This window comes from Pleurodeles waltl, chromosome 2_1 (assembly GCF_031143425.1).
Source record: "Pleurodeles waltl isolate 20211129_DDA chromosome 2_1, aPleWal1.hap1.20221129, whole genome shotgun sequence".
Taxonomy (NCBI): Eukaryota; Metazoa; Chordata; class Amphibia; order Caudata; family Salamandridae; genus Pleurodeles; species Pleurodeles waltl.
Genome location: NC_090438.1, coordinates 166,656,972 through 166,945,329, shown reverse-complemented (window position 1 = coordinate 166,945,329; position 288,358 = coordinate 166,656,972).

Sequence of the window (288,358 nt, the reverse complement as noted above, 5' to 3'; positions counted from 1 at the left end):
AGACCATTAAAGAAAAAATATAAACAGCTCACCAACTACCCTACCAAGTAAGTAAAACTTATATTTTAACTCAAACATACTAGTTATCCAACCTAAAAAGTAAAATAGCAAATCATTAATAAAAAAAAACTCAGAGCTATTTATTTACATGGACTTCCTAAAAGAAAAAAACTATGACTAAAAAATGATAAACTGACAGAAATAAATGACTACCACAAACCAACAAAATGATATAAGAAAGTAAGTAGGTATAAACTATTACAAAATTGTAAACTCACCCAAATAGCAAGTGACATATACTGCCTAAAATCTCTAAACACATCACAAGCCAACTACCACCTATACGCACTTTAAAATGTTTAATTGCATGAACGAAAAAATCCACCAGCGATATTCCTTCAAGACATACAAATATCTGAACATTCAACTATGACACATAAGGCCTCATTATGAATGTGGTGGTCTTCAGACCACCATACCCGTGATGGGGGTCAGGACCGCCACTGTTGCGACGGTCCGACTGCCACTTTAAACTACAGGCACTCAGACCTCCAGAGAACTGCCAGCACTGACAAGATCCATGATCCCGGCGGCCTGGCAGAGATCATAATCCGCCAGAGCAGTGCCGCCCTGCGGATTTCGACCTTGTTCTCCACTAGCCTTTTCATGGTGGTAACACTGCCATGAAAAGGCCGGTGGAGAACAGGTGCAGCGGGCCACAAGGGGACCCATGCACTTGGCATGGACAGTGCAGGGGTCCACCTGCCCAGCATCGTCAATAATATTCACTGTCTGCTTGCAGACAGTGAACATTGCAAGGGTACTGGTGTAGCCTGTGGACTACAGCATTGCCGCCGGCTCGATTACGAGCTGGAGACAATGCTGTAGCCTGTTTCCCGCTAGGGTGGCAGGTGGAAAAAGTAGTAGATTACTTAGGAATAATAGCCAAAAGCATATTATAAAATAAATATTAACCTATCAAAGTCCTAAACAATTATCATAAAATCAAACCCAACACAGCAAAATATTTTTTATAAATAATACATATATTATTTTATTACATTAGTCAAAAAATTTAATATAATTTGAGTATTAATAAAGAGTGATATAACAATATATTGTACTAATTATTTAAATAAAAATTGTAACTGTCACGAAACAAGAAACTACCTCACTCCATCATAAAAACAAATTAAAACACATAAACACACAATTCCAAATACCAATCACATTATATTTTGTCAAAAATAGAAATCATCGGAAGAATATTCCCCAAAAAGTCCCAAGAAAAATAAAAAAATAAAACAAATCCAATACGAATCCCATGAAGTATCCAAAGTATGTAGGAACCATAGAAACCCCCCAGATCGTTTTAAAAAAAGAAACACCCGAAGAAAACATGTAAAAAGGAAATAAAAGTAAAAAGCATTTGCTTATTATAAAGTTGATTTCCTTAAAAAAAAAAAAAAGAAAATTCCAATGCACATAAGACAGGGTCAAAAACAAAAATTTGTAAAGTAGAAAAACACACCCTCAAAACAATTTACGTTCCCCAAAATACATATACATCACACGTAACCATCAAAATATAAATAATACAATTTCACATAACATGACAATACATTACTAAAATAGCTTTCGAAAATCCCAAAATACTAACTAGTGAAAACACTATTATTCATACATCTAAATCTACCAAAACACCGCAAACAACACCATAGCTAAATTGTAGGCCTCCCCCTGAACCCCACCTATTCCTAAAACCCTTAGAAATCCTTACAAAAGGACTTATCTGTTCCGACGAAAAGCAACACCTTACTGCAACCTGATTCTGGGAAAATATACTAAAAATAACACAAATAGATTGCAAAATAGAAGCTATTTTGTAACTTATTTGTGTTATTTTAGAATACTTTCCCAGAACCAGTAAAAAAGTTGGTTGCTAAATGAAACTATGAAAAAGACTATCTCCCCACAGAAATAAATAGGAATGAATAGGAAATAATGTAAGCATTTTGAATACATAAATGTATGAACTAAAATGTGAAAAAACATTAAAATATACTGAAAATATATGTTGAAATAATGTTGAAAACATTTTTATAAATCATTGTAATAAATGTAAAAAAAGAAACTGTTAAAATGGAAAATAAAAGTGGACTGCTGAGGCCAGGAGGCTCTGACACTATTACTCCACTCACCAGACCAGTGTCCTCTGCAACAAAGACCCCTATTTGGCAACTCCCAAAACAAGTGTACTCTCTTGGGAGCATAACATCACTAGACTGGGTATAGTACAGGGACAGCCATGACTACAACTCCTATCAGGCAGTGTTCCTAGAAAACCAAACACCAACACAGTGTTCATATGTCAAAATACCCCTGTGTATCATCTCTTTGTTGAAGTGTGCTTGCCCTGGAGGATAACATACGCACAGTGAGTCAAGTACAGGGACTGACAGGACTGCTAAGGCCAGAAGGCTCTGACTCTGTTGCTCCACTCAGCAAGCCCATTGTCTTCTGCAACAAAGACTCCCATGTCACAACTCTCTGTTGAAGTGTACTCACCTGGGAGGACAATATTTGGACAGTGGGTGAAGTACAGGGACTGACAGGAGTGCTAAGGCCAGGCAGCTCTGTCACTGGTTCTCCAAACACAAGCCCAGTGTACACCTGCCCAAATACCCCTGTTCGTTAACTCACAATGGAAGGCTGCACTCCTGGGAGGAGCACATTTCTTAAGTGTTGGCAACTAGTTGGAGTGACCTGAATGTAAAGCACAATAGGACCTGTTTTGCTAACTCCAATCACCAGCCAAGTGTACACTGGCCCCAATATCTCTGTTAATGAACTCTCAAAGGACGTTTACTCGCATGGGTGGATGCCTATTGTCAAGTGTTGGGAACTAGGGAAATGACCTGAATGCAACTACCAGGATGCACTGCTCAAGTGACTTCAAATAGCAGAACAGTGGTCAGTGGTCCAAATATCTTAGCCTGATCACTCTCAAATCATGTTTACTCACGTAGGAGGGACCAAGATACAGATCATGCCCGACTCAAACATGTGGCTGGCCAAGTAGCTCTATCTTGAGCTGCTAAGCCACGTTGAAACTAATGAGGACAAGATGAACATCTCACAGAGTGTGCAACATAAATATTCAACTAGGCCTCGAGATGCATCACCAGAATGGTTTAGGATGCAGACACAATCACAATGCACTGACCACATGATAACTCTAGTCACATATATGACAAACTCCAGTTTTGGCCTGCATAACATTCAACTTGACCCCCAAATGGTCAAAGCCAGATCCTGCCCAGCCACTGTTTTGCCAGCACTGCTGGCAAGATGTAAATCTCTGCCAATCCTCCCAAGTGCCAATGTACTGCTAAATTCAGCAGCTGCTGGACTTTAATGGAATTGGCATGCTTCACAAATGTCAGCTCGATACAACAAATAGCATGGGTACCTTCCACAATAGGATCACCTGCAAATGAACTATGTACACTGGCTGTGCAAAATATCACTGTTAACTTTTGTAGGTAGATGTCACAATACCCAAACTATAATAGCATGTGGCGGTGCCCTGGGTCTCAGGGGGGCCACCAGAGCTCTATGCCCTTGACAGTCATGAAAATGGTGGACAATGCTGCCGGCTTGAGCGCTTTCCTAATCTAGCATTCTATCAAAGCCTCCATGGCACTGCCCTCAGCCCACTCCGGGAACCCAACGAGCCAAATGTTATTACAATGTGACCTGCCTTCTGCATCCTCGATTCTGGCCTTGAGAGTCCCGAACTTGGAGTTGACCCATGCCATCTTTTTTTGTAATAAAGCGACCTCCGTTTGAAGTTCAGTAATGAAGCCTTCTGCCACTTTGACTTCATCTAACACCATTCTGAGTTCTGCCTGGAGACGGTTAACCTCAAGTGCCATTGACTCTGTTTTCCCTTCAAGAGTTACCCTGGAACCCTTTATTGCCACTAGAAGTTCCACGTGGGAAGGCTCTTCCATGGATGTGACAGTACCACGGTCTTCTCCATGCCCCACCTTTCATGTCTGGCGCTGCGAGAGAAAGGTCACTGTGGGGTACTGCTCCATAGTGTTATCCTGTAAGGGCGCAGCCTGTTTATTTCTCCCCATTAGTGCACTGTCTGGGAGGGCCCTAGGCATCCTCCCCTGCAAGCAGACCAATCACTCCTGGGTACCCAGTATGTACCTCATGCCCTCCGGGAGCCACAGGGTCCTTACATGTGTCATCACTGTCCCTAGTTAAACGCTGGTGTTCTGGTAGCTATGTCTGTTTCTCTGTTTCTCTGACACAGCAGAAGGGATCACTCGGGGTCAGGCACCCCCAAGATCTCATTGGTACTCACCTTCCCTACAAGACAATGACAGAGGCAATAATTCCAGGGTCTCCACCATGGAGCCTGGCCCTCTGGATATCAGTCACCAGCTGCACACTATCATCTTCCAGGGCAGAGAAAAGGCCCAGCATTTAAGCACCAACACTGTCATGAGCCCACCCCGTGCAGTCCTGGGGTCCCCCATTCACATATGCCTATGAGGGGTTAATGACAGCTGTCCAGCAGTGCCCTCCATGTCCTACAGCCAAAACTCAGATTTCCTATATGAACACAGGGCAGCAGGGGGTCCAATGCCCAGCCCAGTTCCCAAGTGCTGCCTCGGTGCACTATGCCTGACACTGGGGAGTAGCGGTGCGAGGAGAGAATCAATCCTCACCACATGGATGGTTCCTAAGCGTTATCCCCCACAGATGCCCGAAAATCTCCAAGGACAGGACCTGGCCAGACCTGCTCACCCACTGCTCACAGTACCCAAGTTTCCAATGTGGCGAGCAGAGACTCAGGGAAGCTGGCCATAAAGGTCCGAGGCAGCCAGAAGGATAGGCCCACCTCCAGCAGTATTCATGTGACCCCCTCCAACCGCCTCTGCCTGCTCAGCTTCCCCTGCACTGGGAGTCCAATGTCCGCTTTCTCGAGTCACAGGGGTGACAAGTCGGCCTCCGTGCTCCACGCCTCTCCCGTGCAGTGTGCTAGATGAGGCAGACATGGAAGGATAATGAAGGATTAGGCCAGGGACGTGAGGCGCTGCCTAGAAGTGCATCCACAGGCCATCTTGCTTGGCCACCCCCCCCCAATTTAGGTAATATTAAATAAAAAACAATAAAGTAAAAAATAAATTTGAACATTTTCAAAATTGATTTGCATATCATTCCAATTATTACCATAAGTTTTGCTTTATAATGTACAATTTTTAAAAATCTCCCTGCCTTCATCGCCTGCAAACTCAATATCCTGCTGCTAAAAAATTTATAAAACCATTATTTATATACATTAATGCAACTAAAAATACACATTTCAACAATTTAATAATTAATAAATGATCTTACGAAAAACACAAATACATTTTTTACAAGCATACACAATAAAACTACACTACATTACATACAAATTAACAGGTACAAATGCAAAAGCATTTTCTACATCAACATGTTTACAACAATATTAAAAACAACACTAAAAACCATATTTTTACCTTCGATATTCGAGGTGATGATATTTCTGAAAACCTGATATTCTTGACACAACATTTGTGTATCACAATATTTTTTTCTGATATTTTCTCTAGATACCATTTACACAAAGTATGAAGCACTGTTGCAGAGTTTGCTCTATAAGCATGCAAAAACAAATTAAAGAAAAATATATGCACATAACTGTGTAGATGCGGGTGCTCCAAGGATGTGTCAGAGGAGTGATCAGGGGATTATAGTGCATGTGATGTAAACACCCACAGTCATAAGCGTTTTCAAACTTCTTTAATTTATAAAGTCCAAAAGTCAAATCACACCAGCACAAATGACACCTCCTAATATTTTTATGAACCCTCCTTCAATGTATACACCAGCACACATGTTTACCAGCATAATCATGTGTAGCAGGGTTAACAGTTCGCAATATTAAACTCAATGTGTTCAATTATTGCCACGCTGTATGGGGCTGTTTACTTTAAAAAAGCTTATTGATGGATTGGTCTATGTGTGTCTTCAAAGCTGAGACACAAATTACAGCAACCCCATATACAAACATTCACACAAGAAAATCAATACTGGGTAATCTACATGGGACAATGTTCAAAGGTTCAAAGTACTAATCATGAAGGCTTACTGTATATAACATTTAAGAATCATTACAGAAAGCAAAAATATAATGATTAGAAAGCAATGCAAAATATTCAGGGGTGGGCAGCATTTGCAGTGGAAGCTGAACCCTAACCTAGTCATAGCCAAAACCGCTTACAGTGCAGCTTGAAGAAAATAATCAATCAGGAAGCATTTTTCATGAGGACTGCTCAGTATATACTTGAGTAAGATCCAGAAAATATTCAAAGTGCGTATTGAGAAACAGACTAACTTAGAGTCTGCCTCTTTGCTAGCTAAGAAGATTGCTCATCACCCAAATGGAGAGTTTTTATACACTTTCAGACAGAGAAATTGTACAGTCACCCTGGCATGACGCAAAAGTTGCATTCTGCTGTACAATAATAAACCAGAAAAGATATCACATGGTAAAATGATTTGTGTTCTATACACATTGCATAATACTGTATGATGCCTTGCAATAGAAAAGCAAAGTACACTCATAAATATAAACAACACCTCCATTCTGCCAAAAGAAATGGCCATCAACTGAATACAGTTGATGAAATTGCTTTCCTCCAGAAACATCACAAGCACACATGAGAAACATTTAAATAATACAATTCAAGCAATATAACAATCTAATTTAATTTAGGTCATGTAATGAAATGCAGAAGATCGCATTTGAGGATCTCAATGCACAGGCAGGAAAAGAAAAAAATCATGCTCTCAATTGTCACTGTACATTATACGTATTTTCATAAGTGTAGTTGAAAACATGATTTAGGCCCACTCATCAACTATAAAATAAATTAAACTCAGTACAAACATGTGTGTCTCTCTTGTATCAATTAAATCACATAATTATTAATTGTGGAATCTGCTTTCACAACCCCAAATGATAATTGCAATCAGAAAAAACACACTTCAAAACCATTTCATAATTCACTCATTGCTTCTTCCGTCTGGAATTCTCCAGTTCCCACAACTCATCAAAAAACTTGGCTTTGATATCTTCCATCTCGTACTCATTCCTTTTCCGTTTCTTTTGAGTTGTCATTTCTTCCTACTTACAATGAAAAATGTAGCTTGCCTCTACAAAATATTATTCCAAATACCCTAAAAATAAGCATTAAACCTGTTACACACATGTGATTATAATTAGTGCCGTTAAGTCTTTTCTCAACATTCTACCATGCACATCACAAAATCATTCACCAACTTTTGTGATTCCATCCCCATTCACGACCAAACTAAGAACCAACCATTTGTCATGCACCAGTCTCTTTAAGAGCCTTTGCCTCACGTAAACCTTTAGTGATATTACTAATATATTGGTTAATGAGCCTGATATTATCAGGAACACATGCACAACAGTGCCTCAGCACACATCGACTTCTTTTGCAAGTAGAATATCCAAAGCTAATCTATTTTGAAAAGCCATAGCATGCAAAGCAATCACTTTAATGCACTAGAAGTACCAGTTGAAGCAGACAATTTTGTAATCTTTCACATTATTCAAACAAATACCAGGAGGAATTAATATGCACAAAATAATCACGTGCACTTGTCCAAATCCATGTTTCGCGCTTTAGTCAAGTTTCACAATTTCATTCATATTATACACTCTATGAAATACTAAAGCAAAATAGTATCTATCCACCCAATTCTCTGATATGGAAGAGTAAGCCATTTTACCTCAAACATATTAAATACATCTGTAAGAAATCGGGTTACTGGTTGAGGGGAGTGAAACCATACTCCAGCAGCAATTACAATCCTTGTCAGGGTGAGGCACAAGCAAACCCCAAATTAATCTGTGCCCATCTGTCTGGTAGCTTGGCACAGAACAGTCAGGTTCAACTCAGAGGTAATGTTTAAAGTATTTATGCAGCAATTCAAACAGTAATTATGAGGAAATACAACACAATAAAATGTCCTTGCCAATCTAGACAAGTAGCACAATTTTAATACATATAACGAAACCAAAATGGCAAAAATCCAATCAGGAAAACCGGAGATATGCTATGTAGGTTTAAAAATTTCAGTAAATATAGGGCTAAAAAACACAAACTTCCAACTGTGGAAATTTGGTCGTGCCGGACCAGGACAAAGTCATAAGTTCAGGTTGACTGCGGTGAGCACAGGTTGGCTACATGTATTCAGTTAGACCTGTTGAACAAGAGTACCTTAAATTTTGGTTGCGGAGTGTTGCGAAGTTCCGAGCCGAGGATGCGGCGGGCAGGCGAGGCAATGTGTCAGTTCCAAGGAGCTGCAATGCAAGGTCTTTTGTCATCATCAAGAATCCCATTGATGAGGTCTTGTAATGTGAAGTCCAATGCCGAGGCTGTGTTCCACAGTCAAGCCAATGTGTCAGTTTCAAAGAGCTGTAAGGCAGCGATGTGAGAAACTGTGTTGTAATCGAGGCTGCCTTCGGGGAGTTTTTCACTGCATTGGTTCTGAAGTGGGCTGTGAGGTTGATGCGGAGTCCTTGCACTTGGGGGAACAATCGCAGCAGAGGAAATGCACTTGTTCTGCTTGTGATCACGCTGCACAGCAGAGGAGATGCGTTGGTTATAATGGATCAACAGATGGGCTGGCATAGTATCTTCAGGCCCACTACCAAGGGTCCAGGACTGGCGTTGTACCACTTGGCAGCGTAAGACTCACAGATGGCCAAGGTGCTGGGTTCAAGAATGTTGGAGACTCCTGTCCTTGAAGCTCTAGTCAGGAGGGCAACCAACTTGCACTAGGAGTCACGTTTGGGTCCTGGCCTCAACAGATGCAGGTCTTGTTCTTTTCACCCATACAAGTGGGCAGCAGGCAGCACAGCAGGGCAGCAGTCCTTCAGAGCAGCAGTCCAGCAGAGTGGCAGACCTTCAGCAGCACAGCAGTCCTTCTTCCTGACAGAGTAGTCACAGGTCCAGAAGTGTACTCAGTTGGTGGTGTTAGTGGTCCAGTACTTATACCCAGTTGGGCCTTTGAAGTGGGGAGACTTCAGTGACAGGCCTTTGAAGTGCACAGAGGTCCTGCCTTTAGCAGCCCTTTGTGTGGGATCAGGAGATAGCCTATTCAAGTGTAAGTAAAGTTGTGGCCAGCTCCTCACTCCTATCTGCCAGGGCAGTCCATCAAGGCCCATCAAGTCACACCTGAGCTCCCATTGTGTGTGGCTGTCTAGGGGGAATACACAAAGCCCAGCTGTGGCCCTCGCAGACAAGTGATCAGAGACAGGCAGCAGGCACCAAGTGGCTAAAGTAAGAAAATTACAAGCTTCTAAATGTGGTATTTTAAGAATTACAATTTAAAATCTAACTTCACCACATGTTGTGATTTTTAATTGTGATTCCAGAGCCACCAAACTCGAAAGCTAATCTCCTTCAGGTTGAAAATACACTTACAATATGTAATAAGGTAATACCAATGCTGCCCTATGGTAGAGATGGGCCTTGCTGTAGTAAAAAAAGACTTTGGGAGATTTTCACCACCAAGACATGTAAAATTTAAGGGTATACATCATGCCTTTTAAATACACTGCACCATGCCCTATGATTTGTCCAGGGCCTGACATATGTATTAAAAGAGAAGGTTTTGGGCTGGAATTTTTTTTATTTTGCTAGGTGGACAGGCAGTGTAAAACTGCACACAAAGGCTCTGAACTGGCAGGCCTGAGACATGGTTAAAGTTTAAGTGGATAGCACAATCAGTGCTGTAGGTCAAAAGTAGTGTTTAATTTACAGGCCCTGGGCACATGAAGTGCACTTTACTAGGGACTTATAAGTAAATTAAATATGCCAATTGGGGATAAGCTAATATAGCCATGTTTGGGGAGGGAACACAAGCACTTTAGCAGTGGTTAGCAGTGAGAAAGTGCACAGAGTTCTAAAGCTAGCAAAATGTGTTCAGAAAGGTGGAGGAGGTAGGCAAAAAGTTGGGATGAAGACCACTCTAAGTCTGTCAAGTCTAACAATTACCTAGTGTTACCAATACTTAAACAATAGTTATAGTGGGCTGTGGCTGTTCCCCAAGGAGTATTACTTTCTCAGTGCATGCTTTTGGCTGTTTAAATGTATCTTCCCCCGGCATTGCAGTGCATGAGGGACGGGGCTTCATTTAAGAAGTACACCAAACAAAGAATTGGGAAAGGTCAGGGCTCCAAGTCATTTTGCTGCACTGCCCTACGCCAATTCGAAAGGGCACGATTGCACTGTATTTGCAAGATACAGTGCATTTCTTTCCTTTTAGTCAGTGCTGGTGCACAAATTGCAGCTGAGTGTCAATGCAGGCACCCTTGCACGATGACGCAAGGGTTTCTATGTTGTTAGTATGATTGTTTTTGTGCAGGAAGTGACACCTTCCTGCACAAAAACAATGACAAGAGATGTCTCCTTGTTTTATGTGTGCTGCAGAATGCAGCACATGTGGAAAGGGGAGAAAACAAGGAGAAATGTAAACATTCCCCTGTGTTACACCTGCTCAGGGGAGGCATACGTTTTTGAAGCTGCCCCAGATTTACGCTATGTTGTATATCTGGGGCAGTGTCAAAGACCATGGGTGTTGAGTGGGAACACACACAGCAATGCCCATGGCACAACCCCCTGATGCAGTGTGAGGCAATGCAACGACTTGCGCAGCGTTGCCTTACACCATATCAACAAGGCCATGTAAAGCCACACAGGATGGCTTTGCCTGGCCTTGTAGATATGGGTCTGCACTGTGTGCCACTGGAGCGTCACTTTTTTAGCGCATGAGGACTTGTAAATAATCCCATCAGCTTTCTTTGCCATATGTGCTCTGTAAACATAAAAAAAATCTGTTTAGTTATTTTGTTAACTAAATTAGCCTTTTCATTGCTGTGGTTAACTATAAGTCCGGATTTGTTTGAGTGCACACATTACAGATTAAAACAATACTAAATGGCTTGGCCAATGCTTGTCAACTGACTAGTAGTATTGGAAAAACCATCATAGAGACTGCTGTCAGGCTTTTGGGGCCTGGAATAGGTAGAATATTTTTATGATCGAGGTGAACAGGCAAACAAAACTTTGTGGGCCAGATACAGGGCCTAATTATGAGTTTAGACTTTGTGGGCCAGATACAGGGCCTAATTATGAGTTTGGCGCTCCTGCCCGGGACCGCCAACCTTGCATGGAGGATGCCACCGCCATGGCAGTGACATACCCCCCTGAGCGTATTACAATGTTTCTGCTGGGAAGAGTGGGGTGCCATGGGCAGTGCAGGGCTCCCCCACCCCAGTGGCTCCAAGCACAGCCTCACCTCCAGCCTTTCCACGGTGGTGCAATTACCATGGAATGGCTGGTGGTACGTGTGGTTCTAATCGGCCAGGCGGCGCTGAGATCAGCGCCACTCTGGCTGAGTACTGCTGTCACTACGTCGGGAACTATATTCCTGGCAGGGACAGCAATCTTCAAGCTGGTCCACCCACCTGGGTTGTAATGTGTGGGTCGGACTGCCTGGAGCGCAGCGGTCCAACCGTCACTGCGAGTGTGGCATGCCTCAGACTACCACACTCAAAATGAGGCACACAGTATATTAATTTGTGACGAATGATCCACAGCTCGAGGTTCAGGGTTCTGCCTTTTCATTTATTCTTGTAAAGCTTTATGTAATCTCAAAATGCTTCTTGGCACTTCTGAAAACAGCAAAAAAGATCAGTAAAAACTATAAAACCAAGCAGATAATTTCAACAGGTGTTTGTCTGAAAACAAGATGACGTTGAAGCGATGATTTACATGCTGCTTTTTGACAAAAGAAGTGATTTCTTGCAAAAAAGTCTAAGTGAAATAGAGAAAGCACATTTCTTTTGTATGTAGGACCCATAGCAAACATTGTGCATCATGCAGAGAGCCTTAAAACTTATCTTTGGTCTTACAACTAACCAGTATACTGTTTTGCATGATTCAGAATTATGATATTAGTACCTCAGCCATGCCACTTTTTAAGATCCATTGTTTTGAATCCTTGACATTTGCTGAAAATAACCCCAGGAAAACCCACCTAGAGGTTACTGAGAGGACTCTGATGGAGCTCTAAGGTCAGGTGTGATAAAATATTCCTAAACCTCACCCTTTGTACATCAGGAGTATTGTTAGTATTTTGGTCCATATTTATGACCCAGTTTACATCACATTTGCACCACACAACTTGGTACATGCATGACACAAACCTTACTGAGATTTATGAAGCCACGCAAGGCTACTTTGTGTGGCCCTTAGTGGCTCGATAATCTGGAGTAAAGCAACAATGAGCAAATAGTCACATTTCCTTTCTCTGAACTGGGGAGGTGTTCCATGGGCATTGCACAGGTGTTTCTACACAACTCCCATGGTTTTTAACACATTCTCAGATTTACCCGAACTGTAAACCTGGGAATGTGCCAAAAAGATAAGCCTCCCAGGGAGTGTCATATTGAGGATAAATATTTTTATTTATTTTTCCTCTTCTGTGTGTACTGTATTCTGCAGCACAGATAGGCAGAGGACAAAGCCTCAAGGGATTGCTTTTGTGCAGGAAGGTGACCCGTCCTGCACAAAAACAATCCTAAATGCAAATGAGGCGCCTTCGCACCGTGGCGCAAGGGTGCCTGCTTTGGTGCCTGGAAGCCAAAATGGCACTGGCGCATGAGAAAGGGCAAGAATGCACTGAATTCTTTTTAAAAGGAGCATTCCTACATTTTCCATGTCATGCACTGCAACACAGCAAGGTGACTCCCTGCAATGCACTGCGTGACAAATTCATATATATGCCTCTTAGGGCCTCATTTACAAGAAACTGATGCATCGTCATTGATGTGGATTTCTTGCACCTACCGCACTTCCCCTAACAATGCCATAGATGCACAGTATTTACAATACAGAGCTCCATGGAGCACATTTTCACAGATGTATCAGAAATTCTGACGCATCTGTTGGCAATGAAGTGACGCATTGCTGGAGTTCCATAGTTAAACTGATGCAACTCCAGCAATGCGAGGTGAGTCCCATTGGAAAAAGTCCTGCATCCATTTTAAGCCTGGTCTGAGCAGGTGGCAAATTTTTGTTGTAGAGTGACGCAGTGAAAAGTTGTAAATTTCACCATACAGTTGTATGTGGATTTTTCCATGGGAACGCCTATCCTGAGTACATTGTACCTGGCACAGGTACAATGTGACAGGGCTTTACAAACTGACTCATTGGGCCCAATTCATCAGTTTGTTAATATGAAGCAGCATACTGCACTGCTAGCGCCATCACTGTGTTAAAAGAAATGATCAGCGGTGGCGCATGGGCTTGTAAATGAGGCCCTTAGGGGCCTATTTATAGGCCCCTCGTGCCATATTGTGTCACTTTAATGTCATTTATTTTGATGTTAATATGGCCCAACGAGGCCAAAATCCCCACGTCATATTTACAGAGTGTGCATTGCGTCACTCTGTAACCTTTTGCGTTACATTATGCCTGCGCCAGGCATAGTGTATGCAAAGGGGGTGTTCCCCTGTTAGAGGAGCTGGTAAAATGGTGCAAGGAAATCTATGGGAGTTTCTTGCGCCATTTATTATGCCACTTTTAATGCCTCCTCAAGAGTAGGCATTAAAAGGGGGCTTCCATTATTTAAAATGGGCACCTATGTACTAGGAGTACCGCCAATATTTTGTCATAAAATAAACACTATTGCCCTCTAACCTGTGCCATGCGGCTCCGTATTTTAAATACGGCGCTCACATGGTGGCAGTAGGTGGGTGCTAAGAGCTGCAGGGAAAGTGGCTCTGCACTCAGTGCAGCGCAACTTTCCATAAATCTGCCCCTTAGTTTTCAAAAAGTTTGGCTTATGGGAAGATGGATTGCTTCCAAACAGTCAGTCTGGTTAACTTTTGAAGATGGAACTAAATGGTCTGGTCACACTAGCAGTGAGTATCGTCAGCATATGAAACTGACGAGGATCAAAAGGATGATATAAACTCTTAGGAGAGAGCGGGGGACTATAAGGGATTCCACACTTGAGAGAATGCACTATTGACCATACATGTGGTAATGTGTTTTTCAATAAAAGAGACAAACACACTGCCATAAGTCCAAAAACGTTGATTTTGTTTGAGTGTGATAATCAGGTCTGAGTGTTATACAGTGTCAAGTGTGACAATGAGATCCAAAAATATAGATGCCACTGCTTCACCTTCATCCAAAATGTTTCTAATTTCAACCAGGGCTACTACTAAAACAGTTTCTGTACCCTTGGATGAGGGAAACACAATTCACAAGGTTTCAATATGTTGGACGTTTTCAATAAGAATGAAAGTCGATGAGCTGATAGTTCTCAGTAACATAAATATTGTGAGAAAAGGCCTCTTTTGTCATGGTTAGCCTCCACTTTTTGCCTAGTATTTGATGTAGTCTCAAGTTGTTAGTGCCCAGGGCCCCTGTTAACCAGTTTCCCTCTCCTAGATCTCTTTCCCTAAAACTGTTGTGATGCATTGGCACAATTGGCAATACATTTAGCTGCCACTATAAGCCCCTAGTAAATGGTACTTAGGCACCCAGGGCATTGGGTACTAAAGCAAGGCCCCTGAGGCCAGCAGCACAGATTGTGCCAACCTCAAGGGCTATGCATCCTGATACACATAGCACTGCCATTGCAGGTTAAGTGTTCTGATGCAATCCTAAAATGCAAACTCGACATAGCACACAGCCTTTGTGCCCTGTCCACTACACACTGCATGCAATATAGATAAGTCACCCCTGTGGCAGGCCTTCCAGCACTAGCGCAGGGTGCACTATAGTGTACGTGTGGGCAAAAGATGCAAGAACAATATGCCCCTACTGTGTCCCTGCCAAACCTGGGACACAGTAAGTGAACAGAGCAGACATTTTAATACATGTGCTGGACACTGGTCAGTACGAGTTTCACAACTCCATGATGGCTACTCTGAACCCTGGGTTGTTTTGTATCAAACAACTCAGAATGATAAATCCAAGCTGGTACCATTATTGGAGTTATCCTAAAATGAACCCAGGGATTACCCTAGAGGTGCCCCCTGCAAAAGCTAACTATCCTGGCATGGTTGCGGGCCTGCCTCAACCAGCCTGCCACCACCAGACAAGATTCTGGAACTTTGGGATGAGAGATACTGCTCTCTGGGTCCCAGAACAAAGCTCTTCCTGGCCAGAGGTGCTATCAAACCTTCCATTAGGAGTGTGCACTGCCCTGCTAGTGAGCTTCAAAGGGCTTGTCACCCTTGAAACTTGACACCCAAGCCTGCAGCTAGCAGCAGATGGCTGCCTCATTACAAACTCCCACTTTTGGTGGGATCAATGGTGGGAAAACACACAAAGGACAGACAGAGTCATCAGCTCCAGTTTGTTCCACCCATAAGGTGTGGCACGAGAGGTGACCCCTCCATTTCATTTTCCTCCATCGTGCATGGAGGAAAGATATCCAATTAGGTCTAGGGAAGTGACCTCTGCCCAAAGAAAGTGGTCGCTTAGTGGGTGTAGCCATCCTAAGGTAGATGACCCATTGGTCACTACTAGGTACTCCCCTAAAGGACCACTCAATACAGTATTTAGTGGGCATCCCTAGACTAGAAAATCATATTCCAAGGACAAATGAAGACCAGCAACAAAGAAGACCAAAGGCTGGAGAACTGAAGTCCTGCTTCACCACGAAAAAGGTGCCAAACCCTGCCTGCTGCATCCAGGACTCAACAATTGCCACTGAGAGGATGCTTGGACACTGGACAGATGCTACAAACCCCCAGAGGGCCTCCACACTTTAAAAATTGCTGAAGATCTCCCTACAGAGAGAAGGCATCACTCTCCTGCATCAAAGACCAAAGACCCAGTGAAGTCCACTTTACTGACTGGCTCCAGACCAAAGAACCAGATGCTGCAGCTGTAACCACCCAAACTTCTCCAGCTGTTACAGAGTGCCCACCAATGACCTCCACATACCTGCAAAAGGAGACATTGGTAAATACATTGTCTGATTTTAGAAGCATTTTAAAAGTATTTCTCCATTGATTCCTTTGGTGTGTAATTATGCACAAAAATACTATTTGTGCTAAACTTAAAAAATTCATACCTTAAAAAAGTACTTACCCAATTGTGAGGGTATTGGAGTTAAAAAAATTTGTAAAAACCTGAAGTATTTTTGTAAATTGGTCTCAAGTTATTTTTTTGAGTGTCTCTTGCTTTCTTGATACCGTGAGTACAAAAAATGCTTTGCACTTATGCTTTGCACTTCTCCAAGATGAACCTAACTGCTCAACCAAGCTACTATAAAAATTAGGGAATTAGGTGGTCTACTTTTTACATCTGTGAACCAAAGTGTGGTTTCCCAGACTATACACAGTGTGCCTATCTTTCCACACTAAATAGAGAGCCAACCTCCTACATTTATATCTGTTTTGTCTTTCTTTAATTACAGGATAATAACCTTTGCTTTCCATCCAGTAGGGATTGAACCTGAGGACAGCTAGTGAATGACAATCACAATGAGTCAGTGAGTGAACTTGGCTGGACCAATATCTTCTGGAGACCTGGACATGAGTTTTAGTGAGGTCATTTATATCTCATCTGTAGCAACAGCAAGAAAAAATATAAGTGAATGATGCATTCAGATTTGATTCCCAAACAGTGGTTGCAAAATGCGACCAACTTCTGGTGAATCAGATCTGATTTTGCAAACAGAACTATGGACTTATAATTCGGTTCACAAAATAGGGAATCACGGGCTATTGCCTGTTCATTAAGCAGGTTGCAATGTGCAACCCCAGCAATTGTCTACTATCATAGGGATGGTGCCTTTCCAATCGTTACCCCTAATTGGCAAATTTAACTCTAGCATATGGTACAAAAGTGTAACTTTGGCCTGTAAGTTAAATGTCACATGTGGACTGCAGCACCCATTCAGAATATCACTACAGTAACAGCATGAACATGGCTGCAAGCCTACCATAGGTAGTCTGACTATAGTTTTAAACTTTAAATCCAACCTGTAAAATAACCCCTTTGGGTAAGCCTAAATCTTCTTTTCAATTAATAATGTCATCCCTGAGCAGACATTACTGCCTATGTAGCAGGGTGTATGGCACGTGAAAGGAGAACATGTAAAAGTTTTATGTTGCATATGTCCTTAGCGTGAAAATAGTCCAAAAGTTATTTTAACAGTAGCAGGGTTGGCTGTCCCATAGAAAAGCTTTGGAATGCAATATTAAAATTAATAATGTTATCTCTGACTAGGAAACATTTACAAATTCAATTTTTTTTGACTTTCTGAAATATTAATCACATGCTCAATTCATCGGTTTGTAGTACATATTTTGAAGACAGTACATTTTCAAAGTTACCTTTTCTTTTTTAAAGACTCTGGGCGCTCATTTCCTTGAGCTTCAACTGCCACCTGTCAGCTGCATTGGACCCATGAGGAGGTGAGAACTTGATTCCAGAGCCGAAACAAAACGTCTTGACTGTGGGGAGGTATTGTGCCCTTCTGACAGGATGGCCTCTGGGCTGTGCCCAGGAACTTGATTAGCTTCAAAGAGGCCTACTCTAACACTAACACCTGAGTAGGGTCCTTCTTTATCCCCCCCAGCCAAACAGGCTATAATCCCACTGAGAGAGGGACTGCCCCAAAAACTGGTTTAGAGTAACCAAAGGAGTTGCTCATTTCCCTATCCACGCAGGCTCTGCACAAGGGGAACGTGGTTTCACAGTCTTGGATTTAGGCAGAGAGGGGCACTGTGGAATTGCTTTCTAAAGGGAAAACAAGAAGTTCTGCAAAATTGGTAGTATTGCTCTGGGAACTTTTACCTTATTGGTTAGGGAGAGGCCAGAAGTCACCACCGAGCACAGGCCGGTGCCAGACACAAATGTTGAATCCTGAGTAGCCTCCTCAGAACACTTTCTGGACCTGTGGAAGAACAGAGAGGACTGCACCTGACCTGAGAAGTGCCCTGAAGACTGAAAATGCTCTCCCTCTTGTACACAGGGTCATAAGGCTGACAACATGTTAAAGCCACAGGGACACACCAGCCTTTTCTCCAACTACCCCGCTGACTAGTGCCATCTAGACCTGCCATGGAGCCTGCTGCTGGTCTCTGCTGGAGCAAGTCTTGACCCCTCAGTGCTGTTCATAAGGGTCCTGGACCCCTGGACTGGTGTCAAAGTGTATTTATCCTAACTTTTTTGCATCCACCATAGTACAATTCCATTATGGCCTATGGAACCTATAATACGGTGGATGACATATATATGTCACGTTTGTGATGGAGTATCTGCTCTGCCAAACTCTAAATCTGGCTCTAAGACTAAATGTGGAAATCTCCACTCTGCAAAAGTGCCAAAAATATCCAGCCTGCAAGGGACTTTCTCAGGATGTGAAAATCACATTTCTCCGAATCTAAGCTTTTAAAAAAAATGAATTGCTTCATTAAGACCTCATCCTGCAGCTATCTGATGGTGTGGTGCCTTCTTTGGTCATGGCCTGCTGCCCTGCCCCCTCGGGACTTTTGAGTTCCATTTCAGGGACCAAGTCCAGAGGTAAAACGTCCAATTGGGTTCAACGTGGTTGCTGTAGCTGGGTGAGGGGGCATCACCCATGGGATCCAAGACAACCTGCCCTAGAGTCTGGAGCACCAACACTTGCCTGCTTGCCAAGACTACTGTGCTTTGTGAGGCAGAGGAAAGCAGTTAGGAATCAGTATTGTCTGACTGAAGAATGGAGGAACAATGGTTTGTGACTTAGCTTTCAAAACGCCTTTTAAAAACGCTTCATTTGCAATTTAGAAATATGGATAATTGTCATTCGAGTAGGACCTGTACTATACTTATTTTGTTTGTCTCATAACAAGGTAGGTCTTCTTTAAAGTATCAGTCAATCACTTGGTGGTGGTCTAAATATTTTACCTCTGAGAATGTTGTTGGATACACCTCTGTACAAGATGTTTTGCGTACCTAGACTGAAGTCCCACAGCGTTTCCAAAGCACCCCATTCAAATTAGAAAATACTTTGTTAGTGGCAAAGAGAGGCTACAGTGCATCCATCACTGAGGAAAGTTGATTTCAGCACTGGAAGTTTTTTTCAGTGTGATTGGCAAGGAAATTAGTCGGACATTGATAAGTCCAAGTTAGTGATGACAACTTCAAAAGATCCTGTTCAGGAAATCTTGCTTAGATGGTTGTGTAGTAGTCTAATTGTGAAATAACCACTGGAAGTAGTATAGCTATTTTATGATGAAGGGGGATTCTCCTAATCTGGTGTAGGTGATAGAACACATTCATTTTGACTGCACTGAAGTAGGCTATGAAAGCAAAGCCACTGACAACCTCTTGGTTGAGCGTCTTCAGTCTGGTTTGCATGTATGCCATATCAGCATGGACAGATGACATGCATGGGTCAAGAATTCTCTGAACTTATGAGCAGAATTACAGTTTCCTAGTCATCAAACGGAAACAAATGAACATTATTCAATGTTGGACATCTCTCAAGCAGTCGGCCAATGGCCACTCAGTGATGGGCTTGCCAGTTTGTTTCTATATATAAAGGCAGATGTAGCGGTCATCTGTATATGTCTGTGACTGAAAGCTCATAAGTTCAAGATACAGGCTACCAGGACCATGTGAACATTAAAGAGGATCAAGGAAAGAGCCAGTCCCTGCAGCTCTCTGTAACCAATAGTATTAATATCGAACAGGTAGAAGTTCAGTTGAATCTCGTAGGTATAATTATTTATAAATATAGCAAACACAGGATAATGCATTTCTTTTGGCTTGACCATGCATGGCTAGGAAGCTGAACAATATTCTTATAGTCAGTTGAATCATCATCCCCAGAGAGGTCCAGAAACACATCCCTGGTCATGAGTGACAAACATTTCCTTTCAGGTGTCTAGAAGGATACATTCTGTTCCCTTGTGTGAGTGAAAACCTGACTGATGGTATTCAGGCAAGCGGATTGCTGTTTTAGCATTACAGTGTCCGCGTTTTTGCAACTCAGGAGAAGCCTGAAATCGGGCAGTAATTGGAGAACGTTTCAAAAATAGCATTCTGTGTTTTAGTACTGGACACTCCACATGTTGAAAGTGAGTCGTTGATGAGACTAATTGTAAAGTGACTAAAACTAACGGCCTTAGAGTTTGCCAGACGAGGCAGTCCATCACAAACATGGTGGAGGTCCTGTCTGCTATTTTACAAATGCATTGTAATCAATGCCATTTGTAATACAGCAAACGGGACATCTAAAACATTTGAAACAGAACCCCTGCCACACAACTTTAGATAAGGCCCCAGGCCTGGAGAATTTTTTCAATCTGCAGATGCCAGTTGGTGTCGAGGATTGTTTGGAGGTTGAGACAGTTTTCATGATCTACAGTTCCTGTTGTGGGGTGATTCACAGAGAGAATGCTGGGCAATTAATTGCACTGGAATTTTTGGGATGTTTGTGGGGAAGGTAGGTTGTGAATAGCGTTATATTTTCTTTTATAGCTGCAATTGTCTTGTGCAGGAACATTATTATGGTGTTGTACATTTTGGTGAGAAGACATGAGAATCCAAGGAACAATACGGAGTTAAATGTTTTTTAAAGATTCTGAATAACGAATTTTTCAATTTCAGTATTAGGTGATGGGATGGTGTCTAATTTGTCGTAGTGCAAGGAGCCATTTTGCATCAAGATTGTGTCAGGCATAACGGTAAGATCAGCTGGTGAAAGTGATTTCAACCACTTTCCATCCTGTCCTGTCATTTGCCTCTTTACATCTTTACCTATGTAGCAAAGATGAATAGCGTATCAGCGTATTTGGTTTATATTCATGGTGTCGGCATTATAGGACTTGAAGTAGGCAACTGGTGAAGAGCAGTCATGATTTTATTTGTTACATGGGCTTAGATTTATATTGATATGACAGAGGGTGGTCATTTATGGCTGCAGAGGTGTCTGTAAGCATCATAGATGGATGTTACCATATAGTAATTGTCCTGAAGAGTAATGTTAACATTAGTGTTATCATGTCACTAACGTGTTCAGTGAGATGAAGACATGATTGTTCGAATTTAGAAGAGGGTAGTAACACAAATTCTGCCAAAACTGGCATAGTCCCCATATTCACCTCAACCAATCTAACCATCTTCTTCGGTGCACCATCTCTTTCACTGACTGGGCAAATGGCAGATGAGCCATTCAGTCTAGGGGATTGGTTCACTACAATGACAGATATTGGTAGAGAGCACTATCACCCGTAAGGGTATTCAGACACTGACAAGGCATCAGGCAGTGCAGAAGTGTCTGGGTGGTCGATGGAAGGAGATGCAACCATTCAGGTAGGCAGGGCCTGTGTTATGTAGTGCTTTGATTATGTGGGTTAGGAGGTTGAAATGTGCTTGTTTGTGTATTGGGAGCCAGTGGAGTTCCCTGAGATGTGGTGTGATGTGTGTGTGTGTTACGAGGAAGGTTGATGATTGGAGTGGCTGCCGTGTTCTGGATGGTTTGTAATTCTCTGGTGAGCTGCCTGGGGATTCCAGCATAGAGGGCGTTCACATAGCCCAGCTTGCTGGTGATTAGGGCATGGGTGACAGGTTTTTCTGTCTTACTCATGGACCATTTGAAGAGCTTCTTTAACATCCTTAGAGTGAGGATGCAGGATATCTCTACTGATTTGACTTGTGCAATCATTTCCAGTTTCTTATCGATGATGATCCCAAGGTTCCCGGCGTGAGGGTTGAGGGGGATGTAGGTCTGAGGTTGGGTGGTCACATGTGGAGTGTTACAATAAGGTGTTTATTTCTGAATATCACTACTTCAGTCTTGTTGGTGTTGAGTGTGGGACAGTTGGATTTCATACAAGTGGTGACCAGTCATGCAGGTGGTAAACGTGTTCCTTGTGAGCGCCGTGTTTTCTGAAAGCGACAGCATAAGCTGTGTGACTTTGGCATAAGAGCTTTGCTAATGGGGATGAATCCTTTGGTGAAGGCATGAAGAGGCAAGGGTCTGGTGGGGTCCAGGAGTAGATGGACTGCATGCTGGCTGTGGTCTTATCTGTGGTGATGGTGGATCATGTGGTCAGGGTTCGTTCTTCAGCCAGGATAAGAAGACTTGCAACAAGGTTGATGGGGTTCAGTTGAGGGTCAAAGTTGCTAATATATCTGTAATCTGTTTGCAGAAAACTTCTGAGAGCATGTCGCAGATGTCTTGCAAGGGGGTGATGTTGCTGGAGGTGGCTGTCAGCAAGGTGAAATATTTGATGATGGCGAAGGCACCTATTGCGGGATCACTGAGTGAGACAATCAATTCTCATTCAAAACAAAAGGATTTGAGAAATTTCAATTAGCATATGCACATTTTTATTTCAGTGCCCCTTCTGTGTTTTTACACATGCTGTTGCCATTGTTTTATTCACAATAAGTTATGGTGAATATCTAGAAAATGAAAAAAGTCACAAGAGTTAGTAGAGCAGTTTATTGCTGGGGTATGTGTTCCGAGACATGGGTGATGCATTAACATTTATATAAAAAGGTTTATGTAATAAACACTTAAAAGTAAACTGAAAAGCTGATGTCAATTGAAATACTATTGTTTATTCTTTTTATATAATGAACCCATTTTTCATTTTAAAAGTGGCAGGACATTTCAACCAAAGATGCCTTACATGAGGTAAAATGTTGGCTTATAGCTAGCTAGATGGAGTACATAAATCGACGATGTGATTTGAATTTTAAAGAAATACGATATTTTGATTTAAGGCATCCCAAGAAAGGTACATAGAATTTTATTTCGTTAAATTTGATTTCAATAATGCAGACATTCGCAATATTTCTTCAAATATGCATGACCTTCCAGCCTGCCAAACATTTGTAGTCTAAAGCATGAAATTCACTTCAGTGCGCGGGTTTGTGAAAGATAATATTACAAGGACCTGATTTTGACGTTTGTGATGTAATTTGACTCAAATGTAATATTAACAGCTCCTGTCACAAATGTCACACCTTACACCATCACATAGAAGCCACAACCCAGTGATCTATTAATCATGCGGTCCCAAAATTAAAAAAAAACAGTTATTTACGACTAATGCTGTCCTTCTGTACATTTTTACACCTACTTTTTTCACATTTTTAAGAAATCAGCTCCAGAACGTTTGAGTTTTAGATTATATTGCCTGTTAACATCATATGAGGCATGCTGCACTGTCAGCTTGTTTTTCCTAACTTGACAGTTGTCTGCCTTTCTCCCAAACTAGTCTCGAAAATTCTCAGAACAGAAACTTGCCACGTTCTCTCAGTTTGTGAAAGTCCGCTCCAGTCTTACTGGCGATAATACGAAAATATTTATCAATAATGCAACAGGTTCAGTAGTACCGACCCCAGTAGCCAGAGGGTCCCACTTCATTTAAATTAATTCTGTTTTTACTATTAGTCCAGCGATTCGGGACCCCATTTTCCTTGCTTGCAAAGACGCCTGATGCACTTTTTGCCACGCCACTGTATAGATGTTTCCTTTTACTTTAGCTCTGCATATCACAGTAATTGTAGTAGCAATGTCTTCTTTCTGCATATGCGTTCCAGTAATGCCTTCATGGTGGACACCGGTTGTCCATTCTTCACGTGCCATGGCTGTGTCACAGGAGCATCAGTCATAAAAACGGATGAACAGAGCAGACCTGCAGCGTGGAAAACCTTATGTTGTCGTCGAAGATGTCAATTTAGACATAGAAATCACGCAATTCCAACCTGTTTATAGCTTACGGGTTTCTCTGCAATACGAAGATACACAATATGTATGCGTGCAGAGTGGGTGAGTTAATGTAATCACCTGACATCGTTTTTAACTGTAAGCTATTTGATGCTCTGTGTAACGCATTACTTGCCTTCTTCAGTTGAACGTAAAAGCCATTTATTGGGAATACATTGAATGGTAATAATTACTGCACTTGAGCTTCACAGTTATCTCATTGCATTTCAATTGGTCGCTCAGTATAACGATCACTTACGAGATGGTACATAGGGCCATATTTATACTTTTTGACGCTAAACTGCGCTAACGCAGTTTAGCGTCAAAAAAATTAGCGCTGTCTAACGCCATTCTGAAGCGCCATGCGGGCGCCGTATTTATAGAATGGCGTTAGCCGGCGATAGCCGACCGGCGCTGCCTGGTGTGCGTGGAAAAAAAACACGTACACCAGGCAGCGCCGGCGTTGGGGAAAATGGCGTATGGGCGTCTCAAAATGGGGCAAGTCAGGTTGAGTCAAAAAAATCGCCTTAACCAGATTTGCGCCATTTTGTTTACGACGCCCATCCCCCATTAACATGACTCCTGTCTTAGCAAAGACAGGAGTCATGCCCCCTTGCCCAATGGCCATGCCCAGGGGACTTCTGCCGGGTCTGGTGGCTTAGTGGACTAATGCGTCCACTATAGGGGCCTGTGTTCGACCTCATGGTCACAGGTTCAAATCCCGGCAGGTTCACTCAGCCTTTCATCCAAAGTTCTGAGGTCGATAAAATGAGTACCATTGAGTTGGGTAACAATAAACATCTGTTATTCAGCGCCAAGATGCCTGCGGGTGAACGTGCGCTTTACAAATACTTATGTTATGTTATGTTATTGGGCATAGTGGCATGTAGGGGGGCACAAATCAGGCCCCCCTATGCCACAAAAAAAAAAAAAAAAATACTTACCACAACTTACCTTTTCTTCCCTGGGATGGGTCCCTCCATCCTTGGGTGTCCTCCTGGGGTGGGCAAGGGTGGCAGGGGGTGTCCCTGGGGGCAGGGGAGGGCACCTCTGGGCTCATTCTGAGCCCACAGGTCCCTTAACGCCTGCCCTGACCCAGGCGTTAAATTCAGGCGCAAATGCAGGGTTTTTTGCCCCGCCCACTCCCGGGCGTGATTTTTGCCCGGGAGTATAAATACCACGCACATGCCTGGGAGTCATTTTTTAAGACGGGAACGCCTACCTTGCATCTCATTAACGCAAGGAAGGTGTTCACGCCCAAAAATGACGCTAACTCCATGAACTTTGGCGCTAGACGCGTCTAACGGCAAAGTATAAATATGGCGTTAGTTTTGCGTCTAATTTGCGTCGAAAAAAACGACGCAATTTCGGCGCAAATGGAGTATAAATATGCCCCTTAATTTCTTTGATTTCAAGTGCCTGAAAGGTTGCATTCACTTCAAGAACCTCTCCTGCTTTGAAACTGGTTCCTTAAGCAGCCTATAGAGCATTTGTACTAGTGTAACTCTTGCCTTACATTTATCCTGTCCTATATATACTGTTAGAAATCTCTCTGTAATGCAGAGGGTGTGGGTGTGTGGGGGGAGGGGGGGTCGGTTTGAAGAGGATGTGTGTAAACATACCAGTCTTTTCAGGGGTACACCTCAAAGCTGAACCAAACATAAACCTTAGGCATCCTTATCTGATCCTTGGTACCATGGGCCCTAGTTGCATTGCCTGCTTCAGTGTGTGGGTGGGGAGCGGGGTCAGGACATCTTCATGCAACGCAAATTACCCCACTGCTGCAGCAGCACAGGCCCCGTTATTGAACATGGGGACACATACTGCTGCTTGGGGAAGGGGGCCTGAGGGAGGGTAAATGCCATTTCCGGAGTGGGGGGAGGGGGTTGGGGTAGCACTTCTACCCTCGCCCCCATGGAGCCAGCCCTGCAGAAGGCTGATGGCTAGTTCGTAGGGTACAGGCTAAAAATATACCAATCAGTTCTCAGTAGAGCTAATATGTTGAGCACATAACACATAATATGATAAAGAAGTGCATGTATTTATGTACTGCATTGTTGGAAGATGTGTTAAGGATACTAGATATTATCCTTATTTAAAAGGTACTGTTGCATAAACTATGATGGATGAAATCTAGGGCCCATATTTGCAAGGAGCTTGCACTGCTGCTGTGTCACTTTTTTGAAGCAGCGGCAGCGCTTTCTTTGCTCCATATTTACAAAGTGTCGTATTTGGTGAAATGCGTCACCTTTCTCTCTTGTGTAACATTTTTTTACCTGCGCTACAACTGGCTGCGTCAGGCTAAGTTAATCACATGCAAGGTGGGCGTTCCCTCTTAAAATCCCACGCAGAACTGACGCATACATGTTTACAAGTTTTTAGGAATGTGACGCATTGTTGGCAAATGTCCAAATTGTGTCAAAATTCCTACTCCCGCTTAAAACAGGCGTAAAAATGACATATTGGCTTTTCAAAAGTGATCTGACCAGCTGAAGTCACTCTACACACTGGAATATGTCTGTATTTCACTTCCTCTCTACTAGTAGTGGGCCAACACATGTTCCACTGATGGTGTAGGACCCCTTGACCAAGCTGGGACCATGGCACCCATGATTTCGCTTCAGATTCCAAAATATACTTGTATTCATTTACATTACACTGCCACTCACTATGTCACACATACTCAGTTCTCTACATACACATGTGTACACCAAGCCTACTGTAATGTGACACATAGACATACTGCATGCATACCCTCTTACATCCAAGACCAATAGAAAAGTGTATATGGTGATATTCCACCCTTTAACAGTCTTTTACACTGGCCCTAAAACATTAGGCTACTTGCGTAATTTAAAACTGGTGCAGCACCTCAAAATTTTGATGCATTGGTGAAGTTGCATCAGTTCTGAGGCCAACTTCAGCGGCAGAATTGTTACGTCAAAGTCCCCATAGATGCATCAGAATTTCTGATGCACTTTGGGTCCTTGCGCCATGGTGCCCATATTGTAAATATGGTGCATCCATGACATCATAATTGATTCCTGCGCATCACAACTGTTTTTGACGCATCACTGACACAACTCAGCGATGTGTCATTTCTTGTAAATATGACAGAGGTGTAGAAAATCCAGCTTTCCTCCAAGATTAGCTCACAATTTTGCCTATTTCTAGACTCTGCAGGGCATATTTCTGAGAGGCTTGCACTGCCAGAGCTTCACATTTTTTGATGCTTTGCCTGCACAAGCCTCTCAACCATATCTGTGAGGACACGCACAGCCATTTTGCATGGCCTCATAGATATGGAGTAAGACAAAGCAGCTCAAGTCGGTGCGTGCCTTCCTCTGTGCCAGGGAGTCGTTCCGGTGGGTTGTCCCAAACAACACCCATCGATTTTGATGCAGGCCAGATTTACTTAATCATGTTAACCTGAGTCAAAACCATACGCCTTCCCAGAGCAGGCATAGCAAGGAGAAATATTTGCATTTCTCCTCTTTTTTGTCTCTTTCCATGTGTGCTACATTCTGCAGCACACATAGAAAGAGGAAAACACCTCTGTGAATCATTTTTGTACAGGAAGCTTCACTTTCCTGCACAAAAACAATCCAGCATGCAACACAGGCAATCAATCAAAAAATCAATCAATCAAAAACATTTATAGAGCGCGCAACTCACCCATGAGGTGGTCTCAAGGCGCTTGTGGGGGGGGTTACTGTTCGAACAGCCATGTCTTGAGGTTTTTTCTGAAGAGTAGGAGGTCTTTGGATTTGCGGAGGTTGGTGGGGAGGGAGTTCCAGTTTGTGGGGGCGAGGTAAGAGAAGGCCCTGCCTTCTGTGGTTGTTTGTTGGATGCAGAGGACTGTAGCTAGTGCGAGGGCGGCAGATTGGAGGTTGTGGATGGGAGTGTGGAAGTTCACTCTTTCATGAGGTAGGTCGGGCCGGTGTTGTGGAGGGACTTGTGTGCGTGGATGAGGATCTTGAAAGTGATTCTCTTGTCTATGGGGAGCCAATGAAGGGATTTGAGGTGTGGTGAGATTCGTTCGTGGCGGGGAGGCCAAGGACGAGGTGTGCTGCTGTGTTCTGGATTCTCTGAAGTTTGCGTTTGAGTTTGAGTGTGGTGCCGGCGTAGAGGGGGTCACCGTAGTCTAGTCTGCTGCTGATGAGTGCATGGTTGACTGTCTTCCTGGTCTCTGGGGGAATCCATTTGAAGGATTTGTTTAGAGTGCGGTGTGTGTGTAAGCATGAGGAGGTTAGTGCATTGATTTGCTGTGTCATGAAAAGGGAGGCGTCCAGGATGATGCTGAGATTGCGTGCGTGGTTTGCGGGGGTGGGTGCGGGGCCTAGGGCGGTAGGCCACCAGGAGTCGTCCCATATGGTTTTGTTGGGGCCAAAGATAATGATCTCAGTTTTGTTGGAGTTAAGCTTGAGGTGGTTAGTTGTCATCCAGTTGGCGGTGTTGAGGAGAGCACCGTGTAGGTTGGTTTTGGGAGTGGTGGGGTTGCAGGTGAGGGAGAGGATGAGTTGGGTGTCGTCTGTGTAGGAGAGGATAGTGATTCCGTGTGGTAGGAGGATGTTGGCTAGGGGGTTCATGTAAATGTTAAAGGGTGTGGGGCTGGCTTGAGGTGAAAAATGCGTCAAGCGTGTGTCCTGCTGAGTGGGTGGGAGCGGTGACCAGTTGTTTGAGTCCTAGGTTGGTGATGTTGTCTATGATGGAGGTTGAGTTGTGGTCTTAAAGGTTCTCCAAGTGAAAGTTGAAATCACTGAGGAGGATGCAGTCTGTGGAGGTGAGGTGTCGCAGAAGGCGGGGCGTGGTCCTGGTGGTCTGTAGATTAGCATACCTCTGAGGGTGGAGTTGTTGTTAATGTGGATTAGGAAGTGCATGTGTTCTGTGCTGTCGATAGTGTCTTGGGAGCTGGTGGTGACTTTGATGGTATCCCTGTGTGGGATGGCGATGCCACCAGCTGGCCTGTTGAGGCGGTCTTTGCGCTGGAGTTTGTATCCCTTGGGGGTGGCGATGGCCATGTCGGGTTCTGAGGAGGGGTCGTTCCAGGTTTCCGTGAGGAAGGCGATGTCAGGTGAGTGTGATGTGATGAGGTCCCAGAGTTCTATGGCATGTTTGTGAAGGGAGTGGGTGTTGAGGAGCAGGCAATTGAGGTGGTTGTGGTGGGTGGTGTTGGTGTGGTGCATGAGGGTGTTGTTGCGGGGTGTGTTCTGGTTGTGGGGTGGTGTGCGGCGGGGCTGGTTGGTGGGGGTGGGGGCAGAGCAGGTGTGTATTGCATTGGGGGTGTTGTGATTGGTGTTGGGGGGTCACTATGGTTGGTGTGTGGTGTGAGGGATGAGGAGCAGGGGAAATGACAGGTGTAGCAGGTGAAGGGGCCATGAGTGTGTGTGGGACTGAAAAAGGTGCAGGTGGGGCGAGGGCCTGGGTTGAGTGAGTGGAGGGTGAGGGGGGAGTAGATTTGTCTGAGGGGGTCAGGGGGACTGGCACTGGGCGCGGTCTTGGCGCGGACGGGCACAGACGGGCTTGCCTTTGGCGCGCATTCGCGCCGTTGCTGCCATAAATGGGGAGGATGGAGGGAGTGGCAGCTGGGAGGGGGGAGGGCTGGGTGAATGGGAAGGCTGGGGGGGTGGGGCCGCAGGGATTAGCAGTGGTGGGAAAAAAGGACGGAGAGGAGGTGGGGGAGGGGCCTCGGGGACGCAGCGGCAGGGGTTTAGGAAAGAAAACGGATGGAGAGGAGGTGGGGGTGGGGCCACGGGGACACAGCGGCAGGGGTTTAGGAAAGAAAAACAGACGGAGGCTGGGAAAAATACAACCGGCAAAGTGGAGGCGGTGCAAGGAGCGACCTGCCTGCTGGAAGCAGGGTTAAGAGTTGCTCCTGTTAGCGCGCTGCAGCTGCCATAAATGGGGGGGAGGGGGTGGCAGCTGGGAGGAGGGAGGGCTGGGTGAATGGGAATGCTGGGGGGGTGGGGCCACAGGGATTATCAGCAGTGGGAAAAACGGACGGAGAAGAGATGGGGGAGGGGTCGCGGGATGCAGCGGCAGGGGTTTAGGAAAGAAAATGGATGGAGAGGAGGTGGGGGGAGGGGCCGCGGGGACGCAGTGGCAGGGGTTTAGGAAAGAAAAACGGATGGAGGCTGGGAAAGATACAACCGGCAAAGTGGAGGCGGCGCGGGTGGCGGCGCGAGGAGCGACCTGCCTGCTGGAATCAGGGTAAAGGGTTGCTCCTGTTAGCGCGCTGCCATAAATGGGGAGGAGGGAGGGAGTGGCAGGTGGGAGGGTGGAGGGCTGGGCGAATGGGGAGGCTGGGGGGGTGGGGCCACAGGGATTAGCAGCGGCGGGAGAAACGGACGGAGAGGCGGTAGGGGAGGGGAGAGGGGCCGCGGGGACGCAGCAGCAGGGGTTTAGGAAAGAAAACGGATGGAAAGCAGGTGGGCGAAGGGGGGAGGGGCCGCGGGGACGCAGCGGCAGGGATTTAGGGAAAAAAAAACGGATGGAGGCTGGGAAAGATACAAAAGTGGAGGCGGCGCGGGGCGAGGAGCAACCTGCCTGCTGGATGCCTGCAAGGGTGCCTGCCTTGGCTCTAGGCAATCAATAGTGCACCAGCACAGGGGCAGTACATTCCTGCCCTTTCACATTAGCATAGGGCAGCGCAGCACGAAGACTTTTGCTGCTGCCCTATGCCAATTCTGCATAGTTATGGGCCTATGTTTGCTGGACATAGAACTCTGTGCACTTTAGCCCTGATACACAGGAGTAAAGTGCCTGTCATCCCCATTTAAACATAGTTAAATTGGCTTATCCATGACTGGCATACCTAACTTGCCTTTTTGGCAAACTTGAAACCCTGCTTTTAAAAATTGACAATTCTACCCTGAGCACACTCTGTTGCCCACAAGGTAAGGTGCCTGACATTTAAAAGTGGAACATATCCAAACCTAAAGTTGGTATGCTCCTCTAGTCACTAGCCACCATGTCAGGAATCCCCAAGGTGCCTCCTGCGTTATCTGTCAGCATACCCAGAGATTAGAGTTAAATCATATCTCTATTAATGGTTAAACCTTCATGTTTCTAAGTAAACATAATGTGCTGTGTTACACAATTGGTTTTATCAATGCTTGTTTTACCAATGCTTGTTTGCTAATGTGAGCAGGTGTAGACATGTGCTTCTAATTGGGTGTGGTGTAGACATGTGCTTCTAATTGGGTGTGGTGACTCATCCACATGTGGAAACTCAACTGCTTTCCTGATTGGCTATAAATAGCAGAGTGAAGCATGCATCCCTGCTTGGCTCTGTTTTGCTTCTTGATCTCTGCATCTGATTTAGCAGTCCAGCCCCTGCTGTCATCCTCGTATTCAGAACTTTGGAGGAAATTCTTTTTTTCGTTCCTGTACCAGCTGACACCAGGCATTCCTCCAGCACTCTGGAAAAGACTGCAGCTAAGTGACTAGTATTCTCCAGGGAGTTTGTTCTTTGAGCGCTGCGCTTTCCTAGAACAGCTGGTGTATTTCAGACTTCGTATTTTGGCAGAGTGCTTATCTTGAAGAGACAAATGCATTTCTGAATATTCTACATTATTATTGTAGTTACTTGCCTAAATGTGCTTGAGGAAATCTGCTTGAGCTCAAGTACTACAACAAGTGACATTGCAATTTTAAAAGAGCATTTACGTGACTTTTCTTTCTCTAATAGCATAACCCTTGGATTTAAATTGTGTCATTCATGCCTGTGTTTCACGTTTGAGGAATGCGCTTTTGAAGGGTTTTTCACATATACAGTGAAACCAAATCAAACTGTGCCACCCTAACTGTTTAAAAACAGAGTGGACATTTGTATTTCTTGTATTGTTTTTGTTCCTTTTAGTTTAACCCTATGCATGCAGGCAAGTTATACGTGATATAATTAATGCCCTTGTACATGATAAGTGCAACCACAGTTCTAATTGTAGTATGCAACAGTGAATCTCTGTGAAGCCAGCCTAGTGTAGCAATACTTATTGTTATGGTACTCAGTTTGGGTTTTTGGTAATGCAGTGTTAGTAATTGTGCCAACAGTTATTATTATCCAAGAAAAGTGCTGGAGCATCCCGGTGTTCTTCTACCGCTCCCGTGCCCATATCAGAAAGAGATATTCAGTTTCAAGGAAGTTGATTGCACTAACTCTACTATCACTCTGTCAACAACAACCTGCCCCCCGAAGACACAGGGAGCCTGGCTGGACCGGTAAGACGTGGCAGTGTTTTGTCTTTTTTCTCTTCCACTCACCCTTTCCTTTTGGGACACCTGCTGGGGTTTCTGTGTCCACCAGGAAGTGCCCAGAGGTGTTCCAGGAGGTCGGGGGCATACCATTGCCCCTGCAGACATCCTGCTTTCCAGGTGAGTGGCCCGTCTCGACACACCAGAAGCTATTTTAACTGGTAGTGCTGTAGCTGGATCTTAAGTATAGACGATTAACTTTAAACTGTAATCTTTGACAAGAAATAGCTAGAATAGTCACTCAAAGTCAAAGTCATTGGTGAAGTTAGATATTCAAAAAACAATTAAGGATAGCAACTTTTAGAAAGTTACTTTTCCCTGCCTGAAGCTCCTAGGGGCTAGTTAGCATTAGCCTGCCAGCAGCTGCTCAGCAACTGTTTGAACTTAGTGAGGTGTCAAAACTGTTCCAGGGAAAGGACAATGATTTGGACCTGGTGACAGTATGGGCTAGATGTGGAGTATGTAATCCCTATCAGGTCAGAAAAGATACTTTGGGTGGAACCAGAAATGTAATTAACTTAAAATTGAATGTGTTGAAGCCTGCCATTCATAGTTTAGACTTCAGGAAGAGAAAGCCCTTCTTCCAGTGGCCAACGCTACCCATCCTGGCTCCAACCCTGATAAAAGGAAGCTACCCTCAAAACCAGTTTATTGTGGACACTGGAGTGGTGACTGCTCATTCGGTGGTCGTCTCTCTTGGTGGACACAAGAGCTTTGCACAAGAGGGAAAGAGTTACTCTGGGAGAATGTATTTTTTTGGTTATGGAGGCCAGGCATTACCCTTACCCTTTGGCTAGTGCAAACCATAAATAGGACCCACCAAGAAGCATTAATCAGAACCCTTTGTGGAAGTGCAGAAGATGAGAAGAGGGCTGTAACCTGAGAGAGGCATTGAAGGACTGGACCTGACATGACAGCTGACTCCAAGGATCAGTAGACGAACCACGTGTGGTTACAGGGACAACGTTTTTTCCTGAGATGACAATTACCAGCTGGATGTCCACTGGAACCTGCCGGTGGTCTCTGCTAGAGTGAGGCCTAGCCCCTAAGTGCTACCACTCAGGTCCTGGGTGTCTTGGAAGTGACCGGTAAAAACTGCTTGGCACTTGAAAAACTTCCAAGACCTCTCAGTGGGACCTCGCAGCAAAGGTGTCCAATTTTGATGCATCTTTATCAGATACATTAAATACACTAAAGACCTGATTTAGAGGTTGGTGGAGGGGTTAGTCTAACATTAAGGTGACAGATATCCCATCCGCAGAAATATAAATCCCAAAATGTTCTATAGGATTTATATTTCGGCAATCAGAATATCTGTCACTGTTGGGTTGGAGTAACCTGTCTGCCAAACTGTAAATCAGGCCCAAAGTCAGAAGGTAAAGTCTTAGACTGGGACAGACCTGCTTTGTGTACACAACCCATGCTCCATAGTGGGTAACCTGTAAACACACCAACGACCTGGACTACTGCTTCAAGAAACTAATTTTTACACTTATGGCCTGATTTAGAGTTTGGCGGATGGGTTACTCCTTCACAAACATGACGGGTATCCTGACTGCCGTATTCCATTGTCCATAGAACATAATGTCATTGTAATACTGTTGTTTGTGATGGAGTAACCCCATCCGCCAAACTCTAAATCAGGTCCTTGGTGCTTTTTGGCCCTAATGTCACTTAATACTATAAAAAGTCATATCCCATGTTCCACGTATTAGATTGTTATCATTTTGGAATTGTTCTTGTTTTTCAAATAGTTTTCTACTCCGGTTTGGAAATGCTTTTGTTTTTATGTTTTGACATTATTACTGTTTTGGTACAGCATTATTACTTTACACATTGCCCTAATCTAAGCCTCATTGCTCTGTGCCATAGCTACGAGGGTCTGAGCTCAGGTTAATATGATACCTTTTGGGGTGCACCCTGACAGGTTAGTGTTATCATTCTTTGGGATGGGTGACCATCCACCACAAATAATAATACATGTTCTTACACTAGGTCCACAAATTGGAAAGCTGCATTAGTTATGAAAATACAAGAAGGATGAAAGAAACTGAAGGAGAGGCATCCTAATAGTCTCTTAACACAGAGAGCTACAATCATGCCCATATTGCTGGTAGCCTTGCACTATGGTGAATGGACGACTGTGCTAGTACTAGGCAGCATACAGTGCACTACTGAGAAGAAAGAGCAGAAATGCTCATTATCATTGTTAATATAGAGCATTCTGCTCTCTCCCTTTCATGCAACTTAGCGAAGCATGATCCCTTGCTGCTCCTCGTTGCATGAAAAAATAGTAAATGTGTCCCTCTGTCACAGCCAACTTTCGCATTGTATTGATGAACATTTTTCTTTCATAACTAACCTTGTATCTACAGTGATGGGGCACTATCCTCCTCTGTCTGTGGCGACCAGCACACAACCAGGCTGCCAAGCGCAAAGCACACTTTGCACATAGTGCAATGAGAATTATAACAATAGAAAGATGGCTAACACAGCTTCTCAGTTTGGGTCCTATATTATATCAGTACAATATTACAAACAACATTTCGATAATGATAAGAGCAATAAAACAACACCAAAAATCAATAACAAGTCTCAGTATCATTACCCAGTGGAAATACCATCTATTTTCAACATGCATCCCAATTTAACACAATTGTATTGCTTAATAGGCAGAGATAAACAGAATTTCAATGCAGAGAAAGCCAGTTGAGACCTTGTGGTGGACACCATCACAGCAATCATGCCAAAGTGGGACTAGCAGAGTAGACAGGTCTTTACTCTGACATTGAAAAATATGAGGTATTATAAAAATATTTTTTAAAAGTACTCTTCAATTACAAGCTCTAGTGCGCATCAGCAAATTTCATGGCAGAGAAATCCAATAGATACCTCATGGTTTATGCCATCACAACAATCTCACCCAAGTGGGCTTACCGTGTACTTGAACAGGTATTTACTCTGTCAGTGAGAAATATGATATAATATAAAACATGTAAAGAAAAAAATATTCTTCAGTTACAAGCCCAAGTGGGCATCAGCAACATAATGCCATCCTCTTCATTAGAAATTTGGTGATAACAAAAAAGCTGGCATCAATGAGTTTCCCACATAAATTATTGATTGGAAGAGTATGGAGTCCCAGCTGTGGATTAAGGACCCTTTGACATAAGCACACCATTTCGTTTTGCTAATAGTGTTGCTGCCCACCAGTTTGAGAAGCCCATGGCGAAATGGATAAAGGGCATCTGTTGACGAAAGTCGGATCCAATATAGTAAGGGCCTTAAGGCTGTAATCTGCGAGATAGAAAAAGATTTAAATCCATGCGAATAGGCAGAGATGGAGTACTAGAGGGAACTTTTAACAACAGTTTCAAAAATTGGTTTTCCGCCCTTGCCAAATCCATCAAGTTACAATGGCCCCAAAGTTCGGCACCATATAGGGCCCCCCCCCCGGGCTTGAGATTTATATATTTCAAGGGCGGGGGACATTGCAAATTTTGGAGATCTAGAAGCAAATCTTGCGATGCCACCCGCTCTTTGCTTCAGGCACAATAAAGATTTCTGGCAGTGTGCATGCCAAAGTTGTGAGTCTTCCAATTTAATACCTAAATAATCGAAAGTGTCCACTCTTTCCAAGAGAACGCCATCTAGATATACCGGTCTCTTCATTTTGCACCTATAGTCCCCAAAGACCATATATTTAGTTTTTGCTGAGTTGATTTCCAACCCATGATCCTTGCAAAACTCCAAAAATCGGGAGAGCAGTCTGGAAAGGCCCATGGCAGTTCGTGAAAGTAACAGGGTGTCATCCACAAACAAAAGACAGGGGAACTTCTGCCCACCCAAAATCGGGGCATCACCATAACAATCAAAAAGATATGGGATACATGCATTAATAAACAATAAGAATAGGGTGGGCGCAAGAACGCACCCCTGCCTCACACCTCGTGTCGTAGAAAAAGCTGGGGTCAGGTCACCAGCCGAACCCCAGCGAACTCTGGCATAGTTATCAGAATAAAGATCTTCAATAATATTGATCAGAGAACCCGGACCTCCAATATTTTGCCTTGGACCTCCCAAAGCTTGACACGCGGTATAAGGTCAAACGCAGATTTCAAATCAACAAAGGTCACAAATAGATGACCTTTGTCTGCGTCTACGGTCTTCCACTTGATGGTAGTAAATCGGAAGACCTGATCAATATTACTAACCTTGTCCCGAAATCCAGCCTGGAGATGGCTTAGAACCTGATTTTTTGTTATCCAGTATTTTAATCTATATAACAACTGAAAGGAGAATTTTTTTTGCAAGTTGTCTAATAGACTAATCGGTCCATAGTTCCCAGGGGAACTCTTATCTCCTTTTTTGTGTATGGGGACAATAATAGCCACCTTCCACGAGTCTGGGTAAGATCGAGTTGTCAGAACAATATTCGATAACCTATTGGTGTACCGGATCCACACAAATAAGTCTGATTTATACAAATCTGTTGGAACACTATCTAAGCCAGGAGCCTTCCCTGTACTTTGAGCACGAATTGCCAGCTCTGGTTCCTTTAGGGTAAAGGGCGGCACAGGGGGAGGCACAATAAGGAATCAATAGGAGTGTTATTGGAGTCGGGGCAGGACCCATAAATTTCCTGAAAGTGGGCGAGCCAAGTTTCTGCATAAATATGACATTCAGGAATAGTTGAGAGGACGGGTCTCTACACGAGAACAAGGTCCAGAAAAGTTTGGAGTCACGGGCACTATCCGCCTCTGCCAAACACTTTCATAATTTTTCCTCATAGTTGAGTTTGGATGACTTGCAAATGAAAACATAGTTTTTTCTCGCATATGTAATGGCATCCCGGTTATTTAACTTTAAGGCTTTGGACAAAAGGCTCCTAGCCTCCCGACACTCCTTATTAAACCACTTGTAGTTAGGCAGAGGAGAATTGTTTTGGGTTAAGGGAGGTTTAGTAAAAAGCTCCTTAAGACCCTCCAAAAGAGCCACATGAGAGGACATAACTTCTGAGTGAGATAGGACAGTACAGTCATCAAAGAGCTGGTGGCAGGAAACTAAATCGCGGAGCTTATGATTAAGCAGATTGGATTTCGAAAACGAAGACCATCTCACCACACGCCTATTGCTGGATAATTCCAGCCAGTCATTGGGAACATCCGGAACATGAGGTAGAGTTGGCCCTAAAAAAAGAGTTGCATTATATTCAATTTGTAAAGGGGCATGGTCGCTAGTACCCCGAGAGCCCACCTCTACATTAATTATAGAGTGCCAGACACGCAGATCAAAAATAACGTAATCCAGGGTACTGCTATAGTGGCCTCTGTAAAAGGTGCATCTAACAGGGTTGCCGTTTGAAAATCGGCCATTTCCAAAATGAAGGCCATATGTTACTACAAGATCTGTTATCTGCAAAACACCCTAGGGGAAGGAGTACATAACACTGGCTGAGTTAAAAGCGGGGGGAGATTCCATACTTCATCTTCAGCCTGGATAGACTCAGCGAAAGCTGAATCGAATTCAATTTGGGCGTTAAAATCACCTGCAATAATAACACAATATTTAAAATAGAGGTCAGATAGAAAATTGTGCAACAGATTAATAGTGTCGGACTGATGGCTAGAAGGGCCTGTTATAAATATTAATACATAACACCGGAGTACCTGTGATAGGCCATATTGCTGTTGCAAGAATGTCGCAATAGTCAATAGCAATTTCCTTAACTCTGCCCACCTCAGACAGCTTGACCCAAGTGCATAGACCCCCAATCGCCCTTCCCCTAGAGGACTAAGTCGCCTTTTTAGTGAAACAACAGTAGCCTTGCTTATACACACAATCCGTAGACCAAGTTTCCTGAAACATACATATGGAAAAAGATTCAACATAAGCCCCCCAGTCCAGATCAGATAATTTACTCTTGATGCCAGCCACATTCCAAGACAGTAATATCCTTGATGTAGTGCTGCAAACTGGCATACAAGAGACAACAGGAGCTGAGTTAGAAGTCCCATTAGTAATGCAAAGTGAAGCCCTTATAGTGTTAGCACCCAAACCAAATGATGATCCTGGGAATGTCGCTACCCGGGCATGTGGAACATTATGTTTGCAAAGATTATAATGGCGTAGTCAATCCACATCTGATGTGTCCCCTGAGGTGACGGGGTCCCGTGTGAAAGTACCTTTTTTGTTGCAGACCAAAGCAGCTCCATCGGCAGGAAAAGGCAACGAGCCAGGGGGAACAATTGAAACAGAAACAGAAGCATTTTGAAGAATTGGGTTGACTCGAGAAGACGTAGTCTTATGACCCGTAACAAACAAACTTTCTCTAAAAAATATATCAGAGTCTTTTCTTGATGAGTTACGAGCTTCCATCTGCAAAATCCCCCTGACTAAAGCGGGGCTGGCGAGATGAAGTTTGATAGTATCCCGCCCACCAGGGTCTCGCACACGAGAAGCAAAAACAATATCAGCGTGGATGATAGAGCCACAGCCCCTAGTGTGGTGAATCAAATACGACACCTTGTTGATAAGATGATAAGAGAAGAAGTGTCTTCCTGCGTATGAGGTGAAAGTCGAGGGACATTACACATGTCAATGCAATTTTGGTCGGGCGCATGAGTAAAATGGGCCGCATATTGACCCGAATTAGAAGGAGAGGATGACGAATTTGCTTGAACTGAGGTTGAGTGATTTCCATATTGAGGTCATAACTGGGACTCTTGACCATTTTCCGTAGCAGAGGAAAGTCTACTGGCGGAGCAACAGGAGCCAAAGGCCGAGAAACTTGTGCTGGTGCTGGATTCGAGGTACACTGGGGAGTTAGGTCAGATTTTTTAAGGAGTTTAAGGACCTCAAATAAAAGACTCTTCAATTCCCCGACTTCACGCCTGAGACTAGATACCAATATTAAGACATCATCGCTAGATGGGTCACAAATAGATTTAGAAGGCACCAAAGGCGAAGACTGTTTGGCACACGCCAATTCTGGTTGGTCCAAAGCAGAGAACCGATTTGTACATGGAATCCCATTAAGAATGGAACCAGTAGGGATTACATCCAAATTGGAACCTATACCAGGCAAGAGCGAAGAAATAGGCAAACAAGTCGAGCTGGGAGGGACAGAAGCATGGGTTAAAGTTTTCTGAGGCTGTTTATCAGTAGGGTTAGTGGAATCAGTTGTTAAAAATGGAAGTAAAGATCCTGATTTCAGTCTCTTACGGGCATTGCCCTCTTTTTTCCTTAAGAATTGATTCCACTTCCTCAATTAAGTTGTCAATTTCTCTGGAGACGCAGTTAGAATGGATTTGCGTTACTCTATTGGATTTGGAGCTTTTAGATTTGACTATTGCTGGGTCAGGACTAGAACAAACCTTACGCTTCCCCATACTAAATAAAGAGTAGGGTTGTGAAAAAGGAAAAGACTTACTCAGCACCACTGGTTACCGCTGGTCAGCACAACGCAAGAACAAAAAATGAAGATGTGTGGCCCATCCTTCGCCCGTCAGCGCCCGGGCGAAGGATGGGCCCGCCCTTGGCCCGGGCTTTGCCCGGGCACCGCCCGCGCGCGTCCCGCGACGGTGGGAACGCGAGCTTAATCTCCTGCCCTTCCGCAATGTGGCTCCACCTTCTGCCTCTTCCAAAAGCGTTACCCACGACGGCGGGAGCGCGAGCTTAATTTAAAGGGCTCCTGCCCTCCCGCAATGTGGGTCCGCCTCCTGCCTCCTCCAAAAGCGCTACCCGCGACGGCGGGAGTGCAAGCTTAATTTAAAGGGCTCCTGCTCTCCTGCAATGTGGCTCCGCCTCCTGCCTCCTCCAAAAGCGCTACCCGCGATGGCGGGAGCACAAGCTTAATTTAAAGGGCTCCTGCCCTCCCGCAATGTGGCTCCGCCTCCTGCCTCCTCCAAAAGCGCTACCCGCGACGGCGGGAGCGCGAGCTTAATTTAAAGGGCTCCTGCCCTCCCGCAATGTGGCTCCGCCTCCTGCCTCCTCCAAAAGCGCTACCCTTTCAGTTCAGTATCATTATTTGTAGTCATAATCGTAATATCACTATGTGCCAAAGCATCTCTCAGTGATCTACTCCTGTGGTTTGTAATAGCAGGTTTATCACTCACAATTTCCCCTATGACATTATCACATTTTCGTAAGTTCAAACTTTTTGTCAGAATTCTCCTCACTGAACTGAGCTCCTTATTGTATGTGTTGATCAACCTCAGAGCACCCTTTTATCTTCACTTGTTCTTCCTACTGGGGCCAAACAAAATTTGATACATGAATTTGGAACTCACTCTTTGCATGGCTTTCCTCAGTACTCATCTTGGATATCCATGTTGCAAGTGCCTTTCTATCATGTTTTCGTCTTCTTTCAAGACATCACCTTCATCACTACAATATTGTTTGGCTTAAATTAACTCACCATATGGTATACATTATTTCAAGGGATTCAGATGGTTACTAAGGGTATGGGGTAGGCTATTGTATTACCAGACGTTGGTTTCCTATATAAATTAGATTCAAGCCTATTGCCTGATTCCTCCACAATCACATCTAAGAAAAGAATGAGTTCTCTGCTCATGTTACACGTCAGGTCCAAGCTCAACTTATTCTTAAGCAGGTGTTCAACAAAGTTCATAGCATCCTCCTCACTGCCTTGACAGATGATAAACAGGTCTTCAATAAATCTGACCCATAAGATCTCCTTCTCCATGTGCAAATTGGGGTACCATGGATACCTGCTCCTTCCACCAGCCAATCAACAAGGTGGCATAGCAGAGGGTGAAGTAGGTGCCCAATGTAGTGCCCCACATCTGTCTGTACAAAGTCCCAATTAAAAAAGATGTTGTTGTTCAAGCAGAACATCATTGCGTCAAGCAACATTTTACTGTGGGCAAAATAACAACTAGGCTTTGCTCTCAGAAAGTATTCACAAGCAGTTGCCATATCCTGGTGTTGTATACTCATGTACAAGGAGCTCACATCCAGTGTCATAAGTAAAAAATTGGCTTCCCAGTTAATGCCCTCAATCCTTTTTTAAGAACTGCTTAGCGTCTTCAGTGCATGTAGTAGTGTGCACAGTAATGGTCTCAAAACTGGTCAATACACCAGAATTTGTTTTCTAGAAGGCTATTGCTAGAGGAAATGACTGACCTCACTGGAGGATGGTCTAAAGATTTGTGCATTTTGGGAAACAAATACAATATTGATAGCCATGGGTGGTCATTCTTTAACTATTGGTAATCTTCATATTCAATCAAACGTGTATCTTTCCAGGTGTTAAAGAGCTCCCAGTTTTTCTCAATTATGTGCATGATCTCTCTATCACTAATGACCTTATAATGACCTTATAACATCTCTTGTCATTAAGTCATCTATGGGCCTCCGCTATATACATCTCTAAGGGCATGAAAACAATATTCTCTCCCTTATCAACAGGGAGTATCAATATCTCTTTTCATTAGTCAGAGAATCAATCACCTTACATTGGCATCATGTGAGATTACCTCTCTTCATAGTGCTTTTGATGTTATGTGATCTCAGCTTCTTTACATCAGATACAACTATTTCCTGAAAGGCGTCTTTCATGTCAAATGTTAGCAAAGGTGTAAATTTAGATTTGGGTTTAAACTTGCTACAAGCATTTTTATCATAAACAATATCTAACTCATCCAATATACTTTTTAACCCTTTTGATTCTGTGGTCACACCCTCTTTGAGTTCATACAAGATTTTGTCACCTATGCTTAGATCACAAAGTCTTGCAGGCTCACCCTGAAACCTCTGCTCTTCCTTGTTTGACGTCAGACCTAAATTGAGAGCTTGCATTAACTTCAAACGCTGTTCAATTTGAAAAAAATCAATCTTTGTCTTAACAAAATTGAACCTCTCTATAAGGCAGAAGGAAAGGCCATAGGTAGGACATTAAGGCCCTCATTATGACTCCGGCGGAAGGCGATAAAATGGAGAAAAGTACAGCCAACAGGCTAGCAGTACTTTTTCCCATAATAAGACATTGGCGGTTTGGCCCAAGCCAAACCGCCAATGTACCACACCATCAGCCACGACGGTAACGGCCGCCGGGCTGAAGACTTCAGTCTCCAGCCCGGCACCCGTCACTGGCCCGCCTGCGGGATTATGACCCCGCCTACCACCATGGTTTTTGTGGATTCCTTACTGCCACGAAAACCATGGCGGTAGGCACTATCAGTGACAGGGGATTCCTTCCCTGCCACTGATAGGGGTCTTCACTGCCCCTCCCCAAGTTTCCCCCCCACACTCCCTCCCTCTCCAGACCCCCCCCATCATTCATGCACCTTCATTCACACATGTATTCACACACTCATTCTCACATCCAAGGACGCATGCAGACATCCATTCACACACACAACCACACTCACTTTATACATAGAGGCACACATGCATACACACAACACAACATACACGCACTCACACATCCATACATGCACACACACACACAAAATGCAACACACACCCGCATTCAGGCACGCACAGACATACACACACACAGACCCACACACACACAACTCCCCTGTCGGAGCACCCGACTTACCTTTTGTGAGGTGGTCCTCCGGCAGGAGAAAGGACGGGGTGCTGCTGCAGCCCCACCTTATCACCATTTGCCGGCATGGCCACAGATTGATTTCCGCCATCCTTCTGGTGGAAATCCAGCTGTGGTCATCATACAGCGGACGGCTGGTAGCCGTGGTGACGGACTTTTGGCGTCCGTCGCCATGGCCGTAGGTGGTGTATACTGCCAATGTTATAATGAGGGCAAAAGTTCTCTTGCAGTCAGTTGTCTGTTAGCTAAATTAATTATTATACTTTTTACCATATTCTTTGGCCCATCTCTGGACCCATCTTCTGCATTCCCTGAGAGGTCAGTCTTGTGTATCCTTCTTTTCCATTTTTTTTGCTTCTCAAACCTCCTTCTCACACTTTTGCACCCTTTCCTCTGGTGTATTGTTAGTATATTATTTGTCCCCTTTCTGAGGAGATGAAATTATCCCAAAAACGTTGCACCTCTACTCTCACCTTCAGAGGTAGTTGCTTCTCCAGTTTCTGATGTATCAGTATCTACCGTTATGTCTACACTGACACTGCTTTTTTGCTTTTCTGCCAAATTGTGGATAATCTCAGTTTCATAGTCACAGAGATCTCATGCATATTTTATTTGGTTAAACATTTTAATTTCACCTTCCAATTGAACCATTCTTTTCTCAATTTCAACTTTAAACTTGGCAATCTGATCTTGTTCTTTCTGTAAAGCTAGCCATGCACTGATCTGTTCAATATCATTCATTACTCTTTTGCTTTCTGACTAGGCATATTTAATTAAGATACTGAGCACAGTCTTTGAGTATGCCATCATATTCTGGGCCTATTCATCTACCATCATGGTCTCAGGGTCTGCATATGTAACTATTATAAATATTCTCAGGCCAAGGTATTTTATTAGTGTCCAGATAATTCTGGAGGGACATATTTCCCACCATTTTCTCAATTTAGTTTTAGATAGTTTTTCCAATTTCTCCAATTGGACATGTAGTGTCAGTCCGAACTTAGATTCTCCATCCAAATTGCTGCTTTTGTTTCTGGCTTCCAGAAAAAGAGCCTTGGCTCCAAGTGCCCTCTGTGTATCTCACTTAAATATCATAATAATGAGCTTATGTTTCCAATCTAGTTTATGAAATGAAGTAAAAACCAGTGTTCTTCAGTAATGTGTCATGGTGTTCCCCCTGCCCAATGAACAAATGTAGAATGTGTGAACCGAACAAATGTGCAGTGGAGACTTACCATGTTATAAACATCTAGCATGACTCAGAACCTCTACTCGATTCAGCCTGCTGTCCACATCTGCTGCTCCCTCGCGTCTCCCAGTGACACGGCATAATCAACAATTCTTCCAACGATAGCTCATAGCCGTTCAACACACAAACGCTCATCTGCCGTTTGCTCCATCACACATTCACATCGTCAAGGTAATCCAAAGTGAATGCTGGGATGGGAGGTGAGCAGTTATAAAACTCACTTCACAGGCTGCAAACTGCTTTAGCTGCTTTGACCTGCAGGGGTGTCACATGATACTGGCCATGGTGTCCAGCTCGCAATCAATCCTCCAGTGACACACTCTTACAAAAATGCACACTCCCCTCTCAGAGCCATTAATGATCCTGGGGACCCAATCCCCCCAGGCTGACGCACTATGCCCCAAGCAGCCTCCCCGGGACATGGTGGTTTTCCTGCCCGCACTGCTGCAGGCAGTGAAACCTGTGTTTGATTCTGTGGGGTGGCGAGCATTTTCAAAAATCCCACCAAGCGGGAGCAAACACCAAGTCTGCTCCTAACAGACAGGAGCTTTAAAATGGTCCCGCCTGCTGGGAAATATATAGCAAAATATTGCTTGTGTCTGGAGGTAGCAGCAATAGTAGCTGCTCCCTCCAGGCAGGAGCAATGCCGGCTCCCACTACATGCGAGGAGCCAGTTGGGGCTGCAGGGGTCTTGGGGCTCCCCACTCACAGCCCGATCTAGAATAGGGCGGGTGCCATGGGGGGCTCCAGGGCACCCTCTTTTAAACGATGAGGGCCTCAGACGATGGATCCACAGGGGTGATAATGACTCAGGTAGGGAGGTTGCATTATTTGAGATGTCATCAGTGATGCCATAAATGATGTCATAGAGCATGTCATGAGTGATGAAATATGTGAGGTCAAAAGCAGTGCATGGTGAGTGTGTAAGGTATAGTATGCTCTGCTAACTATTCCTGGTGAATGTCTGTGTTTTTTAAATTCAAAATATTAATGTTGTCACTGACAAATTCACCTCATTATAACATTTTTCTTTTACCTTTGTTTATTTCAGTAAAAAATAATATATATATAATATATATATATATTATATATTTATTTTTTTTACTGAAAAAAACAAAGGTTACAGGGACGTCATAGTTATAAGTATTTACTCATACAAAACCATAGAAATTCAGCAGTTATATTGAGAGTTCTTTCAAGTAACTATAACTTGCACCCTTGCAATGTGCAGTTTTCTGATCAAGAATGTTATTGCAAATGTTGCAGTGATATCAAAGATACCATACAAGATCTTATCAATGACATAACATGTGGAGTAGTTAGCTGTGCATGGCAAAGGCACGATTTATAGTTAACAATCTTTCATATACAGGCTCCCCCACAGCCTCAGCCTCAGGGACTGCCACCTCCCTGGGCCAACTGTATCAAAATAAGGAGGGGGCCACATCCCTGGGGCTAAATACAAATGTTGGCGGGAGCCCCCCCTCATGGAGCCAATAATGCCCCTGATGACCTCCATCCCACAGGGCCGGCTCCTGCTATGTCTTTGGGTGCCCACCCCGGGACATAGCTGTTTGCTCTGACTTGGTGGGATCTTTGACAGCTCCCACCAAGTCAGAGCAAATACTGCTTCTACCTGTCAAAGTGCTCCCGCTGGAAACAGAGATTTCATCTCTTTCCTTGCCCACAGACTCAGGGGGAGAGAAAAATATTAATCTATTGCTCTTGTAGACAGGGAGCTGCATGTTTAGCAACTCCCTGTGTGCAAAAGCTATAGCGTCTCCCACAGGAGGCGGGGAGCCTGCTGTGACCACTGGAGCCTTGATGCTCCCCCGGCAGTCCCAGAAGAGCCAGGAGAAAGCAGTGAGAAGGAGGAAGACGCAGGCATGCACATAACAGGCTGAGTTCACGTGGAAAACAGTAAGAAGGAGGGACAGACATGCAGCAGGCATGTACAAAACCAGGTTGCACACAAGGAATAAGTAGTGAGAAGGAGGAAGAGGCGGGCAGCAGGCACGCACAAACTATGCTGAGAGCCTGGACAAAGCAGTGAGAAGGAGGGAGAGGCAGGCAACAGGCACACACAAAACTGGGTTGCACACAGGAATAATAGTGAAAAGGAGGGAGAGGCAAGCAGCAGGCACACCTAAAAGCCAGGCTGAGAGTCTGGAGAAAGCAGTGAGAAGGAAGAAGGGGCAGTCATGCACATAACCAGGTTGTGTGAAAGTAGAAAGCAGTGAGACAGAGGGAATGGAGGGCAGCAGGCCTGGACCAAACGGGGCTGAGAGCAAGGAGAAAGCAGTGAGAAGGAGGGAAAAGAAAGCAACGGGCACACACAAAACCATGCTGAGAGCCTAGAGAAAGCAGTAAACAGGAGGAAAAGGCAAGCAGCAGGCAAACACAAAACCAGGCTCCGTGCAAGGAAAAAGCACTGAGAAGGATGGAGAGACAAGCAGCATGGACACACTAAACCATGCTGAGAGGCTGTAGAAAGCAGTGAGAAGAAGGAAGAGGCAGGCAGTAGGCACGCACACAACTGGGCTGTGCACAAGCAGAAAACAGTGAGAAAGAGGGAAAATAGGACAGCAGACATGCACAAAACTGGGATGAGAGCTAGGAAAAAGCAGTGAGAAGGAGAGAAAGGAAGCCAGCAGGCACACACAAAACCGGGCTGAGAGCAAGGCGAAAGTAGTGAGGAAAGTGACAGTCAAAAGCGGGCATGCACAAAACCAGGCTGAGTGAAAGGAAAAAGCAATAAGAAGGAGGGAAAGGCAACCTGCAGGCATAGATAAAACTGGGCTGACCACAAAAAGAAAGCAGTGAGAATGAGGGAAAAGAGAACAGCAGGCATGCACAAAACTGGTCTGAGAGTAAAGTGAAAGCAGTGAGAAGGAGGGAAAGGAGAACAGCAGGCACACACAAAACCCGGCTGCGCACAAGCAGAAATCAGAGAGAAAGAGTGAAAGGAGGATAGAAGGCATGCACAAAACTGGGCAGATAGCAAGAGAAAACAGTGAAAAGGAGGGAAAGGAGGACAGCAGGTGAATGCATTGTTGATCTATTGGAGCACAATCTGTATGTGACTGTCTAAGTGGGTTCTTTCTAGTCCTTTCTTGGTGGGAGCAGAGTCTATGGTTCTCCCTTTAATTGCTACAAGTATGCAAATGTGCAAATCACCTGGAAGGTTCGCCTGTTTGGCCCCACTCTGCCCACCTTAGAATGATCCAAAAGTTTTCCTGCCTTTTGCCAGGATGATGGAAAGCTTAACAAGTGCCCTCTCCTACCCCTCAGTGTGTTACCCACCGATCTTGGTGAGGAGTTCTTGATGCCAAGGAATACGAGGACATCTCCACCAAACAAAGAAGCACTTACTTCATATTGTGACGAGGAAGGACCCTTGTTTAGTGGAGAATTACCTCTTTGTAGTCTTGCTGTCTTCTCTATAGGAGGATTCATGTTATCACATATTTCTGGATAAAGATGCACCAGGAACATTCATATTGGCAAAACACACACAAGGTCACTGTTGATATTTCCTTGGGCTCCATTACGCAGCTGTAGTGTAGAATATATACTGGACAGTGACTCAAGGAGGCAGAAAGAACTCCAATTGGATAGATATTTTGTGGAAACCTGTGGACTCTTGTTGGATAAAAGGGCAGGTGAGGTTCCTTTGTGGCCAAGTCACTCACACAGCTACTGACACACACACACAGACACTCACACACCCACTCTCAGATCCACTCAGACACTTATGCACCCACTCGCAGACCCACTCAGAGACTCACACACCCACTTATAGACCACTCAGACACTCATGGGCCCACTCAGACATCTGTGCACCCACTCTCAGACACTCTAAGACATTCATGCACCCACTCACAGACCTACTCAGACTCACACACCCACTCACCGACCCACTCAGAAACTCATGCACTCATTCAGAGATCCACTCAGTGACTCATGTGCCCACTCACAGACCTACTCAGACACTCACACACTCACTCAGAGACTCATTAAGACACTCACACACAGACCCACTCAAAGACTCACACACCCACTCATAGACCCACTTAGACACTCACGCACCAACTTACTGGCCCACTCAGGCATTCAGGCACCCACTCACAGAACCCCACAGACACTCACACACCCACTCACAGAGACACTCTCACACCCAGAGACTCCCTCTCTCACCTACTTTTACACCCAGACAGAAACTCCACATCCACTCTCACATCTACATAGACCCTCTCATAACCAGTCTCACACCCCGGCAGACTGTGTCACACCCACTCTCATACCCAGAGACACTCTCTCACACCTATTCACACAACCAAAGAGACAGGCCCTGTGGCAAACACCCACTGTGCATGGTCAAAGGCAATGCATGGCCCTTGGTTGGGTGGTTGTAAGGGATTGGCTGTAGGGCCTGGCTACAGCCAACCACTGGTGTACATAGCTGAAGGCCATGTGCAGCAATGGTTGGATTAATGTATAGTAATTAAAATTACTTTAATTAAAATTACGTTAAAAAATAGAAATTCACTCAAAAACAAAGGTTACAGAGATGTTATAGTTAGGTTCTGGATTTACTCGTTATTTCAAGTAACTATAACTTGTGCCCTTGCCATGCACTGCTGATTACTCCAGATATTACAGCACTTATGACAACTTTTATAATGTCACTAAAAATACAAATGAAGAATTAGCAGTCAAATTAATGAAGAAAGAACTGTGCATGGCGGGGGCACAAGTTATAGTTCCCTTAGGGAGCAAGTTATCGCTACTTGAAACAACGTCCCTGTAACCTTTGTTTTTTTAGTGAATTTATATATATCAGTTCACAATATTAATTAAAACTGATTGTAGTTTTAATTATTTGTTGATATATTTAATTTAATGTATTTAATAATTGTTTTGGATAGATAGATAGATAGATAGATAGATAGATAGATAGATAGATAGATAGATAGATAGATAGATAGATAGATAGATTTAAAATGATTATTTTACTATCACATTTTCATCCATGCTAGATGATTCTGCTTAAAGTGAAGTCCAAATTCTATGGTGGTCAGAGCAAAGCAGGTAAAATGCTTGCTAATCATTTAAAAATTGGAAATATTATTAATGAATTGGATAATACTGTTTCAGTTTTTAATACTTGCATGTCTAAATCATTTCAATGTTTTTATGAATTATCATACAGTGAAGATAGCACTCCATGTGCACCTAATGTCCCAACATTGTTTTGATTATATTTCTTGTCCTCCCTCACTCCTTGACAAATTTACATATCTTGAAGCTGATACTACAATTCAGGATGTTTTAGCTGTAATTAAATCTCCAAAGAGAGAAAAAGCTCGTGGTCTGGGAGGGTTCCTCAGTTACCTTATTATTCGTTGCTGTCCCTTTTGCACCAAAATTATCAGAGCTTTTGAATTCCTTTATTTCTGATTCCAATGCTAGTGGCTCCTTTTTGGAAGCCTTGATAACTATTACCCCCAAACATGATAAAGATCCTAGGCTTTGTAAAAAAATGATAGACCCATCTCACTTATCAATTATGATTCCAAGATATTTGCTGAGATCCTGGCTTCACAAGCTGGACGAGTGAACACCCCACTAGCTGTATTGTCATTAGATCCTGAAAAAGCTTTTGATCAACTCAACTGGCAATATATGTTTCCCGTCTCACGTCTCACTGCTTTGGATTCACACCTAAATTAATTTAATTTATGAAGCTATTATATTCCAATTCTCATGCTGGTGTATTTTTTTATTAGCTGTTTTTTATTTTGATCAAGGTACGAGACACAGCTGTCCTCTTTCTCTCTTACTATTTGTTTTGTGTTTTGAACCATTGTAGGAATGCATCAGCTGTAACACAACCATATCAGGTTTCGCACATGGTTTGCAAGAATTTGAGTTGTCTGCATGCACTGATGAAGTTTTGATATAAATGTGCAATGCTCTTACTTCATTCGACTCGTTTTTGAAACATGTTTTTTTGTACTTTGGTATATCAGGTTATAAACTTAATTTCACTGAAACCGAGGTTTTGCCCATGAAATCTGCATTTTGTCACCGTAGGTTTACTAACTGTAATCATACATGATGTCCCTTAAAATGTAATATCTTGGTGTCTGATTTTCTTTTACTATTAGAAAAACTGTCATAATTTTGTTACATTAAAATCCAAGATACAAGCATTATTTTCTGTTTGGTCTCGGCTATAACTTATCACACCAGGATGGCCGGATACAATTAAAATTATTATTGTACCACATATTCTATACACTATTTCCATGTTATCCTTTATACAGCTTCATTCCATTTGAATGAATTTTGTATGGAGTATTGAGACTCCACTTACTGCTATCACCAAGCTCAAGCAACCGCAAAGCGAGGTGGTGTTAGATTCTCTGATTTTAAACTATACCATTCCTCTTTTATACTTGTCTTGATACATGCCTTTCAAGATAACACCATACCTTCATGGATTAGATTTGAATGTTCTTTACTTAATGAGTGTTCTTTTTTAGAGGTGTTATTTTTATGTTTTCTTTAAATCCCATTTTAAAACAGTTGCACTTTTTACCAAATAGAATACTGTTTGATAAGTTCTCTCTTCATCAATGTTTATTACATTAATTTCTTTGGTACAAGAAGTAATGCATATATTTATCCTACCTACACTATGTCTGAGCATAGAGTAATAAGCCTAATCTTCCCTTCCGGTTATCCCCCTGGGGGTACACCATCCCACATACCGGGAGGAAGAAGCCTGTAGTCTAAAGAGACACCGTTCCCAAGTGGATCAGGGGTCTGGCCGTCTAGGCAAGTAGCTTCAGCAAAGCAATCAGTAATCAGCATACAGTTGTGGTCATCTGGCTGGAATCTCCCTCTGCTGTGTCTGGGACACTTAAGACATACAATATATCATTTCACTTTCAACATTAGCAAAGCAAAAAAGTATTAATTATATGCATCAGTTTCTGAATGATAATTGTATTGCAACCTTTTATTTTCTACAAACAAAATATAAACAAAATATCAACAACCTGATATCTTTTTTTCCTCAATTTCTGGATAAACTGTGGCTTAAAATATTCCTCTAAAGCAGCCTATATTACACAGTACTTCTTTTTTAGTTATAATAGAGCTGTTGATATCTACCTCTCCTCTGTGCTACTCTTGTACTAAACATAATGGCACGTTAGTTCCCATGCTATACAATTGCTTTTTGGACTTCTGTTTACAACTTTTTCAATGTAATATTAATCTCATATTTCTTAAACTATTCTTAAATCACCTTGCTGCACTGCATCGTGTGACAAAGAAAGGGCAGGAATGCACCACATTTAAGGCAATATAGCACATTCTTGCCTTTTCCCCTGTGCTGGTGCCCTTTTGGCAGCCTAGGGCCATCTCAGGTACCCTTGAACCAAGGTGAAAGCGTGGCTCCATTGCATGCAGGGTTGTTTTTGTGCAGGAAGGCAGAACTTCCTGCACAAAAACAATCCTGAGAGACACAACCCTATTTCTTTAAGTCAAGAAATGCTAACATAAAACTAATTGCTTAAAAGGTGTTGTGCTACACGTATGGATATCATACCATAGCACAGAAGATAGAGAGATAAGTGTCCCGAACGATAGAGGAACTGTGAAGAGGATATTATGGGAATGCCATGCATTGAAATATTTTTTTTGCAGCCATTAATAACAAATTGTAAGCAGTATTAAACGCAAAGTCTAGCACAATAGTGATTTAACCTCCCTTAGAGGCAGTCGAGAAGCAGGTAAAAAAAATAAAAGAAAGCTGCAAAGTGGACACTATCTGCACTTTCTGTTGGAAGAAAACTGGTGATGAGACATTGGAAGCACACACAAAGGTTGAGATTGCAGCATATGAACGATGTATTACCCTAAACCGGTGGAGAAAAAGAAAGGAAGGTCCAGTTCTGGAAAGCCTGGAAGGCATCTACTTAGCAATGTTAACAATATGAGACAAGAGTAGGCATGTGTAAGGGTTTCAAGGCAAAGGGCAATGTTAGACTTTTCATCCTTGGCGTAGTCTCCCATAACCTTTTGCATCTGTTTCCCAGGTTGTTGATGTGTGCTGGACTCTGTTTTTGCTGTTTTTGTTACTCTGGGCACTTTACTGCTACTAACCAGTGCTAAAGTGCAAGTGCTGCTATACAAAATGTGTATGTAATTGGTTCATCCATGATTGGCATATTTGAGTTACTGGTAAGTCTCTAGTACAGTGCACTGGAGGTGCCCAGGGCCTGTAAATCAAATGCTACTAGTGGGCCTGCAGCACTGGTTGTGCCACCCACATTAGTAGCTCTGTAAACATGGCTCAGACCTGTCACTTCAGTGTCTGTGTGTGCAGTTTTAAACTGTAAATTCAACTTGGCAAGTGTACCCACTTGCCAGGCCTAAACATTCCCTTTTCTTACATATCAGACACCCCTAAGGTAGGCCCTAGGTAGCCCCAAGGGCAGGGTGCAATGTATGGTTAAGGAAGGACATATAGGCCCTCATTCGGACCTTGGCGGGCAGCGGAGGCCGCCCGCCAAAGTCCCGCCGTCAGGTTACCGTTCTGCGGTCGAAAGACCGCGGCGGTAATTCTGACTTTCCCGCTGGGCTGGCGGGCGGCCGCCTTCAGGCCGCCCGCCAGCCCAGCGGGAAAGAGGCTTCCACGATGAAGCCGGCTCGGAATCGAGCCGGCGGAGTGGAAGCTGTGCGACGGGTGCAGTTGCAACCGTCGCGTATTTCACTGTCTGCGCAGCAGACAGTGAAATACATTTAGGGGCCCTCTTACGGGGGCCCCTGCAGTGCCCATGCCAGTGGCATGGGCACTGCAGGGGCCCCCAGGGGCCCCGCGACCCCCCCTACCGCCATCCGGTTCCCGGCGGGAGAACCGCTGGGAACTGGATGGCGGTAGGGGGGGTCGGAATCCCCTCGGCGGCGCAGCTAGCTGCGCCGCCTTGGAGGATTCCAATGGGCGGCGGTACACTGGCGGGAGCCCGCCAGTGTTGCCGGTCCGACCGCGGCTTTACCGCCGCGGTCGGAATGCCCATTGGAGCACCGCCGGCCTGTCGGCGGTGCTCCCGTGGTCCTCCAACCCGGCGGTCATGGACCGCCAGGGTTGGAATGACCACCATAGTAATGTGTTTTAAATGTCCTGACAGTGAAATACTGCTAAATTCATTTTTCACTGTTGCAAGGCATGTCCCTCTCATAGGTTAACATGGGGGCTACCTTTAAATATGATTAAAGCGTAGATTCCCTTTGAGAGCGGATGGACATGTGGAGTTTGGGGTCTCCGAGCTGACAATTTAAAAATACATCTTTTAGTAAAGTTGATTTTAAGATTGTGTGTTGAAAATGCCACTTTTAGAAAGTGAGCATTTTCTTACTTAAACCATTTCTGTGACTCTGCCTGTTTGTGGATTCCCTGTCTCGGTCCATTTGACAGTTGGGCTTGTTGCACCTCTCACTAGACAGTGACACAAAGGGAGCTGGGTGTAGCCTGCATATCCTGATGAGCCATCTGTGCTAGGAGGGAGGGGAGGAGTGGTCACTCACACCTGAAAGGGCTGTGCCTGTCCTCACACAATGCAGTCTCCAACTGTGTGTCTGGGGCCTGGCCTGGGCAAGGCAGGACTTCACAAACAAGAGAGACTTTTCTTTGAAGTAAGCCTACTTCAAAGGGCAAAATAGGTATACAAAGGGCACCCAAAACCCAGACCTTAGAGCACTTCTGGAAACCAAGAGGAACCTCTGCCTGGAGAAGAGCTGCCCTGCCTGTGACTGTGCTTTGTGGAGCTATCCTACAGTTGCTGCTTCTGCCTGTGCAAGAGGACAAAGACTGGACTTTGTGTTGCCTTTCTTCTTGTGAAGAACTCTCCAAGAGCTTGAATTAGAGCCTACCTCCTGTTGTTGAAGGCTCAGGGAGAGCAAAGACTTCTCTCTGCCAGCACCTGGAGCCTCTCCTGAGACTCCTACCCCGCCAAGTGGTGCCCATCCAGTTCCTGGAATTCTGAAAGGAAAAGCTGGCAGAACAAGAGTAAGAAATCCACGCACAGACTGCTGTGCGGGGAAAAGATTAACGGAACTCCGAGACGCAGCTGAAAAATCGATGTACAGCCGACTTCACGGCTGAAAATCGATGCTTGCCTGCAGCGGGGCTGGAAGATCGACACACGCGGCTGGAGAAACAACACGCAGCATCGCTGACGGAGGTTGGTGAGATCGCAACCCACGCTGTGTGGTTTTCGGATCATCACGCAGCAGGATTTCCGACGCAAACATAACTGGGCATGTAAAAACGACGCAAGACCTGCCCGGACCCGAGAGTGCTGTTCGAATCGACGCATCGCTCTCCTGCAGAGTGAAGAAATGATGCATGCCAACTCAACTGAAGGAGAAATGATGCACGGTCTCACTCGTGAGTAATATCAACGCATCACAAGCCCCTTTTGATGAACACTCACCCATGCTGGGTTATTTTTGACGCACCCAGGTACATTTCACCACTAACAGCGTTAGCATTGTGTTTAAAATTGTTTGAAGACTCTTTTTGGTTTTTAATTGATAACTTGACTTGTGTATTGTGAATTTTTGTTGTTTTGGTCTTGATTTGTTTAGATAAATATTCTCTATTTTCCTAAATCTGTGTTGTGTCATTTTGTAGTGTTTTCATTAAGTTACTGTGAGTGTTGTTGCAAATACTTTACACCTAGGACTCTGAAGTTAAGCCTACTGCTTGTGCCAAGCTACCAAGGGTGTAAGCAGGGGGTTAGCTGAGGATGAGGATGATTCTCTTTTACCCTGACTAGAGTGAGGGTCCTAGCTTGGATAGGGGGTAACCTGACTGCCAACCAAAGTCTCATTTCTAACAGCTAACTTAAAACAAATCTCTAAAATACAGTGAAACTCATGTCACATACAAAGTTAACAATCTTGAAATCACACTCAAACTGGCAGAATAATATATTGTCAGAACTGCACCAGAGACCCATTGGAAATAGTTACTTTGATGGCCAAGTGGTTTAGGAAGTTGAATAGTGAAAATAGCTAATAGACACTTAGGGCCCTAGTTATGAAAAATATCATGCAGTGTAACCGCATTGCAGCAAGTCAACTTGCTGCGCTGCATTGCATGACAGAGAAAGGGCAAGAATGTACTGTATTTGAGGCAATATGGCACATTCTTGCCTTTTCCCCTGCATAGGGCCAACTCAGGTACCCTTGCACCATGATACAAGCGTGCCTCCATTACATGCAGGATTGTTTTTGTGCAGAAAGGGACAACTTCCTCCATAAAAACAATCCTGAGAGGCACATTCCTCTTTCTATGTGAACATATAGAAAGTAGAAGTAACAAGGAAAAATGAAGATATTTCTCCTTGTTACGTCTCTCCTTGGAAGCATATCTGTTTAGCACATTCCCAGGTTTAACAATTCTGGTAAATCTGGAGATGCATCAAAAACCATGGGAGTTGCGTGGGAACACCCCTGCAATATCGATGGAACGCCTTCCAAGGGCAGAGTAAGGCAATGCAACAATTTGCGCTGTCTTGCCTTACTACAGATTTATGGAGCCACCCAAGGCCACGCACAGAGGCCTTCCGTAGCTTCATAAATCTGAATTGAGGTTTGTGTTGCTCTTACACCATGGTGTGTGGTGCAAGAGTGACACAAACTACCTTGAAAATCTGTCCCTTAGCATATGTTAGTAAGGAGTGGGGGAAGAGGTACTGTGATGAGCTAGTTTAGTGGGAAACTATATTTACATGAAAATATAACTTATATCACCTTTGTTTATTTGTATTAAGTGTTTCCATGCACCAAAGATATTCTAGAGGTGATGCACAGCTGAAAGAGATGCACTCTCCTGCTAGGTGTAGTGCCAGTAAGTCTGCTCATCTTCGGCTTAGCATGGTGTGGCTTTCTTGCGTTAACATCTAACGTTAGAAGTACATTGGGGTTCATAGGATAACCAATAACATTTTAATAGGCAGAAAGACTGGTTATATGTACATCTGTATATGTCATAAACTGTCAACATCAAATAGAGGGACAGGGAGAATTGAAGGTCCAGTGTATAGTCTCCCCAAGTAACAAAGGACAAAAGGAATACACTGTTCCTAATAAAAAGAAGAAGGGAACCCCTGTGGTTTAGGAGCAAGAGCCCTCACACATCCATTCGGATGTCATGCTTCATCATTGGGGTGCTCCTTGTCAGACCAGCGCTGCAATGTCTGACGGGCTCCCCGTTAGGGGGCTCTTTGCAGGAGAACTTTTTTAGAATAACTGCTGTGGTGGACTAAGACCTACAGGCAGGTGGTGATTCAAGAACAGGAGAGGTTTAAAATTGGTTCTCGGTCCTGACAAGCTATTCTCATTTAATGGACAGGGAGGGGATAGGACCATGAATAAAAACAGGTTTAAAGTGAAAAATGAGGTAATGCTCAAACACTTTCTAAGGGTGATGGGGGCGAGAAATTATCTCAAAGCCACCCAGACAACGGTCAACATGTTTTGCGTCTTACGGTCTAACAGATCCACTGACGCTTCTTCAGGACCATACATCAAAAAGACACTTCTCCTGTATCACAATAATTAAAGCATTATAGTGTACAACCTTCACCCCATCATCCAACGTTGTTAAGAAATTAATCAACAAGAGGTGGACAATTCTTACAAGTGGAGGAGAGACTATCCCTAGATCCCTCTTTGCTATTAAGAGGACACAGAACATTAAGGATTTAGTGGTACATACCCGACCACGTAACAATCGCAGCGACAGCTCACAATCGACACTCTGGAATATCTCTCCAGTGACTGGCCACTATCCTTGTGGGCAGTGTAACGTATGCCCTTTGACCAATACCATCAAGACCCTTGACTTAGAACCTTTTGGCCACTGGCGCCTTACAAAACACACTAACTGCAACACTAGACAGTCGAGGTCATTACAACATTGGCGGTAAAAGCCGATTACCGCAGTGCAGAAGACCGCCAACACACCGCCGTGGCCGCGGAAATCCGCCACAGCTATTATGACCCACATCCCGAAATCCGACAAAATTCAGACACCCACACAAGTCCGCCACATCAAAGGTCAGTGATAAACTGGCGAAAACAAAACCTCCACGCCAACAGAAATACGCCCATGCTATCACGACCCACGAATCCACGCGGCGGTCTTTCAACCGCGGTATTCCATTGGCGGTACACACCGCTGCGCTCAAAATACACACACATATACAAAACACCACCACATTGGACAAGTCGAAAGACACACACCTGAGACACATACACACACCACTCCCACACACTCAATACAATATAAAACACACACGCACATCACCCACAAACCCCTATGACAACAATTGAGAACGAAGCACAGAGAGAGAGACACCACCTTCCACAAACTAGCAGCCACAGACACTCAACACCATCATCCACACTACAGTACTTCCACGCACAAAACACCACACACCACTACATATCACCAGACTTATCACCACATCCACCACCCCACACATCACCTACACCACCCCATGGCACGGCAAAAACACCCCAGGTTCTCTGAGGAGGAGCTCAGGGTCATGGTGGAGGAAATCGTACGGGTAGAGCCACAGCTATTTGGCTCACAGGTGCAGCACACCTCCATTGCTAGGAAGATGGAGCTATGGAGAAGAATAGTCGACAGGGTAAACGCAGTGGGACAGCACCCAAGAAATCGGGACGACATCAGGAAGAGGTGGAACGACCTACGGGGGAAGGGGCATTCCGTGGTCTCCAGACACAACATCGCAGTACAGTGGACTGGCGGCGGACACCTACCTCCTCCCCCACAACTAACAACATGGGAGGAGCAGGTCTTTACTATTCTGCATCCTGAGGGCCTTGCAGGAGTCGGTGGAGGAATGGACTCTGGTAAGTCAAAACTTAACTATCATATCCCCAACCCTACCTGCATGCTATCACATACCCCCACCCTCGCCCCCACCCCTATCACTCCAACTCCTCACAAATGTACCAATATCACAAACCACCCATCCCAACACCAAGCCCTGCATGCAAAAACAAAGCATGGACACCCATCACTAAAGCATGCCCACTGCACATACCCATAACACCCCCTTCAACCATCATCACACAAGCCCACACACAGGAATGCTAGCACTGGGCTACACGGTCACCCACCCATTGCACACCATGAAACACACAGATTCAATAACCATGCCTTTCCACCCCTGCAGGACCACTACCCAACGTCACCAGACAGGAGGGTCCAGACATCTCCACCCCACCCACAGAAGAGGCCCACAGTGATGACAGCAGCTCTGTCCACCTGGATTTAGATGACCAGCCCGGACCATCGTTCCCCTCGCACAGGCACAGCCCACCACAGAGCTTCCACCCTCTGGTAACACCAGCACAGCACCCAACCAGCGGGCCCATACCTCCGTCCCCAGGAAACGTCAATCAGCTGTGTATCCACCACTACAGGAAACCCAGGATAACCCACCACCCCAACAACAACAGGGACCTGGGGGCAGTGATAGTGGGCACACGGTCCAGGGGACAGAGGCACAGGAACACAGGGGAACTGGGAGGGCTGTCATGCGACAGGGGGCGGACAGGCCTAGGGAACCCACTCTCCACGAGGCCCTCTCCTCCATCATGGGAGCATACCACCACTCCCAGGAGTCGATGGCAACGGTACTGGCCAAGTTTCAGGAGACCCAGCGCCTGCAGGAGTAACAGTATTTGGGCTTCAGGGAGGAACTCAGAACCATCAGCACCGCCCTGGGCACCATCGTAGGGGTGCTGAAGGAGATACTGAACACCAGGAGGGACACTGTGGCACTCCAAGGGGCCACTGACACTAGCCTGGACGATGAACTGCCTACCACCTCCGACGGCGCTAGTGGACATGAGGCACTGCCACAGGACCACCACACTAGCAGCCCACCCCCTGCAGACGGAGAACCACCCCGCAAGTGGTCCCTGAGAACCAGGAACAAGACAGAGCACGATGCCAAGACCCCCGCCAAGAAATAAGACCACCCTGATTGTCATCCTACTGTCCCACTTTGTAACCCTGTCCATATTGGAACTGCCCCAGCTACACTTCCGATGCCCATATGGGCAATGCACCTGTGAGACTAATAGACTGGACTCTGCCATGGACATTCCTCCACCATCACCTCTCACCATTTTACAACCCCCCTCCAATATTTAGCACTGCAATAAACACCCTTTAAGCACAAAACAACCTGGAGTCAGTCTGTGATTTAGAAAATGTACATTAGCAATGACAGTGACAAAATGTTTTTTCATATTTAATGTCAACATACCTATGTCACACATCTGAAGTCCATGAGGAATCTAAGCAGATGACACGCGTTGGAAACCACACCTGTGAAACCGTAATGGAAATGTACAACTCAGTTACCATATACTGGTTGAAATCAACAGACAGGATAGAGGTAGAAGTGTGAAAGTACTTGTAGTAAGCTGGAATGTATTCTCACCTGTGTGTCACTGGAAATATTGCTGGATAACTGAGACCCTGTTGTCAATGTCTTCTTCCTCTGCTTCCTCCTCATCACTGTCCACAGGCTCCACAGGTGCCACAACACCGTCACCTGGACCATCCTCCTGCAGAAAAGGCACCTGTCGTCGCAAAGCCAAATTCTGAAGCATACAGCAGGCCACGATGATCTGGAACACCTTCCTTGGTGAGTAGAATAGGGAACCACCTGTCATATGGAGGCACCTGAACCTGGCCTTCAGGAGGCAGAAGGTGCGTTCGATCACCCTCCTAGTCCACCCATGGGCCTCATTGTAGCGTTCCTCTGCCCTGGTCCTGTGATTCCGCACTGGGGTCAGTAGCCATGACAAGTTGGGATAACCAGAGTCCCCTAATAGCCACACCCGGTGCCTCTGGAGTTGACCCATCACATAAGGGATGCTGCTATTCCGCAGGATGTAGACGTCATGCACTGAGCCTGGGAACATAGCATTCACCTGGGAGATGTACTGGTCTGCCAAACATACCATCTGTACATTCATCGAATGATAACTCTTGCGGTTCCTGTACACCTGTTCACTCCTGTGGGGGGGACCAGAGCTACATGGGTCCCATCAATGGCACCTATGATGTTAGGGATATGTCCAAGGGCATAGAAGTCACCTTTCACTGTAGGCAAATCCTCCACCTAAGGGAAAACGATGTAGCTCTGCATGTGTTTCAGCAGGGCAGACCACACTCTGGACAACACGTTGGAAAGCATAAGCTGGGACATCCCTGATGCCATGGCCACTGTTGTTTGAAATGACCCATTTGCAAGGAAATGGAGCACTGATAGCACCTGCACTTGAGGGGGGATTCCTGTGGGATGGCGGATTGCTGATATCAGGTCAGGCTCCAACTGGGTACACAGTTCCTGGATTGTGGCACGGTCAAACCTGTAGGTGATGATTAAATGTCGCTCCTCCATTGTCAACAGGTCCACCAGCGGTCGGTACACCAGAGGATTCCCGCCATCTCCTCACATGTCCCAGCGGACGGTGCCTAGGAAGGACAACAGCGAGCACACAGTCAAACAACTCAGAGGTATATACCCACAGTCTACACAGAACATAATCCAAAAAGTTGCCTGTATGTGTGTTGAGTCTAGGCCTAGGTATGTGTGATGCACTTAAAAATGAACCCATGTGGGCCCCTGAAATTGCGGCTGCCTGACCTCTAAACTGGGACAATGGGATGTGAGGTAACTGCGCTGACGTTGTACACCGTCGTGGTAGGCGGTCGAAGACCGTGGCGCAATGCTGCATTGGTTAACATTGGACCCTATGGGTCCCAGGAGCCAATGACGAAGTGCGACGGCGGTGATGGTACGCACCGCCGCGGATGTCACTGCCACGGACGTGACCGCCATTTTCTATCTGTTCAATCACTCGATACCTGATCTTCGACAGGAGAGGACCTACACTGCAAGTGCTGCTGTGACCTCGGTCTGGAAGAGACAATGGCTCGTGCGTCTGGGGAAAGGGCCCCTGCCTTCACTGCACAGGAGCTGGAGAACCTCGTGGACGGGGCCCTCCCCAGGTACACGCTACTCTATGGTCCTCCAGACCAACAGGTAAGTACACAGGGAGCATGTTGTATGGGCTATGCCTGAGTGGAGAGGGCTGGTTGTAAGAATGAAGGGGGCACAGTTCTGTGTGCATGAAGGACTGTGAATGCATGTGCCACATGGCAAGGGTAGGGATGTGGGCCACTCACTTCGACGGTGCAGTTGCTAATGACTTCTCTTCTTCCCCTGTACATTTCATTTAGGTCAGCGCCCACCAGAAGAAGGATGTTTGGCGTGCCATCGCCAAGGACGTCCGGACCCTGGGGGTCCACCACAGACGGAGCACCCACTGCCGTAAAAGATGGGAGGACATTTGCCGCTGGAGCAAGAAGACGACGGAGGCTCAGCTGGGGATGGCCTCCCAACGTGGGAGGGGTGCCCGTCGCACCATGACCCCCCTGATGTTCCGGATCCTGGCGGTGGCCTACCCTGAGTTGGATGGGCGCTTGAGGGAATCACAGCAGACACAAGGGGGTGAGTACAACATCATTCTGCTGACTTTGTGCGCAGTGAAGGTGTCTGGGTGGGGGAGGAGGGCTGTGGGTTCCCCAAGGCCAGGGCGAGTTCCGTAGGCTAGGCCCCTCCATGATGCAGGCCATGTGGCACTCCACCCCACCTCTGTAGAGTGCCAAGTACAGGTATACATGCCCCTGTGTCATCTATGTGTGCAGATGTCGACCATAGCCATGTAGGCCATATCCCAGGAACTGCATCTGTAGAGCTCGACAGCGCGGCGTAGTGCAGGGTGCTGCTGTGTCTGTATTGTCCGCCAACGGTAGCGGTAAGCCATGCACTCAACCTGTCTTTCTTCTGTCACCCCCCCCCCCCCTTTTTGTGGTCTCCCTGTTCTTCTGTGAATCAGCATCATCAGGCGGAGGTACAGTGGCACCGGAGCACGAGGGAGCTGCATCCCACATGGCCATGGAGGGTCACACCACGGACTCTGAATATACCAGTGGGACGGAGGGCGAGGGGAGCTTCACGGCGGTCACAGGATCTGCAACCAGCGACACAGACTCGTCCTCCGATGGGAGCTCCCTTGTGGTGGCAGCAAAATCTGTGCCCCCCACTTCTCCAGGTACAGCCACCACCACCCCTACCAGCACTGCCCTCCCAGCAGCCCCTCAGCCTTCGCCCGTGCCCGCTCACCCAGGAGGGTGGGCATCACCTTCACCCCAGGCACCTCAGCCCCTGCCCATGTCACCTCTGCTGCCCTCAGTGAGGAGGTCATTGACCTCCTCAGGTCCCTCACTGTTGGGCAGTCTACCATTTTGAATGCCATCCAGGGTGTAGAAAGGGAATTGCAACACACAAATGCATTCCTGAAGGGCATTCATTCTGGTCAGGCTGCCCTTCATCGAACCCTGCAAACTCTGGCCTCAGCACTGATGGCAGCCATTGTCCCTGTGTCTAGCCTCCCCCCTCCAACTTTCTCCACCCATACCCAATCCCCTGTACCCCAGCCTATCCCAAGCACACCATCAGACCAGCATGCACACACCTCGCCACACAAGGGAAGCTCAGGCAAACATAAGCACCACACATCCCACAGGCACTCACCCAAGCATCACACACATACAGACACAGCAACATCCACTGCCTCCACTGTGTCCCCCTCGTCTCCCTCCTCCCTCCCAGTCTTGTCTACACTCTCACCTGCATACACTACCACTACAGCCACTAGGTCCCGCACCAGCACACCCATCACCACACCGCGCTCATGTGCAGTCTCCACCCCCACTACCATTTACACATCCCCTGTGTCCTCTCCCAGTGTGTCTGTGACGCCCCCTCCCAAAGTACACAAACGCAGGCACACACCCACCCAACATACATCCACCTCACGACAGCCTCCAGCGCATGCACCTGCACCCAAAGCCACAAAAGTTACACCTCCTACAACCACCTCCTCTTCCTCCACTCCCAGACCCCCTCCAGCTACCCGTCCCAGTGTTCCTAAGAAATCTTTCCTGACCAAGCTTGACCTATTTCCCCCCCCTCCAATTCATAGGTCCCGTACTAGCACCTCAGCCAAAAAATCTCCGGGACCAGTGGTGCCTGTTGTTAGAGGTATGTGGAGTGCACCGGGCACCAGGGCAGCCAGTGTGACACGGAGCCACAGCACAGCCAGTCCCCCCCGTGAAGCACCAGAAGTTGGACAGTGCCCGGCGGGAGAGGGGGAAGACTCCAGCCAGCAAAGCCGCTCACAAGGGTCCCGGGGGGAGTGTCCACTCAGCTGTGAATCCTCCCAAGGTGGGGAAGGGGCAGAAGAAATCGCCAAAGTCTGGGAGGAGCTGCACGGTGGAGAAGACCGCCATCATCCCCGCTGCCCAGGAGGCCACCGCCAGCCCAATCGTCACTGGCCAGGAGGCCACCGGCAGAGTCAGTGCCCAGGAGGGCAGCCCGATCATCACTGGGCAGGAGGCCACCGCCAGAGTCAGTGCCCAGGAGGACAGCCCGATTGTCAGTGGCCAGGAGGCCACCGCCAGAGTCAGTGCCCAGGAGGGCAGCCCGATCGTCACTGGCCAGGAGGCCACCGGCAGCCACTGCCCAGCTGCCCAGTAGGGCCCCAGCAGCCACAGCCCAGCTGCCCAATGAAGGACCGCCAGCCCCAGCCCAGATGGGCAATGAAGGACTGCCATGGCAAGCACCACTGAACAGGGCAAGCACCGCTGAACAGGGCAACGACCGCCATGGCAAGCACCGCTGAACAGGTCAGAAACTGCAAACTCAAGCACCGCTGAACAGGGCAAAGACCGCCATGGCAAGCACGGCTGAACAGGGCAAGCACCGCTGAACAGGGCAAAGACCGCCATGGCAAGCACCGCTGAAACAGGGCAAGCACTGCTGAACAGGGCAAAGACCGCCATGGCAAGCACTGCTGAACAGGTCAGAAGCTGCAAACTCAAGCACCGCTGAACAGGGCAAAGACTGCCATGTCAAGCACCGCTGAACAGGGCAAGCACCGTTGAACAGGGCAAAGACCGCCATGGCAAGCACTGCTGAACAGGTCAGAAACTGCAAACTCAAGCACCGCCGAACAGGGCAAGGACTGCCAGCTCAAGCACCACTAGCCCATGAGTGGCAGGGGCAGTGACGCACTTGGGACCGTCACGGGGAGAGTGATGCACTCTGGGCACCAGTCCCCCTCCAGAACCAGTGGAGACATGCATCCACTCAGTCTGTCCTGCACAGGATGAAGCACTCTGGGCACAAAGCCCCCTCCAGAACCAGTGGAGAAAGGCATCCACTTGAGAGACTGTGGCTTTGCACTCCCCAGGATGGTACAGTGGGCAACCCACCCACTGTAGAGACTTGAGAGACTGTGGCTTTGCACTCCCCAGGTTGGTACAGTGGGCAAATCACCCACTGCAGAGACTTGAGAGACTGTGGCTTTGCACTCCCCAGGATGGTACAGTGGGCAAACCACCCACTGTAGAGACTTGAGAGACTGTGGCTTTGCACTCCCCAGGATGTAACAGTGGGCAACCCACCCACTGTAGAGACTTGAGAGACTGTGGCTTTGCACTCCCCAGGATACATCAATGGGCATGGAGTCCCCTCGTGGATCTGGCGTGGTGCACTCATCCGGCTGAGGTGCCCCCCCTTCCCTTCCCCCTGAGGTGCCTGTTGCATTTGTACCTGATGCCCCAGCAGTGTTCTCTCCGTTTTGATCAGGTATCTTGTGTGGGCCTCGCCCATGCATTTTGGGCCCCGTGGTCCACGGACAATGACTTGTGCATTACCTGCACTACTAATCGTGGTGTATATTTTGTTGAATGTGTATATATATATATATATATATTTATATATATATATATATGTAGATATTTGGTTACTGTATTTTGATATATTACAATGGTTCCACTAATTTCCGTTGGTCTTTGCATTCTTCCGGGGGGGTTGTTACTGAAATGTTTGGATATGCATTGGTGTGTGTGTTGTAGTGGGTGAGGGTCAGGGTGGGGGTGGGGGTGTTGCGTGTGTGTGTCCCTGTCTTTTGCCTCCCCCTCCCCTAGGTCGTAGGTGCAGGGGAGTGTTAAAGTGGCTGTCTTTGTTGGCAGTTTCCGCCACGGTCATAATTCCCATTTTTTTACCGCCGGCCTGTTGGCGGTCTTACCGCAGCTTTAACACCGTCCGCCAGGGTTGTAATGACCCCCAGTGTATCTATATGATCACGTGCCCGTGTGGTTTACGCTACGTGGGCATGACGACGAGACCTGTGAAGTTAAGAATAAACAAACACCCCAGTAACATCAGGTGTAGGCTCATTACTACGAAACTCTGCGCTCATACAACACCGTATCGGAATACATAATGTTGCGCTACATTTTGGGTATAATTAGAAACAATGTTTGAGTCGGTTTTTCCCTTATTTGTTGCATATGATAATGACGGTGTATTACACTTTTGACTTGATATAAGGTTGTTATTTGACTCAAAATGATCCCTTTTTAAACTTGATAGGAGATGCTTTTGTGTTAATTATCCCATTTCTCTATTTAGTAGCGACAACCTTAAGCTTGTACCTCCTATGGAGACCTTCCTAGAATAAGGGATGGTAAGCTCTTTTTTAGTTTCACATTGTGCTTTGTGGTGTATCACTCAGTGTGCGCACTAATCCAGCACTGGTCACGATTACATTACTATTACTTATATTGTTTTTATCCACCTTCTTACTTCTTATAGGGCGACCTTAATATGTTTAGTTGACTGGACGGACAGTACGCTTTGTTGTAAGTGACTGCGAAGTTTGGCCTGGTTCATGAGACTCTTGATAAATTACACTATAAGGCTTTAATTATTGTGATACAGGAGAAGTGTCTTTTTGATGTATGGTTCTGAAGAAGCGTCAGTGGATCTGTTGGACCATAAGACGCAAAACATGTTGACCGTTGTCTGCATGGCTTTGAGATAATTTCTCGCTGCCATCACCCCTAGAAAGTGTTTGAGCATTACCTCATTTTTCACTTTCAACCTGTTTTTAATCTTGGTCCTATCCCCTCCCTGTCCATTAAATGAGAATAGCTTGCCGGGATAGATAACCAATTTTAAACCTCTCCTGCTCTTGAATCACCACCTGCCTGTAGGTCTTAGTCCACCACGGCAGTTATTCTAAAAAAGATCTCCAGCAAAGAGCACCCTAACGGGGAGCCCGGCAGACATTGCAGCGCCGGTCTGACTAGGAGCACCCCAATGATGAAGCATGACATCAGAATGGATGTGTGAGAGCTCTTGCTCCTAAACCACAGGGTTTCCCTTCTTCTATTTATTAGGAACAGTGTATTCATTTTGTCTATTATGTCATAAACTGCACATTTGGGCCCAGATGTTTGACTATTTCATTTTGCAAGTCTCTAATTGCAATTTGCAAAAAGTCACAATTAGAGACTCACAAAATGAAATGTACAGATATGTCTCAGAAACACTTAACAATTCCCAATGGGGTTGCAAAGACCTACCTCATCAATATTCATGAGGTGTGTTGCAATCTGCGCTCCCGTTGGGAATGGTTGCACACACAGGGATAGGGGCCTGCTGAGGACAGCACACCACCATGTCTGTGACTGCTTTTTAAATAAAGCAGTTTTTTTTAAAATGGAAGCCATTTTCCTTAAAGGAAAATGGGTTGCATTTCAAACAAAAAAATGAAACATTTCCTTTTCATTTTTTTAGAGTAGACTGAAAAAATATTTTCACTTCCATTCACAAAGGTGGAAGGGGTCCCTTTGGAACCCCTTCCCATTTGCAAATGGGTTAACACCAATTTGAAATTGGTGTTAACTGTGATTGTTTTGTGACTGCATTCATTATCACAAAACAATTATACATGTCACTGTGACTCAGTTAGGAAGGGACACCCTGGAACACCCCTTCCTAATTTCAACTTGCAAACCCATTTTATGATTGGGTAAATAGATTACCAAATCGCAAAATTTTGTTTGTACATTGTACCCCTCTGCCTGGAACGACTCCTGGTGGCCTACCTCACTAGGAACCCCACCGACACCGATCGACCACGCATGCAACCTGGGCTTTGTCCTCGACTCCTCCCTCACCATGTCTACTCAGGTCAACGCAGTTTCCTCCTCCTACTACAACACACGCCGCATGGTCCGCAGGATCTACAAGTGGATCATGACGGAAAAAAGAAGAACGTGACACAGGCCCTCGTCAGCAACAGGCTAGACTACAGCAACGCACTCTACACAGGCATCCCAGCAAAAGACCTACGATGCCTCCAACGCATCCAAAACGCCTCCGCCCGGCTGATCCTCGACGTACCGCACCGCAGCCACATCTCCCACCACCTGAGAAACCTTCACTGGCTCCCCATGGACAAGAGGATCACTTTCAAGCTTCTTACCCACGCTAACAAAGCACTCCACGACACCAGACCAGCCTACCTGAACAACAGAGTCAGCTTCTACACCCCCACCCGTCAGCTCCGCTCCCCAAACCTCGCCCTCGCCGTCGTTCCCCGCATCCAACGAAAGACTTCCGGTGGCAGATTCTTCTCATACCTCGCTGCCAAGACCTGGAACACCCTCCCTACCAACCTGCGACAGACCCAAGACCTACTCACCTTCAGTAGACTCCTCAAGCCCTGGCTCTTCGATCAGTAACAACAGCTCCCCCCCAGCACCTTGAAACCCTCACAGGTACATTGAGCACTTTATAAATTCAATGATTGATTGATTGATTGATTGAGAAATGTTTTTTTTGTCGCAAACGTCCAGATTCTGCAAATCTGGCTGTTTGCAACAAGAAAAAAGCTTTGTACATCTGGCCCATAGAGCCTAAAATATAATTTTAGAAATGCTGCCATACATATGTGTGTTAATCTGTTGGCCTACAATGTCAGCTCAAAACACATATAGTTGTAAGAAATTACCTGTGTTTGCCTTCTCACCCCCATTTTTTGCTGAATGGTATTGTTGGTTTTTTAACTCTGCACAATGGACACTGCTGTCCCAGGCCCAGCATATATACTCTTGCCCCTAAAACATGGTAAACATGGCTAATCCCCAGTATTTAACATTCCAGTAATGCCATAGTATATGGTGCAGGAAGTACACCAATGGCATGGAAAGGTTAAATGGATTGCAGACTGTTGTGCCAACCACTATTTTAACAAAGAGACATGCCTTCAGGCCTACTTGCATAGCCTGTCTCTTGAAGCTTTTAAACCTGCAGGCAGGCCTGTCAAAATAACCCACCTGGTAATCACTCCCCAAGCCTTTAATGGCCCTGGGCCCTGCCCTGGGGACCCCATGCCCAGGGCTGGCCCACTTGTGTGACCCGGTTGTAGTGTACTCCCCAGTCCAGGAGCATGTAAAGGACCACAGCTCAAACAGAACTTTATAACAGATGACTTTACTTCTCAGCATACAATACAACACTGCCCTCAGTTCATGTCATAACAATTAATAACCACACCCTAACACCTCCCAGGAAGTTATGTAGTTCTGTTCTGGAGTCTGCCTAGAACCGTAAGAGTCTTAGCGCACATAGTCTCACACCACTTCCCCAATGAGCCTGCCCCAGTACACGGTTGTTCTACATCACCATGGGTGGGGAAACAGGTTTTCTCCCATCCGGCGGGAGCATTTTCAAATCCCCTGAAAAATGGAAGCAAACACTAAGGACCATATTAATGGGCTTTGTGGCACAGGGCAGCACAGAAAGTCACCTTGGCTGTGCTGCCTGCATCATGGGAAAAAGGAAGAATGCACCATATTTATCCAATATGGCACATTCCTCCCTTTCCCCCAGTGCTGGTGCCCTTTTGGCTGCCTAGCACCAATGCAGGCACCCTTGCAACATGGTGCAAGGGTGCCGGCATTACATGGAGGATTGTTTTTGTGCAGGAAGGAACACCTTCCTGCACAAAAACAATCCTGAGAGGCATTTTCCTCTTTCTCTGTGTGCTGCAGAGTCGGGCCATTGCTGAGGCTGACGAAGCATTCTCCAGGAGTCACTGGAAGAGCCCGTGCATCCACCACGAAAGTCCCCCATTGGCGTTATCACTCTGCCACACCTTTGTTCCCTGGGGCCCGTTGTCAAAGCGACTTGAAACCTGCATGGGCAGGAAGAGCAGAAAGGGGCCTGCCCTCCGATGTGTGGGCCAAAGGCCTTGAGTGTGGCTGTGAAGGGCTGGGGAAGGAGGTCAGATCACTGCAAAGGCCTCCCCACAGGAAAAAGGAGTGCTGTCAATGGTGGACACACTTCTGGGCAACGCCAGCACCAAGGATTGCGGTCACACCGGAGTGGGATGGATGGGAGCTCAAAAGGGAGCATCCACCATCTTGGCCCGGCTGGCCATGCCCCACATTAATGATAAATTCCATGGCAAGAGTAACCCCCTTCATTAGGTTAATTTCTAAAGAGAATACTTCAGGTTTCAAAGCTTTAACTCCATGAAGATGGCTTCGGGTTTGCCACAGTTTTGTCATAAAAACAGAATGTTAACACTTTAGTTGTTTATAAGTACACTGTGGAAAGCTGTTGTTGAATACTAGGGAATCAACTGACAGACTGCTGCTGGAAGTAAATATTTTACTCATATTATCAAACTTTATTCTCACATGGCTGAGTAAGATAGTGTGAATTTACAGAAATATTCTCTCATTTTAACTTCTGAAGCTCCTTCTATAACCTCTATGAAACAATAGTGAGAGAAAGGTTTTCTCTCAAACATGGTTCATCAAATCCCAGGAGAGTATCAACATTTTTCACAGGATAAAATCACCATCGGAGAAGTCATCAGTGATGTCATAAATAATGTCAAAGAGCATGTCATGAGAAATGAGTGATGTCTTAAACACTGTATTGCGGGGGTGCCAAGTTATAGTTGGCTCTGCTAACTACAACTGGTGAATTTCTGTGTTTTTTAGTTTAAAAATGTTGTCACTAGCATATTCACCTAACTATAATGTTACTTTAACCTTTGTTTTTTTAGTGAAATTCTAATGTTTTTTCTCTCATAAAAACAGATCTTTATATCACACCTCACTATAATGTTACCTTAACCCTGGATTTTTTCAGTGAATTCCTAGTTTTTTTTAAAATTTAAAGTAATATTTTATTACCATACAAAAAGCCAACCCCTGCCACACATTGGTGTCTTTGGCTGTGAGTGGTGGGTTGTTGGCAGGGCCTACCACAGGCTGCCAACCCCATGCTGAGCACAGCATTTGGTTGTGCACAGCAGGGGGTTAGTCACAGGGTCCTGTGGCCAACGAAGCTGGAGGCACCCCCCCACACACACACACACATGCAACCAACCCCATAGTATGCACAGCCTTTAGTCATGTGTGGTGTGCGGCTGGATGCAACAGACACCTGGAGGCAGCCAACCCCATACTGGGCATGAACTTTGGTCGTGTGTGGCATGGGGTAAGCAGCCTTGCAGCCAGGCCCTACTTCCAAATTCCCCACAGGCAGCAAACTGCATGTTGTGCACAGCCTTTGGTTGTGTGCAGTGGTGGGTTGGTCAAAGGTCTAGGCCTGCTGTCAGGCACTGTGGCTAAACCACCAGAAGGCTGCCAACCCCACACCTCACACAGCCATTGGCATGTGAAGTGTACAGTTGGCCTTCGCTGCGTGGGGACCCCATCCTGTGGGACCAAAACATTTATATTAAGGGGAGTTGGTGTGCAGCCCCATCCCCAACCCTTAATTGGGCTCAGGGATCCCATCCCCTGTGGCCAGTTCCAATAAAGCTGGGAGACCAAATACAATTAAACAGGGGAGAAGTGTATGCATCCCCCTCCCCGAGCCTTAATAGGCCCCAGAAACCACATTCCCTGGGGTTAAATACAATATAATATGAGAGGAGGGCCGCATGGCCCCCCTCTACAATCCTTCTTGGGCACTGGGGGCCCCATTCATCAGGGCCAAATTCTAAGGGTAGAGGGGCATGCAGCTCCCTCCCTAAGCCTCATTAGGTTCTTGGCACCCAATCCCCCATGGGTCAAATAGAATAAAAAGGTGAGGGGGCCACACACTCTCCATCCCGAGTCTTCATAGGCACCAGGGACCACATGCCCTGGGACCAAATACAAAAGAAATGGGAAGATGGCTGCATGGGCCCCCTCCCCAAGCCTTCTTTGGCCCCATGGACCCCATCCCTTGTGGCCAAAATCAAAGTAAAGAGGGGTGTACATATCCCTCCATAAGCTTTATTAGGCCCCGCTGACCCCATCCCCCAGGGTCCAAACATAATGAAAAATGAGAGGGGGCCAAGTGGCCCACCTCCCCAAGCCTTCTTAGGCCCCAGTGACTGCATCACCCATGGCCCAGGGAGGGAATCTGCCATGCCTCCTTCCCCAAGCCTTCTCAGACCCCTGGGTCCCCACCCCAGGGCTAAAACCAATTACAAAGGGGAGGTGGCATGTAGTCCACTTCCCTGAGCCTTTTTGGGCCCCAGGGACACTATCTCCTGGGTCTACATTTTATTTTTTTTAAAAGGTGAGGAAGCATACACCCCCACCCCCCGGAGCACCATCCCGGGCTTCCATTGACGGATCACATGTTGGGGCCGTTATGGGAGCCCCTGGGTCCCGCAGCCCCAGCCAGTTCCCCTGTGGTACCAGGAGGGAGCAGCTATTTTTGGAAGGAGCAATATGTTGTTCTGTTTCTTTCCCTGCATCAGTGCTAGCAGGGAAACAGATCACAAGTCTGCCCACAGCTGGTGGGAGCATTTTTAAAGCTCTTGTCAGCTGTGAGCAGACTTAGAGCCAGATTCATGAGGGGTTGCGGCATGTTTGCACCAAGCAGAGTGGTACAGCCATAGTGCAAATCACTACATCATATATATATGCATGGCTTTGAATGGCGTCAAAAATATGGAGTAAGGCAATGCAGAGTAAATTGCTGCATTGCCTTACTCTGCACTAGGGAGGCGTTCCATGGGCATTGCATGGGTGTCCCCACACAACTCCCATGGTTTTGACGCATTCCCTAATTTACCAACCCTGGTATACCTGGGAATGTGTCAAAATCGTACACCTCCCCAGGTGAGGCGTAATGAAGAGAAATTTCTTTATCTCTCATTTTTTCCTTTTTCTATGTGTGCTGCTTTCTGTGTTCACCCTTGCTGTCTGAGGGCCTCGGGGGACTTACTTCAAAAGTGGTCACAGTGGGTGATCATGGCTGTTACACTGACTCCCCATACATGGTTGTTGGTGGGGCTCAGAGGTAGCCCACTTCACCTGGTTCTCTCCCTTCTCGGTTGCCAGCAACATGCCTGCTGCTCCACTACTTCTGATCTGGTGCCTCCTAGTGGCACAGACTTTGACCCCCCCATCAGAGAGGCACCAGATGCCGCCTTCCAGTTGTGGGCCCTTATGCTCACCTTACCCAGACATCTCCTGGCTGCTCCTGCTGCTCTCCATTTTTCCCTGTTTTTCCCAGCAGAGAGGCAAGTGGGGCAGGTTGGGGTGCTGACAATCTTGTTAACATGCACACATTTGGTTTTGCCACACCCCCTTCACCTCAACATGGTGCTAACACATTGAATGTGCCATCACATTGGAGACCCCCCTTCTTCCCAGCAATCCTTCTGTGACTCATCATGGGCCACAACAAACCTTCCGCCTCTCACACCATAGCTACAATTGACTTCTACATGCCCCCCCTAAATGGCTCCCCAGGGATTCTTGACTGCTCCACCAGACCACCCTGGGCTATCCTCAAACCCTGATAGCACTTATGCCATCCTTCAGGCTGGTCTAGCCTCTCGTTCTCTGCTTGAAATTAAATTCGGTGAGGTGGGCATTCAGGTTGCCTTTCTGCTCCAGGACCTCAGAGGAGTAGCAGACAGAGATGTGGATGGAGTGTTGAGTGTGAAAGTTGGAGGACACCATCAATGTAATCAAGTCCACAGTCCTTCACCTTTTGACAACGTCCATGGAATTGGAGGTCCAGGCGGAGGATGCAATGGAAACTTGAGCTTTGTGGGATTCCCCAAAGGCTCTGAGGGACAATCTCCTGAACACTTCCTTGAGATATAGATGGCCTTTTGCATCTCTTGCTCTTCTCTGTATACTTGGTTTGTGGTGGACAGGGCACACCATTCCCTTGTTCCAGCTTGTCCCTTGATAGCCAAATTCTTGAATTATTGGGATCAGGACACAATTCTTTAGGAAGATCATCACACAAGTGCCTTCATAATGGAGGTCATTTACCGTGCAGACATCCTAAAGAATTGTAAAAGATAACACCCATGCAGTGTAGCAATGCTGCAGGACATATGATAGTATCAAGCAGTGGCTCTGCTCTATGGCACTCCAGGACATGCTCCTCTTCCCTGCATGCCACAAGGTACTTCATGGCTCAAAGTATTGGTTGTTGGTTCCCTCAAGGAGACCCACTCATGGGCTCCTGAACAGCTCTCCTTGAAATGCACCATCCCACATCCATGGGGCGCCTCTGATACAGAAGGAAAGGCCTTGGGTCCCCCCCCCCAAGGAAATGCACAAGATCAACACGCTGCAACTGCCAACACATCTGAAGTCACACTATCCAGGACCCTGAGAGAAATTAAGGGAGATCCACTGCAGCACCCCCTCCCCCCCCACAACCCCTCCTCATCCACTGGCCCAGGAGACAAAAGGCCTTCCCAGGGGATAATTTGATTGCCCCTGTGACTTTACCTGACCATATTTAGATGACTACCGCCAGCACCACTATATCCTTTTATCAGCTCCGGTTTGATTGGAACAGATTAGGACTCAGTGGGCTACTCTTTGTGTTGTTTTCCACCCAGCTGTTGTTTGTAAGTGTGACAGATGTTTCCGGGGTGGAAGTGTGGGGCGGGACAAGTTTTTTTTAGGTGTTTCTAAGGTCTGATGGTATTTTGTTTTCTTATTGTATTGTTTTTTATATCAGTTTATTGCTGCACTCTGAGCCCACCTTTTTTCACCTACCTATTTTTTATACACCCCCATGACATGCACTGATACCCTGTTCACTTCTCTCTCCTGGAATGTAAATGGCCTCATTCACAAAATTAAACACTGAGCTGTCTTTCAATACCTTAAACGCCATTCCCCACTAGTGGTACTCCTTCAAGAAACTCACTTCCTTAGTAACCAGTGCCCTGTACAACGGGGGGCTACACCTGAGTATACCATGCTGGGTTTACAGCCAGCTCCTAGGGCACTGCCATTCTCCAGCTCCGACTACTTGTAACATGCTCAAACTGTGATGCCCTCAGCCATTTTGTTCTGGTGGAAGGGAATATGGAGGGTGTCCACTGGACAATTGGTTCCATTTATGCCCATCATTCTAGTGTCCTCTACACTACAGGCCCTCGCTCCCCTACTCCTACAATCCCTTCCCTGCCAAACCCTTCTGGGGGGTGACTTTAACTCTGTGATGGTTCCGCAACTCAACTCGAGAAGCCCTTCTGCTCATCGTACATATGACCTAGCCTCTTGGGCCACCTTGTTGGTCCTTTCTGACTCCTTGTGCCTACTTCAGCCCCAGCCCAAATACACTTTCTACTCTCACCCTCATATGTCTTACGCCAGGCTTGATTATCTCTTTAAACCCTACACTGTCACTGTCAGACTGCTTTAATGCTTGTATCTTCCCACATTCACTTACAGACCTCGCCTATGTCACTTTGACCCTCAGATCCTCCAGACATCAGCAACTCAGTCATTGGCGCCTCAGCACAAGGTGGCTCACTGACTCTAATTTTGCGTATTTCCTTCAGATACAAATCTCATACTACTTCAACATTAATACACCTACCTTCACCTCTCCTACCATAGTATGGGAGACCCTTAAGGCAACCCTTCGCAGCCAGATAATCTCCTTCCAATGAGCCGTCCGCTCCCATAGATAAAAGGAGGCTTTGACCCTTGAACATGACTTCCACTTAGCCAACGCTGTTAACCCCAGCACCCATTTGAAACATATGGCAGATTTAAAAGAACTTGCAATCTGAAAGAAACAGCTAGACACTGCGACTGCTGCCTACCTTGTCTCACAGGGTTGGATCTATGAGGTTTGGGATAAAGCTGGAAAACGTCTACATTTTGCGGGAGAGGCCTTCCATTGTCACACTGAAGGGTCAAGACAGACAGCTGGCCCATGCTCACTAGCGCAGGAGTTTGTCCGCTGTTTCACCCAACTCTACGCTGATCGCCCAATACCTGAGGCTGAATGCCTCTATCCTCTTGTGAAGTATCTAATTCTTCCTCGACTTGCCAACAAAGATGGGCGAGAACTAGATGAACCCATCAGAGCAGCTGAAATCAAGGTGGCCAGAGGGTCACTCCCTACCAGGAAAACAGGAGGCCCCAATACACTTCCCTGCTGTATACTCCCCTACTTGCAAGGTACGAGGAGGTGTTGAGGGTGGATGAGCTCCCTTATGATCTTCATGGTGCCACAATCTCTGTCATCCTTAAACCATGAAAGCCTCCCAGGGACCATGAGTTCTATAGGCCTCTCTCCATTCTCAATATGGAATCTAAGATCCTGGCCAAAGTCCGTTCAAACCAACTAGTAAAGATTGTAACATCCCTTGTGCATCCAGACCAAAATATCTTTATGCCAGGCTGCAGCACTCAACACTGTCTTTGAGGGTACACAAGACGGTTGCCCTCTCTGAGTGCACGATGGACCAGCAGGCCCTCATCTCAATTGCGTCAAGAAGGTCTTTGAGTTGATTCAATGACATTTTTGTTTCCCCTGCTGGAGCAGGTGAACTTTGGTCCTATCTTTTGCTGCTGGGTGTGAACGCTGTACTTGAACTCCTGGGTGAGAGTCCAGGTCAATGAGGCAACCTCCTCAACCATTATTGGATGGGGAATGCAACAGGGTTACCCTCTTTTGCCCCTTTTATTTGCACTCACTAGCGAACCCTTGCCAGAATGGATCCAGTCGAATGCAAACCTATGTGGCTTCTGGTGGCCTAACGGCTGAGAAGACTAGGTCTCACTCTATGCTGATGATGTGCTTGTTTATGTGGGTGACCCAAAGACCTTGATTCCCCATCCTTTACACATGCTACAGGTTTATGCCAATGCTTCTGCCATCCTTGTGAACTGTCCCAAATCTACCTATATCCCCCTCCGGGGACCCCATGATTACATGCAGGCCAAAACCCCATTCATGTGTTTCATGGTACACTTCAGCTACCTGAGGGGGCAGATTGCCTTCTTACAACAGCAAGCATGAGACCTTAACATCATGCCTCTCATTGTTCCAGAACCTATGATTCCCCTCAGTGAATGTTGGGAGAGAGTCCTGGGCCTTTTTGACAATGGGTTGAGGCAAAAATGGTCCATACCTCCCTTGTGATATTGATGAGGCTCCACTTCATCCAGCTGAAAACTACAGACCCTCACGGTTGCACGGGATGGGGGTCAATGTACCACCGTGGTGTTGGCGGTACCAACACCCAACATATGGCTTGGGACAGTCCTATTATCCAAACATATTGGTAATGCATTTTCACTACCTTTTTTCACATCACACACAGACCACTGGATCCGAAACTGATACTTTTGGGCCTCCTGGTCACTTGTGGGGGGGGAGCTGCAGCACGAGGCTGCTGATTGGAGTGGGCTTCATTATTGTGAAAAGAGACACTGCTCTGCAGTGGTGACCTCAACATTCACTGCCCTTTCTCAAATGGGCAAGAGGGGATGAACTTTGCTGCTAAAGGGGAGAAGCATGTTTATAAATCCAGGGGCTACCCAGAGAAACACCATAGGATATGGGATGACTGGATGTCATACTCTGAATCTCTGCCTTTTATGAAGTGATCTTTTTGATGTATACTTTTGCCTTTTTTGACTACCTGGGAACAACAGGATTGGACTCAAGGCAGCTCTATTGTTATTGTATGTTAAAATTATTTTTCTGTTTGTTATGTTCTCTAAAATTAATAAACAGATTAATATAAAAAATGATGGTTATTGCCCTAAGCTAAAATAGGGACATATTTTCTATGAGTTCATGTTTAGTAAAACATATATAGATAGGTATAGATATGTAGGTAGATATAGATATATCATTTTAGTTCGCGTTACAAAAATCCTAGAAGTTCACAGAATTTTTTTTTAAAGTGACGTTATAATCAGGTGTTAAGATAAGATAAATCCTAATGTTTCAAAAACAAAAAAACACTGATATTCACCACTCATGAAATATTAAATTACATAATTGATGGCATCACTGATTCCATCAAAAATGACACCAGAGAGCCATCTGCACAGCTGCCCTTCAAAAATATTATTATTGATACAAAAGTTGATTCTGTTTAAGAGCATGACAGTATGATCTAGAAATTGCAAGGCTCTAGATTCCAGAAAATGTGCCAATGACTGCAGGCCCCTGCCATGGTTAATAAATGTGTTTATTGAGTTTCTATCTACAGTTTTCATCTGGAAAATGGGTGTCCAACGTATGTCATATTTATTGTAAATAATCTGTAGTGTCCCTACAATACAATGGTAAGCTCTTCAAAAAATAAATTGTTCTGATTGGCAAAGATGGCTTTTTTCCCGATCAAACAACTTGCTCCCGATAAGCAAAACGGTTCCTGAGGAGCTCATGCTCTGATTTGCTGGCCATAAGTTAAAGAGAAAATGTTATAGCCACCATTGCAGGTCTCAGGAACTTACCTTTGTGTTTTTTCAGTAAATATATATTCAATGTTTCAACAATTAGTGTTGTCTGGTAAGCAAGCTGAAAAGAGTGCGTAACAAGGTCTGTTACTTTCAAGAAATTGAAGGTGGTGGATAAAATGTAAATGAAAATGAAAATGATAACAATAACTTTAGAATTTTCAAAGTTTGTGTACTTTAAACTTTGTTTCTATAGGGAAGATATGTTTTCCTAACTATAGCTAAGCTTTAACTTTGTCTTTTCATTGAATTTCAATTATTTTTTAAATATTTTGAGTAAAATGTGTTGCAAATCATAAAGTCCAGTGTTGCAAGAGGAGAGTTGTTATGTGCAGTCTCGTACAGAACAGTGAAGGAAAGAGTTATAAATTCTATTGTCATAAACTGTGGTATTGTAGATTGGAATTGAGTGGAGTAGAATAGAGTGTATTAGCGCTCTTGTACAGTGTAGTGGAGTGTTATATAGTGTAGTGGCATGGAGTCTTATATAGTGGAATCAAGTATTGTAGACTGGAGCAGCGAGTTGTACAGTGGAGTGGTGTGTGTAACAGTGGAGCAGGATGTCATAGATTGTCATAGAGTGGAGTAGAGTGTTTTTGAGTGGACTAGGGTGATGTAGAGTATCATAGAGTGGAGTATAATGGAGTGGAGTGTCATAGAGTACAGTGGAGGAGAGTGTTGTAGAGTAGATTACTATGTCATATAGTGGAGTGGCATATTGTGGAGTGGCATATCATAGAGAGAAGCTGAGTGGGGTATCATCAAGTGTAGTACAGTGGCATAGAGTGAATTGATGCAGAGTGGATTCGAGTGGCATAGACTATAGTACTGTGTTGTAGAATGGAGTTGCATACAATGGAGTAGTGTCAGACGGTGGATCAGTGTAGAATGGAGTAAAAGTGGGATAAAGTATGCTAGAGTGGAGTGTAATGGAGTGGAATACACTGGGGTGGGGTAGTGTAGAATGGAGTAAAGTGTCATAGAGTGGAGTGTCATGTTGTAAACTATAGGGGATTGGAGTACAGTGGTGTGGAGTCGCATAGCACACAGTTGAGTAAATGTCATAAATTGAAGTACCATGTTGTCCAGTAGAATGTAGTAGGGTATTGTAAAGTATTGAAATGTGATGTAGACTACCATGGAGTAGAGTGGCATGCAGTCTAGTTGTTTTTTGTGGAGTTGTGTACAGTGCAGTGTTGTAGAGTGTAGTACAGTAGATTGGCGCACAGTGTTATAGAGTACAACGGCATTGAGTGGCACAGAGTGGAGTGGTGTACAGTTGAGTAGTGGAGTACCTTGCTAGAGTATAGTGGAGTAAAGTGGGTTGCAGTGGCATACAACAAGTTGTGTACAGTGGTATATATTGGACTAGAGTATTGTAGATTAGAGTGGAGTAGGGTGTTGTACAGTGGCATACAGTACAGTATAGTGTTGCACAGTGGAGTGAAGGGGTATAGCCAGGAGTAGTATCAGAGGGTGACATACAGTGAAGTAGGTTATTGAAGAGTGCAGTTGCATAGAGTACAGTAGTGTGTGAAACAGTGAAGCTGTATAGAGTGGATTGTTGTATAATGGCGTACAATGAGGTAAAGTCACAGATAATTAGGAGGTGGGCTACCCTTTTCCCTAGCATTGCCCTTGGAAAAAAAACCTTGGCTACCGCTGACCCAGGCACGGCTGGTTCAGTGCATTCTGAGTAATCACCTTTTCCTGGATGGCCACGATATAACCCCTGAAGCTCTGGCACCCTCTGGGGACACCACACATATGGACCATTTCATACTATGATAAATACAGGGCACACTATGTGACAGAATACCAAACTACCGACTGGAGCCTGGAGATTTCCCTCCACTGATATTGGTGATCACATCTACTTATGTATCTGGCCTAGCGTCCAGTCTGTACAAATCTTGCTCAACTTTAAAATCAGTTTGAGTTGACAGATCATGTAGGGCATGGGAGCATGACCTGTGACACCCAATCACAGATGAGTTGTGAAATTTTTGTTGTATGCAAACCAAACTCCCAACCACAGACATAAACTGCTTCACTACAAGTTCCTCCTCCGAACATACATGACACCGATAGGCTTGGCAAAAGTAGATTCGACATGCTCACTTGATTGTCCAAAATGTGGGGCAGACTGATTGGACTTTACACATCCTGCCTGTGCTTGCACTGCTGTCTACACCTGCTGGACACAGATATATACTTTGCTCTCGGTCATGGCGGAGTCCCTCGCTAATCCCCTGACTGGCCTTATTTAGCCACATCAAACCTCTCCCCTTGGCATTAGACACTTTGTTGCAATCACACTACTACTAGCCAAGCACCAGATAGACATTTGTTGGGGTAGTGCCAGAATCCCCACTAAGGACAACTAGCTGAAAGACATGATTTACCGTGACTCTACCAGAGAAACGTACACCATGTTGCAACCCCAACTTCGAGACCTAAAGACATTTGGTAACCCTTACCTGCTTACTTACTAACCTCAACCAGCGACAATACCGAAGATACTGCCAGCTGAAAACAGAGCCCATGTTCACCTGATACCCTACATAAGTGCACTCCATGCTCTTCACACCCCATACTCTAGCCCCACAATACTAATCTCCCTCATTCCCTGCTTAACCATGCCATTGTCTATTTCCATAACCATTTGTATTTGCTTTTCACTTTATCCAGTGTCACTGTCTACTTAAAGTGGCTGCTCCTATGTCGTGCTAAACAACTTGCTTTGCATGTGCAAATATAGTAGTTGTGTCTTCTCTTGAATATAAAATGGAACAATAAAGCTTACAAAACAAAATTACTAGAGTGACGTAGACTGGAGCGGAGTGTACTGGTGTGGTGTACAGTGTAACAGTGTAGAGTAGAGTAGAGTGGAGTCTCATACAATGGAGAGGCCTAGAGTAGAGAGGCATAGAGTGGAATAACATATAATGGAGTGACTACAGTGATGTGGTATACAGATGTATGTGAAATGTAGCAGCAGTGTAGATTATGGTGTGCAGGCTGTACTGCCTTGCATTTTTCCAGATTTACCAATCAATGCAGGGCCATAAATGATGGCCTTGCATTCCTTTGTAAATCTGACTTACGTATTGCATTGCCCATGCGACACCATGAGTGACACAAGGGCACTACAGTCCAGTAATACAGCTAGGCCTTAGTTATATTTTGGGCCATGGTATACTGTGATAACTGCAGCATACCATGGTACATGGCGACGACAAGCCAGTACATCATTGGGTAATGGTTGTTTTAAGAGAATGAAAAGGCATCCATATTGTTTTTACTACACTTTAACTGTGTTCAGTGTTAGGGCTTTAGGTATCGGTAAATATTAGGTCTCTAACTATTACTACTTTATTTAAGTGGTAATAATAAGGGAAATGTATTGATATTTTTAAATATATTTTTAAATACGTTTATGGCCGTGTTGTGCAGCAGATTCAAAAAAAATTGTGAAATTCCACGAAAGTACAGTGTTGACAGTTATCACTAGGTTTAAATGCATTGCAATGTAAAAAATACTTGCCCTCCTTAAACACAGTACTCAAAAAGCATTATCTCTGCACCATGATGTATAATCCTCCCACATTTCCTGTAAATCCATTCAGCTGTTTTCAGGCAACATCAAATACATGACTCTATGGAAAATTCATTGGTGGAAAAACTCATTTTGGGACCCCCTTTTCAATTTCCACTCTCTTAAGGATTTACCACAAAAAATTGCATCAGCTCAAAATGTAAATAGGGAATGTTCTGTGGTGATTTTTCAAATGGGTGGAAAGTTGTTAGGGAGCTAATATCAGAGGAATTCTTATCTTTGGGAATGCTGACTATAACTACAGAGTTGCAATCAGATTTAATGTGATTTCTTTATTTTTATCTGTTGTATTTGTTGTGTATTTGTTTGTTGGTGTACATAGTCATCTAACCAAAATGTGTCTTTTAGTTGTTTAGGTAGTAATTCTGAAACTTTACACATGAAGTCTAGTTTATTTTGTGGGATTCCTTTTAGTAGTGTGCTACATATGAAGCCGTTATGGTTGGAGTTATCTCAAGTAACTCTAACTCGCACCCTAAGGTAACTATAACTTGTGCCCATGCCATGCACAATTTTTTAATCAATAATTAGACTGCTAATGTTTCATTTGTATTTTTAATGACGTTATAGAATTTGTCATGAGTGCTCTAATATCTGGGTAATTAGCAGTGCATGGCAAGGGCTTGAGGTATAGTTACCTTAGGGCGTGAGTTATAGTTACTTGAAATAACGAACTATAACTGCTGAATTTATATGGTTTTGTGCAAGGACATTCAGAACCCAACTAAAACGTCCCTGTAACTTTTGCTTTTTTGTTTTTTTAAGTGAATTTCTATGTTTTTTTTAAATTCTATTTCCTAACTATAACACCCCTGTAGTGGGTGAGTCTACTAAAAACCTCACTTTTCTCTAGTTCAGTCTATTCACCAGGTTTATATGATAAAGAATGTGGATTACAGTATATCTCATGGCACTTTTCTTTCTTTGTTTTTAGGTTTTGAATTACTGTCCTGCTTGTACTCGGTTAAAAAGTTCAAAAATATCTTCTTGGTATCTCTGCTTTATTAATCTCTCTCAGGATATAACTTAGGATGTAAGTCCAGGGTTGTTAGGACTAATCTACATCTGATAGGGGTAGGGATGTGAGGGGAAGTGAAACAACTGTGCACCCTTGGTGAGATATCTGTTCTCTCTATGGGTGGGTCTTCCCCAGTGAATTGGTGTATATTTAGATAAACAAAAGAGAAAAGAAAACAAGGTCCAAAAAAGTCATGTTTAAACCTGCACGCTCCAATCTACAAGCAAGGTATTATAGATACTTCCCTTGCTTTTCATTAAGATAAATATTGTATTTTCTCCCTGCCCTCTTGTCTTCGTTTGACTCTGCTCCCGTCCCAACTGGATTTACCCAGAAACCGCTTGCAGCCCGTATACAGGCACATACCTGCTCAATCCACGTCCCTCCAGGGACATGGCAGGTTATTGGATTCCACAGGGGCACTTGGTTGCTGCTGTCCTCCCTCGATTCCATTGGTGGGCCGCTTTCCCCTTTCCTCTCTGTTTCCACTCTCCGTCATCCTTGTTGCCTCCGTGTAGTTGTTGTCCCTCTTTTGCTCATCCACGTCTTCTCTCTCCACACGTGCCTCCTTCCGCTCCTGCGTGCCCACTTCCTGTTTCTTGTCTGCATCACACCATTGCAGCGTGTTGCTCTCCGAAGCGCACCCGGGGCACCTTATCATCGGCCCCACTTGTGCTGGAGTATCCAGGTTTCTGACAACCCTGTTACATTCGCCCCCCTCCCTTGATCAGAGATGGTCGAGTCCCTGGTCTAAGGGATTTCTTGAAAGGTAGTCCGCCGGTATCATTTGGGAACCAGGGAAATGTTGTACCTGGAATACAAAAGGTTGAAGTGCCATAAACCAATGCAATATTCTAGAATTGAGACCCTTATGACGTGCTAATCACGTTAGACGAGCATGGTCTGTAATCAATGTAAACAGATGTCCCAATAAGTAGTATTGTAGGCTTTCTATAGCCCATTTAATAGCTAAGCATTCTTTTTCTATGGTGGGATAGTGACTTTCTCTTGGTAACAATTTTCTGCTAATAAACACTATCGGATGTGCCATTCCCTCTTCATCTTTCTGAGATAGTATGGCTCCTAGACCAACATCGGAGGCATCTGTCTAAAAAACAACGTTTCTGGTAATCAGGTCAGTGGAGCACAGGTTGACACGTCAGAAAGGTTTTGAGCAGTTTATAACTCTCGCTTTGGGAAGTGTTTAATTCACCAATTTTGTTTGGTTGTCCTTTCTTTCAGAGATTGGTCAAAGGAGTTGCCAGGGTAGAATAGTTTGGAATAAAACGGCGATGATAGCCAACCAGTCCTACAAAGGACCGCACCTCTTTTTTTGTTTTCGGGGTTGGTAAGTTCCTGATGGCCTCGACTTTGTCAATTTGGGGTTGGATGTGGCCTTTTTCTATATTATATCCGAGATAGGAAATAGAATGTCTTCCTAATTTATATTTTTCTGGATTGGCTGTTAGTCCTGCTTCACGTAAAGTATGGAATATTTTGGATAAGTAAAGTATATGCTGATCCCATGTTTCTCTATATATAACAATGTCATCTAAATATGCGGCGGCATACTCCGTGTGGGGTCTTAATATTCAGTCCATTAAACACTGAAATGTTGCCAGAGCTCCATGTAAAACAAAGGGTAGTACTGTAAAATGATAAAGCCCTGAAGGAGTGGAAAAGGCCGTTTTTTGTTCACCTGGGGGTCTAGGGGTATTTGCCAATACTTTTTGTGAGGTCTAATGTAGACAGATATCATGCTTTCCCTAGTTGTTTGATTAGCTCATCTACTCTAGGTATCAGATAAGTATAAAAATTTGAGATGGAGTTCAGTTATCGGAAGTCAACACAGCAACAAATTGTTCCATTTGATTTTGGAACCAACATAACTGGAGAGCACCAAGGACTAGTAGAGGTTTCCATGATACTGGTTTTTAAGATGCTTTGCACTTCTTGTTCCATGAGTCTTCTATGGGCCTCTGGTATTCAATATAGTTTTAGACAGGCTATCCTCCGTTCTTTGGTCACAATGTTGTGTTGTATTAATGGGGTCTTTCCTGAACTTGTGGAAAAAAGTTTACCATATTTTTGAGCAACTTTTAGGAGTTGAGTCTTCCTCTTAGTAGGTGGGTCTGGGTTAATGTCAGGTAGTGATTCGTGTAGATCCCCCTGTTGAGGAAATAAGGCTATACCTAAAGGTTTTAGGTAGTTTACCAAAAATACAGACTCCATAGGTATATTTGGTATGTCTCCTTCCCATTTCTTTAACAGATTGATGTGATAAATCTGGGTTTTATGCGATGACTTTGATAATTGCTAATGATAGGTAACAGGGCTTACTTTCTCTATTATTTCATAGAGAACTTGCCATTTTGCTAATAATTTGTTTTAAGAGCTAGGTAAGAGGACCAAGACTTTTTCACACCTAGCTAGTTCCCTTAAACTTGTGCCTGTATTGTAATGTTTTCTTTGTTTTTCTTGTGCCTCTCCTAGATGCAACCTGACATCTTCCCATATGGTTTGTATATTGTCCAATTGTTGAGTATACTCTAGGATGTCTCTACTATCTGTTTCCTTTTCTTCACATTTCTCTATGAGAATATCCAAAAGGGTTCCTGGTTGTCGACCGAAGACTAGCTCAAACGGACTATACCCGGTTGATGCCATCACATGTGTTCGTATTGCAAACAAAACAAAGGGTAGCTTCTTATCCCAGTCACTCCCTGAGTCGGATATCTTTTTTTTTAGAAGAGTTTTTACAGTATAGTTATATCTCTCAACTAGTCTGTCTGTTTGAAGATGATAAACGGAGGTACAAATGTGTTTTACTCCAAGGATCTGACATATCTGGGACATAAGACGAGAAATAAAAGGCTTGCCTTGGTCTGTTAATATCTCTTTAAGAAATCCAACTCGGGAAAAAAAAACAACCAGAGCGTGGACCACACATTTTGTTGTCATGCTTGTTAATGGAATAGCTTCTGGATACCGGAAGCGTAATCCACAAGAACTAAAAGGTACATGTAACCTCTGGAGGAAGGTGTTTGAGGTCCCACTAAATCCATCCCCACCCTAGAAAAAGGAATATCAATAATGGGCAAAGGGTGAAGAGGTGCTTTCCAAACTTTTCTGGGGTTAATAGGATGACACCAAGGACATTGTGCACAGAATTTCAGTATGTCAGAAAAAAAACCCTGACCAGTAGAATCGCCGGAGAAGATACTCCTCAGTTTTCTCCCTCCCATAATGGCTACCCACAACCTGACTATGGGCTAAATAGAGTACCTGAATGCAATAAGGTGTGGGTACAACCAATTGGGTCTTTTGCTCAATGCCCTGTTGGACTATTCCATATAGTAAACCGTTTTGGACGAGGAAGTAAGGACCTACCTGCCCTGTTGTTTCAGTAACCGCGGTAGCCCAGATGGGGTCATCCCTTTGACTGACTCAGAAGGGTGGTGGACTCACCAACACAGAGCTTTCAGTAGAAAATAGTGGAACAGAGTTACTTTGCCTAGTTCTTTGATATATTTTCCTCTGCTCTCTTTTCTCTTGTCTATTCAATTTTACTTTTGTCTTACCCGGGGTAAGGGCGCTGTTTGGAAAAAGGAGCATCGTTGAGCCAAGAGTCGTCTATATGGTCTACGTTGATGTTACCCAAGATTTTAGAGAAAGAGCAATAATCTGTACCTAGGATCATATCCTCAATTAGGTGGGGTATTACTCCTACTAGTATAGATTTGTCCCATCCTCTCCAATTTATGATAATCTCCGCTACGGGATAACGTTTCATATCCCCATGAATACAGCAAATGGATACGGTTTCATCCGGCTGCTATAATTCTTTTCCTAGTGCCTCAGCCTTCATCACCAACTAACTACATCTTGAGTCAATCAAAACCCTATTAGGCTTCTTTTTACTAACATTTCTATGGAATATCGAGTAGTTGTTCGGCTGGTACAGAGTACCCTGCCCCTGGCTATTCCTATTTACATGGGTTCTGGTTTTGGAAGTCTATGTGGGCAATTACGTGCAATATGGCCCCACTCCACGCCCTGATAACATTGGGGAGTTTGATTTGGTTCTTTATCACTGAAACAGGAGGTGGGACTATCCTCAGCAGTTTTGGCCAACCAGGGTCTTGGATTGGCACTAACTGTTTTTCCCGTCATCATTTGTCCTTTATAGGGGTTTTCCCTAAATTCAGGGGCCCGGTGGAAAGCACAGGCTAGTTCAATGGCAGTCGTTGTTGTGACATTTGGATGCTGTTTGATCCAATTACGTGTCTGCATGGGCAATGCCTCTAAGAACTGTTCTAATAAAGTGACCTGTATCACTTCTTCCCTATTGGTGCTAATGGGGCTTAGGCACTTCAGTCCTAAATCTTGTTTTCTATAATATAGGGCTCTGTGGTTCTCCATGGGCATCCACTTGGTTTTTCTGAACCTGATGCGGTAATACTCAGTATCATATCTTACTTTTTCTAAGACAGCCTTCTTCGCATATCCATGGTGGGTGGTTCCCACGGGGTTTACAGCCTGGTAGGCGGCTTGTAGTGTCCCTGTCAACAGAGGGGCTATGTATTGTCCCCATCTATCTTGTGGACAGTTGGCTGAATCGGCTACTCTTTTGAAATTCATAAAGAAGGCATTGGGGTCTTCACCTTCTTGAAACTTTTGTAATACTGAACTAGGTACGTTCAGATGAACCCTCGTAGAGGCTATAGTGTCTGTCAAGTTTTGAATGGCCATCTCATGAACCAACTGATTATTAGCTATGATAGTACCTTGGCTCTTAAGGGCGTTTTGTAATGTCTCTCTGTCACTTCTAGCTTCTTGAAATTGTTCCTTCCACACTATCTGTAGGTGTCTTTGTCCCTCCACCAGTTGATTAATTATGTCCTCAAGGGAGGGTTTCTCCTCCATCGTTCTTTTCTCGGTTTAGTAACTTATCCCACTTCTGACACCAAGATGTAGTGGGTGAGTCTATTAAAAACCTCCCTTTTCTTTACTTCAGTCCAGTCTCCAGGTTTATAAGATAAAGAATGTGGATTACAGTATATCTTATAGCACTTTTCTTTATTAGTTTTTAAGTTTTGGATTACTGTCCTGCTAGTACTCGGTTAAAGAGTTCAAAAATATCTTTTTAGTATCTCTGCTTTATTAATCTCTTTTGTTGATTTTTCTCAGTTTTCTTCTTCTTCTCAGTTCTTTCCTTCTTTCTTCTCTTGTGTACTCTCTCTCTCTCTCTCTCTCTCTCTCTCTCTCCTTGTCTTTCAGTTTTTTTAACAGTCTCTAATTGGTTTTCTTCCAGGAATTTCTTAGGGATTCTTGAGATGTCATTCGGAAGCGTGAGGGAAAAATACAGGATATAAAACAGGAGGTAAGTCCGGGGTCGTTAGGACTCATCTACATCTGATAGGGTTAGGGGTGTGAGGGGAAGTGGGTGGTTCTTCCCCAATGAATTGGTGTATGTGTAGATAACCAAAAGAGAAAATAAAAAAACCAAGATCTGAAAAAGTAATGTTTAAACATGGACGCTCCAATCTACAAGCAAGGTATTAAAGATACTTCCTTTGCTCTTCATTAAGATAAATATTGTATTTTCTCCTTGTCCTCTTGTCTTTGTTTGTCTCTGCTCCTGTCCCAGCTAGATTTACCCAGAAACCGCTCGCAGCCCGTATCCGGGCACATACCTGCTCGAGCCACGTTCCTCCAGGGACATGGCAGGTTATTGGATTCCACATGTCCAGGGAGGAGTCCATACAGGTCTCCCCACATTCATAGAAAATATTTTCCCCGGGGGTGGCAGTCCCAGGGGCTGGGGGAGAGGCACATGGGTCGCCTTATTCATTTTAGGTGATTTGTCACGTGGAGGTGGCGGTCCCTGGAGCACACATATTTTTAAGTGTCCAGGGGAGGTGGCAGACCCTGGGGCTGCTGGGCGGCCATGCTGACCTCCCATATTTATTTATAAAGATTTGCCCGGGGGAGGTGGCGGGTCCTGGGGAGTGGGGGTGACGTGTGGGCACCCCCAGCATACATTAAAACAAGTGCCCTTGGGAAGTGGAGTTCCACGGGGCTTTCATAAGCCCTAGGAGAGAGACTTATGTGCCCCTTCCTATTTTCAAGGGATGCCCTCAGGACCTGGCCTACCCAGGGGCAAAAATAAAGCAAATTCATGGATTTTTCTCTATTTTGGCCTTCATTTAAAAAAAAATACTTTTAAGCATGGGGAACCTGCACCAAGGTTAGAGGGGTAGGGTAAGAGTACCCTGCCACTTTTTCATTCATAAGTGGCTCCCAACACTTCCTGGCTGAAAGATGGCAGCCAATCAGATCTCTGCACGAGATCAGGAGTATTTGAGAAGCCTTCCCGCCTCCAGATATACAAATGTGGTTTTCTTTTGATATTTAAAAAACTCCTGAACAGATTTACACCAAATAGCAGAAAGCACTCTTTCTGGACCAAGAGCTACATTTCTGCCAAATTTGTTGTTGTTCCGTCCAGCAGTTTGGGCTGTAGTTGTCTCTAAAATCTCTATGGGAATTAAAAAAAGGAAATTCATTTTGTTTAGTCCCTCCCCCCCTTTTTCTCAGCCCCTGCTTGAGGAATCACCCTGAAATTTCCCATGCACAACAAGATTCTCCAGCACACTTGTTTTAGAATTCTCAAATGGCGCCAAAGATATAGGCAAGTAAAAAAAAAACATTTTCTGTGGAAACTAGGTCCTAACTATAACTACCTACTGGTGACCGCTAGTAGGTAATAAATAAATAAATACATAAATAAATAGATAGATAGATAGATAGATAGATAGATAGATACATAGATAGATAGATAGATAGATAGATAGATAGATAGATAGATAGATAGATAGATATTCAATGAAATAAACAGGGGTTGCAGAGACATTATAGTTAGGCTCAGATTTTAGATGCACAAAACCATAGGAATTCAGCAGTTATAGTTACCTGAGCTAACTATAACTTACAACCCACAATGAACTGCTTATGACCTCACATATTACATGACTCATGACATGGTTAGTTACATCCTTGATACTCATTTTTCATTCTGAATATTTCACCATATCAATTGGTCTATACTCGGTACATCATGCAAAACCATTGGACGGTGCAGCTCAGTTGTTGGCTCTGGGTACCTTGGGTTGTTGGACAGCCTAGAAACCTTATATCTCCACACAACCAGAAGGGTCTAACAGACATAATGGTATATTCCTTTTGTAAATTGGCCATTTTGATAAAAAGTAACAGATAAAAACGTTGTCACAGTTTTTTCCTACTCATTTTCAAAATGTCCTTTATTTCAACAGTTAGGGCCTCATTATGACCCTGGTGGTCTTCAGACCAACCAGGATAAAGGTGGCGATTTCACCCCCAACAGGCAGGCGGTTGGAGCTGCTGGGCTGGAGATGAGCATCTCTGACCTGGCGGTCTACAGAAGACGACCGGTGGTATTATGAGTCACCTTTCCACCAGGGTTTCCCCGCCGGTCGCACCGCCACGAAAACCCTGGCAGAAATGCTACCTGTGACAGGAAATTTCTTACCTGTCACTGGTAGACGACTCCCACAAGCACAATCCCCCTATCTTCCACCCCCTCCAGGTACAGCAACCCCCTCCCTGCATATATGCACACGTACACAGACACCCACGTGCACCACGCATTCACTCATTCACCTACACTTACATGTACACATTCATTCACATGCATCCATACTCGCATTCACCTCAACACTCATACATGCATTCAACCACGCAGGCACACACCCATCCAAACACACATACTCACACCCATCCAAACATGCATACTCACACCCATCCAAACATGCATACACACGTGCAGACAAACACGCATACACACGTGCAGACAAACACGCATTCACCACAACACTCATACTCATATACACACATACATACACACTTACATGCATACCTGCACTCACTTCTACATTCAGACACGCGTACAACCACGCATTCACACATTCATGCACACACGCAGACAACACACACACACACACACACAACACCCCCAACCTTCCCATGCCCCTCCCCTGTCGGACGATCAACTTACCTGGTCTGGGGAGGAGGTTGTCCATCAGGGAATGAGAAGGGGCACTTTCAATGCCGGCAGTGCCCCGTCATCAGGACACTGCCATGCTCTATTATTGCTCATAATACAATGGGCAATGTCCTTCTGGTGGGGTGGGGCCCGGGGTGGAACGGTCCCAGCATCTCCTCCTGCCAGCATGACTACTGCTGGATTTCTACCCAAAGTGTGGTGAAAATCCAGCAGTACTCGTGACATGGAAGGCATAATGAGGGCCTTAGTTTCTTTGGGGAAACCTTGAGGGATTTATACATATGGATACATCAGTAATGCATCCATCACAGAGAGAGATGGATGGAGTAATGCGTCCAGAAGACATATTAGTTTGACCTGTTGTCACAAATGTGAATATTGCCAGACTTGTGCAGCTTTCAGCCTTCCAAGGTTGATAAAACATGTGGCACTAAGTTGGATAAGAATACACGTAAACAACAGCATCATGTTAGAAATTGGGTCTCTACTTGACAGTCAGTTTATACCCTGTCCAAGTAGGGACCCTCACTCTAGTCAGGGTAAGGGAGTCACACTCCTAAGATAACCCCCCTTGGTAGCTAGGCACAAACAGTTAGGCATATCTCAGAGGCAATGTGTTAACTATTTGTTCCCGGATACAGTAACACAGTGAAAACACTTCAAATGGACACCACACCAGTTTAGAACAATAGCCAATATTTATCTAAGTAAAACAAGATCAAAATGACAAAAATCCAACATGCACAAGCAAAGATATGACTTCTTAAAGATTAAATCCCAATAAAGTGCTTAGAAACACAATAGCTCCAACTGGTGCTATCACGGCATCATGATGGAGTTGTTCCCAACAGTCCGATGCCTCTCATAAAGGAGTGCGGCACCATTCAAGGAGTTGCATGGACCCCAGGTACAGTACCTTAGAAACAAGGCAGTCAAAGAAGTGCCACAGAGTTAGGGAGGTGAGATGTCACTGGAGCTGGTGCAGCATTGATTCTGCAATGCTGCACAGAAGGTGAGGTGCCGTTGACGGCGAGGTGTCGGTCCCTTAAGGTCCGGTGGGGTTGATGAGTCCAGCAGGTCAAGATGCGATGAGGCGACTTTACGGTGTCGCGGTCATGCCAAAGATGCTGCAGCGGAGTCTGGTGTCATGGACATCCGGGACACAGTGACTCACGATGTTGTGGGACTTTGAGGCACTGCAGCGGTGTTAGGCCTGTGGTGTCGGTCGTGGTTATCACACTTCAGCAGCGAGTTCGGGTGCAGGCGGAGTCGGGCAGCGACACCGGTTCTGGAGTTGTCCAGAGTCGGTTTGATTAATTCTTCTTGATTTTTGCCAGAAGTCACTCCCAGGGGCCCAGCAACTGGAGTGGGCACCCCTTGGCAAGTCAGGGTCCTCAGAAAGAGAATCTAGGGGCTGCAGGTGAAGTCTTTGATGCAAGACTTCATGACAAGAGGCAAGCTCAGTCCAAGCCCTTGGAGAAACTTCACAAGCAGGATACACAGCAAAGTCCAGTCTTTGTCATCTCCAAAGCAGAAGTGACAAACTGCAGGCCAACCCAGCAAAGCACACACAGCAAAGGGGCAGAACTCCTCCTCACAGCTCTCATCAGCTCGGCAGAGTCTACTCTTGATCCAGTGTCTCAACGTCTGGGGTTTTTAGTCCAAGCCTTTGAAGTAGGCAAATTTCAAAGGAAAGTCTGTGTAGTGTACAAGACCCTGTCTTTCCTGCCCTGGTCCCAGACACACTCTAGAGGGTTTGGAAACTGCATTGTGTAAGGACAGGCACAGCCCTATTCAGGTACAAGTATCAGCTTCTCCCACCACTCTAACCCAATAAAACCCATCAGGACATGCAGGGCACACCTCAGCTCCCTTTGTGTGACTGTCTGAAGTATTCACAATCAGCCCAACTGTCAACCTGACCCAAATGTGTATTTCAGCAGACAGGCAGAGGCACAGAATGGTTAATCAAGAAAATGCCCACTTTCTAAAAGTATCATTTTCAAATGTACAATCTAAAAATCAACTTGACCAAACGATGTATTTTTAAATTGTGAGTTCAGAGACCCCAAACTCCACATCTCTACCTGTTCTCAATGGGAAATTACACTTAAAAGATATTTCAAAGCAATCCCCATGCTAACCTATGGGAGAGATAAGCCTTGTAATAGTGAAAAGCAAATTTAGCAATATTTCACCAGGACATGTAATACACACCAGTACATGTTCTACCTTTTAAATACACTGCACCCTGCCCATGGGGCTGTCTTGTGCCTCCCTTAGAGATGACTTCCTGTTAAGTGGGTGCACTTGCCAGGTTGACATGGCAGTTTAAAACTACACACACGGGCACTGCAATGGCAGGTCTGAGATATGTTTGCAGGGCTACTAATGTGGGTGGCACAATCAGTGCACAGGGTGATGCCCACTCTCCACAGCCCATTGGCTACTACCCCTCACTTCCCTTAGCTTGCACAGTTTTTTTGTCAAAAATGTTACTGCAAATAGTACATTGATATTATCAAGGGTGTTATCAAAAATGTCATAAGTGCTGTAAGTTTGTGTGGTAATTAGCAGTGCATGGCAAGGCATAAGTGGTAAAGTTACATGAGTGGTAAAATTTTGCATGGTAAACACATGCGTGGTAAAGGCATGTGCGTGGTAAGGGATGCATGGTAAAGGTATGACCACATTGTTAATGCTGTTTCTCTTATTTAGTGTGTTGCCTTTATGCTGTGTGTGCTCATAATCAAATACTAAAAGCAAGTATTTGATTGAACGATCAGCTTATTGGGATTACTGTTTGCACTTTGAGTCTTACATCTGTGTATACTTCACAACTAACACCCCACGAAGAGCTTGGGCTTCTCGACCCATGCTACTGCTAAGGCATTTTTAAATGCTAAAAATGAATGCAATTAACATATAGAAATAATGTGTAGACCTTAGACAAAAAGCCATATTCTTTGAGAGCACTAGGCTTTCACAGTTACATGTATTAAGTATGAATAGCTTTCAAAATGCACTTGTTGCAATAATGTGAAATGCTAATGTTCAGTAAAGTTGACATGTTAAGAAATGTATGACTTAATAGAAAATGGTAGATTTTGGCCTTCGCATAGGCATATTTTGTAAAGAATATAATAATGTATTAATAATATAGAAGTTTAATTTCCGTAGAATGCTCCACCTCTAGTTTAGCTAACATGAAATGAATGAGAAACGTATGATCTAATTAAGTGATGTAAATGCCTAACCATGAACTGTAGTTTTCTTATGGTGGACAAATGTTGGGGACTCTCCCGAGTTTCTACAAAATGTTTCACAAAATGTTTCATTCAAATATTGATATCTGTAAACTATTGTCTTTTGACTGCTTAGACGGCAGAAGCTTTCCTGCTCTCATGAAGACACTGCAAGCCCATTGGATGAGTGGATGGAAGATGGAACCAGGGCCCATGTTTATACTTTTTTTAGCGGCTCATTTGCGCCGCTTTTAGAGGCAAATGTGCCGCTAAAAAAGTATAAATATGGGCCCAAATGTTTCAAATGTTTGATATGAAAGCCTAAATAATTATGTGTTCCTAGAGTAGGTTGCAAATCCCATCTCAGACCCTTTCCAGACTTCTCTTAACTTCTCTGCAGAGCCCTTTGCTGAACCGCTTCTCAGATTCATTCTGAGAGACCTTTTCCTTTACCCTGCCTTATTTTATGCTGCTCTGAGACTCTACTGAATTTCTTGAACCTCTCTGTGAAAAATTCCGCTTGATTAATATTTGAGATTTGATGCTAAAGCTTCATGTTTTCACCTCTCAATTTAGAGCTCTTTATGGGTTCTAACTGATACTTTTCTCCCATTGTCAAATTTTAGAGTAGGGACTTCTCCTTATGGAACACCCTTCAATGCTATTGCTCTGTTATTGATCATATATGATTGCTTAGATTGATCTAATTTAATTGATGAGATTTAATATTGATTCTGCTAACAAAGCTTAAAAGAACTTTGAGGCTTTAATAAAGCTTTAAATCTCACATCAACTTTCATCATTGACTCACAAAAGACTGAAATGGTGATGACTAGTTGATTTGATTTTCAGATCCTGGTTAATTTCATCTGTGTCCAAGGTGTGTCAGTCTGGACAGCAAGGACTTCTGATTTGATAAGTTGGTAAGCTTACATTGTAAACCACATATTTAACTAAACTCCCCTCTCCACCCCTACTATTGAGGGTCAAGCACTGGAATGGGTTGTTGTGGACCAGTTACTCAGTGCCAATAGTAGCTGGGTCCCTGGGACAGCAGGGGTGAAATTCACAGCCCCCATGTTTGGCCCAAGTAACCACTGCTTGCCATGTTGCCTTCTGGAAGGGGTTCTCATACAGGCACATGTGGTTTGATGGAGCAATATAATTCAACTATAAAATGAAGCTAAAATGAGAGTGCAAACAGGTGGTAAATACTGAGATAAAAAAAAAATACTCCATGTCTTGTATGTCTTCAGATACCATGTACAGGAGTTCACTGGTTTCTCGCAATTTGAGCTGTTATTTGGGCGACATCCTCATACACTCATGAACATGGCTTGAGAACACTGGGAGGAAACCTGTAATGAGGGGAAGCAAATGTTAAAATATATCTTACTCTTTTGTCTTTTGTTCCTTGGAACAAGCATCTCTACAAACCAAAAACGACAAAGAAATTACTATAAACACACACCCTTAAGAGAATTTCATCCAGGAGACAATTTCATGGTGCTTCTGCCAATCCCAGAAACAGCAGATCAGCACAATAGAAAGGAACATATCAAGGGGGTCATTACGACCCTGGCGGCCGGCGGTAAGGTGGCGGTAACACCGCCAACAGGCTGGCGGTATACCGCCAGCAATTATGACTGTGGCGGAATTGCCACGGCCATACCGCTGGTCCCTCCAATATCCCGCCAGGATTCCGCCTGGCGGTCATAATCCCCAGGGCAGGGGTGCAAGCACCGCTGCCCTGGGGATTATGAGTCCCCGACCGCCAGCCTGTCCGTGGCGGTACACACCACCATTGAAAGGCTGGCGGTAAGGGGACTTGGGGTGCCCCTGGGGGCCCCTGCACTGCCCATGCACTTGGCATGGGCAGTGCAGGGGCCCCCAGGCATAGCCCCGTCGCGCATTTCACTGCCCGAATTTCGGGCAGTGAAATGCGCGACAGGTGCTACTGCACCCGCTGCACATCAGCATTGCCGCCGGCTCTATTACGAGCAGGCAGCAATGTTGATGTGACATTTCCGCTGGGCCAGCGGACGGTAACACAGTTACCGTCCGCTAGCCCAGCGGAAATGTCATCATAGGGAGGCAGGAATACTGCCAGCAGTGGCGGTATTCTGTCTCCTGTGGCCTCGGCGGTCTTTTTACAAGACCGCCGAGGTCGTAATGACCCCCCAAGTCCTTAAAAGAGTTACCCATATAACCTAGTGCATCGTTCCATCCCACAAGAGGGAGAGTATTCACATAAATGTGCTAAAGAAATGAGAAAATAATGATTCTTTGCCACAGCCTGAAGACAATACGGACATGATGATTATTAACAACAACCCTTGGAAGTCCTTACACTAGACATTCCCCAAGATACAAGACCTAATTTCACCACTGAAAAAAATGCTGATATCCACAAATATAAACAAAATGACCCTCATTGTTTTTGGACATCCTAAGGAACACTATTTTAATGCAACATCACATCTTCACCTTTCCTAATCTCATCATGTGCAAATAAGACTATGGGGGTCATTCTGACCTTGGCGGTCTTTTCGCAAGACCGCCGAGTTACCGCCGCGGTGAAGACCGCCGACCGCGGCGGTATGCTGCTGTGCGCATTCTGACCGCTGGGAGCGTTCCGCCGGAAAACCGCCAGCAGCCACACTGGCGGTCGGCGGGAAAGTGGAGACTGGTCAACCTCCACCGCCACGCCAGCAGAACACCGCCCACAGAATTACGACCCACATTTCTGTGTGGCGGTCTTCTGTTGGCGGTCTTCTGTTGGCGGTCACCTCCCCATGGCTCCTGTCACCTCCCGGAGGACCAACGCACAAGGTAAGTTGATCGTCCGTGAGGGGAGGGGGTGGGGGGGTGTTGTGTGATGTGTGCGTGCATGGGGGTGTGCGTGTGAGTGTGTAGAGGGGGTGTGTGAGTGCGTGCATGCGGGCGGGGAGTGCTGCTGTGCCTATGGGCAATGTGTGTAGTTCGGCGGGTGCGCATGTCGGCATGTATGTGTGCGGGTATGTGTCCCCGTTGTGTATGTGTGTGTGTAGGGGGTGTGTATATGTGCATGTTGGGGGTGTGTGCATGTCGGGGTGCGTGTATGTGCATGTCGGGGTGGGGGTGGGGAGGGGGTTCGTACCACCTCTGGGGGGTGGCAGGGGGGTGGAGGGTGTGGGGGGAGGACTCGGGGGGGCAGTGGGGGGCGGGGGAGACCACTATCAGTGCCAGGGAAGGAATTCCCTGGCCCCGATAGTGCCTACCGCCATGGTTCGCATGGCGGTTCCCGAACGCCAGAAACCGCGGCGGTAAGCAGGGTCATGATACCGTTGGCGGTCTTGGGTCGACCGCCGGACCGGAGTGCGCAGACTCCAGCCCGTCGGTCATGACCGCCGTGGCTGTCGGAGTGGGGAAGTGGCGGTCGTCGCGGCGGTGACCGCCGCGGTCAGAATGCCATTTTTAATACCGCCGGTCTGTTCGCGGTCCGACCGCCGCCTCTCCGCCGACCGCCAAGGTCAGAATGAGGGCCTATGAATCCCTGAGGCAGGGAGAATGTCTACTAAGGACAAAATAGACAAAATATTGAAAAGCAAGATTTGTGAACCATAAAAAGTGCCTGAAATTATTCCATTGCATTGTTCTTAAAGCCAGATGGGTCAATCCTATTATGGACTAATTTCTATAAAATTCCATAAAATAAACTCAGCGACTGTAGGAAATTGATTTACTAGTGGAGGGGAGTGAGACCCTACTCAAGCATCAACCACAATTCTTGTCAAGGGCAAAAGACAAGAAAACCCCATATTAACTTGTGCTTAACCCTCTGGTAGCTTGGCACAAAAGCATTCAGGCTTAACTCAGAGGCAATGTGTAAAGTATTTATGCAGCACACAAACAGTAATAAAGTTAAAACAAAACACAAGAAAAATCCTACACCAGCTTAGAAAAATAGAGGAAAATGTAAAAATTTATTTGACACTAAAAGGACAAAAATCCAATTAATCGAATCGGACAGATGCAATTTTAAAGATTTAGGTAAAAATAGTGCTTAGAAGCACAAAGCTGCAACTTTAGTTAGCTGGTCGTAGTGGACCGGGACAAAGTCAAAAGTTCAGGCTGACCATGTTGGATCATGGGATGGATACAGGGACCAAGTTATGTCAGCTGAACAAAGAACCTTAAATACTGGTTGCAGAACGTTACAAGATCTCACGTTGAGGATGTGTTGCACAGCGGTGGTTTTCGATGAGCTGTAGGCTGCGAAGAGAGGTCCCTTGTCAAAGATGTGTCATGCAACATTGGTCCTGAGGAGCTGCAGGGCTGCAATGTACGTCCTGTGTGGAGAATCTGTCATTCAGTTGTGGTTCCAGGGAGATACAGGGCTACAATGTGAGGTCCTGCATCAAGGCAGCATCGTGCAGCAGCAGTTCTGACGAGCTGTGTGGTCCTACAGTGCCAATTTGGATGCAGAGCTGCAAGGAGATGCATCAGTTCTGCTCAAATGCCACAGCTGGGATGGTAAAGCACCTTTAGGTCCACATTCAAAGGTCCAGGTCTGAGGTGATACCACTTTTTCGGCAGGACTCAGAGCATGCAGAGTCCAGGTGCAAGGTTCAAGCTGAAGGGAGTCGTTTCAATCCCTGAGGCTCTGATCAGGAATCCAACCAACTAGCCTTTGGAATCACTCTGGTGGTCCTGGGTTTAAGGTGCAGGTCTAGTCCTTCTCACCCAGGCAGCAAGACAGTAGAGTACCAGGGTAGCAAAGTAGTAGTCCATCTTGAGGCAGAGCAGCACAGCAGTCCTTCTGGGTTTTTGACAGGTCCAGAGGTGTTCCAAAGATTTGGGTCGGAGGGTCCACTGTTTTTATGTGGTGCCCATTTTGAAGTGGGAGAAGCCTTCAGAGTCCTCCCTTTACAGAAGTGTCTTGAATTTCCTGCCTCCCTGTCATGGCCCCAGCTTGTTCAGGAGCACAAAAGACTAGCGTGAGACCCTTTGTGAGTGTGCTAATGCAGAGTTTTTGTGATGTACAAGTGTTGTAGGTTACAGCTCCGTCCCCCTATCAAGTCAGTGATACCAACACCTATTCCCCCTTTTTCAATACACAATGACCAAATGCCAGCTACACTTATTCATGTTATCAGGATAAAAGCTGCAGGCACCAAAAGGTTGGGTCAAGAAAATGCCAACTTTCTAAAAGTGGCATTTTCTGAACGTGGACTTAAAATCAAACTTAACCACTAAAGGGGGTTTTAATTTTACAGTTCTTTGGAGACCAGTTGAAAGTTATCACTAATTAAATGTAATAAGGCAACTCAATGTTATCCAATGGGAGAGGTAGGCTTTGCATTAGAGAATTCCAAATGTAACAGTTTTTCACTACCTGGACATGGAACATGTAAAAGTACACATCCAACATTTTAAATACACCACGCCCTGCCCTATGAGCTATTTAAGGCCTTCTCACTGGGTGACTCCTATGATTAAAAGGGAATGTTTAAACATGCCCAGTGGTTTATTTTGCCAGGTCAAAATAGATTAAAACTACATACCCAGGCTAGAATGGCAGGTCTCAGACATGTTTAAAAGGTTACTTAAGAGGGTGGCACAATTACTGCTGCAGGACCACTAGAAGAATTTTACAGGTCTTGTGTACATACTGTACCTCTTTACTAGGGTTTTACAAGTACATTTTATTTTGTAAGTTTGCACAGCTTTTGCGTCAAAAAGCGGCGCAAATGTGGCACTAAAAAAGTATAAATATGGGCCTTAGTGTATTTGTAAGGCTAACATTATGCACAATAGTGTTGTTTTTATTTGTGATGTATTCTAAAATGTAGGCCGAGTTTTCTACTGAGTAACATATTTGATAGAGTAAGGAGGATGGAACATGCTATTTCCTTGCTTCTTAGACACAAGAGTCATTAAAGTACAAATACCAATACTATACAATGACAATGATTTTACTCCTCAATGCTCAAAGCAGGTCTATCACGACAAACGATTACACCCCAATGAGGGTGAAACATGGCTGCCATTGATGAACTCTTTTTATGGTTGTCTTTGTTTTAGATGACTAGCGACAATTCTTTTGATTTAGAACATTGCTCTTTGTGTTTTTCTTGGAATTTATGAACCAGAACTGGTCTGTACTAACTGATAATTTGCATTACCACCTACCCTCAATACTAAGTGCAGCAATAGGTGCACATGTCAAAAGGAATGGAGAAAGTGAAAAATAATATTTCTGGGATTGTTTGTGCCTTAAATCCAACACCGTGTCACACCATACAAATGCACTATTGGTGCGCTTTCCATGATAAATGCAATGGTTGATAACGTGGAAATGTCCTTAATTTTGGATGCATTATTATCTACCTTAAATAGTGTGAGTCCCCTGCCTGAGACGCTAGTCTCAGTGTTATCCACATTTCTTCCATCAGACATACTGATAGTCCCAGGATGTCAGACGTCAAGTGAGCAAATCTAATTTCACTTGTCGATTTCCAGACTTGTCATGCTATGGTGAAACGAAACCAGTTTGCAGATAGACCCATATTTGCACTGCAAACTTTGCAGCAACAATCAATGTGGCTTGCTTCTTTTCACGAGCACAGCAGTGATCCAGATGTGGTTATTTATCAAGCATTTACGTCATGTAATGTAATCAAGGTCAAAATGCATTTTACCTGAAGAAAGGACATCAATCGAAATAGAGAGTAAAAAGTAAGATGAGGATTCAAAGAGAGCACTAGGCGTATCAAATGTGCAAAAAAAGCGAGACAACATCACGTGAGAACAAATTGCAAACGTTTGCGAAAAATTTGTATCCATGGATTAGAGGAAAGGTACCTTTTAATGCCGAGAAAAGTTGAGAAGGGGGAAGGGCATGCTCGCTGGGATACTGATTGACATTTCAACCCGGGGAGTTATTTATAATAGGTCATCATCGGAACAGTTTTGAAGACATTTAAGGACTACCATCCTTAGAAAATAAATAGTTTGGGGAGAAAAATTAATCCTGAGCAACAAGGAATTCACTCACAAGGCATGTAAACCGCTGGGGGCTCATTTACAAGCTCCTTGCGCCATCATAGGATAATTTTTAGGTCGAGCGCGCAAACTCTTTGACCTGTTGTAAGTATTGTGGGCTTTTAACCACACCCACCACCCGCCCATCACTTTTACTCGTTTGTTGGCTTGCCTTTCAAAAATCCTTTGTTATCATAGCTTTACGTTTGTCGCTCCTTAGGGAGGTTTTGTTACCGCCTTGCAGACTGCCCCTGTTAGATGGATACATTTACGATTGCCGATACCTTTGACTACGATCGAACTTCTTTTTCTTTTTGTGTCTCTCTTTTGAGGTCATGTTCATGGAGGCCATGGCTCTTTGAATCGGCTTGCATATGTCAACTGTTTTACTTTTCATTTTCAATGTAAGTGGCAAGAAACGTCCAGTTGGGAATTTACAACACTTATAGCTCCAACTTGAGCAAATGCGAGACCTATTGCATTGCAAATGCTTGTTTCTAATGTTACAGCGGTGCAGAACAGTCCCCTATCCCGCGCAATATTTTACAAAGTGGCGCAATGGGACTATTGTGCCAGTTTGTAAACCCCTGCGCCACATTATACCTGTGTTAGGTATAATGTATACAAGGGAGGCGTCCCCCGCTAGGAGGCCCGCAGGAATGTCACAGTGAAATCTACATGATTTCACTGTGTCATTCTAGTGACATTTTTTAAAGCTTGCATAAGGGCAGGCGTTAAAGTGATGCTAGGCTGTTTCAAATTGGCCTCCCTGAACTTTGCTGGACTAGCATCAACATCTTTGATGCTAATCCAGCAAAGCACTACAACTCTGTCAGAGATTCTGATGCAGCTGTGCTAACAAGAACCATAATGCACCGTATTGTAAATACAGAGCTACCATGGTGTCATTAGAGGGGCAGTGGGCGGTACAAGCAAACTGGTGCATCATGATAAATGTACCAATCTGTTGCAAATTAGGCCCTTGGTCGCTACAGGGTAAGGCCCCGGTTTATGGATGTGTGTGGGCAACTGCTGTGGAGAAACTTTAAGTTAATTCCAGTTACATTTTCGACCTGTTGTTTTGACTCCAATGTCTATTGGTTTCAGTTTTTTTTTTTTTTTAATACCAGAAGAACGTCCCTTGTTTTTCCACTTTACATATGGGAACTAACACTAACATGTTTCAACTTGATCCAGAAGAAACTATCTAAAAATGTCAACCGAGTCCTTTGCCAGTGTAGTAGAATGAGTTACACTTTCTGCACTTTGTATGAAGCATAAATGTGGAACATGAAAGCGAAAGAGACTTTGAGAGATTTCAATTATTCAGGCATTGCTGCATGGTTGATACTAATAAAGTATTAACAATGTTGTCTTTTTGTAAGGGTGGGTGGAACTCTCTGAGTTTCACTCCACAGAACTCTGCAGAGTTACATAAAAGCTCTGTGAAATTCCATGAAGTTCTGCCAAAGTGAGGAAAATATGCATGTCACTTTGCTCGCACTGCAGTTTAGTGCAAACTACACCCTGTAGTGCACAAGAGCACACAGCCATTCGAATTGATTTTGCTGTTGCTCAAGTAGAAAATCTACTCAAGCGGCAGCAAATCTATTCGAGAAGCAGCCCCTCTGACCTCGAGTGTGACTGCCTGCGACCACCTGTGTTAAACAATCTTACTAGGGGACTACAAATTTCGCTGGCCAGCTTACATTTCTGGAGTCTCGTGGGAAGAAAATTCTTCCACATGGCAACTTCCGGAATTTGTCCAGAATTCCATGTTACTCTTGTAACTCAAAATTCCTCAAGTCACCTGTGTTTTTGTATATTGTACAGCATACACGTGCATCTATAATATAAAATCTGCACCTATATTTAGGACGCCTTGATTAGAAACAGGATAAGCCTTGATTTTTCTTTGCATAATAGGACCATTTATATTTCTCTCCCCTTTGAGCAGGTATACATATTTTCTTGATTGTTCCACAAGAAGAGGCTGCATGATAGCACCTGCTGCAATAGTTGTAGAACGCTCGGGTTATGACATCAAGTACCTGGATGACTCAGTCCTTCATCTTTCCTCTGAATAGCAAATTATACCCAATCGTTCTTGAAAACAGTAATGTATGTAAAGTGTTTGAATATTGCTCTGAATTCAGAGTAAGCTCCAAGAGAGGGGAGATGCAATACATTATTCAAATTCTTTCTCTGAGCCACTGACTAGGTGAGCAAATAAAAGTTGGAGCACGATGTAAAAAAACAAATTTTTCTTCGCTTTCTGTATTTGAAAAATGATATCTTCCTGGGGAAAACCGTGAAATTGATTATGTTGAAACTTGAACCGGTGGCACATTCTCTTTGCCTCCTTTCTCACTGGCACTTAATCACCACCAGGTCGACGGTGAAGAACCCTGTTTGTGTGCTAAAGCTATGCTGCCCTGCATTGATGTGTTTTTAAACAAGCCCTGTGTGCTCTCTCCATTAAGCTCCATAATCCTGCAAGACCACTAGAGATACGTTCGCTTTACTGACTATCATACATCAGAGCTGGCTTCTTTTGTTAAAGTGGGCGCAACTTCTTTTGTCAGGAGTGACTAATGCTCTCTTTACCCAGGCTGTGAGTCAAATAGCCTAATAGTGGTGACAGCATATGCTCTAGAAAGGTGGAAAGGGACACAGTCTATTAACCTATGTGAATGTGGGGAGACTCCCTTTTATCTGCCTCTATGTAAAGTCTAGACAGCCCCTCCACCCCCCCCCCCCCGCCCAAAGGAGATCTCCAACCTTCACGATATCTGGTACAGGGATGGGAGGGAGGCAGAGCAAGATAGAAAGAGAGGGAAGGGGGATGAGAGAGAGAAAGATTGTGTGTGTGCATGTGTGCGTGTGTGTGTGTGGGCATACGTGTGCTAGTCAGAGCTAGAGTCTATTGGACTCTACATTTGCACAAGATGGTGGACACCTTAACAGAGACTTGCATTTATGAATCATTTGTTCTCGTTCTCACACTGGATGTTCTCAATGGGTGAAAGAGGTAGACAGTCAGATGTCTTTGATGTAGCCACAGTTATCCTGCCAGAGTGACGCATTGTCACCCCCTTTCATGTTTATTATCATCCATTTGTGAAATGGCCTCCCTTTCTGGAGCAATTACAAATCCACCTGGACATGCTTTAAACCGGTCTCTGGATGGGTAGTAAGAACTTCATGTCCACCCCACCGTGGGATTCTGACTGGAAGATGTATCATGAACAACCAGCAGGGGCAGCTCCTTGCAATGGTGAACAATTGTCACCCTCCACCCCGGGCTAAGCCAGGAGATGAAAAATAGAATGATATATAATTATCGTTTTATTTTTCAGTTCCTGGCTCAGCCAGCAGCAAGTGAAGAGATTGGTGGGGTTTGGCCACAGGCCGGGGGAGAGAACGGGGGTGAGGAGTCTGTGCACTTCAAAGTACGCATGTGTGTTTGGCTGGCTACACAGCCGGATTGGAGAAACTCGACAGGCTCCAGTGTACTCTGAGCGGCAGAACAAGCCGCTCAAACCAATCCTGGTGCTGCTCTCATGCTAAGCTTAGCATGAGAGCAGCACCAGGATTGCTGGGGAGCCTGTGCTGGTGCCCCAGTGAATGCTGGGTCACAAGAAGAAGAGCAGAGGAGTCAGGCGGCAACTGGAACAGGTAAAAAATGTTATTACATTTTTTTTATTCCCCTTGTCTCCATCCCTCCTGCTGCCCGCCCCTTCCCTTGAGATATGCGGTAGTCACCGATGGCACCCAGAAATTCAGTGGGTGCCACCTGTCTGATTGGCAATGCCAGGCTACCGGTGGAGAATGTGTACTGGCCTTTTCAGACAGTACTTTTATAACAGATTTGAATCTTCATGAGGAAGATCCTATACAGCAGTGCACTTGACAGTGGCACCTGGTGACATTTGAAAGGGTTGGAGAGTTGAAGCTGGGTATGGCTTTTATATAGAGAGCAAAGTGAGCGAGCAGAATTGACAAATGTGGGATTCACTGGGGGTCATCTTTCTGAGAAAAAAGTGAAAAAACGATTGGCAAATGGTGCATTTTAAAGCAAATTTTAAGAAAGGATTTAGGTGGTCATTCCAACCCTGGCGGTCCATGACCGCCGGGTTGGAGGACCGCGGGAGCACCGCCGACAGGCCGGCGGTGCTCCAATGGGCATTCCGACCGCGGCGGTAAAGCCGCGGTCGGACCGGCAACACTGGCGGTCACCCGCCAGTGTACCGCCGCCCATTGGAATCCTCCAAGGCGGCGCAGCTAGCTGCGCCGCCGAGGGGATTCCGACCCCCCCTACCGCCATCCAGTTCCCGGCGGTCCGCCCGCCGGGAACCGGATGGCGGTAGGGGGGGTCGCGGGGCCCCTGGGGGCCCCTGCAGTGCCCATGTCATGGAATGTCAGAATTACCGCCGCGGTCTTTCGACCGCGGAACGGTAACCTGACGGCGGGACTTTGGCGGGCGGCCTCCGCCGCCCGCCAAGGTCAGAATGAGGGCCTTAGTGAGAAAGTAAGAATGTTTTTAAAGCACTTGTGACCGTGTAATCTTAAAATATTCTAACACATTAAAAACTGTCCATATCTTACTGCATTAATATGTTCAGCAGTTACTTTAGATTGCAAATCGCACAGTGTGTCAAATGCAGGCCCTTTCAAGTGTGTGCTTTCCCATTGTCTTGCACTGCACGCGGCTTCAACTTTGGAAGAAAATGTTCTAACCAGGCTTCAGGAAACACCAACAATTGCAGGCTGCAATGCGTCATATAGAAATATGTGCAGGCAGGTCTTTAATGTGGATGAAAAATGGGGGTGGGTCCCTAAAATCGAACATGTAAAATAAATTTCTGTGATCCCCATAGTGTGCAACCCAACCAATATTTTGGTTTATCTCTGAGCTGTTATTTCATACACCTAAAACTTACCAGGACTATTGGGCTTGTCAATGTTGGTTAACTGTTTAAGGTAAATGAGTAACAAACAATGATTCGTCATAAATTTACATTGAAAATGTTAGACTGTGACAACTATTATTGAGGCATGTGGAAGGAGTATTTGCCTTCAGTGAAACTTTTTGCATTGGAAATATTTTGACAACTGTGTACCCCCTTCACTCACATTTATACAGAAGTTCAATTGCAACTGGAATATGTGAACAGTGCTCTGCGTACTCTACAGGGAGGGGTCAGCCTACTGACAGGAACTGCGAGAAGCGCACACTGCCTTCAGCCTCAGCAACAGAGCTCTTAATCACTGGCCCTCATAAACATCTGTCACAGCTCAAAGTATGCACCATATAAGATTAATAGGATGCACGAAAGAAAACCACAGAAACGCAACATGAAGTGTTGGAAATAGCTAACACTCTTGGGGAATTCAGTATTAAGTAAAACATGTGAAATAAAAGAGGAACTAAACCACTGACATGCATGACCTTAACGTTTTTAACATTGTTCAGAAATCAGTCTGTGTTTTTGGCATTAATGTTAAGGACATGAAGATAGGGCCTGTTTCAACACCATATAACAGAGCCAGATGCCCAGAATAATGCAACCACAAACATCAAGCATGCTACAGTGTGTAACCGTCTTTTAAATCCATAAGTCCAGAGTGGTGATCAAACATTCTAGAACCATTGTCTTGATCAATCTACATAAATCAGCCCCTTAATAAGCTTTAAGTATGTGTGCTACATTTTAAGCATTCACACTCCTAGCATTTAATGTTTGTTGACATTTTACTGGTATTCCACAAATCAGGATGCTATAAGCACATTTTTTCATTTTCGGCTTGACTTGGATATTTGGATCAGTTTCACAAGGGAACAAAACCCCTCCTTGTCTTTTACATTAATTTTGCTGGCAAACACAAACAGCAGCTCAACTTCTAAAGGAGTCAGCAACGGAGTGTTACAGTGGGGAGGTCAGCGTGACCAGGAGTCATAGCACAATATACTTAATACAAGTTTAGCATTGTTACACTTACCAGAACCAAGGATAAAGGACCATCTCTCACCTATGGAGCTCCCATTCAGTCCTACCCTGTGAGTGATGAATGATGGACATCTGGTCTCATGCAGGGATGCAGCCCTAAACCGTGCTGCTGACAGCATCACTGACCTACAGTGGATATCACCGTAGACTACCATAGCATAGAAGGGCTTTAGAAAGGGAAGCCCTGTGTTGTGTGCCACATTGAAAAAAGTTGATTTCCTGCTTGGCTTCTGGCTCATTTTTCAGAGGGGGTAGGGCAGGCAGCCTGGTAGAGGCAGACCACACTTAATACATTGATTTGTTTAGGGATAACGTATCTCTAAATAAACCAATCAATTTATTATTTTCTGCAGTAACATGTAGGAATTTCAGAGGGGCATAGCCCCACAGACCAAATGGAGAAACCACCCTGGAAAATTGAAGCTACTGGACTGTAACTAATGTTGATTCACCACTCTCTCCAGTGTGCAGCTGAGCTTGTGACATCTGTACAGTCACCTTGAAGCTGGACTTGTGGGATGAGAAAGAGAATGCCTGCTTGTACAAGGAGCTCAAGTGTGCCTACCTGCCTATTTGCTGTGTTCCCACTGAAGGCAGCAAAGGCTTGGCTGATTAAAAGGGCATGCTTGGAGAGCATATGAATAGATGCAGGCTGCTGAGGGGCTTTGATGTTGCCCCACCCAAGAACCACCACCCCATTTCAGTTGAGGAGCTGCTCCCTCACATTCACAATCATGAAGGCTAAACCAGAATCATATCATTCCCATCCCTCCCCATAACCACATGGTGCCTCCAATTTCCTCCATAGCCATGCTTCTAGGTCTTAAGAAACCTTGAGCACTGAAAGTCACCCTGATTCTAGAAACATATACCTTCCTAGCTGTAGTGGTCCCAGAGATATCACTGTTTGAAGCCCTGGTCAACGCCCCTTGTTTAGGCTAGAAACCAACTGGTCCCATTTGTGTTTGCCACCAATCCATGGGTGTCCTCAACACCGGAAAATCTTAACTTTATTCAGTGGCTTTTGATGCCCAGGGTCCCCTACTTCAGACACTATTTCTCATTCTACTTGGCTGCACCAATTAGAGTGTCTAGGTTTTTGAAGTTGCAGCATTAGCATGGCTTAGCTCTTTCTTACAAGGACGCTCACGCCCGTTTTTTTCTTCTGATGCGAAATCCAGCCCACAGGCCTTATCATCTGGTTTCCCCCAAGGCTCAATTCATAGCCCACTTCTATTCAATCTCTTTGTTTGCCTGCTAGCTGAAGTAGTGGAGAGTTGTGGTCTGTCACTATTTAGTTACGCGGATGATACTCAGATTGTCTTTTCTCTGCCTCCATCACAGTCACAGCTCCCCTCTGATCTTTTTGTGGGCTAAGGTAAAATTGCCCACTGGATTAACATGAATATGCTGAAACTTAATTTAGACAAGATGGAGGTTGTGTTCCGTGGCAAACACTGCTTGTTATGGGGACCTCAACATTGGCCATCTTCTCTTCGGCCCCCCCATTCCAACAGCGCAAGCCAAAATGTAGGTTTTCATGCTGTACGATACACTGCCTATGTGACCTCAAGTTATCTAACTTACCTCCACTTGTTATTTGGTGCTCAAATGGCTCAGAAAAATATGTGAATGCTCTCTTTCCCTGCTTTAGGAACTGTGATTTCTGCACTGGTATTGTCCGCCAAGACTATGGTAACGTTCGGTACCTGGCCATGGATCAGATTTCCACGTGCCATTTGCATCTGGTATAGAATTTGGCCACAAGGTTACTTTTTTCGACTGCCAAAGTTTGCTTCTGTTTCTTACCCTTTCCATGAGCTGCATAGGCTTCCAGTTCCCAAACATATCATGTTCAAAATACTGCTATATGTTCAAGGCAAACAATGGCATTGGCCCCTCTACATTCAAAAACTGATGGCTGTTTACCATCGTCTACGGCCTCGTACCAAGGTTTCATCTTTCATGCATGAAAGTCCGCTCCTTTTCTTATCTTGGCCCGAAATTGTGGAATTCTCTCCATGAACATCTCAGAGTTTGTGCATCTTTGTTAGAATTTCATAAAGGTCTGAAGAGGGGGCTATTCAAGCAATAAGTCACACCTTACTTCTGCCGCCTGAGCACGGAAACCTTATGAGGTAGCTGTGCGCAATATAAATCTCTCAATAAGTATCTAAAGGGATGTTTTGCCCAGTGGCTACTGAACATTGACGTGCAGTAAAAATGACTCAACCCCAAGCAGGCACCAGTGATCAGACCAAGAAGTGCCACAGAAGGCACCTACAAAACGTATTTTGCAGGGTAGGTACAGGGTGCATTCCTGGGCACTTTCCACTAGTTCAAATCACTGCAAACCCAATTCAAGAGATCTATGAGACATCAGATGCTTTGATCTAAATGAAGAATACTCCAAAGCCTTCTGAAAAACCCCACATCAAGACAACCAGCTCCTTGTAAGAGGTCACACTGTCCACAGGGCTCAATGTTACAGAAAACCGAACATCAAGAGTGTAGCAGATTCACATGATTTTAGGGTTGTAATACTTGGCCAGAAAGTGGTAGGCACTTCTAGATTTCTTTGGAGGTATGTGTTAACGTGTATAACTTTTTATTGAAATGTCTTTTTCTTCCCAGAAAAAAAGAACAGCTTGAACATTCAGCAAAGACAAACATCATAAGGGAACTCCAGTAGGGCCTTGAGGGTGACAGATAAATTATAGCTAAACCAAATACAGAAACCTTCTCGCCAAGCAGTCCTAATTGCTTACACTTTATCTGCACAAGTGTATCTGAAAGCAACAAGCATGCACCCATACAGATAAACACGTTGTTTTAATCCACTTACTGCAACAAACTGAAAAATATATATGCTTTCAGAGGCACTATATATCAAGCATAAAAATACCAGGCATTGGCAAAGCCAATGGGATTTGCCGATCAGAACTATTGGCCTTGCCAATGTTTTTTAGCCATGCTGTACAGCATTGCAGCTGCTGTGCAGCATGGCAAAAACACCGTGGCGTGGGATCGCCTGTCATTTTGAAGGTGTTCACATGCATTCAACATTCATGAATCAGTAAATACAAAATGGTAGCTTCAGTCCCCGAGGCCCTGTGACCCTTTTTTGCAAAGACATCTGTGCAATTCATAGGGTCTTCCGTGGTGTAGATTTGGATCTAGGATTAAAGCCCACTGTCAAAGAAAACTCCGCTCGGCTATTCATGTCCTGCAATTCTTCCTCAATACTTACACGACTGCCCTGCTCTAGCGAGAGAAGTTAATAGATAAGACTGATATCAGCTACAGTTGCATCAGAAATGTGTATTTGTGCAGCAGTGGTCTTAGTTTTGTGACTATACAATGCAAAATTACGTTTCAGTTTAACACATCTTGTTGAACGTGCTGTTAAATGTAAAATTAACCCTCATTGTAGACCAAAACAAAACCAGCCTTGGGGTGGCATGCAAAGTACTAGGTGGAAGCCTCCCACCTACTGCTAACATGCCTTCTCTCCTCTAGCCTACCTTCGCCAAGCTTCACAGAGACCGGTTCAACGGGGTGACGCTAGGAGTTGCCAAAACAAGGAGATTTTGGTGGATGTTATTTCCCTTCACTGGGGAAAACTCTGCATATGTGCTACTTCTGTCCTATGTATTGCACGTGATACATTCCAGACGCAGAGGCGTTGGAATGTATGGGGTGCAGTAAACTCAAGATATGCCTTCCGAGCACTTGAAATCAAATTTTCCTTTTGCTTTCTCTCTTTTCCCTTCCTCTCGCTCTTCTTTTTTATCACCTGTCAATTTCAACTTCTCTCTTTCGTTCGCTTGTCTTTTTCTGTCTCTGTCTCTCTGTTAGATATCTAATGTTCAATTGAGATTTTTATATCATGCATTTCTGTCTCTCCCTCTCTATCTGGCTCCTTCTTCTCTCTCTTGAGCGTCTCTCTTTTCTCTCCATTCTCTCTCCTGTGCTCACATTCATCTTTGCTGTGTACCTACTCTCCCTCATGTACGAAGTGACACAGGGTCACATGGGGACATATTTGCTAGATTTCAAATTGGAACAAAAAAATCAACAATAATTGTTGTAACAGTATTTTATTCAGCAAACTGCCAAGAACATCTCACAGATCAGGCTTTGGACCGGCAGCAGATGATGCTGTTCTCTATTTTGTCAGATCATGCATAAGTGTTTTAGGGTACTCTACAATTTCTTACCCCCCCCCCCCCCACACACACACACACACCGTAGGAGCTGCAGGGCTCTGTGGTACACCACTCAATCAGAATGCAATTTTCAATGTAGAGTTTTTTGCGACAAGTTTTAGCAAAACATACAACTGACCAATACCTGCTCACAAGCTAGCGGTTGCAAAGTCAGTTATAAAACACTGCTGAAAATAGGGTTGGATCACTAACAAGGGCAGAGATAGTCAGATTGAATCCCAAATCTAGGAAAAAGGAAGGAGTTGCTTGCATTAACCACATAAAACAATATCAAACTGGACATTTATAAAAATTCTAAATAGATATCGGGACCTTAAGGCGGTACCTGGACTAAATGATTACTGATAAACCTCTAGTCACTTACTGTAGAGGAAGAAGCATCAGAGAAACAGTTAGTCCAAGCATTTTTCATGTGGCAAGTGTTCGGTTTGTTCTTTAGGGGAAAAAAGAAATCAGGCATTTGCAATGCAATGGGTCACTCTTTTGCCTCGAGTTAGAGCTATTACCGTTGTAAGGGGCAGATTTATACGTTTTCACGCTAAACTGTGTTAGTGCAGTTTTGCATGAAAAAGTATAGCGCCGGCCAGCGCCATTCCAACACGCCGGCCGAGCACCATATTTATGGAATGGTGCTAGCTGGTGCTAATGCCCTTGACAGGGTTGGGCAGGCATAGGGGAAACCGGGGTTTGTGCGCTGAATTATGGCGCTACACTGTTCAGAGGCAGAAAAAATGCCTTTAAGCAGTGTAGCGCCATTTTCTGGTGCACAAACCCCATGGACATGACTCCTGTCTTAGTGAAGACAGGAGCCATGTCCACCACCCCAGGGCCATGCCCAGGGCCGTAGGCCATTGGTGCCAGTGCCGTGCAGGGGGCCCCAAGTCAGGGCCCTTGAGCAGTGTTAGATATAAAAAAATATATAAATATGGCGCAAAGGCCACATCATCCTTTTCTGGACAGGAACACCTACCTTGCATCTCATTGACGCAAGGTAGGTTTCCCCGTCCAGAAAATGACTCTAACTCTATAACTTTGGCACTAGACATGTCTAGCGCCAAAGTATAAATATGGAGTTAGGTTTGCGCTGAATTAGCGTAAAAAACAATATGCTAATTCAGCACAAACCGAATATAAATGTGGGCCTAAATGCCTAACTGGACTTTTCTTACCACACAAACTGAAAATAAAAAGTAAAACACTTGGCATAAGCGAGCTGTTTCAAAGTGTCACTGCCACCATAAGCCTGAGCACGAAGGAGATACACAAAAGGAAAAAGAAGTTTGCTTGCAGTCAAAGTTATCACAAAAGTGCAATCATCCATGTAACATGGTCCATGGTCAAGGAGGTCACAAAACCGCCCCAAGGAGGGACAAACGTAAAGCATTTAACCAACGAAAAAAAAAGGATTTTTGAAAAGCAAGCCCATGAAAGAGCGATAGTGATGGGCGTGTGGTGGGTGTGGTTAAAAGCCCAGATACATACCAACATGTCAGAAAGGCATAGCTTGCGCGCTGCTATGCTCAACCTAACAAGGGCTCAGCTGCAACCCTGCTATGGGCTACACCGTAATCCATTTCATCAACTCTTTAAGTACTCACATAGGATACATAATTCGATGTAGGTGCAACAAAATATATGTAGGCAGCACTACACGATAGTTGTGTATAAGAATTCAGAAACTTGAAAGAGCATATTAAAATATAGACGCTGCATATCCTCCAACCACGCACATTTGCCCCTTTGTTGCTACCGGTACTCCATGTATTTTCCTTGATATAGATGTGATAAAATCGGACCCTAAGGGTGGAGGCAGAAACCTCAGACAAGCAGAAGCAAAATACATTTTCCTTCTACAAGAAGTAGAATCTGGATTTACGACTCATAAGAAGCTACAATACTTTCTGTAATAGTGATAAATCTTTCTACTTTGGTCACTATCATTTAGATCATTCCATAATAGCAGTGTCAGTCTGTCGTCATTACTCCTCTTATTAATCTGTTTAAGAACAAGCACACTAGATCGAGATACATTTTATTGTATCTACACAAGTATGATTGTGGACAGATGTTACTAGTTAGTTATCCATTCACATGACCAACTTTCAGTTAAACTCTCTGTGCCTAAAAAAATAATGAATGTTACCTTGCATAAGTAGTTCCTCATGTAAAGCGCTCCAATATATTTGGGTCAAGTCTGCACTATATAAAACTGTAAAAAATGAAAAAACTTTGTTGTGAATGTTTGATGCTCTTGTCATGTGTGATGTGGTCTATCTATTGTGGTCTCCTTGATGTCATAGTGAGAGGTGGATATTTACGTGTGACTCTATCAGCCAGCACATGATACCAATTCATTGTTGTGGGACACTCAAACTAGTTTAAGTTTAACTTGTGTGACTATTTACAACTTAAATATGGTTTGAGAGTACATTTTGTTATGACTTCCTTTTCACTTGACCTCATGTTCTTCAGTTAAATGATTGTTTTGAACACAATACTATATCTTTCAAATAAGATGATCAAAATTACACCTGTGGGCACGCTCCAGATGTAATCCTGTGTGAGTATTTTGCCCTTTATCAACATAGTGCTGTGGATTAAAAGGGTGCCGTAAATTCACATTTATTTGCCTTCACTGCAAGTTTCTGAGTGCTGTTCTAATCATTATTCCTCTAACCATTACAGAGGTCTATTATTTACACTTTCTCTGTGGATAAGCCTTTGACAAACCAATCTCTCAATATGGGGCGCACTGACATGCTGTACACAAGTGGTATGCTTACGTGCAAGCTGACCAGCTTTAGCTGGTATGAGGTTTATTTTTTTATTGTATCAGCTGTGGTCAAAATAGTGCTGTATATTCAAATTTTGTGCTCATGCTTCAATTACCCTCTTTCTTAACTTAGAGTTACAAGTGTTGTTAAGGTCACTTAGCAAGCTGTCCACTATGTGCTGTCATCTTTTAACAATTTGCCAACCCCAGATCAGGTGATCTTCCATTACAACATGACATGTCCAGTCGCGCTGTTTTACACGTGGTATGCTTTATTTACAATCATGTTCTATTGTTTCTGGCTAGTTTAGATATCTCATCCAAAATGGTGGCAGAGTGTACAACATGGTATTGTTGTGGATCCTGTGGTGATATTTTAAATTGTCATTGCACTATGTTATGATGATGTGCATTGCTGTTCAGACAGAGATCCAATTGAGGAATATTTTATCTCGGTTCATGATGGCAACCATAGCAGATGCCATTTATTTAACATGCTTATGCTAATGTTCACTAAGATTCATATAGAGTTCATACAGAGGGACATTTTATCCCCAGTCAAGACGGCAACTGTGGTGTCTTGCAAGATTTATAGCAGAACCCTTCTGGCTTCCTGAGGACTCCATATCAGTGTGACATAATTGCTTGAATACACTATATGGAAGAGTGGTTTAGAATGTTGGAGCTCACAGCAGCTTTGTGTGTGGCCTAGCTATTCAGCCGGTACTAGACTGGGGAGGAGGCTACAACTGGTGATGAGATAGGGGATAAGTAACCTGAAGAAGAAAGTGCTCTCCTGGAGAGTTTGGCTTGGTTCAAGCAAACTGCTCGTGCCTGCCACATGTGCCTTCATCGAGTCGAAGGTCGGCGTACATGGAGTCAAAGCACAACTCCAGCAGATGTACAGCTTGTGAATGGAAAGAGAGTTTCAAGGAAAAGTCTACGCATCGTTGGTCAAGAAACTATAACCAAGATCCTACAAAATTGTGGAGCACTGCCACAGAAAATAAAGTTATAGAATTTACGGAGCATTAATAAATAAGGTGGATTCAACCAAGTTTACAAAGCACAGTTAAAGACAGTTATCAGATACCAAATAGTGCTGGCTGACAGAAAAAGTAAAAAAGAAGCATACTGTTATTACTCTTACCTAGTCTTGATAAATGGAGCATTACGACAACAGTACCGGGTGGGGAGACCCAAGAAGAAGCAATGGGGTTGTGCTTACTGAGTTGTCCAATACCTGAAGCGCATGCCATCAAAGCTGATGGATGGCAGCTAAGAACAACTCCAGATGCATCCGTGAGTGAAAGGGTTTTGATGGAGACCAAAAAGAAGGTCCTGGATGACCCAGAGGCTAAAACACTGTCTGGCCTCAGTGATGATGATTATTCCCAGGAACAGTTGACAGTATTTGACAGAGGTCCACCCTCAAAGTCAGCCACTCCCATTACCAGTTACAATGCTGCCACCTTCCTCAAACCACCACCATCATTTGACACTGCCAAAAGGCAAAATATTGGCAATAGATGGACTGCACGGATAGAGACATTTGAAGATTTCATAGATGGACTTCAAGAGACTGATAACAGAAAGACTATCAAATATCTCAAAATCTTGCTGGTGATTGTGTGAAAGAAGTTATTAAGAAAATGCCAAGAACGGGAGACGAAGTCACATACCGTTAGATTAAGAATGCGTTGAATATCAAAGTTTGATCCAGTATCAATATGTTTTTTGGTCAAGAACGGCAAAGAGTTAATGAAATAATCGATTAATTAGTGGAAAGACTCGACAAACTCATCAAATACTGTAAGTTCAATTAATTTACTGATAAAGAAGACATGAGGCTTAGAGTGATTGATGGATGCTTGTCTGATTCATTCAGACTACAAATGTTGAGGGTTCAGCCAGATTTAAAAAACCATGACGATGCGCTGCGCCAAATTTGGCAGCCCGTACACCGTAATATTCAGTCTGCAGGGGTGCACCGTATTTACTAGAATAAGGCACACCCCTGTGTTTCCCCCTGAGCCGGCGCTAAGTTTGTCGCCTTGCGCCAATGCAGCCACCCTTGTGACATGGCGCATGGATAGCTGCCTGCACAAAAACAATCTTAAATGCTGATTTGCTCTTTCTATGTGTGCTGTAGACTGCAGCACACATAGAAAGAGAAAAAAACAAGAAGAAATGAAAGCATTTCTCCTAGTTGCACCACTCTAATGCCACCCCTGGGATGGTCTTAGAGTTTGGCGCCTGTTAGACCTGACATGCCTTAGGGTGGTCACCACTAACTTTTTGCCTGCCTCCCCCCACTTTTTGGACCCTGTTTTGCTGGCTTTTAGACTCTGCACACTTTACCACTGCTAACCAGTGCTAAAGTGCATATGCTCTCTTCCTTTTTAAACATGGTAACTCTGGATCATCCCTGATTGGACTATTTAATCTACTTATAAGTCCCTAGTAATGTGCACTACATGTGCCTAGGGCCTGTAGATTAAATGCTACTAGTGGACCTGCAGCACTGGTTGTGCCACACACTTAAGTAGCCCCCTTAACCTTGTCTCAGGCTTGCCATTGCAAGGCCTGTGTGTGCAGTTTCACTGCCACCTCGACTTGGCATTTAAAAGTACTTGCCAAGCCTAGAATTCCCCTTTTTCTACATATAAGTCACCCTTAATGTGTGCCCTAGGTAACCCCTAGAGCAGGGTGCTGTGTAGGTAAAAGGCAGGACATGTACCTGGGTAGTTATATGTCCTGGTAGTGTAAAGCTCCTAAATTCGTTTTTACACTACTGTGAGGCCTGCTCCCTTCATAGGCTAACATTGGGGCTGCCCTCATACACGGCTGAAGTGGCAGCTGCTGATCTGAAAGGAGCAGGGAGGTCATATTTAGTATGGCCAGAATGGTAATACAAAATCCTGCTGACTGGTGAAGTCGGATTTAATATTACTATTCTAGAAATGCCACTTTTAGAAAGTGAGCATTTCTTTGCACTTAAATCTTTCTGTGCTTTACAATCCACGTCTGGCTGGGCTTGGTTGACAGCTCCTTGTGCATTCACTCAGACACACCCCAAACACAGGGTACTCAGCCCCACTTGCATACATCTGCATTTTGAATGGGTCTTCCTGGGCTGGGAGGGTGGAGGGCCTGCTCTCACACAAAGGACTGCCACACCCCCTACTGGGACCCTGGCAGACAGGATTGAACTGAAAGGGTACCTGGTGCACTTCTTAGCCACTCTTTGAAGTCTCCCCCACTTCAAAGGCACATTTGGGTATAAAACAGGGCCTCTGCCCTACCTCATCAGACACTTGCTGGAGAAGAAACCTGAACCAGAAACTACATCCTGCCAAGAAGAACTGCCTGGCTGCTCAAAGGACTCACCTGTCTGCTTTCTACAAAGGACTGCTGCCTTGCTGTTGCCCTGCTGCCTTGCTGAACTCTTGTCTGGCTGTGAAAGTGCTCTCCAAGGGCTTGGATAGAGCTTGCCTCCTGTTCCCTGAAGTCTCAGGACCAAAAAGACTTCTCTTTTTCACTTGGACGCTCCGTGCGCCGAAAATTTCGACGCACAGCTTGTTCCGCGGCGAGAAAAACGCCGCACACCGACGCTGATCGGCGCGACGCTCTTGGGACGGTCGAAAATCCGACGCACGGCTTCGCAAGGACAACGCCGCCCGACCTCTAGAGGAGAAATCGACGCAACGCCTGCCGTGAGATCGTAATTTCAACGCGCAGCCCCGCAGACCGACCTCGAGAGGAGAAATCGACGCAACGCCTGCCGTGAGATCGTAATTTCGACGCGCAGCCCCGCAGACCGACGCGCAGCCAGAGAACAAGCAGGAAAATCCACGCACAGACCCGGGACATCTGGTAATCCCCGCGATCCACAGAAAGAGACTGTCGGCGCGCCGGAAAAACGACGCACAACTTCCCCGCGTGGAAAATAACGACGCAAGTCCGTGTGTGCTGGGGAGAAATCGACGCACACATCCTTTTTCCACGCACCTCTTCCTTTGTGGCCCTCTGAGGAGATTTTTCCACTCTAAACCAGGTACTTGTGCTTGAAAGAGACTTTGTTTATATTCTAAAGACTTAAGACACTTTATATCACTTCTCAGTGATATCTCTACAATCTCCCATTGCAACTTTATTCTTTTTGACCTACAATTATCCTGATAAATATTATATATTTTTCTAAACACTGTGTGGTGTATTTTTTGTGGTGCTATATGGTGGTATTGTATGATTTATTGCACAAATACTTTACACATTGCCTTCTAAGTTAAGCCTGACTGCTCGTGCCAAGCTGCCAGAGGGTGGGCACAGGATAATCTTGGATTGTGTGTGACTTACCCTGACTAGAGTGAGGGCTTTTGCTTGGACAGAGGGTAACCTGACTGCCAACCAAAAACCCCATTTCTAACATTGGTGATCAGCGGTGAGGATAGGACTTGTATTTGTGCAGTGACATACAGTAGCTAAGTATTTCACTACCTACCCACAGTTGAAGGTCAACTTGTTTTTTTTTAACTCTTTTTGCAAATCCGTTTTTTTTTCCTGACAATTTTCAAAAACTAAATCCTCACTCAACATGTCTCTGACTGGGTTTCAGACAGGGGACTTTGACCTAGTCCAGTTGGATACATATACGGTCAAACAACTAAGAGGATTCTGCAGGGCACTGAGGGTACCCACCCAAGGGGCCTCCAGAAAGGAGGACTTTCAAGTGGCGCTGAGGTCCTGGGCAGAAGCCCATTTAGAGGATGATGAGGAAGAGGAGCCAGAAAATGGCACCTCAGAGGAATTTTCACTATCTGTGGATGGTGTTACCACTGCAATTGTGCCCCCTTCCAGACCAGGGAGCAGTGTCTCTATGCAAAGCCTGACCGCAGAGGAAAGGAGAGAGGAAAGGGAGTTCCAATTGCAAATGGCAAAACTGAAAATTGAGGCTCAACAGGAGGAGAGAAGGGCAGAGAGAGAAGCCAAACAAGCTGAGGCTGAAAGAGCAGCCAAACAGATTGAAGCTGAAAGAACAGCCAAACAGATTCAAGCAGAAGCTGAAAGGGCAGCCCAACAAGCAAAGCTGAAAGAGCAGCCAAACAGGTGGAAGCTGAAAGAGCTTTGGCTGAAAAGAAACTGTTGCTGGCTCATGAACTGAGTCTCAAGGAGCTGGAGATCAAGGCGAGACAGTCTGAATCCAGCAATAATGGTGGCAGCATACAGACAGGACCTGCTGGAGAAAAGAAGGTTCGTATACCCAAAAATGTGGTGCCCAGTTTTGTGGTGGGAGATGACATAGATAAATGGTTAGCTGCTTATGAAGTTGCACTAAGGGCTCATGAGGTTCCTGAAGGGCAATGGGGGGTAGCTATGTGGGGTTATGTGCCGCCATTGGGGAGGGACACACTTCTCACATTGGATCAACCTGATCAAAACACATACCCACTTCAGAAAGCCACTTTACTTGCCAAGTTTGGGCTGACCCCTGAGGGATACCATCAGAGGTTCAGGGACAGCACCAAACAAAACACACAAACATGTGTAGATTTCTTTGACTTTTCCAGTAAGGCACTGAATGGATGGGTGCGGGGCAACAAAGTAAATGACTATAAAGGGTTATATGACTTGATTCTGAGAGAGCATATGCTTAATACTACTTTTACAGAGTTGCGCCAGCACTTGGTAGATAGTAAGCTGACTGATCCCAGGAAGCTTGCTGAGGAGGCGGACCTCTGGGTTAGCACCAGAGTGTCCAAAAAGGTACCTGGGGGGGACTCCCACAAAGGTGGTCAGGGTTCCCAACAGAAGAAAGAGGGGGGAGATAAACTTACAGATAAGGAACTCTCAAAAGGCCCCCAAAAGAATTCCCAGGGAGGGGGTGGCAACCATTCCTTCTCTAGATTTGGGAAGAAGCCAGGGACATTTGATAAGTCAGGGAAATCCAACCCCAAATGTATGGAGTGTTACCAGTATGGTCACTATAAAGGCGACCCCCAGTGCTCCAAAAGGGCACCGTCCACTACCGGACAGACACCTGGGATAACTAGTGTAGCGCTTGGAGGGGAGATGGACCCAGATAGCTTTGGGGAGCAAGTAGAGATTTCCCTAGTGTCCCTGGGAGAAAGAGAAATGGTGCCCAAAGCCCACATGCCCCGAAATACTTCCAAGTACAGGCAGTGGGTCACCATTAATGGGCAGAAGGTGGAGGCTCTGCGTGACACAGGAGCCAGTATGACTACTATCCAGAGTCAGCTGGTGTCCCCAGAGCAGATAGTCCCTAATACATTCCACCAGGTCATAGTCGCTGACAATCGTGAGAGTCACCTACCAGTGGCTCTGGTTCCCTTTGAGTGGGGGGGGTCTCTGGTACTCTGAAAGTAGCTGTGAGTCCTGCCATGCCTGTAGATTGTCTGTTAGGCAATGATCTTGAGCACACTGCTTGGAAAGAAGTAGAGTTCAGATCTCACCTGGAGATGTTAGGGTTACCTGAGTGGGTCTGCATGACCACCAGGTCCATGGCTGCCCGGGAAGGGAGTCAAGGGCGTCTGGAGCCTGGAAAAATGGCCCAGACAGCCGCCCAAGAGGGGGGCCAGGGGCGCGGGAAACCCGCCTCTAATGTTCCCACGGTGGTAGACGAGGTCCCTGAAGAAGAGGAGGCCCCCAAGCCAACCGGGGAGGACATAGCTGCCCTGGGTAACCTACCTGAACTTGCTGGCTGGCAAGTAGAGGGGGGGCCAACCAGGGAAGCATTCTGCAAGGCGCAGAGAGAATGCCCCACCCTTGAGGGTCTGAGGAAGCAGGCCACAGACCACGCAGCAGGTGACGCCTCTGGCGCTCACCATATTTACTGGGAGAATGATCTCCTTTACAGTGAGCGTAGAATTCCAGGTCCTGGGCCACACCGTGTGCTGGTGGTCCCCCAGTGTTACCGGAAATTCCTACTAGGCCTGGCTCACGACATTCCCCTGGCAGGACACCTGGGCCAAGACAAGACCTTTGACAGGCTTAACACCCACTTTCATTGGCCCAGAATGAGGAAAGCCTCAGATAACTTCTGCAGAGCTTGCCCCACCTGCCAGGCTAGTGGGAAGGCAGGGAAATGGCTTAAAGCTCCCCTGATCCCACTCCCAGTCGTTGGCACCCCCTTTGAAAGGGTGGGCATCGACATTGTTGGTCCCTTGGACCCCAAAACTGCCCTGGGCAACAGGTTTATCCTGGTTTTGGTGGACCATGCCACCCGCTATCCAGAGGCAATCCCTCTGAGAACAGTGACTGCAAAGGTGGTGACCAGAGCCCTGATGGGAATATTTACCCGTGTGGGATTCCGTAGGGAGGTCGTGTCTGACAGGGGCACAAACTTCATGTCTGCATACATGAAGACCCTGTGGGATGAGTGTGGGGTGACCTACCGGTTTACCACCCCTTATCATCCTCAAACCAATGGGCTGGTTGAGAGATTCAACCAGACCCTGAAAGGCATGATTGGTGGCCTGACTGAGGCCATGAGGCGTAAGTGGGACGTCCTCTTACCCTGCCTGTTGTTTGCTTATAGAGAGGTGCCCCAGAAAGGGGTGGGGTTCAGCCCCTTTGAGCTTCTCTATGGTCACCCTGTCAGGGGACCCCTAAGCATCGTTGAGGAGGGCTGGGAGAGAGCTCCCCAGGCCCCTCCCCAGGATGTGGTCAGCTACATGCTGGCCCTCCGCAAACAAACCCAACGCTTCTGGAAGGAGGCCCAGAGTAACCTCGAGGCCAGTCAAGAGGTGATGAAGGAGTGGTACGACCAAAAGGCCACTCTAGTTGAGTTCTCACCTGGAGACAAAGTTTGGGTGATGGAGCCAGTAGAGCCCAGGGCTCTCCAGGACCGCTGGACTGGCCCCTTTGAGATCAAGGAGCGTAAAGGGGAGGCCACTTACCTAGTGGACCTCAAGACCTCTAGGCAACCCCTAAGGGTCCTCCATCACAACCGGCTCAAACCTCACTTTGAGAGGTCTGAGGTCAGTATGCTCCTAGTCACCGATGAGGGCATGGAAGAGGAGAGTGAACCTCTCCCCGACCTCCTCGCTGTCAAAGAAGGGGATGGGTCAGTAGGTGGTGTCATTCTCTCTGACTCCCTGACTCCAACACAGAGAGGGGACTGCTATGAGCTGCTAGAACAGTTCTCCCCCCTGTTCTCCCTTACACCTGGACTAACCCACCTCTGTGTGCATGACATTGACACAGGTGACAGTGCTCCTGTAAAGAACACAATTTACAGGTTGTCAGATAAAGTGAAGGCCAGCATCAAGGAGGAGGTCTCCAAGATGTTGACTTTGGGGGTTATTGAGAAATCCAGTAGTCCCTGGGCCAGCCCTGTGGTATTGGTTCCCAAGGCTACTGCCCCAGGTGAGAAACCAGAACTCCGGTTCTGCGTGGACTACCGGGGTCTCAATTCAGTCACCCGGACTGATGCTCACCCCATCCCCCGAGCTGATGAGCTCGTTGACAGGCTAGGCGCTGCCAAGTTCCTGAGTACGTTCGATCTTACTTCCGGGTACTGGCAAATTGGCCTGACTGAGGGGGCTAAAGAAAGATCTGCTTTTTTCACCCCTGATGGCCATTACCAATTCCGGGTGATGCCATTTGGGCTGAAAAATGCCCCCGCTACCTTCCAACGGTTGGTTAAAGGGGTCCTAGCTGGTAAAGATGCCTTCTGTGCAGCTTACCTAGACGACATAGCTGTCTACAGTTCCAGCTGGGAGGAACACCTGCTCCACCTCAAGGAGGTGCTTCAGGCCCTGCAACAGGCAGGCCTGACTATCAAGGCTAGTAAGTGCCACATTGGGCAGGGTTCCGTGGTGTACTTGGGACACCTCGTAGGTGGTGGAAGGGTGCAGCCGCTCCAGGCCAAGATTGAAACTATCAAGGCCTGGCAACCACCTAGAACACAGACTGAGGTGAGAGCCTTTTTGTGCCTCACTGGATACTACCGCAGGTTCGTCAAGGGCTATGGTACCATTGTGTCCCCCTTGACTGAACTCACTTCCAAGAAACAACCTAGGTTGGTGAATTGGACAGAGGCCTGTCAGAAAGCCTTTGATTCTCTGAAGGAAGCCATGTGCACGGCTCCCGTGCTCAAGGCCCCTGACTACTCCCAGGAATTTATTGTTCAGACAGACGCTTCAGAGCATGGCATAGGGGCTGTTCTAGCACAGCTGAATGAGGAGGGCTCAGACCTACCAGTAGTCTTTATTAGCAGAAGACTATTACCACGGGAACAAAGGTGGAGTGCTATTGAGAGAGAAGCATTTGCTGTGGTCTGGGCACTGAAGAAGCTAAGACCCTACCTGTTTGGGACTCACTTCCGGGTTCAGACAGACCACAGGCCCCTCAGATGGCTCATGCAGATGAGGGGTGAGAATCCAAAACTCTTGAGATGGTCTATTTCCCTACAGGGGATGGACTTTACGGTGGAGCATCGCCCAGGGGTTGACCACACCAATGCTGATGGTCTCTCCAGATACTTCCGCCTTAGCGATGAGAGCTCCCAGGAGGTCGGGTAGCTCTCCCCACTTTCAGCTGGGGGGGACACATGTTAGACCTGACATGCCTTAGGGTGGTCACCCCTAACTTTTTGCCTGCCTCCCCCCACTTTTTGGACCCTGTTTTGCTGGCTTTTAGACCACTGCTAACCAGTGCTAAAGTGCATATGCTCTCTTCCTTTTTAAACATGGTAACTCTAGATCATCCCTGATTGGACTATTTAATCTACTTATAAGTCCCTAGTAATGTGCACTACATGTGCCTAGGGCCTGTAGATTAAATGCTACTAGCGGACCTGCAGCACTGGTTGTGCCACACACTTAAGTAGCCCCCTTAACCTTGTCTCAGGCTTGCCATTGCAAGGCCTGTGTGTGCAGTTTCACTGCCACCTCGACTTGGCATTTAAAAGTACTTGCCAAGCCTAGAACTCCCCTTTTTCTACATATAAGTCACCCTTAATGTCTGCCCTAGGTAACCCCTAGAGCAGGGTGCTGTGTAGGTAAAAGGCAGGACATGTACCTGGGTAGTTATATGTCCTGGTAGTGTAAAGCTCCTAAATTCGTTTTTACACTACTGTGAGGCCTGCTCCCTTCATAGGCTAACATTGGGGCTGCCCTCATACACGGTTGAAGTGGCAGCTGCTGATCTGAAAGGAGCAGGGAGGTCATATTTAGTATGGCCAGAATGGTAATACAAAATCCTGCTGACTGGTAAAGTCGGATTTAATATTACTATTCTAGAAATGCCACTTTTAGAAAGTGAGCATTTCTTTGCACTTAAATCTTTCTGTGCCTTACAATCCACGTCTGGCTGGGCTTGGTTGACAGCTCCTTGTGCATTCACTCAGACACACCCCAAACACAGGGTACTCAGCCTCACTTGCATACATCTGCATTTTGAATGGGTCTTCCTGGGCTGGGAGGGTGGAGGGCCTGCTCTCACACAAAGGACTGCCACACCCCCTACTGGGACCCTGGCAGACAGGATTGAACTGAAAGGGGACCTGGTGCACTTCTTAGCCACTCTTTGAAGTCTCCCCCACTTCAAAGGCTCATTTGGGTATAAAACAGGGCCTCTGCCCTACCTCATCAGACACTTGCTGGAGAAGAAACCTGAACCAGAAACTACATCCTGCCAAGAAGAACTGCCTGGCTGCTCAAAGGACTCACCTGTCTGCTTTCTACAAAGGACTGCTGCCTTGCTGTTGCCCTGCTGCCTTGCTGAACTCTTGTCTGTCTGTGAAAGTGCTCTCCAAGGGCTTGGATAGAGCTTGCCTCCTGTTCCCTGAAGTCTCAGGACCAAAAAGACTTCTCTTTTTCACTTGGACGCTCCGTGCGCCAAAAATTTCGACGCACAGCTTGTTCCGCGGCGAGAAAAACGCCACACACCGACGCTGATCGACGCGACGCTCTTGGGACGATCGAAAATCCGACGCACGGCTTCGCAAGGACAACGCAGCCCGACCTCTAGAGGAGAAATCGACGCGACGCCTGCCGTGAGATCGTAATTTCGACGCGCAGCCCCGCAGACCGACCTCGAGAGGGGAAATCGACGCGACACCTGCCGTGAGATCGTAATTTCGACGCGCAGCCCCGCAGACCGACGCACAGCCGGAGAACAAGCGGGAAAATCCACGCACAGACCCGGGACATCTGGTAATCCACGCGATCCACAGAAAGAGACTGTCCGCACGCCGGAAAACGACGCACGACTTCCCCGCGTGGAAAATAGCGACGCAAGTCTGTGTGTGCTGGGGAGAAATCGACGCACACATCCTTTTTCCACGCACCTCTTCCTTTGTGGCCCTCTGAGGAGATTTTTCCACTCTAAACCAGGTACTTGTGCTTGAAAGAGACTTTGTTTATATTCTAAAGACTTAAGACACTTTATATCACTTCTCAGTGATATCTCTACAATCTCCCATTGCAACTTTATTCTTTTTGACCTACAATTATCCTGATAAATATTATATATTTTTCTAAACACTGTGTGGTGTATTTTTTGTGGTGCTATATGGTGGTATTGTATGATTTATTGCACAAATACTTTACACATTGCCTTCTAAGTTAAGCCTGACTGCTCGTGCCAAGCTACCAGAGGGTGGGCACAGGATAATCTTGGATTGTGTGTGATTTACCCTGACTAGAGTGAGGGCTTTTGCTTGGACAGAGGGTAACCTGACTGCCAACCAAAAACCCCATTTCTAACAGGGCCGCCTCCAGTTTACTAAAACTTGTAAATCTGAGGCAGCGTTAAAATGCAGTGGGTGTTGCTGTGGCACACCCACAGCAACACCCATTGCACGCCCCTTCCATGCAAAGTGATGTGTGTGAAAGTGCCGTCTTTACAAGGTTTTGTTCAGCCACAAAAAGTGGCTTAACGTCACCTTGTAAATACGGTGCAGGGTATTGTGCCACTGAACCATCACAAAAAGTGATGCTCTGGTGGCATCAGGGCCTTGTAAATCTGGCCCTTAGTCTGGAGTGAGTATTGATGGCTGCCAGAGCTGAGGAACATGTTGTTAGACAAGCTGACAATTTGGAGGCTGGAAGTGCCCAGAGAGAGTCAGTCATGAGTGTGAAAAAGTAATTCAATGGTAGCCACTTATATAGTAACATGAACAATGCTTATTACAAAAGGCCAAATAATAAGTTACTTAGCAGTTACATGTTTGTTGCAAAACATCACATCACTGATGTCCCTAAACCATTAACCTTTTTCTAACACATTCTTCATTGCAGTTCTAACAATGCTTAACAAACTAACTATTCACTGTTCTTGAATTCATTTGTATTTCCGTGCATGTTTTATCACTCTGCCTCCAAGACCTCTTATCAGATTCTGTCTACCCTTGGCTAATTCAATCTCCCCATTCTTTAATCATGTTTTTAAATATACTGGGACAACAGAATATGTGCCTGCATGCTATGACCATAAATTCCTTCAAGATTACAAACACAGGCTTTCCTTTAGCTAAGACCTTGCTGGTCCTGCTTTCTGTTTTCAAGTGAACACTTCACCTCTCTGGCATCAGCACACATTTTAGGCCTACACTGCTCTTTCACTACATATGATTTTATATTGTTTTCTGCCTGTGTCTGAAGTAGCGTAATTTCTTCACATTTCATTTAATCTCCAACATTCCCCCCCTCTACTTGATATTTCACCTACTGGGTCCAAACCTTTGGTCTGCGCTTGCCACTAAGTGCCATATTTTGCCCTGAGCATCCACTACTCATGTTGGTGTCCTAACTGGAAACATTTCTCCAGCCATTCTACTGATCCTTCTACAACATGCAAAAATTGATTGAACACCAAACATTTTAATAAAAGGGTCACAAGAGCAGGCAACAAGACTCCCAACAGTTACAACAGCCAGTCTGGTAGTAAAGAAAAACACCCACTAAGCCAATTATGTGGGGCTCCTCCTTCAGCTAACATTTTCTTCTGTACATTATGCAAAGTTTGTGTGGCCTCTGACAAAGTTCCATTGTCTGCATCATTTTCTGGGACATAGGTACAACAAGCATTCCCAATCGTTGCACATACCCTTCCTTCCATGGCCGTCAAAAGGTCAAGCACATAATGGTGCTGCATTATCATTTCCATTGCACACAGCACTTCCTTTATGGAATCAGACCTTTCTTTTGCAGTATTTATAAACTTCATAAGTTTCAGTTGTCTTTGCCTGAGCAAACAGCAAAATGCTTCTAAAGAACAACTGTGCATCATTAAACAGCTGGTACTCTTGGGGAACATCATTCCAAGTGGTAGTGCCATACTATTCTGCAGTTCTTCTCCTTTGGTGATAACGTAACAAAATCGTTGGACGGCTCATGGGGTGTTGATAAGGCATTGATAAATTGACTTTAGGAATTACCAAAACAGTGGCATGCAAAGTGATTGTGTTACATAGGCCTGTCAAAGTCAGTAGTAGCTAGCCACACTGCCAATGATAGTCCATGAGGCTGGAGGAGCCCCCCCTGCATGTTGACGTTATCTATTGTGGCACTACAGTTGATATTCCTACCTACATTAACAGTGCCATTTCCAATGAAACAGATGTTAAACTCATGACTTTCTGAGGACTAACTGTCCTTGCTATCCAAGTGTGACGTACAACATTGTTGTCCAAAACACATACAAAATTTCTTAATGCATCCTGACTAATACCAGCTCTGTTTCATAAAGACATGATCCTACAGGAAAATTCAATATCAGGCTGCCATTGATCATGTGCATAAACTGATTACTTCTAAATCCTGGCATATAAACACAATCTGGGGTGAAGGATTTACTAAACAACTACTACACTCAGTGGGTGGGTATGGTACTCCTAAAAACTCTAAAACTAAGACCAATTGCATACATTCTCTAGTATTAGGATGACCTGTTTTCTTAATCTGTGCTATTTCATCCTTAACATCCTCTCTATCTATAAGGATGTATAAAACGTCTGCTGAAAAGTCATATTTTGTGGAATTAGCTAGAAACTGTACAACCCTAACATGTGTTTATTACATTACGGACCTTAACCCTACACATGTAGAGATGCAAAAGACATAGAGCTGTGCTTTGGAGGGCCTCCTTAGTTGAATGCAGCCTATCTGATCCTGTGGCATGAGGACTCAAAGAGCAACTGAAACATGATTCATTAGTACTTTGTGAATCTATATCTGATGTGCTGATACCATATGTTATCTAATAATCTGATATGACTACTAGTTCTCTTTCCCAGTATATGATATAATTAGTAGAGCTAGAATATACATTACCATGAAAGTGCAATAGCAGAAGTGATAGTAATAAGAGACAAAAAAGGAAAAAGAAAACAAAAATACATAGCTTTCGCTGGTTTAAAGAATTGTCCAAAAGCAGAAAATTGTCCAAAGGCTGAGTTGGAGGGAGGTATTTTTACAGTCACAATCTTTTTCCCCCTTCTTGTTCTTTTTATATCACTGGTGGTTTTTGGTGTGATGCAGGGTTCAATCGAATGTCCAATAAATGATTCCAAGATTTACTGCCATCTACGTGAGAGGAGTAGTTATCATCACGGTAAAAGGACCATTAAACCTTGGCTCTCTCCATTTCCAGACAACTATTCAGATAAAAACTATATCACCATTGTGCACAACTGGCAGGTTGACCTCAGTGGTGGCGCACTTCTCCTTTGCCTTCGTTACCTGTATATAAATGAACTTTGCGACTTTGGTGAAATCAGGGAAATGAACATGCATTTCATCATTCAGGATTTTCCCTGTACCTTACTTCTGGTGGCAGGTATTTGCGTATTCATAGGTCTCCCTGTCCTAATCTGATGGGGTGTCAGGTGATGATCAGAACCAGGTGAATTCCTAAGGGAGAAGAGTGCCAATGGTAAGCAATACAACCACTTCCTATGCAACATGGCACATAGCTTGCTGATCTTAACCTTCAGCAGGCCATTAAGGAGCTCAATGATGCCATTGCTCTGAAGATGATAACTGGAAGATAGTTTTATCCCTAGCATTGTTGTGAGATGTGTGAAGACTGAATTAACAAAGTATATACCGTTGTCAGATCTTATCAATTCTGGAGTTCTCCAAAGGGGAATCATCTCATGAATCAGAAAAGTAGCAACTGGCTTAGTATCACTATGAGCGGACAATCCTGGTTCAATCCATCGAGAAAAGGACAAACTGCAAATATGAGATACCAATAGTTGTTGCACCTTTCTAAAATGTCCACAAAGTCAAGATGGAGAGCTTTAAAAGGTCATTGTCATTGTGGAATGGTAAAATGCATCACCTTCTATGTGGGATTTGGAGAGTATTGTTGTCAAACAGTACAAGTATGGATGTACATGATAAGCATATCATGCAAGTTGGGAACAAGCCAATCATATTGCATTTGCATAGACAAGTGATCTCTTGAGATGTGAGCTGAAAGGTGCAATTGATCAAGAACTATCATAAGTAAAACCTGAGACATCACTGTTTTACCTGCAGATATTGCCTATAAATTAAGTCACCCCCTGAATGGGAGCATCCTCTAGTCTCTCATAACTGTTTCTTATATGGTGGAGCAGCTTTCTGCAACTCTCGAAGATATAACCTCGCTGTTACATCATAATGAGATGTGACGTTATCAGTGATAGTGTAAGATTCAGACTCAGATGGTAAGGCAGTCTGGGCCCACAAAACAGGGACATATTGTGACCCTGATGAGATAGGTGGTGGGTGCGCATAGCTACATGTCTGGCTACCCAATCTGCTAGTGCATTTCCCCATGACACAAAATCCTGGCCATTTGTATCTGCTGCACACTTCATGACTTTCACTGCCTGTGGTAATGCCAGTGCCTCTTTTAGAACATCTAAAACATTACTATGCACACCATTACTTTTGTTTGACTTGAGGAAACCTCTCCTGCTCGATCTCATATTGCTAGGATGTACAGTGGTAGTTACATAAGCCAAATCTGAATATATTGTGATGATGTTTCCTGCTCCTTGCTTTGCAGCCACTATCAAGGCTAGTAACTCTGCTGCTTGCGCAGAGTAATGAGCTGGTAGTGTTAACTGCTCTACTATGTGAAGTGTGTCTGAAGAATCATGCTGTTGTGCTCTGACTACTGCTGCACCTGTATGTCTCACTCCTGTATCCTGGTCAATAGTAGAGGAACCTTCAACAAAATTGACAATACTACCTGGAATAGGATCCTCTGTTGCCTAACTAGATTAATTAGGGATATACATTGCACAGTCATGCACATTATCCTCAGAGTCTAATGTAGGATGAGCAAAGAATGTCACAGGGTTCCCCGTATGACACTTCACAACCTTCAAAGATAGTAATGACAGTATTACCTCATATTCTGACACTCTCTGTGTAGTTAGAGTAGTCTTGGCCTTCTGAATGATGGCAACCACTGCATGTTCTGCATAGAGCATCAAAGGTGCCCCCATCACAGTGGCTTCAGTGGTGAGAGCTTGCTTGCAAAGATAATGTCCTTTCATCAATGAATCCAACTGTTCACCATAATATGCAATGGGTTTGTGTCCTAAGGGATATTTATGTGTAAGAACAGCTGTCATCACTTGACCATTGCACTGACAAAAGAGCTCAAACTCCTAGGTGTAATCAGGAGTCCCCAAAACTGGGGCATTTGTTATCTCAGGCATCAATTTCTGGAACGTCTCTCCCATTTCTCCTGTCCATCTTATCTTATTATTTCTGTCTTTTGCCTGTTTAACAGAAGCCAACAAAAGCTTTATCAATGTGTGGTAATCAAAAACCTATTGTCACACATAGTTACAGAGGTCAAGAAATTTCTGCATTGCTTCAACAGTTTCTGGATCAGTCATTTGCCATATAGATGCTGCTCTTTCAGGAGTTACTGGTCGACTAGAAGCTGACAGTAATTGTCCTAAGTATTGAACCTCCTCCTGACAATACTAAACTTTGCATTTTTCTACCTTGTATCATCTCTGTGTGAGAATAACGAAAAGAGATATGGTATATTTTCTACACTGTTGTTTTGTAGGACTGCAAACTAATATGTTGTTAAAATACTGCAACAAGGTAAAGTCACACTAGAAGTTTGACAGATCATGTTTCACCCCTCTGTTGAAAATGCTAGCGGACTCACAGTACCCTTGAGGTAAACAAGAATACAAATATTGAGTACCATGATGGGAAGACACTATCAAAATAATGGTTGTGCGGATGAAGAGGGATGCTATAAAAGGATTCTGGAGATCTATAACAGAGACATATTTAGTATCCTGAGGAATATTCGTCAAAATGATGGAATGATTGGGAACAATTCGAAATTTTGATACTACTACATCATTAAAGGGACACAGGTCCTGAACCATACGCCAAGTATTACCCTTAGATTTTTTTTAACTGGATGAACAGAAGTATTACAAGGAGGTACTCCAGGGTAAATTACTCATTGCTCTAGAATAACCTGTATAGTAGGGGCAAAGCCCTCCTCTGCTTCTTTAGAAAGAGGATACTGTCTCACCCTAGGTAGAATAGCACCTTCCTTCAGTGTAATTCTATATTGAGCAGAAGTACGAATAAGACCTATATCATGGGGAACCTTTCTCTACAAATGTCTGGTATTTGGGGAAGATCTACATCCAAGACAGAATCAAAAGCTTCACCTGGTGTGGGCATACATACATCCAATACTGTTGTCAATGGTATGTCATCCTGAAAGACTAAAACTGTTTTCTTAGAATCATCATCAAACAGTTGATCATTACAGGACGTTGGCTCTGTATACACTATCTCAAAGTGAGAGTTAGTGTGCACAGAGTCCAAGGGTTCCCCTTAGAGGTTGATAGTGGCAAAATTAGATAACAATAATGCTCTATTTTGTGGTAGTGTGGTCGAGCAGTAGGCTTATCAGAGGGTAGTGTTAAGCATTTGTTGTGCACACACAGGCAATAAATGAGGAACACACACTCAAAGACTAACTCCAGGCCAACAGTTTTTATATATAAAAATATATTTTCTTAATTTATTTTGGAACGACAAGATTCAAGATTTTAGGTAAGTACATAAAATGCAAGGTACTTCACACAGGTAAGTATAGAACTTTGATTCAAAGCAGTAGTAAGCACAGTTTTAGTTAAAATGGCAATAAGCTATTTTAAAAGTGGACACAGTGCAAAAATCATCAGTTCCCGGGGGAGGTAAGTTTGGTTAGGTTTCTCAGGTAAGTAAAGCACTTTTTCAGTCTCCTGGGCATAGGCAGCCCACCATTGGGGGTTCAAGGCAACCCCAAATCTACCACACCTGCAACACACGGCCGGTCAGGTGCAGAGGTCAAAGGAGGGCCCAAAACACATAGGTGCCTATGAAGAACAGGGGTGCTCCGGTCCTAGTCTGCTTACAGGTAAGTACCTGCGTCCTCGTTGAGCAGACCAGGGGGGTTTTGTGGAGCACTGGGGGACACACACACAAGCCCACAAAAAACACCCTCAACGGCACAAGGGGTGGCCGGTTGCAGTAGGCAAAGTAAGCATCGGGTTTGCTATTGAAAGCAATGGAGGGACCCGGGGGTCACTTAGGGGATGCAGGCAGGGCACGGGGGCTGATCGGGCCAGCCACTGACTGGGCTAGAAAGAGGGCCGCCTGCTGGTCACTCCTGCACTGGCAGGTGGTTCCTCTTGGTCCTGGGGGCTGCGGGTGCAGGGCTTGGTCCAGGCGTTGCGGCAGGGGAAGCCTCTGGATCCTCTCTGCAGGCGTCGCTGTGAGGGTGCAGGGGGGTCGACTCAGGGTACTCACGTCATTGTAGTCGCCTGGGAGTCCTCTCTGTGGTGTTGGTTCTCCTGAACTCGAGCCGGGGGCGTTGGGAGCAGAGTGTGAAGTCTCACACTTCCGGGGGAAAGAGAGAGTTCTTTGAAAGTTGCTTTAAAGTTGCAAAGTTGTTGCAGTTTTTGAACAGTGCCGCTGTTCTTGGGAGTTTCTTTGTCCTTTGAGGTCAGGGCAGTCCTCTGAGTCTTCAGAGGTTGCTGGTCCTGTCAGATGTGTCGCTGTGCAGGTTCTTTAAGTTTGGAGACAGGCCGGTAGGGCTGAGGCCAAGTCAGTTGTCGTCGCCGTCGTCTCTGCGGGTCTTTCAGGTCAGCAGTCCTTCTTCTTGTTGTAGGTTGTAGGAATCTGATTTCGTAGGTTCAGCATTTCCCCTAAATACTAAATTTAGGGGGGTGTTTAGGTCTGGGGGGCAGTAGCCAATGGTTACTGTCCTGGAGGGTGGCTACACCCTCTTTGTGCCTCCTCCCTGAGGGGAGGGGGGGCACATCCCTATTCCTATTGGGGGAATCCTCCAATCTCAAGATGATGGATTTCTAAAGGAAGGAGTCACCTCAGCTCAGGGCACCTTAGGGGCTGTCCTGGCTCCTACTTGTTTTCCTAAGTATCTCCTCCAGCCTTGCCGCCAAAACTGGGGGCAGTGGCCGGAGGGGTGGGCATCTCCACTAGCTGGGATGCCCTGGGGTGCTGTAACAAAAGGCATGAGCCATTGAGGCTCACCGCCAGGTGTTACAGTTCCTGCAGGGGGAGGTGAGAAGCACCTCCACCCAGTACAGGGTTTGTTCCTGGCCACAGAGTGACAAAAGCACTCACCCCACATGGTAAGAAATTCATCTGGTTGTGGCAGGCTGTCAGAAACTGGTCAGCCTAGCACTAGGAGTCAGACTGGTATTCAGGGGGCATCTCTAAGATGCCCTCTGGGTGTATTTTAGAATAAATCCCATACTGGCATCACTGTGCATTTATTGTGCTGAGAAGTTTGATACCAAACTTCCCAGATTTCAGGGTAGACATTGTGGAACTGTAGATTTCATATTTGACAAACTCCCAGACCATATACTCTTTATGGCTACCCTACACTTGCAATGTCTAAGATTTTGCTTAGACACTGTAGGGGCATAGTGGCCATGCACTTATGCCCTCACCTGTGGTATAGTTCACCCTGACTTAGGGCTGTAAGGCCTGCTAGATGGGTGACTTACCTATGCCACAGGCAGTGAGAGGTGGGCATGGCACTCTGAGGAGAGTGCCATGTCGACTTAGTCATTTTCTCCCTACCAGCACACACAAGCTGTGAGGCAGTGTGCATGTGCTGTGTGAGGGGTCCCCATGGTGGCATAAGACATGCTGCAGCCCTTAGAGGCCTTCCCTGCAACAGGGCCCTTGGTATCAGGGGTACCATTTACAAGGGACGTATCTGTGTGCCAGGGCTGTGCCAATTGTGGGAACAAAGGTACAGTTTAGGGAAAGAACACTGGTGCTGGGGCCTGGTTAGCAGGGTCCCAGCACACTTTCAATCATAACTGGCATCAACAAAAGGCAAAACGGCAGGGGGTAACCATGCCAAGGAAGGCATTTCCTTACAATCATTCAAAATTTCCCTAACCATTTTACGCAGCTCAATGAATATAACACATGCACACAAAGCATGTTTATGGTCACAGGCTATCAGAACACCTTAGGTAGGTGTTATCTCTAAGGCCTCTATTTGTAATATCAAATCATTATTGTATACACTGCTATAATGAATGCTTCTACATTAGGAGGTCAAGCTCTGATCTGACCTCCAGTAGAAGAATCTACTGTTACAGCCATGATCCCTGGAGAGTGGAACTCCAGGGGTAGAACAAATCACAGTTCTATCAGGCTCAAAATAAATAGTCATATTTAACTTGGCCATAAGACCTCTTCCCAATACATTAGCTGGGGCAGCCGGAGAGAGCAATAAGCAGCCATCAATGTACCTCCCTCATACTTCCATCTCCACTAGCTTAGTAAATGGAACCCTCATTAGTGCCCCAGAGAAACCTTGTGTGTCCATTGTTCTATTAGAAATGGGAAGGTCTCCCTCTCTCATATAAGATTGAGGTGTTCCCGTATTTATTAGGAATGCATACCTCTTGTCATTGATAGCTACCATCACAGTGGGTTCCTCATCTGGCCTTTGCATTACCCACAATACTGGACACATGGAACTACTCTATGTGCATGTGTATCCTCCCACATAATTTGTCTTGAAAGGATTTCCTCCTCTCACAATCACACCGCCTGTCCACTTTGAGGTGGAGTTGCCATTGGGGGTGCTTGGAAACTTTGCTGTGGTGGCATTTGCTGCACCTTAGGCATTGCTGGTTGCTGCACATTTTGTGGTGATGTATGAGGTACAATTATTATATGCAGGTTTGACTGCGGCTGCACTGCAATATTTCCTAGGCTGATTGTAAACACCAGTGTTTCCATTTTGTTCATCCCATCTCTTAGTCCTGCAATCCCTAAGGAAATGTTTATAACTGTGAAAGTAATGGCATGCTTGATCCATCCTTTGGGGACATATCCCCTCTCTTCCTATTCCTCTTCATCCTCCCCTGCCACTTCCCCTTGCTCTAACATTATCCTGCTGTTGTGGGTATCATTGTTAGGTGGTCTTTGGGACCGAACCCACAGACCCTGTGGTAATCTGAGTGATGGCTGCTACTATAGCTCCTTCTACTGCTCCTTTCTTTGCTACCTTTTGCTGCACTAACTTTGTGCTGTTTTCTCTCTCATCTCCTGCTTGGTTCTCTCTTTCTCTTGCTTCGTTTTACAAAAATTGATTATATGTGCATGTATCTCAGTCCAGGGATTGGCTCCCAATGTTACTACATTATCAAGGTTATCTCTCTTGTGTATCAGAGGGTAAACCCTTTTCCACTACAATTTAAAACAACACAGCAGTTTCCCGTTACTTCCCAACCTTGACCTACTTCTTGATTCCACTTTTCTTTTATCCTGCTGAGGAAGTGAGTGGGATCCTCATTTGGCTGCATTGATTGAGCCATGAGCGACCCAATGTCTGGCCTGTCAGGATACATTTTCCTCAACTGATCCCAAGCAACTAAATTGAATGGGGAACCATCATACCTATTCTCAGTGAGGGTAACATTTCTCACTCCAGCTTTCTGAAAAACAGTATCTGTCTTATCTCCTATAGGAGAGCTAAGTAAATACTTTATGTCACCTACTGCCAGGGTGATACCTCTAGTTTGCTATTCAAAAGACCAAATTCATTTTCCTGCATCCTCTGTGATTTGCAGTGACAACTTTTTTAAGCTTTTCCTTGTTCATTTGTGACCAAGGAACATAAGGTGCCCCAGGTCCCATATGTATCAGGTGCATCTGATATATGAGAGTGACAGAATATTGGGGGTCATGATGTCTGGCATATTTTTGCCACACATGCAAACATTTCCGCATGTAGGGATACTCCCAGTCAGGACCTTCCTCACCATAAAGAATACAATCCTCAGCATTTGCCATGTCACATGGATCGAAGGACCCTTCTTGTGGCCATGGACTCATCTGTGGGGCTAAACCTTCAGTCCACCCTGCTAAATTATCCACTTAAGGTACAACACTGTACCACTATTTTCTCCTTCAGCAACTATCTCACTAGGGGTGATATCAGTGCTGTGCAAAACTGATTGAACATTCATCTGCTGCACTGGTTTATCATGTAGTGTCAATCCTCCCATAGCTTCACAAGATCCAATCCTGGGGTCTGTCTGGCCATGCATTCTCTGAAACCGCAACCGTTCAAGCTTAGTCACTCGGGGTTTCTTTTCTACTGTCAGTGCGATTAGGCAATCTCACAGCTCCCTTTGTGTGATCAAGATCAATAAGGGGACTTTTTTGAGTACTAATATCATACATAGAATGCCTACACTCTGGAAATCAGTATGTCACAAATGTTATCTACACACCTATATATTGACTCTACTCTATTTGCCATTCTCCCAAAACTTTCCTGAATCTGCACTAAAAGATTATCACAAGATCCTTCTCTACTTTTTTCTCTTGCATCCCTTCTGTCTTCACTTCATGATAACCATTCCTGAATGCTTTCTGGTGAAACTATTACATGCCTCTTCTCCTTCTGCCCGGGTGGTAGGTTAGCTTCAGTCCTCCTAAAATCCTCATCTCTTTCTTGAGATACTGGCCATCACACCATACTAACAGCCGTCTACATAGTCATTCTATCTAGCATCATCTGCATATCTTCTTTGTGGGGGAGACATCCGTTCCCTAACTACCCTTCCTGTTACATCCCTCTTCTGTAATAAGTGTGATGTTGATGATCAAACATGCAAATGGTTTTCACTGTCACGTGGACCCTGATCTTCACCTCTACTCTCCTGGGGAGAAGCTAGATCTAAATGCATTGAAAATTGTGCTTCTACTTGTCCTGAACACTCAGAGTCATCCACCCCTACTTGTTGGCTAGGAGGATGTGTGAGTCGTAGCCTTGACATCTGTAGGGCAAAATTAGGGGATCTGTTCAGGGATTGTGAAGGGGTGTCAACTTCAGGATTCTCAATTCCCACTGTGGCTTCCTGTAGCTGTGTCAGTGGATAAATACCAGGGGCCATATTTATACTTTTTGACGCAAAGCTGCGCCGTCGCAGTTTTGCGTCAAAAAAATTACCGCCGGCTAACGCCATTTCGATGCGCTGTGCGGGTGTCAAATTTATACTTTCACGCACGGCGGCGCAACCAACAGGTGGGAGTCATTATTTCGTGACGCACACAGCGGCGTCAAGTCGTAAAGGAAACCAACGTTAACGCGACGCAAATGACTGTGGGTCGATTTACGACAGCGCAACCCGGAAAGTGCAGGTTTTTTTACGCAATAGCGTCAAATTTACACGCGAACACTGCCCTTTCAGCAGAGGAGAGCCAAAATGGATCCCAGATGCCACAACAGACCCCAGGAAGATGACAGCAGACCAGGAACCAGCCACGATGATCCATACAGGAACCAGGACATTTATAGAAAAAAAAGAAAGTGTCGCTTCAGTGCAGAGGAGCAGGAAATCCTGGTTAAAGAGGTGACGGAACACCAGCACCAACTGTTCATCACCTCTAAGTTGCCAATCAGCAGGAGAGAGGCCATATGGCAACAAATTGTGGACAAGATCAACAGTGTGGCTGAAGAACGCAGAACAGTCACCGAGTGTAAGAAACGCTGGCATGACTGCAAACGTAGGACAAAGGAAAAAATGGCCAGGAACAGGAAGGCAGCACTGCAGACTGGAGGGGGGAGTCCAGCACACCAGGAGGCCCTGGACCACATGGAGGAGATGGTCGCAGCCGTCATCCCTGAGGAGATCGTCACAGGGATTCAAGGACAGGACAGCGCAGACTACCACGAGACAATGCACATGCAGGGTAAGTCACATGGGGAATTATAATGCAATAAGGATAACTGCAACCGGGGGGGGGAATACCTACTACACAATGCATGTAAGTCAGTATATATATGAAGTGGCATGGGTAAAGGTGCACGGCAGGGGGGCATGGCCAGCACAGACAGAAGCTGGGGCACGACAAAATACAGCACCAACAACAGTCCCATGGGGCCATCCTGTCATGACAACAATGGAGCTAAGGGAAAGCAGCGACAGGTGGGAAGGCCACTACGCCAAACTTACATCCAGGCACTCGTCAGTCAAAATGTATCCTACATCAACTAGGTCCCTATCAGTAATCCAGTAGCCAAAACAACAACTGCAATGTAACTGCGACAACAGTTGACAATAACACCTCTGATCTCTGTGCAACTATAGTAGCAAATGGCAGGAACCTCCCCATGGAACATACCTACCGAAATTAGGGCTTGAGGATGACATCTGCAACTATTTCTAGAAATAAGACAAAGGCACCAGTACACTCAAATGCCAATGCCCATAGTTGACACATACATCAGCCAAACTAAACAGCAATAGGAGCCACACAGCACTAAGGACACACACATGCTGCATACGTCAGGGTCCCTCACGTGCCTGGCTAACAAGGCAACATCACTAATGTCATACTGCTCAGACAACAACATTGAGGAGGGGACACATGCAACTGGTCACTGAAACACACCTGCACAGTCTGAGAACCAAATAGGACATTGATACGATAAACAGGGCAATCCAATTAAACACACATTACCCAACATCATCTAGAAACATCAACAATGTTTACATCCATATCACATCCTAACATTGCCATGCATAGGATATGCCACATAACAATTACATTTAGGTCAATGTGAATAAAAAGTTTTTGGGGCAGGTCCTGAGAGGCAAGTGTGCTGCCAGGGCAATCACAACACCCACAGCCAGTGAAAGTGTAGTGTGGTAAGTTTTACGTATCCTTTGCGCATTAGCTTCAGGCTTTAGGCCTTTGTACACTTTGCCCTGAATGTATTTTATTCATTTGCTGACAGCTTAGAGCCTCTGTGCACTTTGCACTAAATGCTTTTTATTAGGCTTCGTACTGTTATTTTTCAAATAGCCAGTTCTACGGTGTCGTTTTTTATTCATTTCACACTGTTTTGCCTACTTCAGCACTGGAGTTCTCCATAACATATTCACTCTGTGCTTCAGTCAAGGATACAGTCTGGTACATTGCCGATAGACGTGGTAGGAGTTTAGATTTGGCATTCCTGCGTAGGGACATTTTGTGATCACGATGACATGTTAGTTATAAAATCACTTCCTTGTCCCAATACACACAAGAGGGAGTTTCCGAACAGAGAACCACAACTAGACGCTGCCTGCCTTGTTGCAGATGCTGAACCAGATCACAGGCCTGTGCTCAGGTATGAGGGCTGATGTCTCCCCAGTGATTCGGAAAGGCAAGCTAGAAGCTTAACATGCTGTGCTCGAAATAGAACAAGCAGAGGGAGAGTAGAAACTGTTAGGCACCATGATAGCTTTGTTCTAATGTTTTACTCTCCTGGTGACTATTTCAATTCTACCATGTTGTATTGTTTGGGTTATTGCGGCTCACGCCTTATTATCTAAAATTCCGTTGTTTAATGAAATCATCATATAAAACAAATACTGTCTTTGTCATTTGTATATGAGATCATACTGGAAATGAGAGAGTTGGTTTGGATCTGAGTGACCACGACTTCCCTGAGAAGTTCCAAAGATGTCATGCGCTCGGCTGCCTAATCATTTCTTTGCCGTGGGAGACATGAGGCACTGCTAGTTAGCCAGAGCAAAAAGAAAGAATTAGGGTGACAGAGTTCTTTACAAGTGGGTCAGACTCAGTCCCCCACACCGTTAGCTATCCTGCTGCCTAGAAATCCAGTAGTCTCATTTAGGATAATGAGAGCCCACGCGACAAAATGTCTCTCCATAAGAATAGATATACACGGAGGGACGAGTAGGACAAAAAGAAGGACAGCAGATACCAATACCAAACCAGAGCACAAAGTAAAGTCATCAAAAGGCTTGCATGTTACGGTAAAATTGTCACAACACAGACACACTAATTGTACCCTGTTTCATTGCAGAGGAACATGGATCTCCTGCCGATTTGCCTGCCCCTGATTTCCCTGATGACATGGATGACAAGCCCAAAAACATTTCCCAGGAGACCATCCAAAAGGTCCTTGAAACCCTCCAGATCCCACCTTCAGTCACAAGGAGGAGCACAGAACAAGCAGCCATCACAGAAGACCCACCCACCACCCCAATTGTAAGACCTGCCAGCTCCAACACAGCTGAGGACTCTAACGACACTGTCACCAGCTTTGAAAGAACTGTAGTTGGTGTACAGCGGGAGCTGGCCAAGGAGGTGCGGGTGGGGATGCAAAACATGGCAGCCAGCCTTGAGGGGGGGCGTTCGTGCATGACGTCATTTGCAGATCAAGCAGCTGCTATGCAAGCCATAACATCTCTCTTGCAGGAACTTGCAAAAACACAGAAGGAAATCAGCACAGCTGTAATCCAGTTGACACAACACCTACTACTGCAATCCAGTCAACGCGTGCACGAATGCAACATTGAACCCCTCAGGGCCGACCTGGCTGCCTACCATCGTGATGTGGCTGCTATTCTCAAAAACCAGCAGGCCCTCCTTGCAGCAGTACTGCCCTTAAGAACTTCACAGGGAGCAGCCACCGGGATGTCTGCCTCCACGTCTTCTAACACTGAGGTGTGTGTTGCCCCTTCACAACCAACAACAACAAGGACAAACCAGGCAACACACACATCAGAAGAAGAAGACATGGAACAGATCACATTCTCACGGAAGAGTACCCGGAAGCACTAGTCCCTGCACCATGGCCTACTTTGACCAAGGTCCTACATTTTGTCAAATGCCAGTCTCACTACAACTACACTCAATGACTGTTCTGCTATCCACTGTATGACTTGTCACCATTGCCAGTGAATGTCTCTCTCCTACTATTTGCCAAATCCTGTCCCTCTGCACTGTCTGTGACATCACCCCAGCATGTCAGGAGCATCATCCACCCCCCTTCTGTAGGATCACCATGTAAGAATGCACCAGAACGGACTCAGCAAACATGGACAATGGACATTTTGCACTACAGCACCTATCAATAAATAGCACTTGCACACCTAATATGTCTCTGTGTTATTTGACACATCAACTGTGCAGTAGATAACTCTAAAGTGCCGGTGTGGCAACCATGTAGCTTGTCAATACAACTGTCCTGACATCATTTAGTCTGATACATCTGTGCAGTGGCCAGGATTGCATCATAGCCTTACCATCCTGAGGAGAATAACTGATGAAGGGACAAACCACAAAACAATCATGCTGTGTTGGACAGAATAATGCTCCATCTATAGCAATTCTAGTCAAGTAATGGTGGCTGATAAATGTAGGCACCATGCAATACTTAAACATGAAATTATGCAGCAAAATCTAAGCAAACAAAAAAAGAAAACACTGCATCAATCACCCTTTCTGAGTATACTTCCATGAAGGAAAGTCATGCTGAATTATTACACACATGATCTAGGTCAGCAATGAAGGCAACAAGACAAGAGTGTTAACAACACCTCATCTACAAAGATCTCCCTGAACATCACACTGCAGTCCGACCTATTAAATTACCCACAATAACAAGTCTGGAAGCACACTTTGTGATGTAGAATACCTACTCATCAACACAAATCCTTGGTGATCGATGTAAACTACCAATGGTGGGTCTCCCGAATGGTGGATACTTACCAAGTTAGCGCACGGGTAGCTGGCATGTTAAACCTCCATTTTCTGTGGTGGGTAGCATAGGACACTAATGTCATAGAAAAACATTCACCTACACTGATGTCAAGGCCATGATAAAGTAGCACTTAAAGCATCATGCAAAGGGTTAACTATATGTTTATTCCTATTTATTCACACAAGAGGCAACTAAGGGAAAAGTCATACCTACACTAATCTAACCTGACTACTACTAACCCACAACTGTCCCTAACTAACCTAAGCTAAACTTACTCTACACATATAACGAAACGATCTAAACATCAACCCCCCACCCACCATTATGAGACAGGACACATGCAGGACAACGCATACTAACCTACACACATACTATACTATCCTAAACAATCATATATTTTTTGGGTGAATTTTTTATATATATTTTTATTTTATTTTTATTTTTATTAACAAACATGAATCCCAACATTGACCCCCCACCCACCCACACAAAAAAGAAAAATAGAAAGAATAAGGACCCCCCACCCTCCTCCTGAACACTAACTAAGCTAACAACTTACACTAATTTAACACTAATCCCCAAAACCCAACTATCAGTACAAAATAGGAAAGAGGAGAGAGGGGAGGGGTAAAAGTAACACATGGCAAAAGTCCTAGAGGTTGGCCCTCCGTAGGGTCCGCCTGATGGACTGAACCCTTTTCTTAATATATGCCACATCCTGGCTTTGCTTGTCCACCTTTGAAAAAACTTTGTCCAATTTACGGCTTAATGCCAGGAATGCGGCTGGGTCTACAGGAGGGGCTGCTGCAGTCTGTGTGCTGGCCGAGGTGGACGGTGTGGCAGTAGTTGTATGCCCACTGGACTGTCCTGGGTGTTGAAAATGGCTGGGTCCAGGTCTTGCTGACGAGGCAGGGTCAACTGTCCCCGCCGTTGCTGGGGCCACTTGGGGAGACCTGGTGGATGTGGTGGTGGTGGCTGTTGTGGGCAATGTAGGGCCACCCTGTGGTGAGGCCCACCATGCCCCGGAGGCCCGATCTGCTTGGTATTTGCGGGCCATCCTCCTGTACCCCGACTGCACCTGCAGGATGTGCCGGTATCGCATGGCACGCCTTTCAAACTGGTGTCTCTCTGCGGCACTCATGTTTGCAGCTGTGAAGAGATATGGCAACTATTTACCATAGGAAATGCATTGGGTGGAATTGCACAATGGGTCATTTGCACATTACTTGTACTGTATTTGTTACAGCAATTGTCACAACATAGTTCATTGAAAGTCTCAGAGGAAGTACATGTGAAGCCTGCATACAAAAGGCCATCTCACACCTAGCATATCCATCTCTCTACATGATGGGTGACATCAGCCTAAACTTCTCATCCAAATAATGGCTAATGCAGCTGACATTATGGCTGAACCTCTTCCGCATACTGACTTCACTACATATGTCACTCTATGTGATAACTATCACAACCCTCACTCAATGCCATTTGTAAATTGTTGTTTGCAAATATTGAACCCATGTGCCATAAACAAATGTGTACACTAGGTTCTAAACTAAGTTGCAAAAGGTCACAAGTATGTGTAACATACTGGTTGCTACAGTCCTAGGTACCCTATTCCCAATCACATAGCAGTCTTTGAGGGTTGGGTGGGAAGAACAACCAACAATCCCAGATTCAATGCACACCCAGGAGAGTATAGAAAGGTCATCAAGGATTTGCCTCCACACACAACACCAATGAAGGGCTAGCAACACTTTGGAGTCAGCCAAACATTGTCCTAGCCAAGGTCCACACATGTCAAAATGCACTGACTCAGGCCAACATCACATACTACCAGTGAGGCATATTTTACCACACACACAGAGGAGCAAGAACACCCATGATCATGAGTCGAATGAACACCTAGGCCATTGCACTCTAGTCCCACACACTTCTAGTTCAACTTGTGGAAGTACATGGCCCCGGAAGATCCAACCTACAGTGTACTCAGTCCATCCTCAACTAGGAAGCTGCATATTTAATACAAGCCTTTTGCAGAAGCTATCTGGGAGAATGTCAGTCTGATATGCAGACTCAGTCCAAGCCAAGTCCCAGAGCAACTCTTACATTAACCAGTGTATTCCACATGACTCATCCCACTCCGCATAGCGGGGCCGACTGGAATGACCTACAGCCCCTAAATCTGAGAGATGGCTAAGCATTGGTCTACAGAAACTGAAGTGATATTTGAAATCCCACTAATGCAACAATACCAATGAACGGGCAGCGCATCAAACCTTGAATTCTGTTGAACACACAGTAGTCCATCATGCATCACTAGCAAACAATAAAAATAGCACTCAGGCCACACTCACTGTAGGTGTCGGGGTCCTCAAAATGAGCCACCTCTCCCACGATGTACGGTGCAGGTCCATCTGTAAAGCATGGAAGGAAGAATATACTCAGACTCCGTTCACTGACAAACAATTGCAGTTACAATGTGTGAATATGACATGCGTAATGATACACTTTCACACATGCTCATACTGCATGGAAGAATTCTTAATCAACATTTACATTGGATGAGTCTCCTGCTACAGTTACACACCCTACTACACACATGCAGTGGCCAGGACAGTCATGTGGTGTCAAAGATACACCTCCATTAGTATGCCCCAACAATATCGGGTTGCATTCATCTCATCATGTGCATCCCAGAGAGACATCCAAAAGCTGGTTACTTGAGGACTGCATGACCCCTCAAACTCAAAGAGGCTATGTGGTCATTTTCAACACACACCAACCAGACACACATGTGACATATGTGTGGACAACATAGCTAACTTCATGTGACGTGAAGGCACCACTCATTTATAGCATCATCATGGTTTTAAAAATTTCTGTCTAGCTATGGCGTCTACATATGTAGGTATGATGTTTCAACATCCCTTTTTCACTGGAAATTATAACCTGTAGAGTTCAAATAGAGGCATTAACGTGTCGCTTGTCTGACACAAAGGCAACACTACATTACATACAGCTACAGGCATCCGGTATATGTTGAAAACATGAGCCATCTGACTGCTAGCATTGGTCTTCCTACACATTGTGCAACAAATACACATTAGGTTTCCCTAGCATTACACACAGTCAGCTACTTATCTAGCAGATTGGGTAACAATCATCACATGTCCCCACACAGCTTTCAATTATTCACATGTAATTGATTTGTACTCACCAACATGGCCACCAATCCTGATTCCCAGGTGGTCCAGCAGATCCTGCTCCCTGGATATCAGATCAGCCCAGCGGTGCTTGAGTTGATGGTCATTCCTCATGCTACCGTAGACCCGGACCAAGTGATGGCGCACCTTCCCCCACCGGACTTTACGTGCCTCTGTGTGATACCCCTGTATCACACGGCCCCCAGCCTCCAGCATGAGTGGGAGGAAATGGCAAACAAGCCAAATGAATCCCCCCAATTCCTCCTCACCCATCCTGGCAAGCCGTGGCCTACCTGACATCTTTAGTATTAGAAAGGTGAAAAAATTAGAAAAAAATAAAAGGGGGAAATGGGGAAAGGTAGAGTAGTGAAGGAAAAAGAAAACTTAAGAAAAATAGCCCAACTAACCCCAAATTTAAACTACCCAGAACAGACTCCAACAGACAAAAAAAGAAACACTGGATTTGACAAAAGTATAGAAAACAGACTAAGACAATATTAGACAACAAGACTATGATCACAAAAGCACAATATACAAGGTACACAGGACACAAAAGCAGTAAAACACAGGACAACACTTTTCACACAGCCACACAGTCTAGAAGAATCTGAGACTGCAAAGTGAAAGTGAAAGTAAACTCACAGTACAGATTATGTAAACAGGATATCCTATAACATCACTTCCTGCATAAAATGGCCACCGTTTTTATTTTTCCGTTATGCGTCATATTTTCACGCATACAGATTGTGCGTCATATTTTTAGACGCATAACAGTGCACATAATGCAGAGTCAAAACTAATTTCTTAATTGTTCCCTTACATTTGTGTGAGGCTTGAGTTTACAGTTCTAGAGTAGAAATGTAATTTGCTGGCAAATATGAGAACCAAATATGAAAATTATATTTGACTCTGCATTCTGTGCACTCCTGTATGTCAAAAAATAATGACGCCCATGCTGTATGCGTGGAAATATGACGCATCATAGAAAATATGGTGGACATGTAATGCAGTTTATTAATCTATTATTTTTAATAGGAAATTTTTTGACTCTGCATTCTGTGCCCTCCTGTACGTCAAAAAATAATGACGCCCATGCTGTATGTGTGGAAATATGACGCATCATAGAAAATGTGGTGGACATGTAATGCAGTTTATTAATCTATTATTTTTAATAGGAATTTTTTTGACTCTGCATTCTGTGCACTCCTGTACGTCAAAAAATTATGACGCCCATGCTGTATGTGTGGAAATATGACGCATCATAGAAAATATGGTGGACATGTAATGCAGTTTATTAATCTATTATTTTTAATAGGACATTTTTTGACTCTGCATTCTGTGCACTCCTGTACGTCAAAAAATTATGACCCCCATGCTGTATGCGTGGAAATATGACGCATTTTGACAAAAATGTCTTCATTTTTTCAAGTTGTGAAAGGAACTTTGTCATGACCAAACGGTGCTATGTGACACACATTTGTGGTTAGCTATGACACATGTCCCTTATTGGATGTATAGAAGGCATTCACACTGTAATATTAATGATTGCTCAAAATGGTTATTAACCATATTTGTACACATATTTTGGGTAATTGCTGATGGCTATTTTGAAATGATGAATGGGATACCAGGATGTATTCCTTCTCAAAAATGTGTCCACATTTATCACAGTAATGCATTTATTTATAGTCCAAACAGGTAGTGCAATTGTCACTTACACTTTTTATGGGGCTAACCATGTCCTAATAATGATTTTGTGTATCTTATATGTGTTTTACTTTTGACATGTAGGCCACACATGCGCCTTATGCATGTGTTTACTTCACATGTACATAATTATTGTATATTTGGGGGGCGGCAGAGGTGGATTTAGGCCCCCAGCACCCTAGGGTTTGCCCTTCCAGATTTGCTAATTTATCCATGGCTTTCATTTATTCTGTTATGCTAAACCTGCAGCAGCAGGCTCATGGAAGCCCATAGGGTATGAATCACTGTTAGCCATTCAATAATCCCATTAGCCCATTTGACGTTTGCCCTATTGATTATTTTGAGCAATCTGGCATACCGTTTTGCACTGAAATTTTTTGCTAAATCTCGGCGTTCCTCATGTGCTGATGACAAATAGGTTGTTGATGTATGTGGCCCTTTATGCATTACCTGGTTTAGTGGCATGTTACATTCTTCCTGCTAGGTTCAAACTGGGACACTACTGTGATCGGCTGCTTGCAAATCTTTGGTTGATTGGATGACATAGGTTTATATGTGTGGGCGAATGTAGATCCACTATCAACTGTCTGGGTGTATGTTGTCACTGTAACTTCAAGGTCTCCTCATGAGTTAGTGGCAGCTAATCTTGTTCCAATTGGACATTGTAGCAAAAATTGAGAGAAGCCATTGAGGACATGGTCACGTACACATGGATGGTCCCACCCTGTCACTGAACACGTGTAATGAGACTTTCAAATGAGCTACATTTTTGTGCTGAGTGAGAGAATGTCTCAGGTGTCTGGATCAGGCATGTGTCATTGCCACATTTGTACTCCTGTTGGCCTCTGTGGATGGTAATGTATCATGAAACATCATAGCCTCTGTGCAGACATTTGTGGTGTATATTTTTTGTGTGATGAGTGTTATGTCATTATTGCTCAATGAGACGACATTCTTCTTCAGCAAATTCAAACTAAAGGTGGGCAGAAATGAATAGGCCAAAGCATGATGTGGTGTTTGTTATCTGTGTTTATTTACAATTGTGCAATAAGTATTGATATAAGAAATTATGAAAAGAAATTATTTACAAGCTGTTGGCGCCTACGCACTCCAGCAGCCGTGTTTGGTTGTTCCCCCTCCTGTTGCAGGCCAGCATCCTCCTCTTCGTCGTCTTCAGGCATGTCTGGGTCTGGTTCAAGGAGGGGAATGTTCCTTTTTACACAAATATTGTGCAATATGGCACAAGTGAGTATGATCCTACAGACCATCTCTGGGGAATATAGTAGGCTACCGCCAGTGATGTCAAGGCAGCGGAACCTTTAGGATCCCAAAGGTCCGCTCAACAATGCTGCGTGTCCTCTTATGGGCGTCGTTGTATGCCCGCTCTGCAGCAGTAGTCGGGTTCCCAAATGGTGTCATTAGCCAAGGCTGGAAGCCATACCCCTGATCAGCTGAAAGAGAAACACAGAATGGGATCATGTAGATGTAGGAGGCACTCTTGTACAAACCTTTGATGGCAGTAGTTGTCTTGTGTTGTCTGTGACTCTTTTGTGTACTAATGTGACAACCTATACTTGTAGGAGAAAACTTTTGCATTGAGTTTTTTCCTTGGCTGAGCAAGTGTTTGTTAGCTAACCGTTTGTCAGCAGTATGTATTTGGATTTTCAGTACAGTGTGCCCTCCCTAGCATTGTGACTTGTGATACACGTGTCCGTGTGTCTTCACTGGGGGTGAGATGATAGTTCCATGCAGAGTTAAAACATGAAAGTGTAGTTAACACGTTCATATGAAAGTACCCTGGACATCCCATACCTTAAGACTTATGCAATGTATTAATGTACAGGTTATTGTGACACTTACAATTTGCAAGGTGACATTTAGGCAACCACACTCATTAATGTCTTCACATTAAGCTGTAGAGTAAATTCCAATGTGTGACAGGTTCAATGGTGACTTCAGAAACATGGCTAGTGATGTGAGGACCTCAGTGTGTTCCTGGCTAGGTGTTGCTATTGTGGTGTATGTGTTGTTTGTCCTAGAGGGTTGCTGTGCAGTGTGTATATAAGTTGGATTTTTGTACTTACCAACAAGTAGTCCATTGCCATACCGTCCATCCTGGAAGTGTTGGTTGATGGTAGAGTGACGGAAGATGAATGCGTCATGTACACTCCCAGGATATTTAGCCACGATGTTGCTGATGAATCCTTAGTGATCGACTATGGCCTGCAGGTTGATTGAATGTGTGTGCTTCCTGTTGCGGTAGAGGTGTTCTGTTGCAGCAGGTGGCACAAGGCGTACGTGTGTGCTGTCGATTGCACCAAGGACGTGTGGGAAGCCACTGATGGCGTAGAACCCCTGTTTTGTTTCCTGCTGCTTCTGCAGTGTGTTAGGGGTGTCAGGCGAATGATGGCATCCAGTACTTTTGGCAGGAATGCAGAGAATGATGGTTGTGATATTCCACCAACCAGGGCACCAGTTGTCTGAAACGAGCCACTTGCCAGCAGGTGAAGTACGGCAAGCAGCTTTGTTTCTGTTGGTATGGTGTGGGGTGTCACCAAAGTGGGGGCCAACTGCTGTTCAATATTTCTCAGCAGCTGCTGAATGGCCTGCCAGTTCAACCGGTACCTCTGGATGATGTTGTGTTCCCTGAGGCCATGCAGGGTTGTTCTTGGGCGGAATATCCTCTCCTGCCTTCTGCGCTGCCTTTGGGGTCCCTGCTGTTGTTGTTGTAGCTGCTGTTGTTGCTGCAGGGCTCTGCGTCTACGTGCACGCTGAATAAAAATCACCTCCATGTCTCCCTGTTGCTGCTCTGCTGCTCTGCTGCTCTGCTGTTTGTTCTGTGTGTTCTGATTAAATACAGGTGTGTTTGCCCCATTTTAACGCCTGCCCTGACCCAGGCGTTAAATTTTGACGCACATCAGGCTTTGCGTCATTTTTTTGCTTCGCCTCCCGGCTGAGAGTCATTTTTGCCCGGAAGCATAAATACGGCGCACGGGTGTGTGCGTCATTTTTTGGACGGGAACGCCTACCCTGCATATCATTAACGCAGGGCGGGTTGCCGCATCCAGAAAATGACGCACATTGCAGATTTTTTACGTCCACGGGCTCGGGCGTCAGGGTTTAAATATGGGGCAACGTTTGCGCTGATTGTGCGTCAAAATTTTTGACGCACATTCAGCGCAAACAGAGTATAAATATGTCCTCAGGTACCTTAGGGGGAGTACTCATTGGGTCATAGGGAGGTTGGGAAGTGGATGGGGTGCTAAGGGTATCAAAATCTGAGGAGAGTTTAGACTTCTCACAATAAAATCGCCATAAGGTTAGGGTGGTTCATGACCTACATATTTTCTCTTAAGGTGTATAACAATGTGATCTTTTGTCATCAAATGCCCCTTCTTTTGGCCAGGGATATATATGCTTCTGAGTAGCCTTAAACCACTCCTGACAATATTTCTGTAATTTTTACTGATCTCTTGGGATGATCTTCAACATGTACTCTAAGGGAATACCCCCGTATTGCTAACAACATTTACAAGTTAACCTTTATCTGTCTACTAAATATTTCTCCTTTTGAATTTTTACACTAGTCCTTCCAAACAAGAAATTGGCAATTTGTCTTTCCAGTCATATGTTAAACACTACATCATAATAACACAATGCAATATTAAACACATCACTCTGTGGCCCCAATTCTATTTACACATATACACACACACTCATGATCATTATTTTTAAAATAGGAGCACTTCAACTACTTCTAAATGTTAATCACAATTGTTTTGACTTTAACTGGTAAATAATGTTGGCAGCAATTAGCCACTTCCTTCTGCGTTTAACTATAGAGAAGATAACTCTCAAACCATACATCTCATAGACCATGGAGTGACTTCTGGATGGTAATTTGAGTGTTCATATTGTATTTGGAGGTAAAATGTGATGACATGGGCTTTTCAGCAATCTCTCTATGTCAAAATTTTGGAACACATATTGGAAACCCAACATTACCACTTCCAATTTTTGTATTGGGCTAAACACTCTACAGACTACATCAAGTATGGCTTCAAAGGGGTCTCCGGAGGTGCAGGCAAGCGATTTTGGTTGGATTTAAAGGGGACGATGTGCAGCTTAGCTGCAGGCTGGTGTAATTTTTGGACAAATTAGGGAGTCAACTCCTGGTGATCGAGAACCATAGGTACAAACACTGATCCATGTGCTTCAGTGTACAGTGACAAGTGCCTGCTTGCTCACTTTCAACATGGCTGCTGGTATGGGACTGATGTCAGTGAATTACAAAGGAATGCTCATCACAAAATAGTAAGTCAATTATTTTCATTGTTGTATGGTTTAGGAAAATTAAAGACTATGAAACTAAGACTGCATATTAATGAGGATGTCTGTGCTACTGGTCAGAGACATAGACATGTTGCTTTTCATTTACAAGAAGTTGTTGAAAAAGAAATTGAATCATCAATTAAGCATTACATTATTGAATGTCCCACTGGTCCAATATCATGGGTTTCTCCCATAGTAGTAATGCCTAAAAAGAACCATGAAGGAGCTGTGGGCATATGCGTTGACATGTGCCAGGCATACAAAGTGACTGAATGAGAGCAGCATCCAGGGCCACACCTTGCTGACATGATCATGCAGTGGAATGATGCCAACATCTTCTCTCAATTTGATTTGAATGAAGGTTATCATCAGTTAGAATTAAAAGACAGTCACAGCTATATTACAACCTTTGCTACACATGTTGGTTTGTTTAGATGCAAAGACTTAGTTTTGGTGTATCATCAGCTGCAGATCTTTTTCAAGCTGTCATACAACACATCATACAACCTTAAGCATTTAACTATAGCAATGATATACTGTTTTTTGGAGATACACAGAAGGAGCACAAGTATATCAATTACTCAGTGATGCAATTTGAATGTGAGTTTAATAAGACAACATTGAAATTCTTTGGCCATATCTTTTCTGATGGGGGTATGACTCCCGATGCTGAAAAGGTTCAAGTCTTGACAAATGCTGAACCCACAAAAGATGTTTTAATGGTACGTTCTTTTCTTAGAATGGCAAGCTTCTGTTCACAATAAGAACTTTGCCACTGTCAGTATTCCATTATGAGAGTTACCCAAAAAAATGTTTCCTTTAAATGGTCACAAGAATGTTAAAAGAGTTCAAGAGAATCAAACATGCCATGAAAAATGCAACAGTAATGGTGTATTTCAATCCAAAGCTTCACATTGAGATTCTGGTTGACCCTCGCACCATTGGGTTAGGCATTATACTTGCACAGCATAGTGGATGCCAAAATGAAAGATGACATATTGTGGCCTACGCTAGTAGAAATGTGTCTCAAATACAATATGCTTACTCACAGCCTGAAAAGAAAGGTTTGGCTGTAGCATGGGCTTGTGAACATTTCCATGTATTCCTGTATGGAAAGTCTAAGCCTTTTATGCTGGTGACTGATCATCAAGCTTTGCTGACCATCTTTGGCAATCCAGAAGCCAAGATGCCGCCTTAAATTGAACAATGGGGAGTATGATTGCAAGAGTATGATTATACAATTGTTCATCAACAAGGAAAGGATGGAAATTGTGCTCGCTACTTTTTGAGAATGCCTATTCAAGGTCATGGTACTCCATCCAAAATGGCTGAGGCTTACATCAATTTCATAGTCAAGAAAAGTACCCTAGCTGCTGTATCGTTAGCCAAGATTGCCACTGCTATGAGTCTTGATAGTGACATCCTAAAGTTAAACAATATAATTATACATCAATCATGGAACAAACACATTTGACCTCTCAGTAATGATGGTGAATATCAAAAGTACAAGAATGTCAAAGAAAAATTGTCCATAACTCAGGAAGGAGGTATACTGCGAGGATCGAAGATCCTGATTCAGATAGTCTATGACAAAAGATGATAGAAGTAGTTCACAAATGACATTGTGGTACTGTTGCTACAAAGAGAGCTCTCCAAGACTGAGTTTGGTTTCCATCCCTAGATGAGCGTTACAAAGGAACTCAAAGCCTGTCACAACTGCCTGTCAACCAAAGTCACATAGCACACGCTGAATATGTCATAATTCCCTAAACGTGCCTGGGAGAGAGTAGTCATCGATTTGTTTGATTTACTTGATGATGGACATCATTTAATGGTGATTGTAAATGAATATTAAAATGTTCCTTTGGTCGAACATCTCTCGTCCATTACACATAATTGAGTAATTGAAAAATCTGATGGCATCTTTGCAACATGGAGTTCACCATCCATTGTAAAGTCTGACAATGATCAACCTTTCAACAGTAAAGACGTAACAGATTTTCTGGAGCATCTGAATATAAAGCATCAAAAGATCACACCCTTATGGCCACAGGCCAATGGACTTAAGTGTTTTATGAGTACGCTAAATAATGCAGTGCAACATGCAACTTTTGGGAACCTCAGTCTAAAATCAGTACTCAGCTCTATGAGCTTATCGTTCGGCACCCCACTTGACTAGAGGTGAAAGTCCTGCGACTTTGATGTTCGGGAAAGCAGTGGCAAACAAGATACCCCAATGGACCACAGAAAAAAATAGTAATGAAAACCTGATTAGCAAAAGGGATGTGGTTCAAAAACAGAATATGAAAATGTATGCAGACAAGAGGTGACATGAGAAAGACCTCATTCCGAAAAAGAGATTTGGGGCCAGATGTATCAAAGCTTTTTGCATTCGCAAACGGTGCGAATGCCCGTTTGCGAATGCAAAAAGCCCTTTCAGAATGTATCAAAGGCATTCTGAATGCAATTTTAAGGAATCGCTAAAATAGCGATTCCTTAAAGTTGCGACCCTGTTTAGAGAGTCGCAAATTGCGACTCTCTAAATAAGAATTTGCAATTAAGGAATCCTTATTTGCGATTTCTAAAGCACATGTATGAAGCAATTCCTTAATGCGAATTGGGCATTAAGGAATCACTATTACCACCAAGTTGAACTTGGTGGTAAACATGTGCAAATTTTAAAAATGCATTTAAAATGCATTTTTAAAATTTACATGTAAAGCACACATGCCCTATTGGCATGTGTGCAACTTACATGTTGTTAAAAAATGTTTTGAGGTGCAGCAGAGGGGGCCTTAGGCCCCCAGCACCCTGGACTTTGCATTTCCCAAAATTGCGAATTCCAGTTAGGAATTCGCAATTTGGGACATGCAAAATATTCGCAAACATGGGCCGACAGGCCCATAGATGCGAATGGGGGCTGTACCGCAATTTGCAATTCGGTAATAGAATTTGCGATTTTTAAGAAATCGCTCTCACCGAATCGCATATATGATACATTCCATTTTGCGAATCAGAAATAGCGATTTCTTAAAAATCGCTATTTCCGAATCGCAAAAGGCCTTTTTCATACATCTGGCCCTAGGTGATCACTCAACTGATACAGAAAAGAAAATGTGATGCTCCTTGTGATGCTGAACCTTTTCAAGTAGTGTCTTCTTGGCTACCAAATGTCCTGGGAAGTCCCTTACCAGACACTCTTTTCACTTCTGGGCTATAATTTATCGGTCTTCAACTCAAGATGGAGAAAGAAAGACTGATTTGGAAAACTGAACAACTTGCTGTTTCCGTACCATCATTGACAATCTCTGATACTGAAGATGATCGTTTACAGCTTCCAGTAATCAAAGCACCACGAAGATTCAATGAAGAGATACAATTTTACATGTTTCTCTGTATCTAGATATTTGTATTTGCCTTATGATTTTCAAAAAAAATTAAATTTTCCATTTAACAGAGAGAGAGATCTTGTTCTTGCATGATTTAAAACTGAACCTTTCTGGCTCCCTGAGGACTCTGTATCAATGTGATGTAATCGCTAGAATAGAATGTATGAAAGCTTGGTTTAAAATGTTGGAGTTCACAGGTACACACAGAGGAATAAAGATGTGTGATTTACAGCTCTTTGTGGGGCCTAGTTATTTAGGGCCATATGTACCATAGCATTTTCACATTGACACAGAATGGGTAAAACCCTTTGATACATCTGGCCCTTAGTGGTTACCAGGCTGGGGGAGGATGCTACAACAACCATTGCAGCTGTCATTTGTAAAACACTCTGATGCTGTAATATGCCAGTCGAATACGGTGACTGTAGTCCTTCCTATTATTTTGTTGGGGCATGAGCCTGATGAAGGCATGAGCTTGTTAGGCCTTCAGTAGGCATAACCATTAAGCTGCTTTTATTTTCTCCTTGGTGCAACCTTTTGACTGCATCTATGTTTGACATGAGTTTTCTTCAAATAGTGCTTTGTCATAGACACACGCTATCATTCTAGTGACTTGAGTATTGGCTTGAGGATTTCCTTTAAATAGTTCTTGGAAATGGAATGCATTTTGTTTCTTTCCCATGTTACACTACATACGTCTCATTCAACAACTTTAAACTTTTGTTTACCCTAGTTTAATCAGTATTTACATGTATGTTACTTTTGATGTACTGGTGAATTATTTTTGCTGCAATATGGTTACACTTACAACACTGACCAGATCTTGGACTTTTACCGAAGAGGAATGTGCACTAATCATATCACTATCACACTCTCTACTAGGTAAGCTCATAGTGTTCTTCTTAAAAAATAATAATGGGTAACACTGGAGTTAACCTGAGGGTAATCTATTACCTTTAGATAAAAAACATAAATTCCAGTTCATACACCTTTGTTGAATGTATCAGACTCTATTCATTTTAGGCGGGCTTCTCATACCTTTGTATTCATATTATGATTGTGCGAATGCAAAAAGAGAGAGCTGGAAGCACATGATTAATAAGAAACACGTTCATATTACCACTCCTTCTATGTTAAAATGTTGAAATACATTTTTCATAATTTTTAATCACAATTTTTCTTCTTTTGTGAAACTGGATGGATAATAAAAATGAGTTTGTGTCTGATAGAATATATTTTATGTATTATTATATCTAACATTGTGTTCTTTTAGACTGTGGCCCTCATTACAACATTGGCGGTAAAAGCTGCTTACCGCCGTGCAGAAGACCGCCAACACACCGCAGCGGAATTCCGCCACAGCTATTATGACCCACATTTCGGAATCCGCCAAAATTCAGACACCCACACAAGTCCGCCACACCAAAGGTCAGTGATAAACTGGCGAAAACAAAACCTCCACCGTCACGCTAACAGAAAAACGCCCACACTATCACGACACACGAATCCACGTTGCGGTCTTTCAACCGCGGTATTCCATTGGCGGTACACACCGCCGTGCTCAAAATACACACACTCTTACAAAACACTACCACATTGGAGAATTCGAAATACACACACCTGATACACATACACACCACTCCCACACACCCATTACAATATAAAACACACACCCACATCACCCACAAACACCTGCGACAAAAAATTCCGAAAGAAGGCCATAGAGAGACAGCACCAGCAAGAACAACAGCATCCACAGGCACACAACACCATCACCCACAGAACTTCCACGCACCTCACACAACACACCACTACATATCAGCACACTTATCACCACACACTCCACCCCACACATCACCTACACCACTCCATGGCACGGCAAAGACACCCCAGGTTCTCGGAGGAGGAGCTCAGGGTCATGGTGGAGGAAATCGTCCGAGTAGAGCCACAGCTATTCGGATCACAGGTGCAGCACACCCCAATAGCAAGGAAGATGGAGCTATGGAGAAGAATAGTGGACAGGGTCAACGCAGTGGGACAGGACCCAAGAAATCGGGAGGACATCAGGAAGAGGTGGAACGACCTACGGGGGAAGATGCGTTCCATGGTATCAAGACACCACCAGGCGGTTCAGCGGACTGTCGGCGGACCCCCACCTCCTCCCCCACAACTAACAACATGTGAGGAGCAGGTCTTGGCGATTCTGCATCCTGAGGGCCTCGCAGGAGTAGGTGGAGGAATGGACTCTGGTAGGACAAATCTTAATTATTACATCCCCCACCCTACCTGCATGCCAGCACATACCCCCACCCTCACCCCCAGCACCCCAACTCCTCACATATCCCAACATCACAAACCACCCATCCCAACACCAAGCCCTCCATGCAACAACAAAGCATGGACACCCATCACTAAAGCATGCTCACTGCACATACCCATACAACCCCCTAAACCATCATCACACAAGGTCCCACACAGGAATGCAAGCACTGGGGTACACGGTCACCCACCCATTGCACACCAGGACACACACAGATGTAATAACCATCCTTTTATACCCCTGCAGGACCCCTACCCAACGTCACCGGACAGGAGGGTCCACACATGTCTACACCACCAACAGAAGAGGCCCACAGTGATGACAGCACCTCTGTCCAACTGGATCTAGATGACCAGCCCGGCCCATCGGGGACCTCGGGATAGTCGGTTCCCCTCACCCAGTCACAGGGCACCACAGACCTTCCCCCCTCTGGAAACACCAGCACAGCACTCACCCAGCGGGCCCATACCTCCGTCCCCAGGACACGTCAATCAGCTGTATATGCACCACTACAGGGAACCCAGGATAACCCACCACCCCAACAACAACAGGTTCCTGGGGACAGTGGTAGTGGGCACACGGTCCAGGGGACGGAGGCACTGGAACACAGGGGAACTGGGAGGGCTGCTGTGCGACAGGGGGCGGACAGGCCAAGGGAACCCACTCTCCACAAGGCCCTCTCCTCCATCATGTGAGCCTACCAACACTCCCAGGAGACAATTGCAACGGTGCTGGCCAACTTTCAGGAGACCCAGCGCCTGCAGGAGGAACAGTATATGGGCTTCAGGGAGGAACTCAGAACCATCAGCTCCACCCTGGGCACCATCATAGGTGTGCTGAAGGAAGTACTCAACACCAGGAGGGACACTGTGGCACTACAAGGGGCCCCTGACACTAGCATGGACGATGAACTGCCCACCACCTCCGCCGGCGCTAGGGGACAGGATGCCCCGCCACAGGACCACCACACCAGCACCCCACCCCCTGCAGAGGGAGAACCACCTCGCAAACGGTCCCTGAGATCCAGGACAAAGACAGAGCACGATGCCAAGACCCCCGCCAAGAAATGAGACCACCCTGATTGTCATCCCACTGTCCCACTTTGTCACCCTGTCCATACTTAAACTGCCCCAGCTCTACTTCCTATGCCCATATGGGCAATGCACCTGTGAGACTAATAGACTGGACTCTGCCATGGACATTCCTCCGCCATCACCCCTCACCATTTCACTACCCCCTCCAATATTGAACACTTAAATAAACACACTTAAAGCACAAAACAATCTGGAGTCTGTCTGTGATTTCGAAATAGTGTATTAGCAATTACAGTGACAAAATGCTCTTTCAATTGTAATGTCAAGATACCTATGTCACACAGCTCTAGTCCATGAGGAATCTAAGCAGATGTCACACAGTGGGACCCACATCTGTGAAATCGTAAGGGAAAGTGACAACTCCGTGACCATACACTGAGTGAAAACGACAGACAGTAGAGAGGTAGTAGTGTTAAAGTACATGTAGTAGGCAGGTCTGTACCCTTACCTGTGTCTCACTGGAAATATTGCTGGATCACTGAGTCCCTGTTGTTCATGTCTTCTACCTCTGCTTCCTCGTCTTCACTGTCCACAGGCTCCACAGCTGCCACAGCACCGCCATCTGGACCATCCTCCTGCAGAAAAGGCACCTGTCGTCGCAAAGCCAAGTTGTGAAGCATACAGCAGGCCACGATGATCTGGCACACCTTCTTTGGTGAGTAGAATAGGGATCCACCTGTCATATGGAGGCACCTGAACCTGGCCTTCAGGAGGCCGAAGGTCCGCTCGACCACCCTTCTCCTTGTTCGCCCATAGGCCTCATTGTAGCCTTCCTCTGCCCTTGCCCTGGGATTCCTCACTGGGGTCAGTAGCCATGACAGGTTGGGGTAACCAGAGTCACTTGCAAATGGTGAGGGACAACTGTTAGACACGCACTAACCTGGAGGGATATCCCCAGACAACCATTCCCACTGACTTGCTTCCAGGTGCTCACCTAATAGCCACACACAGTGCCTCTGGAGTTGACCCATCACATAAGGGATGCTGCTATTCCGCAGGATGTAGGCATCATGCACTGAGCCAGGGAACATGGCATTCACATGGGAGATGTACTGGTGTGCCAAACATACCATCTGTACATTCATGGAATGATAACTCTTCCGGTTTCTGTACACCTGTTCACTCCTGTGGGGGGGGACCAAAGCCACATGGGTCCCATTAATGGCACCTATGATGTTGGGGATGTGTCCCAGGGCATAGAAATCACCTTTCACTGTAGGAAAATCCTCCACCTGAGGAAAAACGATGTAGCTCCGCATGTGTTTCAGAAGGGCAGACAACACTCTGGACAATACGTTGGAAAACATAGGCTGGGACATCCCTGACGCTATGGCCACTGTTGTTTGAAAATACCCACTTGAAAGGAAATGGAGCACTGACAGCACCTGCACTTGAGGGGGGATTCCTGTGGGATGGCGGATTGCTGACATCAGGTCTGGGTACACAGTTCCTGGATTGTGGCACGGTCAAGCCTGTATGTGATAATCACATGTCGCTCCTCCATTGTCGACAGGTCCACCAACGGTTGGTACACCGGAGGATGCTGCCATCTCCTCACATGTCCCAGCGGACGGTGCCTATGAAGGACAACAGCGAGCACAGAGTCAAACAACTCAGAGGTACGTACCCACAGTTTACACAGAACACCATTCATACACAAAAGATGGCCTGTATGTGTGTAGAGTCTAGGCCTAGGTATGTGTGACGCAGTTGAAAATGAAGCCATGTGGGCCCCTGAAATGGCGGCTGCCTGACCTGTAAAGTGGGACAATGGGATGTGCGGTAACTGCGCTGGCATTGTACACCGTCGCAGTAGGCGGTCGAAGACCGCGGCGCAATGCTGCATTGGTTAACATTGGACCCTATGGGTCCCATGAGCCAATGACGATGTACGCCGGCGGTGACGATACGCACCGCCCCGGACATGACCGCCATTTTCTATCTGTTCAATCACTCGATACCTGATCTTTGACAGTAGAGGACCTACACTGCAAGTGCTGCTGTGACCTCGATCTGGAAGAGACGATGGCTCGAGTGTCTGGGGAAAGGGCCCCTGCCTTCACATCGGAGGAGTTGGAGAAGCTCGTGGTTGGGGTCCTCCCCCAGTACACGCTTCTCTACGGTCCTCTAGACAAACAGGTAAGTACACAGGGAGCATGTTGTATGGGCTATGCCTGTGTGGAGAGGGCTGGATGTAAGAAGGAAGGGGGAGAGTGTTGCGTGCATGAAAGACGGTGAACGCATGTGCCACATGGCAAGGGTAGGGATGGGGGCCAATCACTTTGACGGTGCAGTTGGTAATAACTTCTCTTTTTCCCCTGTACATTTCATGTAGGTCAGCGCTCACAAGAAAAAAGATATTTGGCGTGCCATCACCAAGGACGTCCGGACCCTGGGGTCTACCACAGGGGGAGCACCCACTGCCGGAAAAGATGGGAGGACATTCGCCGCTGGAGCAAGAAGACGGCGGACGCTCAGCTGGGGATGGCCTCCCAACGTGGGAGGGGTGCCTGTTGCACCATGACCCCCCTGATGTTCTGGATCCTGGCGGTGGCCTACCCGGAGTAGGATGGGCGCTTGAGGGCATCACAGCAGCCACAAGGGGGTGAGTACACTCTCATTCTGCTGACTTTGCGTGCAGTGGTGGTGTCTGGGTGGGGGAGGTGGGCTCTGGGTTTCCATAGGCCAGGGCGAGTTCCGTAGGCAAGGCCCCTCTGTAAGGCAGGCCATGTGGCACCCCACCCCACCTCTGTAGAGTGGCAAGTACACCTAGTCATGCACCTGTGTCATCTATGTGTGCAGATGTCGTCCATAGCCTTGTAGGCCATTTCCCAGGAATTGAACAGTGGACCCCAAGAGAGCGGCGTAGTGCAGGGGGCTTCTGTGTCTGTCGTGTCCACCAACGGTACAACGGTAGAGGTAATGCATGCAATCAACATGTCTTTCTTCTGTCCCTCCTCCCCTTTTTGTGGTCTCACTGTTCTTGTGTGCATTAGCATCATCAGGCAGTGGAGCAGTGGCACCCGAGCACGAGGGAGCTGCATCCCACATGGACCTGGAGGGCGAGACTACGGACTCAGAGTTCACCAGTGGGACGGAGGGCGAGGGGAGCTCCACGGTGGGGACAGGAGCTGACACCAGCGACACAGACTCGTCCTCTGATGGGAGCTACCTTGTGGTGGCGGCAACATCTGTGCCCCCCACTTCTACAGGTACAGCCGCCACCCCCCTACCAGCACTGCCCTCCCAGCAGCCCCTCAGCCTTTGCCCCGTGCCCGCTCACCCAGGAGGGTGGGCATCACCTTCGCCCCAGGCACCTCAGGCCCTGCCCCAGTCACCCCTGCTGCCCTCAGTGAGGAGGCCATTGACCTCCTCAGGTCCCTCACTGTTGGGCAGTCTTCCATTTTGAATGCCATCCAGGGTGTAAAGAGGCAGTTGCAACAAACCAATGCATTCCTGGAGGGCATTCATTCTGGTCAGGCGGCCCTTCATCGAGCTTTTCAGACTCTGGCCTCAGCACTGATGGCAGCCATTGTCCCCATCTCTAGCCTCCCCCCTCCAACTTCCTCCACCCAGACCCAATTCCCTGTACCTCAGCCTATGCCAAGCACACCTACAGACCAGCATGCACACACGTCAACACACAAGGGAAGCTCTGGCAAACATAAGCACCACACATCCCACAGGCACTCACGCAAGCATCACACACATGCAGACACACCAACATCCACTGCCTCCACTATGTCCCCCTCCACCTCGTCTCCCTCCTCCCTCCCAGTCTTGTCTACACTCACACCTGCATGCACCACCTCTACAGCCACTATGTCCCTCTCCAGCACACCCACCACACCACGCTCACGTGCAGTCACCACCCCCACTACCATTCATACGTCCCCTGTGTCCTCTCCCAGTGTGTCTGTGACACCCCCTCCCAAGATACACAAACGCAGGCACACACCCACTCAACAGCCATCCACCTCACGACAGTCTCCAGCGCATGCACCTTCACCCAAAGTCACCAAACGTACACCTCCTACAACCACCACCTCTTCCTCCACTCCCAAACCCCCTCCAGCTACCAGTCCCAGTCTGTCTAAAAAACTTCTCCTGTCCACCCTTGACCTCTTTCCCACACCTCCCCCACCCGTCCATCTCCTAGGTCCCGAACTTGCACCTCAGCCACAACATCTCCGGGACCAGTGGTGGCTGTAGTCACCGGAATCTGGAGTGCACCGGCCACCAGGGCAGCCAGTGTGGCACAGAGCCACAGCACAGACAGTCCCCCACTTGTGAAGCATCTTAAGTTGGCCAGTGCCCGGCGGGAGAGGGGGAAGACTCCAGCCACCAAAGCCGCTCCCAGGGGTCCTGGTGGGAGTGTGGAGTCAGCTGTGACACCTTCCAAAGGGGGGAAGGGCCACAAGAAACCCAGCAAGTCTGGTAAGAGCAGCACGGCGGAGAAGACCGCCATCGTCCTCGATGCCCAGGAACCCACCTTCAGCACAAGCCCAGCTGCCCAGGATAGGACCGCCAGCACTAGCCCACCTGCCCAGGAGGGGCCCGCCAGCACCAGCCCAGCTGCACAGAAGGCCACCGCCAGCACCAGCCCAGCTGCCCAGGAGGCCACCGCCAGCACCAGCCCACCTGTCCAGGAGGCCACCATCAGCACCAGCCCACCTGCCCAGAAGGCCACCGCCAGCACCAGCCCACCTCCCCAGGAGGCCACCACCAGCACCAGCCCACCTGCCCAGGAGGCCACCGCCAGCACCAGCCCACCTGCCCAGGAGACCACCACCAGCACTCGCCCCGCTGGGCCATGAAGGACCGCCAGCAAAAGCCCCGCTGGGCCATGAAGGACCGCCAGCACTAGCCCTGCTGGGCCATGAAGGACCGCCAGAACAAGCCCCGCTGGGCCATGAAGGACCGCCAGCAGCTGAGACCCTGCAATGGAGACCGCCATCTCAAGCACCGCTGAACAGGGCACCGCCAACTCAAGCACCGCTGAACAGGGCACCACCATCTCAAGCACCGCTGCACAGGGCACCACCATCTCAAGCACCGCTGAACAGGGCAACGCCAACTCAAGCACTGCTGAACAGGGCACCGCCGTCTCAAGCACCGCTGCACAGGGCACTGCAGTCTCAAGCACCGCTGAACAGGGCACCGCCAACTCAAGCACCGTTGAACAGGGCACCGCCGTCTCAAGCACTGCTGAACAGGGCACCGCCATCTCAAGCACCGCTGAACAGGGCACCACCATCTCAAGCACCGCTGAACAGGGCACCGCCGTCTCAAGCACCGCTGAACAGAGCACCGCCATCTCAAGCACCGCTGGCCCATGAGCGGCAAGGGCACTGACGCCACTGAGTCGGTCACGGGGTGAATGATGAACTCTGGGCACCATGCCCCCTCCAGAACTAGTGGAGACTGTCATCCACTACCTCTGTCCTTAGCAGGATGAAGCACTCTGGGCACCATGCCCCCTCCAGAACCAGTGGAGAAAAGCATCTACTACCTCAATCTTTGGCAGGATGAAGCACTCTGGGCACCATGCCACATCCAGAACCAGTGGAGAAAAGCATCCACTACCCCAATCCTTGGCAGGATGAAGCACTCTGGGCACCACGCCCCCTCCAGAACCAGTGGAGACTGTCATCAACTACCTCTGTCCATAGCAGGATGAAGCACTCTGGGCACCATGCCCACTCCAGAACCAGTGGAGAAAAGCATCCACTACCCCAATCCTTGGCAGGATGAAGCACTCTGGGCACCATGCCCCCTCCAGAACCAGTGTAGAAAATAATCCACTACCCCAATCCTTGGCAGGATGAAGCACTCTGGGCACCATGCCCCCTTCAGAACCAGTGGAGACTGTCATCCACTACCTCTGTCCTTAGCAGGATGAATCACTCCGGGCACCATGCCCCCTCCAGAACCAGTGGAGACTGTTATCCACGTGTGAGACTGTGGCTTTGCACTCCCCAGGCTATGGCAGTGGGCAACCCACCCACTGTAGAGACTTGAGAGACTGTGGCTTTGCACTCCCCAGGATTGAACAGTGGGCAAACCACCCACTGTAGAGACTTGAGAGACTGTGGCTTTGCACTCCCCAGGATTGAACAGTGGGCAAACCACCCACTGTAGAGACTTGAGAGACTGTGGCTTTGCACTCCCCAGGATGGAACAGTGGGCAACCAACCCACTGTAGAGACTTGAGAGACTGTGGCTTTGCGCTCCCCAGGATGGAACAGTGGGCATGTGGCCCCCTCATGGATAAGGCGTTGTGCACTCAAGCGGCTGAGGTGCCCCCCCTTTCCCTCCCCCTGAGGTGCCTGTTTAGTTGCTCTATGATGCCCCTGCAGTGTTCTCTCCGTCATGGTCGGGGATCTTGTGTGGGCCTCGCCCATACCATGTGGTCCCAGTGTTCCACAGACTTTCTTAGAGCACTACCTGGACTACTATGCTTGGTATATATTATGTACATGGTGTATATGTATATTTCTGCCTACTTGCTTTTAATATATTACAATGGTTATACTCATTTTCTATTGTCTTTGCATTCTTCCAGGGGGTTTGGGGGGTGTAACTGTGATGTATTGATATGCATTAGTGTGTGTGTTGTAGTGGGTGAGGGTGGGGTTGTTGCGTGTGTGTGTCCCTGTTTTTTGCCTCCCCCCTCCCCTGTGTCATTGGTGCAGTACTCACTGTGGTCTTTGCCGCCGGCGTTCGTGCTCCTGGTAGTGGAGCAGGAAGACTATTGCAGGTAGAATTTGGAGTTCCGGGTCCATGGCGTTCTCGTGGGGTGTGTAGAGGTGAGCGTTTTCCCTTCGGGATTCCTGTTTCCGCCGTGTTTTTATCCGTGGTGAATCCGCCCCGGAAAAAATGGCGGATTGGCCTGTCATAACAGTGTGGGCGGTACATTGTCTCCCGCCTGTCTGTTGCCGGTGACGCCGCGCTCTTTGTTTGTACCGCCTTGGCGGTCGGAGTGTTAAAGTGGCTGTCTTTGTTGGCGGTTTCTGCCACGGTCGTAATTGCTAATTTTTTACCACAGGCCTGTTGGCGGTCTTACCGCCGCTTTAACACCGACCGCCAGGGTTGTAATGGCCACCTATATATCTATTTTGCTCTAAATATGATATGTTCTCTTCATCACCCTTGATGGGTGCCTTGTTAGACAAACCCATTAGACAATTCTGTTGTTTGTCGACTTTGTATTTTTAATTGTACATATATATGTATCTGTAGTCCTCTGTATATTAATAAGTTAAAATCTAGAAATGAACATTCTCAAGTAAGATTCCATACCACATTGTGTAATGCAGTAACGTAGAATGTTTGAATTTGATAATACAGTTGATATCCCGAAAACTGTTGCAGGACCTCCTGTGTGAGGGCTTCTACTGCTGTCTAGCTGATTTGGCAATAAATCCTTTATCAAGTCCTGCTGCCTCCCGGTGACTTACAACATATTTGGGGTGACGATCCACCTATACACCCGAGCCAGCGTGTGCAACGCCTCATCAATCCTGCAACCAGATACAGGTGTAGTTCTCTTTCTGTCTTCTTCCTGCCGTTCTTTCTTCACCCGGGTGTATTTTCCTGAAGCGGCTGCTATATACACTGCCTGCGTTTTCCCTGCAGTCTTTTCTTATACCTGGTGACCTTTTTTGCTTATGTGACAGCAATTTTCACCACCTGCGGCACACCAGTTCCATCCAGAGAGGCATCCTGTTTCAGCTATACACTAGCCTGTCAGTCAGCGCTTCAGTCTTTCCTGCTGCCATCTTGATAGGATGTTTAATCTACTCCTCTCACGTTCTTCAGTGGACATTATCCTATGTGCAGCACACCCCAGGCTACTTCTGACATCTATGCCATCTTGAAAGGACGTTTTCGCTGCTCAGACAGAATCACCATCTTGGATTTAGTGTGTGCCACATTTATAGTGTTATGTGTGCTACTTCATGCAAAGCTTCTCGGTGGCGCACACATCATACAGGGTTTTGTTTGCCAAGATTAGTCCATTGGAACTTCTCAGTGACACGCACACCGGACAGTACTTCCTTCCATAAAGTGTCTACAAGGAGTCTCCCTCACTTTTCCATCTCTGTTGTTTGGCCTACCCATGTGTTCTGTATTTTCACAGTGATGCATACACGTATGTATTCCTACGGTGATATGAACACCTCTTCACATTGATATTTCTACGGTGGTATGCACACCTTTTCACAGTTATATTCTGACATCTGCATCTCCACAGTGATGTGTACTCAAACCACCTACACAGGGGCACAGTACAGAATCATCAACAGCCAGTTGACATTGCTACTATTATATTACTATATTCTATTACTATTGTTGGGGGTTGGCCAACCAAGATGGCCGGAGGGACACGTCTCTAGTGCCTCCACCATCCCGGTTTTATCCTACAGTGATCCTGGGAGCCAGACTGCAGGTCACCCCCTTGCAACAGCAAGTGGTGGTGCCCCAACGACGACGGCGGGTCCCTCCCTGATTTTGGCCCCAGTTGGAGCTCCTGGTCTCCTCGAGAGTGGGGTCGGGCCTGGCTGGATGTGCACGACCAGGTGCGTTTGTTGGCTCCATTGCGGGCTTTTCTGGGGGGAGCGGCTGCCTGACGACCCCCATAGGGTGTCTAGAGTGGTTTGGGGGGGCTAGTTGGGGCTGTTCCCCCCTGGAGTCTGCAGAGAGGACTGACGGAACCGGGGCTGGCGCGGGTGTCGGCTCGCCCCACAACAACACTCCGAGGTGAAGGAGATGAGGGGGGCCCGTTTTGCCCCCCTCTCTGGATTGCCTGCAAACATGTTGCTCCCCACACGCACAGAGAACTAGTCCTGCAAGACGGTGGGCTGCAGGGATGGGAGTGAAGGTGGCTCGGGCCTGGGCTGGGTTGCGTGAGAGTGGCCTGGGCTGGCGCACTCTTCTGCAGGGCCCACTGGTGAGCAGTGACAAGGGAGGCCGATCTGGGGTTCTGCTCCAACAGTGAGGTGTTTGTTTTTCCTACTTCTGGAGTGTGTGCAGAGGCGTTGAGGATTCTGATCTGTGATCCTATGTGCAGTGTGCACACCTGACCCACGCTAGGCTGAAGTGGTCGGCGCAGCAGCACAGGCATTTGGGGGCCCCTGCGGTGAACACTTGGGCTGAGCAGCAGATATGCATTGCCCTGGTGGTAACACATCCTATTATCCTTTGTTGAGGTAAGATGGGGTGATAACGGCAGACTGCGCCATTTCAGGGGAACACTATGGAGCAATATACTACCCCTATGCCGTTCCCACAGACACAGACTCGCATGGGAGGGAAAGGAGAGGCTTAGGGGGAGCCAGCCACAGCGGGGGAGCCCACGCGTGCTGAGCTGTTAGCCGCAATTCATGGCGCCAGAGTGGCCCTGGAGTGGAAAATAGAAACTGTGGCTGTGGAGGTGAACTTTCTGCAAGCTGACCTCCGCAAGTTATCTGATAAGGTCAAGGCGGTGGAGGGGTCTATTGTGGACTTGCAAACAGAGGTGGGCACATTGCGCAAGCAGATGGCTCAGGTCACATTTACTGTTGGGACTTTAGAGGCATGGCTGGAGGATTCAAAGGGCAGATCTCGGTGGAACAACATGCGCCTCCCTTGGATTCCGGAAAGCACCGAAGGTTCCACGGTGGAAAGCTTTGTAGAACAATGGATCAGAGAAGTATTGCAGCTGGAGGGGCTGTCCAGGATGTTTGTGGTGGAGCACGCTCATAGGGCTCTGGCTGCTCCTCCTTCGCCTGGAGCGCTGCCGAAGGCCATCATAGCGCGCCTCCTGAACTATAAAAAAAGGGACTGTATCCTATGAGACCATGAGACCGATAGGGCTGTCTTTGAGAATCGCAAGATTTCCATCTTCCCAGACTATACAAATAAATCCATTCTTCCTGAAAAGGGTTTCTGGAGGTGAAGGCCAAGCTTTGTGCCATGAACATCAGATACGTGTTAATGTATCCGGCACGGTTGAAGGTGATTTGCATAGGTAAATCGCAGTTCTTTGAGCATCCCGAGGAAGTCTGGAGTTGGCTGGAGATGTGGGACAGGGTTGGCCCGGGTCCTTCTGAGCGGTCTGGAGTCGGTTCGGATCGATGGAGTTGATGGTCGGATTGGAGGAGGCGTGGAGATGGCCCGTCCTGGTCTCTGCAAAGTGATGTGATGACTCTGTCAGCAGAATTGAAATCCAGCAGGATGGTACAATGACAGTAGTGGATCCTGAGCAGGCTATTGTACTTGCTGGGCCATCGGACATGGAGGCTGAGGTGCTATCTGTTGATTCTTGAATATGTGACCTTTGGGGGATACTGCTCATGCAGCTCGGCCGGGGGCCTTGTGATCGGCCTGTGACCCGCGCCTTGCTTGATTGGGAGTAAAGAAACTCTTATGGAAGTTGTTTAAAGGGGCTTTATATGTCTGTGTACTACATGGTTGAGAGGGGGAATGCTTATTCTAGATGGTGTTTGGATGGGGTGGAAGGCACAGTGTATACTGGTGGGGACGGGGTGTTCACTTCCACAGTTGTGGTAGGCTTTTTGGGTGTTGGGATTTGGGCTGTTGACCTGGCAGCGTATGCATATATGGTTCTACAGTATAATTTGATAAGTATGTTTTACTGTTCATCTGGGGTGGGCACAGGGGCTCGGGTTGCAAAGTTTGTACAAGTTCTCAACGGTTTGATGTTTATAACAGCAGTGATTGTTGAGTGTGAGATGGCTGGTTGGGACTTGTCTTGCCTTCTTCTTTTGGGCGTGGGGCTGGAGGAGGGGCCCTAGCTGGAGGGGTGGATGTGCAATCTAAACATGGGTCACCAGATTAACCTCTTAGCTGCTGGGCCTTTCCCCCCCCCCGTGCTGAGCTCTTTTTTGGCTATTTGGGGTGGTTCGCGCTTAGGCCTTCATAACTTTTTGTCCACATAAGCTATCCACGCCAAATTTGCGTCCTTTTTTTCCAACATCGTAGGGATTCTAATGGTACCCAGAGATTGTGGTTTCCCATGGAGGAGACCAAGAAATTAGCCAAAATACAGTGAAAATTTTGTTTTTTCCAAAAAAATGGGAAAAAAGGGCTGCCGAAGAAGGCTTGTGGTTTTTTCCCTGAAAAGCCATCAACAAAGGGTTTCTGGTGCTGAAATCACCATCTTCCCACCTTTCAGGAACGGGCAGACTTGAATCAGAAAACCACTTTTTTCAACACAAATTTGGCATTTTACTGGGACATACCCCATTTTTACTATTTTTGGTGCTTTCAGCCTCCTTCCAGTTAGTGACAGGAATGGGTGTGAAACCAATGCTGGAAAGCTAAACATTTCTGAAAACTAGACAAAATTCTGAATTCAGCAAGGGGTCATTTGTGTAGATCCTACAAGGTTTTCCTACAGAAAATAACAGCTGAAATAAAAAAATATTGAAATTGAGCTGAAAACAACAGCCATTTTTCTTTATGTTTTACTCTGTAACTTTTTCCTGCGATGTCAGATTTTTGAAAGCAATATACCGTTATGCCTACTGGACTCTTCTGGTTGCGGGAATATAAAGGGCTTGTAGGTTCATCAAGAACCCTAGGTACCCAGAGCCAATAAATGAGCTGCACCCTGCAGTTGGTTTTCATTCTATACTGGGTATACAGCAATTAACTTGCTGAAATATGAAGAGTGAAAAATAGGTATCAAGAAAACCTTTGCATTTCCAAAATGGGCTCAAGATAAGGTTTTGAGGAGCAGTGGTTATTTGCACATCTCTGAATTCCGGAGTGCACTTACTAGCATGTGAATTGCAGGGCAATTCTCAAATAGACGTCTTTTTTACACACTCTCTTATATTTGGAAGTTAAAAATGTAGAAAAAGATAAGGGGCAATAACACTTGTTTTGCTATTCTATGTTCCCCCAAGTCTCCCGATAAAAATGATACCTCACTTGTGTGGGTAGGCCTAGTGCCCGCAACAGGAAATGCCACAAAACACAACGTGGACACATCCCATTTTTTTGACAGAAAACAGAGCTGTTTTTTGCAAAGTGCCTAGATGTGGATTTTGGCCTCTAGCTCAGCCGGCACCTAGGGAAACCTACCAACCCTGTGAATTTTTGAAAACTAGAGACATAGGGGAATCCAAGATGGGGTGACTTGTGGGGCTCTGACCAGGTTCTGTTACCCAGAATCCTTTGCAAACCTCAAAACGTGGATAAAAAAAAACGTTTTCCTCACATTTCAGTGACAGAAAGTTCTGGAATCTGAGAGGAGCCACAAATTTCCTTCCACCCAGCGTTCCCCCCAAGTCTCCACATAAAAATGATACCTCACTTGTGTGGGTAGGCCTAGCGCCCGCAACAGGAAATGCCCCAAAACACAACATGGACACATCCAATTTTTTGACAGAAAACAGAGCTGTTTTTTGCAAAGTGCCTACCTGTAGATTTTGGCCTCTAGCTCAGCCGGCACCTAGGGAAACCTACCAAACCTGTGCATTTTTGAAAACTAGAGACCTAGGGGAATCCAAGATGGGGTGACTTGTGGGGCTCTGACCAGGTTCTGCTACCCAGAATCCTTTGCAAACCTCAAAATGTGGCTAAACAAACACGTTTTCCTCACATTTCGGTGACAGAAAGTTCTGGAATCTGAGAGGAGCCACAAATTTCCTTCCACCCAGCATTCCCCCAAGTCTCCCGATAAAAATGATACCTCACTTGTGTGGGTAGGCCTAGCGCCCGCGACAGGAAATGCCCCAAAACACAACGTGGACACATCACATTTTTTCATAGAAAAAAGTGCCTACCTGTGGATTTTGGCCTCTAGCTCAGCCGGCACCTGGGGAAACATAGCAAACCAGGCTATGTTACCCAGAATCCTTTGCAAACCTCAAAATTTGGCCCAAAAAAACCTTTTTCCTCTCATTTCGGTGACAAAAAGTTCTGGAATCTCAGAGGAGCCACAAATTTCCTTCCACCCAGCATTCCCCCAAGTCTCCCGATAAAAATTGTACCTCACTTGTGTGGGCAGGCCTGGTGCCCGCGACAGGAATAGATCACACAACGGTCAATGTTGGTCCTTACATGAGGCAGCTGTTGACCCTGGAGTGATCCATTCCTGACGCAGGCACTAGGTGTAGGCACTCAAGTGGGGTAGTTTTTTTATCAGGACAGGTGAGGAATCACTGGGTGGTAGGAATTTTGTGGATCCCAGCATATTTCTGTAGTTTGTGGGACAGAAATGCGAGAAAAATAGAGTTTTTATTCAACATTTCAGCTTTGCAGGGTATTCTGGGTAAGAAAACTTTGGGGAATCCACACAAGTCACACCTCTGTGGACTCCCCCGAATGTCTAGTTTCCAGAAATGTTTGGGTTTAGTGTGTTTCTCTATATGGCCGCCGAACCCAGGACCAAAAACACAGGTTCCTGCCTTGCAAAACCAGTTTGTTTTGCAATAGATAATTTTGATGTCTCCACAATACGATTTGGGCGGTGGAATTTGGGGCTGAACTAAATTGGGGAGCTCCCAAGAGAGCACTCTCTCTCTCTGCTTGCCGCCGCATTCACCTGCTCTCTGGGTTGGGCTAACCCACTATTACCCAGTTGCACAGACTGCTTGCGAAGGGACAGCAGGACTGTCATCATCACCTCCCTCATAATGTACTGGAAGAGGAGTTATCGAATGGGACTCCTCCGACTGAAAAATCACTCCCAGAGTCTGCGCCATTGCCCTATCCCTCAGATGCTGTCTCAGTATCTGATGTCTCAGTCTTTGATCCTATGTCAGAGCTGTCCTCTATAACCCGAGTGCCGGCAGCAGTCATCCATCAAGATGCCATCTCTGCTATTGGCTAAACTGTTGCTCTAAAACACTAGCCTACGTAGACAGTCACAAAATCGATGGTGTGTGTGAGATACGTGCAACAGTAGAGGCCACCTTACCTGCGCTTCTTCCCTCAATCAGCACGTTCTTTCAAGACACTCAAAAAACACCTTGTCACATACCATTTGTCACAGTCTTTAGCACTTCCTGCACCCAGTCCAACACTCATTATTGGTGCTCCCACTCCCTTCTCCTCGGATTCCCTCATTACCACCCAGCAAAAGTGCCCTTCATCTCTCCATAGCCGCCCCGCACATACATTTCATTTGTATTATAGCGCAGGTAATGGCTGACTTTACTAATGTACTCAGCTATTGACATAAAATACAGATTTGCTCTTTGCAGTAGGCATATAAACTTCTGCGCATCTTTATGGCACTAAAACTGCCACTAGACAAAAGTCTGATCCTTTCGTAGCAGAAACATAATCACAATACTTACTTGACTTTTTTATTCTTGCCTAAAAGCCACAGGTGAAATGCGTCAGTTGAAGTATGTGCTTTGCTTTGAAGACGCAAGCTGCAACTGCAAGACAACTGGTGGCAAATCTATATATAAATATATATATTTATATATATATATATATATATATATATATATATATATATATATATATCACTTTTATATGTGGGTCTGGTTTTCCTGGGGGCCGATCGCAGTCCCCAGGGAAACCACACACATATTGACAAAAGTGAGATATATATATATATATATATCTACATAGATCTATCTATAGATAGATCTATATCTATAGATCTCTCTATAGATATATCCATGTACATAGATATATCTACATATATAAATCTATATATATATATATATATATATATATATATATATATATATATTTTTTTTTTTTTTTGTATGGTTTCCTTGGGGGCCAAAATGGACCCCAGGGAAACCCTACAACAACAAAAAAAAAATTGGGGCACCTACCTTTTTAAAAAAAAAAAATATGTTTTCCAAGGGGGCTGACCCCCCCAAGTGAAATCACTGGCGTCTAGTGGTGTTTCCTGGCCCCCGATCGCAGTTGTGCTGCAATCGGGGGCCAGGAAACAGTTTCAGAAGGCCTCGTAAGAAAGGGGAGACTCTCCCCTTTCTTACGAGGCCTTCCTGAAACTGTTTCAGAAGGCCTCGTAAGAAAGGGGAGACTCTCCCCTTTCTTACGAGGCCTTCCTGAAACTGTTTTCTGGCCCCCAATCGCAGCACAGCTGGGATCGGGGGCCAGGAAACACTTTCAGGAAGGCCTCGTAAGAAAGGGGAGACTCTCCCCTTTCTTACGAGGCCTTCCCGAACGTGGGGAAGGCCGTTTTCCCCATTGGAGCAGGAAGCGGCCGCAAGGCTGCTTCCTGCTCCGATGGGGAAATCAACTTTGTCACGTCAGCGCACTGGGGCGGGGGGGAGACACGGAAGAGCTTCTGTGTCTCCTTGGGACTGAAAAAAAAAAAAAATCCTCGGGTGCATCGCACTCGAGGATTTATTAATCCCCTCCCTGGTGTCGGCCACTGGTCGTGACCTGCACCAGGGAGGTAGTGCGGGCATCGGCCAGTGGCCGACTCCCGCATTGAAGGGGTTAATATACTGACATGGAATGTTAGGGGTCTGAAGAGCTACACTGTGCGTTACAGAGTACACTCCTTCCTGAGATGGCATAGGGTTCATAGAGCGTGTCTTCAGGAAACTCATTTGACAGTAGAGGAATCACATAAGTTGGCTAGAAAGTGTCGGGGTCAGATGTGCTCTTCATCCTTTTACTCCTATGCAAGGGGAGTGTTGATCCAGATTGCCCGTGGGGTCCTGTTTACACATATCTACAGTGAAGCAGATGTGGAAGGGAGATATATACATTTACATGGCACTTTGGATGGAATGCCCCTTACCATTCTAAACACTTATGCACCTAACATAGATGATCCCTCCTTTTATGACACCATACCTGAAATGTTGGGGGAGGGGATAGCCGCCCCTGCGAAATGGGCTGGAGACTATAATTGCATATTGGATGGTGAGGTGGATCGTTCTCCTCCTAAGTGGGGGACCAAACCATTGATGACGAGATCTCTCACAGAGGTTATGAAAAGCTAGGACTCTGGGATGAATGGAAAGAACTGCATCCGAAGGCCAGGGAATACACCTGTCACTTTAAGACACACAATACATATAGTGAGTTGGATCATTTCCTCTTGGGCGGACTGACTTGTTCACAGGTAATGGATGTCAAGCATTTGGGGAGGTTTTTGTCTGATCATGCACCAGTACTGATGCATGTGCTATGGGGATCTGATGCTAATGTGTCTCGTGGGTGGCGTATGCCTCCCTCATTTCTAATGGAGGCTGGCTGTCGTGAGAAAATGGCGACAGCCTTTAAGGACTATTTGGATCTGAGTTGGGGTACGACAAACTCAAGGGGCATGGTATGGGATGCAATGAAGGCAATCTTAAGGGGAGTGTGCATCGGCACTGCACGAGGGGTGCGCAAACAAATGGAACAGGAATTTACAGATTGGGAAAGTGAACTGGAGGTAGCACAGCATCAGACACTGGTAACTCCAGAGGTTGAGCAAGAGCAGCTTCGGCTGTTTAAGAAGGTCAGTAACTGCTGGGACATGCTGGATAAGGTTACCCTTAGATCGTATACACAGCGTCTCCATAGGGAGGGAGACAAGTCTGGTAAATTGTTGGCATTCCTCCTTAAGCGGGAGGTTGACTCTCCTCCTATCCTGCATATTAGGAATGCGGAGGGGGTGCAGGTTACGAATTGTAGGGATATTTTTCAGGTATTAGTGGAGCATTTGCAGGTTGTGTTCAGGGCTGGTCCTCCTGTCACAGATGTTAGATTAGGTGGGTTTATGGGCCAGATGAGACTACCGTGGCTGGAGCCGGACTGTATGGAGAGTCTAGAGGCAGAGATAACAGTTGAAGAGGTTGTCACAGCTCTGGAGGCGTTGTGGAAGTCTAAATTGCCTGGTGGGGATGGTTTCCCAATCGAATTGTACCAGACGTTTCCTCTCCTTTTGGGGGAGAGATTGTTGGCGGTGTTTGAGGAAGCTCGGGATCGGGGTATTCTTCCTGAGACCATGCAACAGGGAGTTGTCTGTCTAATGCTTAAGCCTGGGTAGGATCCTGATGACCCTTCCTCACATCGCCCGCTCACTATGCTCAATACGGATGTCAAGATTCTGTGTAAACTTTTCGCTCCTCGACTGCGTGGAGTGGGTCTGGTACATGAGGATCAATGTGGATTCATTACTGGTCACAGTACAACTTACGCCGTTTGGCACACGTTTTATGTGAAACAGTGGGGGTGGTAGATGAATTGGCATTAGTCTCACTGGATCTAGAGTAGGCCTTTGACACTGTGGATTGGAGTACCTACTGGCAGTTCTGCAGGGAATGGGATTTGGCCCTCAATTTTGTGCTTTGGTTCGTTTATTGTACACTGCTCCCACTGCACGGGTTCGGGTGAGCGGAGAGCTTTCAGATGTTTGGACGATAGGTAGGGGTACCAAGCAGGATTTTCCATTGTCACCGCTCCTCTTTGCTTTAGCGGTTGAACCGCTGGCAGCCTGGCTGCCTGAGGAATTGAGGCCCTGGGGTGTTCAGGTGGGACAGGCCACTCATATCGTCTCCCTGTATGCCGATGATGCGTTGCTATACCTCCGAGAGCCATGCGTCTCGGTCCCTCTGTAATTACAGTTGATGGAAGAATTTGGGGCTGTATCTGGTTTACGGGTGAATAGGAAGTAATCACTGCTGTTTCCTCTGGGTTTGCTGTGCGATGCCCCACCAGATGATTTGCCTGAGGTGTGGCTCCGGTGGGAACTTGAAAGTTTTCGATATCTGGGCATATGGGCTACACATACTATGACTGCACATCTGACCCATAATGTGGAAAGGGTGGTGAATGGTTTGGAGCTCTCTGTATCATTCTGGAATAAGCTGCCTCTATCCGTAATGGGAAGGGCGGCTGTGGCCAAGATGGTGTTCTTGCTGCAGTGCCTTTACCTGGTTCAGAATTCTTTGTTTCCATTGATGGCTCGACTTTTTAATCGCCTGGATAGCTTGTTGATTTCCTTGGTTTGGGCTGGCCGTCATAGCAGGGTGGAGTTGTCCACATTACAAAGGGATATGGAAGATGGAGGCTTGGCACCCTCTAATATTAGACTATTATTATGCTGCTCATTTACAACATGCTGCTAAGAAGATGACGCAGACAGATAATTGGGAGAAGCCGCTGTTTGCTGGCATGTTGGGAGATGAGGCACTAGTGCACGCATTAATGTCAGGTGGTAGGTCGGTGACTCCTGTCCCCTGCCTGGTTAAGAAAACAGCTGGGATCTGGGAATGGGCAGTTAAGAGAATACTACGACGTGCCCCCTATGATAGGGAACTGAAGATCTGGAGTCTGGCCCCCTTTAGGGATATAGATACTCTCATGTCAATGGAGGCTTGGAGAATGGGTGGCTGCTTGGTGGTGGGTGATTTATATCCCAATGGTGAGTTTACTTCCTTTTGGGAGGCACGTGATATGTTTTGATTGAGCGCTGGCCAGTTCTTGCAATATGCCAAGATTGAAAGTGTGGCTCGAGAGGTCTGGTCTGGGTTTCCAGTGGCCCATGTGGCATCAAAGATGTTGAATGGGTTAATAAATTGGGGAGATGATTCCCACTTGGTTACTCTGCTTTATAGAGTGCTGTGCGTGGATAGTGTGGAGGTAGAGTGCGCAGTGCATAGGACTGAGAGCTGGAGAACCCCATAGAAGACATGGACTGGAATTTGGCACTGTCTCTTGTAACCACAGATTTAAGTTGTTGCACTTTAATTTTGTCCATCGTGTGTAAATCATGCCTGCTCTTCTTAATAAGATTGACCCGACAAGGGAGACAGGGTGTCATCGATGTGGGGAGACAGGTGCTTCCTTTATCCACTTTACTTGGGCCTGTAGGGAGGTACAGAAATTTTGATGGGTGGTGGTTCGGAAGTTGGACAGGGTCACCGGTCTGGGACTCGAGGCGGCGCCATTGGATTGCCTCCTGGGTATAATGCAGAGACAACAGGGTAGGCGCGTTCCATACAGGTTTGCGCAGCTTGCTTTGGTGTTGGCTAAGCGAAGGGTGGCTATGGGCTGGATGGGTACACAAAGCCCATCCCCTTCTAACTGGTCCCATGATGTTTCGGAATGGGGTGTGTCCGAAGAACGAAACATGAGAATGACACGTAGGGAGGAAGGGGCACTGGAAGACGTAACGGCCTGGAGTACACTGTTAGAAGTTTCACGGGGGCCCAGGAGTCCAGCTCTTATTGGAGCACGGATGAGGATCCTTGACGTAAGGATGTTGTGCTATGCACATAGGTGACAACCAACTGTGGTAATAGAGTAACGCTGATAAACATGGTGTATGAACGATTTGGTTACATAGGAGGTCCTTGGGGAGGGGAGGTGGGGTAGCTATTGCTGGGCTGATTGGATATGTTCTATGTTTTTGCCTATAGGTATCATCAGCCTCCACCCAGGAGAACAATGGACATTGGGCCAGATGTATCATGAAATGGCCTTGCGAATCGCAAATAGCGATTTTTAAGAAATCGCTATTTCCGAGTCGCAATAGGCCATGTATCACTATTGCGAATCGGAATTAGCGATTTCTTAAAATTCGCTATTTGTGGTTTGCGAGGCCCAAAAACGCACACCTGGAGGAGCCTGATGACATCACAAGCAGGAAGTGAGTCATCCCAGGCAGTTTGCAGGTGCCACACCCAAACTAGCACTCAGAGAGAGTCAGCCCAGCCACAGTGAGCAAGTCTCTGAAGAAGGCAGAACAGCAGAACCAACATGGACACCTCTGCCCAGGGAAAGGAGAAGGGAGAAAGGAAGCGCAAACTGAAGTTTAGTGAGCAAGAGCTGGAGGTGCTCACAGAGGAGGTGGTCAGGAGCCATGACCGTTTGTTCGGCAAAAGCTCACTCCAGGTGCCTGAGATTGAAAAGCGCAGACTCTGGGCAGATATCCAGACCAAAATCTGCGCTGTTGGAGTAGCGCAGCGCTTTGTCGAGGAAATAAAGAAGAGGTGGTACGACCTGCGGTCCCGTGCCAAGGAGAGGGTGGCAAGACGACTGCAGGAGGCCAGGAGCACAGGAGGCAGACAACCCACAGAGACACCCTCCACCCCGATGGAAGACCTAGTGGAGTCCACACTCCTCCTAGAAGCAGTCAGTGGGGTTACTGACACTGACACATCCGGCACACCAAGTACAAGTAAAGGTAAGTGCAATATTGAAATGTAACCCCATATGTGTATGGACAAAAGCCCCTTAGGAATTAGCAAGTAGTTTAAAACATTGTGAGAAGTAGTCCATTCCACATCTTAGAAGCAGCACAACAATGCCTTATGGGAGTGGTAGTCCACAACCCAGAGCTGAAAGTAGGACATACAATGTAATAGGCAGAGCGACACACAGAAGAACACAACACCCACAACACGGAGGACACATCGAGCCTCAGCAGTTTAGCTGTGCCCACAACGGATGCCAGACGTCGCAGTGCCAGGCACAGCACTGTCACAGAGGCAGAAAATCGAGGTGCCAGTGATGGAACTGCGCACTCGAGTGGCTTGCGTGGCCAGAGGAAGAGTGTGTATTGGCCACAGAGGACTGTAAATTTTTGTGACATAAGGGAACTATGAAGGAATAGTGATTTTCTGTTAACTGCTTTTGTTTCTTGTCACAATTACTTTAGTTGGTACTAGTGGAACTGATATTACCTGACATTAAGGTAATAAATTTACTTACTACAAGTACATTTGTCAGTGGATTTGTGTTGTTCATACTTACATCTGAAATAGTTGTGCGTGATGTCAGCACGCCTTTGCCTGCCCTCTGCTGCACTGTTCCGGTCTGCTGGCTGTAGGGGTGGTATGGGATCATCATCCTCATCTGATTCACAATCAGATATTTCCACAGGTATGCCCCTGGTAGTAGCTATATTGTGCAAGATTGCACAAGTAGCCACTATTCTACATGTTGTCTCTGGCCTGTACTGTAGTGCCCCTCCACTTTTGTGGAGGCACCGGAAGCGACTCTTCAGCAGCCCAAAGGTGCACTCCACCACGTTGCGGGTTGCCCTGTGTGGTGCATTGTATCTCCGTTCAGCAGACGTAGTAGGATTTAGGTAGCGCATCATCATGTAGGTGTGCACTGCGTAGGCACTGTCTCCTGGAATGAACAGAGGGTATAATGAGTAACTGAGCCATCTGACGTCACACTGCCATCAATGCACCACTGTACAGAGGGACAATACCTAGTAGATATCCTTCACCAAACTCCCCAGCTAGCAGTCTTTTGTGAATGCTGCTGTGGCGAAAGATGTATGAATCATGTGTGCTCCCTGGGTACCTGGCCACGAGATCAGTTATGATATAGGAGGCATTGCATATCACCTGAATATCCATGGAATGTTGGTATTTACGGTTGTGGTACACATATTCTGTGGCTGATGGTGGACAGATTGCTACATGTGTCCCATCTATGGCACCTAGGACATGATGGAACTGTGCTATCTGGTAGAAATCTATTTTTGTCTGCTGTATTTCCTGTGGGGTGTGGGGGAATCTGATGTACTGGTGTAGTCTGCTCAGCATGGCATTGATAAATGCATTGAAATATCTAGAGAGGGTAGTCTGTAAGACCCCTCCAGCTGCTGCTGTGACCCCTTGATAGCTCCCTGAGACGAGTAGGTGTACCTGCACATGGGTGGGGATGCTATGTGTTGTGTGCTGCAGTATGGGTTGTAGCTCAGCTATCAGGTCGAGTATCATGGCTGAGCTCAACCTGTACCTCTGAAATATTTCCTCCTCTGTCTGGTCAAAACGTGTAATGCGCACTCTGAAAATGCGTTCCTGTCTCCTCCTCCCTCTCCTCAAACCTGCCAAGATCCTCATTCTCCTTGCCATGACGTAGAGTGCAGCCATTGTGGAATAGAGTCTGAGGCATTCTGGGCCTCTTTATATAGGTTACACCTGGTTACCACCTGCTTTCCCTTAGTGGTATTTTGCATGTGCAAAATGGCACTCTGCAAAAAATCGTAATTTGCGATTTTTTGGTGCATCGAATTGCGACTTGGTTTTGCGAGTCGCATTTTGCGCCTCGCAATTTCCTACTTGAAATACCGAATTGCTAATTGTGATTCGGTATTTCATGTCACAATTTGCGAGACGCAAAATGCGACTCGCAAAAACAAGTCGCAACGCAGAAAATCACAATTTTTGCGATTTCTTATTTTTGGTCTGCGGATGCCTTCATGCATCGCAGACCACGTTTTTGCATTCGCAAATGGCCAAATTTTGTGATTTGCACCGTTTGCGAATGCAAAAACGTTTGATACATCTGGCCATTGTGATGTCTTGTATGAAAATGCACTGCTTGTTTTGTTTTCCTTTCAAACTGAGTTTCAAATATATATGTATATATATATATATATATATATATATATATATATATATATATATATATATATATATTACTATTGCTAACCGCCCTAATTCCCAACAATTTTGTTTTACTTCTCCTTAGCTCTCAGTGTAATGTTGCAAATACACCAATTCTGGACAGTTATTTCATGTATTTACTTGTCTTAATACATATTGCTATTCGGTTGCTTTAAGCCTTGTACATCTGTTGTCTTATTTAAGGCATTGTTGTTCTTTTACCTCTTTACCAAGGTGAAAGTGCATGCCCAGTATTCCTTTAAATATTGTCAGTCTGTTATATAAACTGTGTTCTTACTAACATTATAACATGGGCACCATGCAAGCGGTTACACCTCCTCCATCATTTTTAGGTACCCCTGGCAAATCCCCTATAAAATGGGGAAATTGATTTGAAGCATTTGAAACTTACTTAGGTGCTATAGGAGCTTCAAGGTTTGAGGCAGAAAGGGAGTAATGCTTGTTGCTCCACTCTTTGGGTTTTGGTGAATGCAATAAACTACAGAAGAGCATGTCAATCTCAGAAACACCTGTTAAAGAGATAGGTGACAAACTGGTTAAAGGTGTCAATATTGTTGGTACAAGTAAATCCCATTAGAAAATTACGTACAATAGGAATGAGGGATTGTTGAAAACTGCCAAGAAAGAAAACTTTAGTCCAGGAAAGGGTAACATGTTTTTTAGTTGTGCCAATGTTCCACATGCAAAGGGAGGAAGGTGTCCTGCAATTAATGTAACATGCAATTATAGCAAAAAGGTTGGCCATTTTGCTAAAGTGTATTTAAGGAAGAAATCAATAAAAAAATCAGTGGCATGTGTGGGTGAGTCTGAAGATGAAACTGAAACGGAAGTCATATTTCTATTTGCGGAGGAGCAGGTATGTCCACAAAAGTGTGATAATCACCTTATTAACAACAAACCCATTGTGGATGATCCTTCTAGGTGTGTAGATCCTGTGGCTGAAATATGAGTTAAGGACACAATTTTGAAGATGTTGGTGGATTCCAGCACTAGGCTCACCATGATCACGTACAGGCTATACACTGAAACATGGAGGGGTAGACCTATGTTAACTTCTGACTGCTCCCCTGTTTCATACGAAGGATGTAGAATTTAAATTTTAGGATATATTGAGGAGGTAATGGAATTCAAAGGGAGGAAGATCAAGGGCACAATTTAAATAGTTGTCAAGGGGCTCAACATTCTGGGATGGCTCCATCAAGGGTTATTTGCAGTTGTATTAAAGCCTGGAGCCAAAGAACAGATATTGGTGGTTGAATGATGAAGGTCAAGATTGGAAAATAACATTTCTTTCTGTATTCAGTGAAGAGTTAGGCAAGATTTGCGGATTCAAGCATAGGATCAAAGTAAAAGAGGGTGCAGTTCCTGTAAAACATAAATTAATGGCAGTGCCTTTTTGACCTCGAACATAAAGTTAAAGGCTTGTTTGAAAGGGGTACCACTGACCCAACTGACCCCACTGAATCCTCATTGTGGCTTTTTCCTTTAGTAATGGCACACAAGAGATGTGGGAAATTAAGAGTGTTTGTGGTCCTCAGATCCATAAATAAGGAAATATGGGTTGACTCTCATCTCTTGCCCAAGATTAACTATTTGTTTGCTTGCACTAAAGAAGCCAACATTTGTTTCTAAACTAGATCTAGCTGTGGCTTACCATCAGATAGAGCTTCATCCTGATTCACAACACCAAACTGCTTTCATTTCACCAATCAGAACTTTTCAATACTGGTGAATACCAATTGGGTTGACTTTGGCGGCCTCAGCTTTCCCAAGGGTTGTGTATAACTTACTCCAGGAAGTGGAAGGTGTTTTAGTGTTTCAGGATGGTGGTTTGGTATTTGCTGAGGATGTGAGATCTCATGATGCAATTCTTCAAAAGGTGTTGGGAATATCAAAAAGGCAGGAAGTTGTCTTAAGAACTGAGAAATGCAAATTTATGTGCACTGAAGTAGAAAATTTGGGACATATAATTTTGGAAGAAGGTATCAAACCAAGACCTGAGTTGTGAGATGCAATCATGAGCACTCAACCTCCTTCTGACAAGAATAGAGTCAAATCCTTTTTGGGTATATGTGAATACTACTCCTGATTAATTCATGTTTTTTTAACCAGGGTTCATCCCACCAGCAATTTGTTGGGAAAAGGGATCACATTTATATGGTGTCATGAACGTGGCTTAGCATTTGATCAGATTAAGTTGTTGTTGACTCAGAGCAATGCTCTGAAACCAATTAACCCAAGACTTACATGCTGCATTACTGTTGATGCCAGCCAAGTCGGGTTGGGAGTTACTCTTACTCAGAAAAACAAAGAGTGTGAAGATACAGTAGCTTTTGCATCCAGAGTGTTGAGGAAAGCTGAGCTGCAATACTCTGTGATAGAAAAAGAGCTCATGGAATGTGTATGGGCCATTGAGAAGTTTTGTCTGCGTGTATGGGGAAAGTGATTTGTTGTACAAATAGACCACAAACCACTATTTAACATATTAGGAGGGGTGCAAACACATGTGATACACCAAGGATTTTAAGAATGACTATGAAACTTTTGCAGTATCAATTTGATGTAGTATATATTTTAGGTACTAGGGATGGGAGTCTGATGTTCTTTCTTGTTTTCCAAACAAAGGTAATGATGATCAAGAGGTGGAGGATTCTGACCTTATTGAAGAAGACCTTGAAGATTCCATGTTGGCATCTTTAGAAATACCTGAGTTGAACATTTGCTCTGAAAAGGAATGGATGGAGGCTATGAAAATGATAACATTTTACAACAAGTGTTTGAGCTGGTTAAACACCATCCAATCGTGTAAAGAATAGCATAGTCATAGTCAGAAAGGCTCATGAGGGTCATCTAGGAGCACCTGTCATCAAGCATAGCATCTGTTATTCTTTCTGGTGGCCAAAGATGGACGTTGATGTGGATGAAGGGGATGGAAATTGTTGTGTCTGCTGCTCAGCTGACAAAAGTCCTATGGTGGTGACACCGCCCCTGATACCTATTGAATGTCCTGCTGGACCATTTGTCAAACTAGGTATTGATCTCATGGGCCCTTCTGACTCTTTGCCAGGTGAAACCAGATACTTTATTTTTTTGATGGATTATGCTTCAAAATGGCCTGAGATTAGGATGGTCAGGCAACCAAATGCTTTTGCTATTGTAGAATTTCTTAGAGACGTTTTTATGCAGGAAGGTTTTCCAGGAGTTTTGGTCTCAGACAATGGTCACAATTTGTGAGTAAAGAACAGCAAATGTTCTTGGTATCTAGTGGAGTCCAACATTTGAGAAGGTCTTTGTACCACCCACAGACAAATGGCCTAGTGGAAAGGATGAACCGTGTGCTGGGTGAATGTAGAATATGGGCAAAAAGAGGCAACCATGATGTAGAGAAATCTGTGTGCAGTATGCTATGGTTCTATAGAACAACACCGCATTCTTCCGCAAAAGGGTCCCCTTTTGAGCTACTGAGGAAAGGAAGGCTAATACCAGCTTCAGGCCTGTATGGATGACTAAAAGGCTCAAATCAGACCCGATGTAAACAAATTAATGCCATTAGTGAATGAGAATATGACTCAAAGCCTAGAGAAACAAAAATATTGGTATTATAAAAAGAAAAATGCTAAAGTTGTCACTTTTAATATTAGAGACGTGGTTCGCATAAAGTCTACTGTTCACGTGAAAAAAGGGAGAAGTAAGTTTGGTGAGCCAGTCAGAGTTGCAAAAATCTGTGGTAATGCTTTTCAAGTTAAGGGTGGTCATTGGAGGAGTGTGGCAAAAGTAGTCAAGGTGAGAACCACTAGTAAGGACAGGTTGAGGAGAAATCAGGAGCCCATCAAGCTTCTTTCTGATGATAGCTCAAATAGTACTGAAAAGTCATTTTATGAAAACAAGAGAAGTTGTTTAAGAGCCATAACCATTCCTAGTAGGTATTGTACATGATGTGTGTCAATATTGTTTTTTGCTATATGCATATTACTTTTTTTATTTAAATGTCTTCTGCCAGAGTATTATATATCTTGGGGGATTCTGTTTTATTGTTTTTTTTGCTGGAAGAAGGGAAGATGTGTAGTATCCTGTCTATTAATGAGTTAAAATGTAGAGAGGAACATTCTCAAGTAAGATTCCATGCCATGTTGTGTGATGCCGTAAAGTAGAATGTTTGGATTTGAAAATACAGTTGACATGCTGAAGACTGTTGGAGGAGCTCCTGCATTAGGGCTGCTACTTCTGTGTAGCTGATTTGACAATAAATCCTATATGAAGTCCTGCTGCCTCTCAGTGACTTGCTATTGGATCATGTGTTATGTGAAGATCTAATATGTAAGTTTATTCTATAGCCCTAGAGAAGCACTTTCTGTTGTGGAGTGAAATGCATTGGCTGTTGTTTTATTGTATAACAAAAAATTTGATATGAAATAAAGAAGAATGGGACATGGATCCAAGAATCAGGAGTTTTTCTCACAAAGCGTTTGGAATCCTTAGATAAACTTTGCAAGCAGGTGGTCATACTGATTAATGTTGCCCCTCCAAACTATCTAAAATGAGAGAGTTAATGCCAAAAGACTTGGTCAGGAGAACCCTGCTCATGCACCATACTACTAACACTACTTTCTGCAAATCACCGGTGCCACTCCTATTGTTCTCCCAACTTCTGTGATCTAGTTCTCATACCCAGCCAATTGCTCTGTATAGTGCTCACTTGATTTCCAATCAGATTTGTGCAGAAAAAATAATATATACATTTAATTATGCCAATTGTTTCAAAGAAGCAATGTTTCACACTTCTGCAGAAATGCATTGAGTTTGATTTCTTCTATGTTTGGTGTGAGCTGCTTGTCAAGTGTTGTCTTTTCTTTGCCATCTAGGTAAATGGTCCAGCATGTATAAGAGAAAATAAATACAAGGATCAGAATTCAACAAACAAACATGATTGAATATGTTATTTGGCAGCCAAGGGTAAATGTTGTCAGCTTCAATTTGTTTTGACAGGGTACTTAAAGGAAAATCTGGTCACAGTAGTGCCAGCCAGACAAGTCTGTTCATCCAACATTGCTGAATCGTTCAATGACAGGAAGATTGGAATTGTTATCAGTCAATGTTACACAAGCCAGTTAACATCCCTACTTAAGGCTTGGGTGTGTCACTGCTGTCACTAAATTCTAGCCACAGTATAAGAGAGAGAGAGTGTGTGCATGTGGGTGTGCATGTGTGTGTGTCCCGTGCTGTGAAGGCCAGATCAGTTCTCATAGCTTTGGTAACACCTTGAATGAACTAGACAAACACTATCTGTGTGAGAACTGGTGCATCATGAGGACTGGTCCGCGTAGTGTGTTTGAGTAGTTTTGCAAAACACTATGGCCCTCATTACAACCCTGGCGGTCGGTGTTAAAGTGGCGGTAACACCGCCAACAGGCCGGCGGAAAAAAAATTGAATTACGATCACTGCGGAAACTGCCAACATAGACAGCCACTTTAACACTCCGACCGCCACGGCGGTAGAAACAAACACAGCGGCGGTAACCGCCAACAGACAGACGGAAGGCAGTGTACTGCCCACCCTATCACAAGATGCCAATCCGCCACCTTTTCCGGGGCGGAACAAATGCGATCCAAAACACGGCGGAAACAGTACACAGAAGGGGAAATCACTCACCTCTCCACACCCCATGAGGAACCAGGACGCCATGGAGCCAGGACTGCAGATCCTTCCGGCGATCGACTTCCTGCTCCTCTATCAGGAGCTCCAGAGACGGCGGCGACGACCACGGTGAGTACTGCACCTACAACACAGGGGAGGGGGGAGGGAAAAGAGAGTGACACACACACACACAACACGCAACACCCCCACCCTCACCCACAACACCAGACACACAAATACATGCTGCAACATTACATATACAACTCCCACCCCCCTTCAATAACGCAAGGACAAAAGGAATTGATTTGAACGATTGTAATCAATAAAAATCCAGTGGTCAAAACTATAAATACAGTATGTACAATTATGTACACCAACTACACAAGTGCACAAATCAATGTTCGTGGACCACTGGGCCCTAAATGCATGGGCGAGGCCCCCACTAGATACCTGACTCCAAAGGGAGAGAACACTGGAGGGGCATCAGATGGAAAATAAACAGGCACCTCAGTGGGAGGGGGGGGCACCTCAGTCTGATGAACGCACAACGCCACTGCTCCATGAGGGGGCGCCATGCCCATTGATGTATCCCGAGGAGTGCAAAGCCACAGTCTCTCAAGTCTCTCAAGTGGGTGGTTTGCCCACTGCTGCATCCTGAGGAGTGCAAAGCCACAGTCTCTCAAGTCTCTCCAGTGAGTGGTTTGCCCACTGCTTTATCCTGGGGAGTGCAAAGCCACAGTCTCTCAAGTCTCTCCAGTGGGTGGTTTGCCCACTGCTTTATCCTGGGGAGTGCAAAGCCACAGTCTCTCAAGTCTCTCCAGTGGGTGGGTTGCCCACTGCATTATCCTGGGGAGAGCAAAGCCACAGTATCACAAGTGGATGCCTTTCTCCACTGGCTCAGGAGGGGGCTTTGTGCCCAGAGTGCTTCATCCTGCCAAGGACTGTGTTAGTGGATGCTTTTCTCCACAGGTTCTGGAGGGGGCTTTGTGCCCAGAGTGCTTCATCCTGCTGAGGACTGAGGTAGTGGATGTGATACTCCACTGGTTCTGGAGGGGGCTTGGTGCCCACAGTGCTTTATCAGATGAATGACCACTGGGGATGGCAGCCATGTCTGCGGTGGTGCCACTGGCTCAGGATATCGCGGGGCCACTGGCGGTGTTTGAGGCGGTGTCAGTTGCGGCGGTGCTGGCTGCGGGCTCTGTGGCAGCGGTGCTGGCTGCAGGCTCTGTGTTGGTGTGCTGGCGGCGGGCTCTGTGGCAGCGGTGCTGGCTGCGGGCTCTGTGGCGGCAGTGCTGGCTGCGGGCTCTGTGGCGGCAGTGCTAGCTGCGGGCTCTGTGGCGGCGGTGCTGGTGGTGGGCTCAATGACAGTGGTGCTGGTGGCGGGCTCTGTGGCGGTGCAGGTGGCGGGGCAGGTGGTAGTCTTCTCCGCCACACAGGTTGACGTCGACGTGGACAGAAGGTGTGACACTGGTCCCTAAGTTGGTGCCATCATGCCCTCTCCTGGCCTGCCCTTGAGTTTCTGGCCCTTCCCCACTCTGGATGGTGGCGCAGCTGTCTTGCCACTATCGCCTTTCGTTTTCCCTGAGCCCTTGGTGGCAGGTGTTTTCTGCTTCTCCCTCCAGGATGTGGGCAACTTTTTTAGTTTTGCAGGTGGCAGACTGCCCTTGCCCTCGCTCCGTGGCACACTGGCATCCCTGATGGTTGGCGCACTCCAATAGCCCGCAGTTGCTGGCACCACTGTGCCTGGGGATGTGGTGGCTGAGGTTCTGGGTTGGGACCTTGAAAGCCTGGCCCCAGGGGATGGACGGGGGGAGGTGTAGGGAAGATGTCAATATTAGCCAGGAATAGTTTTTTAGACACACTGGGATGGGTAGATGGAGGGGGTTTGGGAGTGGAGGAAGAGGTAGTGGTTGTAGGAGGTGTATGTCTGCTGGATTTGGGTGAAGGTGCACAGGCTGGAGGCTGTTGTGAGGTGGATGGCTTTTGGGTGGGTGTGTGCCTGAGTTTGTGTACTTTGGGAGGAGGACTCACTGACACACTGGGAGAGGACACTGGGGATGTGTGAATGGTAGTAGGGGCGGTGAGTGCACGTGACCGGTGTGTGGTGATGGGCGTGCTGGTGATGGAGGTAGAGGCTGAAGATGTAGTGCATGCAGGTGTGAGTTTAGACGAGACTGGGAGGGAGGAGGGAGACGTGGAGGAGGGGGACACAGTGGAGGAAGTGGATGTTGGTATGCCTGCATGGGTATGATGCTTGTGTGAGTGCCTGTGGGATGTGTGGTGCTTATGTTTGCCTGAGCCACCCTGGTGTGTTGATGTGTGTGCATGCTGGTCTGATGGTGTGCTTGGGATAAGCTGAGGTACACAGGATTGGGTCTGGGTGGAGGAAGTTGGAGGGGGAGGCTAGACACAGGGACAATGGATGCCATCAGTGCTGAGGCCAGAGCCTGAAATGCTCTCTGTTGGGCTGCCTGGCCAGAATGAATGCCCTCCAGGTATACATTTGTTTGTTGCAAATGCCTCTCAACACCCTGGATGGCATTCAGAATGGTAGACTGCCCAACAGTGAGGGATCTCAGGAGGTCAATAGCCTCCTCACTGAGGGCAGCAGGGCTGACTGGGGCAGGGCCTGAGGTGCCTGGGGCAAAGGAGATGCCCACCCTCCTGGGTGAGCGGGCACGGGACACACGTTGAGGGGCTGCTGGGAGGGCGGTGCTGGTAGAGGGGATGGCAGCTGTACCTGTTGATGCGGGGGGCACATAGGGGCCCGCCACCGCAAGGGATCTCCCATCAGAGGAGGACTCACTGTCGCTGGTCTCTGCTCCTGTCCCCGCTGTGGAGCTCCCCTCGCCCTCCGTCCCACTGGTGACTGCAGACTCTGTTGTTTCGCCCTCCAGGGCCAAGTGGGATGCAGCTCCCTCCTGCTCCGGTGCCACTGCTCCTCCACCTGATGATGCTAATGCAAACAAGAACAGGGAGACCACAAAAAGGGGGGGGGGGAGGCAGAAGAAGGACATGTTCAGTGCATGCAACACCACTACCGTTGGCGGACACTAAAGACACAGCAGACCCCTGCACTACGCCATGCACTTATAGTTCCTAGATTATTCACAGGGCCATCGGGTACAAGGCCTATGCCCGATTGCTGCACACATGGAAGTCACAGGAGCCTGACTAGGTGTAGATGGCACTAAACACTAGTGGGGTTGGGATGCCACTGAGTCTGCCTCACAAGGGACCTTGTCTACCAAGCTCACCCTGGCCTAGGGGAACCCACTGCCCACCTCCCCTACCCAGACACCTCGTAATGCGCGCAGAGTCAGATGATTGTGACTGTACTCACCCCCTTGTGGCTGCTGTGATGCCCTCAAGCTCCCATCCAACTCCAGATACACCACCGCCAGGATGCTGAACATCAGGTGGGTCATGGTGCGGCGGGCACCCCTCCCACGTTAGGAGGCCATCCCCAGCTGGGCCTCCACCGTCTTCTTGCTCCAGCGGCGAATGTCCTCCCATCTTTTCCTGCAGTGGGTGCTCCGTCTGTGATGGACCCCCAGGGTCCCGACGTCCTTGGCGATGGCACGACAAATATCCTTCTTCTGGTGGGCGCTGACCTAGAGGAATAGTACAGGGGAAAAGGATAATCTTTACCAGTCCGGACCGTCATACTCATTGGCCCACGTTCCCACCCTTGCCCTGACGCACAGACACTCACCGTCCGCACATGCAGGCCTCACTCCCCACCCCATGTATCTTCCAGCCACACCACTCCAAACAGGCACTGCCCATGCAGCATGCTCACAGTGTACTCACCTGTTTTTTCTGGAGGACCGTAGAGTAGCGTGTACTGGGGGAGGACCCTATCCACTATCTTCTCCAACTCCTCCGAAGTGAAGGCAGGGGCCCTTTCCCCAGACACATGAGCCATCGTCGCTTCCAGACCCAGGTCACAGCAGTACTTGCAGTGTAGGTCCTCTCCTGTCGAAGGTCAGGTATCAAGTGAGTGAACAGACAGAAAATGGCAGTCACATCCGCAGCGGTACGTTCTGTCACTGCCGCCGTACATCGTCATTGGCTCCTGGAACCCATAGGGTCCAATGTTAACCAATGCAGATTTGCGCCGCGGTCTTCAACCGCCTACCGCGACGGTGTTGAACGCCAGCGCAGTTACCTCATATCCCCTTGTCCCACCTTACAGGTCAGGCTGCCGCTATTTCAGGGTGCCACATGGCATTAATAATAACTGCGTCACACCTATCTAGGCCTTGCATACAGAAAGTAACAGGCACATTGCGGATTAATAAATGTGTGGTAATGACATTTTGTAATACCTCAGTGTTGGCTGACTCTCTGCTCGCTGTTCTCGTCCATAGGGCACGTCCGCTGGGGCAGGTAAGGAGACTGCGGCATCCTCCGGTGTACAGACCGCTGGTGGACCTGTCGACAATGGAAGAGAGACACGTAATAGTCACCTACAGACTTGATCGTGCAATAATCCATGAACTGTGTGCCCAGTTGGAGCCAAACCTGATGTCAGCTATCCGCCATCCCACAGGAATCCCCCTCTAGTGCAGGTCCTGTCAGTACTCCATTTCCTGGCAAGTGGGTCTTTTCAAGCCACAGTGGCCATTGTATCAGGGATGTCCCAGCCAATGTTCTCTAATGTGTTGTCCAGAGTGTTGTCTACCCTGCTGAAACACATGCGCAGCTACATCATTTTCCCTCAGGTGGAGGATTTGCCTACAGTGAAAGGTGACTTCTATGCCCTGGGACATATCCCCAACATAATAGGTGCCATTGATGGGACACATGTGGCCTTGGTACCCACCCGCAGGAGTGAACAGGTGTACAGAAACCGGAAGAGCTACTATTCGATGAATGTGCAGATGGTGTGTTTGGTCGACCAGTACATCTCCCATGTGAATGCCAAGTTTCCTGGCTCAGTGCATGACGCTTATATTCTGAGGAATAGAAGCATCCCTTATGTGATAGGGCAACTCCAAAGGCACTGTGTGTGGCTAATAAGTGAGGACAAGGACCCTATACCCTGAGAATAGTTGTCTGGGTCCGGGCTTGTCCCTACGGGTTAGTGTATGTCTAACAGTTGTCCCTCAATATTTTCAGGTGACTCTGGTTACCCCAACCTGTCATGGCTACTGACCCCAGTGAGAAATCCCAGGACAGGTTCAGAGGAACGCTACAATGAGGCACATGGGCGAACTAGGAGGATTATAGAAAGAACCTTCGGCCTCCTGAAGGCCAGGTTACGGTGCCTCCATATGACAGGTGGTTCTCTCTACTACTCACCAAAGAAGGTTTGCCAGATCATCGTGGCCTGCTGTATGCTGCACAACCTGGCTTTGCGACGACAAGTGCCTTTCCTGCAGGAGAATGGTCCAGCTGGAGGTCTTGTGGCAGCTGTGGAGCCTGTGGACAGTGAAGAAGAGGAGGCTGAAGAAGAGGATATCGACAACAGAAACAACGTTATCCAGCAATACTTCCAGTGAGACACAGGCAAGAAAATATCACTGCCTCCCACATCTCATACTATTGTTATTTTCACCCAGTGTATGGATCCTGAATTGTCACTTTGCCTTTCCATTTCACAGATGTGGGTCCCACTTTATGACCCCTGCTATATTACCTCATGGACTAGAGCTGTGTTGCATCAGTATGTTGACATTTAAATTGACATTGCTATATTTCATAGTTATTGCAATTACACATTTGTGAAAGCACAGACTGACTCCAGATTGTTTTGATTGATGTGTGTTTATTTTTGTGCAAATAAGGGGAGGGGGTTGTAAAATGGTCAGGGGTGATGTGGAGGAATGTCCATGGCAGAGTCCAGTCTATTTGTTTCACAGGTGCATTGTCCAAAGGGGCATAGGAAGTGGAGCAAGGGCAGTTGAAGGTCGGACAAGGTGACAAAGTGGGACAGAAGGATGACATTCAGGGGGGTCTCTTTTCCTGGCGGGGGTCTTTGCATTGTTCTATGTCTTGTTCCTGGATCTCAGGGACCGTTTGCAGGGTGGCTCTCCAATTGCAGGGGGTGGGGTGCTGGTGTCACGGTCCTGTGGCAGTGCCTCCTGTCCACTAGCATCAGCGCAGGTGGTGAGCTGTTCATCATCCAGGCTAGTGTCAGGGGCCCCTTGTTTTGCCACAGTGTCCCTCCTGGTGTTCACAAGGTTCTGCAGCACCCCTACAATGGTGACCAGGGTGGTGTTGATGGACTTGAGTTCCTCCCTGATACCCAGATAGTGTTCCTCCTGCAGCCGCTGGGTCTCCTGAAAGTTGGCCAGTACCGTTGCCATCGTCTCCTGGGAATGATGGTACGCTCCCATGATGTTTGAGAGGGCCTCGTGGAGAGTGGGTTCCCTGGGCCTGTCCTCCCCCGTCACACAGCAGTCCTCCCAGTTCCCCTGTTTTCCTGTTCCTCTGTCCCCTGAACCGTGTGCCCACTGCCACTGCCCCAGGTCCCTGATTTTCTTGGGGTGGTGGGTTTGCCTGGGTTCCCTGTAGTGGTGGACTGCTGCTTGACGTGTCCTGGGAACAGAGGGATGGGCCAGCTGGGTGGGTGCTGTGCTGGTGTTTCCTGAGAGGGGAGGCTCTGTGGTGGCTTGTGAGAGTGTCAGGGGAACCGACTGTCCCAAGGTCCCAGATGGGCCGGGCTGGTCATCTTGATCCAGTTGTGCAGAGATGCTGTCATCACTGTGGGCCTCCTCTGTGAGGGGACTGGACATGTCTGGAACCTCCTGTCCGGTGACGTTGGGTAGGGGTCCTGCCGGGTGTAAAGGCATGATTATTGCATCTGTGTGTGGGTCCTGCAGGGTGTAAAGGCATGATTATTGCATCTGTGTGTGCCATTGTGTGCAATGGGTGAGTAACCCTGTACTCCAGTGCTTGCATTCTTGTCTAGGCCCTTGTGTGCATTTGGTTTGGGGTCTGTGTGGGTATCTGCAGTGGACATGCTTTGGTGATGGGTGTCCATGCTTTGGTGTTGCATACAGGGCTTGGTGTTGGGATGTGTGAGTTGTGATAGGGGGACATATGTGAGGTGTTGGAGGGATGGGGGTGAGGGTGAGGGTGGGGGTATGTGATGGCATGCAGGTAGGGTGGGGGATATAATAGTTAAGGATTGCCTTACCAGAGTCCATTCCTCCTGCAACTCCTGCAAGGCCCTCAGGATGCAGTATTGCCAAGACTTGCTCCTCCCATGTTGTTAGTTCTGGGGAGGAGGTGGGGGTCCACCGCCAGTCCTCTGTACTGCAATCTGGTGTCTGGAGACCACGGAACGCACCTTCCCCCGTAGGTCGTTCCACCGCTTCCTGATGTCATCCCGTGTTCTGGGGTGCTGTCTCACTGCATTGACCCTGTTGACGATTCTGCGCCATAGCTCCATCTTCCTAGCAATGGAGGTGTGCTGCACTTGTGATCCGAATAGCTGTGGCTCACCCAGACGATTTCCTCCACTATGACCCTGAGCTCCTCCTCAGAAAACCTGGGGTGTCATTAAGGTGCCATGATGTGGTGTGGGTGATGTGTGAGGTGGTGTTGGTGTTGGTTGTGATGTGTGAGGGGATGTGTTTGTGTGTGTCGTCTGAGGTGCGTGGATGCTGTGTGAGTGACGATGTTGTGTGCCTGTGGATGCTAGTGTTGTTTCTGGTGGTGTCTCTCTCTGGCCTTCTATCGCAATTCTGGTTGTAAGGGTTTGTGGGTGATGTGGGTGTGTGTTTTATATTGGATTGGGTGTGTGAGAGTGGTGTGTTTATGTGTATCAGGTGTGTGTATTTTGAATTGTCCAATGCGGATGTGTTTTGTAAATGTGTGTGTAATTTCAGCGCAGCGGTGTGTACCACCAATGGATTACCGCAGTTGAAAGACCGCCGCGTGGATTCGTGGGTCGTGATAGTGTGGTCGTATTCCTGTTGGCGTGATGGTGGAGGTTTTGTTATCGCCAGTTTATCACTGACATTTGGTGTGGCGGACTTGAGTGGGTGTCTGGATTTTGGAAGATTTCGAGCTGTGGGTCGTAATAACTGTAGCAGAATTCCACTGCCGCAGCGGTGAGTTGACGGTCTTCTGCATGGCGGTAAGCCAGATTTACCGCCAATGTTGTAATGAGGGCCTATATTTGGTATAGGCCCTGTAAACTCTACCCACTATGCCAGTTACCCCTCTGGCACAAACATTTTTTAAGAATATACTACTGGAATGTGAGGAGTCATGTTAACAACAAGGGACAGAATTTTGATGAGCAAAAAAGTCATTGTTCTCACATAGAACAACATAAACTCAAACATTGATTCAATATAACCCTTACATTTTTTTATTTTTTTTTATTCTTTTTTTTGGGTTGTTATACTAGATATCTATGAATTTCTGCTCTCTTTTTATCACACTTATCTACTCATCACTCTTATGTCATGTCTCTATCAAACTATCCTCCATTCTCACTCGGACTCATCCCAAATCCCTTCGACCACTTTCATCTCCTAAATATCTCTGCCTAAGCTCTTCCCTCCACCTCCACATCTAACTCACCAAACCTCACTCTACCTCTGTGACCTCCCACACAACCCTACAAAATTTTCCTGCATTCATTTCACCCTGCTACTATGCTCTCCCTAACCCTTCCACATCCTCTTTCCCCTCCGCTCCCCTTTTATTCATCTCAAGCCTTTGGATTGAGTAAATGAAGGATAAACTCCCAATTAACACTTCTGGATTTCTTTCCTCCTCCACCCCTCCATTACTCCAGTCAATCTAACTAACAAACTCTCATATCCGCAACTCAAATTAACTCATAATAATACTAAAACTGTACTCCTTATTAAATTATACTAATCCATCACTAATTCTTGTTGGGTACCGGAGTAGCGTGCTACTCATCGAAAAGCGCTTCGACGCCTCGTCAGGGGTAGTAGGCTCTATATAAATATGATTACAATTACAATTACAATTACATATCTAATTACTAGTTCTTAGGTCCTTTAAAAGTTACAAATTGCTAAACTTAGAACCTATTATGTCAAATTTTTACTTGCTCCAATTTCACTTCATAACCAAAATACATTTAACTACAGAAATCTGTAATGCATCATTTTATCAAAATCTTGTCAGATTCTGCTTTCGAAAAGCAGAATGGTCATTAAGCAGCATAAAGTGTCCAGCATTTAATCAATAGCAATCTGATACTTTGGTAAAGTCCTGCAAAAGCCAACATGTTTTGTTGTTGTCATACCGCTCCTTCAGGGTCTGTACTAACCCTCACTCTTATGTTTAGAAAGACAGAAGAATTTTTCAATAAAAGTACTCATCTAATATATTAACATTCAAGATTCACGAGTAACTCAGAGTGAGCATAATATTAATGGCGATACATGGTCACACAGCTAACACTCCAAAGTCCAATGTATCTCATCATTGAAGCTGCAATCAAAGTCAAGTCTGGGAGTTCATTGTTAGTTCCCTGTGAGATCCTCGCTATGCCTTGACATTCAATGACACCTGTTACCACATCCTGACCTCACCTTTCACTGCTCCAAGACCCTCAAATGTTTCATTTGGGTCCTGTGTCCTTGGTCCCAGCTCCCTCTAGTGCAGCTTGAACAGTGTCAACTGCAAGTGGCGCTTTGTGCTTTTAGGTGCTAGACATACCTAAAATCTCTAAAATTACATATCTTCCATTCTGATGATTGGGTTTTTGTCATTTTGGTGACAAATAATTCATTACATTGTAGTCTATTTTGGATTTTTCTTGTACTGTGTCTTCCCTTTTTTTCTGTTTAATTGTTGCATGAAAACACTAAACATAACTGCTGTTGTGCCAAGCTACCAGAGGGTCAATCACAGGTTAATGTAATGACTTTTGTGGTTCATCCTGACAAGGATTGTGACTGTTGCTTGAGAATGTCTCACACCTCCTCAGCCAACAATTTCTCACATCAGTGCTCAGTGGTGGGATTCGGTGCTTGTGTTTGTGCAGTGACATTCAGTGATCTTAAATAAATACTTTGATACAACAAATCCTCTTTTAAAATTCTTATTGGTTAGCTTGTTTTGCTTTTTCCAAATTCACTTCTATTCCTCCTGACTGTGAATCCGTGACGCTGCCTGCTGAAATCACAGACTATGAGCTCAGCCACCTGGAGAGATACACGGTGGCCGAGCTCAAGGAATTCTACAGGGAATAGGGGCTTCCAGTAAAAAGGTGTTTCAAGATGCATGGGCTCCAGAAGGCCCTCAGGGCGTGGTGGAAGACTCGCCAGTTATAAGCTACAGCACAGGAGAAGGATGAGGAGGTGGATGTTAAGGAGGAGCAGGAGGAAGGAATGAAAGGAGAGGATCACAACCCCGATCATGTTCCCAGAGGACAGAGTGGGACTCAAAGGGGTGAAGTCCTCTGCCAAATACTGAGCCAGCAGCAGCATCTCTATCCGTAATCGCTCCCCAGAGGAGCTGGAGGACAGGAAGGCAGAGAGGGAGTTTAGGCTGCCAGTGGTCAAGCTCAAAATGGAGGCAGAGAAAAGAAAGGCGGAGGCAGAGAGGGCCTCAGTAAAGAAGGCAGAAGATGGCAGGGCCCTAGAAGAAAAAAACTGGCCTTAGAAGAGAGCAACATTATGCTGGCTCATGAAAGGAGTAAACAAGAGCTAGACCTCAAAGCCAAGCAGGACTCAGAGCCCAGCAGCAATGGTGACAGGGATACCCCAGTGCCCAGTGGAGACAGGCTTGTCCATGTTCCCAAGGACCCTGTGCCTAACCTTGTTGCAGGGGATGGCATAGATAAGTGGTATGAGGCCTGTGAGGTTTCCCAAGAGATGTGCATGGTCCCTGAGGAGGATTAGGGGGAGGCAGTATTTGTGGGCACAGTCACAATGAAGGGAGAGATGCACTGTTAGCCTTAGGGAAACAGTGAAGCAAGTATCCACTCATGAAGTACCTTCTTACCCGGAAATATGGTTTAATTCCTGAGAAGTACAGGAAGAAGTTTAGGGACAGCCAGAAGTTGCCACTACAGCCCTGGGTAGATTATGTGAATTACCTTTGTAAGGCACTGGATGGTTGGGTGAAGGGCAGAATATGAACAATTACCAAGGGCTGTACAATTTATATGCCATGGAGCACTTGTTCAGTAATTGTTTTCCAGAGCTTTGCTAACACCTAGAAGTTAGTAATTTCATTGAAACCAGGGAGCTTGCTAAGGAGGCAGACCACTGGCTCTGCACCAGAGATCACAGGAAGGTATCAGGGGATCATCCAATGGGTGAACAGAGTCCCCAAGAGAGGAAAGAGGGGAGAGAGAAACTTAAGAATAAGGAGTTCTCTACAGGCTTCCGAAATAGCACCTGTGGGAACAGTAACCAGCCCCAACCTAATCAAAAGAAACAGGAGTTATACAACTAGAAGACAGGGAAGTTTATTCCCAGTGTAGTGAGTGCTACAAATATGGGCACGTGAGGGGGAAGATGCCAAATGTCTTAAAAAGGCAAAGCTACATTGTTGGGCAGACACTGGGGTTGGCAAGTGTAGTGCCTGCGGGGGGGGAGGTGGTCCCAGTTAGCATGGGGTAGAAAGCAAAGGTTACTTTAGTGTCCCTGGGTCACAATGAGATGGTGTCCAAGGCCCATATGCCTTCAAGTACTTCCAAGTAAAGGTAGTGGGTCACTATCAATGGGCATATGGTAAAGGCTTTAAGGGAGACAGGAGTCTGTATTACTGCTGTAACTGGCAGTTGCCTTTTGTGTACTTCTCCCAGACATTATCACAAAAGGGGGGGGGCTAGATGTGGGCAGAATGGGCCATTTTGACCTGATGGGAGGGGCGGAGATGTCTCCTACCACACTTGCACTTCAAAGGAGCTGCCCCAGCACACACACAAAGGACTTCTCACTAGCCTTTTGTGACTCCAGACATTCTGGGTCCAGGGCGAGGAGGAAGAAAATTTCAAAAACAGATGTAGGGGAAAGCCTAGAAGTTTATCTCCCTTCATACCTGGCACAAGGTATAAATATTGGACCTTCAAACCAACTCTTGAGTACACTCTTGGACCTGCGGATGCTACATAGAAGAGCTGCCCTGCTGCCAGAAGACTTACCTGCCATCTGAGTCCAGCCCTGCTGTCTGAGAAGGAAGGTTGGACCTGCTCCCTTCATCCAGTGCTACCTGAAGTGATGCTCAGGGTCAGATGAATGACCTCCTGTTCACAGCTAAAGGGACATAACAAGCTCTGGAGGCCTCCTTACAACTGACCAGCTGACCTGTTGCAACTCCACCTGCCTGGACCTGTAAACTTGATCTGCCTTAGCCCTCCTGGTTTTTACAAGAGTGAGTCCCTAATGCCCAAGAGGTGCCTCTCCAGGTCTTTGGTTGCCATCAGAGTGGTCTCCTCCAAAGAAGGAGGAGAAATCCTTTAGTTTTAGCCTCTTTTGACTGAGAAATAGCCTGTTCACTCTGAGATCTTACCACTTGCGATGACTGCCAGATGACGCTCCGGTGGACCTGACTCTTTGTGCTACAGCGGCTGTTAAAGATAACCAGCAACGTTACATCTTCACTTCATGTTACAGCATAACAGCTCACAGTGAGCGCCAATGCGAAGCTACGGCAATGACTGGCCTCATGGCCTGACAGCATCTTCACAATACAGTGCTGACTTCTGCAGTACCCAGGCTGCTCTTCGTGCTACAGTAACAATCCTTCGGGGAGCTTTCCCTGCTCCTCACGGTCCCTTTCACCACAAACAGGACTTTCTCTGTCGGACTTTAAGAAGGTTTCAGTAGGACTAACCTGTTCTTTGTATTAGGCCCATACTGCATCACAGCAGGCCTGAACTTGTGATTTTTTAACCGGTCTCGCACAGCAAGTGGCACTTTGTAGCTTTGGGTTTTATATCTATCTAACACTTTGAAATTGCATATCTCCCATTCTACTAATTGAACTTTTGTTGTTCCGCTGTCATTTCACTGATTAAAATGTACTCTATTTTACTAAAGTGGTTTGGATTTTTCTTGTGTTGCGTTTTCCCTTTATAACTGTTGTGCTGCATAAATACTCTACATTTTGCCTAAAAGTTAAGTCTGGCTGCTTTTGTGCCAAGCTACAAGAGGGTCAAGAACAGGTTAATTTAGTGACTTTTGTGGTTCACCCTGATGAGGCTTGTGGTTATTACTTGAGAAGGGCTCACACCCCCATCAACCAACAATTTCTCACTCCACGCATGCACGACAAATCCCACCCACCTGTGACACTGGCTCAGTAGTTTAAACCTAGTTTTTCATGCCAGAAACTGAATGGAAATGTATTTATTATAAAGGTGACAAGAGTGGTAACAGATATAGAATGTGTGATCGATAGGAACAGAGAGGTGTCGCTCTCACAATGTCTAGGATCACCTGGTACTCCCTTCAAGATGGGCTTAGAAGTACCTGAAAAGGAATTGATATGCCTTCTGTGGTTCTATTGTTAGAGGTGGGTTTATTTGCTTCAGTCAGCTAGAAACCTTAGGCTAGTGCAGAGGTTTACAAGGAGTTCAAAATATTTGAAAACTATCATATAAATATCAATCATGTCACAGGCGTGCTCACTACCTATCCATTTGGCACACTTTGATCCCTTAGTGAACAAAGGACTGCCTACTACGGCAAGCTCACCAATATGCTCAGCACTGTAGACCTGCTGAAATACTCTTTCATGAAAGTCAAGAAATACGCTCGCTGACAGTCACTAAATGCAAAACCTTTAAATCAAAAGTTAGAAAAGCATACTAAGCTCTAATTTATTTACAAAACAAACCATCAAAGCCGACCCCAGAACACTAGAGAAATACAGCCAAAGGATGATACTCTGAAAATCAGCCCTCATCAGGGAAAATTTACAGCACCAAGCTCTCAATGGACATTTCTTCTCATTCAATCCTTGTCTAGACCATGCACCGTGAAATAAAATCGCCAGCATCAAATGAAATGTATGATTTTCCCTCCACCACAAATATTGTCAACATTTGGCCCCAAATGACCAGTACAAGAGCATATTTCCTCAACCTTGTTCAAGAGAAGTAAACATTGAACAATTTAGTGGAACATATTTGGGCATCGTAGGTCCTCTGCATTCCATTCAACAAGCAGGTAAACCTACATTTTGCTACCCAAAAAACTGTTATGTGATATCTCAATTTTTCCCTCTCGCAAGTCTGGATATTTATTCTTTTGAGAAGCCAAGCACTCCCAAAAGCCACTGGTTCTGTGTTGGTGAGACATGTAAAGCCTGCACACATTTAGCAAATGAACCAAAATGCAATATTGCTACACAAAGAGACAGAATCTCCACTCTATAGCAGTGAGCATTGAATGCTGACTCCACCCTATTTGCAGGACTTTTATAGATTTTCTACTTGCGTTGCATTGAATAGGAGTACAAGTGACAGAAATGGGAATCTACAGTCGTGGCTCACATTGTTAATGAGGAGGGGGACAGGGGTGGCGCAGGCATGGGAGGGGGTCAAAAAATTAATTAAAAGAAAATAAAAACTCACCTTGCTCCACGCCGCACCGCTCCTCTCCTCCATCTCACTGCAGGCATGCACAGGATCCCAGCCTGTCCTGCGTCCAATCCTGACGTTGCTCAGAGCAGCGTCAGCATTGGCTGGGAGCACCCTGGCTGGGTGCTCCCAGGCAGACTGGGAGCCTGTGAAGGCTCTCTCCATCCCAGCAACTCTGTTGCTGGGCAGGAGAGAGCCTACAACGCATGTGTTTGGCTGGCCCGAGACAGCCGGCCAAACACGCATGTGCTCTGAGGGGAGTCCACAGTGCACTCCACTCTGTGTTCGTCACCACAAGGCCCCTCCCCTTCCACCACGCAGGGATTATTAATCTAGTTTATTATCCCTTTGTGGTGAAAGGTTTGCAGCTTCTGCTGCTGGGTGAGGGGACAACGCTCCTCCGCCCTAATGGAGGAGCCGCCCCTGGAAACCTGTGCAGGCTTTCCCATGAAAAGAATGAAAAAGGACCTTGAAAAAGATGCAATAAATAAAAATTACCAGACACTGATCCAGTCATTCATGAATACTTGTTTAGAAGTGTTAAACAGAGAATGAAGCTGAATACATCAGAAGCGGGAATGGAGAGCAGGACTTTGTATAACACGAGCCCAAGATAACAGCTAATAATTCTACCTCGTGTTAGCTATAATGGTGGTGTTAAAGTAGATTTTCATGTGGTTTCTCATTTGTACTGCTAGACCAGTGCTATGAATACCTAATAAATGAACACAATTATGTAATGTCAATATTATGTGTTGACCATTAAATACTTTGTTAAATGATACGAGTCGCCCATTAAACATTTTGCCACGTACAAGTCTGAAGACACCAATAACAAAGAGACTGCACTAACTCTGACTTTGAAATGTCACTTTGAAACTCAATCCCAAGAGGCAGAAACAAGACTATTAGAGAACAGAAGTGTAAAAGTAATCGTGGCAGCCCGGTGAGGCAGAGCCTGTGTCGCGCCTTTACGCTGCCTGCTAGATGACGGTGTGGTGCCCGGGTTGCATGCCCTGCCATCCTGGCCAATGAAAAGGAAAATGTCATCCGCCCACCAGCAATTACCCCCGAAAGGCGGGACGCAACCAAACACACTGCCCAACACGCCACCGGGGATGAGGTGAGCTTGCAGGCAGCAGGAGCTCCGCGAGGTGTGGGTGAAAAGGGGGCAAACAAGAAAAAAGCTCGGTGGTCCAAACTTGGGCTGAATCCGAAGGGTCAGCATCCCTTCCGATACTGTATACCCCCCTCAACCCCTCACAACAAGAAGAAGACCGCCAATGAAGGCTAAAACGATCCGCAGCACTGCCAGGACGGCTGTGAGTGCATGTAAGGTGGCACAACGGTGTGGCAAAGCACTGAGAAACAAGTGAAGCGCCCCCCTGCCCTCAAGCAATACTCCAGGAACGGCCTTGGAAGGCCGCGACACGCCTGCAGCACAAGGAAAGGCTGCTGTGTCCGCAATGAGGGAGTTGCGACGGTGCTGCCATGCACAGGAAATAAAGGAGAAATGCCCAGGGCCGACCCCCCTGCAAAAATACCAGAAAGGCCTAGGAAGGCCGGGACACGGGCCGCAGCATGAGAGAAGACTGCTGCAGCCGCATGCATGGAAGCGCAAGGGTGCAGACGTGCACCAGCAAAAAAATAAAAAATAACCAGAAGAAGAAGTAAAGTGCCCAGAACTGCCCCCCACCAAAGCCCACATAGAATGTCAGGGGGGCTCGCAGCACAGGCCCGCAACGGCCTGCTTCAACACAGCTGACCCCCACAGCAAGTGCCTGCCTCTTCCCACGAGGCTGTGTCTTTTTTTTTTCTTCTTCTTTTTTTTGTGTTAAAAAAAAAAGAAGATAGAAGAAATAAAGAAAAACTGCACTTACTTGTAGTTCTAGAAGCCCCCACCAGCTTGACGACCTGCTTCTAGTCAGCATGGCTCCTCACCGGCGTCTGCTTCAATCAATGAGGCCAGTGGGAGGAAGACTGTCTTTATGCCGAAAAATAGTACCACAGTGACATCTAGTGGCCAAAGAAAGGTACTGCACCCTGTTTCTAGTTTAAAGGAAAAGCAAGCATTGGTGAAGGCAAGAGTAGTAATCTTATTGTTTAGTTGACAAAAAACCTTAACAATCAGCTCATTGTATATAATATATAAAATTCTATAAAATCCTTTCAAACACATATCTATAATCATATTTATACAACTTGAGATGTCCGTGGTGCGGTTGGTGTTACATGCTGACTGAATGTGTGCAGCCCTAGGACCTGCTGTTATACCTATGGGCTTCTCTACAGAATTAGAAATACGCCTAGTTTACCTCATTGGCTGGGCCATCTTAAAATGGTCCTTTCATGTGCTGTAAAATTGTCAAAACATTGATGCACAATTAAAAAAAAGAAAAGCTAAAATTATTTGATCTTGTCAATTAAAGGTGTGTCCTTGATAGCAGATTTACGTTAGTGGTGTGGACGGTCAAAAATTTGATAAATCTACAGATTGACTGCGAATCATGAGGGTCAAACATTGACATCACTGCTGGCCGACAAGAACGAGTCCCATTCCTCCCAAAAACTGGTTTTAACAGTTGTCGACGTGCTTCTTTTAAGGCCGGGCAAATACAAATCAAGTGGACCATGTCTTTCTTGGGGCCTTTACATAACCTACAGGAAGATTCTCCTCCGTTCTTCCACAATGGTTGGTCTGCTCTAGATGGTAGAGCTCCTAAACGAAGTGCCAGCAAACGATGCTTGACATGTAGTGCGAAGGTTGAAATTAGATATTGTGATGGCGCCAAGATAGTATAAGTGTGCATGAGAAGCCAGGCATGTGAGCATTGTGCAAACTTGGATTTATCATCTAAAAAGGACTGCAATCCTATTTCTTTTTTTAGCGCTCGACACAATAGTGGATATGAGATGTTGGAGTCCCATAGGTACATCGTTTGTGTCTCTTGCAGGGAGTTATGCAGATACCTATTGAATGCTGATTTTGGATTGTTACTCACTGAATTCCATAAGGCCATGACTAGAGGGCTGGTTGTGTTTTTACTTATTTTGTACCAGGTCTTTGTTGTGTGCGCTTTCCTTCCCAACTGTTGTTGTATTAGGCCAAATTCTAACCTGACCTGTGCGGGGGAGGCAGAGCGAGGAAGACTTGCTTATAGGTTTTTATTTGTTGCTGGTCCAATAGCAGGGCATCTTTCCCGTGTAGAGCTGCGCTTCCATATGTAGTGGCTGGGAGGAACTTGGCCGACATAACAGACAGTAATGGTTAATAGGATAAGCCTTTTAATCTTTTTGCTAGGGTACAGAAAGCAAACGTTAAAGCTTTGCACTTCTGTGCAATGTAGTGCTTCTGCGGCGCAAGATTCGCCTTATTGTCTATGATAAAGCCAAGGTATTTGTAGCAGCAAGTTGTTTCAAGTGTAATGCCCCTCAACTTTATTTTGTTTGCAAGATTAAGTGGACATCCCATGGACAAGGTTTTGGTCTTTGAAGTGTTAACTTCTAATTTGTTTGTCTTTGCAAAATCAGCCAAGGTGCTAACCAACCGCTGCAGCCCTATTTTCGTGTGGCTTAGCAACATGATATCGTCAGCATACGAAAGATGTGATATGGACAGACTTCCCATACTTGGGGAGTGTGAATTGGTTACGTCCAACTTTGTGGAGAGATCCGCCATAAAAAGGTTAAAAAGGTGTGGGCCAAGACACAGCCTTGTTTTAGTCCTATAGTTGTTGATATCCTCCTAGAAATTTTGGAGCCATCTGCTACCTTGACCTGCACCCAAGTTTTGTCGTATAGCATTTTGATGCACCTAAGAGTTCGTTCTTGCAAGCCCCATCTTTGCAATTTGCTCCAGAGAAGTGCTCTATCCACTTGATCAAAGGCACTTTTGAAGTCCACAAAACATAAATATAGCTTTTTCTTTGAGCATTTTGCTCGGTTGGCAATGTCTCCTTGCGTGAGAATGTTGATCACTGTACCATAATCTTTCCGAAAACCAGTTTGATTCAAGGGAACCAGGTTATTTGCGTTTGACCAAATGAGCAGGTCTGCCAGGATTAAGGTGGCAAAATATTTGGCCTCGCTGTCAATTAACCCTATCAATCTGTAGTTGGCCGGATTTGCTCTACTAACCCCTTTATATATTGGATTAATGATGGAACCTCTCCAACTTCTGGAATGATTCTGTTACACTCAACTTCAGTGTATAAGATTGACAGTGTAGTTGACCAGTACTTCAGATCAGCCTTATAAATAGCTTGTGGGAGACCATTAGGACCAGGGGCCCCACCCCTGCGACCCCTCCTGATGGCTAGGGCAACTTTCTTAACACTGAAGCCAGTCTCGCTCTGACTAACCTCTGTGGGTTTTGTTAATTCTTTCAGATGCTGATTTGCTTCATAGGAGGATGGTTTGAAGAAAATGTCGGCAAGGTAATCCACCCATTTATCTTCTGGGATTGATGTGGAGTTTATTATTCTTACCTGCCAGCCAATTCCATACACTGTTGCCCAAGTTTACAGCAGCACCCCAGAGAGTGACTACGCAAGACCAGCAGCGTGCCCACAGACTGAAATGGCGCAGAAGACAGAGAGCGACGTGTGCAACCACTGCACAGCGGAGAAAACAGCAGCTGTCTCAGCCAAGCTGCAACAGTAAGAAATGGATGCAAGTGCCGTCCGCCACCACAGCCAAAAGAACGCCACATGCCCCAGCAGTGATGGACATCACCGCAAGACAGGAGAGGGACATGCCAGATGTCAACAAAGGATGCCCAAAAGGAAGAGAGACAATGTCAGAGGTGCACAGAGAGCTGTGCCACCGAAGCTGACAACACGGGCAGGAGCCCGAGAACATGGACAGAACACCCAAGAGTGTGACGTAATGCCAAGGACAAGAGGCCGTGCCAGCGGCCACACAGCAACAGAAGATGTCCACCGTTGGCCCATCGTTGACCAGGTCAGCCGAACTGGCCAAGCAGATGGAGGCAGGGGCGAGCGCTGTGACAGCGCAGTCTTGAGGCGCAAGAGTGGCACCCTCAAGAGAAGACTCGTAGGAATAGCATGGTGACCATCAAGTCAGGGAGTGGTCTACCAAGAAGATCCATGAACGGATCAGACCTACAAGAGGTCAGATGTGTGAGCGGATCAAGTCCCACCTACAGGACTCTGCAACAGAGCAAGATGCACCGGGTGAGGTGCAGAGATAGGTCCATGTGATGCAGCATGCGACCTGTGACCTGACGCCACATTCAGGACAAAGAGCAAGATGTACCATCAGAGGTGCAGTGAAAGGTCCATGTGACGCAGCTTGCGACCTGTGGCACGACGCCCCACCAAGGAGGAAAGAGGAGAAGAGAGTGTGGCACGATGCCACAACGAGAAAGGACAAGAAGAAGAGAGGGGTGTGACAGACCAGTCACACCACAAATCGACTCCATCACAGGTGCGAAAGCGGAAGGAAGAAGAGTGACACAACTGAGGACTTGTGCAAGCAGATAAGAAGGCATCCATCAGCACAAGACAGCCATCGGGGTGAGCAGACGTCACTGAAGACAGCTACACGGGTGGACCCCCACGCTTCATAGTGCGACCGTCCTGCCACTTGTCACCCGCTGCTTGGCTGCAATGGCATCCCTGTCGTCAACTGCACAGACCAGGCAAGTGGCCACGAAGTCCCTCAAGTGATCCTTCTGCCGACAAAGACCCCTCCACCTATTTGATCTGCAGAAAGATGAAAAAGATCATCATCTTGATGAGGTGCATCGTCCAACCACCGATGGAGCACAGCACACCCGAGTGGAGCCAGAGTCAGCAAAAAGAACCAATGCTGACCAGGCATCTCTGGTAACATGGAAACTAACCACCTTAACACCTGCAATGAGCCCCGTGAACCAGACACCTGCCAGTGAGAGCAGACCAGACCATTTGGACCATCCACCCTTGGGGTTGCACAAGACTTGGACGTGGCCTTGTTGGGAGTTCAGTGCGACTCCTTTGGCGCGGCCTACATTGGCCCGCACACCCCTCGCAGTCCAGTGACAATCCAGGGGCTAGGGCCTCCAGGCAATTCCGGTGAGACAGGAATCCCAATGCAAGAGATGTGTCTGAGACAGCTCCACGTCAGGCATCGGGAAGCATGGAGGTCTCATACAGATACTGGTCACCCAAAGACTGCTGCACTATGGCCAGAGCACCTGAATCCTGATGGCTCGAGCAAGCTGACCCTGCGTCAATCACCATTGTGGCTCCATATGAGATTAGGATGTGGTCCTGTAGGCGGTTCCTCTGTGACGCCTTTGCTTGGATTGCAATAGGCCGGCGCAGTTCCCACAGTCCTGTGGCAGCCCACTAAAGGGCCTCGAGGAGACTCCTGTTTGATGGAGTTCTTGCACGAGAGGGAAGCCTGCTGCCTCTCTGCTGCTGGACACCCAGGGGCACCAGGCCGTCACATCATCTGCAGTTTTCGGAGGTGTACTATCTCCAGAGCCAAAATGCCTTCCAGAACTGCAAACAGTGGACTCCCCACTGCTCAAGATGCACCCGTATCAGAAGTTGCACATAGACTTTGACAATGTGAGCCCAGGCGGGACCAGACCGACAATCCACAGCAAACTGTGAGGTCGTGGACAAGCGACTGAAGCATGCGGATGTCATCTGTACTGCTGTTTGTGTCCAGCGCAGTCTGGTTGAACAACGGAGGCATGCTCTGGTGCTGAGTGCCCAGCTGCACCTTTTCCATGCCGCAAGTCAGGCAGACCGCCTGAAAAGACTCAGTATATATTTTGTGTCTTTGTTTCTCTCCCACAGGTTGGACTTTGTCGTTAGTTCCTCAATAAAGTTTGGGAGGGATGTAGAGTCTGGCTGGATTCGTTCTAGTGTTTCACCAGCCACTCGGTTGAGGGCTGACCTTATACACACAACCCCACACCCATCCAACACAGGCATCACCAGTTAGGTGACCCTGCCAATAAAAAAGGCCAGGCGCACGTGTCTGTGGCCAGTTCCATGAATCCCAACTAAGTGTCTGTGTCACCTCATTTAGAAGCATGAGTGCCTAGGTCCCCCAACACTACAGATAATTTTCCCTGAGGTGAGTTACCGAGACTTAACCTGGTTGTGAGGACAAACAGTTAGAAAACAGATAAAAACTTGGAGTTTCCTTCCCCACTGTTCAGAAATGCATTGTCAAAGCATGCTCGAGTTCCTGTCATAATGCAAGAATAATGTTTCCATCACCAAAGTAGCGATTAAGAGCTTCATGGGGTGTTCTGTCATAACTTCACAGCGTGGATACAAAGCTCGCTGCGCACTTCACTGCATCTTTTACATTCACACCTACGGAGGTATACAGTGTCGTAACAAAGCTAGAGCCCCCCCCTTGTAAAGTTCATGAAGGAGCCCCCTTCCGAACTCATTAGGGATTTAAAGAGGGGTCTATGTGGGAAGTAGCAATAAGGCAGTCACGCGAGCACGCAATGTGAACGTGCTGTTTCAGCTCAAACAGAGCAGAGGTGACAGTAGGAGCCTTCTTCCAAGTGGGCTCAAAGGCAATGTTAAAGCCAATATGCCTGGCTTTTTCTTAGGAAAGGTATTTCGGAAAAGCTGGGCAACTTTGTGTGTGTTGCCCTCACGTGTCCTACAAAGGAAAATCTATAATGAAACACCATTGGCAATAACGATATGAAAGGTGGGAGCTGAGCTCCATTGCTCGAACGTTTGCTCTAGCAGAGATAAGTTGTGCCCTCAAAGAAGAGTATTCATGAAATGAGTCAGAATATGTAATTCACATATCAATCAATGAGCTTAAAAGGCATGGGATGGAACAAAAACATTTCATTGTAGATACATTTGACAAAAGGCCATTTTGGTTGCCTCGTTATGAGATACCCATAAAAGAAACACAAAGAGTCTCACAAGCTACATGTGACATCTGTAGTCTAACAAGAGGGGTAGTTGTTCACCAAAAAAACCTAATGGAAACACAAATGGGATAGTGTGAACATCCTCACAATGCCAAGGCCTTGATTGACACCCTCTCCAAGTAATGAATGAGCCACTCGTTATCGTTTCTTCTTATTCGTATAATGTTTCAAAGAATTTACAACATGAGGTCGTACGGACACCTAACATGCCTAAAGCCAGACCTAAATATTACAATCACTTTTTGCACTATTTTTTCACAAAGTGGCAATTATGGGCGGCGTGGAAATACTCTTACCTGAAGGAAACTGCATAGCAACAAATATGCTGTAGTAGTAATATTTTCCAAAAAATACATACACCTTAGTTTACTGCTAAAGTTATAATGGTGTGTGAAAAACAGAATCAGAAACATGCTCAATAGAATTTCCAGTGGGCATTTTATCTGGCCATTTTCAACTGACTCAACTGAAATTAAAGTTCAAGCAGTCATATTACTTGTTTTATAATGTGGCCCATTATAACGAATATAAGGCAGTGCGTTACTCTTCACAAGGCATTATATTAAATCTCAATGTATTTCACACACAAAACGTCTGGTAGCTATTGATACATTTTACATATATATATATAGATATATATATTTATATATATATTTATATATATGAAAGAAAAGATGTCCTGATCTGCGTGTTACGGCGCACTTAATTCTCCGGTGGTGCTGGTTTGAGGCAGGACAACCATATTTTCAAAAAACAAGATTCTCTTTCTGTTTTAGCAAGAGAAAACCGCACTCTGTCGTTGTGCCAAAAATACCTTAACTTTTAATACATTAGTGAGATCATAAACAAACAAACAGGAATCCCCTGACGCGTTTCGGTCTCACCAGACCTTGTTCACAGGTGTTTCCTGTGTGCTAATTTCGGCGCTTAAAATAAAGTACTCCAAAGTAACAGAAACAATACTCAAGTTACACCACTTATCAAGAGTTACTCCATAACAACACTAAATATATATACTTTAACAAAGAAAAATTAAACGTTTTTCTATATACATATTTACCAAATTGTAACAGTGTTTTGACTACAATCCAAGGTGTTTTTCACTGAGTTCCACATTGCATTCTGGTATATGTAGTTTATAGCATTTCATTAAATCAAATTATTTTTAAATATATGTCATAAAATCTTGTTTCAGCGACTAATGGAGACTTCAAAACAATTTCTGAGGTGTGTTAACAAAATATAGGGGCCCTCATTAGTTTTTAATTTATATTCACATTGGATTCATATTCATGTATTGCATGTTACCTACAATAGCACAATCCCCAAAGTTTCTTTTAAACAAGGCCCTCGCTAAATCCTGCACCTCTGATGGAAGAAAATTAATGTTTGGGTATTATTCCTTCATTCAATTTATATTGATAGCACCAAAATTGTATGTCTATCTGACAAATGACAACGGGAAAGAAAGCATCTTATCAATTGGTGGAAATGACATAAAATAAATGAATGGCAACATCTTATGAGCTATGACAACTCTTATAGGTATACAAATAACTCCTCATCCTGGTTTAAACCTAGCGGGGTGAGAGATCGGATATCAAGTATATGTCTGGATTCTAGTTGATGCAATTTCTTTTCTCTGTCACCACCGCGTTCTGATTTTAGTACCTGATCAATTACATAGAATGTCATGAGTTCCCACTTGCTATCATGTTTCTGTTCCATATGTCTCGCTGTTGCATAGCTCCTATCTATATTGATAGTTGCTCGAATATGTTCTAAAATTCGCTTTTTAGTCTCACATATGGTACTGCCAACATATTTCAACCCACAAGGACATTCAATCACATATACTGTAATTATTGGAGAAAATAAATTGCGTCAACTAGAATCCAGACATATACTTGATATCCGATCTCTCACCCCGCTAGGTTTAAACCAGGATGAGGAGTTATTTGTACACCTATAAGAGTTGTCATAGCTCATAAGATGTTGCCATTCATTTATTTTATGTCATTTCCACCAATTGATAAGATGCTTTCTTTCCCGTTGTCATTTGTCAGATAGATATACAATTTTGGTGCTATCAATATAAATTGACTGAAGGAATAATACCCAAACATTAATTTTCTTCCATCAGAGGTGCAGGATTTAGCGAGGGCCTTGTTTAAAAGAAACTTTGGGGATTGTGCTATTGTAGGTAACATGCAATACATGAATATGAATCCAATGTGAATATAAATTAAAAACTAATGAGGGCCCCTATATTTTGTTAACACACCTCAGAAATTGTTTTGAAGTCTCCATTAGTCGCTGAAACAAGATTTTATGACATATATTTAAAAATAATTTGATTTAATGAAATGCTATAAACTACATATACCAGAATGCAATGTGGAACTCAGTGAAAAACACCTTGGATTGTAGTCAAAACACTGTTACAATTTGGTAAATATGTATATAGAAAAACGTTTAATTTTTCTTTGTTAAAGTATATATATTTAGTGATATTTATATATATATATAGAGAGAGAGAGAGAGAGAGATAGATAGATAGATAGATAGATAGATAGATAGATAGATAGATAGATATAGATATATATTTATATACACACACCTATGTATATATCTATATATATATATATATATATATATATATATATATATATATATATATATATATATAGATATATATAAGTATTTCCACTGCACCATGGAAGAAAAGTGAGCCACATCTGCAGAGTTACTTGTTATGCAATCTTAGGAGACTTGAATCTAGGTTGATTTTAGTGGCAGGATGTTCAGCCCCTTTGGGTACGAATATTGTTGAGGAACTCACCTATAGGACCTGAGAGTAGGTTATCCGGCTGGACCCCGTTCTCCGTTTTTTGGCAAAAAGATGTGAATCTATGACATTGTAGTTGAGTTTAATTTTGATGGATGCCGGTTTTTAACACATTATGGCCCTCATTCTAACTCTGGCGGGCGGCGGTTGCCGCCCGCCAGACGGGAAGCACCATTTGGCCGCCACGCGGCCAAAATACCGCTTCCCGCATTCTGACATTCCTGCTGGGCCGGCGGGCGCTAAGCAAGTTAGCGCCCGCCGGCCCAGCGGGAATGAGGGCCGCAACACAGGAGCCGGCTCCGAATGGAGCCGGCGGTGTTGCGGCGGTGCAACGGGTGCAGTTGCACCCGTCGCGCTTTTCACTGTCTGCTAAGCAGACAGTGAAAAGCCGCCATGGGCCCTGTTAGGGGACCCCTGCACTGCCCATGCCAGTGGCATGGGCAGTGCAGGGGCCCTCAGGGGCCCCAGGACACCCGTTCCCGCCAGCCTCTTCCTGGCGGTGAAAACCGCCAGAAACAGGCTGGCGGGAAGGGGGTCAGAATCCCCAAGGCAGCGCTGCTTGCAGCGCTGCCCTGGCAGATTCGCCCAGCTGGGGGTAAACCGGCGGGAAACCGCCGGCCCCGGTTTTCTGACCGTGGCTTTACCGCCACGGTCAGAATGGGCTAGGAAGCACCGCCAGCCTGTTGGCGGTGCTTCCGTCATTCGCGGCCCTGGCGGTCTTTGACCGCCAGGGTCGGAATGACCCCCTATGTCTATTGTTTATGATTGCTTTGTATCCCTTCTTTCGGATGGATTGCTACAAATGTGCACGTCCAGGATTATAACTACTATATTCATAACTGTTGACCCTTCTAGCAGTAAAACATGTGGTCAGAATGGGCTACTGGAAGCCTTGGATAAGTTATTTTTGATTATTTTGTTACAATCATTATTGTACTGTTATCATTGACACTGTGAGAAAATTCCACGGAACTTGGTGGAACAAATGTTTTAATAGCATTTAGTATTTAAATCCAGATTTGTGCTGGTGATTTCATGTTAATATACTGACTACTGGTAGCCGTTATAACTTCATATAGAATGATTTATACTTTACAATGATCAGACAAGTTTTCATATGGGCTACTGACAGCCCTCATAATTTGAATGATATGGTTATCATTGCTATACCAGTTTTTATTTTAACTCACAACCCAACATGATCTCTGTGGTATGTCTACAAATGACTGATTTTCTTTAGTGATGAGTGATATCAGGAGGGAATGAGAAACTTGGTTGAAGTCAGCTGTAGGATTTGTGAAATGTTCCAAATGTAAAGCATGCAAGAATAGAGAAAACGTCAGAAAAGTGAAAATAGGTGGGAAATGGTGCATACGATCAGGGGGCAATACACATGTAAACATGAGTTTATATTATATATTTTGAAACACAGTTGCCCCAAGACATATGTAGGTAGTACGACCTTGCAAGCCCACAAGAAAGTTTTGCAACATTTAACAGCGATAAAAAAACTGTGACATGGCCTACTCAGTGGCTAGACACTACAAGGAAGTGCATGGTGAGCATGTTCAGGATTTGAAACTTAGGTGGTCATTACAACCCTGGCGGATGGTGTTAAAGCGGCGGTAAGACCGCCAACAGGCTGTCGGTAAAAAAATTGGAATTGCAACCGTGGCGGAAACCGCCAACAAAGACAGCCACTTTAACACTCCGACCGCCATGGCGGTACAGACAAACAGCTTGGCGGTCACCGGCAACAGACAGGCGGAAGACAAAGTACCGCCCACAGTATCACGACCTATCAATCCGCCACCTTTTCCGGGACGGATTCACCGCAGACAAAAACACAACGGAAACCGGACTTCGAAGGGAAAACGCTCACCTCTACACACCCCACGAGGAACCCGGACGCCATGGAACCCGAACTGCACATCCTGCCAGCCCTCATCTTCTTGCTCCTCTACCAGGAGCACGAACGCCAGCGGCGAACACAACGGTGAGTACTGCACCTACGACACAGGGGAGGGGGAGGGAAAAAACAGGGACACACACACGCAACACTCCCACCCTCACCCACTACAACACACACACTAATACATATTTCTACATTATAGTTACACCCCCAACCCCCCCGGAAGAATGCAAACACAAAAAGAAATGAGTGTAACCATTGTAATATATTAAAATCAAGTATGCAAAAATATATATATATATACTAAAAACAAAATATACACCAAGCTTAGTAGTCCAGGTAGTGCTCCAATGGAGTCCGTGGAACACTGGGCCCACACAGCATGGGCGAGGCCCACACAAGATCCCCGACCATGACGGAGAGAACACTGCAGGGGCATCAGAGAGCAAGAAAACAGGCACTTCAGGGGGAGGTAAAGGGGGGGCACCTCAGCCGGTTGAGTGCACCACGCCAAATCCACGAGGGGGCCACATGCCCACTGTTCAAAACTGGGGAGTGCAAAGCCACAGTCTCTCAAGTCTCTACAGTGGGTGGTTTGCCCACTGTTCCATCCTGGGGAGTGCAAAGCCACAGTCTCTCAAGTCTCTACAGTGGGTGGTTTGCCCACTGTTCAGTCCTGGAGAGTGCAAAGCCACAGTCTCTCAAGTCTCTACAGTGGGTGGTTTGCCCACTGTTCAATCCTAGGGAGTGCAAAGCCACAGTCTCTCAAGTCAATACAGTGGGTGGTTTGCCCACTGTTCAATCCTGGGGACTGCAAAGCCACAGTCTCTCAAGCCTCTACAGTGGGTGGTTTACCCACTGTGCCATCCTGGGGAGTGCAAAGCCACAGTCTCTCAAGTGGATGACAGTCTCCACAGGTTCTGGAGGGGGCATGGTGCTCAGAGTGCTTCATCCTGCTTGTGACAGACTCAGTAGCGTCAGTGCCCTTGGCGCTCATGGGCCAGCGGTGCTTGTAGTGGCGGTGCCCTGTTCAGCGGTGCTTGTAGCGGCGGTGCCCTGTTCAGTGGTGCTTGAGACGGCGATGCCCTGTTCAGCAGTGCTTGAGGCGGCGGTGCCCTGTTCAGCGGTGCTTGAGGCGGCGGTGCCCTGTTCAGCGGTGTTTGCGGTGGCGGTGCACTGTTCAGCGGTGCTTGAGGTGGCGGGCTCCTTTGCAGTGACTCAGCTGCTGGTGGTCCTCTCTGTCCCAGCAGGGCTTGTGCTGGCGGTCCTCTCTGTCCCAGCGGGGCTTGTGCTGGCGGTCCTCTCTAGCCCAGCGGGGCTTGTGCTGGTGGTGGCCTCCTGGGCAGCAGGGCAGGTGCTGGCGGTGGCCTCCTGGGCAGCGGGAACGATGGCGGTGGCCTCCTGGGCAGCGGGGAAAATGGCAATGGCCTCCTGGCCAGCGGGGATGATGGTGGTCTCCTCCACCGTGCTGCTCTTCCCAGACTTTCCGTGTTTCTTGTGGCCCTTCCCCACCTTGGAAGGTGTCGCAGCTGACTCCACACTCCTACCGGGACCCCTGGAAGCGGCTTTGGTGGGTGGAGTCTTCCCCCTCTCCCGCCGGGCACTGGCCAACTTTTAATGCTTGACAGGTGGGGGACTGTCCGTGCTGTGGCTCCGTACAACACTGGCTGCCCTGGTGGCCGGTGCACTCCAGATTCCGGTGACTACAGGCACCACTGGTCCCGGAGATGTTGTGGCTGAGGTGCTAGGTTGGGGCCTGGAGAGTCAGGCCCTAGGAGACGGACCGGGTGGGGGAGGTGTGGGAAAGAGGTCAAGATTGGACAGGAAAAGTTTTTGGGAAACACTGGGACGGGTAGCTGGAGAGGGTTTGGGAGTGGAGGAAGAGGTTGTGGTTGTAGGAGGTGTTCGTTTGGTGACTTTGGGTGAAGGTGCATGCGCTGGAGGCTGTTGTGAGGTGGATGGATGTTGGGTGGGTGTGTGACTGCGTTTGTGTATCTTGGGAGGTGGAGTCACAGACACACTGGGAGAGGACAAAGGGGACGTGTGAATGGTAGTGGGGATGGTGACTGCACGTGAGCGGGGTGTGGTGGTGGGTGTGCTGGTGATGGCAGTAGTGGCTGTAGATGTAGTGCATGCAGGTATGAGTGTAGACGAAACTGGGAGGGAGGAGGGAGACGAGGAGGAGGGGGAGACAGTGGAGGCAGTGGATGTTGGTGTGTCTGCATGTGTGTGATGCTTGCGTGAGTGCCTGTGGGATGTGTGGTGCTTATGTTTGCCTGAGATTCCCTTGTGTGTTGACGTGTGTGCATGCTGGTCTGAAGATGTGCTTGGGATAGGCTGGGGTACAGGGGATTGGGTCTGGGTGGAGGAAGTTGGAGGGGGAGGCTAGAGACAGGGACAATGGCTGCCATCAGTGCTGAGGCCAGAGTCTGAAAAGCTTGCTGAATGGCCGCCTGACCAGAATGAATGCCCTCCAGGAATGCATTGGTTTGTTGCAACTGCCTTTCGATACCCTGGATGGCATTCAAAATGGTAGACTGCCCAACAGTGAGGGACCTGAGGAGGTCAATGGCCTCCTCACTGAGGGCAGGAGGGGTGACTGGGGCAGGGCCTGAGGTGCCTGGGGTGAAGGTGAGACCCACCCTCCTGGGTGAGCGGGCACGGGGCAAAGGCTGAGGGGCTGCTGGGAGGGCGGTGCTGGTAGGGGGGGTGGCGGCTGTACCTGTAGATGCGGGGGGCACAGATGTTGCCGCCACCACAAGGGAGCGCCCATCAGAGGACGAGTCCGTGTCGCCGGTGTCAGCTCCTGTCCCCACCGTGGAGCTCCATCGCCCTCCGTCCCACTGGTGAACTCTGAGTCCGTTGTCTCGCCCTCCAGGGCCATGTGGGATGCAGCTCCCTCGTGCTCTGGTGCCACTGCTCCTCTGCCTGATGATGCTGATGCACACAAGAACAGGGAGACCACAAAAAGGGGGGGAACAACAGAAGAAAGACATGTTCAGTGCATGCATTACCACTACCGTTGGTGGACACGACAGACACAGAAGCCCCCTGCACTACGCCGCGCTCTTGGTCTCCACTGCTTAATCCCTGGGAAATGGCCTACTAGGCTATGGACGACATCTGCACACATGGATGACACAGGGGCATGACTAGGTGTACTTGGCACTCTACAGAGGTGGGGTGGGGTGCCACATGGCCTGCCTTATGGAGGGACCTTGCCTACTAAACTCGCCCTGGCCTAGGGAAACCCACAGCCCACCTCCCCCACCCAGACACCGCCACTGCACGCAAAATCAGCAGAATGAGAGTGTACTCACCCCCTTGTGGCTGCTGCGATGCCCTCAAGCACCCATCCAACTCCGGGTACGTCGCCGCCAGGATCCTAAACATCAGGGGGGTCATGCTGTGACGGGCACTCCTCCCACTTTGGGAGGCCATCCCCGGCTGAGCCTCTGCCATCTTCTTGCTCCAGCGGCGAATGTCCTCCCATCTTTTCCAGCAGTGGGTGCTCCGTCTGTGGTAGACCCCCAGGGTCCGGACGTCCTTGGCGATGGCACGCCAAATATCTTTTTTCTGGTGGGTGCTGACCTACATGAATTGTACAGGGGGAAGAGAAACTTATTACCAACTGCACCATCACAGTCATTGGCCCCCATCCCTACCCTTGCCAAGTGGCACATGCACTCACCGTTGTTTCATGCACTCCACAATCTCCCCCCCTTCTTACATCCACCCCACTCCACACAGGCATAGCTCATACAGCATGCTCCCTGTGTACTTACCTGTTTGTCTGGAGGAGCATAGAGTAGCGTGTACTGGGGGAGGACCCCGTCCACAAGTTTCTCCAACTCCTCCGATGTGAAGGCATGGGCCCTTTCCCCAGACACTCGAGCCATTGTCTCTTCCAGACCGAGGTCACAGCAGCACATGCAGTGTAGGTCCGCTCCTCTTGAAGTTCAGGTATTGAGTGACTGAACAGATAGAAAATGGAGGTCACGTCCGCGGCGGTGCGTACCGTCACCACCGGCGTACATCGTCATTGGCTCCTGGGATCCATAGGGTCAATATTAACAAATGCAGCATTGCGCCGCGGTCTTCGACCGCCTACCGCGACGGTGTACAATGCCAGCGCAGTTACCTCACATCCCATTGTCCCACTTTAGAGGTCAGGCAGCTGCCATTTCAAGAGCCCACATGGCTTCATTTTTAACTGCGTCACACACACCTAGGCCTAGACTCAACACACATTCAGGCCACTTTACAGATTAGGATTCGTGTTCTGTGTAAACTGTGGGTACGTACCTCTGAGTTGTTTGACTCTGTGCTCGCTGTTGTCCTTCATAGGCACCGTCCGCTTGGACATGTGAGGAGATGGCGGCATCTTCCGGTGTACAGACCACTGGTGGACCTGTCAACAATGGAGGAAAGACATGTGATCATCACATACAGGCTTGACCGAGCCACAATCTAGGAATTGTGTACCCACCTGGAGCCAGACCTGATGTCAGCTATCCGCCATCCCACAAGAAACCCCCCTCGAGTGCAGGTGCTGTCAGTGCTCCATTTCCTTGCAAGTGGGTCATTTCAAACAACAGTGGCCATAGCATCAGGGATGTCCCAGCCTATGTTTTCAAACGTGTTGTCCAGAGTGTTGTCTGCCCTGCTGAAACACATGCGGAGCTACATCGTTTTCCCTCAGGTTGAGCATTTGCCTACAGTGAAAGGTGATTTCTATGCCCTGGGACATATCCCCAACATCATAGGTGCCATTGCAGGAGTGAACAGATGTACAGAAACCGGAAGAGTTATCATTCCATGAATGTGCAGATGGTATGTTTGGCAGACCAATACATCTCCCATGTGAATGCCAAGTTACCTGGCTCAGTGCATGATGCCTACATCCTGCGGAATAGCAGTATCCCTTATGTGATGGGTCAACTCCAAAGGCACCATGTGTGGCTATTAGGTGAGCACCTGGAAGCAAGACAGTGGGAATGGTTGCCTGGGTCTGGAGTTATCCCTACAGGTTAGTATGTGTCTATCAGTTGTCCCTCGCCATTTGCAGGTGACTCTGGTCACCCCAACCTGTCATGGCTACTCACCCCAGTGAGGAATCCCAGGACAAGGGCAGAGGAATGCTACAATGATGCCCATGGGCGAACACGACGGATAATCGAGCAGACCTTCGGCCTCCTGAAGGCCAGGTTCAGGTGCCTCCATATGACAGGTGGATCCCTATTCTACTCACCAAAGCAGGTGTGCCAGATCATTGTGGCCTGCTGTATGCTTCACAACTTAGCTTTGCGATGACAGGTGCCTTTTCTGCAGGGGAATGGTCCAGATGGCGGTGTTGTTGCAGCTGTGGGACACAGGTAAGAATACAAACCTGCCTACTACATGTACTTCAACACTACTACATCTCTACTGTCTGTCGTTTTCACCCAGTGTACGGTCACAGAGTTGTCACTTTCCCTTACGATTTCACAGATGTGGGTCCCACTGTGTGACATCTGCTTTGATTCCTCATGGACTAGAGCTGTGTGACATAGGTATGTTGAGATTACAATTGAAAGAGCTGTTTGCCACAGTAATTGCTAATACACTATTCCGAAATCACAGACTGACTCCAGATTGTTTTGTGCTTCAAGGGTGTTTATTTAAGTGCAAAATATTGTAGGGGGGTTGCAAAATGGTGAGGGGTGATGGTGGAGGAATGTCTATGGCAAAGTCCAGTCTATTAGTCTCACAGGTGCATTGCCCAAATGGGCATAGGAAGCGGAGCTGGGGCAGTTTAAATATGGACAGGGTGACAAAGTGGGACAGAAGGATGACATTCAGGGTGGTCTCATTTCTTGGCGGGGGTCTTAGCATTGTTCTCTGTCTTTGTCCTGGATCTCAGGGACCGTTTGCGGGGTGGTTCTCCCTCTGCAGGGGGTGTGGTGCTGGTGTGGTGGTCCTGTGGCGGTGCCTCCTGTCCACTAGCGCCGGCGGAGATGGTAGGCAGTTCATCGTCCATGCTAGTGTCAGGAGCCCCTTGTTGTGCCACAGTGTCCCTCCTGGTGTTGAGTACTTCCTTCAGCACCAGGGCAGAATTGATGGCTCTGAGTTCCTCCCTGAAACCCAAATACTATTCCTCCTGCAGGCGCTGGGTCTCCTGAAACTTGGCCAGTATCGTTGCCATCCTCTCCTGGGAGTGGTGGTAGGCTCCCATGATGGAGGAGAGGGCCTCGTGGAGAGTGGGTTCCCTGGGCCTGTCCTCCCCCTGTTGCACAGCAGCCCTCCCAGTTTCCCTGTGTTCCTGGGCCTCCGTCCCCTGGACCGTGTGCCCACTGCCACTGCCCCCAGGTCCCTGGTGTTGTTGTTCGGGTGGTGGGTTAGCCTGGGTTCCCTGTGGTGGTGGACACACTGCTGATTGACGTGTCCTGGGGACAGAGGTATGGGCCCACTTGGTGGGTGCTGTGCTGGTGTTTCCAGAGGGGGGAAGCTCTGTAGGTGCCTGTGACTGTGTGATGGGAACCGACTGTCCTGAGGTCCCCGATCGGCCGGGCTGGTCATCTAGATCCAGTTGGACAGAGCTGCTGTCATCACTGTGGGCCTATTCTGTTGATGGTGTAGACATGTGTGGACCCTCCTGTCTGGTGACGGTGGGTAGGGGTCCTGCAGGGGTATAAAAGGATGTTTATTACATCTGTGTGTCCCATGGTGTGCAATGGATGGGTGACCGTGTACCCCAGTGCTTGCATTCCTGTGTGGGACCTTGTGTGATGATGGTTTAGGGGGGCGTATGGGTTTGTGCAGTGGGCATGCTCTGGTGATGGGTGTCCATGCTTTGGTGTTGCATGCAGGGCTTGGTGTTGGGATGTGTGGTTTGTGATGTTGGGACATTTGTGAGGAGTTGGAGTGATGGGGTGAGGGTGAGGGTGGGGTATGTGATGGCATGCAGGTAGGCTGGGGGATGTAATAGTTAAGTTTTGACTTACTAGAGTCCATTCCGCCATCTACTCCTGCGAGGCCCTCAGGATGCACAATCGCCAAGACCTGCTTCTCCCATGTTGTTAGTTGTGGGGGAGGAGGTGGGGGGTCTGTCGCCAGTCCGCTGAACCGCAAGGTGGTGTCTTGAGACCACGGAACGCACCTTCCCCCGTAGGTCGTTCCACCTCTTCCTGATGTCATCCCGATTTCTTGGGTGCTGTCCCACTGCATAGACCCTGTCCACTATTCTTCGTCATAGCTCCATCTTCCTTGCAATGGAGGTGTGCTGCACCTGTGATCCGAATAGCTGTGGCTCTTCCCGGACCATTTCCTCCACCATGACCCTGAGCTCCTCCTCCGAGAACCTGGGGTGTCTTTGCCGTGCCATGGGGTGGTGTGGGTGATGTGTGGGGTGGTGTGTGTGGTGATAAGTGTGTTGATATGTAGTGGTGTGTTGTGTGATGTGCCTGGAAGTTATGTGGGTGATGGTCTGGTGTGCCTGTGGATGCTAATATTGTTGAAGGTGGTGTCTCTCTCTGTGCTTCTTTCTCAATTGTTGTTGTAGGGGTTTGTGGGTGATGTGGGTGTGTCTTTTATATTGTATTGGGTGTGTGGGAGTGGTGTGTCTATGTGTATCAGGTGTGTGTATTTTGAATTGTCCAATGTGGCTGTGTTTTGTATGTGTGTGTGTATTTTGAGCGTGGCGGTGTGTACCGCCAATGGAATACCGCGGTTGAAAGACCGCCGCGTGGATTCGTGTGTCGTGATAGTGTGGGCGTATTTCTGTTGGCGTGAGGGTGGAGGTTTTGTTTTCGCCAGTTTATCACTGACCTTTGGTGTGGCAGACTTGTGTGGGTGTCTGAATTTTGGCGGATTCCGTGATGTGGGTCATAATAGCTGTGGCGGATTTCCACTGCTGCGGCGGTGTGTTGGCGGTCTTCTGCACGGCCGTAAGCGGCTTTTACCGCTAATGTTGTAATGAGGGCCTTAGTGTAATCGATGGAATAGAAAAAGATGCTTGAGAGGGCAACAGGGAAAATAAATTAAAAGTATTAGAGTCTAAGTACATTTTAGCCTTTGACAGTAATAAACCAGCTGGTTTGAATTTTGATTTGGTCAAAAAGTGTAAATATGGGCCTCAATGTCTAGATGCACCCCTGTGACACCTCCACCCTCCCTGTGTACAGGCTGTCTGAAAAGTATGCACAAAGCCCAACTGTCACTCTGCCCAGATGTGGATTTGAGTCAAGCTGCAAAACACCAGAGTCATAAGCACAGAGAAATGCTCACTTTCTAGAAGTGGTATTTCTGTAATGGTAATACAAAATCCACCTACACCAGTAAGCAACATTTCTCACTACCATTACAACCATACCAAACTATGCTACCAGTCATAAATCAGACAATACCCCTAGACATAAGGCAGGGAACTTCTAATGCAATCCTATGGGAAGGCAGCACTCACTCCAGTGAGAAACCAAATAGGCTGTTATTACCAGGACAGGCCACACAACCAGGCACATGTCCCGATTCCTACATACATAGCACTCTGCTCATTGGGCTAACTAGGGCCTACCTTAGGGGTGACCATCAGAAAAGGGGAGTTCTGGGCCCGGCAAGTAAATTTAGATGTCAGGTCCCTGTGGCAGAAAAAATGGACACGCAGGCCCTGCGCTAGCAGGGTTGAGAGAGGTTTGAAAGGCTACTTCTGTGGGTGGCTCAAGCAGCACTGCAGGCCCACTAGTAGCATTTAATTTACAGCCCCTGGGTATAGGGATGCCACTGTACAAGGGACTCACAGCTAACTTAAATGTGCCAATTAGGTATAAGTCAATCATACCAATTTTAGAAGGTAGCAATACATCTACTATACAGCTCCTCACATATCTCATCAATGACAGCCTCGATGACGATGTCGGACTCCGCATTACAGCCTTGCAGCTCTTGGAATCGATAAATCACCCGACTGTCTGTTGCATCCCAAATACCAGACTTTGCATCTCAAGCCCCGTAGATGGGATCCACAACGTCAACGCAACAGGACCTCGCACTGGCGCCTCGCCGCATCTCAGAACTGACACATCGCCTTGGCTGCTCGACACTTCTTCGATGTGGTTCCATGCTTTGCAAATGAGGATTAAAGGTACCTCTGTAGCAGGCCTAACTGGGCGCCTCTAGCCGGCGGGCTCTTCACTAGGGTCGGCCTGAATTTTTGACAATGTCCCAGTCCGGTGCAACCAGGAATCCACAGTTTTGACACTATTTTTACTTAAAACTTTAAAATTCAACATCTCGAATTTTACTAATTGAAGTTTTGTCATTTTGGTCTTGGTTTATTTATTAAAAACTACTCTAATTATTTTTGTCATTTTGGTCCTGGTTTATTTATTAAAAACTACTCTAATTATTTTTGTCATTTTGGTCCTGGTTTATTTATTGAAAACTACTCTATTTTTCTAACTATGTTGTGGGCTCCTTTTGTGGTGTGTTTTTACTGTGTTACTGTTTAACGTGTTGCACAAATACTTTACACATTGCCTGTAAGTTAAGCCTGACTGATCTGTGCCAAGCTACCAGGGGTTGAGCACACGTTAATTTGGGGTTTGCTTGTACCCTGTGAAGGATTGTGTCACCCCACTCAACCAACAATCCGGTTCCTTAGAATAGATTTATATAGATATATATTATGTAGTGGCAATTGCCACTGAGTAGTTATAGTTAGAACCTTGTTTCCATAGGAAAAGCATTTTGGGGTTTTGCTTATAACTGGCACTGTTTGAAGAATCTTCACATAACTTTCCAAAAAAAGTCTCATTCATCTCGGCTCCTTCCTGAAAAGTGTTGGAGCGATCCATCAAGCGGACCAAGAAAAAGTTCCGAAACAAGTTTTCCCCATTCATTTTTTTCCCATAGGAAAATTAAACACAGCGACAGCCCACATGGTGGGAACGAATTACACCAAATGAGACAGAAAGCTAGATTGTTGTCCTGAAAGCATGTTTTTTGTGATGTAGTGCTGACCCATTCAGTAGTTTTTGAGAAATTAAGGCTCAAAACTTTGTACATTTCACACCACGGAGGATACACAAGAAACAAGATCTGATTGGCTGCCACCACATCAAACACAACGTGATGCAACCATTTTAGTACCCAGAAGCTGAGGCCCCAGTCCTGATGAAAAGGTTAAAAATTATATAGGATGACCTGCCCCCTAGTCTTGGTTTTGAGGGTCCCAGAGGGACCGGTGGGACAAAAAAATATTTTTTTCACTGTAAATTCACAGTGGATCCGCAAATCCACTGTATTTGTTTTTTTTTAAATGTGCAAGCTCCTGTGCTACAAATTAAAAAACATACGGGGTAAGTCAGTGCCCGGAGGGGCAGCACTATATAATTAATTGGGGAGGTGGGTTTAAGGCACCCCTCCCTGAAGCACCAGTGACACAGTCTCTCAGGGCTGATAGGTATATTAAGGGAAGGTGAGCACACAGCCCACGAGCCTGTGTGAGATCCCAGGTTGCCCACACCTCCCGGGGTTGTAATAAACTAAGGGGAAGGTTGTGCAGCCCCCCACCCTGAGCCTCATTGAGACCCCAAGACCCCATCCTCTGAGGCTGTATTACATTAAGGGAAGGGACAGACTCACCCCCCCTTCACTCCCTGAGCTTCTATGAGGTCCAAGGGACTCCATCACCCAAAGGTGTATTTAAAATAAAGGGGTGCTGTGCAGTTCCTCTACCCAAGCCTCTGTGAGGCTCTGGGGACCACATCCCCATGGACCATACACATAACTGGGGAAGAGGAGCATGCAGCACCCCTACACAAGCCATTCTATGACCCTAGGGAACCCATCCACTAGGGCTGGCTCCAATGTGGTGACTTGGGGATCTTAGCACCCAGGATACTGTTGTTTCGCTGTGCAGGAGAGCTATACCTTCCTATTCTAAAATATTTATTACAAATCTAACTTTACCAGTGAATTGGGCTTGTACTAAATATTTTAAAATGCCCAAGAAGGAGCTTTGTTGCTGTTTCCTTTGGGGAGATGACATTTTTAAATGTATTATTGTATGAAGATTCTTTCATCTGAAACAATTAATCCTGCTGCAATGAAAATAGCTTTTGCGGCCTTGTCAATGTAAGGGCATGTTTATCATTAAACTTGAAAATGTTGTACTTTTAAATACCATGTAGTCTCCCTTAGAGGCATTAAGGCTTACTTAGTGTGACTTATTCAATTTTAAAAGGAGGGTTTAAGCCTGTCAAATGGAGATATTTTGACTGGTTGAATTTGCAGTTTTAAAACTGTACATCAGGTTTGCACTGTTATAGTAGAAGGCACACTGGGTGCTGCATTCCACTCATGACATTTAACTTACAGGACCTAAGTACACTTTTACCATGTACTAAGGACTAATAGGTGTTAAATATTCCAATTAGGAGTACAGCGAAATTTGGTATGTGGTAGGGGTCAGAGCACTTGCACTGGGAGATGGTTAAGAGTCCCAGTGCACAGAGTCAAAAAACAGCAGCATCAGTCCAAGCAAATGGGGTGATCATGTGAAAAGAAGCATTTTCCAACGGTTATTAAAATATCTTATAAGAAAATAATATTTACTTATAATTTATTTATTTTTACCATTAAAATAAATGTATATTAATAAAATATATATTTAAATAAATTCTCTTTTTTTAAATTATTTCCTAAAGGGGCTTTATTTTTAGTCCATACCTCCATGACGTGCTGTAGCTGGTGTTGCACTGCATGTGAGCGGCCATGGGTGGTGCTGTACTAAATTTAAGTATGAGCAGTAGTACTTGTACTACTCCTATGGATCCTTTTAGGGTAGAGTAACTATAGAACTGCAGTTTATGATTAGGAATTGGCTTACTCTTTTATGGGCGAGTGCACGTTCATCCCTAATCCCCTCCATAGGCTTCCCCAAGCCCTTTCTTAATCCTCCCTAACACACTCCCATTTATTAAAAAATATTCCCTATTTTTCTGCCACTTCTTTCCATACCTCCCACCTTTGCTAGTAAAATGTATAACTTGGTGTGCGAAGATCTCCCAGTCGGAGACCCCCACACACAAGTGATAAGAGAGGGGGAGGAGTAGACCTTTGTTTCTAGGTCAGTGAACAGCATTTTGTAAGACGTCAGTACTAATATTATAGCACTACTAAACACACTACAAAATGCAGTTTGTAAATAGGTTACAAGATGTTTAGTGTATTTTTGGAATAGGCACTAAAGTGGAAGGTGGGGTCAGAGCACGTGGTGCACTACCTAATGATTTCTTGAATTAACATAGAGGAAGGGCAATGGTTAACACAACAAAGGATTCAACAAGGAGGGCAGAGAATTAGCAAGGAGACAAATATTGTTCATGAATATTGTAACAGAGACATCAGCTTCTCAAGTGTGTACTGCAACAAGCTCTCAAAATGGAGTACATTGCTCTCCTGGTACATGGACACAATACCGATAGTTCAAGTCACTTTGCCGTGTCATCTGGCATAAGTGCACAAAGAAATACACTTTCAGAATGGTCAGTGAGTAGGATGAGATGAGCTGAGACACGGATTTATGGCTCCAGTAGTGCCAGGGGAACAGGGAATGGGGAAATGGAGCGGGCGATTGGAAAAAAAGGCTAAAACGCTGTTTCCGCTGGGAAAAGATTACTGGAGCGTATCCTGGCACAGAAGAAACTACGAAGATTAGGGAGATTGTGAAGTGTTTCACAAATGAATTTAAAATTATATAAACGTACCAAAGGGAGAAAAAGAAGAGAATGGTACAGGGCCAAGGGACAGCGTTAAAGTTCAATTTAAAAAGGATATTTAGTAGAAGACAATGTTTGAAAGCGCTGGCTCAGGTCTTAGTTATTGGAAGTATGAATTTTATTAAAAAAAGACACAGAAAAATTGACAATACAGCAAGAAAAATTAAAGGTATGAGAAATATACTTCAAAGTATATATTTGTTCATGGGCAAGGACATGCCTACAGGCTATGCTTTGACATGCACTATCTTGAAGATACTTAGGGCCGTATTTATACTCCGTTTGCGCCGAATTTGCGTCGTTTTTTTCGACGCAAATTCGACGCTAAACTAACGCCAACTAACGCCATATTTATACTATGGCGTTAGAGGCGAATAGCGCCAAAGTTCCCGGAATGTGCGTCATTTTTTAGCGTGAACCCCTTCCTTGCGTTAATGATATGCAAGGGAGGCGTTCCCGTCTAAAAAATGACTCCCAGGCCTTTACGTGGTATTTATACTCCCGGGCAAAAGAGACGCCCGGGAGTGGGCGTGGCTAAAAACGGCGCATTTGCGCCGCTTTTTAACGCCTGGGTCAGGCATGGCGTTAAGGGACAAGTGGGCTCAAAATGAGCCCAGAGTGCCCTCCCCTGCCACCCTTGCCCACCCCAGGAGGACACCCAAGGCTGGAGGGACCCACCCCAGGGACATTCAGGTAAGTATTTTTTTATTTTTTTTTAATAATTTTTTTTGGCATAGGGGGGCCTGATTTGTGCCCCCCTACATGCCACTATGCCCAATGACCATGCCCAGGGGACAGAAGTCCCCTGGGCATGGCCATTGGGCAAGGGGGCATGACTCCTATCTTTACAATGATAGGAGTCATGTTGATGGGGGATGGGCGTCGAAAATAAATGGCGCAAGTCGGGTTACGACGATTTTTTCGACGTAACCTGACTTGCCCCATTTTAAGACGCCCATGCGCCATTTTCCCCCTACGCCGGCGCTGCCTGGTGTACGTGGTTTTTCTCGCGCACACCAGGCAGCGCCGGTCTGCTTGCGCCGGCTAACGCCATTCAATAAATACGGCGCCCGCATGGCGCTTCAGAATGGCGTTAGCCGGCGCAAAACTTTTTGACGCTAAACTGCGTTAGCGCAGTTTAGCGTCAAAAAGTATAAATATGGGCCTTAGGCCCATATTATGGGAATTTGTGGCGCAGGACAGCGCAGCAAGTCAGTTTGCTTAGCTGCCCTGCTTCTCAGAGAACGGGCAGGAATGTGTCAGGTTTATCCAATATGATGCATTCCTGTTCTTCACCCTGTGCTGGCGCTTTTTTGGCTGCCTAATGCCAATTCAGGTGGTACCAATTCCCCTTGTGCAAAGATGCCTGTGCTACATGCAGGATTGATTTTGTGCAGGAAGGGATACATTCCTGCACATTCCTGAGAGTCTTTTTTTCTCTATCTTTGCTGCAGAATGCAGCACATATAGAAAGAGGAAAAACCAGGAGAAATTAAGATATTTCTCCTTGTTAAGCCTCGGTGAAGGATTATGGTGCATTCCCAGGTTTACCTGGGTTGGTAAATCTGGGGATGTGTCAAAAAACATTGGAGATTCGTGGGAAAACCCATGCAGTGTCCATGGAATGCTTTCCCAGCGCAGAGGAAAGCAATACAGCGATGTGCACGGGTTTGCCTTACTCCAAATTTTTGAAGCCATTCAAAGCAACGCAAAGTGTCTTTGCATGCCTTCACAAATATGACTTAGTGGTTTGTGCCACACATGTAACACGTTGCGTGGTGCAAGCATGGCCCAAACCCCTCTTAACTCTGGCCATTAGTGTTTTTTTGGATTAAACAATAAAGGAAAAATCAGGTCAGGGAATGTGTTGGACTACCTTAGCAATGTTTTCTTTGTATGTGGAATAAGGAGATGAGTGAATGTAAGGGACTGTTGAAATATTTTGTGGAACCGAAGTATTTTAAGATACAGACAACCTTGGTGACAAAAGGTCCGGGAATAATACTGACATTCCTGTATTTGAAAGTGGACTTGATAGCAATGGAATTCAGTCTGCCAATCGAAAAGTGAAGGAAATAGGGAATTATACAGAAAGTAAAATGAAAAGCAAGATGTATGTTGAGACTTGCGCCACAAGGACTGCTTTGATTTACAGACTGGAGGAATCCAACAGCGCATTCTGCAAGCAAATGACAATATCAGTGAAGGAGATGATACAACATTAGAAAAGAATCCTGGTCACAGAAAGGCTCCGGTGGGACACGGAGACTTGCAGATACTGAGGATGAGTACATTGGTGTATCACTAAAGCTGCAGGATGACCTGGTGGCATGGAGGATTGAGATATTCTCAAACCCAAGAGGAGCCTTTGGCTTGGCCATGTCTTGCAAAGGGCGCTAGTGCAACAAAGACAGGTCAGCAATTACAAACAGCCAGGAATCACAATATAGTATGTCTGGAATGCACCACAGTAGTTCTGGCAGTGCAACTCTGGGAGAGAGGTCGACAAAGAGAGCGAGTGATATATTTGTTCACAAGGAATTCAGTAGTCAACATAGTAATTACCAATGCGAGGAGACTGTTGTTTTGGAATATGATGTTACTGCGCTTAAAGCAGAATGTACTATTTAGAGTCAAGGATATCATAGCTGGCTCATTATCCAGTTCACAGTGGTCAAGAATCTATGGGTTGTCTCTCGAGGCAAAGTAGAACACAACACTGGTGTAGCTGAGGAACCACTGGCTTTCTCAAGATGGAACACATTCACAAAGGCACACAGAATTCAGAAGAACGAACGAAAAGTAGGAATAAATCAGCGAGGTGTGGGAAGAGAGAAGGGACAATGTTGTGCACTTTGTTAGACATGATAGAGAAACAATTGTCCTCCACTACCATTTGGTAAAACTGAAAGACTGCTTTTTCATGAGCAAAACATTTGAAGCTTTGAACTATTTGAATGTTGGCACAGAATCATCAAGACTGTTGAAGCAAGAGGGTTAAAGCAGAAGACAATAACATGGTGATCATTATGACAATGCTGAGTGAATCAAAAGTGGCCGACACCTATGCATCTGACCGGGAGGCAGCATTGTTCAGGTTGATATTCTCAACATCATTTGTTGACGAGGTTAAAGTATTTGAAGTGTCTCTGTGTTAAAGGTATCCAGGGCCTGGTGCAGGATGATGTGAGTGTTACAGAAAGAAGTTGCACATTTACTGAAACAAGATAAACAGAATATCAGAGTGCATGTGTAACTCAGGCCTAGCTTTACACAGAATTTTCATCAGGTTTGTGTTATATTTTTTACACAGACCCGATGCAAAGACTAGCTTGGGATTTACAAACCAGTGCATATTATGATTTGCTTTTGTTTGAAACCAAAAGTAACACAACTCAGTGTAATGCGCTGTCTTGATTTTCTTTGCGACAAATGGGGCGTTCAAGGGGTGGTGTGTGGGTGCAACCACTCATTGCCATTTTGATGCAAATCCCTACCTACAAAGAGTTGTAGACAGATATTTGCACCAAAGTTCTGAGCTTTTCTGAGGCAGGTGTAATTAGAACAAATATTTGTATTTCTCCTGGGTTTTGACTTTGTGTGGGTGGTGCATTCTGCAGCATACATAAAAAGGGAGAGGAAATTGCCTTGTAACAGTTTTTGTGCAGGTAAGAACCCCTTCGTGCACAAAACCTATGCTGACCACAAAGCGGACACCCATGCATATTGGAGAAAGAGTGCCCGTGCTGGCACATGGTTGCCAGAAGTGCACCAGCGCAGTGAAGGAGCAGAACTGAGGCCCGTCTTGGTAGATATGGCGCAGTTTGGCGCAGAAGGTTGGTAAGTAGATGGAGGGGGCAACCGTCCATCTTCAGGGCCTGCAGACTCAGAAAGGCAAAGAATACAATGAAAGCAGGCTTAAGGCGGTGGGCAGGGCGTTTTACCGTCAAGTATGTGGAGGCCTGCTTTGTTTACCGTGTAGTGGAGTTATGTGCGTTGCTATTTATTAGTTTTCACTTAAGTACTTGAGAACATGTATGGCTAATTGGGCCAAAGATCCAAAACTGTGAGGGTAACTGCGATTCTGGGCGCATGTCTCACGTGGTGTATCCCCAAATCTGAAAGCATGTTATAGACATTATCTGGAGATCAGTGAGCCAGTAAGAGAGAAAACGTCCTTCTGTATTTCTTGCTTGACATCTTCCCCGGTATGGCATATTTTAATCACTTAGGACTTGATCAATGAATAAGGGTTACATTTTGTTCCCTGATATGAATTACGAATTGTGCGGATATAATCACACAATGGCCGTTCGCCCCTGCCAGATTTCACAAGGCACAAGCTGATAAAATGTGGCAGGGAAAAGGCCCAATAAAAAAAGTAATGTATGCAGATTTCTAAGAAGTAAAGTCTAAATTTGCATAATACCTCTCATTTCCAGGACCAAACCTTAGGGGGGGGAAGCATTTAGGTAGTTCATTATCGCCCCCTTCTATTTACCCCTCACCTGCCAAAGATTATCATGGAAAATGATCAGAAAAGAGAGATGCTGAATTTGGTGTGCTAAGTATTTGCATTTCCATGGTTTGCCTCATTTTCCAGGGACACATCTGGTAAATACTACCTTATAGTCCATCTTTCTCTGAATCAGGTCCTACTTAGACTAGTCTTACTAACAAGACTTAACTACATATACTTTAACTAGGTGTTACTAGGACAAGAGCTACAGACACTTGAGGTAACAGACTGATGTAGCATCCTCCCCAGTCCGACAGCATGTAAATGACGACACCACACACAGAGCTCTGTAACAGACATCTTTATTCCTCAGCATATGATCGCACACTCCCTTTGGATCATGTCATAACCATTAATAACCACACCCTAACACCTCCTAGCAAGTTACGCTGGAATCTGCCTAGAACCACAAGGGTCCTAGCACGCATAGTCTCTCTTCATTACAGCTGAGTGCCTGATGGCATGGATTGGTGATAGAAAACCAGGAACCATTATTACAGCTCTAAAAGAAGTAATCAGGGAGGTGGTAAGATTTCACAAGCTGAGTATCATACTTTGGATGAAGCACAAAGACACAGCTTATGAGTACCATCCTTTTTTCAGTTAGGGTGGATTGCACCTCTTATTGAGAGGCACCACCACATATCTGGTGAAACAGATGAAGTTAGTAGAAGACTGCATCAAAAGCAAACAGAAAGCATCCGAGAAGTGTTTACCTGGTGGCAGGAATATCACCATGAGGATAAAATATCACTTTGAAATAGTATGTTTAAGGAAGTAGATTAAAGAAGTTTGAAGTGTTAAAAAAGCTGGTGATTGGCAGTACTGCACCATGTGTAGGCACATTTGCTGGGGACAAGTAGGTCCAACCTTAGGTAGGACTAGAAAGTCGATAAGTGGAAAGGGGAGGCAGCAGCAGTACAGGTACAGGACATTGAGGCAGAGAATACAATGACATAAGGTTGAAAGTGGTGGGAAGGGGGTTTAAAGTCAAATAGATGGAGTCCGGGTAGTGGAGGTATGGGTGTTACTATTTATTAGTTTGCACTTAGGTACTTGGTAGCATTTGTGGTTAATTGTGCCAGGTACCTAAAACTGTGAGTTATGCACCTCTGAGCGTATGTCTTATATGATTTATGCTCGAATCCGAAAGTATGCAATGCAAAATTATCTGCAGACCAGTGAGCCAGTAAGAGAGAATGAAGGGATAGGGGCGTGGCTTGACGAGCAAACATGGTGGACATGTTTTAGCAGAGCTCCGCTATGCTGCCCGTTTATCCTGCTTAATTCAACTCCAGTGCGGAGAGAGGAAGCCCGGCAGAGATGCAGCGGGGGCCCTGGGGAGTGTGAAAATTAATATCGCCACAAGCCTCCCTGTCAGGACCCACGGGCAGCCGAGAGATCCAGGGGCGGCGGCGCGGCCTCCAGGGTAAAATGGCACGTGGAGGAGGGGATCGCGCAGCAGAGGGCCTGTGACGGCCCTGAGACCGTACGGCTGCCAGGAGCGGTGTGGAGAGCGCCAGAGGCCCTGAGCAGTTGGAGGCTGGGCCGCGAGGGCAGAATGGAGTGTGCGATACATGGCCCCCTTCAGATGAGGTGAGCAGTGCCTGCCTCGGGTGTGAGCCAGGGTCAATCAGGGTGCCCTGGAACAGGGGTGCTGCCGCTGCTGTGAGGACTAAACGCGGGGACCCCTTGATGATACGGGGGTCCCCCAAGACTGCATTGGCTGCAAGGGGTGCAGATGCAGTCGTGATTGGACCTGCTGCGACAGCACACTGAGGAAGGGGCTACGCTGTGAGCCTCATGCGTGCAAAGGTTGAGTTGCTGAGTTTTGATACAGCAGATGCTGCCTGTGCCCGTACCTACACTGAAGCGCTATTGCCTGGTTGAGGGGAACTAGTGCTGAGTGTGAGATGAGACAGTAGAACAAACAGCACTGGCCAGACATTATCCTCAACTAATACTACTCCCAAGCTACAGAACGCCCTATAGCAGCGGATGTTCTGCACTGGAGGAGCTTGATACTGCGAGGTAGCCTCAGCTGCCTTTTATCACAGATGTTTTGCTCCCATCACGTGGGCTCTGACCTGACCCTTGTGCGACTGGCACTCCGTTAGGGGGTGCTGACTACGGGAGGCAAATGCAAGCCGTAGCAGATAGGTACTGTTACCTTGCGGACGACATCAGACGGCCAGCCATGGGCAGTCAGCGAACTGGGGGGCTGCCACCTGTGCCTCACCGTAGGTGATCCCCACTGCGGTCAGCGGTCACCATGGATGCTACAGTACGACCCAGCGCATTAGATGACAAATGAGATGCTGTACTGCTGGCCATTGATAACACGCAGACCTCTTTGGAGTCCAAAATTGACACGGTCTCCTCTGATCTAAGTCTCCTGTATGCGGACCACAGGAAATTGGCCAAGCAAGATAAGAAAAAACCTATATATGCATAACAATGTTCATATTCACAATCACATGATTCATCTAATTAACATAACTTCCTAAACCAAAAGGAACTCCCTATTCATTATTCCGTTGTCAACACGTGTTTCATCCGGGGAGTGCCCCTAGGATTTCCTCAGGACTTCCTTATTAAACAATGATCCATCCAATAATTCCTTACTAGCTCGATTTTGTTAAATTTCTTTTAATGAGCCCAAGTGCTTCTTAATTTTCGAAATAGAAATCAGTTTGCTTGTAAGCTTGAATTAAATGTTAGAACATCTCTCCACTTATTAACAATAAATGTGCCTATTATGGTATTCAAAATTCAGCGAGTACGCTTCCGAATCACTTGGGCTCATTAAAAGAAATTTAACAAAATCGAGCTAGTAAGGAATTATTGGATGGATCATTGTTTAATAAGGAAGTCCTTATCTTGCTTGGAGTATTTATGATTACACATAGGCTTTGCAATAGATTTCTATTTATGATTGTATACAGGGTGTATTATTTTGTGTATTCCAGAATCCCAAATGAGAGTAATAAATTCTTGTAATGATACACATTTGGTGTTTTTCTAGATAGATTAATGTGTTTAATGCTTTGATTCATGATATTGTTTTTTCCAATCTACTTAGAGTTGATTTATTTCACGTGTGCCATTACTCTTTATTATAGTATTAAGATATCCCATTGAGATATCGTGGAGGTAACTTTTGGAGGGTGGTTACCTGAGTTGTTATGCACCGTGGTAGTAGAGTTATTTGAAGTTCTAATTGTTAGAAGTAGGAGCGCCAATCACCCACCATTTCACCCTCTTCTCTTGGATTATTTCACAGGAAATTGGCAGATAGAGTGATGTTGATGGAACGAGATGCCCAGACATTATCGCAAAAAACACATAGCCTGGAAACCTCGCTGAAGGAGCTAACAGACAGAGTGCGAGTACTGGAGCAGCATGCGGAGAATGCAGAGGGCAGATCACGCAGAAACAATGTCCGACTGGTGGGTCTGCCTGAGGGAGCCGAGGGATATAATCCTGTGCAAGCGACCTCCGGTGGGCGCTAATCTGAGACCGCTGGTGATTAGCTTTCTCCACTACCAAGATAGAGACGTAGTATTAAAGGAGACCCGTTCAATGATGGAGGTACGGTGGGGAGTGCCAAAGATATGTTCTTCTCCGACTACACAGTTGCTGTGCAGAAGCAACGCACTAACTTCCTGGCAGTGAAGCGGCGCCTCCGTGAGATGGGTTACACTTATTCTCTCCTCTTCCCCGCTAAGTGAGTGGCCGTCAAGTTCTCCTTGGCAACGTATACACTCCCAATGTAGATCTGGCTATTTTTCTAAACAAAATCAGTCGACTGCTGGCGTTCTGGGGTGACATACTGTGGCTGATTGGGGGAGATTTCAATTGCATGTTAGATACGTACCTGGACATATCCTTCCCGCCTTTAGCACACACGACTGCCATATCCAATATCTGCTCTCTTGTAACCTGGCTGCACCACTGGCAGTTGATGGATGTTTGGCGACATTACAATGCGGAGGCCAGAGTGTACTCCTTCTACTCGGCACTGGGCGGAGAATGCAGCCAACTGTGTTGGAGGACTCGGCATTCCTTGAGTCGACTGGCCAATAGATAATTAGTTATTTTGAGCTAAATGCTGTCATGGCATCCTCCCGTTCGATAGAATGGGACGCATTTAAGGTGGCACTGAGAGGTCACTGTATTGGGTTCGGTATAGGAGCACGCAGGCAGTTGGACCGGAAGGTGTCCGAGATAGAGCGACAGCTGTTGCGGCACAAGTCAGAAATAGTGCAGAGCCCTAGTGTCCTTTCCCGATTGCTAGGCGTGCGGAAAACCCATGCAGAGCTCAATTACACGGCACACTCTGTTAATGTACAGCTCTACTTGCCCGCTTAATAAGACAGGAGACCACCCCTCGCTCAGTGCTATCTATTCGGAAGCTGTCCAGTGATTTATTATATACGCAGGACTTTATACACAAGACATTTCATACTCATTATGAATCTCTACATGCCTCTATTTCTTCTACTCCCCTACAGGTTGTAGAGCGGTTCCTTGCAGGAGTGTCTCTGCCCCGGATAACGGCTGAGCAATGTCTGGAATTAGATGATTTTTTATTATTGTCAGAGATACAGCAAATGGCAAGGCAAGGCGCCTGGCCCGGATGGGCTGCCGGCTGAATTTTATAAGACCTACGCAGTCCAGCTGGTCCCTCGGCTGCTCGCCCTATACCAGGAGTCTTTAGCAAAAGCGTGTTTGCCTAATACATTACGTGAGGTCATGTTAGTCTCCTTTCTGCGGCCGCATAAGGACCCCACTGATCTACACTCCTACAGGCCTTGGGCACTTTTAAACACAGATTATAAAATATTAGCCAAGGTGATTGCAACACACCTAGCCCCACTGGTGCCCTCCTTGATACACAAGCATCAGAATGGCTTTGTACTGGGTCCCATAACGTCTCTAAATCTACCTAGATTATTTTGTGTAATACGGTATGCTCCCCAACATTGGCCACGGGCGTGTTGATTGGTGATCGACCTGGAAAAGGCATTTGACTCATTGGAGTGGCCTTACCTTTTTGCAGTTCTGCCGAAATACGGATTTGGCCCTCGCTTTCTACAATTGGTGAGGCTGTTGTACATGTATCCATTGGCCCGTAGCAGAATGGGACGCTTGGCGTTGTCCCCCATACATGTCAGGAGAGGCACAAAGCAGGGATGTCTACTGTCCCCCCTCCTTTTTGCTCTTGCAGTGGAGCTGTTGGCAGCTGCACTCCGCGAGGCAGGATGCAATTGGGGTATACCACTGGGTGATGGGACACATGTGGTCTCTCTGTATGCAGATGACCTTCTGGTGTATATTAGAGACCTGTCAAATTTTCCTAGTGACATCATGCCTCTGCTCAACGAGCATGCAAGGGTTTCTGGACTTCGAGTCAAGTGGAATAAGTCCTGTATTTTCCCGTTGTCACCTCTGACTTCTCTAAGCCAAGCATCTATACCCACAGATATTGCGTGGCAGCCTGCCACATTAAGGTACTTAGGGATACAGGTATACCATGCAGAGTCGGATATATTTGACGGGAACTTGACATGTACCATGTCCAACTTGCGTCATCAGATGGCATTCTGGAAGACATTGCCATTGACGGTCATGGGTGGCCGTTGTTAAAATGATAGTGCTACCTCGACTATTATATTACTTTGTCAACCTACCTCTCTATATTCAGCCGCTTTTTTCCAGTCCATAGAACGAGAAGTGTGCAGATTGATTTGGAACACGTCTCGCTGCAGACTGGCCCTCTCTAAGCTTTATCGCCCATTGAAACAGGGTGATTTAGCACTGCCAAATCTAGAACACTACTATATAGCTGCACAGTTGCAATGGGTGGCCCGTTGGCTCTCATCAAAGCAGTTGGTGGACACAGCCACGGATTTTCCAGCATTGCCACAGAGTATTTTTCTACGCTTATTTCATCCCTGTGCTAAATCCGCAGCACCAACCCCTATACTACTGAATCTAGCATATTGTTGTTTCCGTAGATGTTCTTACCTCGTCAAAGACATTGTGCCCTATGCAGCAGCTATACACCATGTGGCGCATATGGCACGTCGGCTGCGGTGCTCCCAGCTTGGCATGCAGTAGGAATATAATACACTGATGGCAATCTCAACACTCATGGCGCACTGATGGAGGCCACCGGACTCCATCTAGGTACCTTTATGTTGTTCAACTCCCTAAGACAAACATTGCAACAAGCGTGGGGATGCCTCACAGAAGAACCTCATATGCACTACACACTACAGTACCTACATGTCTTTGGTGAAGGTGGGCATTTAATACACTGGATAGCAAATTCCCTATGTCTCCGTATGACTGGCCCGCTTGTGCCCCTCCGAAGAAGTGGGAGGGACACAGGGGAGAACCTTTCACAGACAGGGAATGGCTGACAATACTAGAGACCCCCACATATGTACCTCGGAATATGCGATTTCGCCTTATTCAATATTATGTCACACAAAGGGCATACCTTACCCCGATAAGATCAATAGATATTTTAACTGTGTGGATGCGGCCTGTCTGCGGTGTCAGTGCTTAGGAGTGGACTTACTACAGATGATTTGGTCATGTCCCACCCTGAGTCACTATTGGACCTCAGTCCATGCACGCTTGATGTATAGTGTGGGCTGACCCTTACTATTGACATGGGAGGCGTGTGTCCTGGGATTGTTTCCGAGGGGTAAAAAATTTAAAGTAACGTCCCGTTTTTTGGATCTGGGGTTGTTGGTGTCAAACACCTTATAACTCATAGATGGCAGTCTTCTGAGCCACAAAGCCTATGAAGCATGGATTCATTCACTTGCTATCTGGGCGAAGGCGGAGTGCATGGCCCTCCAGCGCTAGGAAGCGGTGGGACTGCAAAAATATCCCCTTGCGGCGCACTGGGTGCTAATATTAACAGACCTGTACACGCCCCTGACACTGGCACTTACTTCACTTTGATTTCCCGGAAATTGATGATGGAGTACTGGCAGAGTCCATACTCAGTTCAACATGCTACAGACCTATATATGTGACTAAAACAAATACACGCTCCTTTCAGATGTGGGGATTCTGGGCTGATTGAGGGCTACATGGCATTGATGTGTGGGGGTGATAAGCAGAATGTTTATAAACTGTACAACAATTTTACTGAATTTATAACGTGGGTGCTCAGATTCATGTTGCCAGTGATTCCCCCCCCATGTTTGTTGTTATGACTTGTTATTGATAATGGCCTGGTGGGTCAGATGGATCGTGTTAACCTATAAAATCAATAAAGAAATATTTTAAAAAAGAGAGAATGAAGAGATGTTAAGAAAAAGCATAGCCCCCTGAATAGCAAGTGCTTTCAAAACCAATAGGCATTGCATTGTCTTTATATTTCTATAAACATGATTCTTTTGTTTTCTCAGTAGCTAATGTAAGACTCTCTGTTGGAAGGGTTAATCATCAACATGCTTGTTGTGTGTGTCCTATTTGTAGGCCACACTCACACCCCTTGCATTTTGTATGTCTGGTACAAACAGTTGTAAGCTTTATCTTTTTTGTTGGTTGTAGGGGGAGATGCAGGCTGGTAGCGACCACCTATTTCTTTGTGGTGGTCACAGACTACCAGTGGTCACCTTGTCCTTACTAAAGCGGGATAAAAGCAATTCACATTTGCATTTGTTTCCTTGTACAGGACACCAGGGGGACTGTAATGTCTCATTGTTTAAGCATTTAGGCAAGTGACCAACTAGTCAATAACATCCCTCTTTATGTATTCATTTATTTAGGTGGCACTTTTATAAAGCCCTGTACATTGTCTTCCAGTCACTTCGGAGCAATAGAATACTGAGATGTTTATGCAAAATTAGGAAAAGTAAGAATCCAGTGAGATGCAAAATCAGATTCTCTAACTGAAAATCCTTAGTGGTTCTGGGTTGCTCAAAGACAATTTAGCGTTACTGATTCCATGACAACTAGGAGGAGTGGAGTCAAGGCATCCTATTGCACAGTGATTTGTGTAGGAGGATGTGGAGTGTCTCTTCTGCACTGGTGGTTGTGTTAGACCATGCGCTACCCTTTGGCATTTACATAAAGCAAGATAAATCCATAATGGAAAGAAAACATTGTCATGTTCCCCACAGTTCAGGCATTTTAATCGAGAGCAAATCTGTCACACCAAGCTGCTGTTCAACCTGGTCATGGGCATGGGCTCACCATCAGGATTCGGTTTGGAATACATAATCCTCAGGGTTCTATAGAATGGTTGGCTTAAGGGTGGCGGTTGGCAGAGGTTGGCAGTTGGTTGACAGTTGTTAGATGGATTTTGTCTGCAGCGGTAGGAGGTCACTGCTCTGTTGCTAATAAACACATTTTCATCTTCACACTGCATCCGTTTTACTTTCTACATTTTTGGCGACGAGTGGTCAGCATTCACCCCAAAGGAAGAGAACCCACGACAAACAAACATTTTGCCTTTCAACATTTTTTTAGAAGACTTCTTGCTGTAAACCAGTGTATCTTCTCAGAGGTTTGCGTGGCTGCAGACGTTTGAACATTGAGCAGTGAGTGGCATGCAGGCTTAGTTCTAGAGATCAAAGAGTTCCTTCATGAGAAGATCTCTCTTCAGCTGCGCAGTGGAGCAAACAGGCCGCATCGTCACAGGATGCATAGAGCACTCAACTTTTCTTAAATATAGGGGAAAAACCAGCAGACATTTTAGCAAGTTGGGAAAAGACTTCATTCTGCCCCACTGCCTTTAGAAACTTTACACAAAACTGGTGGCCATCTTAACACTTTGGGATTAGTTTTCTTACTACACCCACTGCCTTTAGAAACAGTAAACAAAGCTGGCGGCCATCTTAACTCATTGAGATAACTGCTTTATAAACATGCAGTGTGTTATTTCTACAACTGACTTTAACAAATATCCTGTATGCTCCAGACTTCTCAGGAATTTATTGTGTGTACACCAGTACTAGTGTCTTCTAAACTGAAAGATACATCCTCCTTTAGAAAAAAAAAATTCATACAGTGGAATCCATCTAGATTTTATTTCCTTTAAATACTCCGACATTTGCTGTGGTGACAGGCACACCTTTAATGTGTTTGTCTGTCAATTTCATGTTGTGCACACAACTTTTTACTTGTCTGTTGTATAATCTGCTGTCTGACCACACGGTGACAAGCCCACCAGAACCCTCAGGGTTCTAGTCCGAAACATCTTTGGAAAGAGTAGTGTGATATTTACCAGGGGGTGGGGTTCTACTAGTTTTGTTGCTGTTTTTGGTTTGTGTTTGTTGCTACGCTGAATAAATATACAGGCATGGTACACGCACACAGACACCACTGAAGAGGACCGGGATAGTAGGGGGATGATTGGGGCTTCCTTCATTGGTCATGGGGACATGCTGATTGGCAGGTCAGTAGTGAGCCTTGGGGAGGCATGGGTGACCTGAGAACCAACGGTGGGATAAATGAAACTTCTCACCAGTAATGTCAAGGGCCTACAGGACTATACAAAGCGTTATAGGGTTTCATATCTACCTCCAATGTCATCAGGTGGGCCTGGTTCTCCTCCAGGGGGCACACCTCACTAACCTTTAAGTAAATAAGCTGAAGAAGAAATAAAGGGGGCAGCTGTATGTGTCCACTTATCCTCCTATTCAGGGGGGTAGACATATGGAATGCCCCAGGGGTGCCCTTCTACTTGAGAGAGGTATGAGCATATGTTGATGATTGTTATTTTTTCCTCTCAGGTACCTTGGATGACAGGGACATAAGCTTCTTGAATGTATACGCTGCAATTGTGATGATAAGGTTTTTTTTTTGGTAAGGTGCTTGACGTGCTCCTACAGAGCCTGCGACCACCCCTTCTTTGGGCAGGAGTCTTTAATTGAATTTTAGAAGGAGATGTGGACAGGTCCCCCTAGCATAATACCAAACCTGGCATGACTACGGCACTACCAGTGGCTTTCTCCAGGGTGGACTGCATTGATGCATGGGGAGCAATGTACGAGCCTAGAATACATCTGTCATTTGCAAATGTGTGGTATGTACAGTAGGCTGTCCAGGATCCTCTTAGCATGAGAGTTGGCTAACTAAGTGGTCACAGTGGGGCACCTGGGGTGATTCTTGTCTGACCATGCTCTGGTGCTCATGAACTATGTGCAGCACTGAGAGACCCTGCCTATCCCTATGTGGCACCAGCATACAGTGGCCCTGCACAATGGCACCTTTTTATCCAACATCCGGTAGGACCTAGAGCACTTCTTGGAGAACAACTAGGGATCCACTGATACCATGACTAATGGATGGGATGCCCTTAAAGCTGTACTTTGGGAGAAGTGCATTTCTAAGGTGTCTGGCTTCAAACATCAGCTTGAAGCAGAGCTACTGGCTCAGTAGACTACATTGGCTGGTCTTCATTGTGTGGAACGGAAGGATCCATTACTGCAGGGCAAGATAGTAGAGACTAAGAGGGCAGTAAAGGAGACGGGACAAATTAGGTAAATTTACAATGAAGGACTATAGGCAGATGCTACAATGGGTGAGTGACAGGCCAGGCCATCTATTGGCTTTGCTCCTTTGTAAGGACAGACTGGTCACCTTGATTGCGTGCCTGCAGTCAGAAGATAAAGGGCTAGTCACGATGCAATTAATAGGGATCGCCACCAGTTTTTGGCATAATTATACCAACACCGTGAGGACTGTGCTGTCCTTGAAGTGCAGGAATTCCTGGCAAGCTTAGACTTACCAAAACTGGGGGCCTCATAACGGGAGGCCCTGGAATTGGTGCTGACCAAGTAGGAGGTGATTGAGGCCCTGCCAAGACATAAGGTCCTGGGTCCAAATGGGTTCCCCATGGAATTTTATGTTGCCTATGCTGATATGCTAGCTCGGAAACTGCTTGAAGTTTATAATGAGGTGGGGATGAGAGGTGTACTCTCCGACCACGTGAGAGACCCTTATGGTCATGCTCCCTAAACCAAATAGGGAACCAGAGAAGTTGGTTCATACCATCCATTGTCCATGATCATTGTGGATATGAAAATCCTTTCTAAGACACTGGCCAACAAATTACCAGGAGGGTCATTAGGCAGCTCATACATGAAGATTAATGTGGGTTTATCCCGCAGAGAAGCACCCACATGAATCTTTGTAAGCTCACACGTCATGTACTCTGTGCAGGTTTAAAGAATGGAGATGGCATAGTAGCACTCAACATAAAGCCTTCAATATGGTCAGCTGAAAATTCCTGTGGGTGATCTTGTCGTATTTGGGCTTTATTCTGAACTTGCTAAAGTGGGCAGTCCTATTGTACTTGGGTCCCTCGGCCAGAGTCCGATCTGAGAAGCATATCTACAATAGTCTTGACATATAGGGCCTGATTTATACTTTTTTAGTGCCTCATTTGCATAATTTTTTTATGCAAAAGCGGCACAAACCTACAAAATTCAATTAGATCTTGTAAGTTTGCGCCGCTTTTGTGCCAAAAAATTACTGCAGGGACTGGGGATAAGGGATGCAGACACACACCAAGCATGTATTATCTCTTTATGCTGATGACGCCCTGGTGTATCTACAGAGCTTGATGCGCAGGTGCCGCTCTTGTAGGAGGTTGTCTGGCCTTAGGGTGAATGTGATTAAGTCCCTGTTATTCCCAATAGCTGGGAGAGGTGGGCCTGGGATATGCCAGACCTCATTTTGGACCTAGGTTTGAGGTGAGAGTTGGATAAATGTTGGTATCTGTGCATACAGTTGATACATAAGACTGAAATCGGTATATGTACAACACAGGGATAGTTTTGGTGGGCCTCATGGCACGTTGGAGCAAATTACTGTTGGCCTGCAGGGTAGTGGTAGCCAAGATGATGTTCCTGGCCCGGTCCCTATATGCTCTGCAAAACGCACAATGCCCTATAGGTCGTTCAACGTTTAAAAAGTTGGACAGACTCCTTATTGACCTGGCCTGGACTGGTAAGCACAGCAGAGTCGCCAGGTCCTCAAGCTGGACATGGAGGAAGGAGGGTTGGGCTTGCCGGGCTTAAAATTGTACTCTATGGCGGCGCAGTTGAAGTTCACCATACAATAGTGCGCGGAGGGCCCTAATGAACAGAAAGGGTTATTGCCGGGCACACAAAGGGTGCAGATTGTCTGTCTCTCTGTCTTATGAAAGGGGTTCAGTTACAACCAGATTACCTATATATTGTGAGGCAAAAAGCGCAGACGTCGGACGTCGGAAATGCTCATGCGACAGGTACTGCTCTGGCCCCCGTTTTCAACACAGCTACCACTATGGTGGTTGTAGCCATTTTTGCATGCCAAATGGGTTATGTTGCTGGCAGTATGGTGTGCGGGATGCTGTAAAACTCTGAGGGACTAACACCTGGGGGAGAGATGCATTACGTTCGCAGAGACACAGAAAGCGTTTGGGGTGGGCCCAGGTAAATTTTTATAATTTGTCAAAAATAACAAGACGGCTTGTGACATTTGGGCTGGTTTTCCACATCACCAGTAGCGTCACTTATGATGGAGGTGCTGTTGAATGGGAGCTCCACCCGGGAGCTGCTCTCTCGACTACACGGAGCATTGAGGTGGAATAGGCTGGATACTCTGATAGTCACAAGGTGGGGCTGGGATGGTAGCTTGAAGTGGCATAGGCCAGATACTCTGATGGTAACAAGGCGGGGCTGGGATGGTAGCTTGGAGGAGCCCTTGATGGACAGAGACTAGAAGAAGTATTATGTGCTAGTGCAGGGAGTCTCCTATCCACGCTTCAAACTTGCAGACTTCTGCATCCTACACTGAGGCTATCTCTCACAAAAGCGGATGAGGGATATATACAGAAGTAGCTCTGGCACTTTCCCAGGTGTGTGGCTGCTGAAGTGGACTTCTTGCACATGGCCTGGGGGAGTACCGAGCTGACAGTATTTTGGAGCAGGATTACACACAGACTTCGAGAGGTGACTGACGTACATATAGATCTTATAGTTAGCCACTGTTTGTTACAGGTATTACCAAGTTTTAGCGGGAGCAAAGTGTATTTCAGATTTGTATTGCTGAGTCTGGTGCTAACCAATGTAGAATAGCCATTGATGGATGGCACTCACAGGGCCTATATATGAGCAGTGGAGTAGAGACCTGGGAGAGTGGGCTCTGGCAACGGAACGCAGGATGCGTGAGATCCAAGCGGATGATAAGATGGAGGAGGCCTGTTTTGAGTGGGCTGGAATGTAGCAAGAGTTGATGGCTGTAGTCACAGAGGTGGGTTCAGCTACTGACTAGGGTACTAGCACACACGATCCACTGACCTGTTAGGCCTCTATTCTGAGTGATCATTATAGAGTAAGGAACCTGCTGTGACCCCAATATGAGAGAGGGGAGGGACTGAGTGGGGCATGTGTCTGCGTATGTAGTATTTGGGAAACAGTGCTGTACTGAATGCCATTCTGCCTAACCCTTTTTAGGTCGAGCATTCGAGAGACCTCTTGTATATACTTTAGCATATACTTCTATACTTCTTTGTGGGGTCTCTGCTTTTTCACTGGTTTGTTTCAGTGTCCTTAAAAAATCCTTGCTTGCTAGTGGTCAATCCTTGCTCTTTGTCCCACCTTTTCCACAGTTGTACACTCCCCTGGAGCATGGCCCTAGTACTTGTAGCCTTCCACTTGTGCCTATGTTGCATGTGCATAGGGATTACTTTTTTCTTAGGCTAATACCATTTGACCAGAGCGCTGGATGTTTCAGTGCCTCCAGTCTGTTTCTGTTAACAGGGCTCTAGTCTATCACTTATTTTCATCTGCAGTCATGTGTGACTTTGTTTATTCCATTCCTTACTCTCCCTCGCGCATTTTCTGTGCTTGCATTGCAAATGCTTGTTTGGATTTAAGTTGCTTTTGGTGCTTTACGACTCCACCGCACACCGCTCCTGTGGCATTTGTTCAGCTTCGTTGCATGTTACTGTTCGTGTCTTGTTCACTTAATCTGCCGAGCCGTCCCTGCCCCCCAGCCGTCCCTGCCCCCAGCCGTCCCTGTCCCCAGCCGTTGCTGCTTGTTAGTTTCAGAGTCTGGCTGTTGTCCCCATTTGCAGACTTCTGTCACTGGCCTCTGACATACAACACATGGCTAACCTGTGTGTGCTCCACTGGTCGCTGTTTATTAGCTACACGTTTTTCGGTAAACAAGGCTGTGAACTGTGTATTGTCTTGGTACATTTGCTGTTCATTTAATGATATGAGTTAAACTTGCATAATAGGGGTATCGCAGCTTTTATTATGTGTACATTCAGACCCTTCTGCTTGTTTGTAATTTTTGTTGAATGGGCGCTTGCAAAAGAAATCGCTCTTAAATTAAATGGCGATCGGTCTATCTGTAGTTGTAAAGGCTTGTTATTTTTGTTTAATGTAATGCAATCTGGGTAATGTTTGTATGTTTGGGCCTCATAAAATCCAAATCTAGGACTTCTCTGCACCTATGCTCAGTTCCGAGGTTATTATTTATAAATTAGATACTTTGAACCCACTGATTTTTTGCTGTTCTCTATTGTTTAGAACACGTATTATTAAGATAGAGCAGCTTTTATTTTGTGTACATTTCGTCCTTTCAGCTTATTTTTAACTTTCGTGTCTTTAATGCTTCCGCTTACAAACACTTTTTGGAAATAAAGGACAATCGGAGTCGTCGCAAAGCATCCTTATTTTTAGTTTCTGAACTTGTTCTCTTTGCTCGCTTTACTGTGTTACTGTTAAGAAATGTGTAAAACTTGAAAAATAAAGGTAACATGGCTTCTGTTTCTGACTCCATTCGATTCCAGCTACAAAGTAATCATGTTTTTGTAATCATGTTTTGTAGCCACTCCAGACTGTGGCGATATTTTGGTGTCGTAGGGGGGTGGCTGCTTCATAAGTGAAAAGAGTATTTTTATCAAGTCTTTGGCATGCTTTGTTGCAAGCTGATTGTCAGGCGCTCACGCCTTCCTTGCTCTGAAAGCGAGAAGGACGTGATAATTAGTTTGGAGTGGCCGGAGAAGAAGGAACTTGTTTTTAGAAAGGTGATCCCAATGGTACATGAAAGAGAAAATTAGCATAGCTGTAAAGATCTATATCGCGGGTCCGACTTCCAAATATGTTTTGTTTTTAAACATTGCATGGATTGCCTTAAATTACCAGATGTGAAGCTTGTCACAAAAAAAGTTGTTAATCTTTTAATAATTTCTGGGCTATCTCAAACCCCAAGTGTGTAGGGCAGAGATAGTTCTTCAAAATGAATTTTGACCACAGTAAATTAACAATTTAAGAGTTATATTTCCTTCAAAAAGTAGAACTACTTTAAAAAACACAGATTGAGACATTAAAGATGGTATGCAAAGTTGCAAAAAGTTTTGCAGTAAAATAAAGAGAGTATTTTGGGGTATTGTGCACAGTTGCACTAAAGTGTAGTTTCTTAATGTTACATCAAACTGAGAGAAGCCATGTTTACAGATTGCGTGTGCACCACTGCCTTTTACAGGCGCCACCTTTGGAAGCTACTGATGCCCTTGTGGACACAAATGACATAGCCTTAGAACACGCTGAATATTTCAGAATTATCGTTAGATCACAAAGCTTCAAGCACACACACTTCAAAACATTGTCCAGCACAACTACCACTGTCACAAAAAATGTGACCGGTTGCCCTATTTTCTAATGTTTGTAAACTCGTAGCGATGCGCTGCACGGCTAAACACTTATAAAGTTCCAAAGGCGAGGACCTGTTGGCTATGCCAATGCTTGTTTGTGATTGTTATTGCTATTTTGAAAACCTTTAAATAAAGATTGCAAAAAAAGATTAATCATAAACATCACAGTTTTTGTCCAGATAAAGTGCGTTTGTTCTGTGTATGTTCATTTCTGTTTTTAGCCCTGTTAGAGTCGGGTTTTTTCCTGGACAGACAGGAATTTTACCAGCCTAGCTCAGGCCTGTGTTTATCGGGCTCAGTGTCTCCGTTATAGCCTGCCTACATGTACGCACCTTCAGTCAATTAAACCATCTGCGCAAGAGCTGCCTCTAAGAAGCCCTGGACACAGACAGGTATAAGAGTTTATTTTTCCTTCTTACAAAGTCTGGAGTTTACGACTGGGGGTAGCATGAACCACGTTGGCACAAAGTCCAAGGTTGGCAAGCCTCCGAACCCGAACAACATAAACTTGTGCTAGATATACGTTGAGTAATTTGTTCCCATATATCCTCGACCTTTCTTGTCATAAGTGTTTACCATCATACAGACATGACTTCACTATGCTAGCACATTTTATCCTGTAATTTACTAAGCTTGAGAGCATTGGTATCAATATGTTTTTAAACACTTCATAGGCAACCCGATGGTTACCCAACTCCCTTGCTTGGAGTGAATCCAAGTGCCCTTTCCAGAAATTGACGGTGTGGCGATGTGCTATAACTACGACTTCTCACCTGATGTCCAAATAAAACTTCCAGGGAGTGTTCTCTCTATTTCTTTACCCTGACTTTGAATTCTGCATCAAACATTGATGTCGTGGGCAATTGGATTTAACACCAGTTTTCTCACAATTGGAAAGGTGTTAAAACATATGCAAAAAACAGGGCCAAATTTATGGGGGTGCGACTGGTGCGGCCGCACTGGGCACTGACGTGGATGGGGAAACTGACCTGAGAGAGCAGTCGCATTTCGCCAGGGTTACATGGGGTGGGGTAGCACACGGGGGGAAGGTGGGGTATTTTAATAAACTTTAAAACAAAATAAAAAATAAACTTACCTCGCTCCTTGCCGCGCCTCTCCTCCGTCTTGCAGTGCAGGCACAGGCTCCCAGCCTGCCCTTGGCAAACCTGACGTTGCTCAGCATCAGGATTGAATGGGAGCGCCCAGCTAGGACACTCCCAGGCAGACTGGGAGCCTGTGCCAGCTCTCTCCAGCCCGACAACTGTGTTGCCCAGCTGGAGAGAGCCTGCTGCGCATCTGTCTCTGGCCGGCCCGATACGGCCGACCAAACACACATGAGAGCTGAGGGGAGTGCACTCCCCTCAGTGCTCATCGTCCCAGATGCCCCGCCCCTTTCACAAGGAAGGGATAATAAACATAGTTTATTAACCCTTCGTTGTGAAAGGCTTGCAGCTTCTGCTGCTGGCAGGTGGGGTGGTGGGGACTTACCTCTGCCCCAGCTGGAGAGGGGGCGCCATGTTGAGCAATAACTTTCGATTTTAAAACATCTGCTGCAGAGTTCATTGCGTGCCCAGCTTTCAGGCAGCAAAACATATGTCAAGATAACTCATGTGATTAATGTTTCTGCTAGAGCGTGGCACTCCATCAAGCCACATTGTTCTCCCTTTGTATGTTGCATGCTAGAGAGATAGATGAGTTTATTTGACTCGCCATAAAGTAACGCAGAGGGTTAATATGCCTTCTGCAAAGCACAGGTCTGTATTTTAATGTGAAAAGCTGAGTGGACTAGTAAAGCCAGCCTTTACGTACGATTTAAAATAAATTAATTATATATGATAGAAGGAACATGGAGAGATGAGGAGCACTTTTGCCAGATGGTAGTGAGGAAATCCGAGGACGAGGTCAAAGGGGGAGGGGGGGCGAAAAAGAATTGAGGCACCTGGCGCCACCAGCGCTAGAGCAGGCCTTGGTAAAACCTGTATGCATTTTTAGCAAATGACGAACCTCTAAGATTCTGAAAGCACAATATCAATGTAGGAGAAATAGCAGGCCAAATTGTATGCACAGTAATTATCAAATTATCAATACCATGGAGTGTGGTAATTTGCATGTGTGCAATTCGAACCCAATTTAAAGTTGCAGACTTCAGGAAAAGGGATAACATATTAATAAACAGGTTTTCCCTCGCTCTGAGGTGCACAAACAAATATGTATAATTTGCGGTTAATCCAGCAGCAAACACCCACAAAGGGCGTAAAGTACTCACCATAGGTGCTCCACATTGGGCTTCACTGTGCAATACTTTGTTGTATATATGGATTATTTTCAAAATTGGAGTACTGATTCAAAGAAAACTATACTTACAAAGTGGTTTCGTGCCTGGATTCTATGAATGTGGATAAAGAGTCACTAGACAGAAAAGTGCTGAGCTGGGAATTCAACTCATAAGTGGATGAAAGTGCAACCAACCCATCACACCTGCCCTCAAATCGCTCTACTGGCTCCCAATCAAAGAGAGATCATAGTTTAAGATTATTTGCATAGTCCAAATGTCCCTTATGGCTGTACCCAGACTACTTAATAAATGTGTTCCAGTCTTACCAACCAACAAGACTCGTGGGACTGCTCACTGTCACCACATCACCCAATCTGATATCATTGAGCAGTATTCCTCTCGATATTCATGGTTCCATCCTCTTCAACACCATGCCCTTCCCGTAAGGCATAATAAGTTATTTCTAAAGTTCTGAGAAGACCTACAGAAACTATGCTCTTACTCTTAGTGCATGAACCAGATCCTCAGGCCAGGCACTAAATTCTAGCTTACTCATGACATGCAACTTTTTACTGCCTAAACATAGCAAATGGTACAGGACTAAGAAGGGCACATGTCGATTGGCTTTCTCACTAAAGGCTTTCCCATCAAATGAGATACCAAAGGATTTGAAAAAATCTAGAACACTTTTGCCATTTTGGCATTTGGCATTCCGTATGTCTTTTTCATGCATTGCAAGCTGGTGGTGGTCTTTGTAATAATGACTCTCGTCTTCACAATTTTGTTGCTTGCATTATTCATTATCCTAATGATTGCAGCCCATGCAACTTATCGCAAAATGCAGTTATGTTGAATAAAAACTATTGAAACGTTACTTCATCTTTGTCATTGCCTGCGTTTGTATGAGACATGATATCCTACTTATCCTGTATGTTATTTCCTTCATCAATATCCCTGTGCGGCCCCTCTCCACATCCCCTATATCATCAACGTTGACCCATGCAGCAGTTCACAAAAATCCTCAAATAAAAGAAATGCACAATTGTGAATCACCACAATAAACCAAGTTAATAAATAAATATTAAAAGTTATTTTGTACACAGATTGATTTACGTTTAACATTAAGGGGCTTTTGCAGCAGGACTATGCATAGTAGCACTTCTGTAGTACTTTTTTACATATTCTTACGTGCCTTGTGTATTGGTGCCAAAACTAAGAAAAAACATATTAAAAATAGGAATAAAATAGGAATATTTAAGTATTATTTGTATGCTTTTGCAACAAAAAAGACTGTGGGCCTCATTAAGAGTTTTGCAGTCAGAAAACCCCACTGCCAGACCCATGGTGAGGAGACCGCTGTGGAGCTGGCAGTCTCCCCACCTGCCATATTAGGAGTTTTCCACTGGGCTGATCAGTGGAAACTAAGGTTTCCACTGGTCAGACCAGTGGTAAACGTGTGGCGGCATTGTACTCAGCCGAGCAGACAGTGCGCATTCAGATGGTGCTGGGAAGGAGGGTCTCTGCACTGCCCATAAAAGTGTTGTGGGCAGTGAAGGGGCCCCCTGTGGCCACCAACACTTGTTCTCTGCCAGTCTTTTCATGGCGGTTGAACCAGCATGAAAAGGCTGACAGAGAACATGGTTGTAATCAGCAGGGTGGCTCTGACTTCAGAGCCGCTCGGGCTGATCACAACCAAGACTGCCGACAGCCTGTTGGGATCAGAGGTCCTGGTGGAGATGTTGGTCTTTTGGCAGTTCAACTGCCCGACTTGTAATATGGCGGTTGGGCCCCCACAGCCACGGTGGTCTAGCGGCCACCACAAGTCTGGCCGTTTTTAGACCACCAGGCTTGTTATCTCACCCTGTGTTCTTTGTGTCCTTATCGAATAGGGAGTTTGACATTGTGCAACTTATCACCAGTGCTTAATATGTGGAAAAATAAGTGGCATGGCCCAAGATAGTTCTCAAGAGGCCACGGTATCTTTCACCACACACTTGCGCTGCCAAATGCCAGTACCACTGCTTCCTGCTTAGCATAACACTCCTCCAAATGTGACGCAATGGACTATCCACAGCTGTAAGAATGGCCTGGAGGTGCTGGTATCACTATTTTTTTAAATGTATTTACAATGTTAGATCGTCTGCTGATGATTCAAATTGGACAAACAGCGCCAGCACGTGCTGGACTGTCATAGATATGTGCCATTTTCAACAAATATGTGCTGGAGATGAGCATCGGCAAACACCAGCGCAAACTAAGCACTGCTTTTCACAAAGGCAAGTGAGAGTATGTAAAAGTGCAGAAAAGAGTACTCCTGTGACCCTACTTTGCGTTCTCATTCTTGAATCAGCCCTACGTTTTCACAGCCCTCAAAAGCAATACTTTCAACATGATTATATTTGTTCCTTTTCCAGCCTAATCCATTCACATCTCTTTTTTGGGCTACTTAATTTAATTAAGTGAGAAGTACAGCTCTCCTTCCTCACTTCTTTTATTACATCAGTCTTGCACTAAAAGTTTAAAGTACTGGGAATGATGGGCATTTTCAGGTGTGCAATATTACCAACATCATGCCACAATATTTATGCATGTTAGTTTACGAGAGAAAGTTACCTGTTCTCCTTGCTAATCTCCATTCATTTTAATGCAACAAATATAAGCATAAATATGCTGATTCCCCAGCCCCCACATATTTACAGTTTGATTCAGCTTCCTGACTAAAGGAAATACATCAAGTGAGAGGCTAATTTAGCATCAAATTATGTACATGTCAAAATTTCAAACATACCACTGAGAGATGTGCTTGTCTCTGACAGTGTGAGGGCTGGGAAAGTGTAAAACCAGCTCTAATGACAAGCTAATAAATAATATTCTCCTCATGTGGGCAGAGTCTACAAACCCATCCCTGCAGTTGTTCCACTGAGCTCCAGGGTAGCAGTTAAATAGATGATCCCCGTGCTTCTAATGCATATTCATTAAGCTGAACATGACACTAATTATTTTGTTCCTCTAGCAGGTGGGCGTGCAATGATTTAAAGAAAACTATGGAAACTGCTAGTTAATGCTTTCGTATATAAGAGGCTTATACGGTGTGTTTTTGTGTTATGTCAATGCTTTTTAATTATTTTATGTGGCTTCGAACAATCTACGGCGTCCTTCAGCATTTTGGTCTGGTGCGGAGTTTGAAAGACCCATTGTTAACCTATAACATCATTTTTGAGGTTCCCAGAAAATGTGCTTTAATAACTCTCTGTTGAAAGTGTTCACTGACAACATACCGCACAGTCGGAGCTACATGTATAGCTACATATGAAGCAGGATCTCAAAATAATCTCCAGAGTTTGGGCAATTTCTTAATCATTCTACAAATTAGATAAACCATATTTTACTTTGAACCATGAGTTAACCCAATCCAAAGAATGAAATACAAATGCTTGCTGAAAATAAATTTAAGCACCTAAATAATTCGAGTATCAGGCAACTTCATACCCTAATTATATTGGCTATAGGGGACTTTTATATTCAGTGTAGAGCGTCAAAAACATACAGTGCAATGTGCTCTGTTGAATATATCATGTGGTATACATGTCTGCCCTATCTGCATTCTATACTAAGGGGTGCAAAGGCACCTGCTCAGGAGACATAACCAACTCTTTGTTTTCCTTGTCACAGTCCTTACAAAATGAGGTGAGCCCATCCCTTTTTTATGTGTCTCTGCTAGATGAAGGTCCTGTCTGCCCAACTCATTTTCAGCGTGACAATGTCTGTGTTACTTTTACATATTCTTTGTAAAGCACTCTATTTATGTCTAGCCAAGGATCTGCTAAAGCAGGTTGATGGATTACTTACGGGAAACAGCCTTTACAATGCGGTCTTTACCATGCAGGTCATTACCACACATATGCCATTTGTCTTTACCATGCAAGCCTGTACAACAAACAACAAAATGGTAAATAAATAAATATATATATTTACTTATTTACCATTTTGTTGTTTGTTGTACAGGCTTGCATGGTAAAGACAACTGCTGAATGGAATTACACCAAATTTGGCAGAAAGGTAGCTTTTTATCGGCAGATGAATTTTTTATGTGGTCTAAATCTGTTCACTAGTTTAGGAGAAATTAAAAGATATCCAAATTTGTATATCCAGGGTCACAACAAATTAGTGAATACTGCCAATCTCGTGCAGAGATTTGATTGTCTACCAACACCACATCCAGGAAAAATTGGCAGCCATTTTGAGACTCAGCTTCAGCTGAGTCTAAAAAAAAAAGAAAACAAAAAGAAAAGGGGGCAGGAGTCCCCCAGCGACCCCTCCAACCAGGTCTAAAAAGCATTTTATAAAAAAAATCATGGTGAAAATCATGACTATCCAGAAAAAAAAAAAAAGCAAGAGCAGTCTCCCACATTTGTTTTTATTTTTGCCCCTTGGTGGGCTAGGTCCCAGGGGCATATTATCTGAAGGAGGAGGGCTCAAGGGGCCCCCCTCATAGTGCTTACTAAAGCCCTAGGTATCAACACCTCCCTGGGGCTATGAATATAAAGTATTTGGGGGGCCTTGTGGCCTCACAGAGCCCCAGGGACCACCACCTCCCTGGGGCAAAATAATTTAATAATAATAGGCTATGAGGACCACCACCTCCCCGGGCCTTAAAGTTAATAGTATGCAGTGGCAGCTCCTGCTACCTCCCAAGGTGCCCACCCTCGGGAGATAGCTGTTTGCTTTTGGGTGGTGGGAGCTGACAGCTCTCACCAAACAAAAGCAAACATAACTCTGCTTTCAGCAAGCAGAGTTTTCATCTCTTTCCCTGCATGCAAACATGTGTACAGGGAAAGAGATGAAAACATTGCCCATGTAAGCAGGGAGCTGCTATTTAAAGCACTTCCTTGTGTGTGGGAGCAATGCTGGATCTCACAAGAAATGAGAGCCGGTGGGAACGCGGAGGCCTTGAGGTTCACCCTGTGGTCCCCATAACTGTTTGAAGGGTACCCTGGATATGGTCAGGGCACCCTCGCACACTTGGCCTGGCCCTGGGGGGTTGGGGTCTCTGGGGCCGAAAATGGGCTAGAGAGGGGGACCTTCCCTTTTTAAATTATGTGTTTGGCCCTGGGGAAGTAGTGGTCCCCAGGGGAGTCCATGAGGTCCCCCTTAAAAAAGTTTTAAAATAGCCTCAGGGAAATGTTGGTGCCCAGGGTGGTGTAGGGTCTGCCCGCCCCCCCCCCCCCACGCAGTTTTTAAAATAGAGCCCCAGGGAAGTGGTGGGTCCGGGGCATAGTGGGGTCTGTGCGGCCCCCATATTTTTTATGTTGTCCAGGGAGGTGGTTGTCCCCAGGACCCAGTGGGGTCCACATGGACCCACACATAGTTTTTAAAATGTAGACCTGGGGAGGTGGTGGTCCCCAGGGCATGGAGGTCTGTGCAGCCCCCCCCCCAATTTGTTTTATGTTGTCCTGGGGAGGTGGTGGTCCTTGGGACCTGAGAGGTCTGCATTGCCCCACCTAGGATTTTGTATTATGTAGCCCAGTAAGGTGGGTGTCCCCAAGAGGTCAGGGTGGCCCCTCCTAATATTTTTTATTTTGTATGCCTGGGGAGAGCCTGTGCAGCCCCCTAAATATATGTATTTGATGTTGCCCCCTTTAAGCTTCAAACCCTTTCGGCCGTGTATGGTACAGCATTTGGGGATTAAATGGGGTTGGGCACAGGGCCTGGCTACAGGCCTAGCCCTGCAACCAACCCCTGCAGTGCACGGCCAGAGGCCGTGCATGGTTGGTTGGCTGGCTATAGGGGGTTGGCCTCACCGTAGGTGCAGGGTTAGTGTAGTTAAAAGGGGGTTGGCTGCAGGGCCTGGCCATTGGCAAACTCCTGCCGTGCACAGCCAAAGGACATACATGGCATGGAGTTCAAGTAGTTAAAGGGGTTGGGCCACAGGGTCTGGCCAGATCCTGCAGCCAACCACTGCTGCGCACGGGCAAAGGCCATGCGTGACACAGGGTTGAGTGGTTGTAGGCGGTTGGTCTCATTGCCTGGCTGGAGTTCAGACCCCGCAGCCAACCCCCACCCCACAAGGCCAAAGGTCATGTGTGGCATAGGGTTGGTGAAGTTAAAGGAGGTTCACCGTGCACAGCCAAAGGCTCTGCGTGGCATGGGATCAGGTGGTTATAGAGGGTTGGTCGCATGCCTGGCCACAGGAAACTTTACATAAAAAAACCAATAGAAATTCACTGAAAAAAACCACAGGTTATATGGATGTTATGGTTAGGTTCTGAATTTACTTGCACAAAACCATTAAAATTCAGCAGCTATAGTTAGAGGTATTTCAAGTAACTATAACTCGCGCCCTAGGGTTACTATAACTCCCGCCCTCACTATGCACTGCTAATTAGCCCAAATATTACAGTAATAATGACATCTTTTATAACATAATTGGTAATATCAGAGTAACATTTGTTGTAGATCTATTGAGGATAAAACTGTGCATGGCTCAGGTGTAAGTTATAGTCACCCTATGATGCATGTTTATAGTTAATTGAAATAACTCTAACTGCTGAATTTCTATGGTTTTGTCAGAGTAAATTCAGAACCTATCCATAACATCCCTGTAACCTTAGATTTTTTAAGTTAATTTCCATGTCTTTCTTAATTCTATTTCCTAACTATAACATCCCTGTAACCTTTGTTTTTTCAATGAATATATAGCTCGTTATTTAAAACAAAGACTTTGGGAAAGTTGTGAAGAGCAATTCATTAACAAAGTGCTGTCCTGCTCCCTGACATGTTTTGCTGCCCTGCAGCCTTACTCATAGTAATCGAGGCACCATTTTCTCTCTGTATTTACAACATATAATATGTGACATGGGCTGCAGGGGGCCTGCAGCCAACCCCCAGTATCCGGCCAGCCCCACGATGGACATGACCTTCAGCCGTGTGCAGCAGGGGGTTGGCCCCTGGTCGTGGCCTGCTGCCAGGCCCTGTCACCAACACCCTAAGACAGTAAATTCAGGTGGGGACATGCATCCCTCCTCCCCAGGTCAATTTTGGCCCCAGGGACCCCATCTCCTGTGGTATGCCACCTTTTTAAGGGGAGAGGACATGACCCCCCTCCCCTGGCCATATTTGGCCCCAGGTACACCATCTACTGTGGACCATCAATCAAGTTATGGGGGAGGAGGGCAGGCAGCCCCCCTCCCCAGGCTAACATTGGCCTCAGGGACCCCATCCCCAGGGCATATCCAGTATGTAAACAGTTAGCGGGCACTCAGCCCGCCTCCCCAGGACAATAATGACCCCGGGGACCACATCCCCAGGGGCTTGCCAAGTAAGCAGCAGGTGCCTTGGAACCGACAAAGGGCACCTACTTCATATATATAAAACAGGGTGTGGGCACTGTGCCCCCATCCCCGGGTTAATTTTGGCCCCAGGTCCCTCATCTCCTTACTATAAAGAGGTAGAGGGGAAGCAGCCCCCTCCTGGGCCAATATTGGCCCAATGGACCCCATCCCTCAGGTCCTGCCAAGATAAAAACTGGAAGGGGCACAGAGTCCCGCTCCCCAGGCCCACATTTGTTGGGGCCAGCCTACATACAATAAATGGGGAGGGGAGCATGTAGCCCCCTCCCTGGGCTAATATTGGTGCCGGGGACCACACCCACTGGGGCCTGGCCACCAACTAATTGAGGATGGATCCACACAAACCCCTTCCCTAGGCCACCATTGACCCTGGGACCCTATGCTCCAGATCCTGGCCGCTGCCTTGTAATAAATGGGGTGGGGGCACGCAGCCCCTATCTCCATATCAATATTGGCCCCAGGGACCCCATCCCCTGGTGCCTGGCCACTACAATGTGGGTGTCCTGGTGCCCATCGAGGGCACCCTCTTGCTGTTAGTTGGAGGCTGCGGGGGGAGTCTCACTGTCCCCGCGGCCTCAGCTGGCTCCGTGCCTCCTGTGGGAGCCAGCATTGTTCCCACCCCAGCCAATCAGATCTCATAACGAGATCTCTATGCACTTTAACACTGCTAACCAGTTCTAAAATACTTGTTCTCTCTTCCCTAAATCATGCTAACATTGGATTAACCCCAAGTGCATATTCAATTTACTTATAAGTCCCTAGTAAAGTGCACTCCATGTGCCCAGAGCTTGTAAATTAAATGCTACTAGTGGGCCAGTCCCTCATCACATTTACATACCAGTTGTCCAGAGAGGGCTCTTTCAGGGTGGCTAGTCCCTCCTACACACTTCTATGCATTTTTTTCACACTGTAGAGCGGTGATACTAGAGCGGTTAGTCTTCTCCCGTTACCCTACTATGTACACCGATGCCCTGGAGAAAGCTGTCAGAGCAGCCAGTCCCTTCATGTACCCTGCTGTGCATATGTGTTATCCAGGAGAGAGGACTGAAAGGAGAGGCCAGTCCCTCCCTACATCCTCCTATGCACACCTGTCATCTGAGAGAGAGGACTCAAAGGAGAGGCCAGTTCCTCCACACACACACTACTACACACACTTGTCATCTGAGAGAGAGATCTGAAAGTAGAGGCCAGTCCCTATTCACATCCTAATATGCACACCAGTTGTCCAAGAAAGGGGTCTCAGCGGAGCACCTACTAACTCCACACACACTACTATGCATGCTTAGCACACTGTGGAGGGGTGTTAGTGGATAAGTTAGTCCTTCCCTCTACCCTATTACATGCATCTGATACCCTGGGGAAAGCTGTCAGCAGGGGCCAGTTTACTTAACACACCTGTTATCCTAGAGACAGGTCTTAGCGAGAGGCCAGTCCCTTCATATACCCATGGAGTAGTCCAATTTTGGTTGCACCCCCACATGTTACAGATGTAACCTAACAATGTAATCAACATCATATACACTGTGTGCCCTAACATTATTAATGTAAAGTGAAGCATTAAACTATAAAGCCATACGCGCTGCGATACCCCTCTTAGGGTGTGTAATGCATAATACAATTTTTTCAAACAAAACATACCATTATTTAAGATCTGTTCACTGTTAAAATTAGTGTTTTCGTTCATTTGTGTGAGTTATAATGTTTAGTATTAACCTGAAAAGTGAAATTCTCAGTCACATTTACACTTGTATTTCAGGATACACATTTATTGAAAGCACATTGCTCACGTGTTCATGATTTCATTACTTATGTTTTGCATTTATCCTGATGTTATGCTTGCAATTAGAATTGAGTGTCTAAAAGGGCATTTTAGCCATGGCTTACTAAGTTATCATGAGCAGGCCTTCATTTTACCATGTGAAATGTATTTTCTGTGCTTTGCTAGTTTTCCTTTTGCAGGTGTGCATTTGCTGTTCATTATCTAGAGAAAGGAGTAATGTGTAGTAGTGATAGTAAGGCCTGAGAGTGAACTTCTTGGCATGGACTAAACGATCTAATGGACAGAAGGAACCATCTATTCTTTCCATCTGGTGTGAAGATGCCCAAGATTAACCTGGTTGTTAGCGTTCCGTGGGATGAAAGAATCATTATGTTGCAAGTGCGCTCTGTGAGAAGGAGAAATAATTGGGTTTCTGGTGACGTGTTCAGAAGATACAGATGCTCCTGGTACTTTCCACATTAATTTAGTATTCACACTGTTAGAATTACAGCAGATTCTTTTAGACTCCAAGACATGTAGAACTCTTACACTGCCATGTCCTCACAGTGCATACCTTCATGCTAACACTGGATTATTTATTTTCTGAAGACTTCTACTGAAGTCTATGTGAAGCTGACACCTGCGTTGCTCTGTCTTGAGACTCTTAAACCTCGCACTATTTAGTTTAGAACCAAACTCAATATCCCTACTTTTGTTACTGCTAACCAGAAGAAATCTGAGTTATTTTATAGAATGTCAATTCTTATTTCTTAGTTTTTGCATTGCTGTGACTGTAATTTTGGTATGCTTCCTACTGAGAAGATTGATACTGTTTTGGCACTTGAGTTTGCGGATTCTGATTCTGTACCCTTATAATCTGATTTTAAGATGCTCAAATATTTGAGCAATTACTAATTTGCAATAAATTTACTAAACTTCAATATTGATTCCTAGTTCTCTTTGTGCAGCCAAATGGGGTTCATGAAGTAAACTGTGAATTTGATGCTAACTCCTTTGCCTCCCAGTACACTGAAAAGGTCCAGGAAAATACTGACCACCTCCTCTGTGCATGTTCCTGCACCCTTTATGTGTAGGAAAGCATCATCTTGCCTGGCATGTTACCCCCATTTTTACATGTATGTCAGTTTGTTTTTGCCTGTCTCACTGGGATCCTGCTAGCCAGGACCCCAGTGTTCATAGTTTGTGGCCTGAATGTGTATAATTGTGTAGTGACTAACTGTATTACTGAGGATCTGCTAATCAGAACCTCAGTGCTTATGCTCTCTTTGCCTTAGACCACATTTACCAATTTCAATTGGCATACTGGAACACCCTTATAAATCCCTAGTATATGGTACCTAGGTACCCAGGATATTGGGGTTCCAAGAGATCCCTATGGGCTGCAGCATTTCTTTTGCCACTCATAGGGAGCTTAAAAAACCTTTACACAGGACTGCCATTGCACATGTTATTTCACAGCCATTTTCACTTCACTTAAGTAACTTATAAGTCACCTATATGTCTAACCTTCACTTGCTGAAGGTTAGGTGCAAAATTACTAAGTTTGAAGGCACCCTTGCACTAGCAAAGGTGCCCCCACATAGTTCAGGGCCATTTCCCCAGACTTTGTGATTACGGGGACACCATTACACGTGTGTACTACATATAGGTCAATACCTATATGTAGCTTCACAATGGTAACCCCGAATATGGCCATGTAACATGTCTAAGATCATGGAATTGTCCCCTCATGCCAAATCTGGTATTCTGGAGCCAATTTCATGCATTCCTGGGGCTCCACTATGGACCCTGGGTACTGCCAAACCAGCTCTCTGGTGTTTTCTCCGCAGCTACCGCTGCTGCCACCCCACAGACAGGGTTCTGCCCTCCTGGGGTCTGGGCAGCCCAGTCCCAGGAAAGCAGAACAAAGCATTTCCTCTGAGAGCAGGGTGTTACACCCTCTCTCTTTGGAAATAGGTGGTAAAGGCTAGGGAGGGGTAGCCTCACCCACCCTCTGGAAATGCTTTGAAGGGCACAGATGGGGCCCTCCTTGCATAAGCTAGTCTACATCGGTTTAGGGAACCCCCAGTCCCTGCTCTGGCACGAAACTGGACAAAGGAAAGGGGAGTGACCACTCCCCTGTCCATCACCGGCCCAGGGGTGGTTCCCAGAGCTCCTCCAGTGTTCCTCAGACCTCTGCCATCTTGTTTCCAGAGGAGTGAGGGCACTCTGGAGGCCTCTGAGTGGCCAATGCCAGCAGGTGACGTCAGAGACCCCTCCTGATAGGTGCTTACCTGAATAGGTGGCCAGTCCTCCTCTGAGGGCTATATAGGGTTTCTCCAGTGGGCTTTTCCTCAGATAACGACTTGCAAGAATTCATCAGAGTCCCTCTGCACCTCTCTCTTCGACTTCTGCCAAGGATCGACCGCTGATTGCTCCAGGATGCCTGCAAAACTGCAACAAAGTAGCAAGAAGACTACCAGTGACATTGTCGCACCTAATCCTGCCAGCTTTCTCGACTGTTTCCTGGTGGTGCATGCTCTGGGGGCTGTCTGCCTTCACCCTGCACTGGAAGCCATGAAGAAATTTCCCGGGGGTAGTCAGAATCTACCCCCTGCTTCAGCAGGCACCAAACTTCAGCTTCACCGGTACTCTGGGACCCCTCTCATCTCGATGAGCATGGCCCCTATAACACAGGTGGTGGACCCAAGTGACCCACCCTGTCCAGTGGTCTGACTGTCCAAATTTGGAGGAGGTAAGTCCTTGCCTCCCCTCTCCAGACAGTAATCCTGTGCACCGCGTGTTCTGCAGCTACAAGGGCTTCTGTGCACATTTCCAAGAAATCCTGCAAGCACAGCTGAGCCTAGGTCCCCAGCACTCTATCTTGTGATGCTCAGCTCCCTGAGTTGATCTCTGGTGTCGTGGGACCTCCTTTTGCAGTGTTGAGATGACTGCAGTGTTCAGTCATCTTGAACCCGTGTTCAAGGACTTCTGCAGGTGCTTCCTGCTTATGCATGGGTTCTCTATATTATTGAGGTCCCCCTCTGTCTCCTCTCCCAAGTGGCAACATCCTGGTCCTTCCTGGTCCCAGGCAGCACCCTTTTTCTTCAATCACGACCTTTGCAGCTAGCAAGGCTTGTTTGCGATATTTTGCCAAGGAAACAACTCTGCATCCTCCATCATGCCGTGGGACATCTTCTGCACAAAGGAGAAGTTCCTAGCATCTTTTGTTCTTGCAGAATCTTCAGCTTCTTCCATCCAGAGACATCCGTTTTGCACCTCCATCCAGGGTTTAGTGGGCTCCTGCCCCCCCGGACACTTTCGCGACTCTTGGACTTGGTCCCCTTCCTTTGCAGGTCCTCAGGTTTAGGAATCCATCTTTAGTGCTTTGCAGTCTGTTGTGGTATTTGCAAAATCCCTTATCACGACTTTAGTGTGTTTCTGGGGAAATAGTAGTACTTTACTCCTACTTTCCAGGGTCTTGGGGTGGGGTATCCTAGACACCCTTAGTGTTTTCTTACACTCCCAACGACCCTCTCACACTACACTAGCCTAGGGGTCCATTCGTGGTTCGCATTCCACTTTCTTAGCGTATGGTTTGTGTTGCACCTAGGCCTATTGCATCTTATTGTATTCTACAGTGTTTGCACTACTTTCTGACTGTTTTACTTAACTGATTTGGTCTGTTGTGTATATTTTGTGTATTTTACTTACCTCCTAAGGGAGTATATCCTCTGGGATATTTTTGGCACAATGTCACTAAAATAAAGTACCTTTATTTTTAGTAACACTGAGTATTGTCTTTCTTATGATATGATACCTACATGAAATAAGTGGTATTGCATGAGCTTTGCATGTCTCCTAGTTCAGCCTTGGCTGTTCTGCTATAGCTACCTCTATCAGCCTAAGCTGCTAGAACACTACAACTCTACTAACAAGGGATAACTGGACCTGGCACAAGGTGTAAGTACCATTGGTACTATAAGCCAGGCAAGCCTCCTACACTATGCACTCCTGTTATCCAGGAGTAAGGACTGAAAGGAGAGGCCAGTCCCTCCCTACACTCTACTCTGCACACGTCATCCGAGAGAGAGAGAGAGAGAGAGAGTTCTCAAAAGGCAGGGGCTTGGATTTACATATGGTAATGAAAGAATACTTCATGTTTAAAACTTTTAAAAAATTTACTGAAAACACAAAGGCCCTCATTATGACATTGGTGCTAAATCCCACTTACCGCCATGCTGACTGGTGCCAACACCGCCGCCACCATATTATGACCCACACATAGCAATCCGTCACTATACAGCCACACACACAAGTCCGCCAGCCCAAAGGTCAGTGATAAACTGGCAGTAGCAAAACTCCATTACGCCAACAGAACTACACATTATGACCCACAAATCACCATTTGCCGCGCTCAAAGCACCCACAACCTAAAAAAGCGACACCACATTGGACAATTCAAATTACACACACCTGACACATACACACACCACACCCACACACCCACACCACTATAAAACACACACCCACATTACCCACAACCCTTTACCATTACAAACAAGTGCCACAAGAGAAATAGCAAGACCACAGACAAGACCGCTGACACACACCACCATCACCTATAAACCATCCATGCACTCTATATCACACACCCCAACACAGCACCCCACACACCCTCACCCACACCACTCACAATACACCCATGGCACCGCAACGACACCCTAGGTTCTCTGATGAGTAGCTAAGGGTTATGGTGGAGGAAATCATCCGGGTAGAGCCACAGATATTCAAACCACAGGTGCAGCAGATGTCCATGGCTAGGAAGATGGAGCTATGGCGCAGAATCGTGGACAGGGTCAACTCTGTGGAACAGCACCCCAGAACAAGGGATGACATCAGGAAGAGGTGGAATGACCTACGGGAAAGGTACGTTCCACAGAAGCAAGACACCAAATAGCTGCACAGAGGACTGGCGGTGGACCCCCACCTCCTCCACTACAACTAACAACATGGGAGGAGCAAATCTTGGCAATCATGCATCCTGAGGGCCTGGCAGGAGTAGGAGGAGGACTAGACTCTGGTAAGTCAAATCTCTATTACTATCACCCCCCCACCCGCATGCCATCACAATACCCCACCCTTACCCTCACTCCCACCACTTCACCACCTCCCACATACCCAACCATCACAACCCACTCATCCCAATACCAATCCCTGCATGCAACACCAATGCATGGACACCCCTCACAGACCTGCATGGACACCCATCACTAAAGCATGCACATTAGAGAGAATCACCTAGCCCAGAAAATCACTAATCACACAAGGCAAAGCTGGCAGGGGAATAACAACCATACAGGGCAACACACCCATGCACAAGATGACACACACAGAAACAATAACACTGCATTTACACCCCCACAGGTCCCCCACACAATGTCACCGGAGAGGAGGTGCCAGCAACTTCCAGTCCACCCCCAGAAGAGGCCCACAGTGATGACAGCAGCTCTGGACGCCTGGTTCTGGATGACCAACCTGGCCCATCAGGATCTCCGGACAGTCGGTAAACTAGGCACAGTCCCATACCACCACAGAGCCTCCCCCCTCAGGAAACACCAGCACAGTACCCACCCAGCGGGCCCATACCTCTGTCCCCAGGACACGTCAATTAGCAGTGTGTCCACCACTACAGGGAACCCAGGCCATCCCACAAACACAGGACGATCAGGGACCTGGGGTCAGTGGCAGTGTGCACACGGTTTAGGGGACAGAGGCACAGGACAACAGGGAAACTGGGAGGACTGCTGTGTGACAGGGGGAGGACATGCCCAGAGAATCAACTCTCCAGGAGGAACTCACCAACAGCCTGGGAGCATACCACCATTCCCAGGGGATGTTGGGCCAGTTACTGGACAAGTTGCAGGATACCCAGCGGCTGCAGGACGGACGGTACCTGGGGATCAGGGAGGACTTGAAGGACATCAACACCACCCTGGTCTCCATTGCAGGGATGCTGGCAGACATGGCCAACACCATGAAGGAGGCAGTGGCACACCAGCGGGCCCCTGACACTAGCCAAACCGATGAACAGCCTTCCACCTCCGCTGCCGCTAGTGGACAGGAGGTCCTGCAACAGGAACAACAGGCCACCAGCACCCCACCACCTGCAGAAGGAGAACCACCCCGCAAACGGTCCCTGCGATCCAGGCAGAAGCCAGAGAACATTGCCAAGACTCCGCCAGGAAATAAGACTCTCCTGAATGTCACCCTTGTGTCCCACTCTCTCAACCTGTCCACCTTGAACTGCCATTGTTCCTCTTCCTATGCTCCCTTGGATAATGCACCTGTGATACAAATAGACTGGACTCTATCCTGGACTTTCCTCCATCATCAGCCCAGCCCATTGCACATCCCCCTCTAATCATAAGCACTTAAATAAACACCATTTGAATAAATACAAGTATGGAGTCTGTCAAATAATTTAACCATGTATTCATTTAACAAGCTTTAAACACTGCGATATAACTGTACAGTAATGTATACATAGGAATGACCTGCAGTTGGCTGCACTCAACACACCAGGAGCGATAGTGGGGCACAAATATCTGAAAATAGAGATGCCAAAGGGTACAGTAAGTGGCCATAGAAGTGGAAAAATCAGCCTGCCAGTGACAATGTTAAATTCAAAACTGTCAATGTAAAGTGTAATTACAATGTCTTACCTGTGTGTCATTGGAAGTACTGCTGTATTATAGCACTTCTGTTGTCCTCATCCTCATCCTCTGCCTCCTCATCTTCACTGTCCACAGGGTCCACTGCTGCCACACGGCCATCTCCAGCCTCATCCTCCTGCAGAAAAGGTACCTGGGGACGTAAGGCAAGGTTGTGCAACATACAGAATTGCACGATGATCTGGCACACCTTCTTCAGTGAATAGTACAGGGATCCACCTGTTAGATGGAGGCAACGAAACCTGTCCTTCAGGAGGCCGAATATCCTTTCTATTATTATTCTTGCTTGCCCATGTGCCTCATTGTAACGTTCCTCTGCCTTTGTCCTGGGATTCCTCACCGGGGTCAGTAGCCATGAGAGGTTGGGGTAACCAGAGTCACCTGAAAATATCGATGGACAACTGTTAGACACACACTAACCCTTAGGGCCCACACCATAACCATACACCAACAACCCCTGGGTGAGAACCAGAGCTCACCTATTAGCCAAACCTGGTGCCTCTGGAGGTGAGTCATCACACATGGGATGCTGCTATTCCTCAGGATAAAGGCATCATGCACTGACCCAGGATACTTTGCATTGACATGGGAGATGTACTGGTCCACCAGGCACACCATCTGCACATTCATGGAGTGAAAGCTCTTTCGATTTCTGAACACCTGTTCATTTCTCTGGGGTGGGGGGGGGGGGCAAATGCAATATATGTACCAATAATGTTGGGGATATGTCCTATACCATATAAGTCAGCTTGCACTGTGGCAAAATCCTCCACCTGTGGGAAAACGATGTAGCTGTGCATGTGCTTAATCAGGGCAGACAATACTCTGGTCAGCACTATTGAGAACATTGGCTGAAACATTCCTGCTGCCAAGCCCACTGTCATTTGCAAGGAGCCACTTCCTTTTCCTTGCCCAGGATTTGAAAGATTAAGTGGAATTGAATAAGGAAGCATAATTGGTCCAATTGAGAAGATTCCTTAGTAATGTCTTTTTGCAGTAAGTCATAGATACTACTTTTGGACTTATGATCATATGGATGATTAAGCCCTGAAGAAGTCCATATCACCCAGGACAACACAGGAGTGGTTGAGGCAAACACAAGCACCACACATCATAACACAGTCACTCACACAAACACCATCCAGATGCAGACATACCAACATCCACTGCCTCCACTGTGTCCCCCTCCTCCTCCTCGACCACCTCCCTCCCAGTAGTGTCTACACTCACAACTGCATGTACTACATCCTCATCCACTACCACGATCACGCCTATCACCACATGCCCCTCACTGGCAGTTACCACCCCCACTTCCATGTACACGTCCCCTGTGTCCTCTCCCACTGTTTCTGTACCTCCCAAAGTACACAAACGCAAGCACTCAGATACCCAACAGCCATCCAGCTCACAACAGCACCCAGCCCATTCACCTGCACCCAAACACAACAGACAGACACCTCCTACAACCATTTCCTCTTCCTCTTCCTCCACTCCACTCCCAAACCTTCACCCTCCTCCCGCCCCAAAGTCCCTAAGAAGCTTTTCCTCTCCACCATTGACCTCTTCCCTAACCCTTCTATCCCCTGTCCTTCACGTCCGGCCAGGGTGAAGAAAACCCAGGCAAGCACTTCAGCCACCCAGTCCTGGGGCACAGTAGTGTCGACAGCTACTGCAGGTGGGAGAGGATCCCGGGCACCAGGCAGCAACACTGACAGGGCGCCTGCACCAGGTGCATCAAGGAAGGGCAAGGAGGCACCACCAACTGTGACTAGGAAGGGCAAGGAGTCACCACCAGCTGCAGGTGTGAAGGACAAGGGGCAATCTACGGCTGCTGACAGGAAGGGTAAGGGGCCTGCACCAGCAGGCAGGAAGGACAGGAGGCCTGGTGCTGGGACTCATTCGGAGCCCCCACCACCAACCATGGTGGTTCAGCCATCTAAGACTGCAGGGGATGGGCTGGAGCCTCCCCCCACCACTGCCATCACTGCCACCAGCACCGCCACCAGCACCACTGCCAGCAGCAGAAGCCCCAGTGGGCAGCCGTCCAAGGCTGCAGGAGATGGGCTGGAGCCTCTCCCCAACACTGCCAGCAGCGTCGCCACTGCCACCACTGAGCAGCAGTCACCTCCAGCGGACAGTGTATAGTCCTGCCTCCATGGGCTGTTGTGCGTCCTGTCCCCTGCAAATCCAGTGGGTCTGACACCCAGGTGAGAGACTGTGACCTTGCACTCCCCAAGATCTGCATCACAGGGCACAATGCCCCCTCCAGAACCAGTGGAGAAGCCATCTACTAGAGAGACTGTGGCTTTGCACTCCCCAGGACCAAGCAGTGGTCAAACCACCCATTAGAGAGACTGTGGCTTTGCACTACCCAGGACCAAGCAGGGGGCAAACCGCCCACTAGAGAGACTGTGGCTTTGCACTCCCCAGGACCAAGCAGTGAGCAAACCACCCACTTGAGAGACTGTGGCCTTGCACTCCCCAGGACATCGCACAGGGCATGTAGCCCCCTCCAGGACCAGTGTTGTTGTACCATCTTCCGGCTGAGGTGCCCCCCATTCCCTGTCCCCCTGAGGTGCCTGTGTATTTTCGACCTGATGCCCCTGCAGTGTTCTCTCCGTGTTGTTGCAGGAGTGAGGTGGGGCCTTGGCCTATGTGTTGTGGCCCTGTGGTCCACGGACATTGAGGACTGGGCAGTGTCCCTCCATTTGTAAATATGTATATACGTTTGTAATTTAATGCACTTATTCATGTTCTTTAATCGTATTACACTCACTTTCTTCCAATCATTTTGACCTTGCATTATTCCTGAGGGGAACGGGGTGGATATGTAATGTTACTGCATCTGTTTGTGTGTATGGTGTTGGCGGTGGGGGTGGTGCGTGTTGCATGTGTGTGTCACTCTCTTTTTCCTCCCCACTCCCTTGTGTGCTAGGCGGCAGTACTCACTGTGGTCGTCTTCGCCGGTGTTGGTGTTCGTACTGCAGGAAAAGGTAGACAAGCATGGGAAATATGTGCAACTCAGGCTCCATGGCATCGTGGTTGTTCTCTGTGTCTCCATAGGTGAGTCCTTTGACTTCTGTGTTCTGTTTCCGCTGTGCTTTTGATGTTGTTGGTACCGCCCAGAAAAGCTGGCGGATAGGCTGTTCAGAATGCAGTAGGCACACATTGTCTTCCGCCTGGCTGTTGGCGGTTACCGCTGTGGTGCTTGTTGCTACCGCTGTGGCGGTCAGTGTGTCAAGTGGTTTCCACTGTGGTCATAATTCAAATTTTTTTACCGCCGGATTGTTGGCGGTATTACCGCCACCTTATCACGGACCGCCAGGGTTGTAATGAGGGCTAAAGTGTTAGAAATGGGATCTCTAGTTGGAGTCAGTTTACACCCTGTCCAAGTAGGGAACCTCACTCTAGTAAGGGTAAGAGATTCACACTCCTAAGATGACCCCTGCTCACCCGCTTGGTAGCTTGGCATGAGCAGTTAGGCTTATCTCAGAGGCAATCTGTTAAGTAATTGTACCCACATGCAGTAACACAGCAAATTCACCACATCAGATTAGACAAATAGCCAATATTTATCTAAGTAAAACAAAACCAAAACACCAGAAATCCAACATACACAAGCAAGGATATGAATTTTTAAAGATTGTGGGGCATATTTATACTCCGTCTGCGCCGATTGTGCGTCAAAAATTTTGACGCACAATCAGCGCAAACGTTGCCCCGTATTTAAACTTTGACGCCCGAGCCCGCGGACGTCAAAATTCCGCCATGTGCGTCATTTTTTGGATGCGGCAACCCGCCTTGCGTTAATTATATGCAAGGTAGGCGTTCCCGTCCAAAAAATTGCTTAAACGGCCGTGTGTCGTATTTATGCTTTCGGGCAAAAATTACGCACGGCCAGGAGGCGGAGCCAGAAAATGACGCACAGCCCGATTTGTGTAAAAAATTAACGCCTGGGTCAGGGCAGATGTTAAAATGGGGCAAACACACCTGTATTTAATCAGAACACACAGAACAAACAGCAGAGCAGCAGAGCAGCAACAGGGAGCCATGGAGGTGATTCTAATCCAGCGTGCACGCAGACGCAGAGCCCAGCAGCAACAACAGCAGCTATAACAACACCAGCAGGGACCACAAAGGCAGCGCAGAAAGCAGGAGAGGATATTTCGCCCAAGAACAACCCTTCAGGGCCTCAGGGAACACGACATTATACAGAGGTACCGGTTGAACTGGCAGGCCATTCAGCAGCTGCTGTGAAACATTGAACCGCAGTTGGCCCCCACTTTGGTGACACCCCGCACCATCCCAACAGAAACAAAGCTGCTTGCCGTACTTCACATGCTGGCAAGTCGCTCTTTCCAAACAACTGATGCCCTGGTTGGCGGAATATCACAACCATCATTCTCTGCCTTTTTGCCCAAAGTACTGGACGCCATCATTCGACTGACACCCCGCCACATATGCTTCCCTAACACACTGCAGAAGCAGCAGGAAACAAAACAGGGGTTCTACGCAATCAGTGGCTTCCCACACGTCCTTGGTGCAATCGACTGCACACATGTACGCCTTGTGCCACCTGCTGCAACTGAACACCTCTACCGCAACAGGAAGCACACACATTCCATCAACGTGCAGGCCATTGTCGATCACCAGGGATTGATCACCAACATCGTGGCGAAATATCCTGGGAGTGTACATGACTCATACATCTTCCGTCACTGCACCATCAATCAACACTTCCAGGATGGACGGTATGGCAATGGACTACTTGTTGGTAAGTACAAAAACCTACTTATATACACAGTGCACAGCAACCCTCTAGGACACACAACACATACACCACAACAGCAACATGTCAACAGGAACACACTGAGGTCGTGACTTCACTAACCATGTTTCTTAAGTCACCATTGAACCTGTCACACATTGGAAATTACTGTACAGCCTAATGTGAAGATGTCAATGAGTGTGGTTGCCGAAATGTCACCTTGCAAATTGTAAGTGTCCCAATGACCTTTACATTAATACATTGCATAAGTCTAAAGGTATGGGATGTCCAGGGTACTTTGATATGAACGTGTTAACAACACTTTCAATTTTAACTGTGCATGGAACTATCATCTCACCCCCAGTGAAGACACACGGACACCTGTGTCACAAGTCACAATGCTAGGGAGGGCACACTGTCCTGCAAATCCCAAAACATACTGCTGACAAACGGTTAGCAGACAAACACTTGTTCAGCCAAGGAAACAACACAATGCAGATGGTACAGCCTACAATCATAGGATGTCACATTAGTACACAGAGAGTCACAGACAACACAAGACAACTACTGCCATGAAAAGTCTTTTCAATAGTGCCAGCTACATCAACATGATCCCATTCATTTTCTCTTGCAGCTGATCAGGGGTTTGGCATCCAGCCATGGATTATGACACCATTTGGCAACCCGAGTACAGCTGCAGAGCGTGCATACAACGAGGTCCATAGGAGGACACACAGCATTGTCGAGCGGACCTTCGGCATCCTCAAGCCAAGGTTCCGCTGCCTTGACATCACTGGTGGTAGCCTCCTATATTCCCCCGAGATGGTCTGTAGGATCATCCTCACATGTGCAATATTGCACAACATTTGTATCAGAAGAAACATTCCCCTCCTGGAACCAGAGCCACACATGCCGGAAGAGGAGGAAGAGGAGGATGCTGGCCTGCAACAGGAGGGGGAACTACAGAACACAGCTGCTGGTATACGCAGGCGGCAACAGATTGTAAATAATTTCTTCTGAATATGATCACCTTCACCACTTTAGTTAATGAATTTAAATAAACACCTATTCTAATCACCATATCATGGTCTGGCTATTCATTTTTGCACACCTTCATCACTACTTATCAGAATAAGAGTGTTGCCTCATGGAGCATTGCTGAGATACTGAGTAGGACACGGAACATCCCAGAGCTAATGTGATGCCTAACATACAATGGTCACATACACACACACTCTTAATGACATATATCATGTGCATATCTCCTTTGAAGGACAATAGCAGAGGACCACAACTATTTCACGCATACATGTTGAAAGCAAGGTCCAACGCAGCATATGGCACACAACTATGACACCATCACTCAATAAGGGAAAACAAGCCTCATACATGAGGCAGTCAATGTGCTTTGGCATCACTAACAGGAATATCTGACAAGACCCTTGACAGCAGTTAGTCCAACTGCATCCAATATTTGCAAGGAATATCTGTGACTAGAGTTCCATAGAAGCAGAACATAGACAACACAAGTGCCACACATATGACATGCATTGCGCACATGACATTCCATGCACATGTCAGCCCATTTCCTAACTCCTGGCACACCCATGCACCTGGTCACAACCCACCTGTCGGAAGAGGTCCCTGGAATACTAAGATGTGTACCCTGATAATACCTCCTCTACACACACAGACCAACATTAGCAAACCAGTGTGCTACACCCTTTACTAAGGTATGCCATTGTCACATAACATCTGACTGCATGGACGTCAGGTTAATGTATACACTGTCTTCTAGTTTCAAAGCCCTGTTAGCACATGTAGATAGCTTCCCCTTGTGAAAATGTATGTTGGCCCTTAGAATGCAAGTCTCACCTACAGGACTGGTGAGAAACAGATGCAGCCCACACCTGTGATCACCTCCATGCACACCACCAATTTCAAAAAGCACTGTCCCTGATGATGCCTGGAACAGCATAGGAGTTGCCATTATGTCAAATACACCATCAACCATTGATACTAATTTTGACCTTGGGTTCATTTGTCACCTTCAAAAACACAGGACGTACACAGTTTGACATGTCAACTGTCTAGTTTGTCCTCAAAACAGTCTCAGTCAGACCACTGATTATGTAACTTGTCCAGTAGCTGGCTCCTGAATCACCTTGCATTCTGTCAGCCTGACTGGCAACTGTCTGTGCGTCACACTAAAGTATCCCTGTGTCTACATATGTTCCACACTTGCGTTAGCAAACCTGCCATTCATCAGGGGGCATTGGGCATGGGCTTCTTCCATGCATACCCAAACACATTGTAAAGCATCATCTGCCTTTTAACTGTACCATTTGAGTTTCTTCCTCTTGGAAATGCAAAATTCATGGCCCATCCCTTGTCTGAGTTGCATATATGCATGAATGACAAAGTGTCCCAGGGTCATAGGCAGGGATTGGGTACAGGGCTTTCAGCACAACCAGCAACCTCTGATAATGTACATGAATAATACACAAATTTCAGAACCATGACAGTTCACACACAGCAACACAGTGCGCACAACATAGTGATGGGCCGTGTGTGGTGAATAGCTGCAAGAATAAACAGCACAGATGCTATGATGTTCCCAGATGCAGTGGGAAGTGCAGAGGCCAAACTGTGTACAAATGTTGTAATGACACCTGCCGGAACATGACAATTGAGACATTATCTCACTCAGCACACCAAGGTTGCCCTGTTGACTGTCTCATTACACGTCTTTAGTGACAGGGTGGGACCATCCACATGTTGGTTCACATGTCCACATCTACTTTACTCACATTGATCAACAAAGGATACTCAGTAGTTACAGGAGGAATAGCTGCCACTGACTCATGATGAGTCCTGGTCCAAACTGTGACAAATTACACCCCAAACAATCTACAGGATCATCATTGGACCACACACATGAACAAGACACCTATGTGCAATTGATCACTGGAAATATGTGGACACGTGCTGTCTTGTATGCTGGTCCACCACAGCCACTTGATAGTTGGGGCTTACTTCTATGGCCTCAACTGTGGTGTCATCATACATATGAGATTGACCCTTGTCTGTCTGTGCAAACAACATGGTACCCACTTCCTCAATGCATGTGTATGACTCACTGTGGGATTCATCAACTAGTGCCTAGGAAGCTCTTACCAATACTCTAGGACATAGGATGTAGAAAATGTGGACCATTGACATGAACATGCGTCTGCCATCCATCTGGTGCATGCTATGTCACATGTGGTGTCTACGTGACCCTAACACTTGGAAGTATACTTTACGGGTGTTGTTACATGTATGACTAACACATACCCTTGCTCATTCCAATTTTGACTTGCGTCTTAGGATTGGACACATGGACGTCACATTCATACAACCATATGTACAATAATGCTTCATGTGATATACACACACACTTGGTCAACCAACAAATTAGTTGTCAAAGCACACACTTTGAGACAAAGGCATTTAGGTATTGTACTTATGTGCGTCACATTGCTACCCTCTCCTAATGACAAACATGCCCAATTTGTGCCACACATATATGTAGGCCACACTTATGACCATCTATGACATCAGCCAACTGTAAACATACTGTGAAGGGTGTAGTGGATGATATTCCACTGCAGTATGATGTCACACATGTGAACATACACCATCAACACCATACTGTCTTCAAGTAGCCAATCTCTGATGTGTTCCAAATGTAAAATAACCAAAAAAGAAGTAAAAATGCCCCAAACCAGTTAATGCACTGTAATTTTGACGTCTCTAGCAGTGTGCGTCTTTTTTGTTTACCAAAACTGTATTTGCGTCATTTTTTTGGACGCACAGTAGTGAAATTTAGCCCGCATCCAGATATTTGTACAGTCCATGTATCATTATGTGGATGCGGGTTAATATTCACGTCTGTGCGTCAAAAAAAATGACGCAAATACAGTTTTGTGCAACAAAAAATGCCGCATAACGTGAAAAAGGCGGGACTTTTCATACAGGAAGTGATGTAATAGGATATCCTGTTTACAGATCATGTACAGTGGGTGTACTTTCACTTTCACTTTGCAGTCTATGATCCTTCTAGACTGTGTGGCTGTGTAGAGAGTGTTGTCCAGAGATTTTGTGCTGTATTTGTCCTGTGTGCTATCTGTAAAGTCCTTTTGTGAAATAAATATTGTTTGTGTATACTGTACTACTGTGTTTTGTCTACATTTGTCCATTTATCTTGTGTATTTCTTGTTTGTGGGAATCTGTTGTGGGTAGTGTTAGTTTGGGGATAGTTGGGCTCTTTTAGTGTTTAGGTTTACTTTTGTATGCCTTTTTACCCCTACTTTCACCCATTTCCCCTTTCTATTTCTTTTACCCCTATTCCTTATCTTCAACTATAAGTATGTCTGGTAGGCCACGTCTTGGCAAGATGGGGGAAGAGGAGTTGGGGGGCTTCATCTTAATGGTGACACATTTCTTGCCACTCCTGATCCAGGCAGGGGGCAGGGTCAAACAGGGGTACCCGACAGAGGCGCGCAGAATCCGGTGGGGAAAGGTGCTGCATCACCTGCAGCGTGTGTATGCCAGCCAGAGGAGTGACCACCAGATGAAGCACTGGTGGGCTGACCTCATCACCAGGGAGCAGGATCTCTTGGACCACCTGGGAATCATGATTGGTGGCACTGTTGGTGAGTACGACTATTGTTAATGTGCACAAATAAATGCTCTGTAGTGACATCAGGGGATTAGTGCAATGTCTGCCAGCTAACTTGCTGACTGTGTGTAATGCTGGGGAAATCTAAGGGGATCATTGATGCACTATGGCAAGGATCACAATTGCTAGCTGTCAGGTAGCACGTGCTCAGCAAACTTACAGGTAACTTTACCATGAAGGAAATTGGTGCGGCCTTTTTGTCAGCACAGCTAACTAAATAGGAGCCACTCTTGTCTATATAGGGTATTATTGACAGAGAAGTACAGATGTACCAACATTTAGGCCAACTATGTTGACGCACTTGCTAGACTGACTTTAGAATCACTACATGATGATGAAAATGAGTGCTGCCTTCACGTCAATTGATAATAGCAAAGTGGCTCAAACATTGGACTCATGTTAGTCCGGTGAGTGTGGAAGGAAAGCGTTCACAGAAGTACTATGAATGTGTGGGATTATTGTGTTTCTTGATCTTTTTGGATACATGTCAGTTCATGATTTGAAAACATCGTGAAAAGGTGTAAGGTGCCCTCAGCTAACATCTCAAGATGTTTGTTGGAATTAGTTTAGCCACAATCCAAATATGGATGGCAGTCCAAGTGTATGCACATGGCTTCACATCTCCATGGTTGGTGCAAATCACCCTAGCAGGGCCACTTCAGTTGACTATACTGTAACAACAGGATAGCTTACAGGAGTCCCTGCCCCTCCCTCTGTACATTGGGCCTATGTGCAATAAATGTGTCATGGCCACAAGGCATGTTTGACTGGTAATGCAGTCCTCAAGTAACCAGGCGTTGGATGTTTCTCTTTGATGCACATGATGAGACGATTACACTCCATATTTTTTAGTGCTCACCAATTATGGGGCAAGTTTGCAACCAAATGATAGTTCTGGCCAATGTATGTGTGCAGATATGTGTGTAACTGTCACAGGAGACCCATGCTATGTACAAGTTGGCCGTGAAATATCAGATGCAGTACCATCATGTCTGAATGGCTGCCATGTCCTCATTCAGCCTACACATTGTAAATGATAATGAAATTGTTGCACTCTGCACAGATTTTGAGCACATTTCTTCCTTCCATACCTTACAGGTGGACCGGCAGCCTACACTGTGGGAGAGGTGGCGACATTTGAGGACCCCGACCACTCCAGTAAGTCTTGATATGTCTGTTATGTGTTGTGTTTGCTGGTTATGCACTCGTGTGAGTTGGACGCATAGCAAGGTGTGATGCGTTGGGCAAGCTTTTCACTTGTTCCATGAGTGGGAATGCAGTTCTCACATGTTTTGAGTTAGCCAATGCGTATCCAATGGTATCATGTAGGGATTGTAGGACATCCTGTAGGCCCCACTATGAGTACAGGGGATAGTCATGTGTCTGACACTTGTATCACCAAGAGTCGCAATGGAAGTCAGCCCCTATTTAGTCAGCCTGTCAGACCCACATTCTCTAACATTGGTGGAGCTAATAGCTTCCCAATAGACATCTGCTTCACTATTTACCTACATAAGTTTGAAACAGTAGGTAGAACCTCCTAGCAGCATGTACTTCCACATGTAGTGCATCAAGTCTGTGGAACCTGAGTGTAATGGCCTAGGTGTGAATGCAATTCATGATCATGGGTGTTCTAGCAACTTTGTGATTGATATAAGTCAGGCCTCACTGGAAGTATATGTTGTGTACTAAGTTCTGCATTTCCTGACATGTCTGACCCTATGAGTGCTCTAGGGTTTGCTGACTCCAAATTGTAGATAGACCTTACCTGTGGTGTGTCTGTAGAGACAAACATGTGTAGAGTTGCCCATACACTCCTCGGTGTACATGTTGTTGGCAAATTATAGTTGTGTATCCACCGCCCCCCCTCAAACACGGCCATGTGTTTGTGAATGGTGTATCTAGTATTGATGCTACAAGTATGTTACACATACATGTGAATAAGTGGTTGCATAGTAGTATACACACTCAGGTTTGGCACTGGAAAGTCCAGTTACAACTTGCAGACCATGTGGCTTTAGTTTTGCTTTCCGTACACTGACATTTGTAGCCCAGCTCTTGGTGGAGGATATGCAGCATGATTCTTAGATGTTAACTGTCAGAACTAGGGGCGTGGCCAAGATGGCGGCCGGAGCGGTAGCTTAATCTTAGAGCTCCGCTCTCGGCCCACCGTTTCTTCAAAATCCTGTGCCCTGCTGTGACCCAAAGCGCCTGGGATTACAGCGCAACCACTCCCGGGTATAATCAGAAGTTCCGGGAGTTCGGTGTTCCGGAAGGCGCGGCCATCGTGGTGGATCCGGCGATCGCGGATCGAAGCGGCCGCCATAGCGGAGGATCGCGGCCATCGCTAGAGCGCGTTGCGCGCCGAACAAAGAGGAGGTAGGGAGAGCGCCCGGCCTCCTCGCCCCTCGACGAGCTCCCTTGTCCCGACGATTGGACTGAGGAGCGGGAGGTGCTCCTCACTCCAGAGCGAGCGCCCCAACCGGGCTGGGCCCGGCCGCACGCCTCGAGGAACGATAGGGAGCGGCGGATGCCAGCACCAGACGCTCGGGCCCATCCTGCCCCCAACGCGGGACCATCACTCGTGCACATTGTGCGCTGAAACAAGAGGAGGTAGGGAGAGCGCCCGGCAGCCTCGTACCTTGACGAGCGTCCCCCGACGTGCCGCCCGGATTGGGGAATGGGAGACGCCCTTCGTCCCTGAGAGGGCGCCCCACCCGGGCTGGTCCCCGTGGGATGATCGATGGTGATTTATACCTACACTGAATGCCTGGGGCCTATTCAACTACCCACGGGGGGAGAAACATCGTCCCCCACCACGGCGCCACACGAGAGCCCCGGACCCAACGTGCATGGGCTAAATCCCCCAATGAGGGAGACCTAGGGAACGGCCTTCCACAGCCTCCAGATATCATCGTTGGAGCCCTCAATAATCATAGCTGCAGGTTTTCCCTTGGCCTCGGTTCATGAACAGCCCCCCCCGCCCTGGCGCAGGGCACCGCATGGTGTGCCGGATCTAGCTGAGCCCCTCGTACGGGCCGTGGGGCCCGCTGCCGCATTGCCAGGGGCACTTATGAAACACACTGGGACCCAACCAATGGAGGCGCAAACAACATCAAAATGAACACCAACAATAGCATGAGCAATGGAACCCCTTATTAATTTGGAAAGCGGCTGAAACGAATATCGTGTTGGGCAGAGACCGGAGGTATAAGCGGACCCCCAGCAAACACCTGTCCATTAATCCCAGTGGAACATTTCAGTGCAAGATTTCAAAGAACCATGGTCAAACCAAAACACCCCAAGACAGGGCCGCTAGGAGATGGTGATCCTCCCCCGCCATCTGGACATCCAGACAAGCAATCGGACACTTCCCTACAACTCACTGAAACACTCCGCACGCACTCCCTCCAATTCGATAAAATAATGCAAGCAATAATGGACACTAAATCCTCGCTGGAAGGGAAAATTGACGCCGCAGTACTGGAAGTCTCACTGCTACGTGCCGACCACCGCAAATTAACAGAAAGGGTCCATGACACTGAAACGACCCTGAAAACCATCCAACCAGAAGTATTGGATATGAAAACTAAAATGCAACAAATGGAACTGGACATAGCTCAATTACAACGCAGAGCGGAAGAAGCTGAAGGGCGCTCCAGACGCAATAACATCAGATTCCTCGGAATCCCAGAACATATGGAATCCCCCAAGGCAGAGGTGTTTTTGGAGTCCTGGTTGAAAAACATACTTACAGAACAGTCCCCTGGTACAACACCAGTGATCGAAAGGGTGCACAGAATCCCGAACAACCCGCCCCGCCCTGGAGCTCCGCCTCGACCACTAATAGCACGCTTCCTGAAATATAGGGACAGAGACCTGGTGCTCCAATGCTTCAGAATGTCAAACCAGATCCAGCTGGAAAATAGTAGGGTCACAGCTTACCCTGACTACACTATGGAGGTACAGCGCAGAAGAGGAGCGTATAACAAGGTCAAACAGTTGCTGCGAGAAAAAGGCATTACCTACTCCCTCATGTTCCCAGCGCGACTACGCATAGTAATGGACGAGACAACCCTAATGTTCCCCACACCTGAAGATGCATGGACATGGATCCACGCAAAAGGTCTGGTAGACCCAACCAAAGAAGACACACCTACCGAAGAATGGACTACCGCTTGCCCCAGAAAGAAAAGGAAAAAACCTAAAACGTCCTCTCGCCCCACAAAAGCGCAAATGGCGTTACACCAAGCACAAACACTAAAAGACACTAACTCCTTTGCCCGTGCGATGATGGACCTTAGGAGTGAATCGGACACTAACGACACTACCTCACATGGGGGCGACACAAGCCCTACTCCCTCCCCACTGCTAGTGGGCCCAGACCTTACCCCACGATCGGCAGACGAACTTTAAAAGGAAAAGATCGGTGCCCGCGGTCCCCCCTGGGCGGCGGCAACAACTGAGGTGCAGCCCGCCTTCACTATTGGGGCTCTCTCCTTGGAATCTTCTGTGGACAACAGTTCTCAACTTAAGAATCAATGACTGAATCCTTGATAAACTGTACAAATGCGCTTGGGCCAGCAGAGGCAGAGTCGTATCCTGACGGTGGGCCTCCCAAGGGCCCGACCTCGTCCATCCACGACCCCCTAAAACCTGAACGGTTTCCGAATGGACCTGACTTCCCCGGAAGTCATCTTAGGCACCGGTTGTGCCACTTTGTCTAACGAACGGACATTGTCCGTAATATCCTTTTGGTTGGAATATTCTTTTCGTTATCTTTCTCTCTTAACCCAATATGGGATTATTTTTGCCTCCTCGACGCGCGAGAGATGGTTGGGCGTGGGATGGGGTTGGTTGGGGCGGGTGGGTGCGGGTGGGACGGGGGGGTCCTGAGGGATGGGGTGGCTCGATCTAATACTGATTAGACAGCACCCACCAATTCCCACACAACGCAATGAACAAGGAACCTATATATAACTTAACCCCTTCTGTGCCCAGGACGTAATGGTTACGTCCTGAGGCACAGTGCTGCTGTGCCCAGGATGTAACCATTACTTCCTGTGCACAGAGCCCAGAGGGAGCGCTCTCGCTCCCTCTGTGGGGTTCCCCCCCACCCCCCCAAGTCAGGGATGGAAGGGGAAGCCCTTCCCCTCCCACCCCCGACCCCCCCAACCCCCCCTGTGACGTCAGCGCGCGAGCGCGCGCTGATTAGTCACAGGGTCTCCCCCATCGCGCTGGAAGCAGAGCTTCCAGCGCGATTGAAAAAGAAATGCTTTTGCATTTCTTTTTCAATCCCATGGGGGAGGCCCCGAGAGGCTTCAAAGGGAAGGAAATGTATTTCCTTCCCTTTGAAGTCTCTCACAGGTTTCAAAAGCCGGATTGCTTGCAATCCGGCTTTTGAAACCCCACTAGACACCAGGGATTTTTTTTTCTTTTCTTGAAATTGGCAAAAGGGAGCGACCCCTTGGGCAAGGGTCGCTCCCAGGGGGGCAATTTTTTGGGAAGGCCTTTTCTGCCCCCCCTGGGGGCAGATCGGCCTATTATTAGGCCGATCTGCCCCCAGGGGGGGAAGAAACCTCTAGGCGCCAGGGCAAATTTTTTTTTTGTGTTTTTTTTTTTTGTTCTTTGAGATGGGGAGCGACCCATCAGGCAAGGGTCGCTCCCCTGGGGGGCAAATTGTATTTAGACCATTTCTGCCCCCCTGGGGGCAGATTGGCCGATTTTAGGTCAATCTGCCCCCAAGGGGGCAGAAACCACTAGGCGCCGGGGATTTGTTTTTTGGCGCCAATGTCACGCAGGGGGAGCGACCCCGTAGGCAAGGGTCGCTCCCGGGTCGGGGGTGGGGGCTGGGGGGGCAAATTTATTTTAGGCCATTTCTGCCCCCCCGGGGGACAGATCGGCCTATTATTAGGCCGAACTGCCCCCCGGGGGGGGCAGAACACTCTAGGCGCCAGGGCAATTTTTTTTTTGTGTTTTTTTTTTTTGTTGTTTCTTTTTTTAGAGATGGGGAGCGACCCATCAGGCAAGGGTCGCTCCCCTGGGGGGGCAAATTGTATTTAGACCATTTCTGCCCCCCTGGGGGCAGATTGGCCAATTTTAGGTCAATCTGCCCCCAAGGGGGCAGAAACCACTAGGCACCGGGGATTTGTTTTTTGGCGCCAATGTCACGCAGGGGGAGCGACCCCGTAGGCAAGGGTCGCTCCCGGGGGGGGGGGGTGTGGGGGTTGAGGGGGCAAATTTATTTTAGGCCATTTCTGCCCCCCCGGGGGACAGATCGGCCTATTATTAGGCCGAACTGCCCCCGGGGGGGGGCAGAACACTCTAGGCGCCAGGGCAATTTTTTTTTTGTGTTTTTTTTTTTGTTGTTTCTTTTTTTAGAGGTGGGGAGCGACCCATCAGGCAAGGGTCGCTCCCCTGGGGGGGCAAATTGTATTTAGACCATTTCTGCCCCCCTGGGGGCAGATTGGCCAATTTTAGGTCAATCTGCCCCCAAGGGGGCAGAAACCACTAGGCACCGGGGATTTGTTTTTTGGCGCCAATGTCACGCAGGGGGAGCTACCCCGTAGGCAAGGGTCGCTCCCGGGGGGGGGTGGGGGTTGAGGGGGCAAATTTATTTTAGGGCATTTCTGCCCCCCCCCCCCTGGGGCCGGCTGAGCTACAGGCCAAACACCACAGGTAGGCACCTTGCAAAAAACACCTCTGTTTTCTGTGAAAAAATATGTTGTGTCCACGTTGTGTTTTGGGCCATTTCCTTTTGTGGGCGCTAGGCCTACCCACAGAAGTGATGTACCATTTTTATCGAGAGACTTAGGGGAACGCTGGGTGGAAGGAAATTTGTGGCTCCTCTCAGATTCCAGAACTTTCTGTCACCGAAATGAGAGGAAAAAGTGTTTTTTGGGCCAAATTTTGATGTTTGCAAAGGATTCTGGGTAACATAAGCTGGTCAGAGCCCCGCAAGTCACCCCATCTTGGATTCCCCTAGGTCTCTAGTTTTCAGAAATGCACAGGTTTGGTAGGTTTCCCTAGGTGCCGGCTGAGCTAGAGGCCAAAATCTACAGGTAGGCACTTCGCAAAAAACACCTCTGTTTTTTTCCAAAATTTAGGATGTGTCCACGTTGCGCTTTGGGGTGTTTCCTGTCGCCGGCGCTAGGCCTACCCACGCAAGTGAGGTATCATTTTTATCGGGAGACTTGGGGGAACGCTGGGTAGAAGGAAATTTGTGGCTCCTCTCAGATTCCAGAACTTTCTGCCACAGAAATGTGAGTAACATGTGTATTTTTAGCCAAATTTTGAGGTTTGCAAAGGATTCTGGGTAACAGAACCTGGTCCGAGCCCCGCAAGTCACCCCTCCTTGGATTCCCCTAGGTCTCTAGTTTTCAGAAATGCACAGGTTTGGTAGGTTTCCCTAGGTACCGGCTGAGCTAGAGGCCAAAACCTGCAGGTAGGCACTTTGCTAAAAACAGCTCTGTTTTCTGTGATGTGTCCACGTTGTGTTTTGGGGCATATCCTGTCGCGGGCGCTAGGCCTACCCACACAAGTGAGGTATCATTTTTATCGGGAGACGTGGGGGAACGCTGGGTGGAAGGAAATTTGTGGCTCCTCTCAGATTCCAGAACTTTCTGCCACAGAAATGTGAGGAACATGTGTTTTTTTAGCCAAATTTTGAGGTTTGCAAAGGATTCTGGGTAACAGAACCTGGTCCGAGCCACACAAGTCACCCCTCCTTGGATTCCCCTAGGTCTCTAGTTTTCAGAAATGCACAGGTTTGGTAGGTTTCCCTAGGTGCCGGCTGAGCTAGAGGCCAAAATCTACAGGTAGTCACTTTGCTAAAAACAGCTCTGTTTTCTGTGAAATGTCCACGTTGTGTTTTGGGGCATATCCTGTCGCGGGCGCTAGGCCTACCCACACAAGTGAGGTATCATTTTTATCGGGAGACGTGGGGGAACGCTGGGTGGAAGGAAATTTGTGGCTCCTCTCAGATTCCAGAACTTTCTGCCACAGAAATGTGAGGAACATGTGTTTTTTTAGCCAAATTTTGAGATTTGCAAAGGATTCTGGGTAACAGAACCTGGTCCGAGCCCCGCAAGTCACCCCTCCTTGGATTCCCCTAGGTCTCTAGTTTTCAGAAATGCACAGGTTTGGTTGGTTTCCCTAGGTGGCGGCTGAGCTAGAGGCCAAAATCTACAGGTAGTCACTTTGCTAAAAACAGCTCTGTTTTCTGTGATATGTCCACGTTGTGTTTTGGGGCATATCCTGTCGCGGGCGCTAGGCCTACCCACACAAGTGAGGTATCATTTTTATCGGGAGACGTGGGGGAACGCTGGGTGGAAGGAAATTTGTGGCTCCTCTCAGATTCCAGAACTTTCTGCCACAGAAATGTGAGGAACATGTGTTTTTTTAGCCAAATTTTGAGGTTTGCAAAGGATTCTGGGTAACAGAACCTGGTCCGAGCCCCGCAAGTCACCCCTCCTTGGATTCCCCTAGGTCTCTAGTTTTCAGAAATGCACAGGTTTGGTAGGTTTCCCTAGGTGGCGGCTGAGCTAGAGGCCAAAATCTACAGGTAGTCACTTTGCTAAAAACAGCTCTGTTTTCTGTGATATGTCCACGTTGTGTTTTGGGGCATATCCTGTCGCGGGCGCTAGGCCTACCCACACAAGTGAGGTATCATTTTTATCGGGAGACGTGGGGGAACGCTGGGTGGAAGGAAATTTGTGGCTCCTCTCAGATTCCAGAACTTTCTGCCACAGAAATGTGAGGAACATGTGTTTTTTTAGCCAAATTTTGAGATTTGCAAAGGATTCTGGGTAACAGAACCTGGTCCGAGCCCCGCAAGTCACCCCTCCTTGGATTCCCCTAGGTCTCTAGTTTTCAGAACTGCACAGGTTTGGTAGGTTTCCCTAGGTGGCGGCTGAGCTAGAGGCCAAAATCTACAGGTAGTCACTTTGCTAAAAACAGCTCTGTTTTCTGTGATATGTCCACGTTGTGTTTTGGGGCATATCCTGTCGCGGGCGCTAGGCCTACCCACACAAGTGAGGTATCATTTTTATCGGAAGACGTGGGGGAACGCTGGGTGGAAGGAAATTTGTGGCTCCTCTCAGATTCCAGAACTTTCTGCCACAGAAATGTGAGGAACATGTGTTTTTTTAGCCAAATTTTGAGGTTTGCAAAGGATTCTGGGTAACAGAACCTGGTCCGAGCCCCGCAAGTCACCCCTCCTTGGATTCCCCTAGGTCTCTAGTTTTCAGAAATGCACAGGTTTGGTAGGTTTCCCTAGGTGGCGGCTGAGCTAGAGGCCAAAATCTACAGGTAGTCACTTTGCTAAAAACAGCTCTGTTTTCTGTGATATGTCCACGTTGTGTTTTGGGGCATATCCTGTCGCGGGCGCTAGGCCTACCCACACAAGTGAGGTATCATTTTTATCGGGAGACGTGGGGGAACGCTGGGTGGAAGGAAATTTGTGGCTCCTCTCAGATTCCAGAACTTTCTGCCACAGAAATGTGAGGAACATGTGTTTTTTTAGCCAAATTTTGAGGTTTGCAAAGGATTCTGGGTAACAGAATCTGGTCCGAGCCACACAAGTCACCCCTCCTTGGATTCCCCTAGGTCTCTAGTTTTCAGAAATGCACAGGTTTGGTAGGTTTCCCTAGGTGGCGGCTGAGCTAGAGGCCAAAATCTACAGGTAGTCACTTTGCTAAAAACAGCTCTGTTTTCTGTGATATGTCCACGTTGTGTTTTGGGGCATATCCTGTCGCGGGTGCTAGGCCTACCCACACAAGTGAGATATCATTTTTATCGGGAGACGTGGGGGAACGCTGGGTGGAAGGAAATTTGTGGCTCCTCTCAGATTCCAGAACTTTCTGCCACAGAAATGTGAGGAACATGTGTTTTTTTAGCCAAATTTTGAGGTTTGCAAAGGATTCTGGGTAACAGAACCTGGTCCGAGCCACACAATTCACCCCTCCTTGGATTGCCCTAGGTCTCTAGTTTTCAGAAATGCACAGGTTTGGTAGGTTTCCCTAGGTGGCGGCTGAGCTAGAGGCCAAAATCTACAGGTAGTCACTTTGCTAAAAACAGCTCTGTTTTCTGTGATGTGTCCACGTTGTGTTTTGGGGCATATCCTGTCGCGGGTGCTAGGCCTACCCACACAAGTGAGGTACCATTTTTATCGGGAGACTTGGGGGAACATAGATTAGTAAAACAAGTACTATTGCCCCTTGTCTTTCTCTACATTTTTTCCTTCCAAATATAGGAGTGTGTGTAAAAAAGACATCTATTTGAGAAATTCCCTGTAATTCACGTGCTACTATGGTCACCCCGGAATTCAGAGATGTGCAAATAACCACTGCTCCTCAACACCTTATCTTGTGCCCTTTTTGGAAATGCAAAGGTTTTCTTGATAGCAATTTTTTACTCCTTATATTTCAGCAAATGAATTGCTGTATACCCGGTATAGAATGAAAACGCACTGCAGGGTGCAGCTCATTTATTGGCTCTGGGTTCCTCGGGTTCTTGATGAACCTAGAAACCCTATATATCCCCGCAACCAGAGGAGTCCAGCAAACGTAACGGTATATTGCTTTCGATAATCTGACATTGCAGGGAAAAGTTACAGAGTAAAACGTAGAGAAAAATTGATGGTTTTTTCACCTCAATTTCAATATTTTTCTTTTTCAGCTGTTATTTTCTGTAGGAAACCCTTGTAGGATCTACACAAATGACCCCTTGCTGAATTCAGAATTTTGTCTACTTTTCAGAAATGTTTAGGTTTCTGGGATCCAGCATTGGTTTCATGACCATTCCTGTCACTGACTGGAAGGAGGCTGAAAGCACAAAAAATTGGGGTATGCCCCAGTAAAATGCCAAAATTGTGTTGAAAAATTGGGTTTTCTGATTCAAGTCTGCCTGTTCCTGAAAGCTGGGAAGCTGCTGAGTTTAGCACTGCAAACCCTTTGTTGATGCCATTTTCAGGGGAAAAACCACAAGCCTTCTTCTGCAGCCACTTTTTCCAATTTTTTTGAAAAAAACGAAATTTTCACTGTATTTTGGCCAATTTCTTGGCCTCCTTCAGGGGAACCCACAAAGTCTGGGTACCTGTAGAATCCCTAGGATGTTGGAAAAAAAGAACGCAAATTTGGCTTGGTTAGCTTATGTGGACAAAAAGTTATGAGGGCCTAAGCGCGAACTGCCCCAAATAGGCAAAAAAAGGCCCGGCACAGGAGGGGGAAAAGGCCTGGCAGCGAAGGGGTTAATAACCTGGAATGTGAAGGGCATGGCCGGTGCCAGTAAACGTCATAGAGTACATGCATATCTAAAGCGCCACCATACACACATAGCAATATTGCAGGAAACACACATTACAACTGCGGAGGCTGCCCGGCTGGAAAAACACTGGTCGGGCTCAATATACAGCGCTGGCGACTCATCCTTTGCTAGAGGGGGGCTGGTCTGGATTGCCCCGGGGGTCCCCTTCACAGTACAACATAGCATAAAAGACAAGGACGGTAGGTTTATACAATTAAAAGGGCTACTGGACGGGGAGGAGCTCGCGATAAATGGACTATACGTCCCTAATATTAAGCAAGGTGAATTCTTACAAACAACAATATCACAACTAACCAACGACCTAACAACATCATGCATCTGGGGAGGGGACATGAACTGCGTCCCACACGTCGATAAAGATAGATCTCATCCCCCATTAGTGGCCACCCTCCCAATGAAAAATTCCCAAGCTTTAGGTACTTGGATAGAAGAAAGCCGGCTGACAGATATATGGAGGCACTTGCATCCACATAAAAGAGAATATTCTTATTATTCCCCAGTACACCAATTGTATACCCGGATAGACCTCATCCTTACCTCACAGAACATAACACACAAAATAATGAATGCAGAGTACTCTGCCACGGTAATCTCGGATCACTGCCCACTCAAAGCACAAATCCGATGGGGCAAGCCCCGCTCATGTATTCCAACTTGGCGGCTGCAAACGCAATTATTACAAGACCCGCCATTCAGGAAGGACATAGCCACGCATATATCAGCATATTTTAGGTCGAATGCTGGGACAACTAGCTCTAGAGCTATTGAATGGGACGCACATAAGACAGTCATAAGGGGGGTATGTATCTCAACCACAGTCGGAGTACGTCAGACTTTAGTGCGCGATCTCCGAGCATTGGAACAAGAGATCCAAACCTCTGAATGCGAACTTGCTAAAGGCACCATAACCCTTGCGAAATTTACTGATATGCGCTCTAAATGGACTGACGCAGATAGCCGCCTCAGGCATTACGACTATCGTCACTATTTAGCTCGTACACACGCTGAAGGCGACAGATCTGGCAAATTATTAGCATGGCTTATAAACAATGAACGCCGGAATCTCCCCATTGGGGCTATTCGCCTGGAATCTGGGTCGATAGTAAACACGCAGGCAGAGATAAATAATGCTTTCAGAGAGTACTATAGCTCACTGTATCAACCACGTCCACCTCCCACTAACGCTCAACTAAAAGACTTCTTCAGTGTTATCACCTTGACTCGTTTATCTGCTGCCCACGCGACAGACTTAGACAGACCAATAGAGATAGCTGAAATTCAGCATGCACTACAACAGTTAACGCATGGCAAAGCACCTGGTAGCGATGGTATTCCCATCGAATACTACACCACGTTCCAACCCCAGATTCTGACACCATACCTAATAATGTTAAGGGAGGCTCTAGAGCGAAACCAGCTCCCCGACACATGCCGGGAAGCACTGATAGCAGTACTGCTGAAGGCGGGCCGTGACCCTCTAGATGTTCGCTCATATAGGCCATTATCACTGCTAAATACTGATTGTAAATTACTTGGTAAGATTTTAGCCAACCGCCTGCTACCGCGCATAGCTGAACTGGTCCATCAGGACCAGGCAGGCTTCATACCCGGGCGCAGCACCTTCAGCAACATCAGGAATCTGTTACGCCTGATGGGAAACTCCCCAGCGAATGATGAGCTGCAAGTTGCAGTCTCACTGGACATTGAAAAGGCGTTCGATACACTGGGATGGCCTTTCTTAATAGAAACACTCAATCGAATGGGTTTTGGGCGAACATACATCGGCTGGGTGGAAACACTATACGCTGGCCCGGTGGCCAGGGTCAAGACTGGAGACACGATTTCCGAAAAATTCAACATTGGAAGAGGCACCAGGCAAGGATGTCCACTATCCCCACTCCTATTTGCACTAGCCATCGAGCCCCTGGCCGCCCGTCTCCGTGTAATGGATCCCATATGGGGCATCCTTGATGGCCAGTCGCACCAGATAGTTTCCTTATATGCAGATGATGCCCTTATTTTTCTACGTGACCATGCTACGGCCATCCTGGGCCTGCTGGAACTCCTTAAAAAATACAGCGAGGTAGCCGGGCTAACAGTTAATTGGGCAAAATCCTGTATATTCCCCTTACACCCGGTCCCCGAGACTCTCAGAACGCAATCAAGCCTGGGTGGCTTGAAATGGTGTTATATCACATTCAAATACCTAGGTGTAAATATATTTCATGACAATCAAGACCTAAGAGATGGCAACCTTGGTCAAGTGATCAGATCAACAAGGGGCTCCTTGCCCTTCTGGTGCTCACTCCCATTGTCTCCCATGGGCAGAATTGCCATCGCAAAGATGATAGTGCTCCCGCGCCTCCTCTATTATTTCAGGGCATTGCCCCTAACATTGCCGAGCTCCTTTTTTAAACAACTGAATAGCCTATTAACAGACCTAATATGGGGCAAGGGACGCAGACGCGTCGCATTAGCAAAAATAACCCAGCCACTTAAACTAGGGGGGCTGGGCGCCCCCAAGTATGAAGCGTATTATGCAGCTTCCCAGATACAATGGATAACCACCTGGATGGGAAATCCCACCGGAGCGGAAGCACAGAAGGCGCTGGCTGATCTCGATGGAACAGAGGTTCTGCAATACCTCATGAATCGGACAAATCCTAGACACACAAGTAATATGCTACTGACCACAGCACACTGGGCCTGGGGACGCTATGTACTGCGAAACAGTAAAGACCCGCAGTACTCCCCCAGGATACCACTATTGGCACACCCATCGCTGGCAAATATTGCGGTCACGCTGGGTCTGAACGCTTGGGTCAGGAGAGGTATACACACACTTGGAGACATTTACCAAGAAGGGCAACTTCAATCATATGGATCATTAGCCGATAAACACGAATTGGGTCAGGGGGGGTTCATAGCCTACGCCGCAATCAGACAGGTAATACAAGAGTCCTGGAGAAAAGGCAGCTCGGAACCAGAAGTCTCCCCCTTGCTCCATGAGCTACTGGGGAACATCAATGTTTCATCGAGCATTTCAAATATATATTGCATCCTCACCTCCCATACCGAACACAAACAGGAACAAACGAAGAACAGATGGGATAGTGTGCTACCAGAGCCCTTAACACTTAACTTATGGTAACAGGCGATGAGAGTGATCCGAGAGGTCTTGCGCAATCCCCGCTTTCGATATACTCAGTTTAATTATGTACATCAGACTTATTTAGCACCACACCGTATTACACGCATGTTCCCCCTTTCACCCCAGACATGCCCCAGATGCAATACAGAA